General features: G+C 39.3%; 6 protein-coding genes across 19 annotated transcripts in view; 1 reads left to right on the top strand and 5 right to left on the bottom strand.

Moving 5' to 3' along the window:
* LOC115857266 (janus kinase and microtubule-interacting protein 1) overlaps nt 1-6,387 on the bottom strand; it is a 100,824-nt gene extending 94,437 nt beyond the window's left edge. For all 3 annotated transcript variants that reach the window (XM_060299139.1, XM_030864174.2, XM_030864176.2), the window contains exon 1: nt 6,056-6,387. The gene's annotated coding sequence lies outside the window, so the exon portion shown is untranslated. The remainder of the gene's footprint in view (nt 1-6,055) is intronic.
* An 18,281-nt stretch (nt 6,388-24,668) lies between these two features.
* LOC115857102 (high mobility group protein 20A-like) lies at nt 24,669-52,565 on the top strand. 2 transcript variants are annotated; one of them, XM_060299141.1, is made up of 12 exons: nt 24,669-24,904; nt 28,668-28,831; nt 32,018-32,097; nt 33,098-33,221; nt 35,245-35,371; nt 38,366-38,424; nt 42,105-42,173; nt 42,304-42,412; nt 45,208-45,411; nt 46,112-46,203; nt 48,620-48,749; nt 51,168-52,565. In XM_060299141.1, the coding sequence occupies exons 1-12, from the start codon at nt 24,877-24,879 to the stop codon at nt 51,170-51,172; spliced, it is 1,191 nt and encodes a 396-aa protein (XP_060155124.1). In that variant the 5' UTR covers nt 24,669-24,876; the 3' UTR covers nt 51,173-52,565. The 2 variants fall into 2 exon arrangements, with proteins under 2 accessions (XP_060155124.1, XP_060155125.1); XM_060299142.1 differs by lacking the exon at nt 42,105-42,173 and having other exon boundaries at nt 24,670-24,904; nt 51,168-52,564.
* Nucleotides 52,566-57,185: 4,620 nt separating this feature from the next.
* On the bottom strand, nt 57,186-121,243 carry SLC9B1 (solute carrier family 9 member B1). 3 transcript variants are annotated; one of them, XM_060299137.1, is made up of 12 exons: nt 121,127-121,243; nt 104,656-104,725; nt 102,195-102,333; nt 85,294-85,464; nt 83,956-84,098; nt 82,755-82,882; nt 69,131-69,306; nt 64,757-64,863; nt 63,722-63,871; nt 60,357-60,465; nt 59,670-59,806; nt 57,186-57,574 (listed from the first exon to the last, which is right to left on the bottom strand). In XM_060299137.1, exons 1-12 carry the CDS (start codon nt 121,138-121,140, stop codon nt 57,362-57,364), a joined length of 1,557 nt encoding a protein of 518 aa, XP_060155120.1. In that variant the 5' UTR covers nt 121,141-121,243; the 3' UTR covers nt 57,186-57,361. The 3 variants fall into 3 exon arrangements, with proteins under 3 accessions (XP_060155120.1, XP_030720032.1, XP_060155121.1); XM_030864172.2 differs by having other exon boundaries at nt 121,123-121,193; XM_060299138.1 differs by lacking the exons at nt 102,195-102,333; nt 104,656-104,725; nt 121,127-121,243 and adding an exon at nt 93,315-93,423.
* A 1,670-nt stretch (nt 121,244-122,913) lies between these two features.
* On the bottom strand, nt 122,914-175,368 carry SLC9B2 (solute carrier family 9 member B2). Of its 8 annotated transcripts, none has more exons than XM_030864169.2 (13): nt 174,356-174,794; nt 165,532-165,653; nt 161,684-161,812; nt 160,846-161,023; nt 155,847-156,017; nt 150,551-150,693; nt 149,521-149,648; nt 148,137-148,312; nt 144,760-144,866; nt 142,390-142,539; nt 133,962-134,070; nt 130,564-130,700; nt 122,914-127,591 (listed from the first exon to the last, which is right to left on the bottom strand). In XM_030864169.2, the coding sequence occupies exons 3-13, from the start codon at nt 161,771-161,773 to the stop codon at nt 127,370-127,372; spliced, it is 1,611 nt and encodes a 536-aa protein (XP_030720029.2). In that variant the 5' UTR covers nt 161,774-161,812; nt 165,532-165,653; nt 174,356-174,794; the 3' UTR covers nt 122,914-127,369. The 8 variants fall into 8 exon arrangements, with proteins under 8 accessions (XP_030720029.2, XP_060155114.1, XP_060155115.1 ...); XM_060299131.1 differs by having other exon boundaries at nt 165,532-165,615; XM_060299132.1 differs by lacking the exons at nt 165,532-165,653; nt 174,356-174,794 and adding an exon at nt 175,256-175,368.
* A 1,887-nt stretch (nt 175,369-177,255) lies between these two features.
* Nucleotides 177,256-200,168, bottom strand: BDH2 (3-hydroxybutyrate dehydrogenase 2). 2 transcript variants are annotated; one of them, XM_030864165.2, is made up of 11 exons: nt 200,076-200,154; nt 196,921-197,038; nt 196,442-196,533; nt 195,545-195,623; nt 193,903-193,999; nt 192,101-192,209; nt 186,153-186,213; nt 184,819-184,932; nt 180,829-180,887; nt 180,146-180,238; nt 177,256-177,435 (listed from the first exon to the last, which is right to left on the bottom strand). In XM_030864165.2, exons 3-11 carry the CDS (start codon nt 196,511-196,513, stop codon nt 177,382-177,384), a joined length of 738 nt encoding a protein of 245 aa, XP_030720025.1. In that variant the 5' UTR covers nt 196,514-196,533; nt 196,921-197,038; nt 200,076-200,154; the 3' UTR covers nt 177,256-177,381. The 2 variants fall into 2 exon arrangements, with proteins under 2 accessions (XP_030720025.1, XP_030720028.1); XM_030864168.2 differs by lacking the exon at nt 196,921-197,038 and having other exon boundaries at nt 200,076-200,168.
* Nucleotides 200,169-204,896: 4,728 nt separating this feature from the next.
* On the bottom strand, nt 204,897-278,111 carry CENPE (centromere protein E). The gene is made up of 47 exons (XM_060298748.1): nt 278,050-278,111; nt 276,462-276,553; nt 274,316-274,405; nt 274,081-274,199; nt 272,604-272,723; nt 272,091-272,172; nt 271,866-271,933; nt 271,726-271,788; nt 266,040-266,091; nt 264,453-264,540; nt 263,978-264,107; nt 262,903-263,022; nt 261,868-262,026; nt 257,448-257,592; nt 256,693-256,781; nt 255,917-256,084; nt 251,720-251,839; nt 249,729-249,851; nt 249,482-249,647; nt 248,939-249,093; nt 248,129-248,443; nt 247,743-248,015; nt 247,436-247,594; nt 244,183-244,386; nt 242,064-242,222; nt 240,005-240,295; nt 239,721-239,879; nt 238,528-238,818; nt 237,004-237,288; nt 236,696-236,854; nt 236,187-236,474; nt 235,469-235,756; nt 234,739-234,897; nt 233,448-233,606; nt 232,474-232,764; nt 231,703-231,861; nt 229,150-229,257; nt 226,972-227,190; nt 224,591-224,788; nt 223,723-223,926; nt 221,413-221,631; nt 219,140-219,325; nt 213,288-213,400; nt 211,755-211,852; nt 209,643-209,826; nt 207,722-208,008; nt 204,897-204,991 (listed from the first exon to the last, which is right to left on the bottom strand). The coding sequence occupies exons 1-47, from the start codon at nt 278,109-278,111 to the stop codon at nt 204,897-204,899; spliced, it is 7,761 nt and encodes a 2,586-aa protein (XP_060154731.1).
* Between the last annotated feature and the right edge of the window lie 10,247 nt (nt 278,112-288,358).

Genomic DNA, 288,358 nt, shown 5'->3' with positions numbered 1-288,358 from the left:
CCTACCAGCCCTAAGGAAGGGACGAGGGGCCAGTCCAGGGCTCCTGAATCAAAATGCAGCCGAGGTGGAGGCTTGGGGGCCAGCAGGCTGAGCCAGCGCATCCCCTGACCTGGCACACACAAGGGCATTACTGCTACAATGGGCAGCCCTTGGCAGCCCCGGGATGGCCACAACAGAACCTCCTTTCATTCCCTAAAGTGGCCCTTCAGCCAACTCTGGGCCACAGGGGAGAAAGTACAGCAGGAAACCTGCCTCCACACAGCACATGGGTCCTCTGAGGTCCAGTTGGGGGCTTTAGGACACATGACGGGTCCTGAGGATGATTCCAAGACCTGGAAAGGATAAAGGGGACACCACGAGCCACACAGAGAGGACAGACCGACCTAACGACTGATTAAGGGTGTGGCTGTTCCAGGGAACAGCATCACAGCGACTGTCCACCATACAAGGCTGGGTCTTCACCTCTGTTCTTTTTTTTTTTGCCGTACGCGGGCCTCTCACTGTCGTGGCCTCTCCCGTTGCGGAGCACAGGCTCCGGACGCGCAGCCTCAGCGGCCATGGCTCATGGGCCCAGCCGCTCCGCGGCATGTGGGATCTCCCCGGACCGGGGCACGAACCTGCGTCCCCTGCATCGGCAGGCGGACTCTCAACCACTGCGCCACCAGGGAAGCCCCACCTCTGTTCTTTATTTCATCCTTACACCCACGTGGACGGCAAGGATGGGGATTCGGGTTATTCCCATTTCACAAATGAGGACACTGAGCTGTGGAGGGTTCAAAGGGTACAGGCGATCCTCCACGGTCAGCATACGGCAGAGCCGGCGTTCAAACCCAAGGCTGCCATCAACGCCTCCTGTGCTAAATTATGCTGCTGCTGATGTTTGCTTTTTTCTACAAAACTCCCACAAGGCAGGACGGAGTCATGGTTAAGAACATGGGCCGCCGGTTTGGGGTGACGGAAAAGTTCTGGAGATGGATAGCGGTGATGGTTGCCCAACAATGCGAATGTACTTAATGCCACTGAACTATATCCTCAGAAATGGTTAATATTAAATAGTATATATATTTGAAACAAAGATATTTTAAGAATTGGTCAGGTACTAGGACATAAAGAAACTATCAACAAATTTTTAAAAAATAGATATCATACAGACCACATTCTCTGAACATGGTAAGATTCTGTTAGAAGCTAATAAAAAATATAAATTCTTCCCCTGCTGGAAAAAATCCCTGCTTCCCCAGTTACCAGTTCTGTGACCCTGGGTAGGCTTCACAGCCTCTCTGTGTCCACCTGTAAAATGGGAGATGCAGGGCTTCTCCCTCTGGGGTTGTGTTCAGGATTGAATGAACTCAAACCAGGGAGAGAGCACAGACCAGGGGGTGGCAAACTTCTGCAAAGGGCCAGGTAGTAAATGTTTCTGGCTTTACTGGTGTCTTCTCCAACTGCCCAACTCTGCCAGTACAGGGCCGAAGCAGCCATAGACAGTAGGTATACAAATGGAAATGGCTGTGTACCAGTAAGACTTTCTTTACAAAATCAAGCAGCGGGCCGATGAGCAGTAGCTTGCGGACACCCTGGCGCTTGGTAAGTGCTCAGCCAATGTTAACTGTTACAATTAAGAAAAACAGCATTTATCTCAATTCATTTCTGTAGACCAATGAAAGGCACAGTACTCCTTGTTGCGGTTCTGAAAATAAATACTATCACCAAAGACAAGAACAGAGCCACTGTCCCCACTGGGGTGCTGGCCCCTCCCTCACTCTGAGCACCCCTGCGCCCTCTCTCTGCTGCTTTCAGGTTGATTCAGAACCAGCATGTTAATTACCTCCTGGGCTACTCTCTGCAAGCACTCGTGCCCCTCCCACCTCCCACAGGAGGGGCTCCTGACCCCTGCCCTTCACACCATGAGGCCCTCAGGGCCCCCTTCCTTGTCCTTGCCCCTCCCTGCTGGCCCATGGTCCCTGGGCTGTCCATCTGGCTTTGGAAAGGCATAAGCAAAGAAAACATTTTCAGAAGGCATTCAGGGCTAGAGTGGCAAGCCAAGGTCCCACTGTTAGCCTGCCTTGGGGTTTTTTTCTGAACCTCAGGCTACAGCAACACCAATAGCTACTACTGCCTTTAAGGTAACATGTTTCTATTAAAAGCACTGAGAAGGCTCCTCTGATTGATTTCTCACACTAGCCCTGTAGGAAGGTTTTCTTTCCATTACTGGAATCAGCATGCTTCATGGAACAACATCTAAGCTCCAGAGTGAGAGACACCCCCCCACCCCCCGCGCCCCCCGCCCCCCACACACACTACTTAATTCCACCTCTGCCTCCACCTCCAGACACAGCCCCTGCTTGTCAGGGCCTCACACAATCCTTACCCTGCCTGGTGCTGTGCAGTTTAAATGAGATAATTCATGGCAGGAGTGGGAGTTTAAGCAACAATAGAGAGCTATTTTCCCTATGTGAACATCACAGGAAAAGGGACTGGGCACAGAGAGGTTAAGTGACTTGCCCAAAGTCACACAGCCAGTAGGGGTGAGGTGGTTCTCAATGCAGCTCCTCTAACCCAGCCCTGTTCCCTCCCAGCCCACCTCACCTAGCTGGTGGCCACTGCTCATGATCACTAGTTCCATTAAGAGTTTTCCTTAAAATAGATAACCAACAAGGACCTACTGCATAGCACAGGGAACTATACTCAATAATATGTAATAACCTATAATGGAAAAGAATCTGAAATATATATATAACTAAATCTCTTTGCTGTACAACTGAAACTAACACAACATTATAAATCAACTATCTTTCAATAAAAAAAATTTTTTTTAACGAGTTTTCCTAAGAATTGGGTGGAAATTATTGTAACAGCTGTACCCCAACACTGAGCAGGGAGAAAGTCTAGATGAAAGAGGCATCGAAGGAACTGTTCTGGGACCAGTGGACTCTGAGTTCAGGATTCCTGCATGTAGCTCTCAGCATCTTCTCACACAAGTCTGCACAGTTGGGATTAGTCAACACGGCACCCACCCCTTTCATCTTTCATTCCTGCTTATTGAATATTTAGCTTATTGGCGTGACGTTGTTAGCTTGCGAAGGACAAAGAGGGCCTCCAACCAGGCCATTTGCTCTGTGACAAAGCTAAAGGATTTATCTTTTTCAAATCACTTATGACACCCTCCTTCCTTGTCATGACCACTTATTTAAGTGCTTCCAATGCCCAGAGACTACACTTCTGATCTCACACCAACTCAGCCAAAGACAGACCACTGCCCTCATTTGTACAGGATATGGAGGTTCAGAGAGGTTAATCCTCTTGCCCAAGATCACACAGCCATAAGGAACAGGCACAGGTGAGTCCAGCTTCAGAAGCCCTGCAGGTTGACCCAACCACAGTGGGGAAGGAGGCCGACAGAGAAGAACCAGGATACACTGCAGTCACCCCCAATCTCTCTGAGGAAGGCATCCCATTTTAGTTAGAAAGCCCAGGTGGGAAGCACTTGCCCAGCCGCAGATGAGTAAGGGGCAGGGCCCGAAGGGGAACCCAGGCAGTCTGGCTCTACAGCCTGGAGAGAGGGAGAGCCCGTCCTCGGGGAGGTAAACAGCCATAGCACACGGCGGCAATCACTGCTGGGTTATGCCTTCCTCAGAAACTGTTCCTCCCTCCGCTCCTCTCCAGCCCCAACTTGCTCTGTGCTAAGACAGCGGGCTCCATCGTGCCTCCTCCTCATGAAGCCTCCAGGTCGGGGGAAGGCAGCTGTCATGCTCTCTCCCTCTGTACATGTCTCTCTTCCAGCGCTGGCAGTACCGATGCCAGTGTGAAGGCCTCCCCAGGAAGATGGAGCCCCACCAAAGAGGGGCTGCCTCTCAGACTTCACTGTGCCCCTAGTCTCTGGTGGGCAAGGTCTGCTTAAGGAAAAATGACACAAATACTATGCAACGTACAGATATAAGGTTCTGGGAGAGAACTACACAATCTGTTTGGCAGAGTCAAGGAACACCACAGAGAAGTAACATGAGAGCTGGGCTTTGTCATATGAATAGGAGTTCTCCAGACAGACAAAGGAGGGGATCATTTCTGGGAGAAAACACAGCACGTGGGGAAAACCTAAGTGGGAAGATGCATCTGGGGACACAGAGTTGGCATGTGTGGCTGAGATTGTGGTGGGGAGAGGAAGAGGTGGGCCAGGGAAGCCGGGATGTGAGGAACTTGTGAGGTCATGGAGGCAGTGGGAGCCATGGATGGTTAGTGAAGGATGAAAATGGCAATGAGCTCATTTGTGGGACCCACACTCTGACCCTTTGAGGGGCTTCTTGCTGTGATAAGACTCAAGGCAAGAGCTGCCCCCAGACTCTGACCAGAGATGTTCAGCATTACAGACCACATGCAGGCGTCTCAACAACAAAAACTGTGCAACCATCCATAAACCTCCATCGAGTTGTACAAAACGAAAAGTTTGCTCAGACCAGCAGGTCTCTGGGAGTTGACAATGCCCTGCTGGGCAAGCATCCTGGGGGCGGGAAGTGGGGGAGTGCTGACCATCCCACCCCATCCCCAAACCTGTCCCTCTTCTTCGTACATCCGGGCTCACGGAAGAGCCACCCACCTGCCCAAGGCCCTGGAGAAGAAGCCAACTCCTTCCACAGCCCCGCCCCATACCAGGTCACCCTGAGTTGGGGGAAGGCCCCCCCCACTTAGGCCAGATATGTACTCTGGGTGGATCCCTCTGCGAGGGGCTTAGGCTCCTCCGCCCTCCGCCAGAACCTCTTAGTCTGGTCTGGGAGGCGGAGGCCATCAGTTAGGGCAGCAGTATGTCCAGCTCTGCCATACAGGAAAGCTCAGGTGGGGCACGGGGCTCTCCCTGCCTTGTTCTAGAAGGAGCTGTCCAGTTAAAGGAGGGGAGTTCCCGGAGAGGGAAGAGCACGAGCAAAGGCCAAGGAGAGCGTGCCTGTGAGTGTGCATGGAAGGGGTGTGGGGGGCGGAGGAGGACCAGGGTTAGATACAGTATCTCTGGAGCTTAGAGAGCTGGGCAGAGGCCGGCGGAGAGCCCAGGCCGGCCAAGACTTCAGAAGGGTAGACTAGAGTGTGTGGCGAGGGGAGGTGGTGGTGGTGGTGTATGTGTGTGCGGGGGCGAGGGGGCTGTCTTTAGGCGAAAGGCTCCAGCCTGGGAGGCAGCCTCTATCAGGGATGACGAGGCCGGCTCAGGAGCCCGAAGCCAGGAGGGTGGAGTGATGGAGCGATGGAGTCAGGCGGCTGGTGGCGAAGGCGCGGCAGGCCCGAGCGGCCGCTAGCCTGAACGCAGGGCGTCCGGCAAGGTGCCCGGCCCCGCGGGAGCCAATCTCTGTGCGCCATCTCCGGAGGCAGAGTACGCCCAGGGCGCGCCGGCCAGGCAGGAGGGTGGGTACCAGCCTTTCTTCGCATTTCTCCAGCCTCCTCCCCGGCGCCCACGTGGGCGGAGCAGCGTGGGGGTGTGCGTGGCAGAGGCCGCGGCAGCGTGTGCTGTGCGTGGGGTGGGGCGGCCTCGCCCTCCCGGCCCTCTGCCTCCACGGCGCGGCCCGGGGCTCCATCCTCTGTACCACCTCGGCAGAGATCCGTGGGACCCAGACCTACTCAGGGGGTGGGACCCAGAAAGAACCGGCCGGCCACGCCCCCCGCGCCACTCCCGGGAGGCACCCGGTGGATCCCCCTCCCCCTCCTTAGCTTGGAGACGGAATGGGGAGAGGAGTGGAAATGGGGGTGGCATAAGAAAGAGAGGGCTGGGGGCGGGAGAAGGAGAGGGTGTATGTAGGAAGGCGACGCAGAGTCCTCCGGCTGGGAGACTGCAGGGGGATTTGGAGGGGATTGGGGGATGGGAACGGAAAGGTGCGGGACCTCAGAGGTGAGATGCAAGAGTGGCAGTGTAATCAAATGGGGGCGCGAAGGCTGGAGGAGGGGCGGGGAAGGTGGGAGACGGGGCGGGGCGGCACTGGTCACTGCGTCCCTTGCCAATGGGTCAGCCCATCGGTCGTGGAGTCCGCGGCTCCCCTTTGGCCATCGCGCGCCTCCCGCCCCCCGGCGCACCTGTACCCACCTGCTCGGTGCTCAGGCCCGAGCCGGGCAGCAGCAGCAGCGGGCGTAGCGAGCGCAGCCCCGCACCGCATCCTCCGGCCGCCCCCCTCCCCGCCCAGAGCTTACGCTGCCGCCGCCCCCGCCTTAAAAAGGACAAAACGGAACAGAAAAAGGATGCATGCAAAAAAAAAAAAATCGTAAGAAGCAAATGAGGAAGACGGGCTGATGTGCGCGCGCGGCCCGGCGGGGCGGGGGTTGAGATGCAGCGACGCGGGTGACCGTGCTTAGGGCAGCCGGTCAGCGCGTGCCGCACACTCCCGGCTGCAGCTCCCGCGGCAGCCCGGCGCCCGGCTCGCAGCGCGGCCCCGCCCCTCACCCGGGGCGCCCCTCCGGTTGGTCCGTCCTCCTGCCAGTCGGAGGGGTGGGCCCGGCGCTTGCCCCGCCCCCGCCAGGGGCCGAGGCCGGGAGCTGTTCCGCTGCTTCGAGAGGAGTTTAGGGGAGGCCTGAGCGTGCGCAGTGGGCCCAGCGGCTCGTGCCAGGGAGGGGCTGGGGGACCTGCTGCTGAGCTCCATCAGCCTAGCCGCTCTGCCCAGCGCTGGGTCGAGGCTGACTCTGACGGCTCCATCTAAAGCTAAGGGCCCCAGGAAGCTCGTTCCTGCCCTCAGGGGACTCACACCCAGTTTGGAGAGAGTGTGTTGATATTTATAACCTGAGACTGTGGCCATCCTGGGCCATCCGTGGTCCAGAAGACACAACCACCATGGTACTATGTTTCCCCCTTTGTATAGATAACAATTTGAAAGTCAGAGGTTAAAGGAATATGTTGAAGGTAACACAACCAGCAAATGGCAGAGCCAGGAGTCTTACTCCTGAGCACAGAGGCTTCACTACTAGGCAAAACAGCATCACCAAACAATAGTAAAATGAACGATGTGATGTCCAGCTGAGGCTTGAAGGAAGGGTAGCATTTAGCTAGGCAAAGATTCATTCATTCAGTTTCGTTTCACAAATATTTATTGTACCAGGTACATATCCTATGTACCGGTATGTGTCCTATGTACCAGATAACCATTAAGATCTAGAGATACCGCAGTGAAAAAACAGAAAGCAAACAGCTGCCCTCCTGAAGCTTACATTCTAGCAAAGAGAAGGGAGGAAAGAGCGTCCACATAAAGGGAACAGCACGTGTTAAACCCCTTGACTGGAGGAAAATGTGGCATATTTGAGAATCTAAAAAAAAAGTGGGTGTCTCTGTGCCACAAAGAGGTAAGCGGGAGAGTGGGGAAAGTTGAGGCTGGGAAGGTGGCCAGAGGCCAGCACATGTAAGCTCTCATAGGCTATGGGAAAGAATTTGGAATTTATCCTGAGACTGTCTCACCAGGGAAGGTGGTCTATAGGAGCACTGTCAGATTCATATTTTTTAAATGTACGTGTCAGGATGAGCTATGTAAAGCCCCAGGAACAAACAAACTCAAATCTCACCATCTTGCTCATGCTACACATCCCACCTGGGCCAACAGGGGGCTCTGGTTGCTCTAGTGAATCAGGAGCCCAAGCTGATGGAGGCTCTATCTGAAACTGTGTATTGTACCCACAATATATTTGGCAGTTTGAATGAAAGGTGGCAAATTGTACCGGCTTTTAAAGTTTCCACTTGGAAGAGACACATCACTTCCCCTCATGGCTCATTGGCCAAAGCAAGTCACATGGCCATTCCTGACTTGAATCAGGGTGAGAAGTGCAGACCTCCCGTGTTCCCAGTAGATGAGAAGAACTGGAATATCTGTGAACAGATGAGACTCTCATTAACAGATGCACTGGCTGCCTATGGACTGTGGACTGAAGAAGAAGGCAAGTGTGGATCACAGAGGTGGGTGGGCGTGGCTTTGGTAGCAAGGGAAGAGGAGCATCAGAGAGGGTCAAGCATCAAATTGGCAAGACTTGATCAAGGCTTAGACAGGAGGCACCCAGAGAGAAGAGGCATCAGGGATGGCCCTGGTGTTATGGGTTGACTTGAATTCCAAAAAAAATCAAACGTTGAGGTCTTAACTCCCATATCTCAGAATGTGACCTTTTTTGGAAATAGGGTCATTGCATATTAATTAGTTAAGATGAAGTTGTACTGGAGTGAGGTGAGCCTTAATCTAATATGTCTGGTGTCCTTATAAAAAGGGGAGATTTAGACACAGAGACACACACAGGGAGAATGCTATGAGAACATGAAGGCAGAAACCAGAGTGATGCATCAGTAAGCCAATGAATGCCAAACATTGCCAGCAAACCCCCAGAAGCTAGGAGAGAGCCCTGGAACAGACCTTTCCCTGGCACCTTCAGAGGGTGCATGGCCATGCTGATACCTTGATCTCAGACTTCTAGCTTCCAGAACTGAAAAACAATAAATTTCTCTTGTTTAAGCCACTCAGTTTGGGGTACGTTGATACATGCATATTTCAATAGTTAGGGATTATATTTGGCTGTGAGTAATCAAAATGCCAACTATACAGTGGCCTAAACAAATTTTTTTTTCTCACTCAACAAGAAACCCAAAGGTAAGCCATCCCTTCTTTTATCCGTTTGCACTGCTTCATCCTCAGCATACAATTTTCTTCCTCATTATAGCCTCATGGTGGCAAGATGGTCACCCTTACTCCAGCATCTCATCACTATACCAGTCAAGAAGAAAGGGAAGGGACTTCCCTGGTGGTCCAGTGGTAAAGAATCCGCCTTCTAATTCAGGGGACATGGACTCGATCCCTGGTCAGGGAACTAAGATCCCACATGCCAGGGGGCAACTAAACCCGTGTGCCACAACTACCAAGCTCACGCGCCTCAACAAGAGAGCCTGTGTGCCACAAACTACAGAGCCCACACACTCTGGAACCCGCGAGCCACAACTACAGAGCCCACCCGCCCTGGAGCCTGCGCGCCACAACTAGAGAAGAGAAAAACCGCATGCCACAATTAGAGAGAAGTCTGCACGCTGCAAGGAAGAGTCCGCGCGCCACAACAAAAGATCCTGCATGCCACAACGAAGACCTGATGCAGCCAAAAATAAATAAATAAATAAATAATCTTTAAGGAAAAAAAAGAAAGAGAAGGGCAAAAGGCATAACTCAACTGAGTTGGCTCCCTTTAACCACTTTCCTGGAAACTCTTCCCAGAGACCTCTTTTCTTGAACCAAGTTAGTGTCACATGGCCACCCCTGGCTTCATAGAAATTTAAAAAACAAAAAAGTAAGGAGGGTTCATTGTTGCCTGAAACTAAATCAGGGTTCTGTTGGTGAGCAAGAGGGGAGAATGGATTTCGAGCTGGCAACTAGCAGGGGTGGACCAGGTTTCACAGGACCTGGAGCTTGCGCAATTTGGGAGGTCCTCTTTAAGAAAAAGAAATTTTAAAATTACAACACAAAATTAAGTACAAAAGTGAATATGTATTTAGAATAATTTTAAACATCACAACAAATGTTTAAACGTTTCAAGTTGTCAGATATCACAAGCATTTAAAAAATCCAGAAAAATAATATAAGTTTTAATTAACTGATATCCACCTTTATAATATCTTTCTCTACATTTTTTTGGCTTTTTCATCTTTTGGGATTGTCTCTTCATAGGACAATAATTTCGCAATATTTTTTCTATGGAGAAAATAGAAAGTAATTCATAGTACTCCTCTAAAGATGGATTTTTTAAAAAATATATTTATTTATTTGGCTGCTCCGGGTCTTAGTTGCAGCACATGGGATCTTCGTTGCAGCATGTGGGATCTTTTAGTTGCAGCATGCAGGATCTAGTTCCCTGACCAGGGATTGAACCCAGGCCCCCTGCATTGGGAGCATGGAGTCTTAACCACTGGACCACCAGGGAAGTCCCTAATGATGGATTTTTATAAAACGTTAATTAGAAAACTTTCTTTCAGCTTCATAACTCATTATTAGTATTCATGTACATTGTTGGGATTGTTGTCAAATTTGGAAAGACCTCTATCATTGTTTCATAAATGAACACTAGGATTTGGAAGACTTGCTTTTATTTTCAGTTTCCTCATTGTGATTTTATTAATTTGGGGGACAAAAGGCAATTGTACAGATTCAAATAAGTCTTCTGGAAATTGTACAAATCTTCCAGAAGATGACTCTGCCAGCAGTTCCAAAACCTTGGTGCCCCTCACAGGCACATGTGGAAACATATAAAAATGCAGATGCCTGGGCTCCTCCACATCTTGCTGAAGTGGGGCCTTGGAATAGCAGGGCCCAGGAATCGGTATTTTACTAAGTGCCCCCATGATTCCAATGTCTGCTGAGGCCTGAGAGGCCCTGGATTAGGTGATTCCAAGGTTGCTTTCTGACTCTGAAGGTTTGCAAATCCAGGTCTCCCCATTGGAAAAATTACCTTTTAAACCTCGTTCCTCCTCTACCCATTTACTCAGACATCAGGTGGCCCTGGATTGGCACAGTGTGGGGAAGGGCACACCTGGAAGCCATCGTATCTGCTCAGGGAGCAATAACTCGACCTACACAGATTGGCTGAGGACCATATAAACATAGCCCACTAAACTCACGTCAAGACATCCTCCACTCAACTTCCCTTCAGCTACATCCCCAAAATGCCTTCAGCCACGCCAGCACCTCCCAACATGAGGAGTATGATGATGGGAAACCAGTGGGAAAGAGACGGTGGGTGTTATGGGCTGAACTGTGTCCCCCAAATTCATATGTTGTAGTCCTAGGCCCCAGCACCTCGAACACTGGCTGTATTTAAAGACAAGGTCTTTAATGAGCTAATTAAGGTAAATGAGGTCTTGAGGATGTTTCCTAATCCGACATGACTGGTGTCCTTGTAAGAAGAGGAGATTAAGACACAGACACACACAACAGGAAGGCCACGTGAGGACACAGGGAGGAGACGGCCATCTGCAAGCCAAGGAGAGAGGCCTCAGAGGAAACCAACCTTGCCCACACCTTGATCATGGACTTATAGCCTCCAGAATTGTGAGAAAATAAGTTCTGTGCCATATAGTCTATGGTACTTTGTTATGGCAGCCCTAGCAGTGGGCTTGACCAACTGTGGCTAAAATATCTCACATTTGCAAAATTGTCAAAACTATGTGACCACCTGAACCCAGAGCTCAGGCCCTCCCCAGCCTTGGAGGAGCCTGCAGCTTTGCCCTCCTTACTTTGCAGGGAATCCATGCCTACTGCCACTATGTGCTCACTGCACACCCCCAGGACAAGCCTACAAGTCAGGTACCATCACTACTTCCTTACTAGGGATGAGGGGGCCCCAGGGCCCTGACACAGGAAGCAGTAACGTGGGGGCCAAGAGCCCATCCCTCTCCTCCAAAGCGGCCTCCCTGGCACGTGGGACTTGTGGTGTGTGACGCAGGCCTGGACATCACAGGGAGGTAGGTTTCAGCTCAGCATCATGAGGACAAAGGCCCTCATCAGAGATGCTGCTCTCTTGGCTGTGAAGGCTGTGAACTTAGGAGAGCATTGGAGAGGGGATTCTGCCGGGGTGAACCTGAGGCTTGTGCCCACCACTGCAGGAGCCTGGCTGCCTGCATTGGATCCTGACTCTGTCACTTACTGGCTGGTGACCTTAGGCAAGTTATTGCCCTTTTACTTTCCTCAGTTTCCCCATCTGTAAAGTGGAGCTTATAATGGTAATAACCTCCTAGCTTTGGGTGGGGATTAAATGAGTTAATATATATGAATCTCTATTGGTTTCCTAGGGCTGCCATACCGCACACCTGCCAGATGGTCTGGGATGTGAATCCTGAGTCCACCATCTGGTCCATAGGTTACCTTGAACCTCAGTTCCCTCATCTGAGTAATGGGAACAGAACCTACTTCACAGGCTGCTTTGGCTGTTTAACTAGATTCCGATCAAGACACACCTAAAAGAGGGTCGGGGGTTTTAAATGTACTCAGTTGGTAACACTGCTGGTAAACATAGTTGAAAAGCTTACCTCCTTCCATCCCTGCAGGGCAGGTGCTGTGATTCCCATTTTCTAGATGAGACAGTGGAAACTCAGAGAGGCCAAGTCACTCTGACAAAAAGGATCTGGAAATTACAGCCAGGTCTCTATGACCCCAAGGCCATTTTCTCCATCAATTCACTTTCAAATGCAAAGGATGGGGATGATAGGGAGTGAGGACAGCTGTATGATTCCATTTATATAGTTTTATCAAAATGACAAAACTCTAGAAATAGAGAACTGATTCGTGGTTGCCAGGAGTTGGGGAGGGGGCTGTGACTATAAAGGGTTAGCAGGAGGAGGGGTCCTTGTCTGGAACTGTTCTGTATCTTGACCGTGAAGGTGGTACACAGAGCTCTAAACACGCACACGCACATGCACACGCACACACGAGTCCATTTAAACCCAGGGAAAGCTGAATAAGGTGGATGGCTGGTATCAACATTGATTGTCTGGTCTGTGATGTTGTGCTATAGTTTTGCAAAGTGTTACCAGTGCGGGTAATTGGGTGACGAGTATAATGAGTCGCTGTGTGTTTTTTCTTACAACTGCATGTGAATTTACAATTATCTCAAAATAAAAAGTTTTTTTAAAAGACAGTGGTAACCGTTAAGATAGCTGACCAAGGCTCTTGCACCAGACAGCGTTCTTCCCTGGGACAGGGAGATGGAACCGGGGGGAGGGGGGACTTGTCCTCCAGAAACAGGGTGGAGCAGCCTTGACGCGGGTGGGGCAGGCAGAACACCCAAGTTCTCCACCACCTCCAGCGTGGAGGCATCCAGCCTTCTCAGCAGCAAGGTCCCTGTGCCAAGACAGGCTTCTTTCATCTCCTGTCCACCTTCCAATGAAAACGGTTTTCTGTGGGCTATTTCTGGTTCTATGAATAATACATGCTCATTGTAAAGAATTCAAACAGTACAGGCAGATATAAAAAGGAAAACAAAGGTCACCTTGAATCTTGCTGCACAGGGTAACCCCCATGGGCCCTCGGGTGACCAGGCCTTCATGCATCTCCTCCAGTGCAGATACATACAAATGACTTACATGAATGGACTCCTTTTATGCACCACATTTTTATTGTGGATGCTTGAAAGTGTATACTGTATACATACACGCCTACATACACACACACATACAGGGGTTTGCAGGGGTCATTGTTTTACAAAATGAATCCATCCTAATCATATTTATCTGCTTCTTACTTTTCATGCTCATCAACACCTGGCGAAAATCCCTACTAGCATCTAGAGGGAACTAGATTCATCCTTTTGAAAGGTTGAAAGGCTGATGGCTTCCATGATGTAGGCATCCTCTTTGTCCTTGTCAGCTTAGGACAGTGGACAGTAAATACTCTTGCACGCATGTCCTCACATATCATTCTACAAATGGATTCCCAGGCATGGAATTGCTGGTTTGAAGGTTTAAACTTTTATTTTAGTAGATGTTGAGAGGTCAACTTCCCAAGACTCTGTGGCACCTCACCCTTCTACCTCAATGTGTTTATTTCTCATCATCAACCAATGCGGACACTACAGCGTGCTGTAATTGTTGCCATTCTGATGGATGTAAAGTGATATGTCCTTGTTATCCTAGTTTGCGTTTCTCTGTCTATTGGGAAATTTGACAGAATTTGAATATATACATAACTTTAGATCTGCTCTTTTGATAACTGTTCATACTCTTTGCCCATTTTTAGTTGGGGTTTTTTCCTTTGTCAGTTTTTAACATTGCTCGGTAGAGCTGTTACCTCTCGGCCTGTCATGACTGTTCAGGCACTTTTTCCAGATCCAGCCTTCATCTCTCAAGTTCTTCACCTGTGGCATCTTTGCCACACAACAACGAACTTTTTATATAGTCAAACATGTAAACGGCTCTCACTTTCTTTTTCTTTCTTTATATAGTTTCTGAGGTTTTTTTTGTGGTCAGAAAGTCTCCAAGACACCTAGACTCCACAGGCAGTTTCCTAGATTTTCTTGCATGTACAAAAAACTTGGTTTCACAGACAGAACCTCTATTCCAGAGTATATACCATAGGAACGGAATTGCTAGGTCAGGAATATCCTCACCTTAACAAGATAACTGCCAGATAGTTTTCCAAAATGTTCATGCTAATTAATTTTCCAACCAACAGTCTGCAAGAAAGCCAGTTCCTCCTCATCTTTGCCAACATGTACTATTGGCTGGTTGTTAAGTTGTTGCCAATCTGGTGAAAGTAAAGTGGTGTCTCAGAGTCAATGAACTGTGAATTTCTCTGACAGCAACTCTTTGTGTATTTCTGGCTACTCACATTTTGTATCAATGAACTGTGCCTCTCCATGTATCTTGCCTATTTTTCTATTGGGTTGTCTTTTTCATATTATTTTCAGGGATTGTTGATATTTTCTATATACTAATGTTTTGCTGGGCCTGTGTTTTGCACATACCTTCTTTCAGTTAAGGGCTTGTCATTTCTCATTACTTTGGTTTCCTTTGGGTGAATAAAAATATTAATTTTAATATAGTTGTTTTTTCAATATTTGCATTTATGATTTCTGCTTTTTCCATTTTAAGAAGTTCTTCCATATCTTGAAGCACTCAAAATATTCTCCCATATTCCCTTCTAAATGTTCTAAAGTTTTACTTTTTAGTTTTAAGAATTAATGCCCCTGGAATGGGGTTTTGTGTGCACTGTGAGCTAGAGGTCCTATTTCATTTTCTTCCCTCATGGGAAGAGCCAATTGTCCCATCGTCACTTATTTAAAACTCCATCCTTCCTCACAGTGAACTGCAATGCCACCTGTGATATTTATCAAGTTTCCATGTATTCATGGTCTGCTTATTCTGTCCCATTTGTCTATCTGTCTAACTCTGTGTCAATATCACACAGTCATAATTACTTTAACTTTAGAGTAAGTCTTAATATCTGTCACTTGTTCTGTCTTAATATCTGTCACTTCCCCCCTTCACTTGTTCATCTTTTTCAGGAGCATTTAAGCTATTCTTAGCCCTTTGCTCTTCCATATACATTTTGGAATTAGCTTTGCAAATTTTGTGAAGAACCTTATGGGGATTGTATTCGGAACTGCATTAAATCTATCACACAATTTGGAGAGATATGACATCTTATATCAAGTCCTTCTATTGATGAATCCCACTATTTATTTGGGTCTTCTTAAACATCCTTCAATATGGAATTGCAATTTGCTCTGTTAAAGTCTTGCATATCTGTCAATAAATGTATTTCTTATTTTGTTTTGCTATTGTAAATGGTATCTTTTTTAAAAAAATCATTTATTTATTTATTCATTTTGGCTGTGCTGGGTCTTAGTTGCGGCACGTGGGATCTTCATTGCGGCATGTTTAGTTGTGGCATGCGGGATCTTTTTAGTTGCGGCATGAGTGCTCTTAGTTGCAGCATGCTGACTCTTAGTTGCAGCATGCACGTGGGATCTAGTTCCCCACCCAGGGATCGAACCCGGGCCCCCTGCATTGGGAGTGTGCAGTCTTATCCACTGGATAACCAAGGAAGTCCTTGTAAATGGTATCTTAAAATGATAAATGTTCTTTATATGATAAGTTGAGGATTCTCTATGTGTTCATTAAATAAAGCTGATTATAGTTGTGTTGTTCAGATCTTCTCTATCCTTATCAGCTTTTAACTCTTTGGCTTATAAATTATTAAGTGGTATGTTGACACTTCACATTCATTTGGATGGCTACTATCAAAAAAACACAAAATAACAGGTGTTGGAGAAGATGTGAAGAAACTGGAACCCTTGTGCACTGTTGGTGGGAATGTAAAATGGTGCAGCCACGTGGGAAATGGTATGGTGATTCCTCAAAAAATTAAACACAGAATTACCACATGATTCAATAACTTCACATCTGGGTATATACCCAATAGAAGTGAAAGCAGGACCTTGAACAGATATTTGTACACTCATGTTCATAGCAGCATTAATCACAATAGCCAAATAGTGGAAGCAACCCCAGTATCCATCAACAGATAAATGGTTAAATAATGTGTGATACACACACACCCCAGAATAGTATTGACTCTCAATAAAAGAAGGAAATTTTGACATATGCTACAACGTGGATGACATTATGCTAAGTGAGGAAAGCCAGTCATGAAAGGACAAATACCGTGTGATTGCACTTACATGTGGTCCCTACAGTAGTCAAGTTCATAGAGATGGAAAGTAGAATGGTGGTTATCAGGGACTGGGGGAGAATGAAAAATGGGAAGTTATTGTTTAATGGGGACAAAGCTTCAGTTTGGGGTGATGAAAAAGTTCTGGACGTGGATGGTGGTGATGGCTGCACAACGTCAATGTGAATGTTCTTAATATCACTGAACTGTACTGTGAAAATGGTAAACTTTATATTATGTATATTTCACCACAATAAATTAAATTTTAAAAAGCAGTATGTTGAACTGCCCCACTAAGATAGTGGAATTGTCAATATCCCCTTCCAGTTCTCTCCGTCTTTTTTCATATATTTGTGTTTCATATACCACGCGTGCAGTTGTAGATTGTGATCTCTTGCTGGCGAATTCATTATTTGGTAGTAATCCTCTTTGTCCTAATGATGATTTAATCTCATGTTTATTTTGTCCGATAGTAAAAGCTACTGCAGCTTTCTTTTACTTCATGGATTTTATTTCATCCTTTGACTTCCAACCTTCCTGTGTCCTTCTCACACTTTAGGTGTGTCTTGTATACTTGGGTTTTGAATTTTTACAACGTAACGCTCCATCCTTACCCAGCCAGCTTCTTCACCTAGGCAGACCATGAGTATAGATCTCTTTGGAGCTATTTCTACCCATCTGATTTTGTCTTGCTTTTTTTTTTTTTTTCTTCTCCCTTTTCTCTCTTTGTTTCTTCTTTAGATTACATGAGATTTTTTCTTATTCCATTTTCCTCTGTTTGAAAGTTATCATTTATTTCCATCTTTTCAGTGATTCACCTGGAAGTTTTACCATACTTATTTTGCAAAGCCTAAATTAATCAAAATCTTAAATCATCATCTCAAACAATAGTACTTTAACCTCAGTCACTTCTCTCTCAGGTTACACAGTTTTTGTCCAGTATTTTAATTCTGGCTTCTACTTTTTTTAACACTATTAAGTAGATCACTAATTTTATATACACAGTATGTATCATCATCCAGTTTTAAATATTTTCTGTTTCCCCTGGTTTCCAGTCAATCCCTTGATTTCTTTTTTGACCTGTGTATTAATTAGAAATGTGTTGCTTAATTTCTTAATATTTGGGGGATTTTATATACATCTTCTTGCTACTGAATTCTGCTTTAATACTCCTGTTGTCAAAGATGATACTCTGTATGGTTTTGGCCCTTTTAAATTTATTGAGACGTATTTTATGGTCTAGCACAGGATCTATCTTGGTGAATTTTCCATCTGCACTTGGAGAGAGGCAATATCTGCTTTTATTGGGTAGAGGAGTCTATGAATGTCAGTGAGGTCAAGTTGGTTGATAGCGCTGTTCAGATCTTCTTATGTATCAACTGATTTTTGTCAATTATCAAGGGAGTGAGTGGGGTCAAAAAACATCTACAACTATAATTGTGAATTTGTCCATTTCTCCTTTCAGCTCTGTCACTTTTTGATCCATTTATTTTTTGAAGCTTTATTATTACATATATCCATAATTAAGGTTGTCGTGTCTTCTTCATGAACTAACCCTTCTATCATTATGCAACCTCTCTGGTAACATTCCTTGTTGTAAAGTCTGGGTTTTTTCTGTTATTTATATAGCCTTGTGAAATTCCTGATCCCTAAGAATATTGAATGGTCTATTGTTTTCCAGCCTTTTACTTTCAGCCCATCTTTCTTCATGTTTAAAAACGGTTTCTTATAAACAGAATATCACTGGGTCTTCTTATTTATTTAGTTGACAATCTGCCTCTTCTATGGAGTTGTTATCCATCCATTTTTAATGTCATTGTGAATACGGGTGGGCTGAAGTCTGCCATCTTGGTATTTGCTTTTTATTTTTCCCACTTGTTATTTATTCCCCTTTTGCTTCTTTATTTTAAATTAAGTGTTTCAGTATTCCATTTTCTATCCTCTATTAACTTATTAGCCATTCCTCTATTTTACTTTTTTACTGGCTGATTTTAGAATTTATAATATGCATCTTTATCCCAGTCTAGTTCAAATAACACATACCACTTCCCATGTAATGTGTGAACTTTTAACCTTATACTTCAATCTTCTCCCATCCTTTCCTTTGTGCTATTGCCCATTATTTTACTTCTATACTTCTTATAAATTGAAAAGTGTAATTATTTTTGCTTAAAACTGTCAATTATAGTTTTTCTTTTTGTAACAACTTTATTGAAGGAAAATTAGTACAGAATAAGCTGCACGTATATAAAGTGAAGATAAATCTTGACACATGTAGACGCCTGTGTAGCCATCACCACAAATCAAGACAGTGAACCTATTCATCCTTCGAAGGCTTCCTGGAGCTGCTCTGTGAGGCCTCCTTCTTGCCTCTCCCCTTCCCCAACACCCACCTCTCATCCCTGGCGCTTTCCTGGTCTTGTTTCACTAGACAGTTACTTTGAGATTCATCAAGGTTGTTGCACTGGTCAATAGTTCACTCCTTTTTTTTTTTTTTTTTTTTTTTGCGGTACGCGGGCCTCTCACTGTTGTGGCCTCTCCCATTGCAGAGCACAGGCTCCGAACGCGCAGGCTCAGTGGCCATGGCTCACGGGCCCAGCCGCTCCGTGGCATGTGGGATCCTCCCGGACCGGGACACAAACCCATGTCCCCTGCATCGGCAGGCGGACTCTCAACCACTGCGCCACCAGGAAAGCCCAATAGTTCACTCCTTTTCTTGCTCAGAAGTATCCTGTTGGATTGATATACCACCATTTGCTTGTCCGTTCTCATGTTAATGGACATTTGGATTGCTTCCAGTTTTCAGCTATTACAAATAAAGCTGCTATAAACACTTGTATATAAGTCTTTGTGTGGACATATACCCTCATTTCTTTTGGGTATATACCTAAGAGTGTAAAATCCAGGTCAGGTAGCAAATGTATGTTTAACTTTTTAAGAACTGACAAACTTTTCCAAAGTGGTCGTACCATTTTACATTCCCACCAGCAGTACACGTGAGAGCTCCAGTTCCTGCACAACCTCGCCAAAACCTCGTATGGTCTGCCTTTTTAATTTTAGACGTTCTTATAAGTATGTAGTGGTAGGTCATTGTACTTCTAATTTTCATTTTTATTTACATGATTAACGCTCTGACATCTTTTCATGTACCTATTTGCTATCTGTATATCTTCTTAGTAAAGTGTCTATTCAAATCTTTTGACAATTTTAAATGGGTTTGTTTGTTTTATTGTGGGAGTTGATACACACACACACATTCACATTTATTTATATAATCATATAATTTCTCCCAGTCCATAGTTTGCCTTTTCACTGTTTTATCAATGTCTTATGCTTTTGGTACTGTACCTAAGATCTATGTCCAACCCCAAATCACAACAATTTTCTCCTATGTTTTCTCCTGGAATTTTTATAATTTTTATTTTTATTTAGGTCTATGACCCATTTTGAGATAATTGCCATATATGGTTCAAGGTATGGATCAAAATTCATTTTTATATAGATAGCCAATCATTCTAGCACCATCTGTTGAAAACACTGTCCTTTCTCTACAGAATTTTCTTTACACCTTTGTCAAAAATCAATTGACCACATAATGTGTGGGTCTGTCTCTGGAGTCTGTTCTGTTCCATTGACCTATTTGTCTACCTTTGATGCCAATACCACAGTTATAAGACTTCATACTGAATCTTGAAAAGCCAGGTAGTGTAGGTCTTAGACCTTTGCTCTTCTTTTGATGTACTATTTTCTCTGGCTGCTCTTAAGATTCTCTCTTTTATTACTGTATTTCAGCAATTTCAGACGTGCATTGGGTGTGTGTGTGTGTGTGTGTGTGTGTGTGTGTGTGTGTCTGTACGCTGCTTGGGATTTGTTGAGCTTTTTGGATTTTTGCATTTATAATTTTCATCAAATTTAGATTTTTTGTTCATTATTTCTTTAAATATTAGTTCCTGCTATACTTCTTCTAATACTCTAATTATATAGCCATTTGATATCCCACAAGTCACTGAGGATTATTCATTTTTCAGCTTTTTTTCCTGTACTTTAGTTTGAATCACTTCTATTACTATGTTTCCATATTAACTATTCGTTTTCTGTAGGGTATAATCTTCTCTGAAACTTATCCAATGAATTTTAATTTCTGACATTGCATGTTTCAGTTCTAGAAGTTTCATTTGGTTCTCTGTTTCGTCTTACTGTATCTCTCTTAATTGGTTTCATGTTTTTCTCTACATCCTTAAGCATATTAATAATAACTCCTTGTAAGCCCTTGAATGCCAGTTCCATCATCTGTCATATCTGGATCTTTTTCTATTGACTTTTTTTTTCTAGTTATGTTCACATCTTCATGGTTCTTCATTTGTCTAGTAATTTTTGACTGGATGCTGAACATTGTGAATGTTATGTTGCTGAGTATTTTGTTTTTGTTTTCTTCCTTTTTTTTTTTTTTTTTGCGGTACGCGGGCCTCTCACTGTTGTGGCCTCTCCCGTTGCGGAGCACAGGCTCCGGACGCACAGGCTCAGCGGCCATGGCTCACGGGCCCAGCCGCTCCACGGCATGTGGGATCTTCCCGGACCGGGGCACGAACCCGTGTCCCCTGCATCGGCAGGTGGACTCTCAACCACTGCGCCACCAGGGAAGACTTTGTTTTCTTCCTTTAAAGAATGATTGGCTTTCTTCTGTCAGACAGTTAATTTACTTGCAGATCAGTCTGATACTTTTGAAGTTTAGTTTTACTGTCTGTTAGATCGGGTCCTAGGCTTGCTTTCACATTAGCGCTAGATGGGCCCTATTCCTAAGGCATGGCCATTCTGGGGTCTCTACTGAATGCCCTGGTGTATTCAACAAAGTCTCTCCGCTCTGACTGATTAAACTTCAAATGTCTCCCAGCCCTTTGACAGATCTAGTAGTTATTCGATTTTTAGCTCAAGAAGTTTCATCTGATATATTCCTGGCTTAGTATTCATCCATAGACACGAGAGAAGCCCTCTGTAGAGTCCTAGATCTTTCTCCCCATAGTCCTCTCATGTCTGGTTCTCTGCCTCTGAAGTCCCAGCTGCCTTGGCTTCCCTCTCTTCTCTCTCTCTCTCCTCAACTCAGCAAATGTGTGCCCTGCTCTGATTCCTCTTCCTGGCACTGCACTTGGGGAAGTACTCCCAGACAGGAAGCCGGGTTATAGAGTTTCCTTATTTGCTTCTTTTCCTTCAGGGATCAGAGCTCTGCTCTGTCTGTTGTCCAATATCTGAAAACAATTTTTTCATATAGTTTGTCCAGTTTTCCCCAGCGACAGAAACAGCAATCTAAATGCTGTTTTTATTTTCTCTCAGAACCTTGAATTTACCACGTCTCTGTCTTTGGGTTTCCATTGTTGCTGTTGACGTGTCTGTGGCCAGTCTACCATATTCCACTCACTCTAAGACATCACTGAGATATGATCCACCAATATTTTATTACCAGTAAGAAATACTCTGTCAATTTGTCAATTAGAATTGTAATACTCTATCAATAAGATTGGTCCCAACGTCATGCATGTTAAATGGTGAGAAAATATGCAACTTAGAATTGATGAAATATGGTAACTGTTGAATATCTGTCTTTTACTCCTCTATCTTTGATGTCTTCTTGTTTCATCTGATATGTTTATGTGTGGTTCTTTTTATTTATGCTGCTTACTATACGTTGTTCTTCCTAGATCTGAAATTTGGCAACTTCGAACTATTGTGAAAAATTCTCAGTCATCATCTAAGTATAGCTTCTCCTCCACTTTCTCTATTTTCATCTTGTGGAACTCTAACTAGACAGACGTTAGACTTTCATATTCTATCATGTGTGCCTCCACAGCTCTCTCTCCTATTTGTTATTTCCTTGTCACTTTGAGTTGCATTTGGGTAATATCCTCAAATCTGTCCTTCAGTTAACTGATTTTCTCTTCAGATAATTGATCTGCTATATGACCCATCAATTGAGGTTTTTATTTCAGTGATTATATTTCTTATTTCAAGATGTTTTAGTTGATTCTTTTTCAAATGTTCCTGGTTATTTTGTTTGACTTTTGTTCTTTGAACTCTTTTTATTCCATTTTTATTTCTTTTAACATTTTTTGTTTATACATGATTGATTTTAGTCTGTGGATTATGTGTCTACTATCAGAAATACTTCAGTATTTAAATTAATGTTACTCTTCAGAATCTCACTTATATTGCATTATTTCTTCGTGCCTGTGGTAATTTTTATTATGAGCTCATATATGGTATACGGTGATGGGCCTGGATTGAAGATGCTTTTTCTCCAGAGAACATTTGCATCTGCTTATTCTGGGCTCCAGGGGGCGATACTAACCTGCAACTATTTTAATTCAGTTTGATGGGTGAGTTTACTTTGGGGGCAGTGCAAATTTGAACCCCAGACACACATGGGAGTAGTCCTCTGGCTACAAATTCTCAGGAGAAACTATTTATTTATATCATTTGTGGTTTTTCCACCCAGAGGCAGCAGGTATGAGCAGGTTTTCTTCATTGGTCCACTGAACCAGCATGAGTCCCTAAAACTTGAAGTTCATGTTATAGGTGGTTGTATCCTGTGGAGCTCAGATTTCTGTGTTAATACCCACTCTGTTTTGGGCTGATTATTCTTTTTTGTGTGTGGGAGGTGTGATTATTCTTTTTATGTGTGGGATATTTCTCCGTGGGTTCAGCAGGGCATTTTAAGTTTGTTGTAAACAATCTCCCATCTCTGTACTTTGATCTGAGAGGGTGGTCCAGTTGAGCTATCTAGCTGAGCATGATATTGGGATCCCAATGTCTTGTATTATTTTTATTGTTTCCTTTATTACTTTAGGTCTGTAATCCATCTAGAATTTACTTTTGTATTTGAAATTAGATTGGAGTCCATCCTTTTTCTTCTCAGGTGGCTAGCCAGTTAGCAGTATTGATTAATAATTCATTCTCTTCTTTTTCTGAATTAAGCTATTATGTTTGTCATAAATTAACTAACACATATTCTGGGATTTAATTTTGGTTCCATCATCTGTTACACTCATGTATTCATCCATTCCTCTATCAGCATCTTACTGATTAGATTCCAGTGGCTTTATGTACAGGCTGATGTAAGAAAATACAAGTCTCACTTGAATATTCTTCTCTTTCACAATTTTCCTAGCTAATCTCAAGGATTTATTTTAAGAGAATATTTTTTACTCAGTTTTGCAAGGAGGAGATCTCCTCCTGTATTTGCTGCATTTAATTAGACTGAATTGAGAAGCTGCATGGGGAGGTAGAAGGAGCTTCATTTGGGCAAGCCACTCTCCCTCTCCAGAACTCAGTTTCCTCCACTGGCAAAAAAAAAAAGGGCTGGTACTCAGGATTCCTGGGATCCTTTCCTTCTCTGGAGTCCCAGTCCGGGTTGACTAAGCCCTGGGGCTTCCCTGTGGGCATGGACAACACCAGTGGTAAGAGCAGCTATTTATGTCATTAGCCGCGAAATACACACCAGGCACCAGGCGTGGTACTCAACAATTCTATACATTCACCTCTCACAGCATCTCATTTAATCCTCAAACATCTCTGTGATGCTATTAATATTATCTTTATTCTACAGAGGAAGAAACTGAGGAACAGAGACCTTTAGTGGCTTATTTGTTGAAGCCATTGGTTGGTTAAAAATAAAAACAAGGGAAAGGAGTGGGGAGCTGTGGGGAGTATGAAAAGACCAAATTATGTATTTACATGATTACTGCTCATTACCCTTGATACATGCAGAAAACCTCAGAAACAATAACTGACACATTTCTTGACTGCCTCTGATGTACTTTAGGAGTATTAGGTCACTGATCCTACAACCGTCCTATCTAATGGGCACTAGTATTATCCCCACTTCTCAGATGAAGAGAGTGAGGCCCAGAGAGGTGAAGTAACCAGCCCAAGGTCACCCAGCAGAGGTAGGCTGGTGGACTCAGACCGTGTGGCTCCAGGGACCGTTCCTTCCTATAGGTAACCTCTAAATTACACACAGAGAGCGTGTGGAGCCCATGACTGCTTTCGGGTCACCTGCCACAAACAGAAAGGAGATATGCGAACGTGGAAGTGTTGCCACTGGAAGGCGGGTGGAGCTCGTGGCTATCTCTAAATGTTTAGAATTATCTTTTAAAGTGCATTTTGAAATTTTTTTTAACGTAAAGGAGGCCCTCCAATGGGTTTACAGGTGGTTGGCTTTGAGGTGCTGGATTCCGCGAGAGGGGCTGGCTGCTCTGGATTTTCTAATTTCGCCACAGTTCTAATGTATTATGCATTCTTGTGTGCCTTGAAAATATTGAGACGTATAAATAGGGGCACTTACGTAACTGACGGGGCGGGTGGAGGGACCCGCAGCCTCAAAGCGGGGTTTCGGCAACGGGGCGGGGCTGCCCTGTCCTCCGCCCCTCCCGCTCTGGCCCCGCCCAGACCCCGGTTACTCCGAAAGCCTGGAGCCCGGAGCTCCCCCGCGCGGCTGGGACTCTCGACCCACGCGCCCGCCCACGTCTCAGCGGCCAGACGCAGTCCAAGGCGGACAAAGCCCGCGCCCCTGTGACGGGCAGCAGCGCGGGGAACGACGGCTCCAGAGAGCCCGCCCACGGCGTGCGGGGCGGGGCGGAAACGGAGCCGAGGGCGCGGGGCGGAGCGGCAGGCGCTGGGCTGGCGCACCGGGTGGGCCAAGCCCGGAGCCGCCGGCGCGGGGTGGTGGCCCCGGAGGGCGGGCGACATGCAGCGGGACAGCGGCCAGGCTGCGGGTCAGTGGCTGGACTTGCGGCCCCTCCCCTCTGCCGCGCGCGCCCCGCTCCCCGGGAGTGGGGGGGGGGGTGTCCCCGGGACGGGGTGGGCGCGTCCCGGTGCAGCCCAGCGCAGCGGCGCGGGTGTGAATGCCCGGGGCGGTGCCCAGGCCCTGGCACGTGACTGGGGCCTGCGCCGGGCCGGTCCGTTCCCCGCGCGTCCCTCGGCGCAGGTGCCCGTCTGTTCCCCCGCCGCCCCAGTCCCCGCTCTGGTGACCTCTTCCCCGTCCCTGAGACCCCCCGCCCGAGAGCGGGTCCGGCGCCGTCCGCGGCCGCCAGTGCTGAAGCAGGGGCGGCCCTGGCTCCGGAACCGGCCTGCGATCCGGCCCGCCGCCACGGTCACCAGTCGCTGCTGGGGGCGGACGCGTGCGCGTCAGGGGGCGACTCTGGTCAGGAGAGCTGTTGCGTTGTGCGGCGCTCGGGCCGCGCGCTCGGCTCAGAGAACCCGTACTCACCTGTCCCGTGTAACGCCCTGGCGACCTGGGGGCGGGGACTGTGCTCCACAGTGAGAAACAGAGGGCTTTCAGTGACTTGAACGAGCCCCTCGGGTAGTTAGGGGAGTAACCAGGATTCGAGTCCAGGTCGGTGGGTGTCAGAGCTTCAGCGTCTACCGTGCAAATGTTGAAACTGACGCTGGAAAGATTCAGGTCTCTGTCCAGAACCTTCCCTTTATGCAGAAAATGCCGTTTCCCGACCTTGTATGATAATTTAGTGAAAATCCCGTAATTTGCTCCTGGCTGATGTGTTTCTGTCACCTGCGGGCAGGTGGCATTCGAGCCTAAAGTTGAACTCTGAAGACTGTATTCTCACGTTCCAACGCAGACTCTGACGACGTTAGAATACTACCAGTTCTTGGCTGTAGCCTGCTCTCTGGGAGCCAGGCACTGTAATAACCTTGCCACCTCTTAGTAGTCCCATCTTACAGTTGAGAAGACTGAGGAACGAGAGATGATGTGCCTAATAGGTGGCAGAGCTGGCTCTGAGGCCAGACGTTTTGGCTGAGGCATAGGGGTGACCACTGCACTGTCCAGTAAGTGGGGAGGCCAGTGCCCCAGGGCAGGCACCACTTGTCTCCGGATTGAAGGGCTTGAGCAAGTCATAGACTGTTCCACAGTCTCAGCATTAGGCAATCACCATGGCTTTTGCCCTCCAAGGAACTAGGACTTGGTATTGACCTAGAGCTCCCTACACCCTGCATTGTCAGCCACTGCTGTTTCTGCAGCCGCTGCCTGCGGCCTGGCACTGGTCCTAATGTCTGTCCACTGAATGAATGAATCGACTGAGAGCTGTCCTCCAAATGGGTTCCTTCCTGCTGTTCCTGGATCCTTGGGAAAGGGTGAAGGCAAGGCAGGGGAGATTTGGGGCTGCACTCAGTGGGCTCAGGGCATCAGCAGTTGGGCTGTACTAGATGGGAGAGGATTTCTGCTTGTTGGTGAGATGGCTGGGGAGATGGGAAGAGCAGGCAACCCAAGGTGGGGGGTCCCATCTGCCCTGCCCCGCTGTGGACACTTGGGCAGGTCACTGACCTCTCTGAACTTCTTTCTCCATCTGTGGATATTGCCATGGTAATCAGTCATGCTGAAGATTAAACGGGATAATATGCATAAAGGGTCTGCTTATTGTACATTTTCATCACCACCTTTTGGAGTCAGTTGTATCAGTTGGATGAGCGTGCAGCTGGATGAGTCATTAGGGCCCAGCCTCCTGGAGCTTCAGATACCAGGCTAGGGGGCCTGGACTCCATGCCGAAGTCAGGGGGAGCCATAGAGTGGTATAAGCAGAGAGGGAGGTGGTGAGATTTTCACCTGTGGACCCAGAGGCAGGGATCCTCAGGAGGAAGCCAGGTCCTACGCTGCTGGTGGGCGTGAAGTGGGTCCAGCCTGTGGAGGGGTATGTGCCAGCCAGGGTCCACCTGAATTACAAACACACATGCCCTTTGACCCAGCAACCCGATTTCTAGAGAGCCCACTGCATGCAAGCTATGTGTGCAAACCAGGAGTATCCTGCATCTGTTACTAGGGGCCGCTAACTGCTCTGTGGCCCGTTCACCAGAAAATGCAGCGGCTGTAAATGGGCTGGTGCAGAAAGAACTCAAAGACATAGTAAATGAAAGGAGTAAATTTAGTGCAGTGCAACTAGTTTGCCGTTGTGTGGGGGACAGGAGTGTTTGTAAATAAACAGACTAGCTCTGGAAGGGCATGTGAAGAGCCCCCTAGCCGGTAGCCTCCACGGAGGGGACTTGGTGCTGGAGGACCAGGGAGGGGCACTGTCTACCCTTTACCATCACCCTTGGGTACCCTCCCCCCATTTCTGAGCCATACCCACGAGTTACGGTTCAAAACAGAAATACCATTTAAAAAAACAAGAACAGTCCTAGTGATGGATTACAAGGCCTGGACCAGGCTTGGCCATGTGGATACAAGCCAAAGAAAGTTCCAGAATGCTGGGTTTTGTCATCACTATTTGCCGCACTTCCCCTTCCCAGGAAGCTGAGAGGGAAGTCGGTGGATTCCTTCCTGTCTTTCCTCACTCTAAGACAAGTCAGTGTCTGGAGCTGTTTGGCAGGGGGCCTGCATTGTGGTTGTTAAGTAGTTCTTAATGGGCTACTGATGGGGTCACTCTTGAGCATGGTCACTTGAAAGTTATTACCTTCCCCTCCGCACGAGGAACCATAGGGGGTGCAGGTTAGAGGAGGAGGACAGACCGCTGGGCTGGCAACCAGGAGACCTGGGTTCAAGATCTCACCTGACTTTTCCCACCTGTGTGATTCTAGGCTTCTCTCTGGAATCACTTTGCTTCCAGGCACCTCAGTTTCTCCATCTACAAACAGGGGTGTGTGTGTGTGTGTGTGTGTGTGTGTGTGTGTGTGTGTGTGTGTGTGTAGGTCGTACATACATTTAATAGATCTGAGCTATGTATTGTCCCATTCCCACCTCTCTCCAATCTGTAAAATGGGATCATAATTACCATCCTGCCTACTTCATAGGGGATCAGGGGATAATTTGACCGCAGATAACCTTCTTGACATTCTCAAAGGATAGTTTTCTGTAAATGCACCAATTTAAAATGCCACTAAAATAACAGTGACATTACTGAGAACCTACTGAGGGCTGTGTGCTGCTCTGAGGACCCTACAAGTCTTAGTGTAATCCCCTACCCTTAGAATGTAAACTCCGGGGGGGACTGGATATCTGTCTGTTCTATGCACTGTTGTCTGCCGTGTCCAGCATATTGCAGGCATCCTGTAAATACCTGGGGTGTGAACAGGCATTTCAACAACTCCATCAAGTTGGTCTGAAGTTTGCCCTAACACTGTGAAGAGGAAGCCACGGTCCCGGCAAGTGAAGTGTGTTGCTGCTGGCGTGAAGCTGACTCATGGGACCTGGGGGCTGAACCCCAACGGTCTGAGTCCAGAGCCCACACTTCTAACCATGATGCTCCCCTGGGCGAGGGTCCGTGAGGCAGGTCCAACAGAGCAGGACCTGAGGGCCAGCTCGGTTGCCCTGCTCACAGGGAGTGACTTGTTTCTGTGTAACACCTCCCCTGTCCTTACCATCTGTGCCCCGGAGAAATGACCACCAGCTCAGGTTTTAGGCATTTGCTGTCACTTGTGGGCATTTGAAAACGCAAATGGCATATCACAGAGTGCCTGGAGTGTTGGATGGACTCCAGGGGTGGTGGTGATTTCAATGTCTCTGACCTTATGTGCCTTTTCTTGTTCTAGCGCCCATAGAATTCCTTCTCCCATCTCCAAGTGGGACAGGCAGCCTACTACCTGGGAGCTCCGTGATCCAGACACGCTGCTGGGACCTGGTGTCTCTGCCCACTCAGCACATTGTGCTGGCTGAACCGGGGGACCCGAAGGAGCGGGACACAGAGGAGCGAAAGGCAAGTGCGGTCCAGGGCAGGCACAGAGGGCCTCATGTGCTGCATTGGCATCGTGACATGAGTGATAACACACGTGTGTTTAGTGTGTTCTGTGCTCCGAGCTCTAGGCTGGCACTCCTGGGCATTGTCTCTTCAAATCCTCTCAACCCTGTGAGGCACAGAGAAGTCAAGGAACTTGCCCAGGGTCACACAGTAAATGGCAGAGCAGGATTCGATCTCAAAGAGCTTGGCTCCTGGGCCTAACTAACTATTCCAGGAAACTTAGGGTTTCTGGTGAAGGTTCTGGGGTGAGGTGAGCAGTTCTCACCTGGGAGATGACCCCCGTTCATTCTCTGTGCAGGAAAAGCAGCTGGTGAGGAGTGGAGTGGAGTGCACAGTGTGGCTAAGTGGGAAAATAAACCAGGACCTGGACTTTGCTGGGGGAGTTGATTGTAAAACCACTGGGGCCAAGATCCTTTTCCCAACCATGATTATAATCATCATCTGAGCTTTGATCTGGTTCCCAAATGATTGACGTGATTAGTTGCATAAACTGAAATATTTTTCTCCGTGAGATCTGCTTAGTTGCCTTGTAGGATCCTGTTCATTGGTATGTTCTTGAGTTTTTTTACCTCATCAATAGAGAGAAGGAACGTACATGCATTGAGCCTTGCTATGTGCTGGGACTGTGCTGGCCCTCTACAAACCCACCCCAGGGCTGCCTTTTGTTGTGTCACAGTTGGGAGCTGCAGAGGTAATGCGGGCTCAGGCTTACAGCGTGTCAGAGCCAGGGAGTGAGCCCATATCTGTCACTCAAGCCCCTCACACCTTCTGCTACACCCTGCTGACTCCCAATGGACATATTCTTTGTAAAAGAAAATTCTGTGTATAAAACCAGATATCCAAAATTCACCGTCTGTTACAGTCTGAACACGAGAGTTCTGTGCTGGTCAAGAATCCAATTGAAATGGATCTTTTCCCCTTGAATTTTGCCAATCCACGGATTTCCTGCTCTCCTGCTGACTACGCTTTTTTGGTAATCAGTCTTTCCTTGCTCAATCATGTTCTACTTCTGCTTTTCCTTTGAAACTAATGTACTCCAGTGTGTGGGAAATGCTCTCCATGGAGTAACACCTTGTGCTAATGATCAGCTCACTGTGTACGTGGCTCTATTTAGGGCAGAGTCAATTTGGTATAAATCTTGTGTGAGAAATTCAGCGAGAACAAAAAGCTTCAGAGAAAAGTATCCCTGCAGCCTTCCCAAGTGCCTTTGTCTCCGTAACTATGGTTTCCAGGCAAACGAAGAAAACACTCAGGAAGGATTTTCTTTTAATAAAGAAACTGAAACAAAGGACCAAAGATGGCAGTAAAATGATAAGCGTTTTTAGTTTTAGTTTTGACTTATGAAACTAGAATATAGAGAAGTACAATAAATATCAATAAATGAACGTGGTTCCTCCAATTAAAAACAAACAAACAACTTCCCCTGTGTGCTGCGGCAGAGGAACTGAGCAGGCAGACAGGAGGTGGCAGCTGTGATGCTCGGCTGGGCGAGCCGATCCACATCCCACGTGACTCCAGGCAGCTGTGGGGTCTCCCTCAGAAGGCACGGCTCTAACAGAAGCCGCCAAGTCATTCATCTTTCTGAGTGTCTTCCTGTGGCATGGGGTGATTGAAATATTTGCTTCTGGTGGGGAACGTGAGACTCAAATTCAGGAACATGTGTGTTGGAAAGCTCCCAGTGAACCAGACTGTGGAAACGGTTTGAGTTTTTCTTGCATGGAATCAGAGCTGACCGCAGGACCCGGGAGCTGTCCAGGGTCCTGAAAGGCTTGTCCTTCACTTTCAGACTCCAGGGATCAGCAAGGAAGTGAACAAGGGAGAGTGGCATATCCTGTGTCATGCACCTACAGCAGGCCCAGCACCTTGCTAGGTGTTCTGCAGCAGTCTCTCTCTAACACACGTGGCTACTAGCCTGGCTCTTTGCCTCTGCCTGGCCCGAGCTCTACCCTCCTGTTCCTCAAGTCCCCATGCCAGGTGCTGCCCTGACCTCCTATGTCCTTTGGTCCCCAGCACATGTGGCCTGGCTGCGGCAGCGCCAGATCCTCACCCAGCCAGCCTGCTGGGCCACTGACCAACTGCGTGTCTCCTGGCCCTGGAAAGGCCAAAATGGGCATGTCTGGGAGGGAGTTTTGAAAACTGGAAAGCTGAAACAGTTGAAACAGAGGTTTTTAAGGCCACGTTTTGATTACTCTCCACCATTAGTGGCGTGTGTGTGTGTGTGTGTGTGTGTTTGGTTTAGGAAAATTTGAAACTGAGACGTGAATGGAAGGGTGTCCAGGCTGTCATTCTGTAACTGTTATCCCTGTAATGAATTGTTGCCATTATTTACAGGCATCAGACCTCCTGCATCAGACTGGGCTGCTTGAGGGCCAGGTTTGCGTCTTACTCAGCCCTCTATCCTCCGAACATGGCACAGGGCCTCAGTGGCAGCAAGGGCACAGGCACTGTAATGACCCAAGAAACGCAATGAACAGAAGAGGGAGGAGCAGCTTGGGTCTCCCTCCCGAGAGCTGGCTGCCACAGGAGGGGTCTGCATTCGATTGTGGCAGCCTGCATTTAGTGAGCACTTACTAGGTGCCTGGCTCCGTTCTAAGAAATACATGAATATTTCCACATTTAATCCTCACTGCAACCCACAAGGTTCAGACTTTTGTGATCCCCATTTTACAAGTGGGGAAACGGAGGGACAGGGATGTTACTAATTTACCTGAGGCCCCATAACAGGTAAGTGGCAGAGCTGAGATGGGAGCCCAGGCTGAGCACCAGGTAAGCTCAGATGTCTATGCCCTGTCCCCAGTGCTGAGGCCGGGCCCTACCCACTGTGAAGTGAGTTACAGAAACCTCACGTTGCCTTCTTGATTGTGCCCAATGTGCGCGTGCAGTCGTGACACCATGGGAGGGAATGTCCCCAGCTCCCCCACCTTCTAGGGACACCAGGGCAGTGATGATGTCCTCCAAGCCTCGGTTCTTTCATCTTCAGGGCACGATTATTGCTACGCTGCAGAGCTGCCGGGAGGTCGGAAGCCGCGTGGGTAAAGTGTGACGAGGACACTTTAGTATGTTGCCGTATTGTAGGCTGTGATTCGAATGTGGTAAATCATTGTTGACAATCCTGAGGTTTTCCTCTGTGTATTACTCTTTCAGAAAAGGAAAGGGGGCTGGCCTAAAGGCAAGAAAAGGAAACCCCCGAGGGACCCTCCTGTTCCCCGCGCTCCTAGGACAGGGTAAGATGGGGAGATTACCTGGTTGATGTTAAGGTAACATTTTGGGCTCACCCTGTGGCCTCTGCTGTGTGCCAGGCCTGGATGGCCTCTTATCCCATCTCAGCCTTTGTCTGTTTTTCAGGGCCCTTGATCGTTACGGGGCCTCACACGCCAGGGAGTGAGGGAGGGTTGCTTAGTTCTTTAAGCTAGAATAAGGTTCTGATGCTCAAAGGAGAGCTGGGCTTGGCTCACAGACGGGAAAGGGGGTGGCTGTGAGGCCAGCAGGTCTGGTTTCCCTTTCAGGCTTGCTCCACGGCTTCAGGGGAGCTAGTTAACCTTCATCAAGGCTCAAAATGCCCCCTCCCCCACCAAGTGCACTGAGACCGTCCGTCCCTTGTCCCCTGCCATCGGAGGCTGCAGAAGAGAGGCCCCAGGCCAGTCACTTCCCACTGCTCTGAGGGTCACTTTGCTCCTCTGGAAGCTTGTGCGCTTTTCTCTTTTATCCTCAGGGTCCGCACATTTCTAAGGGTGAAGGTCTTTTCTCAGTTTTCCTGTAACTCCTGGGGACATGGCTTTTGTTCCAAAGACGGGTTTGTCTCACTCCAATGCCCACAGCCTCTCTCCCTCTCCCTCGACCCGAATCCCTGATCAGGAGGGTGGCCTGTACCTGGAGCATTTGGGCCGCACAACAACCTCATGAGCAGGTGGTGGTATTTCCATTACACAGAGGGGAAAACTGAGGCTCAGGTGGGTTGAGTGAGTTGCCCACTCAGTCTTCATGCCCCTCCCATCGGGGGGGTCCCCCTTAGGTCTTCCATCAGTCTCTGGATAAGCCAGCCATTCAAATATTTTCCCCTTTTTGATTAACCTCCATTTCACTGGTTAGATTGAAAAATATGGGCAAACCCATGACTGTTTATTTTTATGAAAACCTGAAAGTGGAAGTAGCTGCAGCAGGCGCCGCGGCCTCCGCTCCAGCCAGTAGCTCAGAGCTGTTGTGTTTGTTCTGTTCCTGGTGCAGGTACGTGATATTCCTAAATGAGCAGAGGAGCCCCCTGAGGGCCAGGCACCCAGATCTGCCTTTCACGGAAATCACGAAGATGCTGGCCGCTCAGTGGGCTCAGCTGCCCCAAGAGAAAAAGCAAGTAAGTCCTTTTCTGCGTGGAATGCGCAGAGGAGTGGGCCTAGCGGTCTGCAGCCTTGATTAGGGGGCTGTTCCCTCCTGGTCCGTCTCTTCACACTGGAGCCAGAGGGAACTTGCCAGAAGGTGGGTGGGAGGTGCCTCTCGCCCCACCCCTTCAAAGCAATGACTGGTCTCTGTGGCTTTGGCGTCCACCATCTCCCAAACTGTGTCAGGAGGAAGGACGAATCCATGAAACGTGGCTAAATGGTCCAATAAGTTTAGGAAATTCTGGAGTAAATCAAGTGAAACAGATCTTTTTTTCCCCCTGCAGGAATTTTTTTTGGAGCATTTTAATATAATTTTACTCACTTAAAAATATTTCAGGCGAGGTCCGTGCTCTCCTGGAATGAGATGTGGAAGGAGAGACGGAGCAGAGCACTCTAGGGGTGTGAGAATCTCTGTCCTCTCTCCTGTGAGGCTTTCTCAAACTAATTCCACCATGGAAGCCCTTATACACAGAGCACCTGTTAGCCTCCTAGGGAAGTATGTTCTGGGGTCACAGGGGAAGAAACACTAACGTAGGGGATACAGTCATGCCTTCATCATGGCATTCATGTCCAATGTCAACTTCTGCCACCACCCCACCCCACATGCCAGTCACACTGATCCAGACACGCCTGCTTCAGCACCACTTCCTACGAAAGCCCTCCCAAACTCCTTCTAAGTATGTCGGACCCCAGAGCCCATACTTTTCCCAGAACTGCCTGCTGCCTCCGGAGTGTCCTTTCTTTGGGTTAAACACAAGACTCTGAGATGAGCTTCTTTAAACCCCTGCACTTGCAACTTTTTAGCTGTAGAAAACCCTTGCTTCAAATTAACTATTGGGTTGGCCAAAAACTTCATTTCGGTTTTTCCATATCATCTTACGGAAGAACACGAACGAACTTCTTGGCCAACCCCGTGTTTCAGAGAAATCCTACTTTGGGGGCGTGGTATCAACTAATAACATTCCTCTCCTTGCTACTCAGGTTTGCAACCATTCAGGAAGTAGATCCAGTAGCCAGTCAGACAACTGCAAGAGCCCTGGCTGTCCCAGTCTGGGCAGGCCCCCCGACTCTGGCTAAGAGCAGACTGGGGCCCTGGCTGTCTGCTGGAGCTAGGTCTTGCGGGGAGGAGAGAGGCGGGGCTCCACCAAGCATCTCTGGTTCTGGCTCCCAATTTACCCTTAGATAACCCCCCCCACACACACACACACACACACACTAGTTGTCCCTGGGTTACACCAGCTGGTGCCAGCCTCGGTGGCTGGAGATGAATCCAAGTCCCTGCCTTCAAGGAACTCACTGTCTAGGCTGTCGGGACCTCCAAAGTGGACGCATACATTCCATGGTGAGGGGTGCCTGGGACAGACGTCTGTGCCAGGGGCAGGGGGTCTCCAGGAGGCACCTAAACCAGTGTGGGAGTGCCCTGAGTCAACCTGGGGGCATCAGAGAAAGATGCTCAAGGAGGTAAATGTTCTGTGATAGATCATGAAGGATTAGTAAGATTTGGCCCGGGGAGGAAGGTTGAGACAGGTGTTAACTGATGGAGGGAAAACAGTAGCAGATGGGGTAGCTTGGGGCTGGGTCTGATTCGTCTCTATCACTAGTGCCCCACCCAGGACCCTGCACAGAGTTAAGCACTGATGTTTGCTTGTGTGATAATTGAATAGAAGTGTAAGGTCCCTCAAGGCGGGGAGGGGAGCTGAGTGCTACCCTCCTCTACAGTCATCAGACCACACCTAGCAGAATGGTAAAAGCCACAGGGAGGCAGATTCCAGCTGATTGGAAGGGAAACGTTCTGGGGTCTGCATCATTCAAGTAAGGAATGAACTTGCTGTTAGGTAGTGAGGTTCTCATCCCAGCAGGTGTGCAAGTAGAAGATGAGCAATAGCTTCTTGGGACCATCCTAGAAAGACTGAGGCAAGTTGGACAAGAGGACACCTCCAGCCGCCCCCCCTCCCCTGGATTAGGAGAGTCTCAGAATCTCTGTGCTCCTTCTTCCAGAGGTATGTGTATGAGGCAGTTGAAGACAAGCAGCGCTACATCCGAGAGCTGCAGGCCTACCAGAGCTCCAAGGCCTACCGAGCCTTCCTGCGCAGGCGGGCAGCGCACAAAGTGCAGGCGCTGTGCGGTGAGTGGGGCCTGGCTGGGATGGGCTGCAGCTTCTGCCTCGCAGGCCTGAGGCTATGGGATGTTTTACAGCAGAAGGCACATTTGAAAAATGCTCTGTGTTAGTCTCAGCCTTGGTCAGCATTCACATCCTTATGTATTATGGATACTAACCCCTTGTCAGATATACTGTTTGCAGGTATCTCCTCCCGTTTTGTAGGTTGCCTTTGCATTTTGCTGACTGCTGCTGAAGCTTTTTAGTTTGATGTAGTCCCACTTGTTTATTTTTGCTTTTGTGGCTGTGCTTTTGGTGTCATATCCAAAGCACTGTTGCCAAAACTGGCGTCTAGGAGCTTTTTCCTTACATTTTCTTCTAGGAGTATTTTCAGTTTCAGGTCTTACATTTAAGTCTTTTATCCATTTCAAGTTCATTTTTGTGTATGGTGTAAAATAAGTGTTCAACTTCATTCTTTTGCATGTGGTTATCCAGTTTTCCCAACATCATTTATTGAAGAAACTATCCTTTCGCTATTGTGTATTGAATTCACTGAGTAGATCCTCTTTGAACACTTTAAGTGTATACATTTTTAAACGTGTCAATTATACCTCCACAAAACTGGGGGAGGGGGAAGAGCCACGCCCCGAACAAAGCCGCTGGCATCACGGTCTCCCTTTGCGGCTCTTCTGGCCGGGTTGAGACACATCTTGTACCTGATTAATGAGGAGGCATCTCATTCCCTCCTTCTCAGGAACGTCAGAGAACGGTCAGGTAGCGCTGGGCCAGTGATTACATTTTAGTCCTTAGAAAGAGGAAAGGAACCCGCAGTTATGGAACTCACTGCTTCTCAAACTCGAAAGTACCCTGGATCACCGGGAGTCTTGTTAAAATGCAGGTTCTGACCCAGCAGGTCTGGGGTCAGCATTTCCAACACGCCCCTGGCGCTGCCGAGGCTGCTGGTGCAGGGACCACACTCTGATTACGTTGGGGGTCCACTTCCCCATAGCATCTACGTGGCACGTCCCCACGTGCCAACAGCATCCTACTGCAGGCCCCGGCATTGCCCAACTGGAGTCAGGCCTGATGTATCAGGAATCAACACACTGAGCATCCCTAAACCAGTGCGCACAGGAATGGCAAGAATGGCAGGTAAACACCCCAACTCCCGCAACCCGCCATGCTGAGATGTGTCCCATGCGCCCCCTCGAGGCTCCTGGTGGGACTGCGCCCTATTGACTGTAGTGGCCTCTGCTCAGCAAGGCCCCCCGTACTGGCTTTCTCCCCTTCCCGACCCACTTCCCCACTTCTCTACCAGCATTTCCCGAGATCACTGTCCAAAAAAACCCCCGCTTGCAGCAAAATCCTTGTCTCAGAGTGTGCCTCTGGGGGTGCAGGCCTAAGGCAGAGATGCGAACTCCATTTATTGTCTGCTGACCCTGCCTTCACCATGGAGGTCGCTTCTCGTTCACCGTCTTTACCATCCTCACTGGAAGCTGTATCAACTGCAGTGCCCACCAGAGGCCCAGTTTACATTCAGACTCAGGGCTGCCACCCCAGCTGTGGCACATTCCCCTCCAAGGGGCACATGGCCTCAGGGCAGCGTGGGGTGTCCTCACCAGTGGTGCGGGGTCCGTCACTGTCCATCCTGAGGGTTCTTCCTGCCCTCCCCATGCTGGGGGCTGACCGGCATCCCGGCAGAGCCCATCAGCTCTCCACTTTGCCGCTTCTCACTCCCGCCTGGGCCTGGCTGAGCGCCGCCTCCACAGTGGTCAGGTGTGAGCTCAGCGGTCCAAATGCCTGGGTCCAAATCCTGGCTCTGCCACCTTGCACAAATCACTAAAGCATTTAGTGCCTCAGTTTCCTCATATAGGAAGTCGGGCTGTAATAGGATCTCCTGCACAGGGCCTGGTGCGGATCAAACGAGTTAAACCATAGGCGCTTGGTGCTCAGTGCCTGGCACACAGCGAGTTCAGTAAGAATTCGTGCTTCATACCCTCTGCACTGGGGCATGAGCCTCCCCCTCCGCCACAGCTTCATCCAGAGAGAGTATCTGCAAACTTCTGTAAAGGACTAGATAATACTGTACTCTCTGTGGACCCTGTAGTCTATGTCGCAACCACTCAACTCTGTGGTTGTAGCAGGAAAGCAGCCATAGACAATATGTTAATGAATGGGTGAGGCTGCATGCCAATAAAACTTAATTACAAAAGCAAGCAGGGGGGCTTCCCTGGTGGCACAGTGGTTGAGAGTCCGCCTGCCGATGCAGGGGACACAGGTTCGTGCCCCGGTCCGGGAGGATCCCACATGCCGCGGAGCGGCTGGGCCCATGAGCCATGGCCGCTGAGCCTGCGCATCCGGAGCCTGTCCTCCGCAGCGGGAGAGGCCACAACAGTGAGAGGCCCGCGTACCGCAAAAAAAAAGAAAAAGAATGCTATGTCAGACTTCGCGGAGAACACCGCATCATGCTTAATCCTTCAGCCATGCTGGAGTTCTGCTGCCTTCTTATTTTTTGTGATTATTTGTAGATTGTCATCACATGACAAGCTGGCGTGTTACAAAGAAAGGCCGCCCCAAGAGAGCTTGGTTTTTAAATAAGATGTATTTCTGTCTTATTTAAAACACAGTAAAATTTAAAAGTTTACTATATAAAAATATAATAATTATAATAATAAAAAAATACCACTAGATTCTGCCATGCTAATAAAAAAAGAATTGTTTATGTTTTTCCTTGTTTCTCTCTCATCTTCATTCCATACCTGGCCACGTGTTTATAAACTGAGGTCAGAGGTATCCGGTTTTTCCTCTTGGTTTATAATAAGGGATTTTCAGACCTCTACTGAAATTGAGCATCTGAAGTCAAGCACTGATCCTCCGGCAGGAAGCATGGAGACCTCTTAGGATAAATCTTTTCAGCCTCAGAAGGCGCTTCTGACCCTTGAGTTGATGCTTCTGCAATAAGGCTGAGACCTTTTCTGAGACAGATGCTTTGTAAAATGATGCTGTTTTTTTCTCCATCAGGAACAGGTACACTAGGATGTGAGTTTGAGAGCGAGGGCCTTGACTTCTCAGCAATTGACGTAAGTATTCGCTGGGGGGGCAGGGGGATGTGGTTTTAAAATAATCACCCTCATTGGGTGTGGGCGGCTGAGAAATGGTCCCTCCCAAAGGATATCTGGGTCCTAATCCTTGGGGGCCTGTGAATGCTACCTTATATGGCAAAAAACCGGTCGGTCTTTGAAGTTGTGATCTAAGTTAAGATCTTGAGGGAGGGGAATTATGCAGTCACAAGTGTCCCTACAAGAGGGGGGGAGAGGGACACTTGACACAAAAGAGGAGGAAGCCGTGTGACCACTGGCAGAGATTGGAGTGATGCGGCCACAAGCTAAGGAAGCCATCAGCCACCAGAAGAGGCTGGAAGAGGCAAGAACAGATTCTCCCCAGAACCTCCAGAGGGACCTAAGCCCTGCCCACACCTTAATTTTGGTCTAGTAAGGCTGATTTCAGACTTCTCGCCTCCGGAACTATGAGAGAATAAACCTCTGTTGTTTTAAGCCATCCAGTTCGTGGTAGTTGGTTATGGCAGCCCCAGGAAACCACAGCATCGGGGCACAGGATTTCATGCATTGCTGGAGTGTGGCTCACACGTCAGTCCCTTATGGAGGCCTCTCTTTGTGTGTTCCTTGGACAAGTATGTACTGAGCCCAGCTCAGTGGGAGGTGGGAGACCAGGCTGAGGATGCAGAGGTGGGTGAAGCACAGCCTCACGGCTCCTGTTCAGGGGAAACTGGCAAGCGTGCAACACTTCACACCAGGATCTGTTGTGATGGAGACACGTGCACGGTGAGAGCGGCCCCTGACTCTGGGCGAGTCAGTCTCAAGGCAGGTGATTCTGAGATGATGCTCGTGAAGAAGAGATGGGAAATTCCTAGAGGAAATGCTGGCCAGGTGGAAATGAAGCACAGAGGGAGCTCTAGACTGGGGAAACAAGAATTGCAAAGGCCCGGGGATGGGAAGCAGCCCAGTGTGTGTGTGTGGCTCTGAGCAGTTCAGGACGCCTGGAGCAGACAGTATGCCGATGGGGACGAAGACAGGGCAGTGGGGACCAGGCTTGTCAGGTGGTCTGAGCTAAGGTGTAATTTGTAGGTGTTTTCCCTTTGAAGTTAATTGATGATGAAATGTATATATTTAACAAATGAAGAACAATTGAAAGTGACTCTTAAGGGGCAGATGTGTTTACATGGAAACGTTCTGGAAGGCTACACAAGAAGCTCTTGTAGTACGGTGAGTAGAAGTGGGAGCTGGGTACCTTTTACTTTTCACTTTACACCCCCCCTTTTCTGTTACTTTCAACACGCATTTATAATAGCTTTAAACATTGTTTGAAGTACACCACCTTTTATCATTAGAAAATGATTTGAGACAGAGGGCAAAGGACTTCCTGAGTCCATTGTCCACATGAAAGGTCAGCCCTCTGTGGCCCAGGCTGGAGCCGCTATGAAAGGAGCCACATGAGTGGAGTTCCCGCCGGCGGCCCCTCCCCCTGAAGGGGTCTGCTCTGCACAGCCAGCTACTCTCCCACCAACCCAGCCATCCTCTCCCTGGAGCCTGCGCTGGCTCCCCATTGCCTTCCATGACCTGGCATCCATCTCCCTACTCACCATGTCCCCCACCCACCATGGAGGGATGCCAGCAGGCACCATGCTTTTTTAGATCCTTGCCTTTCTTCCTCACCCATTCTGTGACCTTAGTCAAACACCTTTAAGTCTGAGGCTGGCCTTCCTCATAACAAAATATAGCTCAGAACATGACTGTGAACGATGTAAGAGCCGTCAGTCATGCAGTGTCCATGCCTGGCTTGAATATATTAGTCACTGTTATTGTTTCATGTCTCATATCTCTGTCCACCAGCGTAGGTGGGACTGTGTGTCACACTCTTTATGGGGCTGCCCTGTTAATGCCTGGTAATGCAGGGGCACGAAGCCAAGAGGCCAAGGGCCAGTAGCTCAGTGCCTGGTACCCAATGAAAGTGCAGCTGCTCTAGTTGAATTTGCTGCGAAACATGCACTGATTCTCATAGATGAAGACCTCGCACTTTAATGGAGAAATAGGATAAATGGTTCCTGGCTATTGTTTTTCTTGGACACTTTTTCTTGGGTGCCTTGTGATTCATTTTCTCTTGACAGTGGTTCCTAGTCTTGGCTTCAGGTTGTGAAAGGATCTGTACTAGGGATTACCTGAATGAGTTTTGGGTCCCTCCCATAATTGTTCAAAAGGTCACCAAACCTAAAAGGCTCAGCCCCACCACCCTGGGCTATGTGCGATTAATTTTACAATAATGACATTTTTTTTTTCTTTTTTTTTTTTTTTTTTGCGGTACGCGGACCTCTCACTGCTGTGGCCTCTCCCGTTGCGGAGCACAGGCTCCGGACGCGCAGGCTCAGCGGCCATGGCTCACGGGCCCAGCCGCTTCGCGGCATGTGGGATCTTCCCGGACCGGGGCACGAACCCATGTCCCCTGCATCGGCAGGCGGACTCTCAACCACTGCGCCACCAGGGAAGCCCCGTACAATAATGACGTATTTCTATAAGCAAAAGTGAGAGGATGGAATTTTTTGTTGAGGTGTACGTGCAGCTTGGATGTTTGCTCTGATGTCTTGGCCTCGATGAGCATTTGGGGCCCTTTCTCGGCAGTGGCCTCTCTCTCCTCCATGAAGCTCCCTCCTGACGAGTCCCCCTCCCTCTGCCAGCCCTCATCTTCCCGCTGTGGAGCTCCCTGGGGCCCCCTCGCTCCCGGCCTCTCTTAGCCGGTCTTGCCGCTCATTTAGTGAGAGGCAAAGGCAAGCCTCACAGAGGGTGCGGAAGAAACCCTACAGACACTCTTCCAGTTGGGGGCACATCTCTGGGCTGAAGGAGTGCCCCTCTGACGCGGGAGAGGATCCCTGAGAAGCAGAGTGAGTGGCAAAGTGTCCTGAGCATGGTCAGTTCCCCGCCAGCTCTCGGGGCAGCAGGGGACACTTCAAGTCTGTGACAGGAACCATCTCTTGTCAGAGCTTGGGGAGTTTTTACGTCTCTGAACTAAATGTAAGCAAATACATACAGCTCTATGTTTTTTTAAATTAACTGTTTTTCTTTTAAAAATAACATACGTGGACTTCCCTGGTGGCGCAGTGGTTGGGAGTCTGCCTGCCGATGCAGGGGACGCGGGTTCGTGCCCCGGTCCGGGAGGATCCCACGTGCCGCGGAGCGGCTGGGCCGGTGAGCCATGGCCGCTGAGCCTGCACGTCTGGAGCCTGTGCTCCGCGAGGAGAGAGGCCACAGCAGTGAGAGGCCCGCGTACCACACACACAAAAAATAATAATAACATACGTGCATGGTAAAAAAAAAAATAATAAATGCAAACAGTGCACAAAGGTTTACAATGGGAGGGGGGTTCTGTGCCAAGAGCCCCAGTCCCTCACTCCCCCGCCCCATCCCTGCATCCCAAGGCATCCACTCTGACCAGTTTCTAGTGCATCTTCCAGAATAGTCCATGGATATATGAGCACCTACAGGTTAGTACATATGTATTTTGATGAAAGGACACATCTTTGTCATTTAGTCACAGAGTTCATTTTGTTCATGTTTTCAAAGCAAACTCTTTGAAAATATGAAAAACTCAGAATTGGTTGTGGACTCAGACAACACCACCAAGTCTCAAAACCTCCCTGTCGTACCCCCTTTGCCACATTCCTAACACTTTCTCTCTCACTCGGTGACAGAGGCCTTGGGATGAGTTGAAATTCTCAGCTGTGCTCAGAAAAGCCTCAACCCGGCAAGCGATCTCACAGGTGAAAAAAGGACTAGCAAGACCCAGCCTGGCCCTGCTGAAGCCCATCTGCTGTTTTAAGCTAATTTTATGTTCAGAGAAGGCGGGATCCCGCCTCCTCCCTGCTCACCAGAAACCGTCTCCGTCCGCAGGGGGATGAGAACGATGACCTGTACTGTCGGACCTGCAGGCAGTTCTTCAGTTCCCTGCATAACAAGCGGGAGCACCTGCTGGGGAAGCAGCACCTGCAGAACCTCACAGGTAACCAGCCTCTGGTCAGTGCAGCCCCTTCTCAGCACCGTGCTTGCTGAGTGGGCTGGGGCCAGTTACTTAACCTCTCTGTGCTTCCACCACCTCATCTGTAAAGTAAGGTTGAAATCACCCGCCTCACAGGGCTCTTCTGAAGATGGATATCAGAGCCGTGTGCAGGCCTGGTTCAGCTGAGATGTCACCTCCTCCAGGAAGTCTTTCCTGGTTTCAGACATGGGGTGGGGGGCTCCTGAGGGTGTGACATGTACCCTTTGCTTAGTAATTATCATCCCCTGCTACTGTCACCATCACCCTGCAACATGTGTATGTGCACATACATGCAGAGACACAAGACACGCTCACACACAGTCATGACTGTGCGTGCATGCGCGTGCACGCGCACACACACACACACACACACACATACACACACACGTCTGCTCTCCTGGAAGGAAGGAGCCATGTGGTTTAGGACATATCTCTTGCCCGTAGTAGAGTTGCAATAAACATTTGATGAGGGAATGCACAAGTGTACAGGAGGCTTACCTTTGTCTGGGGTTTGTAAGGAAGTAAAGTGTCTTCAGTAATGTCTTGTTGAAGGTGAATAATGGCAACGAAAGTAAAAATGAATCTCATTACCTGAAATTGAGTATAATGTGTGCACTCCATATGCCTAGAGTTATACTGTGTAAATTACCCGCTGGAGAGGATTATGGCTCATTTCAAAATCTATAAAATCATGTACTAGGGGACCATGAGGCTGTAGATAAGTGTGGCTCTGATTCCATGTAACTCTCTGAGGGCCTTTGCAGTTATTTAAAGGGAAACAGACATGGGCACACCTTGCTTCGTCTTCTCCCGAAACCGCCTACCAGTTTTATGTTAACAGTCAGGCTCTCAAGAGCGTTTCCATGTCTGCCTTAATTGCTGTGATATTGTTGGAAAGCAGGGCTTTGAGCCGCTGCAGTATCTGAGTCTCTGGGTCTCTGAGTCTCGGTCCTGATGGGAGGGGGCATTAGCCACATCCTTTCGGAGCAGGATCTCATGTGGCTCTCGTTGCCTGGGATCCCGCCAACCCCTTGAGACGAGAGTGAGCCCAGGAGTCGCCTGCTTCTGCTGTCACCGCCCCAGAAGAACCTGAGCGGTCCCCTCCCCAGCTCTCCACTCCCTCTCAGCAAAACCAGGGTGGGAAGCAGGTGTGGGGCAAGGTCCCAGAGCTCTTTGTTTTTACAGTGTTATTGGGATCTAATTCGCACACCATAAAACTCACCCACGGAGAGTAGTTTTCGGTATATTCACAGACATGTGCAGCCACCACTGCAATTAAGTTTACAACATTTTCATCACCGCAACAGAACCCATCCCTGTGAGCAGGAATGGTCCTGGGCAGCCACTAGGGTGCCCTCTGCCTCCCTAGGAGGCTCTGGTAGTTTAATACTTGATGTCTCCTTTCTGTGGCGACAACAGTCATCCCCGCCTTGGTGACATCTTAGGTGGGCAGCACCCTGTCACCATTAAGGACCTGAGTTTGAATCCCTGCTCTGCCACTTACTGCCTTTATCACCTTGGCTGAACTCTCTGCCCACTGCCTTCATTTTTTCAAGGGCAAAATCGGGAATAATGATAATAATACTGACCTCACAGGGCTGTCGTAAGGAAACGAGTTAATCCTGTGATGCCTGGCACACTCTGGGTGTCCACTGTGTAATTATTATGAGCTTGGGGGCTGTAGCGGATAAGCAACTCCCTACCTCCCCACTTACTTTCCAGGAATCTCAAACTGCTAATGGTTCCCTGTAGCTCCCTGCTCTGTAATTTCTTTTCATCAAGCTGCCCTTCTACAAGAATGGCCTTCCCACCTCTGTGTACTGGGTCTCACTCTTATTCATCCTTCAAAACCCTATCAAAAAGGTGAATAATAGCAAGTGCTGGGGAGGATATGGAGGAATCACATCCTGATGCACTGCTGGTGGGAATATCAAATGTGGCAGCCACTTTTGAACAGTCTGGCAGTTCCTCAAAAATTTAAAGTTACCATATGACCCAGCAATTCCACTCCTAGGTATGTACCCAAGAGAACAAAATATATATGTTCACACAATATTATGAATGTACATGACAACATTATTCATAGTAGCCCCAAAGTGGAAACAACCCAAACATCCATCAACTGATAAATAGATAAAATACGGTCCATTTGTGCAGTGGAATATTATTCAGCCTGAAGAGGAGTGAGGCACTGATATGTACTATAATGTACATGAACCTTGAAAACAAACATGGTAAGTTAAAAGCTCAGTCACAAAGGACCACCGATTGTACGATTTCCTGTATATGAAATGTCCAGAATAGGGAAATCTGTAGAGACAGAAAGCAGGTTAGTGGTTGCCTGAGGCTGAGGGAGGGTGGGGGATGGGGGGTGATGGCTAAATGGAACCAGGGTTTTCTTGGGGAGGTGATGAATATGTTCTAAAAATGATTGTGGTGGTGACTGCACATATCTGAATATACTAAAAACCATTTAATTATATACTTTTAATGGGTAAATTGTAGATCTCAATGAAGTGGTTTGGAAAAAAGATACCCATCTCAGTCAAGGACCCCCTCTTCCAGGAAGCCTCCCTTGCTGCCCTCCATCTGGCACTGGTCCCAGTACATTCTTCTTGTACATCTGGGGACCTGGCGTAGGGACTGGGGTTCAGAAGGGACGGGCTTGCCCATATCTGGACAGAGGGCCAGACCCAGAGGAGCCACTCATCTTATGCTCAAGGGGCTGACCTTTGACACGGGATTTCTTCACTTTTTAGGGGAATTTGAAAAAGATTCTGCTGAGTGCTTGAAGCATCTGGAGCCTCTGGAGGGAGAGGTAGGTCAGAATTTGAACAAAGGGGACTCAGAGGAGGAAGCTGAGTGCCCTGATCCACTTCCACTCAGAGGCCTGATTCCAGAGACGAGTTTTGCTTCACTTGACTTACGTTTCTTGCAAGAGTTCATCTTTAAACTTCTGAAAAGTGAGTAGTCAAGTTCTACAACTCCCTAGTAACTTTGGTGGCCGAGGGTTTTATAATCCTAGTAAGAGCAACCTACATAATAGGTTATAATATTAAGTGGAACAAAAAAACAAAAAAAAAAAAAAAGGAAAGGTTGCAACTACGAGAATAACAATAAGTAAAGATAATAATCAGATGGGAAATAACCAAGGGCTTCCGGTAAGCCAGGCACAGGTCTAAGAAGTTTATACAAATTACCTTTTAATTGTGAGGTCGGTTATAGTATCCCCTCCTTTTAAAGATGAGAAAAGTGCAGCACGGAGAGGTTAAGTAACTTGCCCGTGGTTGTATAGATAGTGAGCTGAGATGGGATGGGTTCCAAGACCCATGTTCTTCATAACTTCCCTACGATCTCAACTATATTTATAAAATTATGCATATGTGAATCTGTGCAAATGTTAACAGTGGTTACCTCTGGCAGGCAAGAGGAAGGTGCTGTTTTTCTTTATTCCTTTCTTTATTCCTTTCTTATTTCCCTCAATGGATAGGTGTCCTTTATATTATCAGAGAATGAAATAGGCAATATTAAAAAGGGTTTTGAGGATGCCCTGTACATGTCAGGGTCCCAGCTGTTGCCTGTGTGAGGTGCGGTTCAAAGAGAAGGGGAGGTTTTTGATGGAAAGAACAGATAAAGGCAGCCTTCTCTCCCCTTTCCTCCCAGTCAAAGAATTTGAGCTCAGAGAGCTGAGGAAGACTTTAGAAAGAGCTCAAGTAGAGCAGGAGGCCCTGCAGAGGCAGCTGCTGGAGTTTCAGGTGAGGCTCTCGGGAGGGAAGTGCCCAGTCCCATCTCTGTAGCCCCATTGCTCAGCTCAGGGCCCTACCTGGTGGGGTCGGGAGGCAGGGGAAGAAGACCATGTGGCCCGATTGAAATAACGCATCACAAACCAAGGTGCCACTCGCCTCCCCACCATTCCTGCTAGAGCATACTTGTTATACATTCTTGTAAAATACAGAGTGTTTGTGTTTCCGACGTAGAGAAATTGTGCTGTGAGCCTTCCTGTGCTGCGTGCTTGCTTCACTCAAGGCTCCGTGTTCATCCACGCTGCCCCGTGGCATCTGGCCTGTTACTTCTCTACCCACTGCACGTCCCTGGCCCACTCCCCCCGTTGGGGGCCCCGGTTTGCACCAGCTTCCGTGACCACAGCTTAGGGTGTGACGAGCGTCCTTGCTCGCATCCTGTTCCATGAGAGGAGGTCTGGACCACATACCACAAGGAGGGTTGCCTGGTGTGCATTGGGAATAATTTCAGTTGGCAAGTGTGTGCACATTTATGCATTGATGGGTGGTACCTGTTTTGATGAAAGCAAAGAGAAGATGTGGTGAAACCGTGCAAAAAGTCTCAATTTTTAAATGTGTTATTTTATTCTGAATACAAAATTAAGTTATATTCCTGGAAGAAAATTTTGAAATTTCAGAAGACATTTTGAAATTTTTCAGAAAAATGAAATCCAATCATTAGAGAAGCATCATTAACATTTGTGTAGCATCTTCTAGTCTTGTTTTCCACAAATATCTAAATCTGTTTACATAGATATATTTGTATATTATCTATATATTTATGTATCTCTGTATTTATCTAAATAGGTAGAGATAGGTAGGTAGGTAGGAAGAGAGACAGAGACAAAGGAAAAATTGGAATAAAACCCACACAGTTTGATTCCTACGGTTGCCATTTCATTCCATAGTAAGTAAGCCTTTTCACATCTCCTCCGATGTCCTTGTAAGAATTGCCTCTCATGACTGCAAAATATGTCATTATGTGGATGAACCATAATGGATTCCCGTTTCCCAGTTGGCGGACATTTTGGCTACATCCAATCATTATATTATAATAACACTGTGAACACTCTTGTCAGTGTTTACACTCATCCTTGAGCTCCCTGGGGAGGGATTCCTAGGAGTCTGGTGCTTACTTAAAAAGCACAAGCCTTAAAGAGGTCCAGAAAGGACGTGGCATCTGCTGTGGTCCCGAGCACAGGCTCTCGGGGTTGGAATCCAGGCTCTTCCCCCAGCTGTGTGCCTCGGGCTCCCCGCTTCATTTCTTCACCTCCCCAGTTATCAGTCTCTCCATGCACCACTGGGGGGAACAGTAGGTCCGCCCCATGGTGTGGTTGTGAGTGATTACATGAACTGATCCACCTGGCAGGGTACCAGTGGGCGTCATGGCATCGCCCTCTGGGGCTGTCCCATCCAGTGCCTCCAGCAGATCCTTCATCCCACACTTCTGTGCACCACAAAGTTCCACTGCAATTCCTGTTTCCTTTGAGTGTAGTTTTGTTACAGAATTTTGAAGAACAGTGAATGTTTTAAAAAAAAAAAGGAAATACCCCAGTTATCTGAAGCCATCGTGCAATGACCCCCCTGACATAGGTCCCTGGAAATCAGCCCTGCCAGGGCTCCTCGCTTAGCAGCCTGGGCGGCAGGGAGAGTGTGTGCCGGGGTGGGGAGGGGTGTCCCTTACTGTCCCAGACCTCCTTAGCAAGGCATCTCACTGAACTCCCAGCCCACATCTTAGAGGAGGACCACCACGCCTGCCTGCCAGGGATGCTGGGAGGGGCCGAGGGCGGGACACACAGTCAAGCCTTCTCCAGAGTGGGAGCCCACCCACTGCACACACAGCCCTTGCCCTGGGGCTGCCCCATGTCATCCTGGCCCCCAGGGCCCTGTAGATGGCAGCATGAGAAGGGCTGGCTCAGAAATCAGGCCCAGCTGTGGGTCTGGGCTCCCGTCCGTGGTCATGGGGCTGGGGCAGGCCACTGACACCCCGGAACCTCGCTTCCCAGGCGGGGACGCATCCTCAGCAGGAGGGTGAGATACTGAGTGATATAAAGGGTCCAGCACGAAGTAATAGGATTTTTGACAAGTGGAGGCTGTGTCAGTGGGGTAGCTCTTTTACTTACTGGAGGTGTGGGGAAGGGAGATTGACTATGTTCATGGATTCTGAGAGCAGCTGCAAGACCCTCTTTGTTTAATTGTTTATTTATTTGATTATTTATCTACTTGGGGCCTATTTACTTATTTACTTTTAATTATTTATTTGTTCATTTACTTATATACATATTTATATACTTATTTAGTCACTTGTTCGTTTGTTCATTCATTCATTCTTTCATTCATTCCCTTGGAAAGTCTTGGAGCTAGCTGCTCGAACCCTTTGCTGTTCTTTTAGAACCGGCGGCAGAGGCTGGAGGTGGAGCTGGCCGGCCTGAAGACCTACGGGGTCGTCCTGGAGAAGGAGTTTGAGAACCTGAACATGGTCCTGATGCTGTCCCACTTCGGCCTGCGAGTAATAGACACGAGTGAGCCAGCCGTCCGGGGCAGTCCCTTTCCCCCTCTCCCCAGGCCACATGCATGCTCCCTCCAGGTCCTCGCTGGTCTATAAAACCGAGACCCAGAGGTTCCTGTCCATTCATTTATTCATGCCTGCGTCCCCCACATCTTTACTCAGCATGCTTCCCACATGGCCAGTGCGTCCAGGTTTGCTGCTGGGTGCTGGGGGATGTACGGAGATGAACGATGATACTGTGATCCTAAATCCAGCACCCACTGGGTGCCAGGCCCTGAGCTGGGCACTGCCACGGGATGAAGAGGTGGAGAAGCCCCTGGCCTCAAGCTCTAATCAGGTGGACAGATCCTCAGTCACTAGACTGTCGGCGTGCAGTGTCCCAGCGGAGAGCTTCCCTCCATGGACAAGGTGCTGTGGGCACTCAGTTGGGAGGCAGTTCTCTATCTATGGGAGGTGGGCTTCTAGAAGGACTTGAAAGAGGAAGGACCCAAGAGGACAGTCCCAAACTCCTGAGGCAAAGAAGGGGCCAGAGGCACAGCAGGCAGGGAGCCCCGCACCCTGGCACCAAGGAGGTGAGGGAGGGCATAGAGCACATACGTGGCTGTGTCCTGTGCAGGCCTGGTGCAAACACTCCTCTTTGAAGAAAAAAATCATGAATACCATTTCATGGTAAAATATTTAAATGTGACCTTTTGGAGAAACATAAAACGTGACCATTCCCCTTCACTCCCCACTCCCCTGCCGGATCCCTTCCCTGCCCTCCCTAGAAGCTTTTACTGTTCGCCTCTTCCTGCATCTCCTTCCTTCCAGCCGTCTTCTATCTGTTTATGAATGGGGTAGTGTCAAAAATCATTAACAACAGGAATTTCTTGAGACATGGCTGGCCGTGAGCTGAGAGCAGGGTCCCTGGGGCCCCTGCTGGACCAGGCCTTAACCCCCTTGGCTGCTGGATCGGGCAGCTCCTGGGCAGTGGCTGTTTACCAATCAGTCTGGCAGATGTCAGTACTCTCAGACCTGGTGTAGCCTCACTGGTGCATTACTGGCTGGCCACCAGCACTGTGCAGGCGAGAATCAGACGGATTTGTTCACTGACAGCTTGTCTGTTTGCTACGAATGGGACAGCACCCCAGTCCCCTGCTGATTCACGCTGGGTGGGACACTTGGGGTTTCACATCGCGGTGAAGCAGTGACTCCAGAACACATCACATCTGGGCACAGGGTGGAGCATCCCTGCTCTATTAATAGCGACGCCTCAAGGCCGAGGGCCCTGGCAGTGAGGCGGATGGAGCAGGTCCTGCTGCTTTGGAAATTTGGAGACTTGGCCTCTTTCCCTCCCGTGCCCTCTCCTCACCATCCTCGCTTGAGAGCATTTGCCCTGGCCAGATTCCATGTGAATTTTTATCCTTACATAGTGTAAGTGGGGCTTCCCTGGTGGTGCAGTGGTTGAGAGTCCGCCTGCCAATGCAGGGGACACGGGTTCGTGCCCCGGTCCGGGAAGATCCCACATGCCGCAGAGCGGCTGGGCCCGTGAGCCATGGCCGCTGAGCCTGCGCGTCCGGAGCCTGTGCTCCGCAACGGGCCAGGCTTGAGCGCTCCTAAGAAAGGAGGATTACACAGGCTCAGGTTCCTACTGGATGTGGGAAGCAGGTAGGAGGTGTGTTCTCCAGTGCTGATAAGCCCATGGGCCCCAGCTCTCTCTCCCTCCCTGTGGCCTTTTTCTTTTCTTGTGAATTGGATCCATTTACTGCAGTCATGACAGCAGCAGCTCTGGGGAGCAGACGAAGGATGCTCTGGGGGTTGGTTGATGTCCACGTGTTCTCACGTGGGTGTCCTTCCCAGGGAATGCATGATGGAAGGCATTGGATGTGGTGCCTGGACAGTATAATGCAAAGGCAACCCAGCTTTTAGAAAACATTTACTGATCACTGGCTCCAAATTTATCAATGCATCTGGTGTGAAGTAATGTCCAGAAAGTCGTTTTGCGGGTTCAGCTCCTTCTCTCCTCCCACCACCCTCTGTTTCCTGTGGTTCCCCTCAGCCCACTCACTTGGTTCACTCCATCCAGAGACATCCTCTGAGCCCTGGGCTCGGTGCTGGGAAGCCAGAAATTCCAGGAGACATTTTATGACCTCAGAGAGCTCCAAGTCTCAGACGGTGACACTGGGGAATAAATTGGGGCTGATGATGTGACCCAGCCATCCTGCCTAAGCCTGAGTTGTGTCCAGTGGAGCACCAGGTGGGCCCTCCTCTCAGACCCCCTTCTCCAGGACCCTGTCCGAGTTCTCTGTCCGGGACCAGTGCACAGTTGTCTCTGCAGGCATGTCTGAGATGAGCAGAGCAAGCATGGATCGTGCTTCATCTGAAGGAGCCCTTGGGCTCCATAGCTTTCTCCTGGCAGTAAACTGTCTGCTTTCCCTTTCCAACTCTACAGCATAAAGCAGTGCCCACCCCCGCACCGACGGAACCCCAGGACGCATCCTGGACACACAGGAGTCAGCTTCCAAAGGTGTATTTCCCTCAGTGGAGGAAGAGTGGAAGATCCTGGGGTCCTGCGGATGGGACAGCCAGGACGGCTCTACTGACCCAGGAAAAAATAAATTGTGCATGTGTGTTTGCACAACAGACGCAATCTGTCTTTTGTCTGGGGCTTCGCAGTGTCTGCCCTGTAAGTGTTCCCTCTACGGACTAAAAGTTGAGCAGCTTTAATGTGGGAAAATGTTGGTGGAGTGTGTCTGCCTCTGCAAGCACAGAGGGTGAGTGCAGTGCGTACCTGCTCGCAGGGCACACTGTGCCCGGCAGCCCTGAGTCTCTGGCGCACTTTGAGCAGCCCCTCTCCTCAGCCTCTTGGACATTTCGGTTTCCTCTACTGAATTATAAAGACAGTACTGCTGCCCATCAGCCTCAAGGGATGGGATGAAGATGGAGTAACACAATCATCTTGTATGCATTTAGGTCCCCTGGAAGCTGACCTTGAGATCAGGACCTGCACGAAGCAGGTAGTTTGGGAGGTGATCCAAGTAGGGGAGTGGGGAACTGAAACAGGCAGGGGAGGACAGACATGAGAGGGTGCACTGTGTCAGCAAGAAACTGTGGCTGAACCCCCAGGGAAATTCTGGGAGCCAGGGTAGGACCCATACCTGAGAGCTTCCCACGCAGTGGCCTGGAAGGTGGGGTATTTATCCACCAACTCCCTTCCATCAGTGCTGGAGGATGGCTTCCAGGAAGGGTCAATTCCTTTTCCTTCCAGCCTGCTGTGCAGGTGACGGGGGGTGGGGCACAGGAGGCCAGAAGAGCCTTGAGCAGGGAAATGGACCCTGCAGTTGGAAGGCTGGCCAGTGTGCCCCCTGGGGTGGCAAGGACAAGGGATGTGGGTAGGGCACCAGCAGTGTCTGTTATGGGGCTGTTGTAGGGCTTTATAGGCTATTAATTGATATACAGCTACAAAATGGGGGCAGGGGGCATGGTGGGTCCTGTACACACATGGGTGTAGACATCAGGGACTAGGTCTGCCTGCCTGAAGCAAAGACCCGACCACAGTGGCTTCACCACATAACAAAAGGTCCAGCAGTGAGCAGCAGGGACAGGGACAGCAGCTTCCCAGAGGGGCCCAGGCACCTCTTTCTACTCAGTTCCCTCCAGCACTGGCTCTTGTGCGTATATCCCTTGCCCCCAGGGCAGCTCTCCAACCTCCAGCATTGCTTCTGCGCTCCAGGCATGCTGGGGGCAAAGGGCAGGGCAAAAGGGAGGCTCCCGATGGTCAGCCTCCTTTTACAAAGAGCTTCCAGAAAGCCCCACTTTCTAGAAGAGTTTTCAGAAAGCAACTTCCACGTGTATCTCAGGGACCAAGATGGCGGCATTTGGCCAAGACAGCTGCAAGGGAGGCTGGGAAATGTATTTTAGGTGAAAACAGGACCACCCAGAGCAAAGTTGGTTTGGGTTAGTGAGGAAAAAGGAGTTAGAGACGAAATGGGAGGGCAGAGGGCAAGCCCCAGTGGACACCATTTCTAGAGGAGGAAGCCAGCTTGCTGTGATCCTGTGGAGGTCTGTGTGCAGTCTGGCCGGCGTCCTTGTGGAGGAGCCCAGCGACTCTCTGCTCAGCAGATGATGATGGAGTGTCTCCGAGCCTGTTTATGGCAGCATTCAGCCGGGGTGATAGCTGCTGCTCTAGTGCTGTTGAAAGCCTGCTCTGTACCTGGTGCTTTGTACACATTTCACTTAATGCACCCAGTGCCCTCGCAAGGCAGCTCTGCTTGAGCCACTTACCTACTTATGGAAAGACAGGAGCCCAGTAATTGGCCCGAGATGAGATGCTGTTGGCAAGGGGGCCAGATTTGGTTTCCATCACAACTGTATCCTATGGAAGTTCAGCTCTTTGCTTTAACCGCATTGGCCTATAGGACTGGTAGCTGCTTTGCAGGAGGAAGGTCATCTGCCTCTTTCCAAACAACTCAGTCCCTCCCTCCCTAGTTACCCTGTCCCACATTTACCTACAGCTCAAAGTCACACTCCCTGAATCTTGCTGAATAAGAACACCCAGATTATCCAAATTAGACCACGAAGAGGACTGCCAGATTTAGCAAATAAAAATACAGGACACTAGTTAAATTTGGATTCAGATAAACAATGACTTTTAGTATAAGTATGTCCCATGCAGTATTGAGGACATACTGAAAAATCGTTCAGAAAATTTTAACTGGACATTCATATTTTATCTGACAGCCCTAACACGCATGCCTCGTTGGCTGTGTAACTCACCAAGCTCAGCCCCTTCATTTTATCGGCAGGAAAACATGTGGATTTTTCCCAGGAGGCTGCACAGCACATTGGTGGTGGCCCCTGCACTATATCCAGGTCCCAGGATCTGAGGCCCTGACTTTTTCACCAAAGCAAGAGAAGCAGGCGATGGCAGGTCCTAAGAGAGGCAGGGCGGGCCTCCTCGGGTGCAGGTGGAAACTTTACCCATGGATGGTGGGCAAGGTTGATTCTAGCCTCAGCTCTGCTTCCAAAACCCTGCGGGGCCTGGAGCCCATCCTTTCATTCCTGTTTCCCCACTTGCTGCAAGGGAGCTGGACTAGCCTGGGTCTAACACTTCAAGTCTGAATGCCCAAATGCACCCTGACGTATATTATCTCCACTTAGCAGCTGCGGGATTCTGAGCAAGGCGTTTCCTCCTTGAGCCTCAGTTTTCTGCTCTGTAAAACGGGAATGTCAACACCTGGTGGGGTCAATGCCAGCACCAAGGAGCTATGCCTTATAAGGCACCCTGCACAGGGCCTGCAAGCTGCAGGGGCTCTGGACGTGGATGTGCCTGTTGTCCCTGACAACCGCTCTGCCAGGATCCGTTCTGGGACTCATGGTGACAATAAGACCTTGATCGACCACCTGACAGGTGCTGAGTGTGTCGCCTGTCTCATGCTTGTCCCCACGGCCGAGCCTCTTTGCTGAAGTGACTCCATTCCCCAGGCACCATGGGGTCTGGCTTGGGTTTATGTTTCTCACGCCCCTCCAGGGCGCTGGCAGTGCAGGACCCCATGCCACTGTCCTAGATGGGATGCGGGGCTGGGGTGAGGGATGATGCTATTGGGGTAGTCCAGATGCAGAGAGGTCCAGATGCAGGAGCTCAGTGGAGCCTCCTTCTAGGTGCCCCGCCCTCCTCAACACAAGTCTTGGCCCAGAAATCTGACTTCCTCCAGATCCAGTAACTGAGGCCCTCCAGGAGGGGTGCCTCCACAGGCCCGGGCCCAGCCTCTGCACGAAGTACCCCAGGGAAACCAGATCACTGGGGGTGATGGGGCTCACAACGAGACCACGGTGCCCTCAGACTGCAGGAGTGACAACTGTACTGGGTATGCCCCCTGGCCAGCAGAGCTGAAACGTAATTATCTGAGCTGGACTTGTGTTCAAGGAGGCACAGAAAGAAATAGAATTGATGTGTGACCCAGCACACACAAATAGAGTTAACACTGAACCCATGCAAAACAATAGTCACGCTACTTCAGGGGTACACTCTGACACTTTGTCTTCTTTTCTATTTCATATTTTGAAACTGTTGGGCACAGCCCACCAAATTGATTTCAGGACTTCCTAATAGGTCATGGCTACAGTTAAATAAATCTTTCTTGGGCATCCTCACTGCAGGCCCCTTAGGTACAATTTCCGGAATCTATGACTGAGCAGGTTGGAGTCCTGGCCTGAACTCTTTCCTCTGTTCACTCTGGGAGGCAAGAAACCTGGGCTGGGCATCTAGCTCTGCCTGCCTGCAGGGATGGGCTGTGGTGGATGAGACACTGAGAACTCTAAGAGTAGAGGTGGTTGATAATCCTCCCGCTGTAGAATGAAGCAGAAGTACAGCTGAGCTGTTAGGAGCACTGGCTCTGGAGCCAGACTGGGTGTGCAGACACTGCCACTTGCTAGCTGTGTGACCCTGGGTAAGTCACTTTACCTTCAGGACGCTCAGTTTCCCCATCTGTAAAATGGGGATGATAGCAGGACCTCATCGGATCGTTGTGAGGATTACATGGCTTCCTACACCAGGTCTGGCATGTGGGGAGTTCAGTAAATATTAGCCAGGATGGTCATCATGGCTGGCTTCACAGGTGTGCAACCTCTCAAGTCTCAGAGTCCCACTCTCAGAAGGACTTCGTTTAGTGCTTTGCTGTTGCCATCTTGAAAGTCAGTAATTTTTTCTTTGAACTTGTGCTTTGTAATTGACGTCTGGCAGGACAACACAGTATGCACATGGGATGTGCCAGGTTGCAGTGCACACAGGCACAGTGGGCAGTGCTCCAAGCAGTTAGCTTGGTTGCTGGGCTACACACATACACATATGCCTGGGGTGGCCTGGGGCACTGTGGGGTCCTGGATAGGGGGTGACCGGGGCTGGGACCTGGGCCTGGGTTGCTGGTGGTGATGGTGGCATCAGTGAGAGACACTAGGAGAGATGAGGAACTCTATCCCTGGAGCCTGTCCTGGGGGGGACCTACATAAACATTAACTCTCTGGCCTGAGGGCCAGGGTAGGAACTGCAGGGGCTCAGGCAGTAAACTTTGTCAGTAAACTATTACAGAATTGAAGTAAACACATGGACATTGCAATACAGCATGCCAGGAGTTATTAGAACTCGTCAGTGAACTTAGAATCTCTGGTTTTGAAAGCTATTGTAATGCTACGAATATCCAAAGGTTTATAAATAGAAATTAAACGTAAACGTTGTCACATTTGATGGTAAAAAACACTATATCCATATCAAGCTTTGATGAACCAATGATTAAAGAGGAAGACAATTTAAAAATAAATTTCCCTTGTAATTCAAGGTATAGCGAAAGAATGCATAAATAGGTGATTGAACTATATACAAGTCATGAAGCCACTTTTGGTTTCTGGTATAACCTCCAGAAGTTACAGGAAATGTCAGACAGTAAACATTAAAATATCATTGTATACACAGATACATTTACAATGTATCATTGTATACATTTACATTTAAAACTAAATTCAGGCTTACATGAAACTGATTTGTATGAAGAGTTAAATCTTTTTAGAAAAAAGCGTTCTGCGAGAATCATCAGCTGTAGATGTACTAGAATTTGTATTTCAAAATAATTTATCAGAAATGTATCCCGATGTGATCACAGCTTGTAAAATACTCTTAACAGCTCCAATCATGGTTGTATCAGCAGAAAGTTCCTTCTCAAAATGAAAAATTATCAAAAATGTTTTGTGATCGTGCCTTTGTCAAGAGCAACTGATGTCACTTTCCATCATATCGATTGAAAATGAGTGGCTAAAAGTATAAATTTTGATGAACCTAATACACAAATTTGCACAGAAGCAGCCAGGAAAATCTTATCACCAAGCTATCATGTTAATAAGCTATTATTTGTTGTATTATATACATTATGACACCAAAAGTTTATTATTACAATTTGTAAGTGTATGTTGTCATGTCATGTGTCACTATTGTTCTTATGATATTGTGTGCGTAATAAAATAGTCTAAAGGGAAACACTTTAATTCTTTTAACTGCACTTTTTCCCTGTTTTTGAAACAAGGGGTCCCACATTTTTTATTTTTCACTGGGCCCCACAAATTATGTAGCCAAGTGATGGGATGCAGGTGAAAAGCACTGTATAAACTGTAGTGAAACCAGAATTTAAAATGCATTCAGTTGACCCACTTAAATTTGGTGTGTTTTATTCTTGTCATTTTTATTTCTTTTTTCTGGTAATCTTTTTAACTGAATTACTAACCTGATGGAGAGTTCTACTCCTATTTAGAGACTTATACTACCTTATCTTTCTGTCATTAGGTTCATTTAATTTTTTATTATGCTTAGTTTGTATTGTGACAGTAAATCCAACCTGATAGAGTCCTTTCAACTTTCCTAGGGTATTTATAAATTTACTTTGTTCTTGAAATACATAAATACTAACAAGGCATTCTATTTTATATTATTTTTATTAAATTAACTTTGGAATAAAAAGTCATAGGAAACACCTGTAGTGAAATCATATATTTAGTAACTCCTTGGTTCTATGTAGTCTCCACATATTTGTACTTTTTAATTTTTCTCTCATGTAAGAGAATTCATTAAGAGAAGCAGGCAGGTGGTGGCAAATCAACTTTTTAATGAAGTTCTAATCCTGTTAATTCCACTTCCATTTTGTTTGGATCATGGCGAGTAAGTACTTTAGGTCCCAGAATGCCAATAATTAGAGCTCCATTTGGAGCTGCGATCAAGATGGCTAGAAAAGCTATTGTCATCACATCCTTCGAATATGGTTCCAAATGGGGTGCACTGATTCTTGCTCTTTCTAGAGCCAGAGGACCTAAAACAGCCTACATTTAGAGGAGAAAAAGATGAGGCATAAAGAAAAATGTTAAATGGAGTTAACATATAATAAAAGTAAATAGCCCTGTTAAAACAAATAACACCTAGCACTAGACTACTAGAAAAGAGACAAGACAAAGTGTTGAAGAATTTTCATAAATTACTCATCAATCCTATGTTCTTCCTAGCAAATATATCTGGAAGGAGAGTGAAAAAGTGACAAACCAGTGTGCAGACATTTGGGGGCTGTTTTTGTTTTCTTGTCATCTCAGCTTTCCCCTGTTTAAATATATTTTTTGAGTGCTCACATTATTTTCAGAACCTTAGGAGTTTCACCTAAACCAGAGCTTTGCATATTTGCCTTTACCATGTACCACTAGGTTCCTGGCTACAATGAGACAACACAAAATGCTAAGGTTTCTTATGGTTCTTTAGGATTTTGTTGTCTGTCTTCTTGTTCTTACTACTGGGAGGCAGTGTGATACAGTAAAACTGACAAGAGGTTTGGACTCTATACACTGGGCACTGAGATGTTACAAAGTAACTTGCCTAAGGTTATAGGCAAGTAACATGGTATTCAAAATAGGCAGCCTGGTCCCAAGGACCTGCTTTCCTAACCATGACATATAGAGAGTTTTGTTGCATGGAAACTCACAAGCTTCTGTTTTGGAATAACAATGGAGAAAATCTCAGGAAATCAAGACGTTATATTGCCAGGTTAAACAGTCTGACAATAAGTAGCAATACCTTATCACTGAATCGGAGAGCAAAACTACAAGGTCTGGCTTTTCTCTCTCTTTCATTCATTCATCATTCATTCTTGTAGGCATGCAATGCTTATTTATTGTGTACCTCCTGCATGTTAGGCACTGTGTTAAGTGCTAGGGAAAAAGAATAACAGAAAAAACAAGCACTGTTCCTATCCTTCCTATATAATCTAGTGGGGAGATTCAGTCATCAATCAAATAGTCATACAAATTAAATATATAATTAAAAATAATATATGTGCATTCATGTATGGTAGAGTGGGTGGCAGGCATAGGAAAGATATATTTTAAAAAGAATCAACATGTCTCTAGTTTAAAATCGTAACACTTAGCTCTACAATATTCAGCAAAATGCAAAAATTCCAATTTTCAGATATACTCTTTTTTTTAATAATCAAAAAAAGGTGGTTTTTTTTTAAGATTTAAACAATGATTTAAATATAATGCAAATCTGACACCTCACACTCTGATACCTAAAGGAAAAGCACTCCTCAGAGCATCCTACAGCCCCACAACCAGCTCCTCCCCATGCATAGAGTTGCTGCTCCCTACCCCCCACCCCCAAGTTCATTCACTTTCTGGGGCTTCTTATGTGCTTTTGGACTCACAAATAAGTTGTAAAAGTAATACAAAGACTTTCTATATACCCTTCATCCAGATTTCCCAAATGTTAACTCTTGTATGACCACAGTACAATAACCAAAAATCAGAAAATTAACACTGATATAATATATATTATATATATACACACACACATACACTAATCTAGAGACCTCATTCAAATTTCAACAACTGTCCAACTAATGTCCTTTTTTTTGGACCATGCCTGAACTAAATCCACTGCATTTAGTAAGTGTTTCCTTGGTCTCCTTTTATGGGAGACAGATCCTTAGTCTGTCTTTGTCTTACATGACCTTGACACTTTTGAAGAGTACTGGTCAATTTTGCACACTGTCTCTCACTTTGCTTTTGTCTAATGTTTTCTCATGATAAGATTGACGTTATGTGTATTTGGCAGGAACGCCCAGAAGTAATGATGTGCCCTTTTCAGCGCATTCAGATATACTCTTATTTTATATCTTGGGAAAATAGAAAAATGTTTTTGTAAGTTTAGGAAGTATTTGTCATTAAAAGCACAGTTTTCAATTTCAGAAAAATTGCTTTTAAAAGTGAGTTTCTTAAAGATTACATTAATTTTAATGAGTAGTTACGATCAATCAAACATTTTAAAAGTAAGATTAATGGCCCATATTTTGTGACTGGATGTTTTTTTCATTTAGAATTTTTTAAAAAAAATCAACATTAAAATAATTAGAATGACTTAATATGTTCTTACTTGGACTGTAGCTTTGGGCATCCACGATAAAGCAATAAATATTTTCTCCTTAAAATTAAAACCAGCAAAAGACATCAATACAAATGTAAAAGAAATTCGAACCAATAATGCCAAACTCAGTGTAACAACACAAATGCCTACAACAGATAAAAACAAACATGAATAACACAATATTTGGGAAATAGTGGTTCTTTATGCCTAGAGATATGATTTGTAAATGGGTTGAAAGCATTTTAGGGCTAGTGTCTCTGTATATCTTTATTTTTTAAAGTAAAAACAATAATCATAAAAATACAAATATGATTGAGGCTTCTATGTAAAGTGCAAGAGATAATATGATGGTGGAGGTATGGTGAAAAATAAGATAAATTACATTTATTTAATTCTGAGCTAACAGATGTTGAACTTTTACTATAAATGAAAGTATTCAAAAGATGCTAATGGTATCCAATATTTCCCCTCAGAAAAATTTCTAATCTCCATTTCCTCAGATCACTCAGGGAAGATATTCAGGGTTGTCTTTGGTTACAAAGAGCGTACAGGATAAAGGAAGAACAAATGTATGTTACACATGTACTTCTGAAGAAGGTCCTTGTAGCATTCAAAGACATGTTGTAAATAAAAATTATTCAAAGTTTTCTTAAATATTTTCAAATCTTATATTTTTGTGCCTCTAATCATTCTTACCAATAGCATTTGATTTAAGAGATGTGACAGATACTTCCGCTCCAACCAAACCGAAAAGAAGAGGTTGAAAAATATTCCATGCAGTTCGAATAATTTTTTGGACTCTAATCTGTAGAAAAGGGTAATAAATTTTCAGTTATTGTGACACATATAATTATTTGCATTTCAGAAGTTTAAAGTCTCTCTTAACATTTAATAAACTTAAGATATTTTATTTGTAGAAGAAATGTTAAAACAATAAAAATTAAATGAGTAGGTTAATTCTTTTATACAAACACCTAGGTAGAATTTGATTAAAAGAAATCTACAAAGCAATAAAATAAAAATATTATTTGGTTAATTCTGTCATGGAACAAGTAAGGTCTTTGAAGTTCCACACATGTTCTGATGGTACAGTAAGAGTTCTACCTTTGGTTTGTAAGGCAACTGAACAGAGATAGAACTACATCATGCCTGATGAGAACATACTCAAGATCATTCAGACATTTCAGCTCTCAAAAATGAGTTGAGAAGACCTCCACTAAAAATTATCCTGGGACCAAATCCCATGAAAGTGAATCCTGATAGGTCCTAAACAACTAGGAAAAAAATTCTGGTAATCTGTTAGGCCTGCTTCCAAAGGAGCCATATTGAAAACATCAAAGTTACTTTCTCCTTAAAACCAAACCAAAACATTTAATAGATTCTAACTTGATTGCCTGCCTGGCTTCCCTTTCTGGGAATGAATCCCCCCAGTGCTGCTTCCACAATTACATGGTTATAGGAAATGCCCCTAGTGACATAACAGTACTCTGGCTCTTTTCCAGGAATTTGGATGAAGAGAATTTAGTCTCAGTCTGGGTTTATCTTTTTTTACAGGTGGAGATACATAAAACTTTAATATCCTTTGTTTGAGGCATAAACTATCTTCATAACTACTCCCCTTATGACTAGGTTTTCTGGTTGCCATTTATAAAAGTAAGTTTAAAAAAGGAAGTAACAAAAGAAAATCAATATTACTCTTTCTTCTTTGTAGCACATTATCCTAGTTGTTACTTTTAATCTTTAAAATCTATTTATTCTTTACTATTTGATTTCCTTTATCATGTAAACAAACCAGTAGTTTTCATTTATTTGTAATTTATTATTAGTGATTTAATTTCTCTTATAATTATGAATTTATCAGAATGCTAAACAAAATGCCCATATGATTTTTGGATAGGGAAGTTCTCAAGCTGATTCTAAAATTTATCTAAGAAAGAATATGGGCAGGAACAGCCAAGAAATAATTTAAAAATAGGTATAATAAGAGGGAATCTCCTATATAGATTTTGAGACATAAAACTACAGTGATTTAAAATAGAGTGGTATTGGGCTTCCCTGGTGGCACAGTGGTTGAGAGTCCGCCTGCCGATGCAGGGGACGTGGGTTCGTGCCCTGGTCCAGGAAGATCCCACATGCCACGGAGCGGCTGGGCCCGTGAGCCATGGCCACTGAGCCTGCGTGCCCGGAGCCTGTGCTCCGCAACGGGAGAGGCCACAACAGTGAGAGGCCCACGTACCGCCAAAAAAAAAAAAAAAAATAGAGTGGTATTGGCATAGAAATAGATAAGTTTAAATAGATTCCAGAAGTAAATTTATATATAGGAGTTTAGCACATGTTAAAAGAGACACTTAAAAAGTCATTGAATAATTGATGGATTAATCAATAAATACTTTGGCAAAAATAGACGATACAATTCATATGCATATATATATGTATGTGTATATATATATGTATGTCTATGAATACATATACATAAACACACACATGTACATCCTTACCTCACATCATTCACAAAAATAGATTCCAGAGGGATTAAAGAACTAAATGAAAAACAAAACAAACGACCAAAGTATTAGATGATAATATATAAGATGTTATAATGTTTATAATCTCATAATCTTGGATGAAAAAATTTTTCTTAAACAAGATGCAGAACCCAAACCAAAAAGGAAAAACTGACAGATTTGACTATAGGAAATTTTACTGCCATACAAAAGACATCAAAAAAAAAGTTGAAGATAAGCCAAAATTACACGCAACATATAGACAACAAAGAATTAGTAGCCCTAACATATAAAGAAACTCTATAAATTAGGAACAAAAAGGCTAATAAACCAATTTAAAAATGGGCAAAGAATATGAATAAGTAGTTATAAAAGAATATATGGATAGAAGCTTACTCCACTACTAATCAGAGAAATATAAATAAAGAATAACAATGTAATATAGTTTCTTACCCATCAGATTGTTAAAAAAAAAAAACAATTGATAATACCCAAGATTGTTGATGGGTTTAGGTATTAGATACTCTCCTACACCGCTGGTAGTAAACAGTGTAAATAAAATCCTTTTTAGGGATAATTTGGCAGTACCCATCAAAATAGAAATGTACAATTTCTAAATCCAGCCATTCCACTTCTAGAAATCTATTCCTTCAGAAGTACTTATACATTTGCAAAACCACACATGAATTGGATTGTTCATGGAAGTACTGTTTGTAATAACAAAACATGGAAGTGATCTGTCTACAGATAGAGGAGTGATTAGAGGAAATGATCTGGGAAGGGGATTTGATATTTGGCAATGGTGGGGGAAAGGGAGTCTTTTACATTGTATTCCATATGTGGGCCTTCTTACTGTTTTATTTATTTTTTTAATTATTATTTTTAAAATAAGTTTATTTATTTATTTATTTATATTTGGTTGCATTGGGTCTTCCTTGCTGCGTGCGGGCTTTCTTTTAGTTGAGGTGAGCGGGTGCTACTCTTCATTGCGGTGAGCAGGCTTCTCATTGCGGTGGCTTCTCCTGTTGCGGAGCACAGGCTCTAGGTGCGCGGGCTTCAGTAGTTGTGGCTCGCAGGCTCTAGAGCGCAGGCTCAGCAGTTGTGGCGCATGGGCTTTGTTGCTCTGCAGCATGTGGGATCTTCCCGGACCAGGGCTCGAATCCATGTCCCCTGCATTAGCAGATGGATTCTTAACCACTGCGCCACCAGGGAAGTCCCCTTCTTACTGTTTTAATATTTTATGAGCATATTTGCATGTATTAATTGTATAACTAAAATTTTAATAAATAAAATAATTAAATCAATAAAAGTTATATAATCCTATTGCATTAAACTTGGGAAAAAGAGAAAGGCCTGATGTGATAACTCAACTTCTGATTGCGTTGTAGTCCTTCTTCTAAGTATTTTATTTCCTTGACTGATTCATTCACTTCCTTGAAGATACAAACTTATGGAACATCTTCCAACTAGAGTGCGATTTCCTAAAATGTCCATTATAGATGTAAGAAAAATGCAGTTATTTTATCTTTTAAAAAATGGTGTATTAAAAATATTCACCTTTTCTTTGGACCAACTTGTCCCTGCAATGAAACTCAATACTAGTGTGCATAATCCTCCAGCTGTATGCAAACCAATGTGATGGCTGCCTAAGACAGCAGAAACGCACATACTCAAGATAAGAAACGCTCTCTTCACTGCAAGCTCTCCCTAGAATTTGATAGATATTTGGAAATTAATTTATGTTAAATATATAATACAATTATCATATCATCTATCATTTATTATTGACCCTTTGATACCATGTCTTCATATGTTGTATAGAATAATGTCTAAAATTTTGACTTTCTCACCACATATTTTAGCAAACTTGGTATCAAGTGACAAAATTTGCAATTACTGAGTTTCATCTTCTGCCATATCTCTGATACTAACATCAGTAAAATGGTTATAATACTTTAACTGTAAGAGAAGAAGGAAAGAAAAGAGACCCATATAACCTGTAGTCCCATATAACATATCCAAAGAATTCTTAAAGATAAATGTCTGAATATCTTTTTAGCTAAGACAATAACTGCAGGGAAATTAAGATGGAAGTTACAGAAGTCTAAGAGTAATGGCATATCCTTTAGGGCAGGAAAGGGTTGAGTTTGATAGTGTGTCCTTGGTCAAAGGGAGAGGGAGTGAATTTAAGTCAGAAAATATGCAGAGATAAATGGGAATATATTTCTTCAAAAATGTTCAACGTAAAGTTTGAGGGAAAAAGACTTTTTTTTAAATGTCAGGAGTCAACAGGCAATTTAATGAAGAAAGGAGTGGGATGGAATGGAGAAGGTACTCTGGATTAAGTACATTTTTCTGATATTCCTTATTTGCCTAATCAGGAAGCAGGGACTTCGGTTAGGGCCACTGACGTGGATCAATCACAACTGTGCTCAGTTTTAAGCAGAGTAGGCACTGGAGGCCTCTTTTGGAGAAAGAGAACTAAATATTAAATTTATTATTTCATGGATCTTCTAAAAGTTCAAATTTTTGAAAGAAATGTCTTTTGAAAGAAATACTGTACTTCCAAACAATAGATTATTTTTTATTTACCTGATCTCTACTTGGAAAATATCGAGTAAACATTCCCAAAACAATTCCTACCAGCACACCAACAAGTACATCCCGAAAAGCAGACAGGAGGTTGTTAAGTACACCACCTGTAAGGGCACACAATAAGAAAAACATTTCATAGAGAAGTATTTTCACATACCCAACACATCGGAAAATCAAATGTAGGTGATTCATAAAGAAAGATATGTATCATAGAATAAATATACCAAAATGGACCTTTAAGGTTCCAACACATGAAAACATATACACTTCTACTTGATAAATTGAATATGTACTCTCCAATGATTTAATACATATAACTCAGAAATGTTCATTGAATAAATAGGCCAGAAAACAAAGCAGTAATAAGCCACAATGTGCTCCTTTTACACACCCAACCTAAAAGACCAGGTGAGGTAGAAGAACGCACAGAGACTGGCAAAGGAGAACCTCTGGCACCTAGCACAAGGTTGGTAATGTTTTCCTCTGATATTATAATAAACAAATGATTTAAACATAAAAAGGACAATTTAATAACAAAAACAACAGCATAAAAAAAAGATTTAACCCAGGGTCAATCCTAGGAATATTCAAGGATCAACTGATTTTTCAATATAATGTCTCATGGATACATGTAGTTTGTTGTAATATGTTTTAAAAAATGTCCAGAGTCACACAAAAAAGTTCAGCTATGCTCTGTGTATTCAACTCAATAAGGTATGTAAATATACATATTTTAGAACTATTTTCCCATTAAAAATAATAGAAGTGGAGCGTGACAACAGTAAGAAGGTAGAATGGGAAGGCCGGAACCTTGATCCCCTACAGAGACACCCATTTGACAACAATATACAGTCCAAAAGGCTTTCTGCTCATTTAAAATATTACAGCAAGAGAAAAGCAACACATCATATATAAGAGAGCGCCCATAAAATTATCAGAGGCTTACACAGCAGGAACCTTATAAGAAGGTAGGATGATATATTCAAAATGTTGAAAAAAATGCCACCCAAGAATACTATCCCACAAAATTGTCCTTCAAAGTGAAGGCAAAATTAAGACTTCCTCAGGTAAACAAAGGCTGATGGAGTTCATCACCACTAGACCTGCCTAACAAGAAATGTTAAAGGGAATCCTTAAAGTGGAAATAAAAGGATGTTAGACAGCAACACAAAAGCATTAAATATAAACCTCCAGTAAAGGTAAATAGATGAATTCAGAATCCTGTAATACCTTAATGGTGGTAAGGAAATCACTTTTAATTCTATTTTGGAATTTAAGATAAAAGCACAGGGCTTCCCTGGTGGTGCAATGGTTGAGAGTCCACCTGCCGATGCAGGGGACACGGGTTCGTGCCCCGGTACGGGAGGATCCCACATGCCGCAGAGCGGCTGGGCCCGTGAGCCATGGCCGCTGAGCCTGCGCGCCCGGAGCCTGTGCTCCGCAACGGGAGAGGCCACAACAGTGAGAGGCCCGCGTACCGCAAAAAAAAAAAAAAAAAAAAAGCAACCACGTACCGCCAAAAAAAAGCACAAAAGATAACTGTAAAACTATGTTAATGGGTACATAATATAAAAAATGTAATTTGTGACAATGATAACATAAAGTGAGGAGGCTGAGAGGTAAAGGAGTAGAGGAGTAGAGCTTTTGAATGCAATTGAAGTTGTTGTCATTTTAAAACAGATTGCTATAAACTTTAAGGACAGAAAAAGATATTCCATGCAAATGGTACCCCAAAGAGAGCAGGGGTGGTCATACTTATATCAGACAAATAGACTTTAGGTCAAATACTGTCACAAGACGTAAAGAAGGACATTACATAATGGTAAAAGGGCCAATTGACCTGGAAGGTAAGGTTAGATCTCAATATCTACTATATTCCAAAATATAGATGCTTTGAAGATCTAATGTGTAAAATAAAACTTTAAAAGTCCTTAAACTTTTAAGAGACAGTTTACATAGTTATGTGGTGGAAGAGGATTTTTAAGCATGTACCTGCTTGGTTTCCACTTTTTCAGTCCTCTTCAAATTAGGTTTGGTCTCCTGTAGAATGTTCCCCTAGCATCTTATGCTATGTAATATTTATTACATCTGTAATTATTTGTTTAATATAACCCCCTTGAGACCATTGACCACGTGGTCTTCTCTGTCTGCTGTGTTGGGAGGCAGGATAGAATAGTAGTTAAAAGTGTGGGCCTGGGGTCAGGCTGCTAGGTTTGCATCTTGGTTCCCCTACTTATTAGATCTGTGACTTTGAGCACATTACTTAACCTCTGTTCCTTAGTTTCCTTATCTGCAAAATGAGCATAGCACTATTGTGACTGTTGAGTCAAAACATCTACAGAACTTACAGCAAGTACAAAGCAATTACTCAATAAAAACTAATATTGTTGTTCACTGTTGATCCTCAGTGTTTGATACAGTAGCTGGTACAATGGAAGAGGAGCACAAAAAATATTTTTTGAAAGAATGACTGATACCAGTCATGAAGGAAAAGGTGGCCAGATCTGACAATAAAAAATTTAGGACTTCTGAATGACAGAAAAGAGATAAAGTTAAAAGTCAAATTACAAAAACCATAGCATATAAAACAAATGGTTATCATTCTTAATTTTGTGCAGAATCTTAACAAATCAAAAGAACAAATGATGAACACACCTATAGGATATAGGCAAAATATTTCAAGAAAAGCAATCTATTAAACATTCCAAAATGCTAATGGCCAATAAACACGAACATTTGTTTAACATCACTAGTATTCAAAGTACTTCATTTAAAGAGACCTCACTCTTCACCTGTCAAATTAGCTAAGCTAAAAAGGACTAGTAAATACCTAATTTTGAAGAAGGTGAAGAGCATGAAGGTGGCATGCTTGTGCACCCTGGTAGGACAAGATATTGTGGCAATATATTTCAAAAATCTTAGAATGTTATATACTTTTTAACTCAGTAATTTCTCTTTTAAGACTAAGAAAATATTGGGACTTCCCTCGTGGCGCAGTGGTTAAGAATCTGCCTGCCAAAGCAGGGGACACGCGTTCAGTCCCTGGTCCAGGAAGATCCCACATGCTGCAGAGCAACTAAGCCCGTGTGCCACAACTACTGAGCCTTCGAGCCACAGCTACTGAAGCGCAGGTGCCTAGAGCCCATGCTCTGCAACAAGAGAAGGCACCTCAATGAGAAGCCCACGCACCGCAATGAAGAGTAGCCCCCACTCGCCACAACTAGAGAAAAGTTTGCGCACAAAAATGACCCAACACAGCAAAGAATAAAACTTTTTTAAAAAGTATTTAAAAAGATTAAGAAAATATTAAGATTAAGTACAACTATTTAGCTGTTCAACCAAGCATTATTTTAATAGTAAATACTGGTGTCAATTTCAATTTTCAACATGTTAAGTAACCATGATGCAGCCAATCGAATACTATGCAACCATTTCAAATGTCATAGAAATATTTACTGAAAAGGAACATGTTTGCAATACACAGGTAAATGCAAAACAACTCAGGTTATAAGAAAGTATGGTTACTATTCAATAATTTTATAAGAATATTGGGAGGGAGAGAAAGAGCTAGAGATAGATGGGGATGGGGGAGAAAAGGAGAAGTCTGGGTGAATTTACATCAAAAGATTCACAATTATTATTCCTGGGGGTATAACTATTACATACTTTATTTCTATATTTTCCCTTTTTTCCTTCTTATTCATTTATATCTTATGATTTTAAGAGAAACTATATATATATAACTTCTCAGCCTTAAAATGTTTTGGTGCTTTAATAATACAGAATATTGAACTTCGAACACTGGCAGATAATTAATGCATTATTAAATGTGGAGTGTTTACTTTCACAATTTCTGCAAAGTGACATTCAAGACCAAATATCACCTTGGGATTTAGAATTGTTGCAGGATCTTGTCCCATCACTACTAAAAAGACACACACTTGTCCACGCTCTATATATTTAAGTTGGCTTAGTAACAGAGCAACCAGTTATTTATAATGATGGCCAGAAAGGTACATCTCCAAAATATCTATTCAATATACTAGTAGTACTAATAATATTGCTGCCTAAATTTTTCTATTGAAAACTGTGACAAAATTCCAAAGCAACAAGAGCAGATAAATGGTAATAATATGGGTTATCAAATTAATTGGAATATTTAGTTATTAAAAGGAAATCATTTGTGTTAAGTAGTGGTATCTTAACCCATTGAAATTCCTTCTCTGGTCTAGAATGAGCTGTCTATGAAGAATAAAAAGATGTTACATAGAAAAGTCTTCATTAATAAATGCAGAGGCAAAGACACAAACCTTGTTTAAAGAACAAAAAAAGCAATGAATTATACGGTAGCTGTTGTATTTTTTTGTTTACCTGAGGAGAAGACTATGCTCAAGCATGTATTGAATCCACTGATAGCCACGATGTCATCCAAACTGCTGGCAGCTATTAATAAGGTTGGAATGCCTTTCTCAAAACCATATCCCTTTTCTTGCAAACGTAGCATGGAAGGGACAACAACAGCAGGAGAGACTGCACTGACTACAAAACTGAGAGAAAAATCTTTGAAAACCAACTTAAAAACATCCTTTTAACAAAAGTGTTTTATAGTAAATTGTACAACAAATGTATTAACCTTTACAATGACTTTTTTATTGGAGTATAATTGCTTTACAATGTTGTGTTAGTTTCTGCTGTACAGCGAAGTGAATCAGCTATATGTATACATATATTCCCTCCCTCTTGGACCTCCCTCACCCCCCTTCCCACCCATCTAGGTCATCACAGAGCACCGAGCTGAGCTCCCTGTGCAACACAGCAGGTTCCCACTAGCTATCTATTTTACACATGATAGTGTATATATGTCAACCCTAATCTCCCAGTTTGTCCCACCCTCCCTTTCCCCATCTGTGTCCACATGTCTGTTCTCTATATCTGTGTCTCTATTCCTACCCTGGAAATAGGTTCATCTGTGCCATTTTTCTAGATCCCACATGTGTGTGTTAATATACGATATTTGTTTTTCTCTTTCTGACTTACTTCACTCTGTATGACAGACTCTAGGTCCATCCACATCTCTACAAATGACCCAGTTTCATTCCTTTTTATGGCTGAGTAATATTCCATTATATATATGTACCACATCTTCTCTTTACAATGACTTTGAATGCAAAAATTCTGTTCTTGAGTGAATGTCATTTAATGGTGGTAAAAATGTTCACACATTCTTTAGTGCTGGTTAAAACTCTAGAGAAATTTCATTCAAGATGTTGGGTCAAGCACAAATTGCAGCCTTTACCTCCATCTCAAAACCATTTGAAATGAAGACATGAAAATAATAGGAGAGGGAGGAACCAAGATGACGGAGTAGAAGGACATGCTCTCACTCCCTCTTGTGAGAACACCAGAATCACAACTAGCTGGGACAACATTGACAGGAAGACACTGGAACTCACCAAAAAAGGTACCCCACATCCAAATACAAAGGAGAAGCCACAATGAGACGGTAGGAGGGGCGCAATCACAGTAAAATCAAATCCCATAACTGCTGGGTGGGTGACTCACAGACTGGAGAACCCTTATACCACAGAAGTCCACCCACTGGAGTGAAGGTTCTGAGCCCCACGTCAGGCTTCCCAACCTGGGGGTCTGGCAATGGGAGGAGGAATTCCTAGAGAATCAGACTTTGAAGCCTAGTGGGATTTGACTGCAGGACTTCAACAGGACTGGGGGAAACAGAGACTCCATTCTTGGAGGGCACACAGAAAGTAGTGTGTGCATCAGGACCCAGGGGAAGGAGCAGTGACCTCAGGGGAGACTGAACCAGATCTACCTGCTAGTGTTGGAGGGTCTCCTGCAGAGGCGGCCGGTGGCTGTGGCTCACCGTGGGGACAAGGACACTGGCAGCAGAAGTTCTGGGAAGTACTCCTTGGTGTGAGCCCTCCCAGATTCTGTCATTAGCACCAGCAAAGAGCCCAGGTAGGTTCCAGTGTTGGGTTGCCTCAGGCCAAACAACCAACAGGGAGGGAACCCAGCCCCACCCATCAACAGTCAAGCGGATTAAAGTTTTACTGAGCTCTGCCCACCAGAGTAACAGTCAGCTCTACCCACCACCAGTCCCTCCCATCAGGAAACTTATACAAGCCTCTTAGATAGCCTCATCCACCAGAGGGCAGAGAACAGAAGCAAGAAGAACTACATTCCTGCAGCCTGTGGAACAAAAACCACATTCAAAGAAAGACAGACAAGATGAAAAGGCAGAGGGCTATGTACCAGATGAAGGAACAAGATAAAACCCTGGAAAAACAACTAAATGAAGTGGAGATAGGCAACCTTACAGAAAAAGAATTCAGAATAATGATAGTGAAGATGATCCAGGACCTCGGAAAAAGAATGGAGGCAAAGATCCAGAAGATGAAAGAAATGCTTAACAAAGACCTAGAATAATTAAACAACAAACAAACAGAGATGAACAATACAATAACTGAAATGAAAACTACATTAGAAGGAATCAATAGCAGAATAACTGAGGCAGAAGAATGGATAAGTGACCTAGAAGACAGAATGGTGGAATTCACTGCTGCAGAACAGAATCAAGAAAACAGAATGAAAATAAATGAAGACAGCCTAAGAGACCTCTGGGACAACTTTAAACGCAACAACATTCACATTATAGGGGTCCAAGAAGGAGAAGAGAGAGAGAAAGGACCAGAGAAAATATTTGAAGAGATTATAGTAGAAAACTTCCCTAACATGGGAAAGGAAATAGCCACCCAAGTCCAGGAAGCACAGTGAGTCCCATACAGGATAAACCCAAGGAGAAACACGCTGAGACACATAGTAATCAAATAGGCAAAAATTAAAGACAAAGAAAAATTATTGAAAGCAGCAAGGGAAAAATGACAAATCACATACAAGGGAACTCTCATAAGGTTAACAGCTGATTTCTCAGCAGAAACTCTACAAGTCAGAAGGGAGTGGCATGATATACTTAAAGTGATGAAAGGGAAGAACGTACAACCAAGATTACTCTACCCGGCAAGGAACTCATTCAGACTCAATGGAGAAATCAAAAGCTTTACAGACAAGCAAAAGCTAAGAGAATTCAGCACCACCAAACCAGCTCTATAACAAATGATAAGGAACTTCTCTAAGTAGGAAACAAGAAAAGAAAAGGACCTACAAAAACAAACCCAAAACAATTAAGAAAATGGTCATAGGAACATACATATCGATAATTACCTTAAACGTGAATGGATTAAATGCTCCAACCAAAAGACACAGGCCTGCTGAATGGATACGAAAACAAGACCCATATATATGCTGTCTACAAGAGACCCACTTCAGACCTAGGGATACATACAGACTGAAAGTGAGGGGATGGAAAAAGATATTCCATGCAAATGGAAATCAAAAGAAAGCTGGAGTAGCAATACTCATATCAGATAAAATAGACTTTACAATAAAGAATGTTACAACAGACAAGGAAGGACACTACATAATGATCAAGGGATCAATCCAAGAAGAAAATATAACAATTATAAATATATATGCACCCAACATAGGAGCACCTCAGTACATAAGGCAACTGCTAACAGTTATAAAAGAGGAAATCGACAGTAACACAATAATAGTGGGGGACTTTAACACCTCACTTACACCAATGGACAGATCATCCAAAATGAAATCAAATAAGGAAACAGAAGCTTTAAATGACACAATAGACCAGACAGATTTAATTGATATTTATAGGACATTCCATCCAAAAACAGCAGATTACACTTTCTTCTCAAGTGCGCACGAAACATTCTCCAGGATAGATCACATCTTGGGTCACATATCAAGCCTCAGTAAATTTAAGAAAATTGAAATCATATCAAGTATCTTTTCTGACCACAACGCTATGATATTAGAAATAGATTACAGGGAAAAAAATGTAGAAAAACACAAACACACGGAGGCTAAACAATACGTTACTAAATAACCAAGAGATCACTGAAGAAATCAAAGAGGAAATCAAAAAATGCCTAGAGACAAATGACAATGAAAACACGATGATCCAAAACCTATGCGATGCACCAAAAGCAGTTCTAAGAGGGAAGTTTATAGCTATGAAAGCCTACCTCAAGAAACAAGAAAAATCTCATATAAACAATCTAAATTTACACCTAAAGGAACTAGAGAAAGAAGAACAAACAAAACCCAAAGTTAGCAGAAGGAAAGAAATCATAAAGATCAGAGCAGAAACAAATGAAATAGAAACAAAGAAAACAATAGCAAAGATCAATAAAACTAAAAGCTGGTTCTTTAAGAAGATAAACAAAATTGATAAATCATTAGCCAGACTCATCAAGAAAAAGAGGGAGAGGACCCAAATCAATAAAATTAGAAATAAAAAAGGAGAAGTTACAACAGACACTGCAGAAATACAAAGCATCCTAAGAGACTACTACAAGCAACTCTATGCCAATAAAGTGGACAACCTGGAAGAAATGGACAAATTCTTAGAAAGGTATAACCTTCCAAGACAGAAACAGAAATAAATAGAAAATGTAAACAAACCAATCACAAGTAATGAAATTGAAACTGTGATTAAAAATCTTCCAACAAACAGAAGTCCAGGACCAGATGGCTTCACAGGTGAATTCTATCAAACATTTAGAGAACAGCTAACACCCATCCTTCTCAAACTCTTTCAAAACACTGCAGAGGAAGGAACACTCCCAAACTCATTCTATGAGGCCACCATCACCCTGATACCAAAACCAGACAAAGATACTACAAAAAAAGAAAATTACAGACCAATATCACTGATGAATATAGATGCAAAAATCCTCAACAGAATACTAGCAAACAGAATCCAACAACACATTAAAAGGATCATACACCATGACCAAGTGGGATTTATTCCAGGGATGCAAGGATTCTTCAATATACGTAAATCAATCAGTGTGATACACCGTATTAACAAATTGAAGAATAAAAACCATATGATCATCTCAATAGATGCAGAAAAAGCTTTTGAGAAAATTCAACACCCATTTATGATAAAAACTCTCCAGAAAGTGGGCATAGAGGGAACCTACCTCAACATAATAAAGGCCATATAAGACAAACCCTTAGCAAACATCATTCTCAATGGTGAAAAACTGAAAGCATTTCCTCTAAGATCAGGAACAAGACAAGGATGTCCACTCTCACCACTATTATTCAACATAGTTTTGGAAGTCCTAGCCACGGCAATCAGAGAAGAAAAAGAAATAAAAGGAATACAAATTGGAAAAGAAGAAGTAAAACTGTCACTGTTTGCAGATGACATGATAATATACATAGAGAATCCTAAAGATGCCACCAGAAAACTACTAGAGCTAATCAATGAATTTGGTAAAGTTGCAGAATGCAAATTAATGCACAGAAATCTCTTGCATTCCTATACAGTAATGATGAAAAATCTGAAAGAGAAATTAAGGAAACACTCCCATTTACCACTGCAACAAAAAGAATAAAATACCTAGGCGTAAACCTATCTAGGGAGACAAAAGACCTGTATGCAGAAAACTTTAAGACACTGATGAAAGAAAGTAAAGATGATACCAACAGATGGAGAGATATACCATGTTCTTGGATTGGAAGAATCAATATTGTGAAAATGACTATACTACCCAAAGCAATCTACAGATTCAATGCAATCCCTATCAAATTACCAATAGCAGTTTTTATGGAACTAGAGCAAAAAATCTTAAAATTTGTATGGAGACACAAAAGACCCCGAATAGCCAAAGCAGTCTTGAGGGGAAAAAACGAAGCTGGAGGAATCAGACTCCCTGACTTCAGACTATACTACAAAGCTACAGTAATCAAGACAATATGGTACTGGCACAAAAACAGAAACAGAGATCAATGGAATAAGATAGAAAGCCCAGAGAAACCCACACACCTATGGTCAACTAATCTATGACAAAGGAGGCAAGGATATACAATGGAGAAAAGACAGTCTCTTCAATAAGTGGTGCTGGGAAAACTGGACAGCTACATGTAAAAGGCTGAAATTAGAACACTCCCTAACACCATATATAAAAATAAACTCAAAATGGATTAAAGACCTAAATGTAAGGTCAGACACTATCAAGCTCTTAGAGGAAAACCTAGGCAGAACACTCTATGACATAAATCACAGCAAGGTCCTTTTTGACCCACCTCCTAGAGAAATGGAAATAAAAACAAAAATAAACAAGACCAAAAGACAACCCTCAGAATGGGAGAAAATATTTGCAAATGAAGCAACTGACAAAGGATTAATCTACAAAATTTACAAGCAGCTCATGCAGCTCAATAACAAAAAAACAAACAACCCAATCCAAAAATGGGCAGAAGACCTAAACAGACATTTCTCCGAAGAAGATATACAGATTGCCAACAAACACATGAAAGAATGCTCAACATCATTAATCATTAGAGAAATGCAAATCAAAACTACAATGAGATATCATCTCACACCGGTCAGAATGGCCATCATCAAAAAATCTAGAAACAATAAATGCTAGAGAGGGTGTGGAGAAAAGGGAACACTCTTGCACTATCGGTGGGAATGTAAATTGATACAGCCACTATGGAGAACAGTATGGAGGTTCCTTAAAAAACTACAAATAGAACTATCATATGACCCAGCAATCCCACTACTGGGCATATACCCTGAGAAAACCATAATTGAAAAAGAGTCATGTACCAAAATGTTCATTGCAGCTCTACTTACAACAGCCAGGATATGGAAGCAACCTAACTGTCCATCAACAGATGAATGGATAAAGAAGATGTGGCACATATATACAATGGAATATTACTCAGCCATAAAAAGAAACGAAATTGAGTTATTTGTAGTGGAGTGGATGGACCTAGAGTCTGTCATACAGAGTGAAGTAAGTCAGAAAGAGAAAACCAAATACCGTATGCTAACACATATGTATGGAATCTAAAAAAAAAAAAAAAAGGTCATGAAGAACCTAGGGGTAAGAAGGAATAAAGACACAGGCCTACTAGAGCATGGACTTGAGGATATGGGGAGGGGGAAGGGTAAGCTGTGACAAAGTGAGAGAGTGGCATGGACATATATGCACTACCAAACGTAAAATAGGTAGCTAGTGGGAAGTAGCCACATAGCACATGGAGATCAGCTAGGTGGTTTGTGACCACCTAGAGGGGTGGGAGGGAGGGAGACGCAAGAGGGAAGAGGTATGGGAACATATGTATATGTATAACTGATTCACTTTGTTATAAAGCAGAAACTAACACACCATTGTAAAGCAATTATACTCCAATAAAGATGTTAAAAAAAAAAAAAGACAACCCTCAGAATGGGAGAAAATATTTGCAAACAAATCAACGGACAAAGGATTAATCTCCAAAATATATAAACAGCTCATGCAGCTCAATATTAAAGAAACAAACAACCCAATCCAAAAATGGGCAGAAGACTTAAATAGACATTTCTCCAAAGAAGACATACAGATGGCCAAGAAGCACATGAAAAGCTGCTCAACATCACTAATTATTAGAGAAATGCAAATCAAAACTACAATGAGGTATCACCTCACACCAGTTAGAATAGGCATCATCAGAAAATCTACAAACAACAAATGCTGGAGAGGGTGTGGAGAAAAGGGAACCCTCTTGCACTGTTGGTGAGAATGTAAATTGATACAGCCACTATGGAGAACAGTATGGAGGTTCCTTAAAAAGCTAAAAATTGAATTACCATATGATCCAGCAATCCCACTACTGGGCATATACCCAGAGAAAACCATAATTCAAAAAGACACATGCACCCCATTGTTCATTGCAGCACTATTTATAATAGCCAGGTCATGGAAGCAACCTAAATGCCCATCGACAGATGAATGAATAAAGAAGATGTGGTACATATATACAATGGAATATTACTCAGCTATAAAAAGGAATGAAATTGGATCATTTGTTGAGACATGGATGGATCTAGAGACTCAAACAGAGTGAAGTAAGTCATAAAGAAAAAACCAAATATCGTATATTAACGTATGTATGTGGAACCTAGAAAAATGGCACAGATGAACCGGTTTGCAGGGCAGAAGTTGAGACACAGATGTAGAGAACAAATGTATGGACACCAAGGGGGGAAAGCCGTGGGGGGGTGGGGAACAAAAAATTCAAACTACCTCCTCATCCTCCTCTAAGTAAACGTGGACTACTATTTAAGATTCAAAATTATTTCCTATTTAATTTTGTCATTTTTAATATTTAATTATTAGAATTGTGATATTTAATACAATTTTGAAATTCAAACAAAAAACCCCAGCATGTATGATATAACCCTAATTTTATTAAATATATATTATTTTTAAAAAAGAAAAGAAAATAATAGGAAAATCCATAACCTAGCTAGAAGACAAAAGAGGAATCCTCAATGGACAAGAAACTAAGTGTATACAGGAAGATTAGAGACAGACGGTTTAGGATTGAGAAAGGAAATCATAAGCCAAAAAGCGTATAAGATTGCTACAGAAGATATGGTGTACTCCTAAAAATGTCCCAAGCCCAGAAGGCAGATCCTGGGAGTAGGAGGCACCTCTGAGGAAATCAAATGGTAATTACTTAGAGTACCACCATAAGAATGGCCCGTCAGATGTAGTCTCCACGGCATTCCTACCTCTTGAACAAGTCAGTAAGGAAGACATCTGCCCAAAAGAAGGAAAAATGAGTGTGGGCACCTAAGTCACAAAGGCAAATGAGAAAATTTCTGGGGTGGTTGATGACACCCCTGAGGAATGGGGAAATTCCTGCTCAGAATACCTTCTGTTCGTATATCCCATCCAGAACGTTGCCTTGTCTCTTCCACATTCACCTTCTAAATGCTGCAGTAGTGATGCGCGTGGTCCCCACCAGAACCCATTTGCCAGGCCAGTGTACCTGTGCCCCAGCTGCTGCTTGTTGCCTGCTAACCACTGACAACTGCAGCTTTCTGGGAGCCTTGCCCTGATAACAAGAGCTTACCCGTGGATGCTAAGGAAGTTCACCACTTCCCCCTTCCAGACAGCTCCTGCCAATGACCGACTGATGTGAGGGTCTAACAGTTTAGCTTCTATGCCTCTGGCTGTACAACCTCTCTGGTGCAGTTTATAATCAAGATTTCCCTAGGGACTCAAGAAGAACCTAGAATTCTCTGAAAACACATATTTGCCCAGTTCAGTGGTTCCTGAACTTTACTGCACATTGGAACCACCTATTTATCTGTTGCTGCTTAACAAATCATGCCCAAACTTAGAAGCTTAAAACAACACACATTTATTATCTCACAACTTCTGTGGGTCAGGAGTCTGGGTATGGCTTAGCTGTATGCCTCTTCCTACCCAAGGTCTCTCATGAGGTGGATGGGAGAAGATTTGCTTTCAAGTTTACTCACATGGCCGTTGATAGGTTCAGCCTCTTGCCATGAGGGCTTCTCTGCAAGGCTGCTCGCAACATGGCAGCTGTCTTCCCCCAAGACAAGCAATTAAAGAGAGTGCAAGAGAGAACAAGGAAGACAGAAGTCATTGTCTTCTTATGACCTAATCTTCTTAGAAGAAATATCCTATCACTTCTGCGGTATTCTGTCCATTGGAAGCAAGTCAGTAAGTCCAGCCCACATTTAAACAGAAGTTTAAATATCAGAAAGCAGGGATCACTGACAGTGATCTTACCATGTACTTGGGATCTTTAAAAAATATGGATGCCTGGATTCACATTCCAAGACATTCTGATCTGATCTAGAATGAAGTTTGACATGAATACTGGGATATTGTAAAGTTTTTTAATTGTTGTAAAAAATACATAATATAAAATTAACTTTATTTTTAAGTGTACAGTTCAGTAGTGCAAATGATATTCACATTGTTGTGTAACATATACTTAGAACTTTTTCATCTTGCAAAACCGAAACTCTATACTCATTGAGCAACACCCTTTTCCCCCTCACCCAAGCCCCTGACAACCACCATTCTACTTTCTGTTAACATGATTTTGACTACTCTAGACATATCAGTGGAATCATACAGTATTTGTCCTGGCTTATTTCACTCAACATAATGTCCTCAAGGTTTATCCATGCTGTAGAATGAGACAGGATTTCCTTCTTTTTTACAGCTGAATAATATTCCTCTCTCTCTGTGTGTGTGTGTGTGTGTGTGTGTGTGTGTGTGTGTGTGTGTGTGTGTGTGTGTGTATCCCACATTTTCTTTATCCATTCATCTGTCCATGGATATTTGGGCTGCCTCTACCTCTTGGCTATTGTGAATTATGTTGCAATGAACATGGGCGTGCAAATATCTCTTTGAGATCCTACTTTCAGTTGTTTTGGATATATACACAGAAGTGGCATTATTGGATTAAATGGTAATTTTACTTTCAGTTTTTTGAGGAAACTCCAAACTATTTTCCATAGCAGCTGTCCATTTTATGTTCCCAAAAGCAGTGCACGAATGTTCCAATTTCTCCACGTCTGTGTCAACACTTGTTATTTTCTAGCTTTTTAAAAATAGTAACCATCCTAATGGGTATGAGGTGTTATCTCATTGTGGTTTTGATTTGCATTTTTCTAATGATTATAAATGTTGAGTACTTTCAGATGCTTTTTGGCCATTTGTATATGTCCTTTATAGAAATGTCTATTCAAATCCCTTGCCCAATATTTAGTTATTTTTTAAAATTTGTTGAGTTGTAGGAGTTCTTTACATACTCTGAATATTGATCTCTTTTCAGATATATGGTTTGCAATTATTTTCTCCCATTCTGTGTGTTGCCTTTTCACTTTGTTAATTGTTTCCTTTGCTGTGCAGAAGTTTTTAAGTTTTATGCAGTCCCACCTAGTTTTGCTTTTGTTGCCTATGCTTTTAGTGTCATATCCAAGAAATCATTGTCAAATTCAACGTCATGAAGTTTTTACATGTGGTTTGCTAGATATAGTATTCTTGGTTGGCCATTTTTTTTCCTTTCAGCATTTTGGATGTATCATCCCATTCCCTTCTGGCCTGCAAGGTTTCCACTGAAAAATCCAACTATTATCTTCAGGGAGCTCTTGCTTTTCTCTTGTTGTTTTTAAGATTCTCACTTTCTGTGACTTTTGACAGCTTGAGTACAATGTGTTTCAGTGTAGGTTTCTTTGGTTTTATCTTAATGGGAGTTTTTTGATCATCTTGAATTTGTATGTCCATTTCCTTCCTCAAATTTGGAGGTTTTGGCCCATCATTTCTTCAAATAGGATTTCTGACCATTTATTTCTCTCTTCTCTTTCTGAAACTCCCATAATGCATAGGTTGACCCATTAAATGGCATCCCACAAGTCCCTTAGGATCTCTTCACTTTCCTTGCTTTTTTTTTGCTCCAATGATTCTATAATTTCAAATAACCTGTCTTCAAGTTCAGATTCTTTTTTTTCAGCCAATCCAGTCTCCTATTGATCCCCTCTAGTCAATTTTTCAAGTTATCATATTCTACAGCTCCAGCATTTATTTTTGGTTCTTTTTTTCATAGCTTCTATGTCCTTGTTGGTATTCTCACTTTGTTCATGCATCATTTTCCTGGTTTCTTTTAGATGTCTGCAACATCTTTGAGCTCACTGAGCATCTTTATGATGGTTATTTTGAATTCTTTGTTGAGTAATACGTTTCCATTTGTTTAGGGTTGGTTTCTGGAATTTTATTTTGTTCCTTTGATTGAGCCCTGAGTCCCTGTTTCTTTGTATGCCTTGTTATCTTTTGTTGGAAATTGGATATTTGAAAAAACAGCCACCTCGCCTGGTCTTTATGAAATTCTTCACTAGGGAAAGACCAATCATCCCAGCTAACGATTCTGGGAGTCTCTCAAACCTTTCTGGAATGTGTCTTCTCCAGGCTTTGGTGCATTTATCTCCAGCTGGACTTTGGCTTTTTCCTACTCCAGAGTAACCCCAGGTATCTATCAGCAGTACTGCAATCAATATCTCTGGAGTAAAGCAATGCACAAGACTCACCTTTGTTCTCAGTGGACCTCGGGCATCTAAAATGTGCCACTCTCTTTTCTGTCAATGTTCCAAGTCAGATGAGACAGAAACCAGTGCCTTGGGCAGCCTCTTTAAAAGCCAGAATATAAGACGCATGTTCCAGCTTTTTCTTTTCCTCCTGAGGGAGAACTCAAAAGTTGGGAGTTTCCTCCTGATTGCCCTTGCTCTGTAGGAGGGACATGGGGTATGGGGGGTAAGTGCAATGGAATGTTCTAATTGCTCCATTGTGCCTCTTCTTGGCACTGTGCTTGCATGGAATGCTATATATAAGCTCTAAAGTGGTTCTGGAGTTACCATAAAGGTAATCTGGTCCTCATATTGTTATGAGAGTGTCTCCATGTGGGAAAGTGAGCCTGGAGTTTCCTATTCTGCCATCTTGCTGACATCACTCCTCTAATTTCTGGGATTTTCAAAAACTCCCCAGGTGATTTTAATGGGTAGCAAAGTTTTGGAACCACTGACTTTTCCCACACTCCTATCTGTCTTTCTTCACTCAGAGGTTTCTACTGAGAGCTCCCTTGATAAATCATTTGCATAAGAATCTTAGGGAATTCCCTGGGAGTCCAGTGGTTAGGACTTGGCACTTTCACTGCTGTGGCCCAGGTTCAATTTCTGGGTGGGGAACTAAGATCCCACAAGCCACGAGGTGTGGCCAAAGAAAAATCTTAATCTCAGCCTCAGCTTCTAAGGAAACTTGCTTGGTAGCATGACTGGCCTATTTCCTGCAAGAAGGCAATAGCAAACAGATAAAACAAAGCACAGGTTAATAGGAAGTTTCAATTTAAAAAATGAGTACCCATTAAAGTATCACCAAATATTTGGGGAAAGCCAACACTTTGAATTGAGGCACCATGTTCATCAAATGGAATAATTTATACCCAAGGAAAGAGATATACTAAAAAGAGAACAACAAGAACATGACTTCAGAATAACTAAATATCCTCAGAATCATGAAAGTATACTCTATCTGTTCATAACATTTAACTATTGTCCTTAGAAATAAACAATTAATTGCCAAAGTTAAATAAATAAATAGGTGATAGGGACATAACTGTAGAGTGAGTTAATAAGCTAGAGAACTGAGCAGAGAAAATTTTCCAGTGTGTACTGCAAAGGCAAGCAGATGAGAAGTATAAAGAAAAACTTAATAGATATGGAGGGGGGAGTTACAAAAGGACATAATAAAAGAGAACTGAGGAGAGATAAAAGATATATTCAAGACCTGGACAAAAAATGGATACACAATCCTTTGACTGATTCAAAGATTCCACCAAATATTGAGTAGATCAAAATTTTTTTAAAAATCACCTAAGGATAATAAGAAATTGTTGTTAATTTAGTTAGAGAATGCCCTTATCTTTTAGAAATGCACATGGCATCCACTGGAATGGATAAGTGGAGGCAAAAGTTAAATGGATTGAAAAATGAAAAGAAGCTCAGGATATAGAGATAATGATTATGGACTATTATTCTGAGGAATTTGGACATGAAGGGAAATGGATGGTGGATAATAATAGTTGGGACATTGGATCTAGGAAAATAGTGTTTGCTGTTTTTTGTTATAATATCTATATCTATACAAAATATCTTTCATATATAATACATATATTACATATTATAGATACAGATTTTATATCTATGTACATATGGTATATAAGGAAGAAGTCATTAGATAGGTTAAAAATAGAGATAGATTACAGTATAGGAGGAAAAAATAAACTGATAACGTGAACTATCTTGGCATTAAGCATTTAGAGACTATGAATATTTGTTAAGGATATAGTAGATTTAGGACATGGCTCTGTTTCTGACCAACTGATTTCCAAGATTTTCTACCATTGTGAATATAATTTTAATGATAAGCTTGTCTATACAACATTCTGAATATTTCAATAATTTAAAACCAAGAATTTTAACTGAATATTTTCATAGAGAAAAATGAGAAAAAGTTACCCTAATAGAAATCCCCATTGCCAGGGAAAATTCATAAGGAAGTGGGAAACAACAGCAGTTGAACATGCCTCTATGAGGCATGGACCCATAGACAATCTTAAACAAACTCCTTTCAAATGCTTCAAAGCCTGAAATATAAACATAGTCACATTTAGACAAACCTATACTGGCCAATAAGAAAATTATTTTAAGCAAATATTGAAATACATTCCAGATGTCACATTGGGCTTTAAATGCTAATGCAGCTCATTTTATATGTCATCATATATTGGATTATAAACTATTTCATAGTTTATAAAACACTTGTATTTTAATTATTAAAAAAGACCCATTTCTCTGTGATTAAATAACTATTTCTACCTCCCTTAATCTTCCTAGTAAATAGTATAATGCAAGTATCCTGTAGAATCTTAGGGATCTCCATCAGTTAACTTGTAGGGATGAACTGTTTGATAAGCGGTAATAATTATGCCAAAAGAGAAAATCACTTAAAAACTGCATAATTAACTGAAAGGGAAAACTTTTAAATTTTCTTATTGGTTCAAATTTTCTACTGGATAACACAATAAAATATCACTGTCTATAATTATTTATGCTCTTAAGATACTTCCACCAGTCTTATATATTTGCCACATTTGTTATATCCTGAATAGCTGGTATATTCATGAATATCCATCTTTAAAAACCCCAATAGATTTATGATCCCTAGACAGTAATATTTAAAGAAATATTTGAAAAGATTAGCTTTTACAAAAATGTAAAGATAATCAGGAACAAGTTCTGTGGGAAAAATTCATGAAACAATAATATTATTGAAATTCTTAATCATTCTGAGAAAACAAAACAAAAGCAATAACCTTTTACAGGATGACCTTATCCTTTGTTAACAGAAAAATAAACAGTTCTCCACAGAAGAGCCACAACTCTCAAATGATACAAATGTTGCATACGGGACATTTATCTCTATGTAAATAATTAAAGATTATCTCCAATAGAGATCTTATACCACAGAGATTTATCTTCATATCAGTAATATATCCAGCAGTAGAAATTAAGGTGTCAATGTTTCTGCAAAATCTTTGTTCTTTGTCTTAGCTTTGCTCTACCTGGAACAGCTGTAAGAAAAATTCTGCCTCTTTTTCTTTTCCACCAGCCTCTAATATAGAAAATAACTATACTCAAGGTATAATTGTAAATCTACCTGTGGATCGAGTCCAAGCCCAGCTTGCACTAGAATAATGGTAAGGGCAGTGTTTCTTAAAGTTGAAGACATTGTGCTACTAATACAGACGTGATCACTGAGGAATGGAACATTCCTAACGGTAAAACCAGCCAGTAACATCCCTTAGAAGAAAGAAAATAAACCATGTCTGATTCAGTTCATTTTCCCAAGAGAGAAAACAGAAATGTTTAATTTCCCTTCTTCAAACACACTATGTCTCTCGCTACTTTGGTGAAGGGCAGGTTACATGCAAGTAGAGGAAACAGCATAAATGAAGGAATGGATATAAGAAATGATATATGGCAATGGGGTGCAACAAGTAATTCCGTATTGCTGGAACATAAAGGACTAGGATGGGAGTGGGGAATGGGCTGGAGGGGCCAGATCATGGAAAGCTACCCCTACCCTCTACCCTCCCCTGTTTTGGCAGAGTAAGGCACCATGGGAAAGTTTTAGGCAGGAAGTGAGATAATGAGTCTTGTATTTTCTATGTGATGGTCTTGGCAAATTAGATAGACATAAAACTGAAGGAGAGACCAGATAGAAGGCTCTGCCATAGTGCATGGAATGGTTAGAAACAAAGAGGCTGAGCTAGGACAAAAGTGGAAGTTTTGGAGAGGAGGAGAAAAGATTCAGTAAATACTTGGCAGGTGCTGAATGGGTGTTATGAACACAGAAAGGGTGTTAGAGATAAGCGAGAGTGATTACCTCTATTGACAGTAACTAAATATTTGAATGTATTGAATACTTAGAAGATATAATACACCTCTGATAGAAGTTCTTCCACTAATTTTCCTCTACCTGGAGAATTATAATAATGGTGATGAAGAAATAGGGGGTACCATTGTTTAGGCAGATGATGCACTGATGAATATACATAGTGGAGATGCTCAAACAGCTCACCCAAAAACTATAAACCTTTTGGTGCCCTAGTCACTATAACATTTGAACCTTGTAATTGTATTTGAATTAGGTTATCTACAGAAAAATTCAGTTTTTTTCAAATTTTTCCTTTTCTACAATATATGTAAAGTTAAGTAAAAAATGTCCTATTAAATGATAAAGCAACAAGAATCATATACTGAGTATATTTAAAGTATTTTAAAATATATTTCAGGAAAAATCTGTGTGTATATAGAGAATAAATACTTCTATAAACAAGCTATATTTACACATATATAATAAGTACACATATAAAAAAGCTATATAGATCATATTACATTGAAATAGTTCTAAATTATATCTACTCTGACTAGAATATAGTCATAATTTACATGTGGTCAATGACAAAAAAAGGAGAGCTAATTATTCACTTACCAAGAACAGGGGGAAGTTGAGGCACTGAAGGTATTCTAATGTTTTCCAAAAGTTTCCCACCAATAACAGCACCATAAAAGATAATTAACAGTCCAAATAAACTTCCACCAGGAAGAACTTCAGGGCCTGAGAATGACCAGGTTACACACCATACCATAAAAAGTATAGCTCCTGAAATATAAAAAAGTGCATGTCTATATATCTACCTAGACATAGATATATACATGTGAGAGGAATTTGATTTCATCGAATATATTAATAGCCAATCCTATATAATGATACATAATGTACACTAATGTTGCTTGCTAGTGTGGTTAAAGAAATGTCTGTTTAACATATATTCCAAAGTCCTTGTCAATCTAAAAAAAAGTATTTTTATTAAAAAATAGTTTTAAACTATATGTGAATCCTTTAAAGGGCTAAGCTTTCTCATAATATATGACATTTTTTAAATGTCATGGCAATATGAAGAGATTTACTTCATTTTATATTTTAAAGTAGATTTTTCACCAGGAATATGATTTGTTGTGATGAGTTCTCAAATTTATTGAAGATCATAGTGGAAGTGTGCCACATTTTTTTTTTAACATCTTTATTGGAGTATAATTGCTTTACAATGGTGTGTTAGTTTCTGCTTTATAACAAAGTGAATCGGTTATACATATACGTATGTCCCCATATCTCTTCCCACTTGCGTCTCCCTCCCTCCTACCCTCCCTATCCCACCCCTCTAGGTGGTCACAAACAGTGTGCCACATTTTTTAATGGCAGCAGACTAAGTATTTGTATTGAAAGGATAACTCAGTTGATGTTTGGGTGTAAATTATTAAAGGGGACAAAGGCTGAGAAAAAAGTAAACCTGGTCTTTGAGAGAATGAAAAGTATCTTAGATTATGTATAGGAAGTAGAGGTGGACAGGATGAGTAACGATAAGGTAGTAGACATATGATTTCTGTCAACTAGGTACTAAGGAAAGTCCCTACTCACAGAGGGAATTCATAGATTTCTATAAAGGACAGAAGGTGATACTGCAAACTGCCATCTGCAAATTAAATAGCTACCTTCATTTACTATGAATCATAATTTGTAATTTTTTTTCAGGTCCTTGAAACAGCTTAAGTGTATTCTTTAGCTGTGACTCCTTTTTGGTGGCACCAATCTGTCAAGGGTAAAAGAGGAGAATTTTGACAAACTCAAGGCAGGAAGTTAGAAATAAGATTCTTGTCCCCTCCTCTCTGACTGTAACCACTCCACAAAATTGGAATACTTAAAGGACTGAACTCTTACTAAAAGAATGAACCAGAAATTATCATTCTACTGATAAAGGGAGAAGACAAAGCAGATTGTTTGTCTTAGCTGGTCTCTGGGTGGCAAAATCACTTCTGAGAATTCATACAGGCCTCAACTAACTTATGTTTGGGGCTCAAATTTACATGATTTGTATGGTTTAGGAACCCCCAAACCCTGAATTTGGCATAAAGTGTACCTTCGCATGGAACTTATCCCTAGGGCACTTGGTAGATGCTAGTTCAAAATATCCCTAATAGACACTCTTGATTCCAGACTGCATAAAGTCTCAAAGACAAAACCCCACTGAATCTGAATTTATAATAAAAACTTACAAAATAAGAAGTAATCCCCATGAACAAAAGTTGATAGATACAACAAAGAATGGGCTTAGATATCCAAAAACTTCAGCTAACAGAACCAGTAGATAGACAATATAAAATATGTATTTTCAAAGAAACTCAAGACAATTAAAAAAATACTTAAGACATAAGAAAAGAAATACCTGAAAGCATTGTAAAAGACTCAAATACAACATTTAGAAAGAAACCATAAATAATTACTGAAATTTAAAAAATCACTAGATACCTTAAACAGCAGGCTAGATACAACTGAAAAGAGAAATATGGTAAACTGGTAGATATGAGGAAATTACCTAGAATGTAGCATAACAAGAAAAATGAGATGGAAAATATGAGATATTTAGATTTTGGAAAAGATGTAAAATATATCTAATAGTAATTTCAGAAACAGAATAGAAAGAGTGAAAAAGAGACAATATTTGAGAAGAAAATTGGCTTAACAAATTTATAGAATTGATTAAAATCATAATCAATTCTGTATTGATTTGGACACAGGAAGTAAAATAAATTCTCACCAGGATTAAATAAAAATAAACAGATACTTAGACACAATGTTGAGAAACTACAGATCAGCAAAAACAAAAATAATGCCTTAAAGAATCTAGAGGGAAAAATATAGATTAGTCATAAAGAAATAAACATTAGAGCAGATTCTCAATTCTCAACAGCAACAACAGAAGCTGGAAGATAATGAAATAAGGTCTTCAAAGTACAGAGATAAAATATCCAATGTTGAATTCTGCAGCAAGTTAAACTATCATTCAAGAAAAGGACAAATGAAAGATATTGTCAAGCAAATATATCTAAGAATATATTCCATTTTTACTGGCAGAAAAACTATTAGAAGATATGCTTTAGGAATAAGGACATAGGACTATAAAGGAAGGAAAAATGAACAAAAAGAATTGTAAACATGTAGGTTGGTCTAAACAAGTGTTTGATTGTATAACAAATACCCAATCAAAACTGCTAAATCAGGGGATATAAAAATAACTTGGATATGGGATTTCCAACAATGATAACATGAAGAAGTTGACAGTTTATTTCAATAAAAAAGTCTACATATAAAACTGTATAAAATAATAAAAGCAACCATTTCAGGACCTTGAAAACTGACCAAAGGCAGTTATCAAATTGAGAAGCAGTTATTCTTGAAAAAAATGCTAGAGTTTTGGGTAGGATCACTGAAAGTCTGAGGCCTTCCTGCTTGGGATTGCTACCATTCTTCTCACCCTTCTCCCCCACTTCAGCTCAGTTGGGAAAAACTAGTTATACCAGCATGGAGTTGGAAGTAAAAACCAGCAGCTTTCCTGCCAGAGGAGGTGGAGTGGATTTGATATGGAGTGGAGGCAGAAAACCCATGACCTTGCTGGCTAAAAGTGGCAGACTGGTTTGGGAATGGACAGAGAAAACATGCAGTTTTGCTAGTTTGAGGTTGCAGTCCAAGTTGAGGCAAGTGGCAGACCAGCCAAAAATGTGACTGGGAGATATTGGATATGAAAGAGGTATTGAATGGTTGAAATAAGTTCTCTACATATCCATGGCTAGTTGGGCAAGTATGCAAATGCAGGGAAGACTCAAGGAGTATGGCAAAAAGAGAAAAATGATGTGAGATCTGAGTACTAGCAGGAACTTTAAATGCATTCTTCAACCCACCTACAGATCACCTGGCAGAGGGTGGAAGACTTATTGGCCTGAACACTATGTCACTCGAAAATCATTAGGTGACTACTAAGCTATGCAGACAAAAGGGAAACCGCTAGGAAGGTAGGCTAACAACAAAAAAATAAACAAACAAAAAACTGATAAGAACCATTGGCTGCTGCAAACCATGGGGCAGGTTAAAATCCACAGTTTAAGTACATGTGAGTTACCAAAACAACAATAATAATAACAACAAAAACCCTAAAAAGTAAAACTGAATTCAAAGTTGCAATAATGTGTAATTAAAATGTTTAATTTTCAACCAAATTTACTAGATGTTCAAAGAAACATGAAAGTATGATATATACTCAGGAAAAAAGCAATCAAGAGATATTGAGTGAGTCCAGGTGTTGGATTTACAAAGTGTTCAAAACAGCTATTATAAATATGTATAAACAATTAAAATACGATAAAAAGGTGCCATTTAATAGAGAATATCAATAAAGAGATAAAATTTACTTTAAAATGAAAATGGGCATGGGAGAAATGGGTGAACTGTTTTTGTTTTTAGTTTAAATAAATTGAATTTAAAAAATTATAAGAGATTATCTAATGCAGCTCCATAACTTTAGGCAGGCCAACTTCCATTTTTTTAATAAAAGAAAATCTAGAATTGAAACATACAACAACTGAAATGAAAAATTCACTGGAGAGGCTCAACAGCATATTTGAGCTTGTGAAAGAAAATATCAACAAACTTGAAAATACATCAATAGAGATTAATCAATCTGAAGAACAACAAGAAAAAAGGAATGAAGAAAAACATAAACAGAGCCTCAGATAGCAATGGAATACCATCAAGAGTATTAACATATGCATAAGGGGAGTCCCAGGAGGAGAAGAGAGATAAAGGGGGAGAAAATATTTGAAAATATAATGTCCAAATTTCCAAATTTAATGAAACCAGAGACAGCCAAAGACAAAGCAAAAATCTTGCGAGTGGCAAGAGAAATGACTTATTACATATGGGGACAATAATACAATTAATAGCAACATTTTCATCAGGAAAAACAGAGGCCAGAAGGCAGTAAAGTGGCATTTCAGAAGTACAGAAAAAAAAAAACTGTCAATCAAGAATCCTATACCCAGTAAAACCATCCTTCAAAATGAAGCTTAAATAAAGACATTCTCAGACAAATAAAGAAAGAAAGAAAGAAAATTCATCTTTGCTGAAGAAATACTAAAGAAAATCTTTAAGTTGAAAGGAAATGACACAAGGTAATTTGAACCAATAAGAAAGAATAAAGGGCACTGAAAATGATAAATAAATGTCTAAGTATAAAAGATTGTGTATATGTTTTTCTCATTTCATCTCAATTTTTTTTAAAAAAGCTTAAGATTTTTAAAAGCAATAAGAATAACAAAATATTGTTGAGTTTATAGTATATAGAGGTATATTGGCTCAAAGCTGCTATATAATACCAAATTATGTCAATATTAAACTGAAGTAGACTGTAAAAAGTTGAAGGTGATTATGGTAATTCCTAGAGAAACCATTCACACTAAAGCCTCTAAAATACAGCTAAAATATTAACAGAAAAATTAAAATAATACACTAAAAATACTTGGTTAAAACAAAAGAAGCAGTAGAATAAGAAGAGAAAAATAAAAAGATATGACAAATAAGAAATAATGCAATGGTAGACATAAGTCTAACCATATCAGTAATTATGTTAAATGTGAATGGACTAAAATCAAAAGGCAAAGATTGTCATAGTGGATTAAAAAAATATCCAACGATATGGCGTCTATAAGAAACACACTTCAGGTGAAATGAACAGGCTAAAAATAAAAGGATAAAATATATATATCATGCAAATGGTAATCATGAATCAAAGAGGTAAACACAAGGGGATTACAACATGTCTTAAAGTGAATAAAAATGAAAACAGAATATATCAATGTTAAAGGAATGCGATGTGTGTAGAGGGAAATTTATAGGTTTAAAAAATATATTAGAAGGAAATAAATAATCTAAAATTGACAATCACAACATCTATCTTAGAAAGTTAGAAAAAGATAAGAAAGCCAAATCAAAAGTAAGCAGGATGTATGAAATTAAAAAGATTGGAGTAGAAAATAATAAAATAGAAAATAGTAAAACACTAAAGAAAATCAATGAAACAAAAAATTGATTATTTGAGAAAGTCAACAAAATGGATAAATTTTTAGCTAGAGTGACCAAGAAAAGTGAGAGAAGACACAAACCACCAAAATCAGAAATGAAAGAGGAAACATCACTATAGACCCTACAGAAATTAAAAGAATGTTAAGGAAATATTATAAACAACTTCAAGCTAAAAAATTAGACAACTTAGATGAAATAAACAAACTCCAAGAAAGACATAAATTACCAAAACTGATTCAAGAAGGAAGGAAAAATCCAAATAGACCAATATCAAATGTTTGCTATTTAAAAAATAAGAGTGCTGTATACAGAACAAGTTTAATTACTATGTTACTGGGAAGAGGGAGTAAAATAAGATGGAATTCAGTTGCTTTAAGATACAAAGATTCTTTGATTTTATGGTGTCCACCCAGATTATATCTGAGGTGATAGAGAAATTTGGGCTGTAAGGTTACTCATGAAATTGCAGCTCAATTCCTGAAAGAGGAAATAAAGGGGGTATAGTACAGGAATGATCTTCTAGGAGATGGATCAAAATTTTTTTTCAGTAAAGGATCAGACAGTAAATATTTTCAGCATTGTGAGTCACATGGCCTCTGTTACAAATACCCAACTTTGCCATTTTAGCACAATAGAACTTTATAAAACAAGTAGGGGACTGGATTTGGTCTATGGGCTGTAGTTTCCCAGCTCCCATTTTAACAGCTGAAATAAAAAATTATACCTGGATGTAAGTGAAGAGGAGACTGCTTCAGGCAGAAAATTACTGTAAGGGACCTATGATGATTTCTTGGGTGCTATTCTTCCTAACATCTTTCTTCCAGCAATGCTACAAAATTTTTCTCTGCCTCATATATTTTTTCCTAAAGTTAGTAATATTTCATGAAATTTTACTAACCAGATATTTATTAGCATAAATAAGCACATTGTTTGAAATTAATCTTTTTGCTGTCTTGCCCAACACCAACCTGAGAGCTGATAAACTAAATGAATGAGAGTTTTGATTAAGTGAAGGAAGAAAAGGACATAAGAACAAAACCAAGCTAGTTCAAGATGGCAGACAGGGCATATAAAGCTTAACTGAAATAAAAGTATAGAAATATAAAAAGGAAAAAACATATCACCATGAAGAGAATTAGGGGAGAAGAGATAGTTGTTGTCACACACTTCTGGGAGGTGAAAGCAGATAGGACCAGGTTGAAGGATGGAAACAGGTAGAGAAAGCTGCAGCCTTAAATATGCGAGGTACCTACAAAAGAAATCCATTTGACAATAGAAACTGGAGGAAAATCTGAGCTTAGAAATAGTATACAGCTAAAGGAAGGAGTGAGAAAAGGGGCCTAAAAAAGGGAAATTAATCAAGGGTTTGTACATGGTACAACAGCATCAGTCAGCAGCTCTACTCCTCTCTCCATTCCTGTGCTTAGAAACTGCTAACATTTATCATACTTTTAGTCATTGAATGGATTACCTAAGGGACAGCTAAAGCTTTAAGAGTGATTGTTGGAGTTCCAGAGTGAAAACAACTCATTCTGGCATGTGAAAAGCCCACAACTTCATAGTCAGCTCTATGTCCATTCACCACAAACTAAAGCCCATCAGTCAATAAAGCTTTGTCCTGCCCTGTCCCAGGCAGAAGATGGTCTCAGAGGGGGGACCTGACAACAGGTCCTACCTTCACAACAGCATAGTATATCTGCATAAGCTATTGAGACCTTCCTTCTTAAGTATCAGACAACTGAGGATCATTAACATAAAACAAAACCCAGCAGCAAGAAAAGGAAAAGTCAAGCAAAACAAACTGAAAAACTTTCCTCAGAAGAAACCGATAATTTAGGGACCAGAATGAAATAAAACAAAAATTTTAAATTATATTCTCAGAGATCTGAGAATTTACATAAAATAAGAATAGAATACCATATGAAAGGAACAATTAGAGAACAAAAAAGCGTTCTTGGAGATAAAATAAATATGATTGCTGAAATGAAAAACTGGAAAAATGAAAAACTGAAAATGAAGTAAAGAAATCTCCTAGAACAGAAAGCAGCATAAAGTGGTGGTAAATATGAGATAAAAACCAATCCAGGTCATCCAATATCTGACCAGAAAAGAGAATAAAGAAAAAAAAAAGGAGGGGAGGGGGGAAATTATCAAGGAAATAATATGCAACTTTCTTAGTGTTCAGGTTGAAAAGGTCAACTAAATGCTCAATACAAAGCATGAAAAAAGATCCATACCTACACTTATCACTGTAAAATGTTGCAAAAGCAAAGACATAGAGAAGATGCTAAAATCTTCTAGATACCTTGAAAAAAGCCATTTCCAAATGAATCATAAACAGATTTATATACTATTTCTTAGCAGCAACTCTAGATACTAGAAGACAGCAGATAAACCCTTCCAAAATTCTATGAAAAATTATTTCTAATCTAGAATTATATACCCAACTTATCAAATGTGAGAGCAGAATAAAAACATTTTCATATATGTGAGGTCTCTGAAAGTTTAGCTGTCATGTATCCTTTTTTTTTGGCACTTACTTGAGGATGTATGCTAGCAAAACCAGGAGGAAACCAGGAAAGATGAAGGATTTTAATCTTGGAAACAGTAGATCCAAACCAAGAGGGCATTGAAAGGAAGCTCTAGGATGATAGTCTTCCACAGACCTAGAAAACAGCCACATAGGTGGAAGCAGAAAAGGATGTCTCTGGGAGGAAAGTCTCCAGGAATAAAGAGGACTTCTTAAAGTTTATAAAACTATGAAGACAGTAAAAAAAAAAAAAAAAAAAAAATCAGTGATTGCCAGGGGATTCCAGGAGGAGGGAGGAATGAATAGCTAGAGCACAGGAAATTTTTAGGGCACTGAAACTATTCTGTATGATACTGTAATGGTGGATGAATATCATTATAAATATGTCAAAACCCGCAGAACACAAAGAGTGAACGCTAATGTAATTTATGGACTTTAATAATAATGTATAATATTGGTTTATCAATTGTAACAAATATACCACACTAATGTAAGGTGTTAGTGATAGGGGAGACTGTATGTGTGTATGAGGGGGTAAAGGGTTAAATGGAAACTCTCTGTACTTACCACTCATATTTTAGGTAAATCTAAAAAAATTGCTTTAAAATGCTATTAATTTAAAAAGAAAAAACCTATGAAACAATATGAAATGGTGTGACATATGTATAATTGAAGTCCCAGAAGAAGAGGAGAGAGGGAATGGAGCAGTATAAATATTTGAAGAGAAGATGACTTTTCAAAATTGATGAAAGACAATACACAGGTCCAAAAAGTCTAGTGAAGCCCAAGCAGGATAAATACAAGGAACAGTATGCCTAGTCACATTATAATTAAACTGTAGAAATCAAAGATGAAAAGAAAAAGTTTAAATCATCCAGAAAATATAGTCAAATTACATTTAGAGGGACAACAATAAGAATTATGCTGGCTTGTCATTGGAAATAAAGGAAGCCAAAAGAGAATGAAAGAACAGCTTTAAAGGGCTTAAAGGAAACAGGGCCTGTGAACTTGAAGTCTATACCCAACAAAAAATATACTTCAAAAATAAAGGTCAGAAAGAAGAACAAAGGAGGTATCATGTGTGCTGATTTCAAACTATATTACAAAGTTATTGTAATCAAATAGTATGGTATTAGCATAAAAACAGACACATAGATCACTGGGTCATTTGTTATTCTGGAGTCCAGAAATAAACTGATATATGGTCAACTAATTTATGACAAAGGAGCCAAGAATATACAATGGGGAAAGGACAATCTTTTCAATAAATGGTATTTGGAAAATTGAACAGTCACATGCAAAAGAAGGAAGCTGGACCTCTATCTACACTATACATAAAAATTAACTCAAAATGGATTAAAGACTTGAAGATAAGAACTGAAATCATAAAACTTTTGGAAGAAAACATAGGTATTAAGTGTTGATATTGGTGATGAATTTTTGGATTTGACACCAAAAGCAAAGGCAGCAAAAGTAAAAAAAAAAAGGGCGGGTGGTGGGGAGTGGACTACATCAAACTAAAAAGCTTCTGCACACCAAAGGAAACCATCAACAAAGTGAAAAGGCGACCTACCAAATGGAAAATATTTGCATACCATATATATGATAAGTGGTTAGTGTTCATAATATACAATGAACTCATACAACTCAATAGCAAAAAAAACCCCAAACAATTCGATTAAAAATTGGGCAGAGGATCCGAATAGGCATTTTTCCAAAGAAGACATACAGATGGCAAACAGGTACACGAAAAGATGCTCAGCATCACTAATCATCAGGGAAATGCAAATCAAAACCCCAATGAGGGGCTTCCCTGGTGGTTCAGTGGTTGAGAGTCCGCCTGCTAATGCAGGGGACATGGGTTTGTGCCCCGGTCCGGGAAGATCCCACATGCCGCGAAGCGGCTAGGCTCGTGAGCCATGGCCGCTGAGCCTGCGCGTCCGGAGCCTGTGCTCCTCAACGGGAGAGGCCACAAGAGTGAGAGGCCCACGGACCGCAAAAAACAAACAAACAAAAAAAAAAACCAATGAGATAACACCTCACACCTGTTAGAAAGGCTATAGTCAAAAAGACCACAAGTAATAAATGTTGGCAAGGATGTGGAGAAAAAGGAACCCTCATGCACTGTCAGTGGGAATGTATATTGATGTAGCCACTATGGAAAACAGAATGGAGGTTCCTTAAAAATTAAAACTAGAACTACCATATGATCCAGTAATTCTACTTCTGGGTATTTTTCCAAAGAAAACACTAATTCAAAAAGATGTAAGCATCCCCCTGTCCATAGCAACATTATTTACAACAGCCAAGATATGGAAACACCTTAAATGTTCATCAATGAATAAATGGATTAAAAATGGTAGATACATATACATATATATATAGTACTATATATAGTATATATATGTATATATAATGAAATATTATTCAGCCACAAAAAAGGAGGAAAATCTTGACATTTGCTACAACATAGATGGACTGACCTTGAGGGCACTATGCTAAGAGAAATAAGTCAGACAGAGAAAGACAAATACCATATAATCTCTCTTATATGTGGAATTAAAAAAAAAATCAAGTTCATGGATGTAGAGAACAGACTGACGGTTGCCAGAGGCAGAGGGTAAGAGGGTGGGTAAATGGGTGAAGGGCTCAAAAGGTTCAAACTTGCAGTTACAAAATAAGTCATGAGGAAGTAATGTACAGCATGGTGACTATAGTTAGGAACACTGTATTGTATATTTGAAAGTTGCTAAGAGTAGATCTTAAAAGCTCTCATCACACAAAAAATTTTTAACCATGAATGACCGACTTATTGTGGTGATCATTTTGCAATATTTACAAATATCAAATCATTATGTTATGCACCTGAAACTGTTATATGTCAAATGTACTTCAATTTTTAAAAAGGCCAAATTAGACATTTTCAGACAAATAAAAGCTGAGAGAATTAATTACTAGCACAATTACACAACAAGAAACATTAAAGGAAGTTTTTTAGGCTGAAGGGAAAGAATCCCACATGGAAGCCCAGATTGCCGGAAAGAAATGTAGAGAACTAGAGAATGTAAACATGTGAACAAATATAAGGGAATTTTTTTAAAACTTAAAACAAAGACTTTTGTTTTTTTAAAGCAAAAATAATAAGAATGTAGAAGTAAAATATATGATAAATCTAGCACAAGGGCAGAAGAGGGATAAAGAAAGTCATACTGTTGCAAGACCTTTCTATGTTATCTTGATGTGAGCAATGGTTTTCGACAAATGTATACATTTGTCTACATTCATTGAGCTGTGTACACTTAAGATCTTTGTACTTTGTGGTATGTTGACTATAATTCAATAAAGTACTATTAACAACAAAAATTTTAGGAGATGATGGAGAGTTTGGGAAAAAAACTGGAGTATGATACAACCAACAGTGTAAGCACCCCCTGCCCCCCAATTTTGGCAGTTATGGACAAAGCTGCTATAAACATTTGTGTGCAGGTTTTTGTGGGCATAAATTTTTAGCCCATTTGTGTAAATAATATCAAGGAGAGTGACTACTGAATCATATGGTTAGAGTATATTTAGTTTTGTAAGAAACTGCCAAACTGTCTTCCAAATTGGCTGTACTATTTTGTATTCTTAGCAGCAATGAATGAGAGTTCCTGTTGCTCCAAATCTTCACCAGCATCTGGTGTCAGTGTTTGGGACTTCTGGCCATTCTAATGGACATGCAATGGTACTTTGTTGTTTTAATTTGCAATTCCCTAATGACATATGATGTTGAGAACATTTTTATATGCTTATTTGCCATCTGTATATTTTCTTCAGTGAAGTGCCTTTTAAGGTCTTTTGCCCATTTTTAATCAGGTTGTCTGTTTTCTTATTGTTGAGTTCTAAAAGTTCTTGGTATATTTTGGATAGTTCTTTATCAGTTGTGTGTTTTGTAAATAGTTTCTCCCAGTTTGTGGCTTGTGTGCTCATTCTCTTGACATTGTCTTTCACAGAGTGGAAGTTTTTAATGTTAAATAAGTTCAGCTAATCAATTATTTCTTTCATGGATTGTGCCTTCCCTGTTTTGTTTTGTTTTTAAGTAATCACCATAACTAAGGTCATCTAGATTTTCTCCTATGTTAACTTCTATGAGTTTCACAGTTTTGCATTTTACACTTAGGTCTATGTCCCACTTTGAGTTAATTTTTATGAAGGGCATAAGGTCTGATCTAGATTAATTTGTTTTGCATGTGTATATCCAGTAGATCTAGCACCAGACTACCTTTCTTCCATTGGGTTGCCTTTGCTCCTTTGTCAAAGCTCAGCTGACTATGTTTATCTATTTCTGAGCTCTCTATTCTGTTCCATTAATATATTTACATCCTGTTCACCAAATTATACTCTCTTGATTATTGTAGGTTTATAGTAAGTCTTGTAGGGAAGTAGTGTCAGTTCTTCAATTTTGAATTTTTCTCCTTCAATATTGTGTTAGTTATTCTTGGTCTTTGCAATATCTATATAAACTTTAGAATGAATTTGTCGACACCATGAAACAACATGTGGGGATTTTAATTGGAGTTGCATTGAATCTATAGATCGAGTTGAGACGAACTAATTTCCTGACAATATTGAGTCTTCCATGAATGTGTAAAATCTATACACTTATTTAGTTTTTAAATTTCTTTCTTCAGAATTTTGCAGTTTTCCTCATGTAGATATTGTACATATTTTGTTAGATTTATATGAAGGTATTTCATTTGGGGAGTACTAGTGTAAATGGTGATACGTTTTTCATTTCAAATTCCATTTGTTCATTGTTGGTAAATAGGAGAAAAACCCCTGACTTTTGTATACTAACCTTGTATCCTGCAACCTTATTATACTCACTTTTTAGTTGTTGCAGGAGATTTTTTCCCCTAGATTCTTTAGATTTTCTACATAGACAATCATGTCATGTGTGAACAAAGGCAGTTTTATATCTTCTTTCCCGGTCTGTATGCCTTTTATACCCTTTTCTTGTCTTACTATATTAGCTAGGACTTCCAGTACAATATTGAAAAGGAGCGGCGAGAGAGGGCATCATGTTCTTGTCCCTGATCTTACTGGGAAAGCTATTCCCTCACAATTAAGTATGATGGCAGCTATAGATTTTTAACTGATGTTCTTTGTCAAGTTGACAAAGAACTTGTAATTTGCTGAAGTTTTTATCATGAATGAGTATTGGATTTTGTCAAATGCTTTTCCTGCATCTGTTGATATAATCATGTGATTTTTCTTCTTTAGTTTGTTGATGTGATGGAACACATTAATTCATTTTCAAATGTGAGCCAACCTTGCATATAAAGGATAAATCCCACAAGGTTGTAAAGTATACTTCTTTTTATATGTTGTTGAGTTCTATTTGCTAATATAGAGAATTACAACAAATTGAGAATTTCTCCATCTATGTTCATCAGAGATATTGGTTCGTTTTCCCCTTCTAATGTCTTTAGTTTTGGTACGAAAGTAATACTAGACTCATAAAATGAGTTGGCAGGCTTCCCTCTGCTTCTATCTTCTGGAAGAGATTGTAGAAAATTGGTATAATTTCTTTCTTAAATAGTTAGTAGAATTCACAAGTGAAATCATCTGAGTCTGATACTTTCTGTTTTGGGAGGTTATTAATGGTTGATTCAATTTCTTTTACTGGTATAGTCTTATTCAGGTTATCTATTTCTTCTTGTGTGCATTTTGGTAGATTGGGTCTTTCAAGGAATTGGTCCACTTCTTCTAAACTATCAGATTTGTGGACATAGAGTTGTTTATGATGTTCCTTTATTATCATTTTAATGCCCATGGAATCTGTAGTGATGTTCCCGCTCTCATTTCTGATATGTGATTTATGTTTTCTTTTTTCTTAGTTAGCCTAGCTGGAGGCAATCAATTTTACTGATCTTTTCAAAGAACAAGCCTTTGGTTTCATTGATTTTCTCTATTTCTTGTTTTCAATTTTATTGATATCTGCTCTAATTTTTATTATTTCTTTTCCTTTGCTTACTTTGAATTTATTTTGCTTCTTTTTCTAGTTTCCTAAGGTGGAAGCTTGGGTAACTGACTTTATACCTTTCTTCTTTTCTAATATATGCATTCAATGCTATAATTTTCCCTCTAAGTGCTGCTTTCAGTGCATCTCACAAACTTTGATAGCTTGTATTTTCATTTGATTCAAAATATTTAAAAATGTCTCTTGAGGTTTCTTTTTTGACCCATGTGTATTTACAAGTATATTGTTTAATCTCCAAGTATTCTGGGATTTTCCAGCTGCCTTTCTGTTAATAAATCATACTTTTAAGTCCATTGTGGTCTGAAAGTTTATGTTGACAAATCCCCAAGCTCAGATTCTTTCCTCAGTGCATAGTCTCCTAATGAACCCATTGAAGGCATTCATTTCTGTTACAGTGTTTTTGATTTCTAGAGTTTCCATCTCTCTGTTTACATTACCCATCTGTTCTTACATGTTGTCTACCTTTCCACTGGAGTCTTTAGTATATTAGAGCTGTTTTAAATTCATGGTCTCATAATTCCAACTCCCTTGCCATATCTGGGTCTGGTTCTGATGCTTTCTCTGTCTCTTCAAAACGTGTTTTGTGCCTTTTAATACATTTTATATATTTTTGTTTAAAGGGGAACATGATGTGCTGGTAAAAGGACCTATGGTAATGTGACGGTAAGTTGTAGGGGAAGAAGAAGAGTTCTATAGTCCTATGATTAGGCCTCAGTCTTTTAGTGAGCCTGTATGTAAATTTCACAAGTTCTTTTCAGGGTTTTTTTTCTTTTTTCACCCCCTTAGGTTGTATGGTATGGCTAGAGAGGGCTGGAGTTGGGTATTTCTCTTCTCCTTAGTTGGTTAGGCTAATAAAGTCCCCACAGGTTATACTCTGATATTACAGTTTCTCTTGAAGGCAGGTTTTATTAAGAACAGGATCTCTGTTGTATTTCACAGTGGTTACCGTTTCTCTCTCCCTGACAGATGGCTCTTGGAGGTACAACTCACAAAAGGATGTCCCCCAACACCATGACTGGGCTCCTACTATAGTTTTTAACTCTCAGACTTGCCCACACTGAGCTTCCAGCTAATTGACAAATTTCCTACCCTCACTATTGGTTCCCGCAGAGGTTTCTGCTCTAACTTATGATTCTCTGTACCAACCTGTCTCTAATTTGGGGGGCAGTAATTTGCCCTGTGACCTCACTTCTTTGACGGAACTAAGAAGAGTTGATGATTTTTCAGTTTGTTCAGCTCTTTATTTGTTGCAAGGATGGAGTGATGATGCTGGATCAGAAACTGGAATTGTCTGGGATATTATTTTTGAGCTCTAAACTACCAAGACTGCTTACTTTATGAAACTAGTGGTAAGATTTTAATGGAGAAATTTGGTTCCAAGATTATTTGAAAATCATAGTTGGATGTATAATAAAGCTACCCTTTCATTTATTTAAAGGAAAAATAATGGAAATAAGTTAGTACCTTTATTCAAAGTAAACTAAAAAGAAACAAAAAGGAGCAATAGCCTAAAACCTAAACTTATTGCCCTAGAGTCTCCATTTCTTTGTGATTAGGGAAGCCAACCTCCAAGTAAGATATAAACAGTGTGATTAAAAGTGATGAGACTGATTTCTACATGTGTTTGAAAGTTTAGATTTCTTATTTAATTTAACCTGTGTGCACTGCAGGATTGCTGAATTAAACATGACTTGTTGACAAACCGCAGCTCTATTTCTTTCTATTATCCAGAGTATACACTCTTTTAAGAGTTTGTTTAGCTTGAAAATAGGATGTGTATGTGAGAGGGAGAGAGAGAGACAGATTGAAAAAGAGAGTACAAGAATATAGACCCCCAAGATAGAAACATGAAGCTCCTTTTTCCTATGAATTTCTCTAAATTTGCAAAATCAAAAATGAAGGAAAACAAAGGGGGAAACCAGTTATAAGTATCAAAGTTTGTTGTTATAAAACTCCTCAACTAGTTCCTGAGCAAACCACAGTCCTCAACCTCAATGGATAATCTTTGGTGACCAATACATTTCCCTCTCTTCCACATGCACCGGCCCTACTTCTAACAACTGCTGTATAGAAACTGCCCCCTAAATAAAGTCATGGGGATGTGTATGTGAGACCTATGTGCAGAAAGGAGTCCAGTCACTTACATTGGCAGATGTTCAAGTTTACTTTAGATTCAGGGCCTTAAGAATACTGATTTTAATTAAAAAGCAACTTTTCCTAAATGAATTTACTACATCAATTAATAAAATTTTCAGTTTAAAGTTAGCAAGCAGCAAAGAAAAACAATGTAAACTTCAAATACTAATCCTTCATCATATTTTAATCTAATTTTTGTTTTCTGTGAGATCTGTACTTCTAGAGGTCAAACGCTCTCTCGCTCTCTCTCAAGTTTAATCATATAGAAATCTAGGGGAAAAAACCTTCTATAAATATTTGGTGACAATGAGATGCTTTAAAATTTTAGTGGGAAAGCAAGTTCTACACAACTCTTTAAGACAGCATAAAATTTGGGGCTTAATTTAAATAAGAACCTTAATATTGGCAGAAATATAATGTTCCTTCTAGCTACTTAAAACTAAATGTCAAAAGTAGGTTTTAAATAAAAATCTTTCTATCACTTCTGTTTCTAATTTCCAAAATTTAACATAAAAAGTCATGAAAAACATTAAAATATAGATCTGTTAAGCAATTATTATTTTTGACAGATTTAAGGAACTATTTCTTCTTTGTCCACATATTGCTTGTAAACAGGGCTGCTCATCTGATCTGGAGTGTATAGATTAAGCAGTGTCTTTGTTGGCTTGTATTTTAATACTTATCAAATATATTTCTCATTTTCTATCCATTTACATATCTTATTTCACATACCATTTGTAATAATTTCATTCAGTGTTCCTTGTGGAGGACAAGAACACTTCTTTTCCATCTGTGGTTTTGTTTCCTCTGTTTTTGACAAGACAGTTTCCTTAGTTTCTTCGTGTTCATTAGTATCACTAGCTTTGAGGATCTGAAGTAAAAACAAGAAAGTCTTTTAAGAAATATACTTGTACAATTTTATGAATGTAAGAGACAACCAAATTTCATAATTAAATTCATATTACTACTGTGAACATGGAGAATTATACATACAAAATAATATTCATGCTCTATATCAATAGGTATTTGGGGAGGTAACAACAGTGTATTTTGTAGGGCACCTTGATTTAGCCTTTTGTAGACCTGCCTCCCTGCCATATTCATTTGTGATTTATGTATACTGAATAAGTACGCCTATAGTGCAGGCAGAATAATTAAAACTGTCCCTACTTAGTCTAACTCCCAAACATCATTCAGCAAAACTTTTGTAGAATTAAAATGCAACTAAAGTGGAAAGGAGGTGAAATATAATTTAACTTGGATTCATTTCATTTGAAAAATTATATAACAAAGAAAAATGAGAAGAAAACAGATCAAGCTTTCAGAAATTCAATGTTCATGCTTTTTCCACTACTATTTATAGATAACATATTTAGATGGTTTATGGGTATACCTCAATCTTCCAGTATTTAATGGTAATTAGTCTAATAATGAAACTGCTGATTTAGGAGGGAAAAAGACACCTTTAGTTTGTGAGAATATTGAAAGGCTTCTCCCAAGGTAAAAACCAAACCAAAACAAAAGATTAAAAAGAAACAGAACAGAATAGTTAACCATGGAATAGAGATATTCAAACATCCTTGCTGTTATCATGATGCATGTGTGTGTGCGTATGCATGTACGTGTGTGAACATGCAGGCCAATGCTTTGAGTGTATTGATAATATTTTTGAGTGCAGTGGAGAGAGAACATCACATTGTCACAAGAAATGGTAACAAAGGCTAGAGAGCTTGGACAGAATAAGGAAAGGAAGAGGAAGCATTTAATGACTAGGGAGACAGAGGCACCATAGAAGCTGGTGTAAACGAATTATGTAGCTCTTTAAAATCAAAGTTCTTTAAACCGGATCATGATTAATCTGTTGGAGTTCTGATATAGAGACCTTTTTCTGGAAAGTCTGTCACTATACAAAAGGTTCAGGGTAAAGACACAAAGGTGAGTTTTGATTAGGGTGGGTGAAAGGTCATATACAATAAAACCATATTATTTTAAGTTTTATTATTTCAGAATTTATAATAAATTTACATAGAGTACGATGAAGTCTTTACAGATAAAGTAATTAGGATCAATGGTGAATATTTTAAACATTTTTTAAAAAGGACTTTTTTGGCCCTTAAGAACTGTAGAAACCTCTATTTAAAAAATAAACAATTTAGGGGCCTCCCTGGTGGCACAGTGGTTGGGAGTCCGTCTGCCGATGCAGGAGGTGCAGGTTCGTACCCGGGTCCGGGAGGATCCCGCATGCCGCGGAGCGGCTGGGCCCGTGAGCCGTGGCCGCTGGGTCTGCTTGTCCAGAGCCTGTGCTCCGCAGCGGGAGAGGCCACGGCATTGGGAGCCCCGTGTACCGCAAAAAAAAGAGAAAAAATAATAAAAATAAACAATTTATAATTCTAATTATGAGCAATTAATATTTAGTAAAACTAGGTCAACAAAAGGTCTAATGACTTACTCTACATACTTGCAAAAATAAAAACCTGGGTCTCCTTCGAACGTACAGCACATTTTAATTAATTTAGATTTTTCTTTACCTCTTTTACTCTAAACTACTAACTTTATTCTGGACATGGCAAGAAATAGTAAGCCAAATTTTCATTATTCCTAAAATCTGCCTCTTTGGTTCCAAAATAATCTATAGTCACCCCTTCCATGTTTTCATTCCTTTTGCCCATTTCTTGGGACATATTAAAACTAGCTATTTTTAAATGACCACTTCTTTTTTTTTTTTTTAGCCTGAATCATTTATTTTTTAAATACCCAGGTAACACATGATCATGCTAGAAAAACAAAAAATATAGATAAGCAGAAAAAAATAAAGTCATTCCAAATCCCACTACTCAGAGTTAACCATTGCTAACATATTGATATATATTTATCTAGAAATGTGTGCATGTATGTAAAAGAGAGAGGGAGACTGAGAAAGGGAGAGAGAGTATGTGTGTTATTTATTAATAAAAATGTAAATATACTAGTGTTCCATAATCTGCTTTTTTACTTAACAATATGTCATGGATATCTTTCACATTCAATAAGTATAGGGCTATGAATTCATTTTCTACGGTTTCATAGTATAAAATGACCACTTCTCACTTTTAAACCAAACATATATAAAAACCTATTAAGTAAACTTCAAAAATAAATTTTAACATCAGATTGTTTTCATGTCATATGTTACAATATAGTTTTAATTTTTTACCTGAGGAGTTGTAGATGATTGGATGTTTTTATCCTCCAAATGTTCATTTTTTGGATCTGTGGCATACATGCTAATGTTTAAAAGTAATTTGAAAGAAAAAAAGAAAGAAGGACTATAAATCCATCTGAAAACAAACACGGTTAAGTGGGATTAATTTTTAAATAATTTTTTAGCATAAAGTTTCACCACAGTCAAGTCAGATATCTTTATAGTAAAAATAGTCCAAATATTCATTTTAAAGTTATTAACCAAACTCATGTGCATAAATTTTAAAAATCATTATCACAAAACAATTTAATACTTCTCAGTAGTTCATAATCCTGGGCCGTATATTAAAAGCATATATCAGAAAACTTAGTTCTTTATTTCATGCACTGAAATAATATGTTTGAGCTAATTTCCATCATTGATTTACTCTAGTCAGTCAACTCCTGAATAAGAGACTCCAAAAAAATTTTAAATGAAATGTGATCAACTACATTAAAACCTACATCTTATAAGCATGCTGTCTTTATACATGGTCCATTAGAAAGGTCTGTGGGTTCATCATTAAGCAAAATAAAATAGGTTTTATTTTGAATAAGAATGAACTAGGAAAAAACAGTGAACTAGAACCATATCAAGAGGAGAATTAGTTCTGGAAACATTTATTTTAAAATATCTGTTGTTTCTACCTTCTCTGTGATCTTTGCTGCCTTTGAGTAAAGGGAGAGTATCTTTGCCTTAAAAATATCTTTCAATTCTTGAGTTACTGTCGAAGACAAAAAGATTTCAAGTTTTAATTTTTAAGTACCTGATAATAATGTGCTTCAAGTATCTATATATATTTTTAAAGGCAAGCAATTTTAATAATGAAAGTTTTTAATGAAAAGGTACATTAACATCTGAGTACCTACCATATATATTGTCTCACTTTACGAAGTAAAATATTACTGTGTAAAATCCTATAAGGAATCATAACTGAATTTATGATATTAAAACAGAAAATAACAGTTGTTTTTTAAAATTTGATGAAAAAGTGAGATCTCTAAGTCCTTTTAAAGTAAAACTCCATGTTAGTTAAAGGGAATATCAGAATTATTAGAATGACTACCTGTTAGCTGTTAGACCAGTAGCTAAGTGTTAGTAAGCCCTATGAACGAGGAATGTGGGTGAATCACGTAAGTTGTTTCAGGTTCTGAAGGGACAGGCTGAGGGTTAGCACCATTAAAAAATCTGAACTCCAGTACACAAGAGTCAGGGCACAAAGTTCACCCACTCAGTAAGTTCTGAATGCCTACTCTTCTGGACTCTGAAGATAAAAGCAGCAAAACAAAACGGGAATATAGGTTTCTACTCTCATGGAGCTTATATTCTTGTAGGGGGGAAGGGAAAGACAATAAACAATATTTTCAGACTGCAATTAAATACTGAAGAAAATAAACCAGCATGTCACAGTGGTCAAGGCGACATTTCAATTGTGACTTGAATGAGGACAAATTGTGAGTCATAACTAGGCAGATGGACTAGGGGCATGCAAATATAACATCAAGAATCATACAAGGGGCTTCCCTGGTGGCGCAGTGGTTGGGAGTCCACCTGCCGATGCAGGGGACACGGGTTTGTACCCCGGTCCGGGAAGATCCCACATGCCGCAGAGCGGCTGGGCCCGTGAGCCATGGCCGCTGAGCCTGCGCGTCCGGAGCCTGTGCTCCTCAACGGGAGAGGCCACAACAGTGAGGGACCCGCGTACCGCAAAAAAAAAAAAAGAATCATACAAGGAGAGATATCAAGAAACCAGGCAGCTTATTTTAAGATCTGCAACTATGTCATGATTAGGATGGCAGGACTTGGGATACAGGGGAGCAAACAGTGCATTAGAGCTTGAAAACCTAGATAAGGGGTCTGAATAATAAATTTAATAGGTTAGGAGCTATAAGAGAAGCTTGATACTGTGTCAAGCAATATTTGTGCCTGGCAATTACTCAAAACTCTCTTTACATATTTGCCAAAAGTGGAATTGGTAGGTGGTAACTACCAATTAGCATAGTAACTAAAAGCAAGAACTTTGAAGCCGAGATAGAAGTGATTTATTTCCCTAGGCCTCAATTTCCTTATCTGTAAAATAATGATATAATATTGCTTAATTTATTGGTTATTGTGAGGGTTAAATGATATAATAACAGCTGACACAACTTGGACTGTTAAACACTTAACAGGAATTATCTCATTCGATTCTCACAACTCTACGAATTATTTACTATTATTATCCTTATTTTACAGATGTTGAAGCTGAGACCCAGGAATTTTAAGTAATTTTCCCAAAGTCACACAGCTGGCAAGTAGCATAGTTGGAATTTGAACCAAATACTCTTTAGTATTATTCAAATTCTTATTAACCTTGGCATCATCTGTCGTTTTCCTTTTAGTTATTCTGGTGATACTGCATTATGGATTTAAGTTGCATTTTCTTGATGACTAATATATTTCATATATTTATTGGCCATTTAAATATCTTTTTTAGTAAAGTATCTGTTTAACTCTCTTGCCCATTAAAAAAAATGTATTGCCTGTATTGTTCTAATTGATTGGTTGGGAGTTCTTTATCTATTCTAGAATGGATCTTTTCTTGAATATATAAATAGCCAATATCATCTCCTACTCTGTGGCTTGCATTTTCACTCTGATGATGTCTTTGAATGAACAGGAGTTTTTACTTTAATTTAGTCCAATTTGTTCTCTTCTTCTTTTATGGCTGGAGTTTTTATTGTTTTAGAAATCTTTGCCAACCCTGAGATCATAAAGATATCTCTTTACATATTCTTCTGGAAGCATTAGTGTTTTGCCTTTTACATTTAAGTCTATGATCCATCTGGAATTGATTTTTATGTATAGTGTGAGAAAAAGATAAAAATTGATTTTTTTCCCATATGATATCTAATTGACTCAGCACCATTAATTTAAAAAGACCATCCTTTACCCATTGCACTTCAGGGTCACCTTTGTTGTAAATAAGGTGACCACATATATGTGAATTTATTTTTGGATTCTGTTCTGGTCCACTGGCCTATTTTTCTATCCTTATGCCAACACTACATTAGTGCTTATATAATAGGTGTTGATAGAGTTGGACTGACTCTTTGGCTTTTTGTATTTCCATATGAATTTTAGAATCAAGTTGTCAATTCACAAATACACACACACACACACACACACACACACAAAACCTGCTGGAATTTTGTCTGAAATTGTACTGAATCTACAGATCAGTTTGGGGAGAACGTGATATCTTAATAGTATGTCAGTCCTTGAACACTGTATATCCTTCCACTTATTTAGATTTTCTTTATTTTAATAACGTTTTGTAAAACTCTAAACTGAATTTAGAGGTCTTGCACATCTTTCATTAGGCTTATTTCTAGGTAGGCTTATTTCTAGGCATTGATGCTTTTCTGGATGTTACCAAAATAGTATCATTTAAAAAATTCATTATTTGTTTTTGCTGATATACAGAAATACAAGTAATTTTTGTTTATTTATTTTATATGCAGGCCTTAATAAGTTCACTTTATTCTAATAGTCTGTAGATTCTTTTGGATTTTCTAAGTATACAAGTAAGTATACAAGTTTTATTTATGCATTTAATCTCCTTTTCTTTCTTTACTGCACTGGTTGTAACCTGTCTTTATAGTTGCTCAATATCCTTGATGACCTTGGTATTGTCCGTTTACAGTATTTCTTTTACTATAGATCTGTTGACAATAAACCCTTTCATTATTTATTTGTCTGAAATGTGCTAATTTCACCTTCACTTTTGAAGGGTATTCTCACTGGATACAGAATTCTAGTCTAGAAGTTATTTTCTGTAAACATTTAAAAAATGTTCCATTGCATTCTGGCTCCCATAATTTCTGTTAAGACTTTAATTATCATTCTTACCATGACTCCTTTGAAGATAATATATTTTCCCTCTCTTTGACTGATATTATAGTTACTAAAAAAAATTTTCTTTTGATAAAATATGCATGACATAAAAGTCACCACTTTAAAGTGTGCATTTCAGTGGTATTAAGTGCATTCACATTGTTAAGCTACCATCACCACCGCCCATCTCCAGAACTTTTTCATTATCCCAAACTGAAACTCTGTATCCATTAAACAATAACTCTCTATTCTCCCCTCCTGAAACCCCCTGGTAACCACCATTCTACCTTCTGTCTCTATGATTTGACTACCCCAGGTACCTCATATAAATGGAATCATACAATATTTGTCCTTTTGCATCTGGCCTATTTCACTTAGTATAATGTCTCCAAAATTCATCCATTTTGTAACATGTATCAGAATTTCCTTCCTTTTTAAGGCTGAATAATATTCCATTGATGTATATACCATATTTTGTTTACCCCCTTCATCTGTCTCTTTTTTTTTAGTGGTTCACTATTAATAATTTAATGATTAAGTGAGATAATCCAAATAAAATATTCAGCATAGTCCCAAGCATATGGTAAGCACTCCATAACGGTAACATACTCAGAAAGGAAAACAGAGTTGCTTAGCTAGTTAAAGGTAGAGAAGTCAGGAGGTCTAACCCCTGGTTGAGTGGCTTCCTTATGATTTAGATTCCCATCCAATATGTGGCATGGAGAATTCAAATGGAGAAAAGTGGTCAGTTGCAGGAAAGAATGCTGATTCTTTTATTTTTTATTTTGCTTAGAACAAGTTAGAGATTGTAAGATTATAAGCTGGTAACATACTATAGTGTTCATTTACAATTTATTTTCTATTCAGAACACATCTTGTTATTTATGTTTTTCAGATAGTTGTTGAAATCCAACAATGCTCTGGAGCAATCTGCACGGTAAACATTTCTTTTAGGATTATCGCCTTTCTCTGCGCGCCCTTTTCCTCTTTTGCTTGTAACTTGTGCATTGTCCACTAGATGGCAATACACCAACATAAAATGCAAAGGAAACCGCCATACTGTAGCATCTTATTTACTCGATTTAGTGGGAGATGATCGTTTTCCTGGAAAATTCGCCTGCAAGTAGTGGGTTAGGACTACATCCATGCTTCCTATTGTGGAATTAATTAAAACCAGTGCTGATGAATGAACAGATGCTGAATGAATAAGTACAATCATATATTTAGTGCTTACAATGTACCAGACCCCAAGATAGGTACTACATACGTGGTATGTGTCTGCTTTCCTCATATCACCACCCACCTCCCCCCATTGAACAGATGAGGACTCTGAGGACTGGAGGGTCAGTGGCTTTCCCAGGGTCATACAACTAGAGAGAGATGAAGCCAGGACTGCTCAGTGGCAGGGGAAGATGATGAGTTTGAAGCCACTGGTCACATCCAAGTACCAGAATGCAATGGAATCATGGAATTCTACCTTAGGACTGGGCAAAAGCTATGAATTTAATCCCTTCGTTTGTTGATGGACATTTGGGTTGTTTTCACCTTTGGGGCTATTGTGAATAATGCTGCTGTAAATATGGATGTACAAATAACTGTTCAAAGTCTGCTTTCAATTCTCATGCATATGTACAAAGGAGAACTGCTAGATCATATGGTAATTCTACGTTTAATTTTTTGAGGACCTGCCATACTGTTTTCCACAGTGACTATACCATTTTATATTCACACCAGCCATGCGCAAGGGTTACAATTTCCCCACACACTTGTTGACACCTGTTATTTTGGTTTTTTGTTAATAGCCATCTTAATGGGTATGAAACAGTATCTCAATGTGGTGTTTTGATTTGCATTTCCCTAATGATTAGTGATGTTGAGAATCTTTTCATGTGTTTATTGGCCATTCATATATCTCCTTTGGAGAAATGCCAATTCAAGTCCTTTGCCCATTTTAAAACTAGATTGTTTTTTGTTGTTGAGTTGTAGGGGTTCTTTAAATACTAGGGCTATTAATCACTTATCTGTTTGCAAATACTTTCTTTCATTCTGTGGGCTGCCTTTCCACTCTGTTGATAGTGTCCTTCCATGCGCAAAAGTTTTTAATTTTGATGTTGTCCAATTCATCTAGTTTTTCTTTTTGCCTGTACTTCGGGTGTAACATTCAAGAAATCATTGCCAAATCCAAAGTCATGAAGCTTTCCCCCTATTTTTTTCTTCAAAGACTTTTATAGTTTGAGGTCTTACAATCACAGTCATCTTAACATCTTCGTCTCCTAACTCAAAAATCTGGGTCATCTTTGAACATGTTTCTATTTTCAATTTTCTGTCTTGGTGTGTGGTCATAAAGTATTGTCTAAAAGCTAGCATGGCTAATAATTTTATTGAAAACTTGACATGTATAAGAAATGATACAGTCTCCAAATGTTATCTTCTTCCAGAAAGAAACGTGTGGTGGGGGGGAGTGCTAATTACTTTAAGGAAATCAGAGACTGAGCTCAGTTGAGGTAGATTTGTAACACTCAGTTTTACCTCAATTTGTTCTGGTTCCTAGGGAATAGTTCTCTAGGAATTTTGCCTTAGATGATGCCCCCGACAAATTACGATAACCTCACTCATTTTTCCCAGGTCAGAGATACATTATTTCCCCTTGGTTCACTCCCACTGTCTGTGCTTTTTCCGAGGTCACAAAGGTATAAATAAAGGAGCTGGGACCAAAATCAGGCAGTTTGGCTCCAGAGCCCACACTCTTAAAACTAAAGTGCTTATAATATATCAGACACTGTGTCAGACATAGGCAAAGCTCTCACAGGGTCTAGATGCTAACGTTTAGAAAATGGCCATTATAACTTAAATCTGTTTTAAAAAAAGAAGAGAAAATCTATCAAGTATCTATCTAACTTTTTGGTTTGTCTATTTTAGAAAAGAAAGTATTAAAAATAAGGGCCTTAGGAAAAACTTGAAAATAGGGTGTAAATAATGAATAAGTCAGAGAAGGCTACGATTATTTAGAAATAGCTCATTGGAAATCAATTATAAAGGTGTTAAGATCCCTCTACAGCCCTCTTACCCTCCAACCCCTTTCACTGAGCACTCTGGAACTTCTGCTAGAATTATCAAACTCTCAACCTCTTCAGAGCATTCTCTCAAATTCTGTGTCTTATCTGAAACCAAGCCCTTCCCTTAAGCATACTACTTCCCCTACAGTCCTCTTTCATAATAGCTGTTTATTTGCTTACTTCCTTCTGACAACTGCTATTTATATACATTACTTTTTAAAAACCTTGCCTCTTTGAAGCTTGTATAGTTTGGCAATACCGCTTTCTCCCTCTTCCAGTCACTGTTATTTACTGACCTTATCTTGGTTCCTTTCCATTATTCACCAAAGACATGAACAGCTGACTCCCAAGTTTGTAATCCTTCTGAGTCTTAAACATACACTTGGGTAATGCATTTACTACCGTGGCTCCACATATAACCCCTCATTCTCAGTAGATAACCTTACCTCCAACTTCCATTACAAATCTTTCTCTCCCTCTTACATTAAAGGAAGTGTCCTTCCTCCTAAGGCAAGCAGAGCACTTGTACTTTGGATTATATTCCTTCTTGTATTCTCAAGAATTTTACATCATCAATGATCCTTCTCTGCCTGTTATCAACTATTCCTCCTCTCCCACTTCCTTTCAACTAGATCCTTCCCAATGACGTTTAAATGAGTTCATCTTAATAAAAGTTTCCTAGAAACCCACATCCCCATTCAGCTGCTCCTTCCCTTTACTAGTAAACTTTTTGCAGAGTTGGTGGTTCTCACCACAGTCTTCTTTTCCTCACAAACCACTCACTCAGCAATACTTACCACTTGAGGTTCTACTCCTTTCACTCCACAAAGTATTCTACTTAAGGTCATAAGTAATCCACAAGTGAACATAAGACATGATGAAACATTCTTCTTTTCACTCTTATTAAACCACTCTCTTACCCCACCCCTCATCTTTCTTCTTATTCCTTTCCTGTCTTCTTTGCAGACTCATTTTCTCTCATCAACTGCTAAAAGTTGGGGGTCAGGAAGGTTCTGCCCTCAATCCTCACTTCAGTTCACTGGTTCAGTGCCCCAGTACTCCTTACTGGCTTTAGGACAAAGACAAAAATATTTAACATGGCTGTGTTCAAACTACTACAACGAAGTACCAAATCCTGGGTGGCTTATAAACAACAGAAATGTATTCCTCACAGTTCTGGAAACTGGATGTCCCAAGATCAGCGTCCCAGCATGGCTGGTGAAGGCCCTCTTTTGGGTTGCAGACTGCTGACTTCTCATTGTATCCTCATATGACAAAGAGACAGCTAGAGAGCTCTCTGGAGTCCCTTTTATAAGGGTACTAATCCCTTTTATAAGGATTCTACCATCATGACCTAATTATCTTCCAAAGGTCCCACCTCCTAATACCATCATTTTGGGGATTAAGATATCAACATATGAATAAACATCCAGTTAATTGCAATGATAATCCTACAGGATTCTGCACAATGTAGTCCATGGGTCTCTCTCAAGCCTAATTTCATACCATTCCCCATTCATTTTTTCCATTCCTAGCCACTCTGATGTTCTTACAGGTCCTTGAAATTGCTAGATTCCTTCTGCAGAGCCTTAATACTTGCTTTTCCCTCCAACTGAAATACTCTCCACCAACCTCCCCTTCATTTGGCTAACTCCTTTTTAATCCCTCAGCTCAAGGACCTCAGAGAAATATTTATGACACCACCACTGCCCATAGACTAAGTAAGGTCCAGTTTTTTATGTTCTTATAGAATGTTGATCATTTTTTTCACAGCAGTTTTCTCAGTTTGTAGTCATGTATTGATTAGAGTGACTGTTTACTGTGTTTGTCTCATTAGGCTGTAGACTCCATAATAGTGTCCCACAGGTCCTTGAGGCTCTGTGCATTTTAGTTTTCAGTCTTTTTTTGACTCTGTTTTTCAGTGAGAATGATTTCTATTTATCTATCATCAAGTTCATTGATTCTTTCCTAGTTCATTTCCATTCTGCTATTGAGTCCATCCAGTGAATGTTTTATTTCAGATACTGTATTTTTTTTTTTTTTTTTTGCGGTCCTCGGGCCTCTCACTGTTGTGGCCTCTCCCGTTGCAGAGCACAGGCTCCAGACGCGCAGGCTCAGCGGCTATGGCTCACGGGCCCAGCCGCTCCGTGGCATGTGGGATCTTCCCGGACCGGGCACGAACCCGTGTGCCCTGCATCGGCAGGCGGATCCTCAACCACTGCGCCACCAGGGAAGCCCCACTTTTTTTTTTTAAGACAATGACTAGCTGACATTACTATTTAATTAGGACAATACAAATCTGGACACTACTACTCCAATTCAAATGAACTCTGCCACTATTAACATTACTATAGTATTTAGTGTTTGTTCTCATTAATCAGATATTATCTTGAACTTTTATTCCTTTCAGGTGCCTAGATTTTGTTTCCACAATAAAATGGTAAGGTATTCCACGATTCGGAGCATGTTTTATATTCCTGTCTTTTTCTTAGTACCAAACACAATGGCTTTTCTCACCCATAGAATAAAGTTACTAACAACTTGTCCAGAATCCAAGGTTTTCCACAACATGGCATCAAACCATCTTGTCAGCTTCCTCTGTAGCTCTCTTGACCCTGTATTTCAGTCAAATTAAACTGTTAACTGCTCTCCTATGCATTATTTGTTTTTCTCTTATTTGCTTGGAATACCTTCCCACTGCATCTCTTCTTTGCAAATTATATCTGTTGCTTAAGGGTATTCCAGGAAAAGCTTCCTGCAAGGTATACCTCAAACTGGAAGTCATCTTCCCTTTTGAATTCTCACATCATTCTGTCACTTGCTCTACCTTCCTTCTCCCTCTCTAGTTGTCTATCCTTGGCCTTCTTTACAAGCTTCCTTTCCTTTATCTGTCCCTTAAATGTTGAGGTTCCTTGGGATTCTGCCTTCTGCCCTTTTTTCTTGTCACTCTCTCTCTATTTTTTAAGACATTTATTTTACTACCAATGACCAATAAGCTGATGAGCCTGGCCTAGAGAAGACCTAGAGATTCTAACTAGTATATTTACCTAAATATTGAATATCTCTACTTGATCACCTTTATAAGCATCTTAAGCTAAGCTCAATGTATGTACAACTGAACCCAAGACCTTTCCCCACCAAATCTATTCCTTCTTCAGAGAATTTCCTATCTCAGAGAATGAAGCTACCATCTACTTAGTTGCTCAAATTAGAAACTGAGGAGTCATTCCTTCTCCCCTCTTTTCCTTTCCTGCTGACATCTGGTGAGTTACTAAATCATGATAACACAAGCTCCTAAATATTAAAAAATTTTGCCCACTTTTCTCCATATAAATTGCCACTATCCCAGTCCAGGCCATAAGCACCTTTCCCTCTAAACACTATAATGGTCTTTCCAACTGTTTTCTCCATGTCCAGCCTTGGTACTCCCCCCTGTAATTTCCATAATGCATCTTCTAAAATGTACAGTGATTACAGCAAGTTCCTGCTTAATATTCTTCAATGGCATCCCATAGAAGAGAAACGTCCAAACTCCTCAAACTCAGCTTACAGAGCCCTCTGTTATAAGGGCTAATCTTGTCCCTGTGTATCTCCTCATTCTTCACTTGGCATTCTAAACTTCAACCGTACTAAACTGTAGTTCTTCAAACTTGTCATGCCTCACATCCCCAAGACTTTATACATTCTGTATGTTGCCTCCTCACCCAACACCCCTGCTTTTTTCCCAGCTAATTCTACGTAGTTTAAGAAGTCATTCTTGTAGAAGCTCCCTTCAGTATGCATTCTTATTGCAGCATCCACCCCAGTATGGTAAGTGCTTGTTTAACTACCATCATTCTTTTACTTGACAAATATTAATTGAGAGTGCACTATGTAACCGGTACTGTATTCTTTACATAGAATTTAGTCACTATAGGGTATTGTGGAAGCACGTATGGTACATGGGGTCCAAGAAATGCTTCTCAGTGACTCGCATTTCCATTTATTTTCCTGGTAGATTGAGTCAGTACTGATTTCATGATCATTTCTGGGTTCTTTGAATTACCTAACACCATAGATGGTAGATAAATATCTAATCCCATTAACTGTTGGATTTTAAACATATACAAAACGTTTTCACATTGTAAGTGGACTCCAGCCAGCCATTACTTTCTACTTAGCAGAGCTTTTCTTTGTTATCACTTTGGATATAATGGAGTGTAAAAAGTGAAGAGGCAAACTACTATAGTGAAAGATATGGGACTTATTGTCAGAACACCATGGTTAGTAATTCTGCCGCTTTCTAGGTATGTGTCCTTAGTCAAGACACTTAACCTCTCCAAGTCTCAGTTTTCTCATCTGAAAAAGGTAGTTACAAAATCAAATGAGATAAGAGAAAATAAAAGCATAACATAAAATATAAAGGGGTATCCAAATGCAATTATTATTATTGTTATTAGGGTGACTACAGATCAGGTCTCCCTGTTACTTGTCATCCCAGCTCTATAGGCAACAGGAGTTCCAAATCTCATCCTTCATCTTCCCTTTACTATTTAAAAGGTAGGCTTTTGTACTTTAATAAACACATACTCATGAAAATGTTTAAAAAAACAAAAACAAAAGACAAATACTATATGATTTCACTTATATGTGGAATCTAAAAAATAAAACAAGCTAGTGAATATAACAAAAAAGAAACAAACTCACAGATAGAGAGAACAAACTAGTGGTTACCAGTGGCGAGAGGGAAGGGGGGCCAGTATAGGGGTGGGAGATTAAGAGGTACAAACTACTATGTATAAAATAAATAAGCTACAGAAACATATTGTACTGCACAGGGAATACAGCCAATATTTTACAATAGCTATAAATAGAGTATAACCTTTAAAAATTCTGAATCACTATGTTGTACACCTGAAGCTTATGTAATATTGTATATCAACTATACCTCACTTAAAAAAAAGTCAGATAACAAGTGTTGACAAGGATTTGGAGAAATGGGACCCTCATATACTGCTGGTGATAATGTAACATGGTACAGCCACTTTGGAAAACAGGCTGACAGTTTCTCAAATGATTTAACATAGTTACCATATGACCCAGCAATTCTACTCTTAAGTATATTCTCAAGAAAACATATGTCCACACAGAAATTTGTACACAAATATTTATAGTAGCATTATTCATAATAGCCAAAACGTGGAAACAACCCAAATATTCATCAACAGATGAATGGATAAGCAAAATGTGGTATATCCATACAATGGAATATTATTCAGCCATAAAAAGAATGAAGTACTGATACATGCTATGATAAACCTTGAAAACATAATGCTAAGTGAAAAAAGTCAATCACAAAAGATCACATACTATATGCTTCCATTTATGTGAAAGTACAGTATAGGGAAATCTATAGAGACAGAAAGTAGATTAGTGGTTGCTTAGGGTAAGGGGTGGGGAGGACATAAGGGTGTTAGCTCCAAGGTATGGGGTTTCTTTTTGAGGTGATGAAAATATTCTACAACTGTAGTGATGGTTATATATATCTGTGAATACACCGAAAGCACTGAACTGTATACTTTAAATAGGTGAACTTGGTATGTATGGTATGGTATGTGAATTATATCTCAAAAAATCTGAGTTAAAACAAAAACAAAACACACACACACACACACACACACACACACACACACACACACACAAACAGCCAAAATATTTAACAACTAAATATTAAAGGGACAAGAGAGTCAGAAACACTAGCCTATGAAAGTCTAGAATTTAAATGTATTGGCCAAAAACCATCAGACCACAATTTTTAAAAAAATGTTAACTGGAAGGGTAGGTGGCACAAAAGAGTAATGATCTGAACCATTTCTCAGTAAAATAGTAACCCATTGAGCTGGAAAGTCAGGGTACCTGGGTTCAAGGACTAGTATAGCTACTAACTTAATCACTTATACCCAGGTAGTCTACCCACCCACCACTTTGGTCTTTCAGTTCCTTGATCTCCTTGGCTCCTTTGATCTTTTTTCCACCCTATCTCAGCTACTCACTCACAAGGCCACAAATATGAAATGGCCACTCAATTCTGCCCAGCTATGCTACTATGTTTCTCTAGTATTGCTACAGACTGAATATTTGTAACTCCTCAAATTCCATATGTGGATATCTTAACCCCCAATGTGATAGTATTAGAAGGTGGGCCTTTGGTAGGTGATTAGTTCATGAGGACAGAGCACTCACGAATGGGATTAGTGCCCTTATATGAGACCCAGAGAGCTCTCTTGCCTCTTTTGGCCATCTATAAACCAAGAACTGGGCCCTCACCAGAAACTGAATCTGCTGCCACCTTGATATTGGACTTCCCAGCCTCTAGAACTGTGAGAAAAAAAAATCTGTTTATAAGACACCCAGACTATGTTTTTTTTATTGGTTATAGCAGCCTGAACGGACTAAGACAAGTATGACTGCCTTCTATCTTCGAAATGACTATTTTATGTCTTTTCTTCACCCCTTAAACCTCTTATCCAAACATTCCACCTCTCTTCTACTGATCCTGCCTCATACTTTCTTTATGCTCATTGAGAAAAAGAGAATTAACTTCAGGCAGAAACTCTCTCATCTTCTGATCACTGAATCTACTCATGTACCTGCATCTCTACCTATACTCTCTTTCTTCCCATTACTATAAATTTTATGTTCATGTTCCTGAGCCAACATACATTTCTACATATTCCCTGGATCCCATCCCCTCTCACTTTCTCAAAGATTCCACTCCTAAGATATATGTTTTCTCTCTTATACTATATTTTTCCCCTCTATACTGGGTCATTCCCATTAGGCTAAAAACGTACTTAAGTATCCCCATCTTTAAGAATCCTACTTCGACCCCATATATTCTTCTATTACCTCCATTTCTCAGTTCTTCTTCACAGTGAAATATCTTGAGATGTCCACAGTGTTACGTCCGTTTCTTCACATCACATTTACTCTTCATTATGCTTGTCAAAATTCAAGTCAGATTTTTTTATTTTACCTCACCTCTCACCACATTTCAGTACCACTGGCCATGCTTTGTAGTCTTGGCTTTTTAAGTCACCACACACTTTGGACTTTCTTCCTACTTCACTGGCTACTCTTTCTCCATCTCCTCTGCTTGCTTCTTTTCCTCTGCTTTACCTCTAATCGTTGGAATGCTTTCTATGAACACACTATCCCTAGGTAGTTTTATCTACATCCTGATGTCTCTCAACTTTATATCTTTGGTTCCATACACAGAACTCAAGACTCAGAACTTACATTAGATTTTTAGTAAGCAGACCAAACATAAGGTGAGCAAAATAAAAACAGTCCCCGCTCCACACATTTTCTTCTCCAGTCTTTTCCATTTGGTAAATGGCAAAACCATCCACTAGGAGTTTCTCTCTTTTTCTCACCCCTATATTTAAAACATCACCCAGTCTGTAGTCTCTGCCACCAAATATATCTCACATCCATCCATGTTTATACCACTTTAGCCAAAACTATGGTCATTCCTTCCTGGATTACCACAAGGGTCTTCTCCTAATGCTGCTTTCCATTCCCTATGACCCATTCACCATGTAACAGGCGGAACAAACCTTTATACAATAAATCAGATTATATTACTCCCTTCCAAAAAACCCCCTACTGGTTTCTTATCATACTTTAAATAAATTCCTAACCTGTCCCATGAGTAGAGCCCCATGGCCGATTCAAAGCCCTTTGGGGTTTGAATTGGGCCGATTCATGGCCCCTATCTATGCTTTGGCTCCTAACTATCTCTCCAAGCTCATCTTGTCCCACTTTCTCTACATCCCAGCTACAGCATTCTTTATGATATTCTTTGAAAGAGTCAAGTTCTTTCCTACCTTGGGCTTCTGTAGTTGAAGTTTCCTTTATCTGCACTGCTCTGGTCCCAAATATTTCCATGGCTGTCTATTTTATATCACTGAGGTCTCAGCACAAATGTCAGCTCTTCAGGGAGGCCTTCCCTAACCAATCAATCTCAAGTAACCCCTCCCTGAGGTCCTCTCACCTCACACTGTTTTACTTCTTCACTGCACTCACCATTATCCAAAATTTCTTTGTTCACATATTGTTTACCTGTTTATTTTCTATCTTCATTACAATTTAAGCTCCATGAGAACAGGAATCTTGCATCTTTTTAACCATCGTATTCACAGTGTCTGGCAAAACAGTAGATGCCCTAAAAATATGTGATGCATTCCTGTCCCTGAGCGAGTCACTCGACCTCTCTAACCCACATTTGTGGGCTTACTGTTGCCAGCCTTACCTCTGGGTTTGGAGAATACAAAAGTGAATAAGACATGGCTTCTTGAAAATCTCATCCATTTATCCCTTTTCTCATATTTACTGAATGTATATTGTACTATGTTCCACATACTGCCCAATCTCAGTGTTTAGTTCCTTCTTCAGTAAAATGGAGTTTTGTTAACCAACTCTATCTCATAGGCTATATAAACAGGATGAGTATGAAAATAATATACAAAATGAGAAGTGCTATAAAATATTACTTTATATATTGCTATTGTTACACCTGCCTCTTTCCTTTTGTCTGGTACTGGCCAGGAGTTTATGACAACAGAGAGTCAACTGACAAAACCAGTCGTATAAATTCTAGTACTCACAGAAGGTAATAAATATGAATATCCATTTCACAGGCATATAGTGTCTAAAATGTCTGGTGCATGAATTCTTAAATGTGATAGTAATAAGTGTCACTTTCCCACACTTCTGTTGCAGTAACAGAATAACAATAACAAATAACAATACTATTTACACCTATGAAAAATGACAGAGTGAGGTGTGACCTCTCTCAGTGCCACCCAAGCCAATCTTCCCTCTCCATCACCCCATCTGATCTTTCATAGACTACAGGACACACACAGAGGGGTATCAGTGACCAGTTATGGGCCTGCAGAGCTCTTATAAGGACTCCTACATGATATGCCTGACACGTGGTACCTGTGCAACAACTGTCCTTAATCCTTCAAAAGCACTGATCTAAAGGGCTTGTCCACTGTGATAGAACAGGCGGAGTGAGGGGCGTGGGAGGAGGGAGGTGAGCCTTCCCAGGATCAGCAACCAATCCTGGAACACATCTCCAATCACAGGAGCTTACGAACGTTCATTTGCAGATATGTACCATTTGTACAGTAGTCTGCGCTTAATAAAATTAATGTTTCAGTCAGTCCTGACTGACAGACATTTCCTTACTTGCGAGTACCTGTAAAACGAAAGAAACGCAGGAGGAAGGGAGAGAATAAAGAAGAGAGATGTGGGGTGAGGGAGTAAAGACACGAGTCAGGGAGAGGAGAGAAAGAGGTCTGTGACTGTTTCCCCAGCGCCAGGCAAAGAAGCCCCCTAGAACTACGCTCCCTAGAACTGAAGGGGACGGAAAGGCGTTCCTGGGGGCTACCAGAGAGGAAAGACCGCGGGAGACAGGGGACTAGTGCCAAAGGGGAGAGTAAAGACAAATAGGCCGTACATACAATTCCTTTAGCATCCGCCGCTGCCCCGGGAGCGGCCCTGGCGCCCAGCAACCGCCGCAAAGCCCACGCGCAGCTCTGAGGTACAAGTGGCGGAAGCTCGGAGAGCGCAGTGGGCTGCGCGACAGCGGCTTCTGGGCGGGGCTGACGACGGCGGGGCGGGGCTAATGGCAACGAGGCTGGGCTAATCGCAACGAGTGGGGGGCTGGCGGCGGCGGGGCGGGGCTGGCGGCGGCGGGGCGGGGCTGACGCGTCTAAGTGGCGTCCTGGTCTTTCCAGGCCCCGGAGCCGGAGGGTTCCTGTGTTCTCCGCGACCGCCCGGTGTGTTTTCAGTCTGTTCAACCCTTTCCTTTCCATGTCTGAGAACACTGACCTATTGTGTTGTAAAAGTCAAGGGACGGAGTTGACTTCGGAGGGGCATTAGCCAAAAAGCAGCGCCAGGGGCTGCGCGTGCCAGAAGTAACTTGTCAAAACTCAGATCATATTTCCTCTTACGTAAACTTAAATATAGTGCAGTCTTAAAATAACATAGTCTCTGGGGTCAGGACTGCGCTCAAATTTCAGCACTGCCACTTTGTAGCTTTGGGACCACAGGCAAATACATAATCTCCCTGAGTTTTGGGTTTTCTTATCTGTAAAGGATGTGGTGGTGGTGTGAGACTAAATGAATTGACGCATGGTAAGTGTCTGCAACAGGGCTTGATACAAAGTAAACAGACGATATTCTGTTATCAGTGTAAAACCTTTGTTTAGTTTTGTCCCCAGCACCATGAAATCTTGTGTGGAAATCTTCATATGAAACAATGAAAGCAGAACTGCTCTGGTTTAAGGTGGGCCCAGAAGCTTTGGGTTCTCAGTGCCAAAGGTGGACTTCAAGTTTCCTCTATGGAATCCCCAAGCTTCCTATTATATAGACGAAAACAACTGTTATTGGAGAAAGTCTAAACTTCTTAGAAAGACAAACTGACCTTTCCTGTTTTTTTTTCTCCTGATACTCCAAACAACTTTTTCTCCTGCACACGCTGTATTCCTTTTTGACCCCATGTTTTTTCTAAAGTCATTTCGTCTATGCGGAGTGTTCCCTCTCTCCTTTTCTTATTTATCATTTAAGATCTCATTCAAATTACAACTCTTTTTGGGGCGACTGAGTAAAAATTCTCTTTTTATTGTAACCCCTTCCCACTTTCAGCATGGTGTAGACAGCTCAGCAAGGATTTAAAGTCATTTTCTTCCTGTTTTAGGAGAGTAGACAAGGTCTTTTGTGATTATATGGCTAAGGAAATGCTTTGTTCTCATGGTATGGAAGGAAAAAGCAAGGAGATCCCCAAGGATACTAGGATGAAGAACAAATGGTAAAGCTGGGAAGAAGGACCTTTGAGAGGAATCTGCTGGCCTCCAGGACACTGCTCTGTGCCCCAGATGCAATGGACTGCTGGAGGTCAAATGCTTTAGGGTCAATTTAAGGAAGATGGAGGGCACATCAACAGAGTTTCAGAATTCTCACCAGGTCAGAGGGCTCAGGCCATATTTAATTTGAGTTAGTCAACGAAAGCATGTGATATCACTTGCTCCCAAAATGGCACGAAGCAATTCCCATCTGTTACAGAGAACTAAATTATTCATATAGAAATATAATGTCCTGAAACATTTCAAAAATAATGTCCTTCATTTATTTAAAGACAATATAATACAAACTTAATAATAATCACTTAAAAAGCAGCTAAAGAAACATCTGAAGCTTTTTTGGTAAAAAAAGTCAATAGTAAGTTCATAGCAATTAAATTGGTTATATTTGCAACAATGCCATTAAAAGCAAAAAAAAAAAAACTTTTGAGGAACAAAGAGAACCTTATTCATTACAGCAGTTTTTACTAAATTGGATATGAAAGTAGTTTCAAAAATATTTTCTGTATAAAGTATAAAGTTTCTGTATAAAGTTTCAAAAATATCTTCTGTACTTCTGAAAGCACTTCAATAAAAATAGAAATTTGGCCAATGATCTATTTGGTATGATTTAAGTGCCAATTTTCTTTTCCAGTCTTACCTCTCACTAATTCCCATTATCAACCTTAAGTGTCGGCCGTTTACCCCAGGCTTTACTGTTTTCACACTTGGCTAATATGCCAGCCCTGTACCTAGCTGTTCCCTTCTTCGCTTTACTCCCTAATATCAACTCATCAATCCAAATCATACCCTTTCTTCAAAGTCCGGTTCACGTATCACCTCCTTTAAGAAGTTTTCCTCACTGAGAACAGTTTTGAATCATTCATTTGGATTACAGCTATTTGTACACATCTTGCTGCCTTGTAAGGTTCTTGAAGGCAAGTATATTATTCACATTTGTATTCCCCTCAGAGTCAGTCTCCCACTAGAATTCAAGTTCCATTAAACAGAACCCTTGAATATCTTCTTCATCACTGTATTCCCCAGCACCTAGCAAAACTGGCACACGGTAGCCAAGTTACAAGTGTATTCGGAGTGAGTGAATGAATGGATTTTAGAACATAACTCCATAAAGGCAGAGATTTATCTGTTTTATTCATTGCAAAATGAATATCTGAATATTACCAGGTGAATAAATTATTTTTTGGAAGGCTTAGGATGCATCATATACAAGAAAAATTCTTCAGTCTATATGCCTTCCCAGAGGTCAAATGTATTTATGTTGGCTTTCACCCAACGAATTTGGTGGATGATATATCGTTCTGAAAATAAGACAACCCCCAGAACTGCAAGAGTAAAATATAAAAGAATCAAAATAAAATGGGTGTTTACATTAAGAGTAAAATTTAAAAGAAAATAAAATGGGTGTTTACATTAGTTTCAGTTTTCTTTATTGTTCTTTCCTGTGTTCTAAATTTTCTGCAATGAAAATGTATTATTTTGTAATCAGACAAAAATAATCAGTACCATTTTTAAAGAATGTAATGGATGAGATCACTTGCAAACATAAGACTGAGGACATTTTGAGAACATTAAAGTCCAATCAATGTTATGGAGTTAATACCAGAGAGAAAAACAGTGGACTGTGAAAATAACTTGAAGAGCTGAAGCCTAATCAGTCTGCCTAAAGACAAACAAACAGACAATAAACAAACACTTCTCAAAGGGGAGATTGATGGTACCAACCCTAGGAAAAATAGGCATCTTGAAGAACATGAATTTATAGTGTTTGTTTAGCACTGTCCTTGGAAGTATGACACCCTTGCTGTGCACTGAATTGTATCCCCCCACCAAATTCATAAGTTGAAGCCATAACCCCCCAATGTGATGGCATTTGGAGATGGGGACTTGGAGAGGTAGTTAGATTGGATAAGATCATGAGGGTAGAGCCCTCATGGTGGGATTAGTGCCTTTATAAGAAGAGACACCAGAGAGCTTGCACACTCTCTTCCATCCCCATTTTTTCACCCCACCCTGTGAGGACCCAGCGAGAAGGAGGTTATTAGCATGCTATGAAGAGAGCCCTCATTAGAGCCTGATCAGGCTGGCAACTTTCACGTTTGACTTCCAGCCTCCAGAACTGTGAGAAAATAAGTATCTGTTGTTTAAGCCACTCAGTCTATGGTATTTTGTTGCAGTAGCCCAAGCAGACTAAGATAGACTAAGCAGACTAACATCTAAACTGTTATGTGGCAGGTAGTTTTCTGATACTGAAAGAGAATCTCCTCACTGACTCAGTTAATAAAAATTTACTAAATGCCCACCGTGCTCCATGCCCTGTGCAAACTGCTGAGGATTCAAAGATGACCAAGATAAGGTTCCCACCCCTCAGGGGTTAATTTAATAGGAGACAAACATATAAACAAACTGAAAAAAGGGCTATAAGTACTATGACAGAAGTATGTATAGTGTACATACACCGTTCTTTCAGGCACCCAGAGGTTAGAGTAACGGTTCCTATCTGTGGTTGGGTGGGTGGAGTAAGTTTGGTTGGCTTGAGTCAACACTGTATCAAATTAACTCTGAGTTCACCAGCCAAGTCAAGAGCTGTGACTTACAATGTGGTGACAAACCTGAGACTTCATGGTGAGCCCTGCAGAGACCAATACTGGACAGACAGCCAGAGAGATTTGGGTGTAGAGTAGAGGCAGGAAGTAGCTGCATGCTCTGAAAATGGCATAGGCTATGACAGTGGCTTACTGTGCTCTTCAACTATTTCTACATTCTGTAAATTTCCATTTCTAATTCTTCTTTGGGGCCTTGAATATTTATAACAACATTCTCATTTACTTATACTAACTGTATTTTGTATTAGTTAAAAAGTATTCAAAGCCTGTTACATGGAGAAGAGCTACTGGTGAACATGGGAACCAGCACTGACTGCAGCACCCTTGGGCCTCACATGCCTTTTGCTAAGTCCTAATCATCCCCCATGTCCTAACCCTAGTCCTACTTTCTCTGGAGGCTGTGTCTAAACTGCACCTCCCCCTGGATTGATAAGGTGCTCCTGCTACGAGCTCCCTGGCGCCCCTCTACTTCCTGCATCATGGCACGTATCATACTGTTTTGCAATCTCTTGTTTAGTGGTTGCTCTCCTCTATCAGACTGTCAGATCCTTAAAGATGGAAACAATATTAATCTTCATGATGTGCCTGGGTCACCAAAGGCTTTCAGTAAGTATTTGGATGAATCTAGTTTCAGAGCTTGTGATAGTAGAGGACCAGGTGAGCATTAAGTTTATGGTGCTACCACCAAGGTGCACCTGGCCAAGGAAGTTCATCCATCTGAACTTTGGTATACATTAATCCAGTCCAAATTGAGAACATAAACACTAAGGGAATACAGTCCCAGAAAGTAACCAGAGTCAGGCTGACATAAAAATGAAGATTCTATGGCTTCGTAATATGTTAGCTTAATAAAAATTAAGCTAGTTTTGGACAGAGGTGAATGTCATGGTGGAAGGGGCTGCAACAGTAGTCTAATGATAAGATTAGTTCAATATGAGATGTTAGTCTAACAACTAAATGAAGGGTGTATGTACCCTATTCGCACTTCTGTCAGAGCACTTATATCCCTTTTTACAGTTTGCTCATATGTTTGTCTGCTAATAAATCAGACCCTTAGGTAGTCTAATGACATGTTTATTTAAACATGATTATTCTAACAACTAGGCAGGAGTTGACCTAGAGTAGAGGAACTTAATGGGTGACATACAAAAGCAGAGATGTTCTGTTGATCAAGTGGGATAAAATGTGACTTTTGCAGATAAGCCTTTCTTCTTATCTTCTCTACTAGCATGTTGCAATCCCTGAAATTCCTGCCACAGAAGTCACTCTTTTGGTTAAAGTTACTAACTTTAGATGGTCCTCGTTAACCTGCAAGAAGATGCTATTAGGTGATGGCAACACCCAACACAATGGTACTTCTGGCTCTCCAATCTGACCTTCCCATCTCCCAGGATGTGAATGCTTAGTGAGAGACACTTTCTCAGCCTCCTCATAGCGGGGTGTGGGCTTCACTAACATTATGTAAGAGGAGAGATGTGTCCAACTCCACAGCACATCCTTAAAAATAAATTGCTTGCCTTGGACTTTCCTTTTTCCTTCTTCCTGAGGATTAGAAAGGGGACAGACATCTTTAACCTTTGTCCTAAGCTAGGGCATGGCACAGCCTCAAGACAGAAGGACATGGGTCTCTGAGTAGACTGCATGAGCAGAGTAACATTGTCAGCTGGTTTCATAAGAGGGAAATAAATTTCTCTATTTAAGTATTTCATTTTTCGTTTCTTCATTATAGCAGCTTACCTTACCCTGATTAATATGATATTCATGAGGCTGGTGTAGAGACTGATAGAAATTGATGAGGGATTGTGTTATGGTATTTTAAAAAAAGAAAAGAGGAGCCCAAAGCAATTCAAGGCATGAGAGGCCAGATGACCATGAACCGTGAAACTGTGATGGTAATAGTAAGTCAGAGCAAGCTGTTGGTTAGCAGAACAGGACACTGAAATTAAATTGTGGTAGTACATTCAAGTGTATATGTCCCTATAAAAATTAAGATATAATGATGAATAGTGTGTGAAAAAAAAAAAAAGGTAGAGATCAGGTTGGAGATGTAGAACATTACCCCCATCCCCCCAAGATGGAAAGGGTAATGGCTAAAAATGCTGTTTAGAGAAATAGCCACACTTGGTTCTAGTACATTTTAAGCTTAACCATTACATATGTCAATATCCATATGGATAAAAGTAGCCTCCGAGAGCAGCTTTCTGATGACTATATTCGGCATTCTCTCTTTTCACCTCTAAACCTGTATAGAAGTCTCTCCTTCATCTTCTTCATCTTTATTTTGATGTTCAGCTTTCTGGAGAAGTCTGGGGCCTAGCAAACCAATAAGTAGACTTCCAATTGGGGCTGTGATGAGGATGGCCAAAAATGCCACAGTCAACACATCCATTCCATATCCTTCTAACTGTTTCTCTCCATGTGATCTTGCTGTGTCCAAAGCCACAGATCCTATTGCAGCCTATAAAAGTTTAAAGGTAAAGTTGGAAGCATGATAAGACAAGCACATAGAAAAAAAGGTTATTTTATCATTTGCAAAAACAAATTTCTTGTTCTTCTGCTCAACTGACAAAGTTCTATTAGTCTTCTTTCAAAGTGTACTACAGTTGATTTTAATGATCTAAAAGCTCTCCCTGCCCTGGCATAGGGAAAGAATGATGATTCATATATACCTATTTGCATAAGGTAAACTTACAAAACTATCAGGCAAATATATTTCAGAACACAAGGCAAATACAGACTTAGGATATTAATTAACTATAACAAGATTCTATATACTAAATTCCTCCTGAGTAAAGTTGAAAGTTACTGAATGGTCATCTCATTCTTTTGTCTTTAGGAATTTGGAATTAAGAAAGGACAAGATGAAAAAATGCAGTGATACTTACTGGAAGATGGTGAAATTTTACATGAAAAAACATAAGAATATTGCTGTAGAGCCTAAGCTACTTGTTAAACATCAAGAAAATTGAAAGTGGTAGGTACCTTTGAAACTTGAAGTTAACCTTATTAGGAATTTGATTAACTCTTTGCCTTAGGAGTTGGTGAAATGTTTTGTTTAAAATTTATCTACTGGGAAGTATTACGAAAACTCTTAGAGACAAAATGCAATATTATCAGTGCACATGGGGAAAATACATTAATCAATCTGGTTATCCTCTTATTGGCACAGAACATAGCAATGAAACAGAAGAGAAAATATCAGTGTGGATGAGACACAATGGCAGAGATGACTCATTGCCCATAAATATCTGAATGCCTCTTTTCCCTTCTATAATAGAACTCCTGAGTTTAGCTGGTCACATTGCTGTCCAAATACAGACTTTTTTCCCAGTCTTCTTTGCAACTAGTTGAAGCTATGTATCTAAGTTCTGGCCATAAAGAGGTGAGCAGAAATGATAAATGCTTCTTGTAACTGTTCCCTGAAAAGAAATGGACACTTGTACCTTATTCTTTCCCCCTTCCCATTGGATGACAAACAGTGAAAGTTGGACTCATGGATGAAAGGCATACGCTGAGGACAACAGTTACCCTGCCAGCTCTGGAATTCCCGTGCTGGTTAGAGAGAAATAAAAATCTATCTCATTTAGTCCTTGGGTTTGAGGGCTCTTTGCTATTTCAGATCACCTTGTGCCATAACTAATTCAACATTTCATGAATTCTCAGCAAGAACTGCGCACATTATGATGTATATTTCTCTTTCAGCTCTCTGTCATTGTGTATATGTGTATGTGTGTGTACGTTTGGGGGTTTGTATGTTTGCTAAGTTGTCATTTAAAATCTATTTCCGGGACTTCCCTGGTGGCCTAGTGGTTAAGAATCCGTCTTGCAACTCAGGGGACACCAGTTTGATCTCTGGTCGGGGAACTAAGATCCCACATGCTGCGGGGCAACTAAGCCCGTGCACCACAACTAGAGAGAAGCCTGCGCACGGCAACAGGAGCCCGTGTGCCGCAATGAAAGATCTCATGTGCCACAACTAAGACCTGATACAGCCAATAAATAAATAAATAAATATTTTAAAAATATACATATATTTCTTATAGTAGGTCATAGACAAAAAAGTTTAAAGAACACTAATATGGAAAAAATATATAAGAAAGTCTTGCTTCTTGTGCAGTGGCAAAAGAAGAAAAAAGAAATTGTATACAATACTTGCTTTGAGAACATGCATTATTCAAGACATCCTAGATAATTTCTCCTTATTTTAAAATTTGTTTTCATAGCAGGAAAGTGCCGTCTTTCAAATTTTGATGTTAGAAACAAATCTTTCATACTAAAGCTACTAGAGCGATTATTTTGATATTTACCTACTAAAGTTACTGAAAGTAGTGTGGAGGCTGGAGATACTGTGAGGGAGAAACTGTTCAACTTACTGTGCTCTATTAACCTCACAGCATTCTTAGCCACTATGTCTCAGACACCTTTGAAAGTCTGATGGAAAGAAAAACTTCTCTGGAATAATGCCCCAATCCCATAGCCACACAAAATCCGGCATATAGTTACAGAGCAGCACACTGCACCCCTCAAAGCTTCCTAAATTAAGAACACCTAATTCTCATTTCATGAAACAGAAATTTACACATTTAAATAATTGCAAAATAATCAAGGATGAAACAGTTCAATCTTATTTGTTGTAATTAGTTGGAGAATACACAATACAATCAGGGATATATTACATTTGCAACAAATGATGATCTATACAGTTCTAATTTGACGAGCAATACAATCAGGGATATATTACATTTGCAACAAATGATGATCTATACAGTTCTAATTTAACGAGCAATTATAGGTATGCTACCAAATACCTGGTCAACACTTTCGAGTACCCATTGGTTACTGCTTTTTATTAGAGTGCACAAATTTTGGGTCATGTGATTGAGACGTTTGTCAGGAGGTTCAGGTGGTTTGAAAATTTAATATCAACTAATAATCTAGGAAATAAAGCATCTTCTGAGTTATTTCTCAATAAATCTTTCTCTATTAAAGACTGTGGTCAAGCATAACTGATCATCAATCATATAGACATTGAAGTATTTCCAAATACTAAGATGGGCTATGCTATTTCTGTTTCACTCTCTTCTTAGAAGATATTGAAATGAATAGAGTTAATAACTATATCTTTGGGTTATTTTAGAGAGCTCTGACTGACAAAAATTCCAACTCTTCCCTCCTGCTACTTACTACTGCTTTCTAGTAGTGGAGGGATTTATTGGAGTTTGAGTTGCACCCTGGTGATCTAAGGAAATTTAATGAGCTGTCATATTTAATGAATCAATATACCAAAAATAAAACTTTTAAAGAGTAAATTAGTATAAAATCTTATCATAAATCAAACTTCAATTATTTATTTTCACCAAATTTGAACAAGCCCTCTTATTAAAAATGTCAAGGTATCATATAGAAATAGGAATTAAAATCCATCATTACCTGGACTGTGGCCTTTGGAAGCCATGCAAAAGAAATAAATATCTTTTCCTTAAAGTTAAAACCAGCAAAACACACCATCAGATATGTAGCCAAAATTCGTATCAATACTGCAATGCCCAGGGTGGCAATACAAAGGCCTGTAAGAAATACTCAGTTTTTAGACATAATGAAATACTGGGGGAAAAATGGAATCACATGGTTACTGATTCAGAACTCTTTCAACAGAAGTCTAAAAACATTCACAAAATTAAAAAGACAAAAATGGCTAGGCATAATTTATCAAAACATCAATATTAAGGATCAATCAGATCACTTGTTTAAAACAAGGTATTTCCCCTTGATTTTTTTTTTAGTAAAATCCAAAAGATTTATTTGCTCTGAGAGAAACCAGAATATTCCCTTAAACTGAAAACAGAAATTAAACATATTTTAATTTCTAAAAGGAGATTTGAATGTTCTTTTAAGCTTTATAGTAAGAAACACACTTTCTTCCATGCATTTATTTAACAAGAATTTATTCAATAACTATGCATGGCAGGATCTGGACTAGGTACTAGTATCCAAAAATGTATAATGTACAGACTCTACTTCTATGAACTTCAAAGACAGAGGAAGACAGAAACATAAAAAACGAATTAATATACTATAAGGTAAGTACAGTATAAGCATACTGGCAAGAGGGCACAGAAGAGGAAAAAATTATTATTTTCATCAAAGTGGTTGAGAATTCTTTACAGAGAGTATAAGACCAGAGGCGATATTCAAAATATTTATAAGCCATTATGGGGGCAATCAGCCAATCAGAACAGAGCTCGCTGGGCAGTGACCAATCAGAACAGACAGTGGCAGTCTACAGCTGTTTCATCATACTGGTGTGTACACTGACAGCCCATTAGCCCTGGTTTTCACGTACAGCTACTGCATTCAGTCAGCATTTAGAATCCTTTGCTGGTAAAGTTAAGTTCATCCTGAAGTGCAAAATAAAGGATTGTGACTTGGCCGCTGCAGGCTACTGGAATCTGAGAAAGGCACAGCTAAAGTGACTGCTAAGTTACAGGATGATTTTTTTTAAAGTAACATTTGTTGAGTATTTACTCTGTGCCAGGTTCTGTACTAAGCTTTAAGTGCATTACTTTACTTAATCCTTACAACCTGTGGGGTAATTCCTGTCATTTTACAGTTGAAAAAAGTGAAGTTCAAAAAGGATAAACAACTTTGTCAAGTTCAAAAGGCTGGGTAAAAGGGATAGACACTGCAGGAGGCTCTACTGTAAATCTGCAATATTTTTTTTTACCGAAAAGTTTTGTGGCTTTTTGTTGGAGGATATTTCTCCCAGGTTGGTAGATTTTCAAAAATATTTGTTGCTGAAGTACAAGATACAAAAGAGATGATCCCATTCCCAGGAGGGAACATTGAAGGTTTGGGGAGAAGATGAAGAGGAAGTTTTAGACACACTGAGTTTTAAGTTTTGTGGGATTTATAAGTGGTGATGTCCAATCAGCCACTGGATTTATAGATTTAGAGATAAAGATTTTGGAATTACATAGTTTATAATCAAAGTCACTGAGTGTAGATGAGCTCAAGGAAGTGATAAAAGAGCAAGAAGCATAGAAGGTTTTGGAAAGAACTTGGAGGAGGAGCAGCGCTTAAGCCATACATACGGTAAAGACTCAAAAGGCACCGGAAAATATGAAATTTCAGACTTCAATGTAAAAGTGTTTTAAAGAGGTCAGTAGTATCAAATGCTGCTGAGAGATCAAGTGCAATAAAGACTGGTAAGTATTCAGTGGATTTAATAATATAACCTTGGTAAGAGCAGGGTTGGTTGTGTGATGGGGCAGAAGCTAAACTGAAATGTACTGAGGACGGGAATGAGAACTGAAATGGAAAAGGGGAATACAGACACCCTTTTGGAAAAGATTGAAAAAAGAAATAGAGAGATAGAGTGGTAGGTGAGGGGGTAAGTGAAATGGAGGAAGGATATATATATATATATATATCTTTCATAAATATATGTGTGTATTTATTTAAATTTTGATTGTGATAAAATACACATAAAAATTACCATCTTAATCATTTAAAAATGTGCAGTTCAGTAAGCATTAAGTTAAACCTTTACATTTTTGTGCAAAAAATGTCCAGAACGTTTTCATCTTGTAAAACTGAAACTCTGTACCTATTAGACAACAAATCCCCATCTCCCCTTTCCCAAAACCACTGGCAACCATCATTCTACTCTCTATGAATTTGACTCATATAAGTAGCATCACACAGTAGTGTCTTTTTTTTTTTTTTTGGACCTTGTTAATTTTCTCTATTGTTTTCTACTTTGTTGATTTCTTTTTTTTTTTTTTAATTGAAGTAGAGCTGATTTACAATGCTGTGCCAATCTTGGCTATACAGCAAAGTGACTCAGTTATACACATACAGACATTCTTTTTTTTATATTCTTTTCCATTATGGTTTATCACAGGATAATGAATATAGTTCCCTGTGCTATACAGTAGGACCTTGCTGTTTACCTATTCTATTTGCAATAGTTTGCATCTGCCAACCCCAAAGTCCCTGTCCCTCCCTCCCCCTTGGCAACCACAAGTCTGTTCTCTATGTATATGAGTCTATTTTTGTTTTGTAGATAGGTTCATTTGTGCCATATTTTAGATTCCACATAGTAGTTGTCTTTCTATGATTGGCTTATTTTACTTAGTGTAATGTCTTCCAGGTTCATCCATGTTATAGCATGTATCAGAATGGAAGGATATTATTTTAAGTTAGAGATTAAAGTCTGTTTAACTTCTGAAGAGAAGAACACTGTGACAAGGATATTTGAGGATGAATAAGAAAAAGGGAAGAATCTATGTGTAAGATCCAGAAAGAGGTGGCAGGGGATGGGATCCCTAGTATGGACGGAAGAATATTGTGATGCAAGGAAAGGAGAAAATAATGAGTATATGTGTGTAAATTAATTTTTAAGTGAAGTGCTATGAATTAAGAGAGTTTTAACATAATGGCTTTCAAATGTGTGAATGAATAAAAGAATGAATGAACAAACATTTTTATTCTATGGGTACATATTATAGAACTCACTATTTATCTTTAAAATTCTGGCCCTTGATCAGGGTAAGCCTAGATGAACACTTTTATCCTTGGAAAAACACTTTAAGGCCTGCATTTTATTGATGGCAGTCAGCAGTGTCACTTTTCTTTACAAGGAACAATATTTAAAGGTATAAAATTTACTGTCTTAGATTGACAAACATTATTTTCTAACGAACTGCTCTAAAAGACTTAGCTCGTTACCTTTTTATATAATTGTGACAATGGGAACCACTGAACACACACCTACTAAAGATATTTCAACTGAATATAAGAAGAGTTGATTTTAGCAAAATTCTTACCTACAGTTTCTGGTCTGAGAGCTGTAATGGCTACCTCTGCTCCAATCAGTCCAAAGAGAAGAGGCTGAAAGATGAACCAGGCAACTGCTATAACCTTTTCAACATCTGCCTAAAAGGAACACACACACACACACAAACAGACTTTCATTATATGAATTTAGAAGTTCTAAGAATTTTATTAATTTGAAATTTGAGTCAATTTGACCTGAGATAGCCTTTACCTCTGTAGCATCTATAAATAAGAAGTTAGCTAGAAGAGAGCAAAAAATCACGCAAAGATATTTCTAACACAATTAAGATATATGAGGTACTTTAGTGTTGGTTTACAAGTAAATGTTAATTATAAAGAGTTTTACAAAGTAATCTTAGGACTTCTGCTGCTGAATACACAATCTGTGTGTGTGTATTATAATGAATAATATTATATTAATTATATTATTATTACATTATTGCATAGTTTAAAATTTTGTTAATTTTCATTCAACAATATGATTTAAAGACCTTATATCAGTGCATATATCTAGCTATTCACCTCATAACTGCTGCATAGTAATCTGTGGTATGGGAGTACCATAGTTGATTCAATCATTTCTTTATCAATAGGCCTTTAAGTTGTTTCCAATTTTTTCTTTATAAAAAAATACTGTTTGTGGATATCTCAAATCACGCACAAAGATAAAATCCAGGTATAACAAAGTGCTGTGCCAGTTATTAATTTATTGCCCTTTGGCTCCAAATCTGCCTTTCCTTGTTTCTCTGCAGAAAATGGAGCTGGGCCCTTTAAACATTTCACCTTTGCCAGCTGGTACCATATTAAGTATTGTCAGTAGAAGGTGCTGAAATCTATTGCAAGAAAAGGAACTCTTCCTGGTTTCTGTGGCTCTTCCCAGCAAGGTCTTCCAGCACAAGGCTCCTGCAGTCCAGGTGGCTTCTCCAGTGCCAGGGTCTTGCAGTGCATGGTGCTAGCAGCTTTCCCCAGCCTACACCTGGGGTGGTTTCGTAGCCACCTCCCTTGGGCCATATACCTCCCCATGCACTTAGAGGGTGGATTTCCTATAAGTTTGGAGAGTAGATTTCTAGTAAATTTTGTAGGTAGGGCACCATGGTGATCTCTGTGTCACCCAGTGAACCAAGGCTCTAACAAGGCCTGGATTCTCAGCCCTGGAGGAGGGAGCAGTGAGGTGAGGAGGAGAGGTGGAAGCGTGTGCTTTATCTCAGCCCTAGGAGTTTATAGCTGCTATTCCTATATTATTTAGGGGTCTCTTTACATCTTACAAGCCAATCCCTTGTTAACTGATCCCCAGGATGGTTAATAATAAACTTCCCCAGTCCAGTTACTATGTGATTTCTTTTTCCTTAGGAGACCCTATTTGATATAAGCATAACTTTATAACACATAATGCAAACATCCTAAGAAAAGACTGATACAATTGACGATGCAAAACTAAAATGTCTGTGGCAAAATAAACCGTAAAAAAGACAGTGACAAACCAGGAGAAAATAACTGTACTATGTGTATAACAGAATAAGGAACAATGTCTAATCAATAAGAAAAAGATAGAGACCCTAGTAGAAAAATGGGCAATGCATATGCACAAGTAATTGTACAAGAAGAAACACAAATGGCCAAAAACCCTGAGACACTAAAACTCAGTAATTAGAGAAACACAAATTAAAATGATGTACCATATTTTGGGGGGAGGGGGTAATCACATTGAAAAAAAACACTAAAAAAGTTTTAACAATGTAAAGTATTTGTAAGATTGTATAATTGAATCTTTGTAAGATTCAATTGGTAAGACTGAATAATTGGTAGGAGAGCAAACTGACAATGCTTTTTTGGAGGGCAATTTAGCAGTACCCAGTACAGTACCTAAGAATTTACATTTAACAGATTTTTTTCAGTCAACATTGAGAATCTTTATTTTGGGGGACTTCCCTGGTGGCACAGGGTTAAGAATCCGCCTGCCAATGCAGGGGACATGGGTTCGAACTCTGGTCTGTGAAGATCCCACATGCCGCAGAGCAACTAAGCCCGTGTGCCACTACTGAGCCCGTGAGCCACAACTACCGAAGCCCGCGTGGCTAGAGCCCATGCTCCACGACAAAGAGAAGCCACCACAGTGAGAAACCTGCACACCGCAACGAGGAGTAGCCCCAGCTCGCTTCAACTAGAGAATAGCCCGCACACAGCGACAAAGACCCAACGCAGCCAATAAATAAATACGTTTTTTTTAAATCTATATTTTTGGACCACATTTTTACCCTTACAATTACATGTTCTTAAGGATATGTACTTCCATATATGTATGGAATTCCGACAAAGGAGGATTACATTGTTTCTCTATTTTCTTCAGTTATTATTTCTGATATGTTTATTAGGGTGAAGATTCTATTTCCTCTTAGCTTACAAAGACAGCATCTGTGAGGGGATTTGTTGATTTTTTTATATAATTCTATTCCTCTATCATTAAAAAACAGTTGTTTCTACATCATAAGGAGTCAGATGATGAATGAGGTTCAAATTCTGCCACCCACTAACTGCAAGCCACTTGCCCTTAGCACCTCATTTTTCTCATCTGTAAAATGAGAGGTTTATATTAGAAAACATCCAAGATCTTTTATCATTTAATGACAATGACTAGTTCTGCCCCAACAGGTCCAGTTGCCACCCTTCCACATATCTTTAAATTTTACTTTCGAATTTAATTTTTAGAGTATATCATAGCTAAAACTAAGACTTTGATACCCCCAGTTGTAAAGAACAAAATTCAACTATATTAACTTTAGGTTACTTAGCCTTTTGTTGCCAGGACTAATTGTTTAAGGAAGGTCCTCAAAAATACTTCATGTATTTAGAACTCCAATGAGAGCAGAAGTCCTAAAGAGTTTTCTCTATCAAATTATTTTTACTTCTAAACTGTAGACTAAAGACACGATTTGTATTTTGACTGTAACATTTTAGACTAATTGAACATCAGATATAGGCTTACATATTATATAATTTAAGAAAGGGAGAAGAGTCACAATGTATCTTCTTGTGGCTTTTCATAACTTCAAAAACAAAATGAATTTATTTATAAAGAAAATGGAGGTCTTCCCTGGTGGCACAGTGGTTGAGAGTCCGCCTGCCGATGCAGGGGACACAGGTTCGTGCCCCGGTCCGGGAAGATCCCACATGTCGCGGAGCGGCTGGGCCCATGAGCCATGGCCGCTGGGCCTGCGCGTCTGGAGCCTGTGTTCTGCAACGGGAGAGGCCACAACAGTGAGAGGCCCGCGTACCGCAAAAAAAAAATAAAAAAATAAAAAGAAACTGGAACCATAGAATAAGCTAAGTATAAAAGAAGATGAGCCAAGGGGAATGAAGACTGTGTTGTCCATTGAAAGTTAAGGCCACTTTATACATCTCTGTGCACCAATGGTAAGAATCTTCAAAAATATAAATCACTTTCAAGGATGGACAAAAGGAGAAAGTTAATAGAAATGAAGGTTTCATCATGGGTTAAATATCTATGTAAGTGGACACTTCTCAGACTGAACAATTCAAGATTCAGAAGATCCAAAATATAACAGAAAACAAAATCCCATAACTATAAAGGTCATCTAGAAGCACTGAATTTGAAAATAGATGAAAAAATAGATGACAGGCCCAAGAAAGGTGAGTGCATTTGAATAAAATAAGACAAATGGCAAGATTAATGATTATATGGAAAACCAAGCAGAAAAGTAAGAAATAACATCAGAAACTACAGGCACAAATGAATTTAATAAAATATTTTAGCTTTTCAAAGTATAACTCAACAACAGTATTACTGTAGCACTATTGAGTTTACAAGTGCTTCATTTCCATTTCCCCAAACAACAGCCACAATTCTTTAGATGTTATTATTAGTCTCTTCATATTACAGTTGAGAAAACTGAGTATTGGAGAAGGTAGGTGACATTTTGGGGATTATACAGCTTGAAGCAGGATTGGAATCCGAGTCCCCATAACTTAAATTTTATGTTCTTTATATAATGTTGTGCTGCTCTGGAGGGTGTCTGCCACATAATTGATTCAATGAAGATTCTCTTGCTTTCCTTTCTTTAGGGAACCAGTTTGATGTATTCACATTGTGTGTTCTCATCCTGACTCTGCCACTTACTGGCTTTGCAACTTTAGGCAGTCTATCTAGTATCTCTAAGCCTTGGTGTCCTCATTTGTAAAATGGTCTGATATCTACCTTTCAAGGTTATTGTAGAGAATACGTAAGATGACGTATGTAAAACTTTACAAGAAAGACATCTTTAAGGAAAAAAAAACTATTGAGGAAAGGTCCTAATAAGAGATTCATAGATCTGACCACATGAAAGTATATGACATTTGAGTGTAAAAAATGAACAATATAAAATGGCACAAAAATCTAACTTCATATGTATAGATGTGTGTATACACCACCAGGTGGTTCTGATGCATTCTCAAGTTTGAGAAACACTATTCTAAGCTGATGAGGGTGCAATGAGATAGGTACTTCATATATTACAGTGGAAAAGTAAATGGATACAACTCTAGAAAGCCGTTTGGTAATGCATGTCAAAAACCTCAAAATGTTCATATTATTTGACCCCAAAATTTCACTGTTAGAAATCTGGCCTAAGGAACTGATCAGAAATTGAATTTCAGCATAATTAAAAATAGCAGAGACTAGAAATCACCTAAATATTTAACTATAAGGAAATGGTTTTAAAAAATTATGGGGCATCCCTATGTGTGTGTGTATGTGTGAGTATGTGTGTTGTGTTTTGTGTGTGTGTGTGTAGATAAAGAGATATACACAGGAGAGTAACCAGAGGTAAATATGAAAACAAGGTACCTAGTTCTTTCTCTGGGTTGTGGATTACATTGACCTTCTATGTAATCAACCAGGCTGCAGGTAATTCAGGCAAAGTTATGACAAATGCATTCAAACAGATGCTTTGTTTCAGCTTTAACAATATTTTCTATATAACCCACACTATATTCTGGAGAATAGCACAACTGAAACTCATCAGAGTTTCCCTTTCCCTCTTTGTCCTTCTATGCCCACAGCTAGTGACCACTTGTAGTAGGGATCAGTCTCCCCTTTGATTTCCCTGTTGCTAAAACTATTGCCCTATTCCAAATGACATGACTCTTTTTTGTTGTTTTTTAAAATCCTATCATTTGTGAACTTAATTTTAAATTGCAAAGTGTAGAAGTATAACATTTTTAATATATGTGATATGTGTTATTCAAATAGATGTCAAAATATAGAAATGTGTCCTGTGTAATAATGCTACAGTTGTATTATAAGGGTAGTGCCAGTCGCTTTGGATTCAAACCGGAGCTTAAATCCCAGTGCCACTTTTTCAATTTTGTGACCTCGGACATGTTTTAGAACATGTTAAGTTCTTCTGATTTACAGTCTCTATAAAATGGAAATGGTAATACTTTTTCAGTTTCTTTTGTGAAAGTAAGTGAGAATACTCACTTAGTGCCTTGTATAAGGCCTTACAGAGTGGCAGTAACATTTATTAGTTCCTTTCCCTCCTTTTACCCATGACAGGATAATATGATCTGGTTGTTAAGTTTTGAAAATTTTTAAGAGGTGACAACAGATAGCATTTTCCAGTAAAATTCAATTTGAAGAAACTTACTATAAGTGTATTTGAAATTTTTCCTGTTGAATAAATGAACGGAAATAAGCCAAAATACTTAAATAGCTTACAGAGCTGTTGGCTTTAGGTAGAGGAATTGTAAACGATTTTTTCTTTCCTTTGCTTTCTGACTTTTTTTTATTTCCCAATATTTTAAAATGAGCGTATAGTACTTTCATACTCAGAAAGAAAACTAATTTTATTTAAAAATTATTCTCTTTAGTAATTTATTTCTTTTAATACTGACAAATGTTTACAATTAAGAAGTTAAGGGACAGATTCTAGTCTCAGTCACTATTTGGCTGCAACCTCATGAGCAACTCCAAGTAAGAAGCACCCACCTGAGCCAAGTCTGTCCACAGAAATGCAAGACACATTAAAACAAAACAAAATTGTTGTTTTAAGTCATTAAATGTTGAGGTAATTTGTAACCCAGCAACTGACAACTGAAATAAAAAATATTTACAACAGCAAAAAAGAAACCAAACAATATACAAAAATAAGAAGTTAAGGGACAGTTTGTAGAATGCTAACGGCTGGCAAACTTCCCAGGTGTCGGATAAGGGGTCACAATGCAACTTTAGCTGCATCCCTTTACTGGGTGAAAACTGTGTCCTTGGTCCTGAGGCAAAGGAGTAGATCAGAGAGCTTCAAGGAGCAGGTGTATTAGTCCGCAGCCCAGATTAGGGTGGAAGACAGACAGTGGTGAGTCCTCAGAGAGAAGCAAGGGAGGCAGCACAGCCCTATGTCCCAAGCTGAGATTGGACAGAAGACTGCTCATGATACGGGACAACCTTGCCTCAGCCCTCAAGAAAAGGGAAGCCATAGAAAAACAAATGTTTGATAAGAGCAAAGGCTTATGAGAGATGAGGGATGACAGGAGTACCCAATTTATACGAGGAAGTTTGTTTACTTTTTAGCTTTGTTCTTGTTCGATGTTATATGAAATCAGAAATCTTGTTCGATGTTATATGAATAATATAGGTGCTGCTGAAAAGAAAAAAAGTAGACCACCTGAAAGCCTTACCGCCAAGCCTCTGACAGGGCAACAAACCTAGGTGCCCATCTGGTGTCTAGAGCAGGGTTTCAAAGGGACTCTCCTTTTCCTCGAAGTCCAATCCATCTCAGCTCACTTTCTTGTGGCCTCAGTACCCTTGTTCACACAAGGCTCCAGGAGCCCCTTCCAATCCTTCCCTCCTCTAAAGCAAGATGATTCACACTTATACTTGTCCTAATTTTATAATCACACTGTTAGAGAATGAATGGAAGCCTCCTATCTGAATGCTATTTACCCACAAGGAAATTCTATCTCTAGTATATCTCTGCAGAGATTCCCATAATTGAACATGATTATTTATCTAATCTCAAGATTTATAACCTTCACATGTTTCCATATGGCATTATATTAAGCTTAATTATTTTGAGCAGTTTTCTTTAGGTTTTCCAAAAGGATATATCTACATTTAGTTTAGGTCACATACATCTAATTTCTTTATTAAACAGAATAGCACATGACCCTGTCAAGTTCAAATCTATAAAAATGTATTTTAAAATTAAAATAAATAAATGGCAATCAGCTGATTTCCATAATACATATTAAGAAAACAGATAACCTTAATGATCTTGAAACTTGGTAAGGAAAACCAAAACAATCTTATAAAAAACAGGCACAAGCTTTTGAATACACTGGCAAGTAAACATATGAAAAGATGATTAGTTTCACTCATAAAGAAATGCCACCAGATCAGCAATGAGATACATTTTTCACCCATCAGATTGGCACAATATCTGAAGACTGAAAATAGATCAGAGAAGCAGATTCTCTCACATACTGTTGGTGAGAATGTACATTGGTACAGTCTTTTAAAAGGGCAAATTGATATTATCAAAAGTATCAGTGTGCACAGTCTTTCAAAGAGCAATCCTATTTCTAGAAATGTATCCTATAGATAAACTCAATAATATGCTATAACATTAAAATTTTTCTCATTTTAATATTTCTGAAATTAGGGTATCAGTTTAATTGGCAGCATTCTTTTTCTTTCTTGATAGCATGTAAAATAATAATAAGACTGGATAGTGCCTTAGCGTTTACTGAATATAGTATATGTAAGGGCATTTTATTGAAGCGCTTTTTGTCTTAGCAAACTAGAAACAATCTAATGTCTATTAGTAGGAGACTGATTAAATAGAGTATAGCACAGCTATACAATGCAGTACTCTGCAGCCCTTACAAAGGATAAGGAAGGCAGCATGGAAATAGAACCATGGTACGCTTTAAGTAAGTAAATATGGTTTTTTTTTCCTACTTAAAGATGTATTTTTTGTTTGTTTGTTTTGTTTGTTTTTGTTTGTTTTTGTTTTGCGGTACGTGGGCCTCTCACTGTTGTGGACTCTCCCGTTGCGGAGCACAGGCTCCAGACGCGCAGGCTCAGTGGCCATGGCTCACGGGCCCAGCCGCTCCGCGGCATGTGGGATCTTCCCGGACTGGGGCACGAACCCGTGTCCCCTGCATCGGCAGGCAGACTCTCAACCACTGAGCCACCAGGGAAGCCCAGTAAATATGTTTTAAGTAAAGACCTTAAGTTCTAGATTCGTATGTAAGGGGAAAAGGATGTGCGTGTGTGAACTTGGACATACATTTACAAATGTATAGAAAATAGCTTTTATGATTAAATAATTTCATTAATTTGATGTTAAGAAAGTATCTGGAAAGAAAAAATTAATCTGATCAGAAAGTGATCATGAGCAGAAGAACTTAAAATGAATTCACCTTTGCGCTGGCCCATCCCTTGCCTGCAAGGAAAGCCAGGACCAGCGTGCACAGTCCTCCTGCCCCAGGGAAACCAAAATACATGCTGCTGAACACAGCCAGCACAGACAGCCCCAAGACCAGGAATGCTCTCTTCCACACGAGCTTGTCCTAGAGGAGGAGAGAGGTTGGTTAGCTCAATTATTTCATATAACTGATTTCTAACTATTGGTTTTTCCATATTCAGGACTTAGTAGAAAATAAAAACGTCTGTGTCTGAGCATATAAATGCATGACAGAACATTTACTTTCTTTTCCTTAGTAAAAGTAGAGTTAGCACATGTACAGATGTTAGGTGCCTCTCCCAGGAATACCAGTTATCCTTCTCTGCAGTTATCAAAGCAGAATTTCACAGGGCTAAATGCAACAGCAGAAAAAAGCACATAGGCTTTAGGGACAGAGAGACCAGGGATAAAATTTCAGCTTTTACACCACTGACATATGTAGTTGGCCATATTACTTAAGCTCTTCAAGTCTTCTTTCCCCGTTCCCTAAAGCAGTTACATCCCAGGGATTCTGTGAAGGCTAAAGATATGATATCTCTATTATTTTTAGGTTCTCTGTTCACTCTTTAATTTGATACTCTCCTGGTTTTTCTTTCTAAATCCTTGAATACCAAGAAGCTTTAAGAGGCTGTAGACAGAGTAGTTTTTCGTTGTTGATTTTTTTTCAACTTTTTATTCTATATTGGAGCATAGCTGATTAACAACGTTGTGATAGTTTCAGGTGCACAGCAAAGCGACTCAGCCATACATAGACATGTATCCATTCTCCCCCCAACTCCCTTCCCTTCCAGGCTGCCACATAACACTGAGCAGAGTTGCCTGTGCTACACAGTAGGTCCTTGTTGATTTTTAAAGTCTCAGAAATGTGTACCTCTTCCCTTTCACTTTTCCGTTTGGCCTTTTAAACTTCTTGATTGCTTTAGAAGGCAGGCAGGCTTTTTAGAAGTGCTTGGCTTGGAAGCGTGCAGGCTCTGGCGGTGGGTTACCTGAGTTCATTCCCAGCTCCACTGCTTTCTAGCTACGTGACTTTGTTTAAATCATTTCTCCCTAAGCCTCAATTTCCTCATCAGTAAAATGCTCATATTAACAGTACTCTTTTCATCAGTTATTGTATGGAGTGCACTAGATCAGCACTTTCCAACAGAACATTCAGTGACGACAGAAATTTCTGTATCTGCATTATCTACAGTAGTGTTCTGTATCTGCGATGGCCACATGTAGCTAGTGGCTGCTATATTGAACTAGTGGCACTTTATTGTACATACCACGTCATTTTATACACGGTAAACAACAAAATGTAAGCTATCATTTTTCTCTTTACTTTGCTGTTTAATTAGAAAATCCTATAACTTTCTATTATGCATTCATAAAATCTACAATCTACAATTGAAGCTTTTTGCGCACAGTAAAAATTCAAACCAACATACATTCAAGTAATGTTAATATTAATGTTCTTACGTACAGTTCTACTTTAGTTAAGTTTCTAATTCCATTCAAAATGCTCTGAAATCTCAAAATAATGCCAGTTCTTCTAGGGAAAAAAAAGACTTTTATATGTTTATCTAAGAGACAAGGGGAGTAAAGGAAAACAAACAAAACCTTTGTTTATTAAGAAATCACTGTGTACAGTAAAGGACTTTGATATCTTTGGTGAGAAATGTTGAACTATATGAAATGAGAATGATAAGATCTGTCTATTTGATAGTACTAGAATCTAAGGTATTTTGGGACTTCCCTGGAGGTCCAGTGGTTAAGACTTCGCCTTCCAATGCAGGGGATGTGGGTTCAATCCCTGGTCGGGCAGCTAAGATCCCACATGCCTCGTGGCCAAAAAACATAAAACAGAAGCAATATTGTAACAAATTCAATAAAGACTTAAAAAAAAATGGTCCACATCAAAAAAATCTTAAAAAAAAAGAATCTAAGGTATTTTGATACTAAAAAAAGAGGCCCCCAAAGCCATTTTATATCTTGATTTAGTTGAGTACTATGAATAATAATAAAATTAAAATAAATAAAAATAAAATTAAGATAAATAAAAAGACATATTGTATTATTTTAGAATTGATGTTATTTGTTTTACAGTCAAGTTTGAAGTATACAGAATATAAATTAGAGAAAAAAATTCCAGGACTGCATTAAAAATCTTATACATTCAGCCCTCTTCATAAATCTCATGGACAGCACTAATATTGCAATGAGCAGTTTTAAAATGGGGGGCCATTTTTTAAATCACATAACTCACACCAGCTTTCAGGGGAGTGTTCTAGAATGTTCCTCCAATGACATGTTAGAGCATGACTTACCCACAGATTATTTCTTTTACCTGGTCACTGCTTGGAAAATACTGAATAAAAAATCCAAGAAGCAATCCAGCTGCCATACCAACTACCACCTCCAAAACTCCTTTGAGGACATTAAAAACCGTGGAGCCTTAAAAAAAACATAAAAAGAAAAACCTGAGACAGAATTCTAAATCCATAAATGCACAGACGTTAATCATTAACATAAAGAGTCTAATTATATAGAAGGAAAATGTACAGATCTTTCCTGCTTTCCATATTCTTAAAATGTCTAGTAAAATGGGCCTCCATTAAGAAAGGTATGCATATTATTGGAGATAAATTTAAAAATAGGCATAAGCTATGATTTGTGTACTTTTTTCTATGTTTACTTCAGTATAAATTTACATAATTTATTATTTACTAAGAAAATATGAAAGATAAAATTCATAAATCAGGTCTAATTTGTTCTACTGTATTACATGTATAGGCTGGGTGAGCAGACAGACCTAGTATTCAAACTGCCATTTAAGAGCCTGATTTTTTAATAATTGCATATTGATTTTAGTAGCTATATACAGAATACAGTAACTTAAGAATTTGGCAATAAAAGTAAAATCTTTTCTTACTACAATGAACGTAGGGGACTTACTCCTTCTCGAACGTTATTTCTAAGATTAAATCTGAAAATAAATTATTTTTGAAATTGCTCTTGGAAGAGTCTTTATTTGTTGCTTAGCTTCTTTGAAATATCACAATATAGAGGTAAGTAAACTACATTTTCCCCCATAGCAAACAGGATTTAGGAAACTTTAATTTAAAAAAATCTTTGCCAGCACATTGTGCAGAAAATTATATTAATATTGCTCAATATATAAAGCGATCCTCACAAACTGTTCTAAGAAAATATGTACTAACCAGTTATGTGGTTTCTTGTTATTATAATTTCGGGTACAGCCTATGCCACCCCTAAGGTATGCCACTTTGGCATAAGGATTATTTTGAGCTGAAGGCAATTGAGAAGAAACATATACAAAATAAGCTCTCTGCCATCTCCCTATTTGCTTTTAAAAGAAGGACATAAATTTGTAAAGCTCTCTCCCTCCCCTCTCCATCAGGAATGACAGAAGTTAACCACTGAGGCCACGTGGAACCCTAATCAGCCCAGGGACAGCACCAGAGGAATCTACATAACAAAGCGCTGAAACCAGCCCTTACCTAACAATAGTTTGCTCGTATATTCGCCTTTCCCCAATTTGTTGCCTCTAAAAGCTCAAAGTCCTTTTCCTTTGTCTTGCACTTCTCTACAAAATCACTGCTCTCCGCTAAGATGCTTTTTAAGCCCCAATTCTAACCACCCCTTGAGTTACTCACCACTGCGTACTCCAGTGTGTAAGCACGACGCACGCACATGCTAGTAAACATTTTCTCTTGTTAAGCTGTCTTTGGTCAGTCTGATTTACAGGGTCCCAGCCAATGAACCTAAGGTGGGTAGAGGCGAAATAGCTTTTCCTCCCCTACGGTTTCTATCCTCTCTCTTATTTAAAAGAATAATTACCTCTGTAGTAATTTTACTTAGCTAGGATAGCTCTCTGCTAGGTAATGGTGGGACTGTCAAAAGCATCTAGCTGTGATAGTAGCCTATGTCTTGAGCTAATATGGTAAATACTTTACTATAAATGTGTAGAAAGGAGCCAATTAGTTTCAGTCTCTGATATAGTAAGGTTGTTTTAAAAAAAAAATACTTCTTGGGCCCTACCTCTGAAAATTCTGATTCAGTAAATCTGGCAGGGCTTGGGATCCACATTATAAAGAAGCTCCAGGGGCTTCCCTGGTGGTGCAGTGGTTAAGAGTCCGCCTGCCGATGCAGGGGATACCGGTTCGTGCCCTGGTCCGGGAAGATCGCACATGCCGTGGAGCGGCTGTGCCCGTGAGCCATGGCCACTGAGCCTGCGCGTCCGGAGCCTGTGCTCCGCAACGGGAGAGGCCACAGCAGTGAGAGGCCCACGTACCGAAAAAAAAAAAAAGAAGCTCCAGGTGGTTCCAAGCAAAAGGCCTAAGGACCACATTTAGTCCACATTTAGTGGGGCAGGGCAGAGGGAATACAGCACTGCTGACTGGGAAGGTTCTGCAGGCAGTCCACAGCTGGCAGCCCTGCAGACCCTCCTCGTTGCCCTCCCTGCCCTGCTCTCCCCATCCCCTGTGATTCTAATGCAAACTGTTGCTCTAAAGCCATGGTTTCCATTCCCAGAAGTTCTAATTTAATTGGCCTAAGGCAGTGCCTACAAGAGTATTTTAAAAAACTCCCCACGTAATACTAATATGCAGCTGAGGCTGAGAGCTATTGTTTAAAAGGTGTATAGCAGGAAAACAGTGCAAACATACTTCTGGATAGGTAGAGCAGAGTTTTTTTGTTTTTGTTTTTTTTATCTGCAAATAAGCACTTTATTATCAAACAGTTCAGCATCAGAACAAGGTTTCCAAAAGAGAAAAAAGTGTAGATTTGACTTAATAGATAAGAGGAAATCCTCACCGGTTCTTGAACAAGAAGGTAACCTTATGAAAGCCATGTTTTTGATAAGATTAATTTAACCAGTGACATATGGCAGGGACTGGATGTAAGGCAACTTTGGGGCAACAGGAAGAGGCGAAGTTCTAGGTACTCAGCAGAAATCATATATAACCCCCCAAAATGGGACAGTAACTACAGTGGAGTGGAGAGGCTAAAAATACATGACTTTCTATGAAGGCGTGTTCCCACTAAATAATCTGAAGCTAAATTTAAGCTACAATTACATTTTGTCAATAATATGAAATTGCAAATCTTATTTCCAACTCTTGGACGTGGATTAAAAAATGAACTTAAATTTATGCTGTGCCAAAGGAGAGTAAAGGTACTGAATAATAGAGGGAGAGAAAAAGATGCCTTAAGTTCTTTTTCATTACTACTTAAAACATAATGCATCCATTTCCAACATTTGGTAAGTATGGAAAAGATATCCATTAAAATCATTGCTGCTATCACCCACCAAATGTTAAAACTGTTCCTGTTTTAGAAGAGCGCTCTTCCTCCCACTTGGCCTGCTGTCATTGTGCTCATTGAAAATCTACTCATCCCTTGTGTGAAGTCTCCAAGATTAAACCTTCCCAGAGGCTCCATGTAGAAGCTGTTTTAGTCCTTCTCTAAATCTTCAAGTCCTTTGAATCTCCCCTTACTGCACTTACCAAACTGCTTGAGCAGTCTATGTCTAGAGGGTGAAGCTACTGGTCCCTTCCTAGTATGGAACTAAATCTTGGGAGGTGACTTTTTCCATTTTAATTTGCCTTAATTAATTATCAAGCAACTATGCCATGCTTGTAACACCACAATCTATGTTTCTAGAGTTCAAGAGAACAGCACGTTGTGAATGGATCCCTGTACCTGTGGAAAAGGCCATGCCCAGGCAGGTGTTGAAGCCAGTGATGGCCAGAATATCATCGAAGCTGCCAGCAGCCATGAGTAAGGTCGGGACGCCTTTTTCAACACCATAGCCTCCTTCCTGCAAAAGGAGCATTGAAGGCACCACGACAGCTGGAGATACAGCGCCTAAAACAAAACTAAGCAGGCAGTGCTTTAGGCATTTATGACAGTATCTTACTCATTATTATTATTATTATTGTTGAAAGTATAATAACCTCTACTCTTTTAGAGGTTACACTTTGGACAACTAAAGTCTTTCAGATGGGAGCAAAGCACCAACCCAGAAACACATACATATATGCAAGTTCTATAGAACACTTTTTTCAAAGTATGGCCATGGATAACCTGTGTTAGAACTACTTAGGCTGCCTAAAAAGTTATGTTTATGGATGGTAGAGAAGACCTAACGGGGTTAGGTCCCAGGAATCTAACTTTTTTTAAAAACAAAACATTATGGTATGAGGTTTGAAAAACATGGCCACAGACTTTTTGGATTGGAACCCAGTGACGTTTGGCCTTTTACCAGGATTGAGTATGAAAAATAAGACAACAGATTAGAAGGAAAAGGCCATAATGACATTGACACTCATAATGGCAGCAGTAGTAACACCAGAAAGCACTTTATGTGCTTACTACATGCCGAACACCATTTTAAGCACTTTACATCTATTAATTTAATCCTCACAATAACGCCATGAAAAAGCTACAATCATTACCTTTGTTTTGCAAATGAGTAAACTGAGGCACAGAGAGATTAACTAACTGGCCAAAGATTGCATAACGCAAAGTCATAGAGCTGGGGTTTGAATCCAAGCAGTATAGCTCCAGGGTCATAACCCTGAGAAATAAGAACTTCTTACTTGTTGCATACGCACTAGTACTAAATTCTAAGTACTTTCATATTTATTTAATTCTCATGGCTTTTAACCATTAGACATAAGAACTGACAGTGGAAGGAAGAGACAGCAGAACCATCTAATCAAACAGTCTGGTGACAAAAGAAGGAGGAAAACACTTCTGGGTGTTGATGACCGTTGATACATTTATTATCCTTTATACCAGACTCTGAGGTGAGATCTGGCATCTCTCTCACCAGTCTGGAATCACGCATAGGTAAAAGATCATTACTTCTTCAATAGTTTAAATTATTATAATCACTGCAAAAGCTAGACATACACTATACACATATACTATCATTTGAAGTTATAATATTTAGATTATGCTGATATCGATGTTGTATTTTTTGATGTCCTTAAGAAAATGCTATTACGTGTTCTCTTGTAAGGAATCAGTGAAAGCCCTAAATGTCTGTGCATATTTTCATAAAATAAAGAAAAACCATTACCCCAGCATAAATCCCCATTGCCATGGTAAACCCATGAGGAAGTGGGCAAGAAGAGCAGACGCACACGCCTCCACAAGACAAGGACCCAAGGATAATCTTATACAAACACCCTTCAACTTCTTCAGGGCCTGCAACAGAAAATTAGACATACTAAAATACTTCTCTAAAGACATGCAGAGATGATGACATTCAATGCTTTTGCTTCAATATTCAGCCCACATCTGGATCATCACAAATCTTCCAGGAATGTTCCACTTAGAACATCTAGTGTTCTAAGTGTTTAGAGCTAGCTTATTTATTCCTCATAGCAGCCCTACGACATAGGTAATATTATGCCCATTTTGTAGATGTCCTCAACTAAAAAGGCTCAAGTTAAAGTGATTTGCCTATGATCATGACATTGGTGAGTTGTGGAGCTAGGTTTGCACCCAGGCAGGCTGCTTCCAGAGTCTGTGCTCATTATCCCCACGCTAGCTGATTTAACCCTCTCAGGGTTAGCTTTATTTATAATTTATGGTCCCCAAATGAGGCTTGGGTGAAAACCTCCGTCCCCCAAAACATGCATTTCTAAATCAAAACATTCCTAATGTAAAATTCATTTAATTGTTTTAATTCATTCCTAATGTAAAAAAGCATTTAAAAACCTCATACTTGAGACTCATTCTATATAGGAGGCAGTTTCCTGAGCCAGTACAGTTAGCCCTCAACTCTTATATAGGGCTTCGCATGCCAAAAATATGATGTCTTCTCTCTCATGACCATAATTTATAACTATGGCCCATAGCTCTGTCAGAGAAAAGGGGGGGCCTTTATTCTTGGTGCTGTCCCCACATAGTAACTCCACCTTTCTCCAAGAAAGAGTATGGGGACATCTTCTGGGGAGAGTTCTGCATGAAACAGATTCTCTTCTCTTCTTGAGAATGTCATGCACAATGCCCACTTCCATTTCTCAAAGCTCAGTGATTCTAAACACTGGCAGTGGTGAAGGAACAAAATTCCTAGTCAATAATTAGAAATTTGTACTTCATACATTTGAATCAAGCCCAAGGCCAGCGCGAACCAATATGACAGCCAGGGCTATGCTTCTCAAAGCAGAAGACCACTTGTGCTGGATCTGTACGTTATCACTGATGACAGGGATATTTCTGATGAGAAACCCAGCAAGCAGCATGCCTAGAATGGAAAAGTCAAACAGCTCTTTAGTTAGTTTTCAAATACAGGCAATAGGTTTTGGCACTTTAGTTGTGAAAGAGACTACCCTATAATCCTAGGAAATACTTCCTTTTTTGCTTATCAGTTAGGTGAAATTAGGTTAAGCTTTTAATTAAAATAATATAATAAATTAGAGGAGCTAAGACAAGGCTTTAATACGAAGATAAAAACAACAGATTAGAATAATTAATAATTCCTAAATAACTGAACCTGAAAGGGAGAAACAGGATGCAGTATTTGGATAGAAAGTGTGATCAAATTCTAAATGTAAAATGTTTTAATACAATGTCCAGGGACTTCCCTGGTGGTGCAGTGGTTACGAATCTGCCTCGCAATGCAGGGGACGTGGGTTCGATCCCTAGTCGGGGAACTAAGATCCCACATGCCGCAGGGCAACTAAGTCCACGTGCCGCAACTACTGAGCTCACTTGCTCTGCAGCCCGCGCACCACAATGAAGATCCCGTGTGCCACAACTAAGACCCAACGCAGCCAAAAATAAATAAATAAAATAAATATTAAAAAAAGTACAACGTCCAACTTAGTCATCCCTTTGTGTGCAACTAGCAAAGAGCTCCTGACAATATTGCCTATGTCGGATTACCTGAAATGTCAATAAATACCTATATGGATTCCATTTTACCTTCAAACAGGATAATTTAAGAAAAAAAGACACTACATAACCTGCTCTGCAAAGGCTTAAGGTGAGTTATGATGAAATGGACATTGCTCTGTCATGTCAGCTGGTGACTCTTTTTTCGTTCAGCCGTTCAACATTCACCAAATGCCTTCAGTATTTTAGATACTATAATAGGCACTAGAGATATAATAATGGACAAAAACTGGGTACTACACCTCAACAAGCTTTCAGCCTCTAGGGGAGCAAGACAAATTGACAATCTGAATTTTATGAAAGCATGAGGAGGTATTGTATGAGCTGAGACGGGAGGGGAGAGTCAGAGGGGTGCAAAGAAGGAGAAAAGGGGTAAAGAGGCCGGGGAGTTGAAAAGTTTCTGAAAGAGAAAGCAGTTTCTTCCAAGGTATGAAAAAGAAGTGTGACCTTCTAGAAACTGCAAGTAGCTGAGTGTGACTGAGGAAACTGAGTAGTTTGTAAGGGAATCCTGCCCTCAGTGATAATACTTCATGCCCATGCAAAGGGAAAGACTTCTCCAGCAGATACTGTGAGGCTTCCACCCTCCGTTCTCCAGCACTACCCTCTTCTCACCATGTCCTTATAAGCACCACCCGTTATATGACTGGACAAATTTACTAGTGTTGGGATGTTTTGAATGTAAGCTTTGAGAACAGAAAAGAATTACCCGTGTGGCTTTTTGTGACTTGCCCCAGACACCGTTAGGTAAAGGAGCATCACTCCCAGGCATCTTTCATCACTGCCATTTGATCTGGAAGAAGGTCTCTAAGTTCTGAATTCTGCAGTCATGGTCTTTCTAGAATTTGTGAAAATATAAACTAGCCTACAATAACTATTTTTAAAAGAATAATGAGAAGAATAATATATGCTTATGGTAAAATTAAAAATTACTGACAAGTGTAAAGTGAGGGCCTCTCACTGTTGTGGCCTCTCCCATTGCGGAGCACAGGCTCCGGACGTGCAGGCTCAGCGGCCATGGCTCACGGGCCCAGCCGCTCCGCGGCATGTGGGATCTTCTGGACCAGGGCACGAACCTGTGTCCCCTGCATCGGCAGGCGGACTCTCAACCACCGCGCCACCAGGGAAGCCCCCAAGGGCAACTTTTGATCTTCATTCCCCAAAGGTTTTCATTGTTAAGGATTATTTGTGCCCTTCCAAAAAGTTTCTATACCTATTTAAGCATGCCTGTGTGTGTGCTTTTGTGTGTGTGTGTGTGTGTGTGTGTGTGTGTGTGTGCTGGACACAAATGAAAGCATGTTTATATACCATTGTATAATATTTCCCCATTTAACAATATATCCTGGATATATTCCCATTGATATATATATCTGCCTTATTTTATAATAGCTGCAATAGTATCTCATTGTTTGGAAGTACCATAATTTTGGAACCAATTAATGGACTTTAAGATTTTTCATTACAAACAGTGCTGAAATGAGCACAGTTCATACATCAAGTATTTATTAAGTGCCTACTACATGCCAGACCCTTATGATACCCTGTTAATACAGATAGCAGCTAGACCAACATGGTCCTTGTCCATATGGAGCTTACATGTTTGTAGGTTTGTGTAAGTATATCCACAGGATAAGCCCTAGCAGTGGAAATGTTAAGCCCTAGGGTACAGGCATATTTCATTTTCATAGATATTGATGAATTACCAAGCCCAAAATGCTGCACTAACCTTATATTTCATTAATACGTCAATAGTTCCTTACTGAAACTTAAAATGTGGATCTAAACCAGTCCTAAATTAATTATAGCATATAACTACCTGGAATCAAAAAGAATAATAATCTAACAAGAATTCAAAAATATGTTAAGAGGGCTTTTTTTGGAGTTTTAGGGGGGAAGGGAGCATTTTTTTGTTCCCCAAATGAATGTGAAAATTTCCCTGGGAACCAGTTTCCTTTGCCAATGGTCTGGATTGCTCTGGCCACCTGATATGGACTTGGCAGGCATCTTCTTGCCTCTGAGCCCCCGTTGGCCTCTCCCTCTCATGTAGGTTGTGGAGGAAAGAACACCTCCTTTGATATAGGACTATTCTTCTTTTTTTCTAACTTGTATTATGGAAATTTTTTTCAATTATAATGTGCTTCAAAAAAACTTGGGAGTAGATGAAATAAGATTGGTCATGTATTGATAACTTTTGCATATTTAAAAAGATTTCCATAACACAAATTAAGAGAAAAAAGAATAATACCCTTCTATTAGGAAAGGTGTTCTTCTCCCCACAACGAAAGGAAAGGCCCATGTGGGCTCAGAGGCAAGAAGGGAATATCCAAATCAAAATCAGGTGGTCACATCAGCCCAGACCATGGGCAAAGGAAAGTGTTCCAGGGCAACTGTTTTCACGTTTATTTGGGGAATAAAAAAAATTCTCCTTCATCCTCTATCTCTAGCAATTATTTCAATGAGCTTATGAAAATATAGAACAGGCAATCATCACACATATTCTGTCTCAACAAGTCTTTATGGATTCAGATAATATTTCGGTTTTAGTTACTGGCCCTACTACAATAAAAAGTGGTAAACTTTTTTCTATCACAGGTGCAACACTACAAAAAGGGATGCTAAGATATATAACGTATGTGATCTTTCAGAATAATTGCAGTCACCCCAGGAGATTTCATGAGATCTCAAAGCCCAAGTCTGTACCACTTGGCAATGTGGTATACTTAGTTTGTTGTAATAATAGGCATAGAATGGAAAAAAAAAAAGGATGAGGTATAAAGTGTATTTTCATGGAGCCTAGAACAGCAGTCTCAACTTAGGTTGCATATTAGAATCACTTGGGGAACTTTTAAAAATTCTGATGCCCAGGGCATATGCCACATCAATTAATTCAGAATCTCTGGGCATCAGCTTTTAAAAGACTTCATGAGGTGATTCCTATGCACAACCATGTTTGAAAACTTATAATTAGCTTATTAAAAATGTAGAATCTCAGGCTTCACCCCCAGATCTGTTTAATTAGAATCTGCATTTTAACAAGGTCCCAAGGTCATTTTTCTGCATGATAAAGTTTGAGAAGCACTGATTTAGATGCATGAGTCAGCAAACATTTTCTGTCAAGGGTCAGATAAGAGATATTTTAGGCTTTGTGGGCCACAAGGTCTCTTTCACAACTTCTCTACTCTGCCATTGTAGTGTGAAAGCAGCCACAGACAATATGTGAATGAATGAGCATGGGTGTGTTCCGATAATATCTTATTTACAAAAGAGGTGGATTGCCAACCCTTTATCACAGCATACAGGCATATTTAGAAACAACTCATTTTAACAATAATTCAGTTCATAACTTTAGAGAACAAAAAGCACTCATGATAAATAATATGAATTAAGCAAAATAACTTTATTTTTACCTAAAATTGAAAAGTATATTGAGAAATAGTGCATGGTCAAATGTAAATAACTCTACTTCTTTTTATATTTAGCTTCAACTGCTGACCACAAATTCAAAAGCAAGTAATTTTGGTCTTTGTTAGCCAATATTGATTGTCCTCACTAACATAAAATAACAGGAAAAATTGTTACTCAGGAATTGTGTGCAAATATATATGTGTGAAAGATATGTGATTTTTAAATAAAACTTAGTGATTTATAAATCTGTTAGAAAAGGACACAAAATGCCTTTTGTGGTATAATGAAAGTGGTAAATTAAAATTTTGTAATATGGAATTCTTTGAAGAAACATTAAAGATATAATGTCCAGTGTTAAGACTAATTTTCATGTGTTTCATGTTTGGACAGTTCTCATGGCCTCTGGAAGAATATTTTTGGCTAAATTATTTTAATAAGCATGATAATACAATACAGCCAATGGTGTGCTGGTAAATGCTTAATAAGTAGCTGTCCAAAAAAGTGTGTGTGTATTTATATATTTACATATTTATTATAAATTTTACTGATATAAGGGACGTGCAGAATACAGTTTATAAATATGCAAGAATCATTGCTGTAAATTCTATAGAGCCAATCGATTCTCATAGAATGCTTTCATTGTTTTTCATTGTTGAACTCCAGATCCATAAACAACTATGGTTGCAGTTCAACAATGAATTGACAAAATCAGATTACAAATAAATGCTTGACTACTATCTGGCTTAGCAAAGAAGTCATTCACATTATGACGAGCGAGTATAGTGTCACCATGAATATCGGCTAATAAGTTTGTTTATATTAATGAGTAAGATGAAAATGAACCAATGAAAATGCAGGTTGGAACTTCACTTGTTTGTCAGTGATGTGAATGACTAACAATATAGTAAGCCCTGATTTGTAGCACTTGCTGAGTTCTGTCTTAAAGATACTTCCACCATGGCTGATGTTAAGCTACCAACATGGTGTCAAAGAATGTGGATTTAGGAAGAGGGCATGAGAGGCACACCATTATATATTATTTCCATAATATGACTTAAATATAACTTACTCTGAAGTAAACAGGATGTGTTTAGCACTTACCCAGAAGGGGAGGCAGTGGAGGTAATGTAGGTAACTTAATGAGCCCGAAAAGTTTACCTCCAATGATAGCACAATAGAATAGGATTATAATTCCAAACAGGTTTCCTCCAGGAAGACATTCAGGGCCGGTAACTGACCAAACTACAGCCCACAGAAGAACCACCATGGTAACTGAAATAAACGAGGAAAACTAGTTTCTACCAAGGAGTGGTCATCTGCAGGTTTTAATATAATCTAAACATTAAAAAAAAATGAAGACACATACAAATATTTATAATCATGTGTAAGTTTTAAAGAACATCAGTAATATAAAAAACTGGGTAATTTCCAAGCACCTTAAAAAGTAGGATATTACCACAGTGCCTTTGAATCCACCTGTGTGCTCTTTCTAATCCCATCGCCCATCTGCTTTCACACTGCCAGAAGAAATTACTATCTTGGATTTTTTTAAAACTCTTCCCTTATTTTTCCTTATAATTTTACCATAAATATTCATCAGTTAATAAAAAGCAAGTCACTATCTATATATCTATATATTTCTCTTCACAGAAACATGAGAACACTTTAACAATCACACTCCAGTATTTTAGTTCTGCCTTGAATTAAGCATTATTGTTTATTGTTTAACTATTGCTTCTTTTCTATTGTCAGTTTGTTTAGAATTACCTACATACTTACCTTTTTCTTTCATCATCATTCATTATGGCATCTCAAACCTTTCATCTCGACAATTATTTTGTTGCCTGAAGTATTTCCTTTAGCAGAGGCATGTCTGTTAGAATGTGAAATATGTTTCCCTGTTTGAAAACCTTGTGTTCTACAAAATCGTACATTGACAATAGAAAGGCACATGGAAAAAAGAGAGTTGGGCAGACTACTCACAACTCAAAACTTGTGACCAAAGCACTAACAGAAACAACAACGATCCTAATAAAAGTACCAGCACAGTTAAATCTCCACTAATATTTGTATCTCCCATAGTCAACCTCTTCTTTGCAGACTTCAACACTGGAACCACACTTACTATTTCAAGATGCAGAATCTTGAGAGCATTTGCTCTAAACAGAGAGTAGTTACATCAAATCCTATCCAGACTGTAGCCTTCTCCATCAATCAAATGGTTTGTTGTTGTTAATGTTTTGTTTTGTTTTGTTTTTTAACTGAGGTAAGTGTTGGCAGCTTCTTCATCACATGTGGCTTCATTAGACAGCTTAATGTCATGGAAAGTTTAAGTCTTTGACGTCTCTAAGAGAACAACTAACCGCCTCAAAGGAAGGTACTTACCCAGGGTGCTCAGCTTTTTAAAAGGCTTTATCTTTAAAGTTAGTAAGTCTTTATCTTTAGTTGTAATAAAGTATATACCTGATCTTTCTTGGGGGAAGGGTTCAATTCACTTTGTACTTATTTGCTATTGCTCGATGATGTTAAAGATTAATATGCCAGGAAAAATTATGTACAAAAATGCAAACTCCATATTACACTGATACAGTTCCCTATTTACCATCGCATATAAACTAAATCATGGTACAGAAACACTCTGTAGCAGAGCATGCTATATTTCTCATGAAGGTCTGCTGGTAGCAAATTTTTAGTTTTATTTATCTGGAATCATCTTTATTCTCATTCTTAAAAGATAGCTTATCTATGTATACAATTCTAAGTTGAGAGTTACTTTCAGTTCCTTGAAAATATTATTCCTTGGTTTTCTGTCTTTTGTTACTGTTTTGTAAGTCTAATTTCAGCTCTTTTAGGGAATTCTTTTTCTTTGGTTGGTTTTAAGATCTTTCTTTTCCTTTGGCTTTCTGCAAATTCAGTATATGTTTAGGAATGGCTTCCTTTTGGTTTGCTTAGGATTTATGCTTTTTATAAATTCTGTATTTCTTCAAATATTTTATCTCCCCCATTTTTCCTATTCTTTTTTTTTCTGGAACTATGATTAAATAGTCACACTCTCCTCTCCGTGTTGCTAACCCTAGTTTCATATTTCCCATCTTTGTCTTTGTGTATTGCATTGTACATAATCTCTTCAGATCTATTTGCTAGTTTACCAGCTTTCTTTCCACTTACTCTGTTGTCTATTCACTGTTTTAAATTTCAATTACTGTACTTTATTTTTCATCTCTAGAACTTCAGTTCGGTTCTTATTAAAATCTGTTCATTTTTATAAAGAGTTGTTTTGTACTCATACTTGCTATTTCCTCTTTAGGTTCTTTACAGATATCAAAAATATTTTATATTCTATTTTCTGATAATGGAAAATGTTGAGATGTTTCCTTGTGCATTTATTTATGATTTTTTGTTTGTTTTCTTGCAACAGTGAGCTCTTCCTTGCAACTGTATCTCTGGGAATTGCTGGAGCCTTAGGTTTGAGTCTGAGTTTTTCCAGATAGGATCTGAATTTGCTTCTACCATGTGTTTAGATGCTTACAAATTGGGACCACTTTTAGATATATTTTCAGTTTGAGTTATTTTTCTATGAATTTGGAGTACAAATCAGAATGAAGTTACCCATTTTTAGTGGAGACTCTCCCCTCCTCCAGCCAGCACCACAGTTTAGACAGACAGGTTTAGTTACTGGGCCCCTCTGCAGGGCAGGTTTACCTCAAATCCACCATCACATTGGGTTCCACCTTTGTGTGGGTAAGGGAGAATGACTTCTCCTATGATACTTCTCCCAACCTGGGCGGCTCTAGCAAAGCCTCCTATACTCTCATGGTTCTCAGAATAAATCTCAAGTTCATTGGTATTTTGCAGAAGCCTCTGGAGAGAAGGCCAGCTTGAGTGTTTATTTCTCTCTCCTACTTATACTTTGTTTTTGGTGTCCGATGACTTCCTGTTTTCTTGACAGATAAAAGCCTTAAATTATTTTCAGATGTTTTCACTGGCATAAGTGAAAGGATTATTCATTGAGTCTCCTCTACATATTGCTAGAGATCACGTCCAATGTCCCATTTTTTAAACCCTTACAGAATTGTTCCAGATTTTCTAGGCTTATGATGCTATTACAACAAGATAACAAAGGGGCCTTCAGTATTTCCCAATTGGCTATCGGGGCTGAAATTTGTAACAGAAGCTGAAAAATAATGGGAAATCAGGAATTGCCAGCTACTAACTTGTATCTTATCACAGCATAAACCTAGTTTGATACTAATTCAGAAAGGTAGAATTAAGGGTTTTCCACTTCAACATTACTTTTTTTAAAAATTGTACTTTTTTTTTATACAGCAGGTATCTATTTTATACGTATCAGTGTATATATGTCAATCCCAATCTCCCAGTTCATCCCACCACAACCCCACCCCTGCCACCTTCCCCCCTTGGTGCCCATACGTTTATACTACTTTTCAAAAAAAATCTCTAACTTCCCTTTTCCCTCCTCATACTCAAAATGAAATTCTGAATACATAGTGAGTGTACATGTATAAGGTTTCTCTAAATCATGTTTAATTCAATTAATAATTTATTTCTTATCTACAATTTTGAAAACTAATATTTTCACATGTAAGATTTACTTCTTAAGAAGAATACTTTGCATGATGAAGGGTCACAGGAAGGAGTACAGGGAAAAAAAGCAGTCTTGTAAGCCTCAGAAACGGAAGTATAAGAAAACAAGTGAGAGATGTTTATGTATTGTGAGTCCCCATTTCTCAGGCAGCTTTAAGGACAATGATTATAGAATTTTATAAAATTTTATAAATTTTATAGTCTCCAAATCACATCATTCTTTTATACCCCTTTCCTTAATGCAATCCATATCCATTGTAGTGCACAGGTTTTAACTAGAAGTGTGTCATAACTTGAACGGTGAAAGTTTAAAAAAAATAAAAAGAACAGTAAAGGTATTAAACTATCTGTTGCCTTCTCAACTAGTGTATATTCCGGAACCTGGTTTTCTCTACATGTTTTAAGTAAAGTTTGAGACTTTTTTCTCATGCTGGTTTAGAAACTTCCCTAATTTCATTAAAAACATATCTAGAGCCTAAAGTACAGTATAACGTATCATACTTGGCTTCCATTGTCCCAGTGGCGAATGATAAAAATGTTTTTCAGAGCTCACAAATGAAGTATATGTATAAAGAAGTGAGCCTGATTTTTCAGTAAATATAACTTCTAGATCAAACATGTTACATTCTTCAACATATTTACTGGGGGAAGCCATATATGTAATGATGCTGTCATTCCTCAACACAATTTTTGAAACTGTCTTTAAATTTGCCTTTATAGAGAAGTTTCAACCCCATTCTCCTTTTTCTTATTACACATCCTCCAATATACATGCAGTATACATGCACACAACTTCCTTTTTGAACAAAAACAACATTACTGAAATTGAACGTCCATTTATTCATCAAATTGATATCAGAATAATGTTGGGATGCCTCCAAAGACCAAATCCATTCCTAAAAGACAAATATAGCCCAACCCTAACACATCAAAATAGTGCAGAGATAAATTCCCCCTCCTTAACCCCCCAATTTTAAGTAATAGCAGCAATAAGTTGAATTGGAAACCAGGATCTTTACTTACAAAATGATGGATTTGTTTGGAAGTATAAATTGAGCTGTGTTTGCTCAAACATTAGTGGCATGACTTAACAGTAATAACAACCAACATTTATTTGGTGCTTTTCTGTTTATAAGTAATTGCTCAGTCATTTTTCTCACTGGAGGCCTAACGTAATCCTGTGAAATTACTCAGATACAGAAAAGGAAAATGCCCTTGACCTCTGCTCTCTCCCTCTTCCTGCTAGCGGGAATGGTGGTGACAACACTGCTCTTGGTAGCCCTGTGTTGAAAACGGTGGAGCCCTGTCAGCCTGGGACCTTGAATGACTATGGAGCAAAGCTACATACCGTTATGAATTGTTCACCTTGTAGTTTTTATGTGAGAGAGAAGTAAACGTCTTTGTGTCCTTTAAACCATATTACTTTGGAATCTCTCATTATAACAACTTCATCTTTTACCCTCTTGTTCTGAATTCATCCTTATCATTTACATACCATTTGTTATTACTCTATCCAGTAAACCACGTGGAGGGCAAGCAAATGTCTGTCTTAGTCTTTGCAAGTGATTTGGTTCAGCTGGTGTTTCTTGCATTTTTTCATTGCTATTCAGTAGGTTACTTCCTTCTGTTGGTTCATTTCCATCTATACCTCTGGGGTTCATAACTGTTTCCTCCTGTGTTTAGAGCAATTAAAAAATCCTTAAAACTATATATTTGCTGTACATTTTTATAGTTACTGAGCCATCACATCACAAATCAAATTTCTGTTGCTAGAATCAAGGCTAACACTTTACAGAGGAAAAGCACAGCTTTATTACTAGCTAATTGGAGAATGCTCAGAATAAGAACAAACTATGTGAAGAGTATTTACCATTGAGTCACTATTTGTAGAATTATAAATGCTTGAGTCACATAAAATCTCATTATGATTTTCAATACTGGGTTTAAAAATTAGCCTATTTAAAATATGATTCAAGACCATAGTTGGTAAATATGTCAGAGTGATTCAGAAAGAGATAATCATCTGTGGCGAAACCAAATTCACATTCATTCATTTACTTTAATTTAAGCAATAAAGACGGAAGAAACCAGAATCATTCTAGGGCTTAGGCTGGGAACACAAAGCACTTCACAGGCTCTCCACGTAGGGCCAGTTGCTAATGACTATCTAGGAAAACTGGCAGTCACACCTACTACACCAGTTTGGGGATTTAAGAATGGGGAGAATTGTTAATTGAGTGATAGAGAATGAAGAGAACACAATTCTGTCATAGATTTGGAAAAGTAGTCCCCTCCTTAAGGAAATGGTTGGGATGTTCTACATTTGATCATACCTGTTGTACTTGACACCTGGAGGCTGTGTGATTCACCTCTGAGGATGGTTCTGAATCTTCATGCTTAATTGTTTTATCTTGATTCTCCATGATTTATAATTAAGAATATGATAGAGGGAAGAACAGGATCTGTTTTGAAGGAGAAAGAGTATAGATATAGAAGAGCAATTTGAGATTTAAATGAATGAACTGTACTTATTTTTCCCCTTAGTGGCTAAAATATTTTAAATCAGACTGTTCTTAACTTTCAATTGCTAATCTTTTCTTTGATTACAATATATAATCCTAATTCTTACCTTTTTACCTTTCTTGAAAAAGCCCTTGTTTACCATATTTTTATATGATTTCCTTCCCACCCTGTTTTCTGAGTTATATTGCAAATAATCCCAGCAATATTACTGTTAAATTGTCCTCTCTAATGGGCCAAATTGAAGCAGGAAAGCTCCAGGTAATTTTCCAATGTTGATATGAGGAAATGAGTCACCAAAGAGAAATCTACGGATTCCATCATATTCAGAGAAACCAGAGTCACTAATTCCTGCCTAGTTCTTATTTCAAAATTGAAATTAAATAAAATACAACAACAATGATGGAGCAGCCACAATGTCTTAGACACTGTGATAAGTGCTGTGACAGACTCTTGGTAGTCACTGTGGGTAATTCAAAGATTACCAAAGCACATCCTTTGTTCTCTACAGACTTACAGTACACCAAGAAAAATAAATTTGTATGAAGTAACTAAAAAACCTGTAGGGCAGACCTGTAGGTTGCCTTCATAAACACCCACTTCAATCTCTTCTCCCTTGGCTTCCCATGCTATATGGGCTGAAAAGCCAAATATTCCAATTCCTAGCTACTTCGGCAGCTAGAGGTGGCCATGTGTCATAGTTCTATGTAATGAGATATAAGTGGGAGTCCCTGGGGAGGGCTTTCATTCCCAAACAATAAGGCAAGACCTTTCAAGGATCATACTGTTTACTCTTTGCCCTCTCACATTTCTTTCTCCTTCCTAGATTGTAGATATACCTCCTGGAGGGCCAAAAGTCATCTTTTAACCATGAAAATAAAACCCCCTATACAAGGACAGTAGACAAGAAAGGAGGAGGAGCTGGTTCCTTGATGACATCATGAGTTGCTGCGTCAGTCTTGGACTGCCAAGCTTTGGAGTAATTGTATAAACCACCATTACCAAGTTTTCTTTTTATTAGTAACCAAACTTATTCCTAATGCAACAAGTACGATGAGTATTATGATAGAGGTACAAACTATACGCACTGGCAGAACCAAAGAGAAAATTATATGAGAGAAGGGAAAATCTAATTCAATACACACTTTTTTTTTTTTGTGGTATGCAGGCCTCTCACTATTGTGGCCTCTCCCGTTGTGGAGCATAGGCTCCGGACGCACTGGCTCAGTGGCCATGGCTCATGGGTCCAGCCGATCTGCGGCATGTGGGATCTTCCCGGACCGGGGCATGAACTCGTGTCCCCTGCATCGGCAGGCGGACTCTCAACCACTGCGCCACCAGGGAAGCCCATCAATACACATTTGAGTGCCTAATATGTGCCAGGCACTATGCTAGACCATAAAGACAGGGATAAATTAGCTAGGATCCCTGCCTCAAGGCATTATTTTCTGTTTAACAAAATGCCAAGATGCTTGCCTTTAAAATTTCAATGAAAATGATATCCTTTCCACCACCACCATCATCATTTTTCTTCCTTGCAGAATACAATGTTGGCCAGAGTGGCATCTCAAAAAGCCTTCAGTTTGATTTTTATTATATATTATATAAAATAAATACAAGTATATAGAATGATACATTACATATGTGTCTGTGTTTATGTATATGTAGTTTTTAAAATTTAAATACTTCAAACTTTAGACTGATGAGAAAGAATGCCATTTTGACTGGAAAATGCTGGGTTCAGAGAACCCTTGTCTTAAAGGCATTGAGGCATGAAAGCCAGTGCGGTGCAAGGGAAAACTCTGTTAGAGCCTGTGGTGGGAGGCTATGGATAACGAGAGACAAGGCTGGAGAGTTTGGACATTGTATCCCAAACCATGGCACTTGGCCTTCACCCTCTGTAGAGACTGACCCCCTAATATAGTAGGTGACAAAGTCTATTGGCTCTGGATTTGGACAAACCTGGGTCTAAAGTCCAGCTCCATCGTATACAAAATTTCTCAGGCTGTAAGTAATTCTCCATCTGTACAATGGAGACAAGAGTAGGTCCAACCATGGATATGTTAGGCATTCACTAGTGTTGGTTATTAGCCACTTATATTCCTCCTCCCTAATTATCATAAATCTCTGAGATTCTTTTTGCTTTTCCTCTTAAAGCAGGACAAGGCCCCCCCAGTCTTGAAGAATTTACTACATAATTCCATTCATTTTCTTTGCTCATGATTTTAACCTCTTTCTTTCAAGGCAAACTTCTTGATTAGGGGACGTAACACTACTGGCTAAAATGAATTTGAGAATTCATTTTATTAATGTTATTCTAGTCCTTTTTAACATAAAAAATCAAAATTGGGCATGTTGCACAATATATGCTATTTTCGAGAATTCATATAGTTTTGTGTTTAAAAAAATGTCCCTATTCTCCCATAGTCTCCACCATGGATACCAAAGTACTGTTTGAGATCAGAGAGGTATTGCAGAGAGAAAAGGTAAAATAAAATACCAGTCTTTTAATAAGTTGTTTAATAAAACAACTTACAACTGGTCAGTTCTGTTTGTTTGTACTCTGCTATGTTTCCATTTCCAAAAGAATACTTAAACCACCAGTCTCATTTCAAAACCCAACTTAAATTTAGAAAAATCACAAAAATGTAACTTAAAGCAACCATGTTCATGGCATTTATTGTTCATAGTCACTGGGTCTCGAAATTTACAATATTTACAAATTTACAATAGTATATCTCCCATTAAGAAGGCAGAAGAAGGTAAAGAAATCAGAAAATATGGAAAAATGAGCTTTTTAAGGAACGTAAGAAATATCATGAAGTCCATTAAAAAGTAGAAAGTTTATACGCCTTACTCATAAAGAGGCTCTCAAGTTCTCAGAGCGTATTAACTCTTATTTTGAAAACAATTCTAATGATTTTGCTCATCTGACTTCCAAATCCTCTTATGATGTTATACATTAAAATGTAGGAAGAGATTGTGATAGAGACAAATTGAGAGCAGCGTGAGTGACAGCTGACAATGAAAGAGATGGAAAAGATTGCAATCTAATGCTACAAAATGTGGGAATAAATGTCTTTTTCATAGGGGATATTTATAGTTTTGGCCGGCCAAGCATGATTCTCCCCCTTGTTTTTGGTGATAGCACACTAATTTTCTTTTGTGGAATCCATGCCCCCTCTATTCCCCATACATATGGCTCATGTGAGACTTTTATCCTTCCCTCTCTAATCCCCAAGCTCCACCAATGCTCCAGAGATGAAGACACGCTTGGCCAGAGAGGGAACTCCTTCCCTGGTCACCTTGACCAGTTCAGGCATAAGCATGTGACCCACAGCTGGTCAAGGGAGTCAGGTTTAGGGTGTTTACTGGAACCATTAAGAAAGAGTTTTCTTTCTGTCAGGGTTGCTAAGCCCAGACTTGCTGTTGACAATCATTGTAACATACAAGAAAAGCCTTCTAAAGAATGAGGTAACTAACCACAGAACAAAGCAGAGTCTTAATATGGAAAGACAGAAAGAGAAAGCTCTAAATTAATAATCAATAATAAAAATAATAATAAAAAGCAATAATAAATAATAAAAAGCAATAATAAAAGCATTGCTGGTACCGCTGAAAGCAGCTCCTTTTCAGTTAGGTGAGCCAATAAATTTCTTACCAGTCTGAGTTGGGTTTCTGTCACTTGCCACCAAATAAATCCTTAGTAAGAATTTTCATACCTGAATTGGTCTTGAAGGAGCCCCTGTATAATAACAGATGTTTAGAAAGGTGATTCTACAACTTTAAGAAAATGAAAAGAAAAAAATTAGGTGGAAATATTTTGTTTTAAAAGGCATTAAAATATACAGTACCGTTTAGAGCTTTTCTTTTTTTTTTCTTTAGAATTTGTTTATTTATATATGCATCAAAATGTGAACTCAGAAACTATGCTCCTTAACAAGATCACTTTAATTCTTTTCAAGTTGCCTGGATGGTTCATAAATATTCAAACCTAGCATTCTGTGTTGGCAAATTTTTAGAGCTTTTCTTTAAAGCGAATGTTAAACAAAAATGTTGCATTCAGTAAAATAGGTGTCAGTTACCAATAAAATTAATTTAAGTAAAATGCTTTGTTTTTCAACAATGCTAGTTAAATGATATACTATAGTTAATGGACCTTAATTAATTTTTTTATTGTGTTCATGGAAGTCTTTAAAAGTCTTTGGGTCCAGTAAAGGTTCAACAGAGTTAAGAATCGATGTGAGATGCTAGGTGTCTGAGATGGAAAAGTTAAAAAGGGAGGAAATATGGAGAAACTAGATGGCTTTTAAGCAGCTAAAAATCACTCATAGTTTAATGGAATAATAAAAGTTGGAAAGGCCTTTAGAAATTACCTTGTCCAATCTCTTTCATATTTAAATAAGAAAACTAAAACTTAGAGAAGCTAAATAACTTTTCTCAGTGAACACAGCCAGTATCCGCCAAGCCCCATAGTAAAACTATAAAAATTTGTGAAATGAGGTAGTTCTTTAATCTATATCTTTGACTTCATGTCCTTTCTATCAAGTCACTGCATTATAATTTTACATTTTTGTTATATTTTGTTTAAAATTCTACTTGTATATACCCATAGTTAATTATAAGTTTGAAAACACATTCCACAAGCAAATATAAATATTAAAAATTTCTATCTTTTGTGCAGCTCTACTTTTTTCCATTGTTATCAATGTTATAGAGTTTATTACAAACAAAAATTCTTACTAATCCATTTAAGTTGTACAACATTGGTAACAAAATGAATGAAATAAGAACTTTTATTCTATTCTCTTGACAAATATTGTTTATGTATTCTGAATTATCAGTTAACTGGCTCGGTGACAACTTGCCACTTAAGTATGACTTAAGATTCTAAGAATTAAGAAACTTTTCATTTAAAAAAAAATCCAGTTAAACTTAGATGGTTTGAGAGATTTTTGTATATCAGAAAATTATACTGAGAACTAGGAAGGCAAGGTACATTTTAAATAAACAGTAAAAGGGCCTATACACAGAACCAAGTTTTTTCAAGTTTTTTTCCTGCCTCTCAATCAGGATATTGCTTTATTCAGACTGATACACAACCTGTAAACCATATTAGAAAAAAATGTATTTTTTTCAAATGGTGAAATTTTATAGACTTCATAAATTCAGTAAATAATGTGAGTTTAATCAAAGTTCTCTGACTCAAGTACAGATTTCAATAGAAGAATGAGGCTTGACATAAGCCCAGGGACATGGCTGTTATGACTGTTGTGACTGCCCACTTGCTTATAAGTTAGTAGGTCAAGTATTTTCTAAAAACAAATGCAAAGGCTATTGGCCAATCATGCCTCTCTTTAGCATTCCCAGTATACAGAATTTCCTACAGCACTGATACACATACTTAGAAACTATCTTGATTTAATTTGAGCTTTATTTTCCAGTATTAGGCACATATGCCACCAAAATCATAGAGCTGTGGACTTCAAAGGAACTTTGTCTTTCCTCCAAACTTGAGAGAAAACTGCAGATCAAGAATATGAGCAGTTCTGGTATGTATATATACGTAAATAAAGAGGAAAAAGTCTGTTAACATTAGTTGCCTTTGGGGAGGGAAATGGAGTTGTTGGAATTTCATTTTTATTCTCTATGTTTCTTTATTGTTAGTATTTTTACAATAAGAAGATTTTTCAGGGGCTTCCCTGGTGATACAGTGGTAAAGAATCCATCTGCCAATGCAGGTGACACGGGTTCGAGCCCTGGTCCGGGAAGATCCCACATGCCGTGGAGTGTCTAAGCCCATGCGCCACAACTACTGAAGCCCGCGTGCCTAGAGCCCGTGCTCTACAACAAGAGAAGCCACCGCAATGAGAAGCCCTCACACCGCAACAAAGAATAACTCACCGCAACTACAGAAAGCCTGTGTGCAACAAAGAAGACCCAACGCAGCCAAAAATAAATAAATAAAATAAATAAATTTTAAAAAAGATTTTTAAAGGCAATTTAAAATACATTTTAAAAGAATTTATGCAATTCTTAGAGCTTTAGAGAAAAGAAAATGACACAGCTTTCCTTGGTAATAATATTTTTCATAGACTCTGGTAATTTGATTTTAGGTAACTTATGCCACAATTTAAGTCATTTTTTTGTTTTTGTGGTTTTCAAAGAAGATGGGGGAACTGCCTAGAAGCTTCTACAGCAATTTTCAAATATTTTTTTAAGCCAGAGATCTTCTGTTCAATGAAACCTTATCCTGAAATCCAACAAATGGGACAGATAAAGGTGGAGCTGCAGAAACCCTGTCCACTCACCCCTGTTCCTCCTGGCAAGTGAAGCACACTTTGAAAACAACTTCCGTAAATATGCTTTCATATATAGAAAGAGGTTTGTTAAATCAACCTTCTCTTTTTCAGGTTATCTTATTAATCTAAGTGTTTAAAAGTGCTTTCTGTAATATTCCAGAGGAAATGAAAGAACTATCAACTTGCAAATGTCCACAGGCTCTTAGGCTCTTAAGTAAAATACACTTACTGCTATCAACTGAATTACTGCTGAAAGATCATTACATGGATAAAGAATGGTTGTTCTTGTTATTTTCTGTCTTTGGTAGGACAGGCTGACATTTAATGGGGTGACTGTACTGAGAATTTACATATATTGCTGGAGTACTCTGTGCACTGTATTCATGCATTTGAAATAGCATCTCCATGATTGTTCATTAAGTACTCTGTAACAATTATAATAAAAATCTCCTATCTTTGGTGTTCATCCATTTATATGTTAAAAGTGTAGGGTTTCCATACCATATGGTATTTCTATGTAGAACATATTGAAACTTCCCAATTTCTGGATTCTGCTAATCAACTCTGATCTAATGCTCATTTCCCCAAAGAAGCCCTATTCCATCAGTGAGGAATTCAGATTAAGTGAAGAGTAGGGCTTAAAATTTCCTTGACAATTAATTACTGAAATGACTAAGAATGTCTCCTTGAATGAGAACTACCTTATCCGAAAGGATTAAGTGTTCCAACTGCATGCAATCAAGTTATCAAAAGAAAACAACCACTATTCTATTTGGTTAATTAATATAGTGATTTGACTGAATCATCATGAAGTAAAACACTATGCAATGAGATAGGAATAAAAGGAAATGATCCCTAGGTAAGAAGGGACCCAATACTTGCTTCTCTTTGTAAAAAATCTCTCCCCCCACCCAAAGGCAAATATGTTTAATTGAAAGTTTAAAATATTACTTTTAGGCTTACTAATATCAGAATCTCCAGAGACTGAATCTCCCCAAGTGTGGCAATGTGACTTATTACCTACCTGAGAGCCACTGCTCAGGTATGCCAGCGGGTCCCTTCACCAGCCCTAGGAATAAATCATGACTGGTCTAAGTCAATCTCTGTAACATCATTCCTCTTTGCCAGCTGTCGGTTTAAGGATGAGCATGATTCATTTCTTGCCAATGAAATTTGCGGGCAAGGCTATTGCGGACCACTGGGTAAGATTTTCCTTTCTAATATAAAGACAGAGAGGCAAGAGGAGAACCCTCTTCTCTTTTCGTCTGTGTGTGTGTGTGTGTGTGTGTGTGTGCGTGCGTGTGCGTCTATTTGCAGGGGAGGATGAAGCTGTGGATGGGGATTGTGTTTCTTGGAATTCTAGCAGCCATCATTTATCCATGAAGAAAACGTCAAGATTAGCTAACGGAAAGCAACATGGACCTTGATATCAGTGTGCTACTGAACAAACCTTGGATCTACTTACCTTAGATATTTCGTCGTATGAGGAAAGAAGCTTGTATTTTTGAAGGCAATTTTGGCTGAATATCCTGTTACTTATAGCCAAAAGCATCCTACCAATACAACAGGTGACTCTGATGCAGAGCCGTCCCTGAGAAGCTCTGATAAGAGCAGTGATGAGGAACCTTTGGCTTACACATGTCTCCCTAGCTTCTTGACATGATGCAAAACCTTCACAGAGGATGAACAAATATTGATAGAACACTGCCTTCGTATCGAAATTTCTCAAAAATGTCCAGAAAATAACATTTCAGCAGCTAAAAATCAGTGCCAAGGTTTTTAGCACCATTCTTTTAGTCTTTAGAGATTGCATAGCTTGTAAGGTTATATATATTTTTTCTGCCCTATCCCTGAAGTTTAGTTGTAATATTTGAATATTGAATTTTTAAAAGTTGGGCTTATAAACATATGATTGTTTTGTTACTTTCTACTCATGAAACAAAACAACAAGAACAAAACACAACTACCATCACTTCCTGGGGTTTCATGTTTTACTTCTCTACTTGGTAAAGTTCTACGAGTCATTCAAGATCTAACCCAAATGTCACCATCTCAGTTAGTATTTCTTAACTCCATGTAGACTAACTCTGTTCCTCTTTTTTCTCTCTAAGGACTCATTCATTCAACAAACCTCTATTAAGCTCTTACCATGTTCTAGCCCTTGTGTTAGGGATTTGAATGTGAACAGTCTGACACAGTTCCTATAGTCAAAGGTTGCAACCTAGTCAGAGTATGACAGATCATTCCCTAGGTAACCATAATGAAGTGTGGTTAAGTTTCAATTTAAGGCACATGAGATAAGCAACCCCATCTTTTCACAATCATTGAAGTTCATCAGCCTTTTACTGGGTTTCTATGGTGTGTAAACACAAGAGACAGAAAGATGACTGAGATGCAGTCTCTGCTCTTTAAGAAAGGGACAGAGATTGTTATGTGTTCACCAAACCAGTTTCCTCTGCTGCCTAGACACACAGATAGTTGACATTTCCCAGCCTCCCTTGCAGGTCAGTGTGGCAAGTCCCTGAGTCTGGCAAAGGGATGTCGGCATAAATGATGTGTTGTACTTCCACTGCTGTAAGAAAGCTCCCATGTTTTACATTATGCTCTCTCTTTTCCTGTCCATTGCCTGGAAACTAAGGACTCCAAGGTCTTAGGGGGTGGCAAAGCCATAATATAAAAAGAGTTAGCGTTCCTGAATCACTGAGGAGAAGGCCACCAGCTGAACACCTGGTTGGACTTTATATGAATGAGAAATAAGCTTCTATTGTGTTAAGTTACTGAGGTTTTGGAGATTATCTGTTACAGCAGCTAGTGCCACCTTAAGGTAATTTAATTATAATGTGAGAAGTGCAGGCATAGCGTTAAACAGGGGAGAGGAGGTAATGCCCTACGTGGCTGATACTTGAATTAAGCCTTGAAAGATGACTTAGTCTCGAAAAGAAAAGAAAGACCATTACAGGCAGAGGAACCACATGATTAAAGGGTAAGGGGTAAAAAGGAAAGTGCAGGTAGGGAATTTTGTGCACATCCATGTCAATGAGCTCATAATGAGCATCATATGCAAGCTATGTGGAGCGGTCAGAGGAAAAAGGACATGAAAACCCTGAGTTTCCTTCTTGTGTCATTGCCTCCTACTTGGGCCATTTGGGGCAAGTTACTTAGCCAGTCTGGACAATTTTCTTCAACCGCAAAATGGTGATAATGCCTACGTCACAGAAAACCTTAAACTAGTACTAAGTACATCAAGGAGTCCCCCAAAAGTCCCTCAGTGCGGGCTTGCCTGATGGCGCAGTGGTTGAGAGTCCGCCTGCCGATGCAGGGGACACGGGTTCGTGCCCCGGTCCGGGAAGATCCCACATGCCGCGGAGCGGCTGGGCCCGTGAGCCACAGCCGCTGAGCCTGCGCGTCCGGAGCCTGTGCTCCGCAACGGGAGAGGCCACAGTGCGTATCGCAAAAAAAAGTCCCTCAGTGCTTTATCTTCCTTTCATGAGATTTTCCTTGAGAAAGAAGCATACATGTACTGTACTGAAGAGCACAGATAAGGGACACTGGTAAACTCGAACCTTTCATTTCTCCTTATGAACCACAGAAACATAAATAGATTCCTAAAAAAAACACATAAAGAGCTTTTACTGTATTGGCAAGGTATACTTACTAACTTTATAAGGCTGTTCAAAACTCCTTCGAACTTATCATCATTGCACTTTCCTTAACATGTATGACCCAAGACTACAAAGAATGCTCCCTCACTACACAAGTGCATATACAGGGAGCTCCATCTCCCCACATACTAGTTTCCTAGGCTTTGTGTGAAAAAGATGTAAATTCCTTTTCCCAAGAGGAAAAATCTGTTCTATCATTAGGGTTTGTGTGCCAACCAAGAGTCAGTGGCCTCCCAATTACCAACAGGACTCACGAACAGTTAGTCATGAACCAGATAGTCAACGATCTCTTGTGATATACTCTGAGAATGCTTTAAATGAAGAAATGTTTTACATTACACTTGTAGAGCAAGAGACTTCAGAGGTAATCTAGTGTATGGGTAACAAACTCAAATACCTTCAGGGGCCAACTCAAATGTAGGAGTCTGTAGCAACTAGAGAGGGCAGAGCCCAAGTGAAGGCATTCAACTCACTGCCAGGCCCTGGATCTAATCTCATGGTTTCATTTCCCATCTAAAGAAACTGAAGAGATTAGCTTTAGGTGACTTTTAGAGGCTATACAGCAAACATATTACGCAGAGTCAATGCAGAAAACAGACACCATGCCAAATATTTTAAGCAGAAAGAGATTTTATACAGAGAATTAAGTGAATTGTTGAAAGGCTAGAGATTGTTGAAAGGGCTACAAGTGCAGGGTCTTGGCTGGGCCTCTAGGAATGACTTCCAGAACACTACTAGATGAGCCACCAGGGAATATACTATTTTTGCCACAATCAGGAGGCCTACAGGAACCAAGGAGTTCAAGAACATACTGTACCTGTGACCCTGAGAAGCTGGGATCTGGAAGCTGTCTGGACAGGGAACTCAGAGTATGTTCACTATCTCCCTCAGCTGCCTCTTGACAGCCAGAGGGCTGGTGATTCAATATGGCATGCTGAGTCTGGTTGCTGTAAGTCCCTCCCAACACCCACAGTTCTAGAGCCTGGACACTGGCACCTCGTGCACCTTCCGTGCTAACAGAAAACAGCCAAAAACATCAGGGAGGAGCAGGGAGTCTTCTGCCTTATCTCTGCCTTTGAAATCTCAGGCAAGTCATCCAGAACTCTAATTTACATCCAGAACTCTAACTGGAAGGGAGTCTGGGAAATGTTTTTAGCGTTCCTGTTTCTCCTGTACAAGAAGGCACACTAGCCACAGGTAGGAATGAGTGTGAGTTGCCCTCCTGGGGCAACTTTGTGTGTAGGCTCCAGGATTCAGACCTACATCACTGATTTTCCCTACTTATTCTATCATGCCTTCTATGGAAACCCTAAAAAGGCAAAACTCTAGCAATAGGACTGTAATTCTAAAGACCTTAATATGCTAGAAAATATGTGAACCGGTCGTTTTGCTCACATCATTAGTATAGGGTAAATCACACTACCTAATTAATCGTTAGGTATATTCTGATCCATTGGATTTTGAGCTCCTGGAATGTGGAGCTGGAATCCTAAGAATGGAATTGTATTCCATTCTTATTTGTATCTCCTGTCCCCAGGCCTGCTTGGCCCACAGAAGATGCACAGGTATTTGCCGAATTGATATGTTTCACTCTTGACTTAGAGAGAAACAGTAAACCAGAATTTCATGAGATACTGTATAGCAGCAATAATATTAGGTGGAGGGCCCATTATAGACGAATGGGGAAAGGGGGTTTTAGCCTTTCAGAGAAAACAGAGGTAGATCTGGCAAAGTAAAGCACCTGCTGTCTCTAGCCACTAGTGTTCTGGATTTCTTTTTTTTTTTTTAATTAATTAATTAATTTTTTGGCTGTGCTGGGTCTTCGTTTCTGTGCGAGGGCTTTCTCTAGTTGTGGCAAGCAGGGGCCAACTCTTCATCACGGTGCGCGGGCCTCTCACTATCGCAGCCTCTCTAGTTGAGGAGCACAGGCTCTAGACGCACAGGCTCAGTAGCTGTGGCTCACGGGCCTACTTGCTCCGTGGCACGTGGGATCTTCCCAGACCAGGGCTCGAACCCGTGTCCCCTGCATTGACAGGCAGATTCTCAACCACTGCGCCACCAAGGAAGCCCATCTTGGATTTCCTGATGGAAGAAAGTTAGTGGTGTCTTCCTGCTATTGATCTTTTGGGCAACAAAAAACACCAGAATCCAAGGCTGACATAACAAGCTGATGCCTGGTAAGTAAAATAAAGCCACAGACTCAGCGTGCGCTTTGAGCAGGGGCTTATTTATATTCCCCAATCAGGAGGAATTGATGAGTCTTTGCACATGAGGGATGCTAACCCAGGCCACAGTAGCAGCAACGTATGGTGGATTTGAGAACTAAAACAAAACGAACAAGAAAAACCTACTCCAATAACAACTAACGACGGGAGATACACACACACCCACACCCACCCACCACTCTGCGTACAACCAGAAGGCGCTGGGCGCTAGCTCCCAGCCTCTGGCCCGGCACTAGAGGATTGACGCCACGGCCGCCGGTTTAATTTACGCTCAGTGCTCTCCGGGGGCTACTCACCTAACGCTCTCTGGCTCAGGCAGCCGGCTCAGCCTCATGGATGAGAAAAGGGGCTCAAAGGCCTGCGGTGGAGCCCGGCGGAGCCGGTTTCCGGGTGGCGCATCGCCCCAGGCAGCGGCGGAGGCTGCAATTATTGCAGATAGCGGGGCGCTAGGCGCGCCGCCGGGTGTTTGCGGCCCCGCCTTCCCCGCGGCGTGGGCGGTTCCGGGAAGGCAGGGCGCGGGCTGTGTGGACCGCTCAGGGACCCCGGGCGGGTTGGGACCCAGTAGCGGCCACCCCACGCGCTCTCCGCGGGTCTGGGGCCTCAGGGGGCGGGCGCGCGGCTTGACTGGGGGTCCGGAGAACCGCGGGTACACTTCCCGGGACCTCGGGGCGGCGCCGCGCGGTGGGCGGCCTCGCCGGCCCCTGGGGACCGGACGAGCGTGTCTCCCCGAGAAGCTACAGGGATGGTTGCCCAGCGCGCGCCGACCCTGGCGCCGTCTCGGCCGGCGATGACGAGCTCCTGGGCGAGGACGCGCAGCACTGCCTCTTGCGGAGCCCGAGTGCGGCCCGGGCAGCAAATTGCTGGCTTTATCGTTCCCTTCTATATTCTGGATTTTCACTCCACCTTTTTAGTTGTGCTTTTTAGAAGTGTCTTCTCAGGTGGGGCGGGAAGACTTCTCTTCAGGTGACCAATTAAGTGGGATAAAAGACTTGTTCTCCCTTTTATCGCTTAACACTTGCCCTTCTTGCGTTTATGACTTTTTTTCCATCAGCATTCATTTAATTCTGCCTTCCATTTCTGTGTCTTCCTTTCCTCTATATTTCCCTCCCCCTCCCCTTTCAACTAAGTGTGTGTATATGCGCGTGTGCCCCTTTCGGGGTAATTTCCATTTCCTACAGAAATAAAAATTTTCTTACCTGTTTTTCACTCCTTTAAGCAAGTGCCAATTTTAATCGCCGTTTTGCAGGCAAGAGGTACAATGTCACGTAAATGTCTCCACCAGGCAGAAACCACTCATTCTTCTCTCTTAGGTCCTCCCTTACGGAGAGAATGGTTGAACCTAGGTTCCGTCTATTACGCTTCTTCAGAGCACCTAAAATGATTATTTTCCTAAACAGAACTCTTCCTCTCCTAAAGCTCGCCAAAGTTTCTAGTGACATCTAGCTTCCTCTTATAACAGAAATAAAATATATTTTTCCATTTCTTTCAGTCATATGATCATTGATACATCACATGCTTTGATCAACATGACTTTGGAGAACATTGAACTTTTGGGCTAGTTTTTACTGTTTATAATGTTTTATAGTTTATAGTTATCTCTGGGAGAACTAACTCTGAGGGAGCATTTGTAGAGTCCATTTTGCAGTGTTCATCATGTGTTTGTTTATTTACTTGGCCGGGTCTTGGTTGCTGCATGAGAGGTCTTCCATCTTCCTTGTGACACGTGGGATCTTTAGTTGCGGCACGCAGGATCTAGTTCCCTGACCAGGAATCAAACCTGGGCCCACTGCATTGGGAACGCCGAGTCTCAGCCACTGGACCACCAGGGAAGTCCCATCATGTGTTTATTTATAATTCAGTTTTTAATAGCTTACATGTACACGTATAATGGCTCAGAGCATGAAGTACTTCATAAATTATAGCTTAGAAGCTTCAGTGTTCCATTACTTCACTTGATAAGAAGTTACAGCATTTTGATAATGATACATCAAAAGAAACCCAAGTCATGTGGCCCAACTCCTTAATTTTACAAAGCAAAAAACTAAAATGGAAGAGAAATTGGATGACTTAGGTTCTAGGTAACCAACCAAGATACATGTGGTCCAGTAGTGGAATACCTGGTCCAGAACCCTAAAGCAAATCTTAAAATCAATGGACTCTTCAGGAATGTTAGTCAAAATATCCTTTGCTGTCAGATTTTATTTTGTTTTATTTTTTGCTGTTGGTTTTAACTTACCTTCATCAACTGCATGTTCTTCCTCATACATAAAATTTTAAACTTTCATTGTCCATTTCAAAATTTTCCTTTTTAATATTACAGTTCTGAGATGAAAGATTAACTGTTCATTTACTGAGTATCTACATGTGCATCATACCATTTGGTCTTTTGAGGTAACAACAAATAAAACACAAACATAAAACCCTGAAACTAAAAGAACAAGAAAAAACTTCTCCCTAGTAATCTGTTATGGAATTATTTTCCATGAATTTAAATTTCTTAGTGAAACTTTTATTTTCTTTAATTTTGTTTCCTGTTACATGATTTATTTCTGTTTCTTCATCCAGAGACTATTTCTAAGTTTCATGTTCTCTTGTCTGTTATCTCAGAATTTGGTGAGGAAATCTATACTTAATCTAAAAAATATTCTTCAAACTGACAATACTGTAAGGTAGTTAACTATGTTTCTTATGTCCATGTCAAATACTGCTTATTTTAATAAAGACTTTTTAGTTAGACTAAAAAAAAGTATTTACTTATAAGTGATGACATCCATTAAGGATAAACATCTGATGATTATTTTTCTTTTACATAACAGATCAACAATATATAGTCCTGAACCTAAACTCCTTTAAGTGTAAGTTACTGAAGCCAAACTCCTTTATACCCTTGGTGTTCACTTATGACTGTGTAAAATTTTAAAATTAGTACCCACACACAGACCAATGCAGAATCGTACAAAAATATTTGAATACGCAAAACAGAAGTAAAATAGAAATGAATAGCTTTTATCTTAAAAAAGAAACTTCCTTTTTTCTTCATATTCACATTTTAATTTTATATACTTAGAAATTGAGGTTTATTCTTAAAATGTTCTTTTTGCAGTGAGTTCATTATCTCACCTATCTACAATGATTTCAGAAGAGATTAGAAAGAGATGAATATATTTAAAGAATCAGACTCTTGTGAACAATGACATCATCAAAAAGGTCTTATTTTCATTAATATGCCATTAATAGGAAAGAGAGGATGGGTGAGTTTTCTTCATAAGCAGGTTCACTGTAGACAGGAACGGCCTGCCTTCCCAGCAAGGAGATCCTGAAATCACAAGCTCCAGCCTCCATCAATGATAATAGGATTACCTGTTACATAGGCAGACTGCAGGGATAAACACAAGGAGATAGAACAATTAACCAGGTTGTGTTTCTTCAATTTTCCTGACTGAGACAGCTAAACAGTTTATCCTCATAGTACCAGGAAACCACACTTTTAACAAATAGAAATTAGGAAAATCTGAATTAAATTTCAGATGATTTAAAACTGCTGAGTGTTCTTGTGATCTGGATCTGACTGGCCTCTGGCTGGTGTTTGAGCACATGTCACATCATTCTAAGAGTGTCTGGACTCAGAGTCAGAAAATTAAGAAATTTTGTGATATAGAGCCATTACCCGAATTAGGATAAAGTATAGGCTAAAACAGTACATTTTCATTTTGAATCTCAGAAGTATTCTAACTAGCTGAGTTTTATGCCACTAATAAACCTTTGAACATAATCAAGTGTGTCAGTAACAAAGTAGTAATGTCAATTACCAAACAGAATTTTAAAAAAAAAATGTATATTTAGTTAATCAATATACATGGGTAATTCCAGGTACTGAAGCACACTAAATGTCTTTTTAAAATTTATATGAGTAATAATTATTATAATCTATTAACCAAAAAAAAATTCTATACTAGTTTCAGACATCCAAATCTGTACAAAACTAAAGAAGTCTAAAAATTACTGATTTTTTTCCCCACAGAATTTTTCATTTTCCAAAGAATTAAAGCTGAAGTGATTCTTGTGGTAGAGGTTTAAAAATGTTTTTTTTTGTTTTGTTTTGTTTTTTGCGGTACGCAGGCCTCTCACTGTTGTGGCCTCTCCTGTTGCGGGACACAGGCTCCGGATGCGCAGGCACAGCGGCCATAGCTCACGGGCCCAGCCGCTCCGCGGCATGTGGGATCTTCCCGGACCGGGGTACGAACCCGTGTCCCCTGCATCGGCAGGCGGACTCTCAACCACTGTACCACCAGGGGAGCACCCCCCTCTGTTTTATGTCTGTGAATAGTACACGACCAGGGAACTAACTGGAAGAGAGAAGAGAGAAGGAAAGGGGAGTAGGCAGGAGTGAGGAGGTGTGTTACTGATCAGTTAGCCCCTCTTCAGTGTAACTTGGTGCACACCAGGTGGTGGTGAATGTGACAGATACAGAGGTTGAAATGTTTTAGTGACAGAGCAGTTACTACTTCTCAGAACTATTAACAACAGTTGTTCATAGCAGAGGAAATGACTAGGCAGATTATGAATGACTGAGTACATTAACCTTTCTGATTTCTTTGAATCTGTATCTTCACAAGAGCTCATTTGATTTGTGGGTACTGCTGATAAGCTAAATTGCCCTGGTTTAGCCAGAGCTTAGGTTACCAAATATTTGGGAATGTTCTGGCTTGAAATGTGCAACAAAAGGACCTTTGTCCTTTTAGAAAGATCTAGAAGAGTCCATATGTAAAACAGAAAGCTTGCCTTTTAAAAAAAACTTGGAGAAATTGGGGGTGTTTCTTGGTAGAGTGTCTAATAACCCCCTAGTTTATCTACTTTATATGATCAGTCTTCATATATTGAATTTTATTTTTTTTAATTTTTATTGGAGTATAGTTGATTTACAATGTTGTGTTAGTTTCAGGTGTACAGCAAAGTGAATCAGTTATACATATACATATATCCACTCTCTTTTAGATTCTTTTCCCATATAGGCCATTACAGAGTATTGAGTAGAGTTCCCTGTGCTATACAATATATATTGAACTTTAAAACACTCTGTACTCCTGTTATGATGTCTTTCCTTCCAGCCTCTTCCATTGCCTCAGGCTTTAGGTGAATTTAAAACTAGGAACACAAATTTGAGTCTATTATCCATGTTTAAGTTAAAACATTTTTAGGGCTTCCCTGGTGGCGCAGTGGTTGGGAGTCCGCCTGCCGATGCAGGGGACACCAGTTCGTGCTCCAGTCCGGGAAGATCCCACATGCCATGGAGTGGCTGGGCCCGTGAGCCATGGCCACTGAGCCTGCATGTCCGGAGCCTGTGCTCCACAACGGGAGAGGCCACAGCAGTGAGAGGCCCGCGTACCGCAAAAACAAACAAACAAACAAACAAAAACAGAGGGGATGTCCTTGTACTTTATACCTTATAAGAAATATCTCTTATGAAAGTTTCTGCTTTCACAGCTGTTTGCCATTAAAAAATATACAGTCGCCATTAAGGAAAAAACTGATTACTAAATAGGTGCAACGTGGAAAGAGACAGAATTAGGAATTTCCATACGTGATGATAAATAAGTAAAAATTCATAGGGAAAAAAAAGAGGTACTGGCATTGTTCTAAACAAGTCACCAGTAAAACTGAAAACACCAGATGCTAATTCTGTGTCTCCTGGACGCAAATCTGGTTAACCCTTTCCCCATTTCACCGGAAGCTCTCATAATTTTGGAGGTTCACTGGTTTGATTTACAAATCAAATTTACAAATGGTTTCCCAAATTGTAATTTTTGAAAGTAATTATAAAATTGAGCAATTTAATTTTTTTCAATCCTCCACCACTTCACTTGCTATCAGATTCAGTGACATGTAAAGTTGAATGAGGAAGAGTTGGTGGCTCAGATCAAAGTGGCCTTTCTATGAGCAAATTAAATCAGAACTTATTCCCATCTTGTAAAAGCAGCATCTTAGCACCTACATGCCATCACTCCCTAAATCATACTATTTTGATGAGCAAATTGTGGCCAAATGTGATTGAGGATAATGAACCCCCTGGGAAGAACAGTGCTTACTTCATCAGAGGCCAGGTACACGCAGAGCAGGGCTATTTCTTCTGCAGTTGCAAATCTTCCTGTTTTCTGTCTCTTTAGGAAATCGCTCAGTGCCTGGAACCAGAAACCATACCGGACATCAGTGATGTGAGCTGAAGTAACTCACCTGCAACACCTTCAGAAGGTCAAAGGCAAGAGGAATCTACAAAGGTACCACTGGCTTGTTGCCTTGATGAATTATACATGACACAAGATACAGGAGAATATCAATATCTTTAATTGTGGACCAAACAGGACTATGGTGACTCCCAATCTACTCAAACTATCTGTTTTATACTAAAACCTACAGAGACTGTGACAGATGAGAAAGATAGTATTAAAGAAGAGGGCATTTTCATATTTTTTGAAAATGTGGTAAAATGCACATAATATAAAATTTACCATCTTAACCAATTTGAAGTGTACAGTTCAGTAGTGTTAAGTCCATTCATATTATTGTGCAACAAATCTCCACAATTCTTTTCATCTCGAAAAACTGAAACTCTATACCCATTAAACAATAACTCCCCACTCCCTCTCCCCCAGCCCCTGGCAACCACCCTTCTACTTTCTGTCTCTATGGATCTGTCTACTCTAGGTAAGGAAGGAGCATTTTTATTTTTTTTAACCAGAGGATTTAAACACATTTAAAATAGCAGATATACCTCTTCAGGATTTGGTCTGGCTTGTATTCTTTCCTGCAGAGATGGGGTATCAACCGTTCCTAAATCAAAGGAGGGCATTCAGCTTGGTTACTTACTTAGACTGAAAAAGAAATTGATGATTAAACTTTAAACTTCCTTTCCATATGATACAACGATCAGTGAAAGCCTTCTCCATGACTTGGAGTGACAATTTCACCTCTACCTGCCTGCTTTTTATTTAATAGGCTTATAAATTCTTTAATAAATTTCTATGATTTTCAAAAACACAGACTATACTTCTTTGTGAAGTATATTAGGCAAAAAATGACACCCAGCATTCCCAGGACATACTTTAGTCACATCACATTGATATGATACTTTATGGATTTTAAGCACTGTTATAGGTATTATCTCAGTTAATCCTCGCAACAACCCTGAGATGTATTATAGATAAAATCATACAAGCACTATATCAGTATAAGGACCCAGACTACCTAATGATCTCAAAAACATTTTCTGCTGTCAGGTTCACTCTGGGGGGATTCTCAGGGACAATTCCACACCCATCACAGTCCTCAATAACTTAGGTGGCTCTTAATTTTCCTCATTATCTTGCCTATTTTCGTCGGTTTTAACCATTGTTTCATATTTCTCATCGGAAAAATATAACTTTATTTTACTTAAAAACAAGAAAAATAATAATGACTAAAAATTTTTAAATCCCACTTAGTTCACATTCTTTACAGAGCAAGTTCCCATACATTTCTGTTAACTTCTGTGATCTGCAAATTCTCTTCAGAGGGCTTTCTTCTGCTGACCGTACTCCCGGAGACCACATGACCTTTCTAAGTTCATAGCAAGTGATTTCACAGTCATACTCTCAGCTCCATCCTTAGACCATGCTCCTGGGTGTGCCACAGATTTGATGTTTGCTTGGAAATCATTTCTTTCTTTTTTTAAAAAAAATTTTTATCGGGGTATAGTTGATTTACAATTGTGTTAGTTTCAGGTGTACAGCAAAGTAAGTCTTTATACATATACATATATCTACTCTTTTTTAGATTCTTTTCCCATATAGGCCATTACAGAGTATTGAGTAGAGTTCCCTGTGCTATACAGTAGGTCCTTATTAGTTATCTATTTTATATATAGTAGTGTGTATACATCAGTCCCAATCTTCCAATTTATTATCCTCCCCGCCTCAGGAACCATTTCTTAATTTTATTATCATTTGCCATTTCTCTGGAGAGACTGGGAATCTTCGAAATCTGCAAATCCTGGCTCCTTTTTGTTTAACAGCCCTTTCCTTAGCTTGTCTCTGTGCTCTCACATTTCACTGTAAGCAGGCGACACTTTCAATAGGCTGGGTGGGAGCTGCCTTGGCTACAACACCTGGTTCATCAGGAACATTTTCTACCCTCCACAGTTATAGCAGGCAATAGTGTTGATGAAATTTCTTAAACCACAAAGCGAAAATCTCTTTGTATCCAATTTCTGGTGATATTTTCCTCACTTGCCTCATCAACAGCCTCCTTAAAGTCCACAATTCTACCAACAGTGTGTTCAAGGCACTTTAAGCATTCACTTAACGCCCTCCTCAAAATCCTTAACAGCTTCCTCCCGCTGAGGCAAATGCTCACCGACTCTTACATATGGCCGGTATTAATGACTATTACATGAAAACTCTGTAGCAAGTCTATGCCTCGCACTTCATTCCACTGTCACCTGACTCTGCTGTGTCCCTGGCACAGACTGACACACCATGCCACTGTCCACACCAGTCTGGTGTTGAAGTGTTGTGACTATATCATCAGCACCAACCCAGACACACTCATTCCTTGTCACATTTTCTTTGTGACTGGCTCAGTGAGTCACAGCTAGTTCCTTGTTCCAGACAGTGGGAGAATATATTTTCCAATCTTCTGAAAAGTCCAGCTTCAAAACAACCACACTTTCCAAATCATTTTGCCATTTATTCCACTGGGAAAATGGCACCAAAAATAGCTAGACTCAAGTATCACCAACGTGTATGTTAAAACCTGGTGAAACTCTCTCTCCTGTAACCTCCTCTTTCTTGGTGTTACCTATGTTTACCGTTCTAGTCCAAGAAAAATTAAACAGAACACGTCAATCATGGAAATTCTGTCCCTTGAAGGTTATTTAGTAGTCTCCCCCTTTCCTAAGTCAGTGGGTTTCAACCTGAGGGGAGACCGTGATGAATTACATCAGAATTTCCAGTGGCACTTTCCAAACTACACACAGTGTTCCCCATCAACTCCTTCTCCAAATGCGGCATGCCCCTCAGGTTTTGAAAGGTCCCGCAGGTAACTGTGAATTGCTTCTCCTCCCCAAAGCCACAATACCAGTTGTGAACTACTAAGAGAAACCTTGATTCTGGACATGCAGTACTGAATTTCTTTTCAGAGAGGAGGTTGGTAATTCTTCTTAGGCAGACCTCATTTTACTCTCTTTGGCTTGCTGAGCTCCACAGATACTACATTTTTTACAGATTTCAGGGTGTGCAATGCTTCTTCGAGCAAGTCTATAGGCACCATTTTTCCAACAGCATTTATTTGCTCACTTCATGTCTCTGTGTCACATTTGGTAATTCTTGCAATATTTCAAACTTTTTCATTATTATATTTGTTATGGGGATGTGTGATCAGTGATCTTTGATGGTACTACTGCAAAATGATTATGACTCACTGAAGGCTCAGATGATGGTGAGCGTTTTTTAGCAATAAAATGTTTTTGAATTAAGGTATGTACATTGTATGTTTAGACACAATGCTATTGCACACTTAATCGACTACAGTATAGTGTAAACGTAAATGTCCTTTCTACTCATAATAAGTTCTGCTTTTCTCCTTTCCTTTATATGAGGGGCCAGCATACTTTTTGGTCAAAAGCCAGACAGGAAATATTTTTAGCTTTGAGAACGATTTGGTCTGTTATAACTACTCAACTCTGACTGCAGCATGAAAGCAAACTTAACCAATATAAAAGCAAACTGGGTGTGGATGTACTCCGATAAAACTGTGTTTACAAAACAGGTGGTAGGCCGGATCTGGCCTGTAGGCCAGTTTGCTGACCCCCTCTTTACAGCATAAAGGAAGGTATGAATCCCTCCTTTTTGTTTATGGGCCATCCCAGGTGATGGACATGACTCAGTGGCTCCCTATGTCTGGGAGGCTCCTCTTTCTTCCTGCTGTCCTGTGAGCATGGTCTACGTTTCAACTTTCCCCTGACGAGGCCATCCTGGGCTTGCTTCTAAAACACCAAGCCCTGGCCAGTTATGTCTCTCAACCACAGGGTTTGGAATTGTCCCCATCCACACAAGTAGCATTTAAACCTTTTGCATCTGTTAAATCAAAATGGCATCACTTGTGCTAAAGCCCATGATACAAAACCTACATTTAATGCCTAACCTAATTGCAGTTTCAAACTTTACCAGAAATGTAATCTTAATCAACCAGTCTGGAATTTTCTGGTTAGCACCAATGAGGTAATTGGGCCCCCGTGGGTCCTCTCTATCCCCCTAGAGGGAGAAGAGGCAACCTGTAGTATAAAACCTGTGCCATCCCCTCCCCCTTAAAAAAGCAGTCCCAGCCCAGAATAACCTTTTCTTTTCTTTTGCCTATGACCTCCTTGCCCCACCCTTCTTTCTATGAAAACCTTCCATTTTTGTATATGGCTCCCTGGAGCATCCTTCTAGTTACTAGATGGGATGCCACTTGATTCATGAATCGTTGAATGAAGCCAATTAGATCTTCAAATTACTTGGTTGAATTTTGTCTTTTAACACATCTGTGGGTTATTCCTAATGACTTAGGATCTCCTTCCCAACTTACCATTGGACTGTTATCTTAATAAGCCTGGACTCTTTTTTTCTTTGGAGCTTTTCCCAATGACAATACAACATGTGGTAAACAAGCTTACATAGATACTTTTCACAGTGGCAGCCGGGAGGTCAGAAAGGACAAGTTCATAGTCCCACAGTGCCCAACTTACCTGGACACACACAGTTGCACCGGATACCCTGCTGGATGAAGTCTGCAGCAACAGACTTTGTGAGACCAATCACAGCTGCCTTGGTTGTGCTGTACACACACCTGTTCACAACTCCTGAGAATGAAGGAAAGTTCAACCATTGAAGGAATAAAAAAACACAGTCAACTTTAGGAAGCAGGAGACCATTGTCATGCTTCCTCACACTCCACCATTTTTAAGATTTTTTTTTTTGATGTGGACCATTTTAAAAAGTCTTCATTGAATTTGTTACAATATTGCTTCTGTTTTGTGTTTTGGTTGTTTGGCCTTGAGGTATGTGGGATCTGAGCTCCCCGACCAGGGATCGAACCCACACCCCCTGCACTGGAAGGCGAAGTCTTAACCATTGGACCACCAGGGAAGTCCCTGCACCCTTTCTAAAAATCGATATCAGATTTTCTCCTTTAATAGAGCTAGTTTCTGAATCTGGGAAAATAATATCTTTATTGGCACAATTCAGTTGAGACTTCGGTGTTGAGATGCTGCACCTAAGTGATAGCAGTGGCTTTAGTTTTTCATCATCAATTGGTAGAATGAAGAAATTTAGGGTAAAGCAAAGCATAACAAAACACAACCCAAACAAACCCAGAGGCTTAGGCATTTCTTTGCATTCGTCTCCTGTGCAGGCTTACTGTGTACATCCTTGCTAAGAGAAGGAATGTTATCTCAGCAGTAACTACTTCATTTTCAACTCGAAATCCATCTGTGCCAGACTGTGACACTGTCCAACATCTCCACTTTCGCACTGCAATCTGGCCCTTCAACTTGACTTCTCATTTAGGGCTGGATCAAATGTCTTTGTGAAGCACTCCCCCAATCCACAGGCAGAGTTATGTCCCTGCTATTGTAACAGCACTTTGTACAAGGGTCATAGGGTCACAGCTCTGTTATGTACAAGGGTCACAGCTCTGTTATGACCCTATCACACTGTAGAAGATGTGCATTTGCCTGACTCTCCCCCCTTTTAGACTGTGAATTCTTTGGGGTCAGGGACATCTAGCGGGTGTCTAATACATCTTTTTTGATTAATTAAATGTATAAAAGTTTCCTTCTCCCCGTTTGATCTTCATTTCCATATCCATTAGAAGGAATAAAAGGTAGAGCAAAGCAAACCAACTTATATTTAACTTTATGACTGGTTCACATCTAAGGCAAAAGGACTGGTACTTAAGAAACTTTAGAGCAATTTATAAAAAAGCAGTTTTATGATCTCTGCTACGCTTGTTCCCCAAACCCTTAGCTCTTGAAGGTGTGTGAGTACGTGTGTCATGATGCCCAGAGGAAGACACACCTACCTTTGATGCTCGATGCCACAGAGGACATGTTGATAATGTTGCCAGATTTCTGAGCAAGCATCTGCCAAAACAAAACAAAGACCAAAAAAAGATGCTACTCTGCAGGCTAAAAATACTACCTCTTTAAAAGATGCGCGTTTACTTATGGTTTGCAGGACCATCATATTAGCTATTAACATTAAGCACTGTTAAGCATGTTAAGCAGTCTTTTTTTTTTTTTTTAACGGATTTTATTTTCTTTTTTCTTTTCTTGGCCACGCTACGCAGCTTGTGAGATCTTAGTTCCTTGACCAGGGATTGAACCCGGGCCCTTGGCAGTAGAATCACGGAGTCCCAACCACTGGACCACCAGGGAACTCCCTGTGAAGCAGTCTTAATGGTCTCACCCAATCATTGCTGGGAACTGATGGCTTGTGTACACATTGGCAGGAACATTTCCCAGGGGTTTACTGCCTTCCTGTGGCATAAAAGCATCAGCAAGACCAAGAAGGAACTCTGAGCTAAATGAAAGGCTAATGAATGTTAATGTTACTGTATGTTCCCGATGGAAAACTCTTTCTCCATTCATCACATATTCAACATATAGTTGCATACCTACTGTGGTCAGGTACAGTGGTAGGTCGAGGAGATTCAAAGAGAAATGACTTAGTCCCTGCCTGCCTATAGAGCTGCCAGTCTGATTGAAGTGGCTGGTATAACCTGCATCCAGCAAGAGGAAAGACTGTCACTGGGGAGGGGGCGGACGTGGAAAGAAGGGACCAGGCTGCAGGGCACGCAGAGGAGGTCTGATTTTTTGAAAGCTAGAGCGTTAATCAGAAAAATAAAAGAGAAGGGTATTTTCTTCCCAAGGAAGTGGGAAGAAGGGATGGGTCTGGCTGGAAGACAGAATGTGGGAGGAATAAAGCTGCAGAGGCCAGTGGGGCTAAATTCAGGAATTTTGGCTTTACCCTGAAGGCAATGCGGTGGAGACAATGAGGGGGTTTAATGCAGAGGGCGAGTGGCATGTTCAGATTTGAAGATTACAAAGATTACTATGGCATCTTGTAGAGGAGAGCACTGGAAGCTGATGCAGGGATTTAGGAAAGGAGTAATGAAAGTAGAGAGCAGAAACGTCTGTGGGTAACAGAGGTGGAGACAGCCGAGGTACGTGAGCAGGACTTGGTACATGGTTACATGCAGCGAGGGCTGCTCCCCGTCTAGGGCAGTGTTTCCTAAGAATACGTCCTTCAGAATCCCACAGAGAAAGTGTGAAAGTCTTAAGAGGAGGGTCTGTGGCTGTCCTGTCCTCCTAGACAGGGTACACAGCAGCCAGTCAATATGTTTCCGTGAATCAAAATCTCTTGGGGCTTCCCTGGTGGCGCAGTGGTTGAGAGTCCGCCTGCTAATGCAGGGGACACGGGTTCGTGCCCCGGTCCGGGAAGATCCCACATGCCGCAGAGCGGCTGGGCCCATGAGCCATGGCCGCTGAGCCTGCGCGTCCAGAGCCTGTGCTCCGCAACGGGAGAGGCCACAACAGTGAGAGGGCCGCGTACCGCAAAAAAACAAAACAAAACAAAAAAATCTCTTGAGGTGCTAGGTTAAAGTGCAGATTGCTGAGCTCTGCCCCAGACCTAAACAAATATATCACTGAAAAAAGCTGCTATGAATTAAAAAATGTTTTCAGATGAACTTATATTTAATTAAAAGATGTATGTATGTTTTCAAGATGATATAGGTATATGCGAGGGCATGGGTATCCACCCATCAATGTTTGGGGGGAAGAAGCAAGAGTTGGAGAGAATGCCTGCCTCGTGGGCACTAACTTACTGAAATCAGAGGCTGCAGGGATGACCATAAAGAACAAGGAGGAGGTGGTGAAGAGTTAAAATAAGTGCTGGGGGAGGTGGAGAACAGAGGAAGGAGAACCAGGATATGCTCTATCATGAAAATCAAGTAAAGAAAGAGCTTCTAAGACGGAGGAGTCTCAGTAGGCAGTGTAAAGGGTCAAAGAAAAAAGTCACTTCTGCTGGGGTGAGTTTATCCAGCAGCTTTCAAGGAGGTGTAGGAATGGAGAAGGTGAATAACTGGATGATCCAGGGATGAGTTTGCCAAGATTCTATTTTTCCTTATAGTATTCTTACTTTCTGTTTTGATACTTAGCTACTAATCGGTACCTAAGAGCAGAAAGTCTAAAACAACCCTAAGGTATTATGTTGAATGGATTAAAAGGATAAAAGGAGAGGCTGAGGTGACCCAGTGAAATCCAGAAGATGGCAGGGAAAGAAAATATTGAACCCAACTTGTTTGTCTATATAATAAAGAGAATCATAATGAAATGGGGTCCTCATAAAAAAAGACCAGGAAAATTAGTAAAATGTAACAGTGTTGAAAACGAAGCCTTAAAATTATTCTTTCTTATCCAGTTTAGCAAATAACATAACCCATTTAAATTAATTTATTTTCCCAGTGTCACTGAGGTATAATTGATAATATATACAATCCATTTTTAATACATATGGAATACATGTAGCCCAATTTAATATATAAAGATGGGCTATTAAATAAGTTCAGTCTCTGGTCTTCTGAAATGCAATAAAATCCTCAGGCAGAACTTTAGAAAACAGTCACCTGGGAGATGCTACTGCTGCCCACTAACACTTGGACTGTCCACTCAGCCCAGGTCTAGCCGCTGATTCTAGAGCCCAGTCCTTGCGTCCTTCTGTGCTGCCTTCTCAACACCAGATCAGCACCTGCGGTCATGGTGTGAATGCTCTTCCTGGCTCTGCATGCAACAGCCGTCTCTGGCAGGTACAATAATAAAGTGAAGTGCCTGCATGTAGTAATGCTGTCTAGGACTGATCTCCCAGAAGCTCAGGCGGATGCTACAAAGAGCTCTGAAGATTCCCTCTAGCTGCATCAAGTTAGTCCTACTGTGACGCAGCTCTTCTGCCCCCACTGACCAGAGCCCAGCTCCTAAACCTGGCAGACCTTGGCTTCTTGGGTCTTCAGTGATTCCATGCCTGACCTCCACCTGGACTGACAACCTAGATTCATTTCTTCATCCAGCAAATGTTTGCTAAGCGGCTCTACGTGCGAGAGACTCTGCTAAGATAGAGCAAAGGAGGAGAACACCCAAATATCCAAGACCTCCCCAAACCCTCGTAATGGATCCTCTCTTCTGGTGGACCTTGGATTCTACACTGACCTCTTTTCACAGTATTTTTAATTTGTTCTCTGCTTTCTGACTGCTCTTCCAGTCTTGGAATGGTTTTCTGTATGCTTATCCATGAACAAAAATTTCCTACAAGTGTTCCTATGTTTTGACCATCTGACCTTTCAAATCTGCCTAGACTCTAAATCCTGGCTTCCCCTGGAAAGTTCTATCTGGTATATGTGCGTCATGGTTAATGAACATAATTAGGGCTGGAAAGGACTGTGTAATCTATCACCCTCATTTTTTTTTTTTTTTTTTTGTGGTACATGGGCCTCTCACTGTTGTGGCCTCTCCCATTGTGGAGCACAGGCTCCGGATGCGCAGGCTCAGCAGCCATGGCTCACGGGCCCAGCCGCTCCGCGGCATGTGGGATCTTCCCGGACCGGGGCACGAACCTGAGTCCCCTGCATCGGCAGGTGGACTCTCAACCACTGCGCCACCAGGGAAGCCCAATCACCCTCATTTTAAATGAAGAAATAGACACCGAGAGAGCACAGGTGCCATCTCCCAGGTCCCGTGGCGAACTTAGGGGCAGAACTCAGGTTGTTCCTAAGGTCTTCCAATGACAGATTCCAGAATCCCAGGTAAGGTCAGTTGGGGTCATTTTAACAAGTGGCACCAACTCATTCTGACTCCCCATCCCAGTCATTAATAACTCTTAGGATTTCTTACAGATGAGTTTCATTGGCTCATATGGATTATTAAGATGCTTTAAATCACAGACAAACTCGCTAATTTGCAAGTTAATGTCTGGTATTTTAAAAGTTAACACTTAACAAGCTTAAATTTCAGCTCCACTGTATCTCACACCTATGTCCTTCCCTGATATTTGTCAAGCATTCAGTACTACAATGAGTCTCATATATGTGTAAGTCTTATTCACTTGACCTGAGCTTTCCTCTTTTACCACAGCCTCTGCTTTTCCTCATATCCTATGCTAAGGATTAGTCTTCAAAAAATACATTTAAGTTCCAAATAACAGATTCTCATGAACTCCAAATAAGGAAAAAAAAAGGCAATTTATATTTTAAAAAAATTTGCTGGTTCAACATTCCATGAGCCAACCCAAAGATTCCTTCTAGGGGCTAAACAAGAAGATTAAAAAATTTTTAGTTTTTTTTTAGTTACTAAGTCAATTTCTCTAATTTTCCTTTTAGCATTCATCTGTATCCTTCTTGACGTTAGGCCCAATGTCCAGAGCAAAGTATCTGCCCTGCCTTGTCATCAAAAAACTCTTCTCCTGGGCTTCCCTGGTGGCGCAGGGGTTGGGAGTCCGCCTGCCGACGCAGGGGACACAGGTTCGTGCCCCGGTCCGGGAAGATCTCACATGCCGCGGAGTGGCTAGGCCCGTGAGCCACGGCCGCTGAGCCTGCACGCGTCCGGAGCCTGTGCTCCGCAACGGGAGAGGCCACAACAGTGAGAGGCCCGCGTACCACAAAAAACAAAACAAAACAAAACAAAACTCTTCTCCTGCCCTGGGTTGGGCAGCATTCAGTATGTCAGTCATCTAATCCAGCTGGAATGGAAGAGAAGCATGGCTCTTCTGCATTTCACTAAGGTTCAACTTACAACCTTGAACTGAGCCGGTTCTGTACAAAGTCAACCTCGTTCATTGTCTGAGCCTGTGTTGTCTGCTACTACTGGCTTATAAGCTCATTTGAAGTCAGTGTTTTTCATATTTATACGCCCCCTCCCCCAGAGAACCTAGCGTGGTGCTTTCCATCAAAAGGCACTTAATGCTTGTTTGTAAAATAAAATGAGAAACAGTCAGGAGTTGTGTGCAGGCTGGCAAATTCAAGGGTAGCACACTCAGGAGGAATACTGTCTCCTTAGCACACGCTGTCTCTCACCTCTCCAGTATCTCTGTGGCTCAGCTAAAAGCAGGAGTGCAAGGAGAATACTCGGGGTACAGAAAAGCAATGGGGTACATCCACCTGGAGATGGGGGGGCCTAGATGCTGACATTCAAGAAGGGGCCCAACTTCAAGGGTTCAAATCCTGGCTCTAATCACTTGCTAGTTATATGACCTTAGGCGAGTTATCTAACCTCCCGGTTTCATCCTTCTGCACAGTGGCTGTGATAGTACCTACCTCATTCGACTGCTTTGGTCCCACATGCCCCCTTGCTGTTCCAATCCCTGGAACCCTCTTCCCAGATACCTGAACGGACAGCTTGCTCACTTCATCGGGACCTCTATGAAAATTTCACCTTATTAATGAGGCCCTCCCACTAGACCTCACTGATAGCCTAGCTTCTTTTTTTTTTTTTTTTTTTTTTTGGCCACGCTGCGCGGCTTGTGAGATCTTAGTTTCCCAACCAGGGGATTGAACCTGGGCCACCGCAGTGAAAGTGCTAAGTCCTAACCACCGGACTGCCAGGGAATTCCCTAACCTAGCTTCTTTTAAGTTCACTGTACTTATAACCACCACACACGTTAGAGTTTATTTGATTACACATTATCGTATCTCGCCCCTCAAAATAGTACCTCCCTTATAGAAAGGACTTTGTTTAGTTCTCTGATGTGCCTTCTGCACCTGGAAAGCAGCCTGCCACATGGTGCTTAATATTCCTTGAATGAATGAAGTGGAAAGTTAAGTGAGTTAATTTCTATGAAATGCTTTGATATCAATGTTCACTACAGGTTAGTCATTATGTTCACTGTTATCACTCTTCAGAGTAGGGATCCTCTCTGGATGTCCAGTATGGAGACCTACTTATCCAGCGGTACTCATCCTAGCGGTGGTGGTCACCTTACTTTAGGAAGAAAGGCCTTGATCATCAGGTACATGCTGCGGACGTTGAGATTCATTGAGAAGTCCCAGTCTCTCTCCCCACAGTCCAGGATGGTTCCATGATGGACAAAACTGGAAGTGTGATTAAACCACGGGGAAAAAGATGATCATTGAAAAACATTTCTATTCCATTTCCTTATCCTTTTTATTGTCATTTATTGGCTTAGACCATTGTCCTTTCCCTTAGCAAGATTAACAATTCAAACACAGTATCACTTAGTACCTTAGGTGAGGAAGTATCCCAACAACATAAGCTAAAAAAATTTATTTGAAGACAAAATCCTTCTTTTAAAAGAAGGCAGGAGTTAGAAGCCACCAAACATAAGAAACTCTGTACCTACTGAGCAGGAAACATCGCTGCCATTAAAAACAAAGGAGAACAGGGCGCTTGGCCTAACTCCTATTTCAAGATCAAGAGTGCCTTCAGGTGGCACAGATTAAACATTCTCAAGGGAAATCAAAACTGCAAGGAAAACTCAACATCTCAGGGTAGCAAAGTAATACCCCTACTGTACGGTTCTAACATACTGAGTAAACAACGTACAACAAGACAAAACCTTTAAAATAACCTTCACTCTTTTTGAAGTCACACTTCCTCAAGGAAGCTTTCTAAACATCAGTTAGAGTTAGAGTCCTAACTGATTTCACTGTCCCCTAGACCAAAATTATGTAATTAATTACAAAATACTGTCAGTTGTGATCCCTATGCACCACTGTATTTCTAGTTCAACCGAATGACAGCAAGAATCACATCCTCTATTTCTGTTCCCCTTACATTGCTGAAAATTTAGCAGGTGCTCAGAAACTAATTTTGCTAGTTGTTTTTTTCATGGCTCTGGGTATATTCTCATAGGAGGAATGAGCAGGTTATTTATAAACTAGATCATCACAATCGTTACTTTAATTTCCGAACATTGTAACATATGATAAACTATGGATAAACTGAGACTTTTTTTTTTTTTTTACTCTGAATCATGATTGGGAAGAACCATAGAAATATATTAGAAGGCTCTAGAATTTTTCTACCAATGCAGCAGTACAAATGTAACACTACACGAGAAGAGTGGGATATCGGAGGTATCTACTGAGTTCCTGGTTCCTCACATCTACTGTCATGCCTGAGAAGGGACAGTGGGTACCAGCACTCGCTGTATCTACATGTAGCTGCCCTAGGTCCAGCTTTTCATCATTCATGCATGGTTCAGCAAGCTGGGTACCACCCTAATAAGTTTAATTAAGCCATTCTCTTTGTGCCGTGTATAAAGGTACAACATGAAGCTTCTTTTGCTGGGACTGATTGTCCCAGTAAGAAACACTGAGCTTGGGAGGTATAAAAGACTTACTAGAATATGCCAAAAAATTGGCAACATCTTCATTTCAATAAACTGAGTACTTGGCTTCTGGTGTATATATACTTCCTTTTAAAGGCACTCTACTGGAAAACAGTTTTTCTTCTTATTTTATAAGTCCTGGTAGAGCACCAGCAACAAGTCCATTGGCATGAGCCTGTTACCAGCCCTGAGGAGAGCAACAGCGTTAGTACTGGTTGCCTTGCGTGACCTTAACGGCCTTTAGGCCCCAAGCCCATGTCAATGTCTATGGCTGTCTTACTTGTAATAAAAATTCTGTCCAAAATCCCGCCACATTCCCCAAGGAATATATTATGATTCACAGTGAATAATTTTGCCATATTATCAAAATTCTTTTAGTGAAAGTTGCAGAAAGCTTTCTGTAAGGAGAGTGCAATTAAAGAGCTATGAATTACCCAGCAACATTGAAGAGAACATCAAGTCTCTCAATGTCATTGGCGAACTGATCAATTTGTTTCTTCTTTGTGACATCAAGGACCCGAGTCTGAACACCTGAAAAATAAAACAAAGGACACTATTTGCCTATACTCAAAAAGAATGGTTAGCCTTGAAGATTCAGCTGTTTCAAAGTGTGAAGACGGTAATATCTGTCCAGTGGGGCTTTGTAGGACTGTTGATCATTCGTAGGGTCTTCACAGTCTGAAGACTCTCAGTAAAAATCTTGACGTCCTCCCCACTTTGACCACCCAGTAACACGTCTCTTTCTCCCTCTCTCTCTCTATTCTCTGAAACGAATGATTCAGGTCTTTTCTGAGTAAAGACTTCACAGTGAAGTATGAATGATCTACAACAGATGCTTCTCAGTAAGCCAGCAGTAATAGCTGAGAGTTGGCTCATTTTAGCCCATTCTTTCCCCCAGAGGTTGAGTCAGTGCTACAGTAGTGCTGAATTCTGTCTGTGTGAAGGGGAAGGGCAGGGGCGGTGGATAAGGGACTGTTTCTACATGAGCACTTTACCTTTATGTTAATTCTATTATTTTTTAGAAATGACTCTGTTGGCCAAGGGTACCATCACTTACTTCTGGACAAAATTACAAGTAGAAGAAACGAGAGGCCAGAAGAGGGGATGAAATACTTGAAAGCCAGACATGAGAGATCCGGCATGGGGTCTGAGAGATACATACTGCACAGAAACTCCCTGAACATTCTCTAATGAAAGCAGCAGTCATTATTTTTATGCTTTAAATAAAAATATATATAGTTTATTATTCTCTTTTGGATTTAGAAAGAAAAGGTTATAAACACAGACAGACAAGACTGAAATTGAGTTTCAGAAAGACTTCTTTTCTTCTGTGCTTTTCTATTCCAACAGTTTGACTTTGACTTATAGGAATTATAATTCAGTTTAAGTCTAATGCAGTTAACTAGGTCAGTGAACTGATTTGTGTTTGATCACGGAACCTGTTCTATTTTGCTGGAATAGTCGACTTCCAGGTAAGTTCTCTTTCTTTCAGCGGTTCTGCTTTCTTTCAGAGTAACTCAAACTGAAGTCCTCTGGTATTGGAGTTAGGTTCAGTGTGGTGCTGTAAGGGGTAATATACACCTAAATAATCTGGGTAATCTCTTAGGGTTTCTGGTCATGATATTGAAACCAATATTCTGAAACTTAATTTTCGCCTGTTTCTTTTAATATTTTAAATGTAAAATTTACTAGATAATTTAAAATTATGCATATGGCTCACATCATGTTTCTCTTGGACAGCGCTGCCCTCAGACGAGGGCGGCACAGTTGTCATCAAAAGGTAACATAACGACTGTTAAATGTTCACATATGACTTTGTCATTAGCTACTGAATCCTCTGACATGTTGGATAAATTAAAAATTTTAAGTATACAGCTTAAATACTTTGTTTACATTTAAGTGTACAGATTTTTGTCTCTAGGTTCACAGAATACAAATTTGATATCAGAGAATCAGGCTCTAAAAAGAAGGCCAGTGGAGCTGAGCAGCTAAGGAATTTTCTTTCAACATGTAAGTACTAATGATTTATAATCCCTTGTAGACTGAATCCCAGATTCAAGCTGCGGAGTTGCTTACCTGGGTACTTTTCCAGTTCCTGAAGTTTGAACTCATTGATATCTGTGGCTATGACTTTGGCACCTTCTCTTGCAAAAGCCTGGTAGACACAATGCACAAATAAATCCTTTGTTTACATGGTTAAACTGCTCTCATGAACTGAAAGTCATTTAGCCTTTCTCTTTTATCTTATTTTCACTGTTGTTTTCCCTATAAAATGGGTGGAATTTCAAACTATCTAGGCTCACCTCATCCTTCCCATTGTTACTATTTTTATCATTAATTAGAACAACGTGACATACGTTGTACTTGTCAGCTGACTTTGTCCCTTTAATACCAAATAAAACGTTTTTTTAAAAAAATAGGATTCTGTTATTAAACACCTCTCAAAATACTATTATTTTTTGATTTGATAGCATGCATTCTGTTTCTGAGCAGGTGAGTAAACTCCAAATAGTAAGAGAAAAATGGGTTATAGCAACACTTTTCGTCCTAATAACAGTGCATTATTAGCTCTGGTGGGGGGTTTCATGTGTGAGAAGTTGATATAAATTAGAAGGCAAAGGTAACTTGATAGTCTCAAAACTCTGGAGTCCTATATCTGGACTGACATAATTTCAGAAAGCCATGCACTTCTGTAGGGTCCCTGCAGTAAATTTATTACGGTGCAGAGGAACTGAGGCAGAGAGAGAAGTTTCTCAGGTCAAAGGTTATCAGTGATGTCACATAATAAACATGTGAGGTATTCATTCCTTTATCTGCCTGGAGTTAGGAGTAGCCACTTTTCTTTTTGTAACTTAAGACAACAGAAGCACTAAAGAAAAAAAAAAAAGAGCAGAAATAAATACCCATGGAACCCAGCCACATAATTCAATACCTCAAAAGTTAGTAAGCAAACAACAAAAGATAATAACTTACTAAGGTAGCTGCCCGGCCAATCCCCTGAGCAGCTGCTGTCAGGACGATGACCTTCCCATCAAGTCGACCCATAATGGAACCTGTGGTTTAATCTAAAGACATGTGTATTTAATGGCTTACACTGTAGCACATGGCCTTGTGCAGTAATGTCTAGAAGGAACGGTTCAATGCACTCCTTTAAGAACCTGACGACAGCACCTCTGTACAAATACTCCTACCACTTGAGAATATTCCCATCATTCTCCAAGAATGATTACTCTAAATACCTAGCTTTGCATATGAAAAACATTTAGCAAAAACCACTGAAGTGATAACTGGTGACAGACAGACAGACATCGGACTTTAACCCATCTTCAGGTTTTTTCAGTACCCAGAGAAGTCAGCCTCTGATGCTGATACAGCAGCATCCCCTCACTACCACCCACCCTCCCCGCTGGCCCTCCCTGAACACACTGCTATGGCACTGTGTGGGTCCTTACTACTTGGGGCTGCTTCTTGCTTCCTCTCTTGTAAACTTTTCTTGGGGTCTGCACTATTAATCATCTGTGTTTTTTCCATGTCCCTTGGGAAGATTTCACAGTTGGCCTCAGAGAGTCACTGAAAAAAAAGAGTTGGAAAATCAGATCATGTCCAATACCCCCATTTTACAGATGAGGGAACTGATTTGACCTGCTCAAGGTCATAGAACTGGTCAACGGCAGAGCCAGAACCAAACTCAGGTCTCCTGACTCTTTTGCTATGTGAACATTCTACCCAACAACGCTGCTGATCCTGTTTTAAAGTTTAAGCAGTCATCAGTAACACTTTAACAGACGCAATCAGTAATTTTTAAAAGGGAGGACTGAGAAATTCTGACATAGGGGAAATATGACGTGCAGAAGATATTTGGTCAGTGCTTGGATTGTAGATCTCAGGGTGAGAGGAATGGCTAGTGATGAGGTTGGGGGTCGTGAAGAGTCAAATGATGATTAAATGAGGCTGTCTGCAAGGAACCAAGTCCCTTCTCTTACCCTGCTGTTCTTAGTGTGTGCCTCTGACCACACACCAACCCCAAAATGGCTGCTTTCTCCCAAGACATCGTATCTGCATTCCAGGCAGAAAGAAGGAAAGCCTGAACTCTTTCAGAGGCCTCACCTTTCTATTCAATGAGTAAGCCTTCCTCAGAAATTCTATCCTGTGTTTTATTGGCCAGCTCTAGCAGTGGAGGCTAAGAATCTGAGTTTGTTTTCCAGGCTTTACAAAGTAAAAAGGTGGGGGTGAGGGCATGAGTTGGGTGGATGTTGAGTGAACTAACTGAAACAGCACATGCACAAAATGACGTCCACAATCAGTCTGCTCAATTACCTGCCTGATAAAGAGTACAGGTAGCTAGCTAGTCTTGCCTGGAGGGCTCACATGATCCAGTCATTGCTTTTTGAACTTATCTCTGTTCTCTTCAGCCAAACTTGGCTTTTTGCTATACCCAATGTGCACTCACAGGGATTTCAAGCCTCCACTCTTTGTGCAAGCTCTCCTTTCTGAGGGCTAGTTACTCCTGTGGGCAATGGGCAATGAGGCTTTCAAAAGCATGACATGATCAGATGTGTATTCTAGAAAGCTCACAGTGGAGGACAGACCTGGGGAGGGAGTGAGCAGGCGAGAGCAGGGGGTTTCCTTCGGAGGTGGCGGCAGTGGTGCAGAGACGGTGGAGAAACAGCAGGGACGGAGAGCAGGGGTGGATGAGGGAAGTGTTTAAGAGTTGACACAGGGTCTGGTCATCAGTGCACAGACTTCAAAGACATTACGTGGCTTGCCCAGTGTTTCACGGCTATGAATTCAAACCCAGGCCTCCTGATTGCGGGTCCAAGAGAAGACCTCGTGGTTCTAAATCCCCACGCAGCGCCAGGGGTCTGCGGCTCTGTGGAACAGGTGCCCAGTAACTGACCACGAGGCCGGCGCTGTGCTCTGAAACCCATCGGTGAGTTTGTGCAGAGGCCACCTCCCCCCTGGCCTTTCCCAGCCGATGCCTGAGTGCGGCACGAACGCTAAGGCAGGCCCACTTCTGGGACACATCGAGCACTTCCCGCCGGCCTCGCGGACCCACCCGCGCCGTGAAGGATGCGCCCACACCGCCCAGCCCAGCGTCCCTCGCTCCCTCCCTTGCAGGCAGACTTCCGTCGTGGTCTGCTGGCTCTCCCAGCCTTACCTAGATCCCTACTCATTTTCTCTCGCACCAGCATTTCCCCTAATAAATCCCGTGCGTGTTGAACTCTCTCGGAGTCAGCTTCTCGGAGGGCTAGACTAACAGCGCGTTTTTATAAGAGCCGACTCCAGGGACTAGCTTATGACTTCACTGATGGTCTCTGATTGACGGAGAGCTGGGCTGTTACAATGCCTGACCTACTCTGATGCAATGAATTTTCAGCTTTTATTTTTCTTCTTACATGAGTGATACGTTTTTACTTAAAACTGGTTAAGAGTCGAAACTCCAATAATCTTTACCCTCCCCCAGTCTCGAGCATGATGTATTAAAAAGTTGCTGTTGTACACTATTGGCATTAGTGACTTCTGGGTCATGGGACTGTGAAGGCGCATTGCAAATGTTTCCCTAGGAGGCGCTGACACCCACCGAAGAACTTACTAAACAACTGCTGAAGCACAGGGCAGCCGTTTTGCTCCCTATGAAAACCTCCCCCGAGCTGTCCTCCCTATTTTCTGGGACCAGATTTTCGAACCAAAGCCTTACTACTAGATATAACAGCACTATTATATTAAAACGGATTTGTTTGGAAAAATGAGTGCAAACATGGGCTGAAATGATGAAATGAGGCAACTTTCAAGAAATCCAACGTGAAAACCAGACATGATAGATTTCTTACTCTAAATATTGGAATCAAATTGTTAAATTTTTTTTGCCGCGCCGTAGGCCTTATGTGCTCTTATTTCCGCCACCAGGGATTGAACCCGGGCCCCAGCAGTGAAAGCACCAAGTCCTAACCACTGGACCACCAGGGAATTCCCTCAAAGTGTTAATTTTTGATTAGCAGAGACACAGAGCATTTTCAGGATCTCTTTCTTCATAAGCCAGGAAAACAATGTCCACTTTGACACTGTAAAATCCTCTCCTTTGGCTATTTTGAAAAACCTACCGGAGTTGCAAACTTGTTAAAAACCCATCCGTATCCTGAACTAACTGCTAAGTTTAATCCAGAAAAAAGGTAATGTGCAAAACTAACATCTGAAAAGAAAACCTCTCCTTTTCCCTGGCCAAAGTTTCATTTAAAATATACTGGGAGAGCTTCCCTGGTGGCGCAGTGGTTAAGAATCCGCCTGCCAATAAAGGAGACACGGGTTCGAGCCCTGGTCCAGGAAGATCCCACATGCCGCGGAGCAACTAAGCCCGTGGGCCACAACTAGTTAGCCTGCGCTCTAGAGCCCACACGCCACCGCTACTGAAGCCTGCGCGCCTAGAGCCCGTGCTCCGCAACAAAGGAGGCCACCGCAATAAGAAGCCCGCGCACCGCAACGAAGAGCAGCCCCCGCTGGCTGCAACTAGAGAAAGTCCGCGGGCAGCAACGAAGACCCAACGCAGCCAAAAATAAATATATTAATAAATAAATCTATTAAAAATATAAAATATATTGGGAAATCTTACTTTATTTCAGCAAGTTGATGGCGTCCTCCAGATCACTGCGCGGGCAACAAACTTAAGACCTTTGTTCCAAATCAGGTCAGGTGCCTAATGCATGTTGGGATTTGTAGTTCAGGTTCCTCCAGTTTTTAGAAAATAATTCGCACATTCACATACTTTATATGTAATGTGCTGCCATCTAGTGGAGCTCAGGTAGAACTGTTAACTCCAATTACGTAGAAGGTGAAAAGTAGAAAAGCATCTTACTTAGAATGTTGAAACTTAGAATGTTGAAATCATTTCCTTCACTAATTTAACCTAAGTCCTTCTCTTTTTTTTTTTTTTTTTGTTCCGGTACGCGGGCCTCTCACCGCCGCGGCCTCTCCCGTTGCAGAGCACAGGCTCCGGACGCGCAGGCTCCGCGGCATGTGGCATCTTCCCTGACCGGGGCACGAACCCGCGTCCCCTGCATCCGCAGGCGGACTCTCAACCACTGACGCCACCAGGGAAGCCCCCCCCCTCTTTTATTAGCACCTACTATGTGCTGCTCTGGGAGCACTCAAAGATTGAATGAGCCAGGAATTGCATGTGGAAGTTAGCAACAAAATAGAAGGAATGCAGGTCACTGAAGATACTGGAGCCTTCCTTTCTGGACCCTGACCTAGATAGTTCAGAGGGAGGGAAATAAAAATTCTCTTGTGCTTTTTAAGGTATAAGTACAGTTATTTTGGCACAGGCAGTCTATTCTATCACTAATACATACTTAGTGGCAGAATGCAGGCATCCTGAGTATACTGAGGGGGTTGAGTCTGGGGAACTTCAAAGTGCATTGTTGGGTAAGAGCAAAAAATCAGGTTTGGCTGAAGAGAACAGAAATATCAGATCAAAAAGAATGGACTAGATCCTGTGAGCCCTCTCTAGAGGCTTAGTAACTCACCACTTTATCAGGTGTGTAACTGAGCCGAGACTGTGTAGGCTATTTTGTGTATGTGCTATTTAAGTAGGGCTTGCTCAACACCCACCCAACTGACTTCCCCTGCCTTTTACTTTGTAAAGGCTGGAAAACAACTATCAAATTCCTAGCCTTCTTTGCTACTAGAGCTGGCCAATGAAACACAGGCTGCAATCTCTGAGGTCTTCCTTCTTGGATAAAAAGATGATGCCTCTCTGAAAGGCTTTTGACTTTTGCTCCTTCCCTTCTTTTCTCCTGGAATGCATCTGTGATGCATAGGGACATGGCAGCCATGTTGTGACTTGGTGTGAGGTCAGACGCATAAAGACAGCAGGGTGAGAGAAGGGACCTGGTTCCTTGAAGACAGCCTCAAGACAACAGCCCTAGACTAACTCCTCTGGATTTCCTATGTGAGAAAAATAAACTTCTTTCGATCACTTTTTTGCTCTTGGAGCTAAGTGTATTTACAATAGTCACAGTGGCTCAGAACAAAGACTGTGAAGTCAGAAGGATAAAGGTAAGTCCCACGTCTTTCCCTCACTAGCTAAGTCACTTAACTATAAATCTCAGTTTTCTCATCTTTAAAATAGTCATAGCACTTACCTCAGGGATGTTGTGAGGAAGGACTCGGCATGTAAAACCATCAGTACAATAAGTTACACTTGCACTTAATGATTATTATATATTCAGTTATAATGGATAGCAAACATTGCCCTTTAAAAATTAAAAAAAAAAAACCAACCCAAAAGTACATTTTGGGGCCTAGACCAATGAGTTCATAGTAGATGGTCTTTTAATATTCACTGAATATGAATGGTAGGCTCTCAGTAATAATTCTGCCAGGCTCAAGAACATGTTTCTTATGAACAGTAAATATATTTTGTCTTCTCTGGTCCTAATTTTGCTTTTCAGATCATTTTAGTATTGTCTGACCATATTACTGCTTTTTAACCTTCTTGCAAGTTTCCATTGCTGATTTTCACTACCATTCCTTCACAAACACTCATCACAATATTGAAACTCAGATCATTAGAGGTTAGCAACATTCCAACATTGATGGAGGAACAGAAGAGCCAGCTCTCTTTCCCCAACAGACACCGACTTAACAACCATATATGGACTGAAATACTTTTGTGAGAGCTTCAGAAGCCCATTAAGAAATTGCAGTACCCTGGGTGAGGGCAAAGCCGAGGACAGCCACACTGAAGCGGGTGAGAAGAGCCATTTTTTACCTGCTACTACCCCTCTCCCAGGCTAGCACAGCTTAGCCTCTGGCCCAGTTTCCGCATCATGGGGACTAGGGGGAAAGAGGAGAGTGGAAGATTCACCCAAAGTTCCAGCTTTTCGAGGGCTGCTTGAGTGACTGGTCACGCTCCCCTACTTGGAGTGCTGATGGAACTGGCATGGTTTGGCACCAGAGAGCCTGCCGTGCCATCAGAGGCTGGTGTGGCTCTGCACAGTCAGGACAACGTGCCCAGCTCGAAGCTTCATCCTTGAGAGGGAGGAAGAAGAGTAGAGTGTGTGTCTGGTGTTCCAGCTTCTTGGATGGCTGCACAAGTCACTGGTTTGTGTTTCGCCTGACTTGGGGTGCTGATGTACTTTGGCTGCCTGGGGGCCAATGAGAAAAATGGGCAGTGGGGTGGCTTCCTGCTGTAGCAACAAAGAACCTGCAGTACTGCAGACAGACACCAGGAGGAAGAGGTTATGAGCTCCTGAAGAAGGCGCTGGCAACCCTCTCAACTTGGCAAATCACACACACAAGTCCAGAGAAGTTGCAATCGCACCAAAAGGTTGATTCAGAGGACCCCAGCATCTATAAATGAGCTCACTGATGGTGCTCCCCTGTACGAAGCTAGAAGAGGTGGCTGTTTTTTCAAATGCATAAAACCCAGCAAAAAGTCAGAAGGCACACAAAGAAACATGGCCCATTCAAAGGAACAAAATAAATCTCCAGAAACCAACTCCAAAGAAATGGCAATCTAAGAATTACCTACCAAAGAATTCAAAATAATAGTTTTAAACAAGCTCAGTGATCTACAAGAGAATGCAGACAACTACATGAAATCAGGAAAATGATGCACGAGCAAAATGAAAATATTAACAAATAAATAGAAACTATAAAAAAGAACCAAACAAATTCTGGCACTGAAAAATATAATAACCGAATTGAAAAGTTCACTAGAGGGGTTCAACAGCAGACTTGATCAAGCAGAAGAATCAACAAAGTAGAAGACAGGCCATTTGAAATTATCCAGTCAGAGAAGCAAAAAGAAAGAAAAAAGTGAAGGGAGCCTAAGGTACTTATGGGACACTAGCAAGTAGACCAGAAGAAGAGAGACGGGGATGAAGAGCTGATTTGAAGAAATCAATAATGGCCCCAAATTTCCCAAATCCAAGGAAGGAAATGGACATCCAAATTCAGAGTTAAGCAACGTTCTGCTAGACTGGAAACCTGACGACTGATTATATTTTTAATGGCCTTTAAACTAGTTTTATTATTCAGGTGAACGTACCTACTAGAAGTCGTAAAGAATCAAACCTGCAGTGCTGTTATAGTGTTCTGTTTGGGTAAGGGTGAAAAGGAGAAACAGGCCCAGGGGAAATTATAGGAGAGGACACTTTCCCCTCAGCCCTAGTGAATCCCTGTGACAGTATGTTAAGATAAGGGAAAATATCCAATCCAGACTTTAGAATGATGGCTGTGATGCAATTCATAATCTCTTCCTTTGAATAAATATTCTTACCAAAGAGCTAAGAATGCCTTGAAATCACTAACTCTGTTCTGAACCTTAAGCATCTTGCTGTTCTATGTGGTCTTTCAAAGTTATATGCTATAAAATATCAAATACTCTCTAAAACGTAGTTCATAACCTCTTGTAGGGTCAGAGACCCCTCTGGGAGTATGATAAAAGCAAGTATGGACCTTAGTACCCTAGAAAAATGAATCCACACACACACGTTAACATTAAATTTCAGAGGTTTTACAGCCTACATGAAGAAGCCCACCTTAGAACGCCTTACGTATCTGTGGGGACCCCAGGTTTAGAAAACTTCGATGGAAACTCTGGTTGCTGTTTCCCCATGTCTAAAGTGAAAGGGTAAAATAAATCTATGTGGTTCTTCCACTTGGGAATAAATATGCAATCGGGTACAAAGTCTAATAACAAACCAACCAATTCAGAGTGCTTGCATAGGGAGTGGGGTGGTTGGTAAAACACTGAAAAGTGAGGAACAACTTTTGTAGCTTATCACAGCAAAAGGAAGATTAAAACTAGAAAATGAAGAGGTCGTATCACTTGCTATTCCTTAACAACCTAAGTGTGGAATGCATGTATGTATTTTTACAGCAAAATTCTGAAAGTCAACAAACAAGAAGAGAAGAGAGCCAAACATACCCTGAGTACCCCACCGAGAAACCATCAGTTAATATTACATGGTGCCGTCATTCAGAACTAAGCAAACGTTTATTGAATGTTCAAGGTACTAAAAAGGGAGTCTGTAATTTTGTTAATTAAATGATGTTTCATATTAATTTATGAATCATGCTTTGGAATTCTCTAAGTCACATGTGGATAACTTTACATTAATGAAAAAGTATACATTTTATGTATACGTGGAAAGATTGGAAATTTCCTTCAATAACTTTATTCTTTACAAAACATATAAATAAATAAAACTATTCAACTTCTAAAGGATTGCCACATTCAAGAAGAAGGTATTGCTATCACCATTCTAAATAACGGGAATGAATCCCGTTCCTTCACCTTCCAATTCTACCGGCAAAGTGAAAACTGAACTGAAATTAAGTTGGACTGTGACATCATTGCCAGGGATAAACGCAGGCATTTGCAAACATGGAACGCTGGGCCCCCAGAAAAGTGACAGAGGGTAATCTACTGAGTCTTGCACTCGGGCACATCTTTTCCAGAGGAGGCATGCCAAGGACCTGGCTGGGGATCCACAGTCTCTGCTCCAGCAATTTGTTCTACTGAGAGGGGAAAAAAAAAAAAAAATCAACAACAAAAGTAATCTTAGTAAAAACATACACAAATCCCAAATACAACTAAAGTGAAAAGGATGTTTGGAGTAGAGATATAAGAAGAGATGTAAGAAGAATGGAACACAGCACTTAAACATGGTTCATTATTTTGCTTGTTAAAAAACTATATTTCACTTCAGCAGAGTTGAAGTTTTTTTTTTTTTAATAGAACTTTATTGGAGTATGATTGCTTCACAATAGTGTGTTAGTTTCAGAGTTGAAGAAGTTTATTCCCCATTTTCTCATAAGATGAATTGTTAGAAAAACCATATTGTACATAAAACCAAGAAGTAATAAAGTCTTATTTGGAATTCATCAATTTGAGATTCAAAGTGAACCAAACACAGATTAACTCAGTTAGATTTTCTTTTGTCCTATTTTTAGGGGGGAAAAAAATGGTGAGCTGTACAAATACTATGTATTTTAGAGAATATTTAGGCATCTTTAAAAGGTTTTCTTTGAGCCTTTAAAAAGCACTTCAACTGCATCTGTTTATAAACAATATCTATTTTCAAATTATTATATTCATGAAGGTAAATCTAGAACAACTGGTCTTGGAAATTATCTTAGGTGTTGAGATAATATAAATTTCCTTTTATAATTAAAATTTTTTTAGACTGACATTTTACTAATTCAAGCTGAGACTATGTCCTTTAATTCTGAATTGGTCAGTTCTTGATTTATATATCCCCCCAGACTATTCTTTTATTTTACTTAAAAACTGTACCAGAGAGACCCATGTATTGATTAAAAAACGTAAGCATTTTTATTTGAGGTTGGATTACTTCATATTATGCATGTGCCTTTGGCACTGTCAGATAAAAATCAATAGGTGATTATAAAACTTTATCAGTGTTTGAATAGACCCTTCTAAAATGGTGTGTGTGTGTGTGTGTGTGTGTGTGTGTGTGTGTATACAGCAAAAGTTCCATAGAAGTGTTAGCTAATGGAAGGTCCTCAAATGTTTGTTACATACTGTTCAATGAAGTGAATAGTTCAAAATTTTTCCCAAATTGCCTTGTTCCTTCCTATATCTCTAACAGCACTGTCAGAGCGCTGACGTGATCCAGTTTTGACGTGTAGTTGACGAGAACAGACTGATTCCTTCTTTGTCACAAAGTAGAGTTCTCATAAACCCTGGAAACCTTTGCTCAGAGTTTTAAATGATCTCTGGCAGCTGCCTCTCTTAATGTACAGTTTTGTTGCTTAGGTTTCTACAAGGGTGTTTCTGAGAGGCAGATACACTGTCACAAAGGGCCGTGGCCATACACACGTGGGCACATGATAAATGCTATGTGGTGACAAAGACTGAGAAACGCCATATTACAGAGCTTCTCCGGACATGTTCCCCACCTCTGTGTATAGCACCTCCGCAGAGCTGGGGGCGATCCCCGACTCCACCCCAGTCCATCCGATCAGGCACCTAGCACTGCTCATTTTGCCCCCAAATCTCTCCCATCTGTCCACGTCTCTCCATCTCCATTGCACCTGCCCAGGTTCATGCTGTCACCCTTGCCCAGGCAACTGTCAAACTCTTGCTCCTATGATTTGTTGGTTACCTAACATCTGAGGTAATGTTTTCAAAATTTACAAGTCATCACGTTCCCCTGCTATTGTTTAAAGTCTTCCGACAGCTTCCTCTATATGCCTACAGGATCAGGTTTAAATTCCTTTACACTATCTACAAAGTCCTGCATGTCTGGCTCTGAGCTCTCTCTTTGGCTTCACTGACTACATCCACAGAAGCCTGTGTTCCTTGTGCTCTGGTCACAGCATATTTCTTTCAATCCTTCCCCTGACTGTGGTTCCTCCTACCCTGACGGCGGCTGTCACTGTCCCATCTGCCTGAAATGCTTTTCCCTCCCCGCTTTGTTAAGCTAACTCACATTAACCTCCTAGATCTCAGTTCCCTTTTTCAAGGAAGACTTCTGTAATATTTAACAAACAACAACCTATTATAAGTCTCATAGCCTTTTGCACTCTAGAATTTTACTTTTTTTGGTCACTTGATTACTGTCTATACCTGTTAGACTGTAAGCTCTAAGAGGGCAGGGACCATATCTGGTTTTGCTTATTAATGTACCATTAGGGTCTAATGTGTGACACAGAGTTGAAATAAAAAAATTCTGATCGATTAAATGAATAAGTAAATGATACAAGTCTATGATCTGGCTTGTGTAAAATGAATATAATACTATTGGAAATACTGGCCCATTGAATTGATAAGAAAATCTTTTTCAGTAAAACTGGTTTTGTTTATAAGGTAGTATCTTTATGGCCTTGGGAGAGTTGCTTGTCCATTCCAGGGGAAAGCTGAGGGTTTAAGAGGCAACCTTCACTTGGGGTTGTTTTCTTGCATTTCTAAAGAAATAATATCTTATTTTCAGATTTGATTTGCTAAGCAATGACTCACAAGTAGAATTTTTACATACCAAAGGGAAGAAAAAAAAAAAAAAGGCTTCACTTGGGGTAAAAAGTGACTACTGCACTTCAGAGCTGTGCTTTGGAGAAACTTTCTCCCACAGACACAGCAATGAAGTCTGTGCGCTGTGAGCCTGATCAACGCCATCCTCTCTTGTCTACACTTGCCCTGTGGGGATCACACATTAAAGAGAGGTTCCAACCGTTATCCGCCCCTCACCCCCGCCCCATTTCCAAGCAACCAGTATTTTTACCTACCTGGGCAAAGGCCTAAACTTGAGTTATCAAAATAGTGAACCGGAGAAGGTACTGGCAAAGACTTTGATCGGCTATCAAAAAACCAAGACTTTGGCGACTCCTTTGGCACAGGATCTTGTAAATTCCTTTCCTTGCACTGAGATGACATATGTTGTCTCTTTTTAGAGGCTGTTCCAGTCACTTTAGGAGATTTTGGAGAATTCTCACAAGTTACTTCTTTGTGAGCCTCTCTTTTAAGGGTTCTCTCCTTCCACGTTTTGACCTCATTGTAAAGATGCTGATTATTGCTTAAACGTGAGGGGTCAGGGCGGGGCGGGTGGGGTGGAGGTGGAGAAAAAAGGAGAACATAAGACTGCAATTCCTGCAACGTACTCATGTTTAAGTTAAAAAAAAAACTGCTTTAAATTGTGGTAAAATATACATAACCTATAATTTACCATTTAATCATATTTATAGTTAAGTTTCAACCTAATGCTTCCTGTTTGGACTGTTTCCACAGTTCAGAAAATGAAATGAGGTCAGTATAGTTTAAGTAATTGTAATAAACCTCCGAAATCATGGAGTTTTGAGAAGAAAGCTCAGACATGACATCAGGTTTTTAAACAAATCAGTGATATTGTCCAGAGGTTTATCTGTTGATAATTTGTGGCCATAATTCGATAAATCAGTCTGGGTAGATGATTCTAATGTACCTTTGTTATTTTAAAAGAAATAATTCACGGTACTTTTCTGGATTAGTTACAGTCTTGCTTCTCATAGGAAATGCCACCAGCATTTATCCAATTTCTCCAGACAGAAACCTGGGCAACCATCCTAGAGGCCTTTCTCTCCTTTACGTGAGCCAAGTCTGTTGATACAACCTCATACTTACTTCTCAAATTCGTTTCCTTATTTTTATCTGCATTGGCACCATTCCAGTCCATGCCAAAATTATCTTTTGCTTGGACAACAATAAACAGATTCCTAAATTGGGGCCTCCTATACTGTGATGCTATCTGATCTCAGCAGGCCTTGGCTTAAAATCCTCCAGTGGAATGAATCCTTCCATTGCGTTTTAGGATACCACCCAAACGTCCTCCCAATGACCTTTGGGGCCTGTGTAACCTGGACCAGTTACCTCTGGCATCTCATCTTGCACTTCACTGTCTCAGTCTCTATGCCCTGGCCACAGTGGATGTCTTTCAGTTCCACCAGCTGGTCACCCTTCCTGACTCAAAGCCTGTGCACATGCTGTCCCCTCAGCCTAGAAGGCTTACCCACCTCTCCTTTCACCTGGCCTAATTTCTACTCATTTTTCACATCCAGTCTTAAAGGTCCGTCTCTTGATCACCACCCCTCCCCATACCTAGATAAGGTTTGATCCCTCTGTGTTATACCCTTTCATAATGTCCTATTTTTTGTCGTTGCTGTTTGCTTGATAGCACTCATTACAAAGGATTAGTTATTTGTGGAATTATTTGTTTAATGCCTATTTTTTTCCTCGTCTCATTGGTAGAGGTTAGCACAAGTTTCTAGTCATTGGTAGAAACCAAATAATTAAATTTGTCAGAACTGTTTTTAAAGTAAAACTAAGCAGGCTACGATAATGGACCTAAGGGGTTCCTCCTTGAGTAAGAGCCTCACTAACTTGGGTATATGGACTTGTGGTGTATTTAAGCTGCTCCCTCAGAGATCCTTCTTTACTTCCTAGTTCTTGGCTTAGTTAAAAATAGGTCAACTGACAGATAACCAACATCTGGAATGGTGCTACCATATTCTTATGCCTTTTAAAAAAGACATATTTTATGTAACTTAAAAATTACTTTCTCCGTATGTGTGAAGCATTGTCAACTGCAAAAAACTATTTATGTATGGGTCTATATCATCCTCCCCGACATGTGAGACGTAAGTATAATTTCTATATCGTGTGAGCAGATCTTACCTTAACAGCTCATTCTTTTGCTTTATTAGCTGTTCATTTTGCTGCTTTAACTTGGAAACTTCCTTTTCCAGCCGTATATACTCACTCTTCAGGATAAGAGCTTTCGTGCTTTGTACAATGCCACTGCCACCCCCACAGGTGAAGGGTTTATTTGAAGGCTGAGGATCAGCATGTTCTGATACCACTGTGGGAGGCAAAAATACAGACAGGTGATAATTTTAGTAGTTCCAAATAAAGAAAACATTATGAAAGGTAGTAAGTCACTATAAAAACCAATACGCCACCATCTCCCTGGAAGTCATCCTTGCCCACCTCCTTCTCCCTTAACCTCACACGGCTATTTGGTCATCAGTTCTAAACAGCTCTCGAATCCTCCTGCTTCTCTCCACCCACCAATTCCACTCTCATACTCCTGCTGAGATCGTTCACCATCACTGTAGTAGTGGCAATCCTCCCCAGAGCTATCCTCCACTGATCTATCTTCTAGAGCAGTAGAATCACCTGGCGGGTTTCTTCCTACAGTGTGTGTGGGGTCCACCCCTGTCATTCAGTGCATCACAAGTATTCAACACATAGCTGTTCACAAGATAAACCTTAGAATGATATTAGAGCATATATTATTAAGTATTCTACACTGTGTGTGTAAAAGTAACGTAAGGAACTGTTCTGTAAATTTTAGATAAAACCGCATACAAGTGTGAGGTGCTTATGAAATAGAATAATCCACTGGGTCATTGACGATTTATAAAAGGGGGGGAAGGTGTGTGTGGGGAAGATACTCAATGGCCATTTCCTTTTGAATTTTTCTGAATTCAGGGACAATATGTACCTGAAAGTCACTTACAAATCAAGAGTAATTATCCTGACCCTTCTGTAACAACGAGGAATCCTCAGTTCTTATTTTTATCCCTTGAAGTTTTCCAGATAGGAGCTATGATCATCTTTAACACTATCTCTAATTCTTTTTTGTAAATGAGTGGACAATAATACACACAAATATCATCTTACACTTGCTTGACCTTTAGAATTTTCAGTGTGCTTTGCACACACAACTTTTAGTTTGATCCTTATTATATACATTGCCTTCAGGATTTCACTCAGCCCTTAAGTGAGAGCAATCAGTTCAGAGGCCTGTCCCTGACTGCTAGTTCAATGCTTGTCTTACTAAACAAAGCTGCCCCAAGTACTGTTCAGCATTTTCTCTTTTCAAATGAAATATAAGAGATAGAAATACAGAAGAAGGTATAATTTGAGAGATATATATGCAGAAATTTGATCATTAAACTTGAAGACTGTTCCTAAGATAAATTTCAAAAAGTTTGCAAGTATGCATCAACTATATTTTCAGTATCAAGAACAAATAGGATAATATTTAGTTATTTTTACTGTGAACTGATAATATTTTTACTGTGCACATGGTTACAATCTATTAAGACATGTGCTTGTATTTTTATTTGGAAGTGTACTTCTACCCTGACAGTTAAGTCATTCTTTTACAGTGCTGAAGATATCTTCACCAATAGGTAAAGATCTGATTATGCAAAAGTAAAATTTGTATTTTCTAAAAATCTATAATGGACAGACAGTTAAGATTACAGTAAACTAAGGAGATGTCACAGGATAAATATGAGCCCAATGAATTCATTTTAAAAAGAGTTTTTTCTTGGGGCTTCCTTGGTGGCACAGTGGTTAAGAATCCGCCTGCCAATGCAGGGGACACGGGTTCGAGACCTCGTCTGGGAAGATCCCACATGCTGCGGAGCAACTAAGCCTGTGCACCACAACTACTGAGCCTGCACTCTAGAGCCTGTGAGTCACAGCTACTGAGCCCACGTGCCACAACTACTGAAGCCCGTGCGCCTAGAGCCTGTGCTCCACAGCAAGAGAAACCACTGCAATGAGTAGCCTGCGTACTGCAACCAGAGAAAAACCTGCATGCAGCAACAAAGACCCAACGCAGCCAAAAAACTAAAAAAATAAAAAGTTCTTTCTAAATCAGTGATTAACTTAGCTTTATTTTTGACTATCATACCTGTAATAGCAGTCTTCAAAATATGTAAGTGTATTGAAGTAAAATGGAAAGATCGGGAAATATCAGTATTTTCTACTTACTTGAGGTATCTTGGGCCTGTTGATTTCTTCTAAGATTTTCTCTCAATAGCCTTATAACTTCTTTTTGATATTCCACGGTGGCTTTTGTCGAAGCGATTCTATTAAGAACAATAGAAATATGTAAAAGCCCAGAAACTAATTTTTAATGAAGGAATAAACACAACTGCTGTCAAGAATTTTCTAATAAGACACATCACATAAACACAATGTCCTGGTAGCAGTAGATGAGCCCTCATGATACCCTCCTGGTATCATGCACCTCACAGCTATAACACCACCAAATTGGAAGTATTCTGTTTGGTTGCAGCAGCAATTTTTTTTTAACATTGAGAAATCAATTCTTTTAAAATTTCTGGAAGCCCAATAGCTATTAACCGGATATTGTGTAAAATTATATCTGGGGGCACCATAAAATAAATAATTGGTCTGTTACCATGAGGTCCTAGAAATACCTTGAAGGTACAACAATTACCAGAGCATGAAAGCAAAAAGCAGCTTCCTTTCTACATTGTCAGGAAAGCAAACCCTGGCTGCAGCTCTGGTCTAAGGTGATACAGTCAAAGGTCAAATTCTACTCATTGTTCCCTGGTAGAGACATTTTGTGAACTGTTTGCTTAAGGATTAATCAGCAATGATAAATCAGCAATGATACTCTGCTTTTCTTAGAGGCTGACAGTATCTGCTGATTCGATTCTATAAGTAGAATTGCTTTTTATAATGAAGATCTTAATAGACCTAAGTTTCACTTCTTATCACCAGAAGCCTGGTTAGAACGAATGAAGATTCAGAGTGCTACATTTTAGGCAAAATTAGATATCATCATTAAATATTTATTAAAGATTTATAGGAAGAATTAAAAGTGTTAGGAGCCAGAAGGGATCTTAAGAAATCCTTTAATATAAACCTATCCTTTCATTGATTATGAATGTGAGGCCCAGAGAGATTAAACAGCTTGTGTAAGGTGAGATATTCATTAGAGGCAACACATTTCTAATTTAGTTTCCCTGACACTGGCTAATGTCCTTTTCATTATGCTATACCACAAAGAACTTGAGGCACGTTATTACATATATAGTACTATATATAAATAAATCAATAAAAAGAGGCTATGCTCTTGGGCATTAGGTATTATAATTTAAAAGGAAATACAACTTTTTCATAAAAATACAATGGGAAGAACAAATAAAATTAAGAGAACCAACAGAGACCTTAGTCAAACTGCTAAATACACCACAGGTTCTTAACATTTACTTTCAAGCATAAAAAGGATATTTTAAAGCTATTTAAATATGATTGAGCAAGAAGCATCCAAAGACATAGTGTGTTAGTAATCAGAATTGTGCTTATTTTAAAAACTTTGCATATGTAATGAGAATTTAATAGATTTAAAATCTGTGAATGTTTGTATTTATTTTTTTAAAAAGCAATAACAATATTTTCACATATTTAAAAAAGTTAACTAATGCAAAGAAAGTTAGTTTTGAAAGGAAATTTAAGCTTTTAAAGTCATGTTCAATTGAGGCAAAGACATACTCCTTTTCAAAATCCTTGGCGTTTTTCATCTTCTCTAGGTCTATTTTCACCAGCTTCGTTTTGAGCTCCTCAATTTCTTCTTTATAGGGCTTAGCTCCTAAAGCAACTTTGTCCTAAATTTTTTAGAGAAAAGAAAAATAAAATAATTTTAGAGCAGTTCTGAAGAGTTGTTAACTGCCTTGATCTGGTAGAAACATTTTAAAACAGCAATCTTCAAATATATAAAAAGCAGGGAAGGCACAAATGAACACTGAAATGAATAACAAATAGATATATGATGTGAAGTATAATCTGAAGCTCTTGGAAGCTAATACATACTTAGAGAACATATGACTTTTGTTTCTTAGAACAATTTTTTTCCCAATTTAAAAACAATCTACCTAAACAAATGAAACAAAGGTTGAAAACAATGAAATGGGCAGACGAAGGTTAATCAGGAAAATGAAAGAAAACGATGTCAGAACAGCAATATAAATATCAAACTGGAACTGAATTTAAGGCACAAAGTATTATGTAGCATAGTTGAGGATATTTTGTAGTCAAAGATGGTTCAATCCAGTGATATATCTACTTTCTACTCAGAGGAAAAAAATCCATATATAAATCTTTTTCTTTAATGAATAGATTTCATTTTCAAAGTAATTTTAGGCTTATGGAAAAACTGAGCAGAGAGTACACAGAGTTCCCATAAACTGTGCCCTCCCCCTGCCCCAACTCTCCTGTTATAAAACATATTAATGTGGTATAGTTGTTACAAATGATGAGCCAATATTGATACATTACTATTAACTCAAGTTCATAGTTTACATCAGGGTTTATTGTTTGTATTGTATATTCTATGGGTTTTAACACTTGTATAATGACATGTGTTCATCATTACTCTATCATACAGAGTAGTTTCACTGCCCTAAAACCCCCCTGCATCCACCTATCCATCCTTCCCTCCCTCCCCTTAAACTGTTGGCAATGCCTGAACTTTTTACTGTTTCCCTAGTTTTGCCTTTTCCAGAATGTCATATGGCTGGAATCATCCAGTATGTAGCCTTTTCGGATTGGTTTATTTTAATGAACAATATGCATTTAAAATTCCTCCACATCTTTTTGTGGCTTGAGAGCTCACTTCTTATTACTGCTGAATAAATTGCTCTTTTTATTGCTGTACCACAGCCACACAGTGGAATACTATTAGATATTGAATACAAAAATAAACCCATCTAAATTAGGAACCCAGAGAGCTCTCTATTCCTCTAGGCTTTCCCACTCCGACCCCCATCAAAACATCTGTACAGACACAATGACTAGCAAAGACTAAAAAGATGCAAAGCTTCTAAAAATGACAGATGCTCAGCTTAAGGAGGTTGATGACTGGGTCAGATGAAGCCACTGTTTGCTCAGTCAGAGCACCAGTTCAATACCCAGGCCTTCTGGACCAGACACTGATATCAGGGACTCCCTGGGCGTGTGTCTGGCTGAAGTGGTGTCAGTTTCCCAAGAAACTGCCAAACTTTCCTCCGAAGTAGCTGTACTATTTGCATCCTGCCATGATGACTGAGTGTTCCTGTTGCTCTACATCCCCACCAGCAATAAGTGTTGTCAGTGTTCTGAATTTTGGCTGTTACGGTATTTTGAGATACCAAAGGTGTGTAGTGTTATTCTTGTCATTTTGATTTTCAATTCTGTAATAACATGATGTTGAGCATCTTTTCTTGTTTATTTGCCATGTGTCTGTCTTCTTTGGTGGGGTGTCTATTCAGATTTGTGGCCTGTTTTTTGTTTGTTTTTGTTTTGTTTTGTTTTTTGCGGGTACGCGGGCCTCTCACTGTTGCTGCCTCTCCCGTTGCGGAGCACAGCCTCCGAACACGCAGGCCCAGCGGCCATGGCTCACGGGCCCAGCCGCTCCACGGCATGTGGGATCTTCCCGGACCGGGGCACGAACCCGTGTCCCCTGCATCGGCAGGCGGACTCTCAACCACTGGGTCACCAGGGAAGCCCTGTGGCCTGTTTTTTAATTGGGTTGTTTGTTCTCTTATATTTAGTTTTAAGAGTTCTTTGTATATTCTGGATAACAGTCCTTTATCAGATATGTTTTGCAAACATTTTTCTCCCAATCTATGGTTTGACTTTCACAGGGCAAATGTTTTTAATTTAAATGAAGTCCAACTTATCAATTTTTTCTTTCACGGATCATGTTCTTGGTGGTGTGTCTAAAAAAGTCATCGCCAAACCCAAGGTCTGCTAGTTTTTCTCCTATGTCATCTTCTAGGAGTTTCCTAGTTCTGTGTTTTATATTTACGTTTATGATCAATTGAGTTAATTTTTGTGAAAGGTGTAAGGTCTGTGTCAAGCCTTGTTTTTTCACTTGTGAATGTCAGTTGGTCCAGCACCATTAGTTGATAAGATTATCCTTTTCCACTGAACCACTGAATTGTCTTTGCTCTTTTGTCAAAGATCAGTTGACTATATTTGTGTGGGTCTATTTCTGTGCCCTCTATTCTATTCCATTGATCTATTTGTCTATATACTGTTTTAAAAATTCAAAGAACTCCAAAAACAATTATCCATTTATGATATCAAAATTTTTTAAATATATTCTGTAAGTGCAGAAGTTATAGTAACTTTTTACCACAATATAATGAAATAAATTAGTCATATATAACATTGTTTAAAATAATTCTTACGTAAAAAAAAATCAAAATTGGAAATACTGCCTTAAAATGAAAGACAATAAGAATTCCATATTTCAAACGTTTGGCATGTGATGAAAGCTGAACTCAAGACATACCGATCACCTTAAATAGTTTTTCTAATAAACTGAAAGTACAATTTTTAGTTAACATGATCTATTTATCATCTATATTTTAGATGGATTCTGTTAAGAAACTTTCCTTGTTCTACCAGAAAAAGAATTCCTTTGAGTATGAATTAAATTACATCAAATTTAGAAATTAATTTGGGAAAAACTGATGGATGTACAGTATTTAGGTTCCAAAACAGGAAATGGCAAGTTTCAAATCTTAAACCACATTTTCTCCTACATTACTCTTTGAAGTTCTGTTGTTCCTTTCATATATGTTTTCCTCATCTTTTGTTTAGTCTTCAAATACTTTATTTTAGATTCTGTGGCCATTATAAGATTTTTTTCCTATTGTGTAGGATGTCCATAAAGTTCTAGTGCAGATTAAATTTTTAACAAATTCACTGCTATTTGACATAAACAATTTGTAAAGATACAACAGAGGAAAAATATAAAGACTTAAATGAAATTGTTAATGATTCATTTGTTAAAACTACTTTCTTCCATATTCCATTAATAAACCCTACATTACATTGGATAGGTATTTTCAAATAGTGGTAAATAGTTTTTTATTTTTTTATTATGTCAACTCTTGAGTTACATGCAAAAGACTGTATTTTATAGAATATTTATATAGTACACAGAAACAAATTTTTCAAAAATTCAAACTGTACAAAGATTTTTATGGATATCCTGTATTTTGCTTTCTTTCCCCAAGGGTGCTGTACAAGACCCCCCAGACTCCGCTATATTATCTAAATGGTTACTTCTGGTATGCAGGAAAGATACTTGTCTCTCCATAATATAGGTTCAATCTATACTGAATGTGAAGTTTGCTGCTCACTCCCTCTTTCTTTATGCCCTTTCTTCACTTATGTGAGGAAATCAGAACCACTCTCTCTTGCCCCCCACCTGCCCCTCTTTCTCTTTTACTCACGCCTGCTCCATCTCAGTATCTTTTAGTTACTCCGCATCTCTTCTCCATATGTTCATGCTCCCACCTAGTCTCATGACTTTTATATGCTGACAATTCCCCAAACTTACACCTCAAATTTAGATCTCTCTCTCAGACTCACATATCCAACTGCCTAAGACATATCTCAGCTTGGGCGTCCCCAATAGGCATTTCAAATTCAACGTGCTCCAAAGTGAACTCTGAGTCTGCTCCCATGTTCTCACACTTGCTCTTCTGGCAGTCTTTTCTATCTCCATAAATGGCAAGTCCTTTTTCCAGTTGCTCAGGCCAAAAACTAGGGAAATCATCTCTGACTCCAAGAAATATGAGAGGAAGAGATGTGTGCCACTTCTGGGCTAGAGCCTTTGAGAGTAGAGATTTTAAGATATTTTAGCTTCTCCATCTTGTCCCTTTCCTGTGAGCCCAAGCATGGACAGCTTAAAACCTGGCTTTAATCACTAAGATGAAAACAGCACCCAAGGGTGTGGCAGAGAAACAAGATGGGAGAAATGTGGGCCTCTGATTGATCATGTGGAATGAAGCCATCCCCCAACCTGGAATTCAGGCTTTTATATGAGTTAGAGAAATAACCTTCCATCTTATTTGAGCCATTGCATTTTTGGTTCCCTTTGCTGTAGCAGCTAGCATGTCACACTAACGCACCCTTCTGTATTCTATCTTCGGAGGGCAACTTTTTAAAAATTAAGTAAGACCATAATATCCTTTAGCCAAAATCCTCTGATGATTTCCCATCTCACCCAGAATAAAAACCAAAGTAGTCTGCAAGACCCTTTATGGGTTGATTCTCTGCTACTTCTCACCTTATTTCCCACCTCTATTCTCTTGCTCACTCTGCTCAGGAGACAATGGCTTTCTTGTGGTTTCTTAAACATGTCTAGACTGTTTCTGTGTTGAAGCCTTTGTGTTTGCTATTTCCTTTGCCTAGAAGGCCCGTTCCCTACTACATCACTCACCCCATCACTTCATGTCACCTTAAAGGTGTGGCTCTCCTCAATGCCCTTTTATAAAGTCACATCTCTTTCCCTTATACCCCAACTCTCACTCAGTATCCATGTACCCTTGTCTGGCTTAATTTTTTTCCATTGCACTTTTCACCATTTGACACACATATATATACTTCATTATTTTCTGTCTTCCTGAACAAGAACATAAACTCCTTGAAGGGAGAAACTTCTATTTTTTTTTCCCACTGCTGTATACATGGCATCTAGAACAATGACCAACACACAGCAGGTAACCAAAAATATTTGTTGAAAGAATAAAAATGTGGTCATTTATTTGAAATATTAAAAAATTACTATCAAAAATTCTAAAGCCTCACAGTTGATTTTCTTGGTTTTTAGCTATACCAACAATTGTTGAAAAACAAAACTGAGATTATTTTCTCTTGCCTCTCTGTTTCATGTCTCACTGAATGAATCAGAATTTTTAGAACAATGTTAAATAATGGAAAGAACAGACATCCTTGACTTATTCCTAATTTTAACTGCAATGAAGAGACACTGGAGCAGGAATAGCACAAATACTCATTAGGGCTGGACTCAAGTAGCACAAGTGTGAGAAGTGGCTGGGCTAAAAAAAAGGGAGTGGTAAGGATATGATGAACGAGGGTGCAAACTGTGTAAGGGCATTCATGGTCAAAAAGATTTATATTACTGCTCTTTATAAAGAAACTAGGTCAGAGTCAGCCGAAAGGCTGGGACTCAATAACAAGGGATTACGCAGAAGAAAAGAGAATTTTAAAATGCACTTATCTAATAAAGAATGTTAAATATTTAGATAGGAAGCCATTTTTTGAAAAATAAAAAAATAGACATTTTAAACTATAAAGAATAATATTTATATCTCTTAAAAATAATTTTTCTAGGAAGATAAAAATCATTATCTTGAATGAAAATATACTCCTGCATTTCATTTCTAAGTTGTCACTTGCTTCTTAAAAGTTTGAGTACTGAACTTCATAGATAATAGGAAGTTGAAGTAATAGCTGAGTCCTAGATTATCTGCCAAATTCAACAGTAAAAGAAAAAAAAAAAAAACCAAACAAACCCTTTTACTTATAAAATAAGTTTGTTAAATTACCTGAAGTATTTGGATCATTTCTTTTGTTTTTTCAAGGCAATCATTTGATTCATTAACTTGCCCTTGAAGTTTTGCTATTATGTCATTAGCCATCTCAAGTTCTTTCTGCATCTTTATAATCTTGCCTTCCTCATGCATAGCGCTTTCTTTGGCTTCATGGAGTGACGTTTCCAGCTCTTGAGTTTTCTATTAGAAAAAGTACACATGCTTAAGGTCTGCCATATAGACAGAGTCATAGTATATAAGTTTAAGACAAAAATAATCATATATAGAAATTAATTTTCACAGATTTCACTAACAAAGGATAGAAAAGAAGAGAAGCCAATGTCACTCAATTTACACATGTATTTCTTTTTATTTGTAAGCTGATGTATTTCGGATTAAAAAAATGCCCACATTTTACATTATAAGGTTTAGGATTTATTTACTAGTTAGCATGGTGCCAAGCATATTAAATAGGTACTTACATTTTAAATTACCACTTAGAGAAAGTACATTTGATAATTAGCTCTTTAAAGTAATACATGTCTTTTCCTTTATTTTTATTACCTACTTTTTAACTTGAAAAATACAAGCATATGGAAAAATTCAGAGGCATTTGATGAAGAGTAAGTTTCCCCACCTCAGAACCCTAGCTGACCCTGAATGAAGTAATGATTAAACTCTTTCAGGTGTATCCTTCCAGAAGTTTCCTATGTGTATCTAAGCGTAAGTGAATATTCAGTTCATAAGAACAGTCATACATACAGTAGGAAATAAATATATAGTTACTAAATATATAGTATACTAAATATATAGTTCTGCATTAAAAAAAAAAATCTAATAATATATTTTTCAGATCTTTCCATTATCAATACACATAGATCTCTCATATTTGTTTTCATGGATACATCCATCCATCCATTAGTGGAGATCATCCACTAATGAACACTTAGGTTATTTCCAGTTTTTTCCAAGTACAAAAATACTGGAATTTAAATACCTGAATTTGTTCATATTTATAAGGTTATTCACATACATATATATGCAGGTTTTCCTGGAAAATGTGTTTTTTGACCTATTCAGAATTTATTTTTGTTTCGTGAGTGGGGTAGAAATCCAGACTTTTTTTGCAGATAGCTAGGTGGTTGCTCTGAATCAAACATTAAGTAAATCGTCTTTTCCCCACTGAGCTGACTGTTACCATTATCATATACTAAATTCTCATACTTATCTGAGTATGCTGCTGAACTCTGTTCTGTTCCAATGCTCTGTTTACCTATTTCTGCATCATTACCAAACTACTCTAGTCATCTATTCCTGTATCATTACCAAACTACTCTAATTACCAAACTAGTGGCATATTATTTCTTATCCCATAGGGCACTTCCTGGGTCACTAAAGACATAATCTCCCTCTGCTTTGTTATCTTATTGCTTTGGTAGATGGGTTTCAAATTTCTGCTATTTTATCTCTGCCAGCTGACTGAGGTACTGTAGTGCAGCAAATCAATCAATTGTATACTAGTGACCTTCTAGTTTCCACTGGTAGTGATTAAACTAGTGGTTGATGTTTCATTATAAGTATTTACTTTGGTAAAAATGATTATAAGTTATATAAGTGTATAAGTGTATAACTTATATACACTCTTGGGTGCCCTACTAAGTCATTTTGTGTGCTAACAAAATAAAATAGCATGTTCGCTTTACAGAGTCCCACGTAAGGGTAGTTAATAAAGTAACTGAATTATTCAAATAATATACTGATTCTTGGATACAGGTTAATCTGCTTAAGAAATATGTTATATTTTTGGCCTCTTCCATTTTGATCTTGATTATAACATTAACCAGTATGAAAGACACTGATGATAATTAGAGAAAAACTAAATTGCTCTTTCCCCCTAAACTAGTTCTGTATACAGACACAGATTATATTTTAATAGAAAGTCACATGATTTAGGAAACTTACACTGTATGGTAATAATACTTTAAGTGTCTGTATCTAGTAATCAAATTAAGCTATGAGTTACTTCTGTTTTATAATCCAAAGGGAAGTTCTTATATAATGTCTAGCTTCATAATTAGTTGAGTGATAGCCACGATAGAACTATATTTAAAAAACAAGCCCATCACACAGGCACAAAGATGGTCCATGTTCCTTAACACATTCAATACTATAATTTTGCTCTGAAATGTTATATAAGACATGTTATATATAAATGTTATATAAGATGTTAAATGCATTTTTAAGTCTTTGATGAAGCTGCAAATTGAAAAACATAAGAAAGTACATACCTCTGTGGCTTGTTGTGTAGTTCTTGATGTAACATGAAGATTCTTATTGTCTTGTGTAGTAGGATTAACAAGGGCACCAGAGGTCAGGGAGATCTTCAAAGTTTGGTAGTTTTTAAACAGTTTTTCATTGTTCTCTTTCATTGATTTCAGATCATGTTCCCATTCTTTGGCTATGGTGGCATTTCTTTCTTCGAATTCTGTTGATTCATTCATTATAGCCTATTGGATAGTAAAAACACCATTATAGCTCTAAGATGAATTACATTAAAAAAAATCCACTATGAAAATAATAGATTTCTAGGACAAGGCATAGGCCAAAATTATTCAGAATATTCCAGGACAGCACTTTAAAAGAATGTGAACATTCTTTGTGGTTTGCGTCAGTTCCTGAAATTTCAAATGATGTTGGATGTTGGTGATGAGAATAAAAGAATAAAGGCTGGAGAGCATTCGTGTTGATTTGCAAGATGATAATCTTACCTTATTAGATCAGTACTAATGTATGAAGAAGAATCCGAAGAATTGTGCAGGTTAAAGTTATTATGTATGTTATGACACATATCATGTCATATATAAACATTAACTGACATCTAATAGCAGAGCATAACCAATAAACTTAACAACAAGCTACTTTCATTCCAAACCTCAGTGGTTCCAGGGAAAATCATTCACTGACTTTTGGCAATTAATCTGAAAACCTTGTATTTCTGTGCAGGGAATAATGATCAACCAATGTCTTCTTTTACATCAAAGCCTAACTAACTCTGAAATTACTCATATCATCTTTTTACTTCCTAATTCCTAAGGGATGTACATTTTTGCTCTCATCATGGATGCCTTATTGGTCTTACCTATAAATTTCTTTGTGGTTTTATGGCAATTCTGTCAGACTTGGATCCTAAATTAGCTGTGTTCTTGCTGGCATCCTGGACCCTCCATGGCTCTAGACTATGGACCTCCCACCATACAGAATTACCAGTTCCTTCTTTCAGGGTGCTGGAAGAAGCCACATATCCATGCTGATCCATGCTGATCCCCACAGCAGGAATCCCTATTTTCTTTTCTTTTCCTTTTTATTGAAGTATAATTGATTTACAAAGTTGTGTTAGTTTCAGGTGTACAGCGAAGTGATTCAGTTATACATACATATGTATCTTTTTTTTCATATTCTTTTCCCTTATAGGTTATTACAAAATATTGAGTATAGTTCCCTGTGCTAAACAGTAGGACCTTGTTGAAGGCATCCCTACTTTCTAATCACAACTGGGCCTTCAACATTACAGAACAACACGGAATTATATGGAAATTATCTTATCCAAACATCAGTTATGCTTTTCTCCATTGACTGTGGACTTTTTTTTTTAAAAACAGCTCATTTACTATTTTGCTTGGGGTATTCAGCAAATGGATGAACAATCCAGCCACAGGAAAACATTTTTTTTTAAACATTATCTATATTTCAATGTGATTTTAGTTTCCAGATGAAGTTAAAGTCTTTGTCTGGAAATAACTACCCAAATGTAGGAATATAAAACTAATATTAAAAGCTGTAATATTAAACCAGGTCCCTTTGTTCCAATTACATATAATAACAAGCAACTTTCTGATTAATGCGTATTTTACTAGGTATATTAGATAGGGATTACTTCAGAAAGTAGAATGAATATTCTGAGCAGTGGAAAGTAAAACAAATCTATAAACTGGTCGTAAGCCATGTTGGTTCTTATGAATCTGTCCACTAGGACTGATCACCTTGGGAACAATGATTACAAACCACATTTTTGAACATCAAAGTTGAAGGATCAGGGCATGTGACAGTGACACCACTGAGACAAAAAGCATGTGAGGCCTTATTAATAAAGCAGCTGGCTAGGCTTGTCCACGGCTTTCCTACAGTTGCTGCCTGTAGCCCTGAAACAGGCTCATGTCTCACCTTGTCTGAGCCTACTTGGGGAAAAGGCTCAATTCCTACAGAAGCAGTGAGAAGTGAGAAAAGAAAGAGGAGAATTGCAAGAGGATTCCGGATTCCACAGATTCCAAATCTGTGTGTAACAAACTGATTACTACACACCAAGATTTTGTTATCTTCTTTACAAGTATAAATATATATTTAATTATCCTAAGGAAGCGTAATACATTAGAGGCAGAAGATGTTTTACATAGTCAAATTTTTTTCACAAAGCCTATACAAATAAATTTTAAGAAAATACTTAAAATTAAGTTGCTTTAAGTCTTTTTACAAATGAGGTATAAAAATTAAAGCAGACAACAACAAAAAGAATGAGGTAGCACAAGAAAATTACTACTTACAATTATTTTGTTATTATAGAAGTTATTCACTTGAAAAATACTATCAGTTTCTTTCTGGATGCCATTTTTAAGCTTTTCTATATCAAAATGAGCATTCAACCACTCTTCCAAAAACCGGGTCATTTCTTTTCTATTACTTAGTACTTGCTGAAATTCAGTCTCTATGCTATGGCAATCACTTTCTGAAAAATCCTTGAGAATTTCCTGAGAAAAATAAGCATTGAATCACATGAACATTAGAAAAGTTTTAATCTAAATATCATAAAAAGGGGAAAACGCCTTATTGAACTCTTATTCTTAATATTTTGAAGTACTGTAAATATAATTCTAATTTAAAACTTTAGTTATTTGATAATAAAATTTTGGTGTGTAGCCTATAATGGAGGCATGTCTACAAATCTGCATGTTAGAATTAAAATCCCTCAAAACTATAAAACTGTGACTAATAATCACAAAATATGAATTGTTTCTGGATGTAGTTTTCTGTGCATAAAACAGGCTGCACATGGTTTTGGGAATTGAATGCCAGCCTCCTACTGCTGAGAGAGAGCAGGACACTTCATGCAGAGTTGTAAGAAAAATGTTTCTGACTCCCAGTCACAGACCTAGGAAGTTTTAGAAGGCATTCGGAAACTTATCCTGGGGTTCCATGAATTCCCACTTAATATTACATCTATTTTCTCTATCTTTGGGGTTCTGAAAGGAGGCTAGACTATTACTTGGCACTCTTTACAACTGGCCAGCTGTCATTCTGCAACTGATTTTTAACTTTTGGTAAATAAAAATGACTCTAAACATATGAAAAGGTACTTTTCTACTTGATAAAAAGGCTTGGAATCTAATTAAACCCATTTTAAACAAATTGTACCTCAATATGCAGATCCATACTCTGGCTCAATTTGAGGTCCCTTGATTCTCTGGGCGGTACATCATAATCTTGTTGAAGGTGCTGTATTTTAATTAGCAGTTCATTTTGCTTTTCCACTTCATCAATAAAAGCCACTTCAAGTTTATTGATGGATTCATGTTGTTCTTCCTTTATCTTTGTAACATGGCTTAACACATACTTGCAGAAAAACATTAAACAAATTGGGAAATGAAACTTGTACCACATTTAGATGAAGTTTTAAACCCCTGAGACTATGAGGCAGGATGGCATCTCTTATTATCTATATCCTCTGCTAAGTGAGGGAGAAGGAAAGAGCCTCTCTCTATCCCCAGTTTTCTCTTCTCAGCAACTTGGGAGAATAACTTCCAGGCCTCCATCTAGTTCCATATTTCTGACTTGCCCCTGGATATACCTCATGGATGTCCTATAGTTACCTCAAATTCAATAGATTTAAAATGAAATAAATAAATAAATAAATAAAATGCACATGATTCCTTTCCCTAGAAACCCACCTTTGCCTATTTACCCCCCTTTTGGTTAATTATGTCATCAATCACCCAGTTCCCAGCTAGATACCTGAGATTCATTTTCAACATCCTCTGCCTACCTTGATTCGGTAACCAAAATGGGTATGACATGTCCCAAGATTTACTTGTCAAGCATATTTAGATGTTTGGCTTTAAGGTGACAATAGTTTTTTGTTTTTTTTTTGCGGTATATGGGCCTCTCCCGTTGCGGAGCACAGGCTCCGGATGCGCAGGCTCAGCGGCCATGGCTCATGGGCCCAGCCGCTCTGCGGCATGTGGGATCCTCCCGGACCGGGGCACGAACCCGTGTCCCCTGCATCGGCAGGCGGACTCTCAACCACTGTGCCACCAGGGAAGCCCAAGGTGACAATAATTTGAATGCCATATGCTTCACAGATCTCCTCAATAAGTTCTGGATATCTGATTGCCAGGGTTTGTGGAAGAATATCAGGGCGTTAAGGGGCAATTTACCTAGGAAGGGCAGATACCAGCTCCCTACTTCCTTAACATCCACCATTCCTTAACTCTTATAATTTGGCCTTTTCCTTAACTACTCAACTAAAACTGCTCTGACAGATGTCACCAGTGAGCTCTATTATCAACAAGTTGAGGAGATCTCTTCAGTCCACATTCTAGCTGACTGAAGCATCTGCCACTCTTGACTACTTCATCTTTGACGTACTCTCCTCCACTGACTTAAGTAATAGCACTGTTGCCTGGTTCTTTTCTGTCACTTTGACTTTCCTAACCTTGAACCCATGAGTTGCTCTTTTCTGCTACTGTCTCTTGGAGAACTATCTTTTCTGGAGTTTGGATCTTACCCGAACATCTCTCCAAACTCTCATTCCTCTATTATGTTTTCTGGGCGACCTTACACATGTTGTGCAATCTATCACCTATATGAATCCCAAATCTTTATCTTTAGTCCTGACTTTTCTCCTGACAAGCCTCAGACTCTCGACTAAATGCCTGCTTGGTCTCCCTTCTTAGACGTTCTGTCTTAGGTATCTCTCTCTACCTCAAAACATCTCAAACTAAACACCTAATCTCTTTTCCCTCTCTATCTCAGTTAATGGTACCACTCTCCACAAACATGGCTAAGCCCAAATCCTGGGACTCAATCTAAACTTCCCTCCTGTACCTCCACCACCAATCGCACCAGCTACTATGTTAGCTGCCAAATGTTTCTTTGATCTCGTCTGTCCTCCCCATTCCTATGAATCCTTCCCTAGCAGTAGAGTCGCTCATAATAATGCATCTGGACCACTGTAACTGTCTCTTATCTCTTCTCTCTGCCACTAGGCTTATCCTCCACAAACTCATTTCTTCTCTGTCTGCAGTGAAGTATCTAAAACGATAATCTGATCATGCTACAGCCAGCACCTTAAAATAACTGTCCAATGGCTCTGCCTCATTTACAAAAGGAACTCCAAGCTTTATCGTTTGAGTCTGTCTTCTACTACAGTCCTATCTTCCTTAACTTTTTATCTGGTATGTCATATAATCTAAACGTACTTCTATTGCTACACTTATTACCTGTTTATATGTCTGCCTAACTCACTATGAGATCCCTGAGATGTTATTCATACTTGTCTCCTGAACACCTGGACAGTGTCTAGGCCCATAGGCAAAGCTCAGGTTTTGTTGAATAAACAGGTCCTAGGTGCATTGAGGATCTTGCACACACTGTTCTTAGACCCACATAATCTTTAATTCAGTAGTAAATACACTAAATAACAAACATGTCAACTCTCAAAGCAGGACCTAAACACTAAAGTTTGTAATGGAAATTTATAGTGATATTTACAAAGATATTACTAAAAAAGATGGTACCTGAAGTTTCTTCATGACTCTATGAAATTCCATGGAACATCTTTGGTTTGCAGTGAGAAGTTTTTGAATTTGCTTGCTTTGTGGACATGGAAGTGTGAGGTTTGCTTTTACTCTAATTGAAAGCTCTTTTTGTGTTTCGATTTCCTTCTTCAAGTCAAGAGACAATCTATTTAAGCACTCATAATGATTATCCATCTCTGAGTATCTCTTAAGAAGCTCCTAAAGAAAATTAGAATTTATTCAATTTACCAATTCATTCTAATTTAAGAAGAAATAGTCTCAGCCCTAGGATTGCAACAAAACTTAATTCTTTAATACTTTTTGTAGGAGAAAAATAAATTTCGACCTTTGTGTTTATAAACAAAAACGAACTCTTATTGTTGATTTTGGATTATAGAAATTATTGTGGAAATTTAAACAAATATAACAAAGAAAACCAGAAGCAACCATTGTTATCATTTTGCTGCATTTTCTTTTGGTCTTTTGAACATCCATGATTTGAAGGAGCATTTATTTACAAAGTCTGAAGAGAAATGTGAGTGAATTCAATCTAGTATGTATTGTAGCTCAAGGCTGAATGCTGGCCTCTATGTACAGAAGGCAGTGTAAGTGAGCAGATACGTGACTAAGAATCAAACTAGTTATATGTCAACTTGGTGGAGCCTCTTCACATATTTCTATCATCTGCCTAGAATCCAAGTTTTCTAACCTTTTATCAGAGTTTGTGTTCAGGTTCTAGCTCTGCCACTTGCTGACTGGGGAAACACTGAGTCATTTTCACCACTACAAAATGAAGACTACAATAATTGCCACAGTTTCCTAGGGGATCAAATATTAAATAATATCTATATCTATGCAATCTATAAAATATATAGACATTATAGTTTAAAGGAAATAAAATTATATTTGTAAAAATGCTTCTATGCCCAAGTTTCACTTTGTCAGACCTGGTTTCAAACCCTGATTCTACTAATTTACTACCTATGTGACCTTGGGTAACCACTAAACTTCCTCTCTGAGCCTCAGTTTGTTTGTTTATAAATGGAACAATAAAACCCATCTCATGAGGTAAAGCACCCAGTACAGTGCCTGCATGTGGAAGACACTCAATGAGCCTAGGCCCATCAACACAAATGACGAGAGGCCAGGCAAGTGACCCCTTGGTCAGAGTACAGGTGGAAGAACACATTAAGTTCAAGTTGCTACAGTCATGTAATAAATAACATGTTTAGTTCAGGGTGTTAAATTATAGAAGGGGCTTCTGACACGAACGAGCTCTCTTTTTTATAATTTAAGGAAAAGCTAGATAGATGTTCAGCAATGTGGGATGTTGGAGGGGGGATTCTTCCTTTAGTCTTAGAATGAATCACATTATGGCATGGAGCAGCACTGTATGGTCATTCATTTGTACTTTTAAGAAACACATACTGAATGCTGATTCCTGTCAGGAAGTTTTCTAAGTGATATAGCCATCACCAACACAAAAAAGTTTTTAGGGACTTTGCATTCTAATAGGGGTGAGAGTAAATCTGTTGGCTTTACCCTCAATATGTATTCAGGGTCCGAACACTTCTCACCAGTTCCGCTGCTACCTCTTTGGGCTGAGCCACCATCACCTTTGCCTGGATTACTGAAATTAGTCTTTCAAATGGTCCTCCTGCTTCCACTCATTTTCAATAACATTCCTTTAAAAATGTAACTCAGATCATGTCTCTCTGTACTCAAAATTGTCCAAGGGATTCTCCATCTTACTCACAGTAAAACCCAAAGTCCGCTTAAGGCCCCACAGCCTGCCTCTTCCCCATTAACTCCTGACCTCACTTCTAACTGGCTATCCTCCTTGATGTTCCTGGAACCCACCAGGCAGGCTTCTGTCTCAGAAGCTTTCTACTTGCTGTTCCCTCTGCTTATACTGCTCTTTCCCTGTATACCTGTGTGGCTTGATCCTTTACCTTTCTCAGGCATTTGCTCAAACATCACCTTTCCAGTGAGGCCTGAAAATCACAAACTCCTCTGTTTTCTGTGTGTGGTGTATGCACGTATATATGTACACATATACATACTTGTACCAGATTATAAAGTTTAGAAAAATATTGAGCATTATCTATTCATTCCACATTAGGCCTTTGGAAGGGTATTACAAATAATCATTTGTAATATTAACAGGAGAGCACTTACTTTTATCCTGAAGCACTTTTCTCTCAGGCTTTCTATAAGGTGTTGGTTTCCATCACAAAGTAATTTTTTTTCATATTTTACTACCTCTCCGTGGTTCTGTTGATTCTGCTTTGATACAAAGAAATAAGCAAGGCTTCAGCTGTAACTATAGTAACATATAATGTCTAATCATATACTTTGATTACATTTTTACATCTTTTCAATAATGGAATTAAATATCACACATGTAACTCAAAAGCAATGTTAAAAATGCTCAGAATATCAATAACAGTAACACTAAGTCTTATGCTGAGTGACCTCAACTCACTGGAAAAAGTGACCTCAACTCATTGGAAAACCTTCACATATTTTTTGAAGATAGGATTTGTTGCTTTACTATCTATAGTTGCAAATTGGATTTTAGATATATCTCTGGTTCCTACTCTTCCAAATCTCTGTCTTAGAATCACTGCTGCCAACTCATATATGCTAGCAAAACCAAGTATACTACCTACGGTGTTCCAAGCCCTGTTCATATATTCTTTCCAGCACCCTGGAACAGAAAATTCAGATTCTGTTTATATTTTGTATTTCTGATTAAAAGTGCAAAATAAAACACTGTTCAATAAATATTTTTTGAATGAATTAAGTCTATAAATTTAGTTAGAGCCCATATAAAGGTGATTTCCAACTGTCTGAAATTTCTACTGAGATTACAAGTGGTATTGCTTTCCATTTTATTATTTCTTTACTATGAGATAATGATGGACATGAGAATGAAATATGAAAATAAGATTTTTATAGATTTCATACAATTTCTTATTTGTCTGAATTTTATAGAGGGATTCAGTTCTTTAAGATATGTGATTCTGAATATCTATAAATAGACATATTAGTAGAACTTCCTTTCTTATACTCATCTTGCTTTTCTTCCTTCTAACTTCACTAACAAGAGCCTATGTTTAAAACTCTATCGTGTAGAGGTAGAGAAATGAGATATTTAATCTTTTACAAATATTTCTCCACTGACAATAATGTTATTTCCTGGTTTAAAAACCCTTTTAAAAATTACACTGAAGAAAATAGTCTGCTTTATTTAACAATTTTTTTCTTAAAACTAAAGAATTGGGAGGGGAGTTTGGGGGAGAATGGATACATGCACATGTATGGCTGAGTCCCTTTGCTGTGCACCTGAAAGTATCACAACATTGTTAATCGGCTAGACTCCAATAGAAAATAAAAAGTTAAAAAAAAAAAAAAGGTATTTTCTGAAAAACAAAAACATTAATTTGAAAAGATATATGCACCCTAATGTTTATAGCAGCATTATTTACAATTGCCCAGATATCGAAGCAACCCAAGTGTCCATCAACAGATGAATGGATAAAGAAGATGTGGTGTATATATATATACACATACACAATGGACTACTACTCAGCCATAAAAAAGAATGAAAATTTCCCATTTGCAACAACATGGATGGACTTCTAGGGTAATATGCTAAGTGAAATAAGTCAGACAGAGAAAGACAAATACTGTATGATATCACTTACATGTGGAATCTAAAAAATATAACAAACTAGTGAATGTAACAAAAAAGAAGCAGACTCACAGATATAGAGAACAAACCAGTGGTTACCAGTGGGGAGAGGGAAGTGGGAAGGGACAATATAGGGGTAGGGGATTAAGAGGTACCAACCTATTACGTATGAAATAAGCTACCCGGATATACTGCACAACATGAGGAATAGGCAATATTTTATAATAACTATAAATGGAGTATAACCTTTAAAAATCGTGGATCACTATATTGTACACCTGTAACATATAATATTGTACATCAACTATACTTCAATTAAAAAAAATGTTCTTACCAAAAAAAAAAAAAAAAGTGGTAATATCTGAATAACATCATTTTGGCTTCTTTTAAAACTGTATTTTCTATTTGTGTGAAAAATTATAATTAATAGTTTCCCTCATTATTCTTTACTGTTTGTAGACGTTTCCAGGAAATATAAAACAAAACACTGTTACCCTTTCCAAGAAAGCTTGATTCTTATAAATAGTTACTAGATAGGGGAAGATTCTGAACTCTCTCTAGCTATCATTTCTCTCAATGTTTCTCTGAATTGGTCTCTTTCCATTTTGAGAGACTCTTTTATTCTCTTTAGCTCATCTCTTTCCTTAGCTACAATTCTTATTTCTTCAAGTCTTTCATACAGTTTCTTGGTCAAATGTAAGTTATCCATTGCCACATTTTGCAGATAAATTTTGGGCGTCAAATTGCTTCTTCAATTGTTCCATTTCATTCACTTTTTTATGAGTTTTATTGACATCTTCCATTCTAACAAGTTGAAGCTCTTTTCTCTAAGTTCTGGTATCTTGACTTAATTATAAAACAAGTTAGAATGCGAACAGAATTCCTTTAAGAAAGGAAAATAGTGTCTATGTATATGTACATATAGTATAGTACATGTACGTATATATCTATATTGACATATCTGTATCTATGTCTTTTCTCATTCCATAAGTAATTTTGGGCACAGTTATTCCCCCAAAGAACAGAACACATACCTTTCTCAGTAATTCGTCTTTTGATTTATTTAAATCCTTCTGAATATTTGAAATCTGAGGTGTCTTTTCTGAAACTTTCTCTCTAAATTTATCAATAGTTTCTTGGTGTTCTTTCAAATGCATATGGGCAATTTTTAGTTGCTCTTGTGTTTCCAGATCCTTTGTTATTAGAAGAAATTGAGAAATATGATATAAAGGCACATTACCTTTTCTTAACAATGAACTAGTTAAACAAAATCTCAAAAAACACATGTTCATAGTTAAAAACAACCTCCATGCCACCCCCAAATTAGAACAGTACAGAAGGACATAAAGTCCAAGTGTCTGTCCCTAGCCTCACCCATCGCAGTCCTGTCACACGCTGAACTCTGCCACTTATTTTTCAAATTTCATACCACTTGGACATCTTTCTAAATCAGTATCACATAAAGAGTGTCCCATTCTTATGCTTAGTTTTCTACTATACAAACGAACACCACTTAGCCAGTGCCTTACTGGTAGATACTTGGATTGTTTCTGATTTTGTTCATCACAAACAATGTTGTAGTGAATGCTGCTGTATTTCTGTCCAGATATGTGAATATATTGGTAGGATGAATTTCTACAAAAGTGCTGTAGCAAATGTATATGTTGATAATTTTTAAAATGCTATTGTCAAACTGCTTCCCTAAAAGGTTATAACATTCAAATTTTCACCAACAGTATCACTTATTTTCAAACTTCTTACAGTAAAAACATGTTCACTTGACAGGAATAAAGAGCACAACTCACTCTAGCTATGGCTTCTTGCAGGTCTGCCTTGAGTAGGTCTCTCTCCAGTTTCAGAGTCTCTTCTACTCTCCTTAGGTTATCTCTTTCTTTCATTACAGATTTCATTTCTTCAAGGTTTTCATGAAGTTTCTGAGCCAAATTTAAGTTCTCCATTTCTATTTTATCCAGAGTTAAACTTTGGGCCTTGAATTCTTTCTTCAGTCGCTCTAGGCCACATATTTTTTTCTGTGTCTCACTAACCTCTTCTTTTAACTTAAAAAGTTGATGTTCATTTGCTTTAAGTTCTTGGACCTTAAGATAATCGTAACGTTAGGATTAGATGGCTTCTTAGGGAAGGATAAAGAATAGTTTCTAAGCTGATTAAGACAGCTTTCCCATGTCACTCATTAATATTCTGTGTAATTCCATACAGGATTTACTTTTTTTTGTGGTATAATTTACATAACTACACACTAATCTTATGTGTATATGGCTCAACTACTCTTGACATATGTATACAGCTATGTAACTACAACTCAGATTAAAATACAACTCAGAATTAATACAGAACACTTACTTACCTTACCATAAGGTTCCTATGTGCCCCTTCCTAGAACAAACCACTATTCTGACCTTTTTCATCCCAGATCAGTTTGCCTGCTTTTAAACTTATAAATCACAATGTATTTATCCGTTCTCCTGTTGATAGGCATTTGGGTTGTTTTCAGTTTTTTGCAATTATGACTGAAGTTGCTGTGAACACTCTTGTATGTCTTTACGTGGAAGTGTGCACTTTCTTCTCTTAGGTACATAGCCAAGGAGTGGAAATGCTGGGCCACACGCAGGTATATATGGTTCAGTGCTAGTAAAAGCTACCAAGCTGTTTTCTAATGTGGCTAAAGCATATTACATCCCTCAGGGATTTTAGGCATTACTTTTTATTCTAGGAATAAATCAGGTATCCAAACATATAAGCGTCATGACCCCCTCAATACCTTTTCTTGTAATTTAGCATTTGAATTTTCTAAATCCATTTGCATATTTGATATTTCTTCTGTCTTCTCACAAACAATCCTTCTGAGTTTATCAATAATTTCCTGGTGATCTTTCAGACGCACGTGAGCAATTCTTAGTTCCTCTTGTTTTCCAAGGTCCTTTATTATTAGAAAAAAATTAAAAACCAATGATACAGCTTAATGTTAACTAGTATTTTCTTTTTAATGAAAGTGATACATTTTCTTAGTAAAAATAATACATTTCTTATTTCTTACTCCACATCTTTGATGTTGTTAGAAAGTTATCGGCTTCCCCTTCCCCTGTCCTCACCTCCCCACAATGTACTCATATTTTGCAGAGGTAAACATGCTATACACATACTATTCTACAACTTGCTTTTCCCCCTAAGAGTTATTTTTAGCTTCCAAATTAGAACATTCAAATCTATTTCATTTTTTTAAGGGTTGCACGTATCCTGACATATTGCTTATATCTACCCAGTTTCCTTGTGATAGACATTTAGGTTATTTCCTATTTTTTATCACAAATTGCTATAATGAACAATCTTATGGTATATGTGTGTGTGTGTGTGTTATGAATGTACACACACATACATATTTTTCTTTACCTTAAAAATTGAGTAAGTGTACATGTAAAGTCCATGAAGAAAATGCTGGTTACAGAATTTAAAATTTTCAAAAATAATACCAAATTACCTGCCTAAAAGGCTGTATCCTGTTCCTTCTCATCAAAAGTACCACTCATTTCAAAGAAGCGTTCACTGATGTAAGGAAAACATCACATTAACTTGCTGGGAAGAGGAACGAGTGTAACTTACTTTAGCTTTTGTTTCTCTGAGGATTTCACTGAGCTGGTCTTGCTCCATTTTGAGGGTTCGCTCCATTCTTCTTAGGTCATCTCTTTCCTTAGTAACAGATTTTATTTCTTCAAGGTTTTCTTGAAGTTTCTGAGTCAACCTTAACTTCTCTGTTTCTATGCCTTCCAGGGTTGAATTCTGGGCCTCTAATTGCTTCTTCAACTGCTCTGTTTGATATGTATTTTCCCTGAGATCATTTTTTACCTTAAGAAGTTGACGTTCCTTCTCCTGAAGTTCTTGGATCTTGAGATAATCATACAATAAGTTAGGATATAGATAGATATAGAGAAAAAGCTAATAGTTTCTAAATTGAATACGTAAGTCTCTATGTGTATTAGGCTAACTGATATCCTGTTTCATAACACAAAAGACTTGATTCAAACTCTCAGTTACTTAGATATTAGTAGAAATACCTGTGCTTTTAAGGCAGTATTTGTGTTTTCTAAAGCCTTTTGAATATTTGATATTTCATCTGTCTTCTCTGAAACAATTCCTCTGAGTTTATCGATGGTTTCTTGGTGCTCTTTCAGATTCATTTGGGCAATTCTTAGTTCCTCTTGTTTTTCCAAGTCCTTTATCATTAGAGAAAGAAAAATAGTACGTTCAGAATAATACAATTCAACCGTGCGTAGAAAGGTACAGGGTAAGAAGTAAAAATTCCCCCCTCCTTAGGCCTCCCAGTTCTCACCCTCTAAATGACTTTTAGATGTCAATATATTCTAGATACACTACTCTGTATAACGTAACCCTTCTCTCTATCAGGACACTTCCAAATCAGCTCTGTCTTGTTCTTTACCTGTGGGTTGGTATTCCATGGTCTGAATGTGCTGTATTGATTCAACCGGTCTCTGCTAATGGACAGTTAGAATTTTTCCTGTTTGGGGGTTTGCTTTATTTTGTTATTGCAACTTGTACAAATATCTTTGCACAGTTGTGCTAATGTGTGTGGGATAAACAGCAATAACTGGACTTTTGGGGTCAATGCATACACTTATTGAAAACTTTGGAAGATATTATCATATATCCATCCCTCCAGCCTTCCCCAAGATTGGACCAATTTTACAACCTCACCAACTCTATCAACCATGGCTCTTTTAGGACACGATGTCGTATTTACTAGTTGGGGGAAAGACGGTAACTCACTCTAATTGTGGTTTCGCTTAGGTTTTCCTTGAGCTGGTCTATCTCTACTTTGAGAGTCTCCTCCACACTCCTAAGGTCATCTCTTTCTTTTGTAACAGATCTTACTTCTTCAAGATTTTCATGGAGTCTCTGAGTTAACCTTATGTTCTCCAATTCTGTATTTTCCAGGGTTGACTTTTGGGCCTCAAGTTGCTTCTTCAAGTTTCCCATTTCACATATTTTTTCCTGAGTCTCACTGACATCTTTCATCTTAAGAAGTTGATGTTCTTCTTCTTGAAGTTCTTGAATCTGAGAAAATCATAAAACAAGTTATGACATAGACAGAAAATTTTAGGAAAAACAACTGTCTCTAAAATTAAGGTAATCATCTTTACATTTTAGTCTAACATATGTATTATTTTCTTCTGTAAGGATATGACGAACACAATAATCAGATGTCATTTTCCAACTTAACAAGACCTACCTTTGCCTGTAATTCAGTATCTGAAATTTCTAAGTCTCTCTGAATATTTGCTCCTTGATCTGTCTTCTCTGAACTATTCCTTGTATTAATGGTTTCTTGGTACTCCTTCAGAAGAATGTAAGTAGCTTTTAGTTCCTCTTTGACTTTCTGTCCCTTTATGATTGGAGGAAAATTAATCAAACTTAGTAGTGAACATCATCATTATCACTTGAACACTATTTTTATATCCAAAAACATTATAAGAGGGAAACTTACTTCAGCTACAATTTCTTTAATGTTTTCTTTGAGTTGGTCTCTTTCCTTTTGAAGGACTTCCTGCACCCTTTCCAGATCATCTCTTTCCTTAATTATGGTTTTTATTTCTTCTTGACTTGCCTGAAGTTTCTCAGTCAACTTGAGCCTCTCGCCTTCTATTCTTTGTAGTGATGAATCTCTGGCTTTGAGATGTTCCTTTAACTGTTCCAGTTCACTCATTTTTTCCTGAGCTTCACTGCTTTCTTTTATGGTAATCAATTGTTTCTGTTTCTCATGAAGCTCTTGGGTCTTAAAAATAATAATAAAATAATAGCCAAAAATATACTTATGTGCGCACACACAAAAAAACGTGTGTTTATATATGTATATATATACGTGTATGTATATTTTTTAAGGAAAAAAATCCAGTATGTCTTCTAAAACAGTTTAGGAGGTAAACAGTAGTGTTTGTAATCCAGTTAGCTACCTCCCTTAAGTTTTCTCCCACTGTTCCTTTACTCCCAATTTACCTTTTTCTGTAATTCATCATTTGTTGTTTCTAATTCCTGTTGAATGCTTGATATTTCAGTTTCCCTCTCTGAAAGATCCACTCTCAATTTACCAATAGTTTCCTCCTGTTCTTTTAGGCGACAATGAGCAACTTCAAGTTCCTCTTTGGTTTCTAGGTGCTTCATTATTAAAGGAAATTGCAAATAATTTATGAAAACGTTATAACCATTACCCTGTAACTAATTCCTTTCCCCAACGGTTTAGTTTTTACCAAGATATTTGCTTACAGAATACTAAGCACACACACACGAAAAAGGATGAAACCTACTTTAGCTGCCATTTCTCTTATGTTTTCTTGGAGTTGGTTCCTTTCAGATTGAAGAACTTCTTGTAGCCTCTGTAGGTCATCTCTCTCCTTAGCTATAGATTTCACTTCATCATGACTTTCTTGAAGTCTCTCAGACCACACAAGCTTTTCCATTTCTAGTCTTAGTAGTGCTGAGTCTTTGACTTTGAATTGCTCCTTCAATTGCTCCATCTCACTCATTATTTTCTTAGTCTCATTGTCTTTTTCTTTCATATGGAAGGACTGTTCCTCTTGAGATGCTTGAATCTTAAGAGGATCATAAAACAATACAGTTGGTGCCCAGAGATACTTTATTTTATTTTAGGGGTAAAGAAACAAGGATACTTTCTAAAACAATTAAGTCAGGGATTCAACAGCTCATTTACAGAACAATATTTCCACTCACCCACTCTTCCATTATTCAGATATTTAACACATTTATTGAGTACTCATTGTGTTGTCAGTATCTTATTAGAGATTGGAGATGAAACGGGAAATGACACTTTACATGATCTGCCTTTTTGAGACTTATGCACTTTAGAAGGAAAGATACATATTATACCAGATCTTACCAAACAGAGGTGCTGGGTTCTTTCAGGCTACCAGTGGCAAACCTAACCTATTGTGAGTGCTTAGGAAGGGCTTCCTAGGGGATGGAAAGCTTCAGTGGAGATCTAAAAGATGAGAGCACTTGTTAGGCAAAGAGGACTATGGAAATACTACAGGAAGGGAGACCAGAACATCTGAAAGCCATGAGATGCAGAAGAGCAACAGACTAGAGTTGCTGGAGCACAACAAGCAGGAGGAAGAGTGAGATGTAACAGGACTAGAAACCCGCAAGGTCTGGGATCTAGGGTCTCAAAGGTCATGTGAAGAAGCACGCTGGTGTGTATTTCAAGAGCAATGAGATGTTATTAAAAGGTTTTAAGAAGAAAAGATCACTTGGGCCAGAAAGGGGAATGAATTAAGAGAAGTATGATATGAATGGGGAGACCAGGTAGGACGCTATTGCACAAAGCCAGAGAGAGGTAATTGTGACTTGGATTAGGGTATCAGCAATGTGGAGAGAAGAGTGGGAGGATTTCACACACAGGTACACACCTTAAAATCAACAAGGTTTGGTTCTTGTATTACAGAGTGAGTGGAGAGGGAGGGATAGTAGTAGGAATGATTCCCAGATTTCTGACTGGATCAGTGAGGAAGATGGTAACGCGTTATGGGATGCTGGGGAAATAGGTTTAAACAAGGGAAGAAAACAGTGTTTTTGACTTTATCCTTTCCTGTAATTTAACACTGCTTTTTCTAAATCATTTTGAATATTTAAGAAAACAACTCATTTTCCATAGTTTCTTAGTATTTATGAGCAACTTTTAGTTGTTCTGTTTCCAATCACTTCATAATTAAGAGACATTTAAAGAAAATTGGTAGGAACATTACAAATGTCATTTTTCCCAAAGACTTATTTATTAAACACTTATTAAAATGGGAGGAAAGGATGAAACTTACTTTAGTCAAAGTTTCTCTAATTTCTTCTTTCAGTTGGTCACATTCAACCTGAAGTGCTTCTTTTGTCATTTTAAGATCGTCTCTTTCCTTAGTGAGAGATTTTATTTCTTCGTGACTTTCTTGAAGTTTTTCAGTCAACCTGAGACTTTCCATTTCTGCACTTGCCAGTATTTTTGAATCCTTGGTTTTGGATTGTTCTTTCAATAGCTCTGGTTCATCCATTGTTTCCTGAATATCACTGACTTCTTTCACATTAGCAAGTAGCTCCTGTTCCTCATGAAGCACTGGGACCTTATGATATTCATAAAATACCAAGGTTACTATCTAGAGAGTGTTATCATAATTTTTTAAAGGGAAAACATGAGGCTACTTTCCATAGCAATGGAAGTGATTTTGAACCTTCATGGCCCACCATGGACCACAAACTCCTATTTATTCATTTTCTCTTGATTCCTACTCAAGCTATTATTCATGACTTTTCTGCTAGTAATAGTCTGTCATAATTGTTTTTTTTCTCCAGCTTACAACCACAGTACACTTTACCAACAAATTATCAATCTGGTCAGTTGCATGCTTCATTTCTATACCAGTTCCCAAATGCAACAGGAGAAAAATCAGAATTGAGCAGATTCTATCTCAATAAATGAATGGCCCCCATTCTCAGATGAATTCTAATGCTACTTCACAAATTTGTTATGTGTACAGATTGATTCCCCCTTTCCATGATCACTAGTGGTACCATGTAGCTTTGCATAGCATATTTCTGCATTTATCATACTGGAATTGAGAGATTTTTTTATATGCCTATATTGGGGAAAAAGAACAATGTCTTATTTATAGCCACAGTCTCAACGCTTGGCACACAGTAGGCTTTTAACATAGGTTGGTCCAGTTATCCCAATGTTTCATTTTCTCCATAGCATTTGCTATTATCTAAAATTATCCTGTTCATTTGATTGCTTATTTATTGAGAACCTCTTTCCACTACAAAGTAAGTTCTATGACCACAGAGACTTTGTCCACCTTGTTCCCATTTTATTTCTATAATCCAGGACTGTACCTGCTACATTAGACACTCAACAAATACTACCCAATAAATGAATGAACCGTAACTCAGTCACTACCTACTGCTTATTTTTCTTTCAGAGAAAGAAAGGAAGAGGGGACAAGGAGCAAAGGAAGAAAAGACAAACCTTTTCTTGCAATTCAGTATTGGATTTCTCTAAGTTCTTCTGAATATTTATTATTTGAGCTGTCTTCTCACAAATGTTTCTTCTTAGTTCTTCAACAGTTTCTTGGTGCTCTTTTAGAAGCATGTGGGCCACTTTTAGTTCTTCCTTTGTTTCTAGACCCTTTATTAGCAAGTTAAATTTAAAGAATAATTGTAATAACATCATCCCAACATTGCCTCCCCCTTTCCAACTGACTCAGTTTTTAAAGAAACATTTAATAGATGAAAGAAAAGGGTATGACTTACTGTAGCTTCAATTTCTCTTATGTGTCCTTTAAGCTTATTTCTCTCTATTTCAAATGACTCCTGTAATTCCTTTAGATCATTTCTTTCTTTGGTTATGAATTTCATTTCCTCAGAATTTTCATGAAGTTTCTGAACCAACTCTAGCCTCTCAATTTTTATACGTTCCAATGTTAATTCTTGGTTCTTTAGTTCATTCTTTAAATTTTCCATTTCATTCATCTTTTTCTGAATCTCGGTCATCTCTTCTTGTACACTAAAAAGTTGTTGCTGTTTTTCTTGGAGTTGTTGGCTCTTAAGAAATATAGTTTTTATAATTACCATTTTGTCTATATCCTCCTAAAATTCTTATGTAAAATGTACTTTGCCAAACTGAAATAATCATTAGCATAGCCCTGCCTACTACTCCAGTATAAACAGACAAGTAACACTAAAAGTAAAGTAACCTTTTAGATAGTGCTTACAGTGGGTCAAATAGGGTCCCACCCCAAATTCAAGTCTGCCCATACTCTGAGAATGTGATCTTCATTGAAAATAGGGTTTTTGCAGATGTAATTACTTAAGGACTGAGAAGAAATATTCCTGGGTTAAGGTGGGCCCTAAATCCAATGAGAGGGTCCTTATAAGAGACAGAAAATGACACACAGAGACACAGAGAAGGTCATAGGTAGATGGAGGCAGAGATTGGAGAGATGCAGCTACAAGCCAAGGGTACCACAGACAGCTGGGAGTCAAGGACAGGAAGAGGCAAGAAAGGATTCTTCCTTAGAGCCTTCAGAGGGAGCTTGGTTGCCAGCATCTTGATTTTGAACTTCTAAGAGCCAGAATTGTGAAAAAATAAATTTCTGTTGTTTAAAGCCATCAAGTTTATGGTAATTTGATACAGAAGCCCTAGGAAACTAACAGAGTGTCACTAGGTTAATCAAAGAAGTAAAGTGAAAATGAGAAAAATTTAAAAAGAGACTAAATATGCAGATATAACTGCCAAGTAACCATAATTCCACTTCTCCTAAAAACTTGGATAATTTACTTTCATTCCCAATAAGGTCCATATGGGGTGGCCCAAACAAACAATGAGGCATTAACTTTTACATAAACTTACTGATTTCCCTTATTTAGGAGGAATATGAAATAGATGTAAAGTTTTAATATATTCAGTTAAGTTATAGTAAAAAGGATGAGAATTAAGAGAACCCACATTAGGAAAAAAAAATACAGAAGCACAATGGAAATCCCAACATATTATCTATAATGCATGTGGCACTACTACTAGAATATACAGAAAGATCTTGGTGGGTGCATTTTAGAATTACTTGGGGAGTACAATTGTTACAAGGGTCTTAGCTCTTCTATAAATTTTACAATAGCACCTTATTGTAAATATCTAAGAGATGGTAATACAGTCATCCCCTGGTATCCATGAATCCCTGTGGATACCAAAATTGGTGGATGTTCAAGTCCCTTATATAAAATGACATAGTATTTGCATATAACCTAAGCACACCCTCCAGTATACTTTAACTCATCTCTGGATTACTTATAATACTGAATACAATATAAATGCTACGTAAATAGTTGTAAATACTATGTAAATAGTTGCCTGTGTGTGGCAAAATTCAAGTTACACATTTTGGAATTTTCTGGAATTTTTTTCCCCTGAATATTTTTGATCAGTGTTTGGTTGAATCCATGGATGCAGAATGTGCAGGTATGGAGGGCCAACTGTAGAGATAAATTTTACATTTTAGAGAATAACTAATATATCTCTATAAGGGCAGAATCTTTGTTTTGTTGACTAATGTATCTCAAGAGCCCAGAACAGTGCCTGGCCCATGGTGGTACTGTATGAATGTACAGTACTTGATGAATGAATATATCAAATGATTCGTTTAGATGAATGAAGGCCCCCTCTCTCATTTAAAGACTAAAAAGATATAATCCTCACAAAGGATGTTAGTTAACATCTCAGCAGGAGTTGAAATTGTCCAAAAAAAAAAAAAAAAAAAAAAAAGAAAAAGTTTAGTCAGAAAAAATGACCAGGAATATAACTTTAAAAAGTCACCTTTTCCTTCAGCTTTTCTTCAACTTCTGCCAGTTTTTCACAGGTCCTAGAAAGCTCTTCTTCTTTCTTCATGGTATGGCTCTTTTCTTGTGCAACTATCTCTTGTTGCTTTTTAAGTTCATTTCCAAGAATTCTTAATTCTTCCTGGTTTTCAATGGTCTGGAATTTAAAAAAAAAGCTGAGATTAAAATACTAGCTTACATTTATGAAATCAGGTAAAAATCAGCATTTGCCTTAGCCTGAAAATGAAGAAGAAATCATGGCAAACTACATTGGAAAAGACTAATTAAAAAAAGAGTCTTAACTTAATCATATAAAGGTCAAGAATCTGCTTTTTTAATACTGTTTCTTTATTGCTCATCTTACATTCTTATCATGAGAATTAGAACTGGATTTTGTATTCTGTCATGAGAGGTTTGCTCATTTTCTACCCCTAAGCCAAAAGAGACTTTCTAAGCTTCTGTTGACAACAGATGATATATGAGACATATATATGTATATATATATATATATATATATATATATATGGTTATGGGCTTTTCATATGCTGGAATGACTTTGGTTTTTTTTTTGCGGTACGCGGGCCTCTCACTGTTGTGGCCTCTCCCGTTGCGGAGCACAGGCTCCGGACGCGCAGGCTCAGCGGCCATGGCTCATGGGCCCAGCTGCTCCGCGGCATGTGGGATCTTCCCGGACCGGGGCATGAACCCGTGTCCCCTGCATCGGCAGGCGGACTCTCAACCACTGCACCACTAGGGAAGCCCATGACTTTGGTTTTATACATTGCTTAATAGCAAGCTCAAAATGGCAGCATCCTTTGCTAGCATAAAGTGGGTTAATCCTAGTTATTAAGCTTAAACAGTGACTTTCTCAAGTATCAATATCACAAAAACATCACAAGCCAGAGACTGAGAAACAAATATGACTTTTGTCTGTATTCTTATTTACATTCAGCAATTTTAACCAAACAGACAATCCCAAGGAACATGGAAAACTGCACAAAAGGTCAGGTTCTACTGTGATCCATAGCAAACTTCTCAAAATATTAATTTCAATCTAGACACATTATATTGTCCCTAAATTTAGAAACAAAAAATAAAATAGGTTTGAAAATATTGGCAAACATTAACAACAAATAATTAAAAGTGAAATAAAAAAATTACAACAGCATAAATAGAAGAGAAACATTTAGGAACAACTTTAACAAAATATGGAAAAGACCTGTGCACTGAAATCTGTAACACATCACTGAGACAACAGATAATTTATAGAAAGATACACAATGGCCAATAAGCCATTTCATGCTAATAAGCATGAAGAGACGCTCAATATCTTTAGTCATTAGGGAAAGGCAAGTGAAAACAATAAGGTACACACCCAATAGAATGGCCAAAATTAAAAACACTGACACTATGAAGTGTTGGTGAGGATGTGGAGCCCTCAGTATTCTCTTAATTTGCTGATGGGAATGTAAAATGGTACCAACTACTTTGGAAATCAGTCTAGGAAATTTTCATCAAGTTAAATATACATCTACCTATGAGCCAGCTATTCCATTTAGATAGTTACCCTAGAGAAATAAAAAAAAAATATGTTCATAGAAAGATCTGTATATGAATGTTTATAGCATCTTTATTCAAAATAGCCAAATAGTGGAGATAACTTAAATTTCTACCAATAGGATAAAGTCTAAACAAATTGTGGCCTGTTCATATGATGGAACATTACCCAGCGATAAGCAGGAGAAGAAAGAAGACACAAAAGAGTGTATGCTGTGTGATTCTATTTGTATGACATTCTAGAAGGGAAAGGCAAGTGAAAACTATGTGATTAAGTGATTAAGGTAAAAAAAAAAAAAGGACAGTGACTATATGGGGCAGAGGGTAAGATTAGGATCAAATAGATCAGAACTCAAGGGAACTTTTTGGGGTGATGGAAATATTCCATATCTTGACTGAGGTGAAAGGTACACAAGTAGAGACATTTGTCAAAAGTCATCAGACTGTGCTCTTGCATCAGATACATTTATTGCATGTAAATTATACCTCAATAAAGTTGGAAAAATCTAAAATGTACAAAGACAAAACTGTATTGCTAAGTATACAGTGCTAAATCCTACCATTTCAATGCTTTCCCTTAGGTCAGTCTTCAGTTGTTCCTTTTCTGCTGTAATACTCTCTAACATTTGTTGCAGTTCATTTTTCTCCTGTATTAAAGAAGATATCTTTCTCTGTTGCTCAATTAGCTCATTATCCTCAACATCTGCAATCAGTGCTTGGGTTTTTTTGGCTTCCAAATTTTGTTTTTTATCTATGCCAACCATCTAAAATATAAATACATTAAAGAATTTCTTAGTTAATAATAATTTTAATAATAATTAAAAAAGCCAACATATATTACTTATTATGTACTAGGCACTATTTTGATATATTGACACGTTTAATCATCACTATAACCATATGAGGTAGGTACTAGTATTATCTCCATTTGACAGATGAGGAAACAATACCAGGGAGGATAGGTCACTTGCCCCAGGTCACCCAGGGAAGAATAACCAGGTTTTGAATCCAATAGTCTGGCTCCAGAGTGTGTGCTCTTGTGCCTGTTCACTGATAAGAACTACCTGGACAGCTATAGATAATTAACAATTATCTTCACGTATGATGGGTTAACCTGACTTTATGAAAAAGTAAGCCGCCTTGAACTCTATCACTTTATTTTTTTCCTTAAAAGCTGGAAATCATTCCCTAGCCCCTATTCCCAATTAATCTTTATTTTCAGAGGTAGTCATACTCACCAAAGCTGGAGTTTTATTACATGTAGAGGGCAAAATAATTTTGGTAGAAAAATATCTTACATTATAATAGCATAATTCATCTTTTCTTAATATACAATTTTCATTTACTGCTTAAGAAAAGCATGTTATATAAATTCATTTATCCATAAATAAGTCTTAACCAAAGGTAACTTAAAATGTGAACTCCTTGGTAAAAGGACATAAAGACTGACATTACAATTGTTGGCATGAAATTAGAGTGTCACTATATAACCTTATAGTAGCCCAATAAATATATTCAGTTCCATACTGGCCACATATGTTTTAAAAAGTTTTTATAGTAATCTATAAGTAACATTAGAAAAAAAATAGAAAAATAAAGAGAAAAAAATGTCATCCAGTGTCACCAACACAACCACTATTAGAGTTCTAAAATATTTCATTCCAGTATTTTCCATTAACTTTTTTTAAAACATAGCCATCATAATTAATTTACATATATAGGATTCAATTTAGCTTTTCTTTTTCACTTAGATCATGTGCAGTTTCCCATACTGCTACGTAATCTTCAAATTAGTATTTTTAGTAGTTGCTCTATTCTCTAAAGTGGATATGGACAAACCATATTTTGTTTAGTTAACCTCTTAGTGTTGGCAATATTCATGAGCTTCTGACAATGGTGCACACAGAGCTAACTACTGGGTTGGCCAAAAAGTTCGTTTGGTCAATGAATACATTGTTCAATACATTTCTTGGTGAAAATGAAAAATATGTCTTTTATTTTTACTTAAAATCAAACGAACTTTTTGGCCAACCCAATACACGAGGTGGGGAACATACAGGCTTTGGGAGCAGTTTGTCAGATATTATAATTCAGAAGCCTGCATCTTTACTCCTAAACAAAGGAATATACACAAAGACAAAACAGATGGAGAGGAAGTATTCTATAATGATGCCCAAGGCACATTTCAAAACTGAACTCAGCCTAGGAAGTATTTCAGCTACCATGGTTATGAGTAAAATCTAATTTCTGTTGAGACACACTAGAGAAATTGCATTTCCAGAGAAACACATCAAGCAGGACTGAAAACGGGTACTCCAAGGGATTCCTGATAGACCTACTTAATGGAGTTCTGTGGTACCCAGATGAACAGAGGGCTCCTGGAAATTCCCAGACCCACTCTTTTATCTACATGGGTGATTCCAGCATGAGCAAGGTTATCACAAGAACAAGGTGATCTCAGACTTCCAGCCCAGGTTTCAAGATCTCTAATGAACAGAATGGCCCCAGAGAATCCCATCAGACTCTTTTATCACCATGGACACTTCTAGCATGAACATAATACTACAGGAGCCAGTTGGTCCCACTGAGTATAACTCTTCCTTTCCCTCACTTCTCCTCTACTGCTTCCTTCTCATGGGGCCCTATGATTGCATTTTTCATTTGTTTAAAAGCAGCTATACATTGTTGTATCTTATTCTAAAAAAAAACTGTTCAAAAAACCTTCCCCCTGTGAAAGTAGAAGTTATAAATTTCAAATCAAGGTCAAGAACCTTTGGCCCATGGTTGATCCAAATTATAGATAAGCTGAGAACACAAGATAATAGTGGAAGTGAAAATGCTTTTCTAGGAGAGAAGGACTCAAGAATAGGGAGAGAGAAGAGAAAGCTCATTTTCCAAGGCAGGAATATTGTGTGCCTGGGTAAAGGGGGAAAAAAGAAGCTAATTAGACTATATCAAAATTTAAAGCTTCTGTGCAAAAAAGGACAAAATCAACAGAGTGAAAAGGCAACCTATGAAATGGGAGGAAATACTGGCAAATCGTATAACTGATAAAGGGTTAATAACCAGAAAAATACAAAGAACTCTTACAACTCAGTAACAACAAAAAACCAATTTAAAAATGGGAAAAACTTGAACAGACATTTCTGCAAAGAAGATAAACATATAGCTTACAAGCAGTCTGTGATATTTTGTTATGGCAGCCTTAGCAGACTAATATACCTCCCTTTAAAAAGTCACCATTAGCATCCTAGTTTTTCTTATATATAATTGAATAACTAGTTAAGTAGTTTTTCTCCTAAGGTCTCAGGACAAAATGAACCATTTTACCTAGAATGAATTATTAAGGCAAGATTTAAGCACCTAATAGTAAAATTATGGTCCAAACCCTAAAAATAGATACAAATACGATACATACATTGATTCTATAGCAAACTCTAAACAAATATAGTATACAAAATCCAACATAAAACAAATATTTTAGCCATAATTAATAATAAGCACTGAATCTTTCTTACATTCTTAGGATTCAGAGGGGCTTTTAAAGATGTGTAAATTACAATAGCCTTAGAAAAGTATCAGCTCAAAGTCCGAACTAGTATTTTTTTGTCTTTTCCTTTTCAAATTGATTGTAAGCAGTTATATTTGAAGTTATTTCAAAGACATGAGACTTACGCGTGTAAATTATTCTGAGCTATTACCACTGTGAATAATAAATAAGATTAAGATTACTGTTCTGCACTTAAGTGTTTGAGGTTAAGGAGAAAGCTCATATACAAGCATACAAAAACTTTGAACAGTAACACCCTTTACCTTCTCCTGAAATTCATCCTCAGTTTCTCCTAAGTTGTCCTCTATATGCAAATTCTTGGAAGTTTCCTCAGAAATTTTCATTTTTAGTGTGTTAATCGTTTCTTGGTGTTGTTTCAAAGACTCAAGAGCATTTCGTAGTTGTTCCTGGGTGTCTATATTCTTTGTCAGAGAAATAGAAAATAATTTCCATTAGAATGTGAAACAATAATTTTATAGCTATTGCTTGATCATAAATAATAAATGATGGCTCCTGTAATGTTCTTAAAGAGGCTCTGAGATTTCAAAGTTTAATCAGTCAAAACCTTACCATGTTTATAGTATCCTGAATGTCACTTTTGAGTTGGTCCCTCTCAATTTGCAGGCTCTCTTGGAGTTGTTTTTGATCATCCTTTTCTTGGGTTAAGGTTTTTACTTCTACTAAGGTTTGTTGAAGTTTCTCGGTAAGCAGTGTTTTCTCCTTTTCTACAGTGTGAAGCCTAGAATCTCTACTTTCTAATTGTTCCTTCAGTTCTTCCACTTCTTTTAACCTTTTTTGATTCTCAGTTGTTTTCTGCTGAAGTTCTTGGGTTTTGTGAGAGAGCTTTAAGATAAGAAAAAGTAAATGTGAAAAGCAGAGCATTCTGCGACGTACACATGGAAGCCAAACCCCATTAAGACTAAAGATCATTTCCCTAGAGGGTGTCTTGTACCAACCTCTGTCTTCAAAGCATCCAAATTTAAACCAAGTTCTTGAGCTTCTTTAGAGAGATTTCCTATTTCCTGTTTCAATTTTGCATTCTCTTCAAGGACCATCTTATACTTTTGCTCAAATTCAATATGATGATTTTTAACATCTTGGAATTCTTGATCAGTGCTTTCATAATTCAACTGGGAAGTTGCTAGGTCATTTTTAGTTTTCCCAATTTCTTCAAGTAAATCTTGAATTCTACTTTCCTTATGAGCTACTTCAGAAAACAATTTATCTTTTTCCGATGTTATTATACAGAGCTCTTCAGATTTATCATGTATCTATGGAAAAGAAAGCAAACTTAGCTATGTTAGCAATATATGATCTACTTAAGCAATTTTCAGGAAAAAACTTTCTCTGCCTCACCTCAATTTCAAGACATTGAAATTAAGCAAAGGTTTGACTGAGGAAAGGCAATATTTTTGTTGTGACATCTCTTTAACGATATATTATCCTGTTTAACTTTACCTTCAAAGTTTTGATTTCTAATCTCTGGTTCTAGTAAGGATTGCAAGGAGAAGGACAGTAGAAACACAATCAGCATGTGCCTTTAATTCCTCACCTATCATTTTAAAGTGTTTTCTAACTTTCTGGTGTAGCAGGCATTTCATGGTTTTTCTTAGAATTTGACTTATATTTCTATTGCTAACAAATTGAGTCAGGCATTTACAGTCTCTTGGCTGGTACTTTAAAATAAAATATGGCAAAATATTTAAGGCACTATTGCAAAGGTTTTTATTTTAAGGTAAGAGTTGTTTGCTTAAAAAAGTGTTTACCTCCTTCCTTAGCATTTCTACTTCTGAAGGTAAAGATTTCAGTTCTGAGAGCAAATTAACTTCTTTGTGCAAAGCTTCATTTTCTTCGACTTCCTTATTCAGTGCTTTCTGGAGATGGGTAATTTTCCTTTCCAATTCCATGTTAGACAGTAAATCTAGGAAATTTTTAGTAAGTTAAATAAAACAGCTTGCAGTTGTTGGGTAAATCTAAATTACATACATAGTTAGATTATTTAACCAGATTATATAAAATTTATTAAAGAAAGAGCCAGTGTTGGTAAACTACTCATCCAATTGTTAATCAACTTGTCCAAGATTGGGTTCAATTTATTTGAAAAATAACTTTTAAACCCTTATGGTTTGAGGTCCAAGGAAACATTTATAAATACAGATACCAAATGACATTAAAACTTCACATTAAGCTATTAAAAACACCAGAGAATAATGGATTTTTAATTACTGCAATATAGTTGCAAAATCTTTTAGGTACATTTCTGTATAAAGTCAGATTTGCAAAGAGATAAGTCTGAAATGATGAAATACCTTTTGGAACTTTGCCATCTATAAGGGAGGTGAGTTTTGTTATTTCATTAAAAGAAGATTGTAATTCTTTCTCCAGATCAACTTGCATTTTCTTTTTCGCCTCCAACTGGCTTTGATATAACTCAATATCATTTTCCATTTGCTTGCATGTACTTGCAAGTTCTTTCTATTGAGAGAAACACTGCAGATTCACAGAAATGTACTGATCATTGCAACTGTTTTTACAAATATTACAAAAATAACTTACCATTTTTTCTTTCACCTTTAGATTTTCACTTCTGAGAAAGGCTGATTCTCTCTTGGCATCAAGAGCTACAGTTTCAGCATCAAGCAGAGTCTGTTTCATTTGTTTTAAGTCTTCAGTGTTTTCCTATACACATGACAAAAAGGATTTTGTGAAATCTAACTTTGTTAGAGTTGGAAAAGACTTAACACGTACATGTATGTTATTCCTAACAAATCAAAAATGGTTAAAATATGCGAATTGCCAAATGTATTTTTGGAATAGATTAAAAAATTAACATTTCAAATAGTAAAAATATTTTAGGGAATTCCCTGCATTCTAGCGGTTAGGACTCGGTGCTTTCACCGCTGGGGCCTGCGTTCGATCCCTGGTCGGGGAACTAAGATCCTGCAAGTGGCACAGAGTGACCAAAAAAAAAATATTTAAAAAATTCTGGCTATATTTTTCAAAAGGATAAAAGCATTGTATAGAAGTACTATAATTCTGTTATTGTTTAAAAAGGTTAACACAATTGTTGCTCAGCTAGCCTCTTAAAGTTTGATATGTATTTTTATTTTAAGTTACTCTCTGCAAAACATGACAGATGACTAGCTAATAGTTAAAATTAAGGATGTTAAATCACAAATTGAAAAGAAAAAGATAAATAATCCAACAGAAAAATAGAGAAAAGATATGAACAGGCAACTCACAGAAGAGAAAATGCAAATGACTGACAAATACATGAAAAAAAATCCACAGTCGGGCTTCCCTGGTGGCGCAGTGGTTGAGAGTCCGCCTGCCGATGCAGGGGACGTGGGATTGTGCCCCGGTACGGGAGGATCCCACATGCCGCGGAGTGGCTGGGCCCGTGAGCCATGGCTGCTGGGCCTGCGCGTCCGGAGCCTGTGCTCCGCAATGGGAGAGGCCACAACAGAGAAAGGCCCGTGTAACGCAAAAAAAAAAAAAAAATCCACAGTCTCATTTTTAGAAAGAAGTGGCATTTCAACATGACTTGCACATATACGAATTCAACTGTATGTACTTGGCAAAATATTAATGCAAACATGCATGCATGAATGAATAAATAAATTGGATGAATAAAGAGAAAAAATAAACATCAATTTAAAAAAATGGGCAATTCTATTTGCCATTCTATCAACAGATACTCCAGGATGATATGAAAGTGCCTTTCTTCCCAGGGCCTCAGAACAATGAGAACACTTTTAAAAAGAATCACTTGTCATTAATAGAAGGTAGCAAAAGAGTACTAATAGAAGGTAAGAAAAAGTACTCTGAAAAACTCAAATGAAAACAAAAGAAGAACAATAGAAACTAATATTGTAAACTTTCCAGCTAGTAACTGTTGCCTTTTTAAAAAAGTTAAAAACTAGAATCCAACTGATAGTTTCTTGAAGTAATCAGGTGGATTGAAAGCAAATAGGAAAAAAAAGTTAATTTCACCATGAGATTCAATACTATTTAATGCCATGATCTTATACCAACTAAAATCACCTACAGCTATAGCTCTGAAAAATATCAAACTGTTAAAATAGTTACATAATTATAATGAGAATGCATTAATATCTATTAATGAAATTAATGAAATTTATGAAATCATGCTCAATTACATGTTTTACAGTTCTAGTTACTAATCAATGTCAAGTGCTTACCTGAAGATATTGACTATACACTTCTGCACTTGTATAAAACAATTGCAAAACATTAAAATTTTTTGAATTACTCATTTTTAATGGAAGCTCATCTCTAACTTACTTATATTCAATCAAAGGATAATATCCTTAACTCTCTATGATTCTTTATCCATAAAATGGCAATGATATTAATAGTGCCTCTCTCATAGGGTTACTGACAGGATTAAATAAAATACTATATTTAGAACAATTAGAACAATGCCTGGCACACAGTAGGCTCAATATAAACATTTGCGATGATGATGATGACAGTATACTACAAATGCCAAAATGATGACACAACAAAATAAACCTGATTTTTACCGATGAGTATGGCAAGTCCATTTCCATACTTTCTGACTTCTGAGAGTCTATGTATTTCTGTAGCTTCTTAATCTGGTCTTCCTTTTCTCTAAGCAGCTCTACTTTTGAACTTAGTACATCCTAAAACAATTAAAGGAGAATGAAATAATTTAATTGGGTTTTAATTCTAAGGAATTAAAAAGAAATTATATTTAATAGTTTAAATTGGTAGATAGTAAAATTCAAAACGTTGATATTTAAAGAATATAATTCCTTCTATTTTCTGAAATCATGCTCAATTACATATGATATATGTTTTATAGTTTTTGTTCCTTATCAATAGAAATACCAACATAGATGCTCACCTCAAGATCTTGATTATACACTTCTGCATGCTTAACTAAATTCTTTAAGTTGGAAATTTCATGAATTAGTTGCATCTGTAAGAGCATGTGAACAGGCAACAGAGCAAACCAATAGTTAATAAAGCAAAAAAAAAAAAAAAAAAGATAGCATTCATTCACCGCTTTAGAATCACCCAACACAATAAGAAAGACTGGGAGATCAGTCTAGTTCAACTACCAGAGATCAACCGTTCAAGCTACTGCAATGAAGCACCTCATTATTTAAAAATAAATAAATAACTAAAACCCAAACTCAACCAACCAAACAAAAAAAATCCCCAAACCCCACAAAACAAGCAAATAAGAAAAAAGCCTAAGCATGACCCCAAAACAGTTACGTCATGTTAATAAAGCTACAATAAGGTCAAAAGCAAATTAGTACCCACCACTGTATAAGATAGAGTGGTAATCAAACCTTTATAAAAAACATACTTTAAATAGATTTTTGTTTTGGGTAAGCTAAGTGCAGAAATGTATTTATTCTATAAGATTTTTTTCTCTTCCCATAAATTATCCACCTAGCTTTATACTGGCATACTTTTTAATGAGTTGTGACTTGGAATTTAGGTTTGGATTATGACAGTTTCATGTGGTACCTTTATAATATTATTATAAGAAAATAATAATATTTTCTTCACCAAAGCTAAAGAGATATGTATGGCATTATCAACTATTACCTTGCTGGTTTATTCTACAGGAAATACTGGAAAGATGATGTTATTGCTTTATATTGTTCAACTGTCTAAAAGTATAAAGAATACTTAAAGATACAAGTACTTCTATTAAAGTTTCCTTTTTATCAAAATATCTGTAGCATTAAATATTTGAGTACCAGAAACTTCTGTGTTCAAAAGAAGTAAACTACAGTTTAACAAAGATAAACATAATTACCCTGAGAATTATTTAATCATTATCAGATGAGTTCTTAAAGAGTAAAAGCAAATTCTAGTCAAATGTAAGGGACTTACAAAAATAGCACCTTGTTTAAATAATATTTTCTGGATGTCTAATTCAGTCCTGACTAGTTTTAGATTTTAGACTAGTGCTGGTTTGACATTCGTATTTTAGGTCGGCATGAGTCAACAGAAATATAATGTGAGCCAAATTTATAATTAAAATTTTTCTAAGAGCCACCTTTAAAAAAAGTAAAAAGAAGCAGGCAGAATTAATTTTAATATAATTTATCTAACCTAATATATGCAAAATATTATTTCTTCATCAGTATTAAAAAATTAATGTAATATTGTATATTCTTTTTTTCATACTTAAGTCACTTGAGACTGGCCCCATTCCAAGTGCTCAATTGCCATATGTGATGAGTGGTTACCATTGTTCAGCAAAGTTTTAGACATCTGTATTGATTATAATTTAAATTGGCTCTATCTTTTACCTTTTCTTCTGTTTCTAACTTTTGTGCAAGAAAACCACATTTGTCAGAAATGAAGAACTAAATAATCAACCTTAATTTTTGAAAACATCTAGAAAGGAAAGTTCCCCCACTTCTCATTTGCAATCACTCTTAATTTTAAGTACTGGTTCACACAAACAGAAAAAGATTAAGTCACTTTTGAGAAGAGCTGAGTACACTCTCCCAATGATGTTTAAGATGCAGAGCATAGAGAAAGTACACGATATGATAGGGTTAATCCACTGTTACAAAGAAAATATTGCATATTTCAACTGTAATTTTCAGCAGGTGAAATGAAATAATTAACTTCTTAAACATCTCCAAGTTGTGAAAATTATAAAATTAAATCAAGTTAAAATAGGTAGAGAGATGAAATTTCTCTTGTTCCCTGATCGTGACAATACTTGACCTTGTTTATTCCTTTCTCTAAAATTACTATTTAAACATCTTATATTACTGTATCTCCACTTGAAAATTATCCACAGCTTTAGTGATTTTTGACAAAACCCTTAGGAAACTAGGGCAATGGCCACATATTCTAAGGCCGTAATTTGACCTTTACTCCGTTTTGGTTAAACTTTTCCCCAAAATGTAGGTTTCAGAACATATTTTGTTGCATACACCTACATTTGTATTTGTAGTTTAACATGAAATGCATATTGTAAAACTGTCTTTGAACAGAGTAAGTCTATATTACTGAAACTTTTAGGTTACCTCACAGAACCTAGAATTTCAATGTGTGTCTAAGTAAAAGTAAAGAGAATAGGATTATTTTCCCCCTTAATTGTAAAAAGAAAAAAAAAATCGAGATGTGAGATTCAAGGCATATATTCTGTGTTATTTTGTAATCTTTTCGTGTGTGAGTAAATTCAGTGAGCTTTGATTTTAATAATTAATTGAATGTATAAGTGATGTAAGAAAAATTAGAGAAATTACTGCTACACACATGCCCAAAGGTAATTTTATACCGTATTTTTTTATAAGATATATACAAAAAAATTAGGTGAGATTTTGGAGTTAGAAGGGGACTTGACAAGCTCCCGATCTAACTTCAAGGAGGAAGATACACAAAAACGTAAGCCCTGAGAGACGTGATGACTTGCTCAAAGCCTTGCCAATAATTCGTGACAGGCTCAAATCTGTGGTGAGCTAATAAACAGCAGAACTAGGGCTTCATTCCAGGTAGTTTGCTCCAGAGACCGTGCTCTTAACCACAACACTAGAGCACCCCCTCTCAATAAAACTGTTTATGAAGTCTACTGTTCTTTTCATGAAGTTTTACATTCTGCGAATTCACAAATTTTAAAACAAATTAAATGAAAGTCTGTAGAGAAGTTATAGACTTTTGCCTCTCAGGATATAATACCTATGAAATGTAGGAGTAAATGTAATTTGTAGGTAGAACAGAAATAATAGTTTTGGCACAGAATTTTTTTTTCTTTTTAAAAAAGAAAAGTAGGTGAGAAACTTTGATACTGAGGAAAAGGAACTGTGTCCCTTTGGGCTCTCCATACAGAAATAAGTAGCTGCAAATTAACTCATGTTTTACCTACATCAAAACACCAGCTCTTATTTTTGAGGGGATTCGTGGATCACGTCACAAGTCTGATAACAGCTATGGATTCTTACTCCACAAAACTGAATATGCACTCCAAAATTCTATAGAATAATTTCATAGGGTCTATGAACTCTAGGTTAAAGACTCTCCACACTAAGAAATTGCTTGAATTCTTCTGGACAGTTACCAAGTCCCCAAAGTCTGATGGTTTATGGATTACATTCTCTTAACATGTAGCCTAATACTACACACTTGAAAAATTTAAGTGATCCATTTCATTTCTAAAAATTCCATTAAAATTATTTAGTATTAATTATACTAATTTTCACAGTAAGTTTCTTATATGGAAAAAGAAATGTGCAAAATTAGCTTCCCTAGCTATTCTAATGTTCTAGCTATTTAGGAAAATATTTTCTAAAGAAAACAAAATCCATTAATAGGTAGTATCCATATATAAAACATTCAGCAACATATTAAAATTCATGTCGGTCTCAGTAGGAAATGGCTACGTTCTAGGCAGGACTTCTGATATGTTAATAAATTAAATATTTTAATATACAAATTATAAGGAAATAACTTCTTCAAGACAAATCCATCAATAGGCACATTCACCAAACCTTCCTAAAGATGTTCTTAATTTCTTCTTCTTGTGCATAAGCACAAGTGAAACAAATATGATTCAACTCTTTTAAAATAGAAATAAATTATTTCTCAAGTTCTCTAAATTGTGTATACATACAGAAAATGGTTGGATCCCCAATATCTCAACCTTAGAAATACCTTTAAGAGAATGATACCTCATTTAAATGTGTGGTTTTAGTTTAGTTTCATATTTCCACATCCTTTACCTCTTGATCTTTCTCTGCTTTTCTTTCTAGAGCCTCAAATTCATCCAAATCATTCTTTTCTTTTAATTTCAATTCCATTTCTTCATTTTCTCTTCTTAGTTGTTCATAGTCTAACACCAGATTATCATAGTTTGCACGAAGTGAACTCAATTCACTTTCTAAGTTTTCCTATTGCAAACAAACCCAAATTTTCAAGTCAGAGAGAATTCCAATCATATATTGTTTGTTTCCTTAACAAAATTTGGATTAACCAAATAATTAATTTAACCTTGAATCGTTTGGTGGTTTAGGCCATTTTCTTCTTCAATAACTTTTTAATGGTCTAGCTTGATCCAGAGTAAGATAAAGGATCTGCATTTTGGTAAATTAGCTAACTTAGAATAGAAGACGACTATTTTGAAAGGGTTAAAATTAAAAAAAAATAAATCATAAACAAATGCTCTGTCTGTGTCTGACTAGAAAAGCTGAGTCAGAAGTAGGAGGTAGCGCTCATAATGGAATACAGATCCTTAAGCTCCTTAGTAATAAAGCTGATAATTTAACTCTCCACCTGTCTGACTACTATCTTATTTCTCAGGTAGCTCTGAATCTAGGAAATGAAACTGAGGGATTATTTATTGACCTTTAAAACTCTACTGGCCTTAATTAGAAGCAAAACTGTTACTGAAATTAAGTCAGAGCTAGAAATGTGTTACAGCAACAACAATAAACCCCGATAACAAATGAATTTAAAAAAGAGTAAAAGGATAATACTCTGTAAAATACATTTAAGTTACCTGACTTAGTAGCTTTGTTGCTGGATTCCACTCTATCTCAGTTAATGTATCAAGAGTGTTACTGAAAATATCAGACTCTGAACAGACAGCTATAATTAGAGGGAAAAGAAATTTATCCATAAGCTTGTTATTAAGTTTCTTAAAACTCAAAGATAAAAAAAAAAATCTGATCAGAGGTAATAAACTCAAATTAGCTAATACGTGCTCACGGTATGATCATAGCCAAGAATACATTAACAACAAACGTGATCATTTAAATTATTATGTCAATTAAGATCACTGGTTAGAATGAGTGATAACATACAGGGGTCCTTAATACAATATAGGTAAAAAGGACAAATTCTAAATTTGAGATTTGATTATTTTAAGTAGATTTAAAAATGCCCCTAAAAAATATTTATAACTATGTTGGAGACATAATTTTGAAACGGATTCCTGTGTAAACGCCATCCTTTCAAGGTTAGCAGAGTTTAAGGCTGATGTTTGTTATATGGATACTAATTTAACTGGATAATGATTAGAATAAAAACATGTGTTTCAACTATAATGCATTATTCTTAAGAAATCTAGAAATAGAGAACGTCATGAACGTTCACTTTCTTAAAATTACTTATTTTTATCATTATCTCCATTGTAATTACACCTAAAATACACACATTTTATTTAAATGTGTTTATCACATTAATTGAGTTATAAATAAAGTCTCTCTTTATAGGGATGTTTTTATAATTAAAACTAATTGAAAAAGTACTCACATTCATCAATTTCTCCTAAAGTTACAGCAGCCTTATGTGTTTTTGTTGTTACATTCACTGGCATACTGAATTCATTTACATAGTTTGAGTCCTTCATTTTGTTAATTTTGCCAAGGCACCAAGTAACTCTTCGTTTTTTTTTAGCCTGAAAAGGAAGAAATCAAAATTACCTCACACAGATCTGGGCTCAACATCTTAAAACAAGGGAACTAGTTTCCATTTTAAAAAACCATTGGGACTTCCCTGGTGGTCCAGTGGTAAAGAATCCACCTTCCAATGCAGGGGACGCAGGTTCGATCGCTGGTCGGGAAACTAAGATCCCACATGCCACAGGGCAACTAAGCCTGCGCCACAACTACTGAGCTCCTGCGCCTCAACTAGAGAGCTCCCACGCTGCAAACTACAGAGTCCACGTGTTCTGGAGCCCACACGCCACAACTAGAGAGAGAAAACCTGTGGCCACTAGACAGAAGCACTGCAACAAAGAGCCCACGCGCGCGCGGCAACAAAAGATCCTGCATGCCTCCGTGAAGATCCTGTGTGTCGCAACTAAGACCCGATGCAGCCAAAATAAATAAATAAAAACAAACAAACAAAAAAAAACCAAAACAAACAAACAAAAAACCCCATTGACTTGGCAGAATGTTTACTAAATCTACTTTAATATCTTACCAGTTTAAGGATAACCTGAGATAAGAAAACATATTCAAACTTTTCAGATCAGTATTTAACCCCATAATAAATTTGATGAAACTACTATTTAAATTGCGTATTTTATTAGAAGGTTTACTCATAAGCTTCTCTGGAATGTAACTGAAAGGAATCGGTTGACTCTCAACTCTTCAAGTAACCTGGGGATATACGGAAGGGACAACTGTTGCTGCCCCCTTAGAGCTACCGAAAGCACTTTTGGGTGCCCAGTTCTGTTCCACTCAGTTATCTGTTCATCTATCATCTTCCCTAGCTCCTTCCTCTTAGCTGTACGAATGCTCAAGCTTATTTATCTGCTGTTGAGTTTTAAAAAAACAATCCCTTGACTCCTCACTTCTCTCTAGCTACCATTTTCTTTTAGTTTCTACATTGTCTTCTTCCTCATCATCTATCTACTTCTTCCTCATCCCTTCAGGGGCATTTCTGTCTCCTGATTCTTATCCCACCCAGCTAGCTGTCTTCATCTCTCATTCTGCTTTGCTGGTTTCTCTTCCCCTGCCCACTTCCTAAGTGTTTGTGTCTTTCCATATTTCACAGCTAGCATTCTTCTCTTGTGTCTCTACTAGTACAAGCATTATCTCCTCTTATTTGATCCTCTCAACAATCCTCTATTACTACATCAATTTTATAGTTGAGCTGGGTGTCCAGAAAGTTTGGAGAAGCTGAGTAGAGTCATACAGCCAACTGGAAGCTGAGCCCATGCCTGTTAACTTCAGAGCCTATCCACCAAGCATTCTACTGCATTGCCTGTCAACATTATCTGCTGTCCCCAGAATATTCTGCATGCTTTCATGCCTCTACCACATACTACCCTTTTGCTTGAAATAGCCAGCCCTTTCCACAGCCTGCTCTGCAAAAACCTAGCTGTACATACATGTTTGACGCCAAAGACCTTCACCTCAACTCCACGTGCTCCCAAAGCCACTCCTGGACCTTGTCATTATCTCAAACTCATAAACCCAGACATGCTCTTAGTACAGTGGCTATCCTCCACTTTCTTTATCCAGTTAATCCCATTATAGTTACTTAGCTTACAAGGTACCTTACTTTATTCCTGTTTTTCTCTTCCTATCATCTTAGATTCCATAGATCATCACTTCAACCATGTTTTTGGGTCAACAGCCTCAAATTATTTGACCCAATATCTGTTCCCCAAACCTATTCCAACACAGTGTACACACAGATGAATTACACTGTCTTTTAAGACTTTATCAGCCTCCTGAACACTGCCAGGGCATACAGTCAGAAGACTGGCTGCCACCATCACCTGGGTCCTTAATGCTTCCCGGTAAGACTCTTTTCCTCCTTGTTGGCTTTCTTTTCTATTCCCTATAAAGGCTATACTATTTCAAACTCTTAGCATTGTCTATGAACTTGTGTCTCCACCATCTCCTGCTATCAGAGCAGAAAAATTAAACTTCCTACTTCAGAAAGACAATAAAAGCCTAAACTTACAAAAGCATTACCTGAACTGATGCCTATCCTTTCCTCTGTCCTTGTTATCATGAATAGATGTTTCTCCTTCTAAGGCCAGACCCTTCTACTGTATTCAAGATTCCATCCCTTTGAGTCATCTCAACCCACTGCAAGGTGGCTTTCACTACCAGCACATAACTCAAAATTGCTTTTGCAAATGAGCTTCTTATTTCTAAATCCAAAGCATTTTTGTCTATGTGTATCTTACTTAACTTCTCAGCAGAATGTGACAATGCTGACCACTACCACTCTGAAATACTCTGTTCCCTTGGTTACCACATTCAGCTGGTTTCCTTCTAAATTCTGAGCTAAACATGGGTTCCTTCAGGGATTCTTCTTTACTGCCTTTACCTAAAAAGTTGTTGTTTCATGGGGTTTTGTGCCTGACCCTCTGTTTTTTCCATTTTCAACATGCTTCCAGAGCAAGCTCACCCATTCCCAGGACTCTAAGTTGGATCTGCAGTAGTTAATGCCAAATTGATACCTCCATGTCAGACCTTTCACATTTTCGACTGCCTGACATCTTAAAATGGAGATGTCCTGAATCAAACACTGAGCAGCTCCACTGCTCTTCATTCAGTGTTCCTCAACTCAGTGAATATGCTACCAGCTACCCAGAAAGCCTAGTAATGCCAGCAAGTCATTTTGGATACCTCCTTCTCCCTTTCTCTGCCGCTGTGTCTACATAATCACAAAATCCTGTTGAGGCTACCTCCCAAATAGCTCTCCAGTTTATCCGATTTCTTCCACCTCCAGAGCCACAATCATTGCAGAGGCCCAATCTATCTGATGCACATAATAGCCTCACCTTCCCAAAATGCAATTCCGATTATGTTCCATACAAGGCTTTTCCTTGTCCTTAGCATAATGCAACATTCAAGTCCTTCACTGAGGTTTTAAAATGCCCCTGCCACCAGAAAGTCCAAGAAATATACTGTTTTCCCCCAATTTTAAGCTTCTGTACATTTAAGTGTCTTCCTGAAACACTATTCCTTACGCCTTCCACTGGGCTATTTCCTACTCATCACTCAGTCAACAAATTGATCTAGAGCATCTTCTAAATACTTAGAATGGTGACCTGAACATAATGTCTATTAATAATTATCTTAATAGTATATATTTATTGAGGATTTGCTGAGCAGAAATTATAGTGTTAAGCATGTACTGTATGTTACTTCACTTAATTCTCACAACAATCCTATGAGGTGGGGATCAAGCTATATATCACAGATAAGGAAACTGCAGCAAAGTGTATTTGAGAAATGGCCCAAGGTCAAGTGTTAGGAACTGACAGAACAGGGATTCAAAACCAGGTAGTTCAAATCCAGAGGCTGTGCTCTTAAGAAAATATTTGTTGGATAAATAAATCCCTACTCTAGTAAAAATAAAAACCACAAAAACTGGAAGCCAGAATTTTGATCAGTATGTTGATCTATATTCTAGATCAATTTCCTGATACTAATATTTCTGTTTCTTTAAACAGAAAATATTCCCACATACTCTAGACATCTGTGGTTTCCAATCCCTAATTAATTTTATTTGAAGTTCTTAAGAAGCATATTGCAAATAGATTCCTTGAATATACTCTAGACTCTAAACCATGAAAGACTCCAAATAGCCAAAGCAATCTTGAGAAAGAAGAGCAAAGCTGGAGGCAGCATGCTTCCTGATTTCAAACTGTATTACAAAGCTATAGCAATCAAAACAATATGTATGATAGTGCCATAAAAACAGACACATAGACAAATGGAACAGAACAGAGAGCTCAGAAATAAACCCTACACATATATGATCAATTAATTTACAACAAAGGAACCAGGAAGATACAATAGGGAAAGGACAGTCTGTTCAGTAAATGATGTTGGAAAAACTGGACAGCCATACGCAAAAGAACGAAACTGGGCCACTATCTTACACTATACACAAAAATCAACTCAAACTGATTAAAGACTTGAATGTTAACACCTGAAACCATAAAACTCCTAGAAGAAAACATAGGTGGTAAGCTTGAATCCTTGAATTAGGACCTCTACATTAGGGATCAGTATTTTTTAATAAACCTCTTCTCTTAGGTGTTTTGTTGCTATATAGGTAAATAGCAACACAAAAGTTCTGGGTTTCTTGAATACACTGTATCAAAAGATAAGAAATGCATAATTATGTAATAAACACATAGGAATACCCGTTCTATTCTCTGTATACCAAGTTTAAGTTGTCATCTTTTAAATTTTACCTTTAATTCCTGTTGTGATGTGAGGGAAGAAGAGGTCACCAGCATCCGTGTTAAGTTTTGAATTTTCTCAATCTGCACTTTTTGAAGTAAATCTTTTTCTTCCAAAAGTTGTGCCATTTGGTCTTTTTCCATTGCCTGGGCTCGAGTCTCTAAAGAAACCTACAGAATGTAATATTGGGTTATGTTAATAACACATGTAGCTAGATTTTAAAACTTCGAAAGTAGCTTAAAAGAACAGAATAGAAATTTGTATGTGAACTAAGAGAATTTTAATTTTATTGAAATAAAATATACCCTACCTGCAGAACACCAATACACAGTTACCATAATCAGTAATTTCTCAAACTAAAAATAAAGTCAAATATACATTTCTTCTCATGTCACTATTCTATATGCCATTACAATGCTCTTAAAGCAATTCTATTAGTTGCCTAAAAATATATAAATAGTAGGCAGAGAAGTCATAAAAGCAGAGATTTGAATACCTACAGCAAAGGAAGAGATGTTTTCATAAGACTACCATTTGATATTTTAGCTTATTCCTAAAAAGATCACTAAAATGCAAGATTTATATAAAATAGAGGACCATAATAGTTAAAACAAACAATGACAAGTGATTATGCTATCTTATTAGATTGCTATCTCAGGGTTGGAAAAAAAATTCAAGTTAACGTGAAACTAGAGAAAGTAGTTTTAGGTACCTATACATGATCTCTCTTTTTTAACCTAATTCCCTATGTATAATTTGTGACAATTAAAAAAAAAAAATTATCTCCACTTGGCCCACTTGAAAATATCAAATTTTCCCCTTTGAAAATGAAAAACAAACTCTAAAATAACTTCAAGAAACCAAATCTTTCAGTTTATAGTAAATTAAACTCAAATTTTTATGAGTTGATTTCTTTAGTTGAAAGCTGTTTTAAATTTAGGTTGCAAAACTCAGATATTGATGACTTAAGAATCTCTGGGCGATTAGGTAGATCTCAATTCTAAATCTGTCCCTACTCTTTACTGAAATACATGGTTCACACATACCTCCTCTAATTGCTTTTTAAGATCCATTATTTCTTTTCTGTATCTTTTCAGGAGAGCTTCATCATTTGATACCTCGTTAACGTAAGGAGTATTCTTCATATGTTTAGCAGTGCTGGCAAACTGGGAAAAAATACAAGAGTGTTATGTGCTCCACACACAAAAATTAAGTAAATTAATAATATCTGGTCTTCCTGTAATTAAGTTTTGTAAAGAAAAATCAGTACTCTTCCCAGGTAGTTTAATACTTTTGAGTACAGAGTGCATTTTATGTCCCTGTAACAATGCCTGTAATGCTCCAGTCAAAAGCCTCTCTCCTTCCTTTGAACGGCTATCCTACTTACTAGCTACTTAAGTATTAATCCAAGGCAATCATGTTGGAAGACAGGTCTTATCTTCCCTATAAGACTATACATTCTGTGAAGCCAGGGACTCTATTTTCTATCTGTTTTCTCTGACAGTACCTCGACTCAGTGCTCAGTAGCTATTTAAAGCAATGTTTCTTAGAGTATGAGTATCAGAAGTTACTTTAAGTGGGTACATGAAGGTATCCATTATATAAAACATTGAATCCTTCATTGAGACAGCTATTCTACTGACAATTCAATTCCCCCCTACTCGCCCCTCTCCTTTTTTAAACATAAAATGCAGGCCTTAGGCTCAGTGCAAAGGCAGGCAACAATTAGCTAGCAGGAATTTAGGAATTATTTTATTATAAGCACATACACATGTTTTTTGGGTCACCTTCTATTTGTTGCAAGTGATACTAGTTTTTCATTTACGGAACTGATATAACGTTTCCTTTCATAATCAATTAAGTAAAAAAGTGAGTTTGTAAAAGAAAAATATCAAGTCAATTTCAGTAAAATAGTGTTGGATGTGGCAAAAATTGTGGAGGTGGGATATGAATGATTGAATTTTGGGAAAATTAAGAAATGCTATTTAGCAGACAACATGTAATTTTATTTTAACAGGTAGTTATGTGAATTAAAAAAACTCTACCTATTTTTAGTAGGTAATTTTTCCTTCTTAAAGATGATATCCCCTCCTATTAAGCTGAGATAAAAATCACACTCACCTGGAGAGTAGTAAGAGTTTCATCAAAAGACACTGGAGTAATTGTGCAGATAATACGTGTTTTTGCATTTCCTCCCAAGGAATTCTGGAGAATTCGTGTTAATTTGCTATCTCGATAATTTATGAAACCACTTAGTGAGAAATGAGTTTGGGAAGAAAAAGAGTAAGAATTTTTATATAACAAAAGTGGTTGGTTCTTAATGTAGAAACTTAAAATAGCTACAGTTAAAAAAATTAATTATTTACAGGTTACATGAGGCAGATCAAAACTACTAACTAAAAAATATTTAAAATATAGAAAGTAAATTTAGTAGGACACAATCATATGTATAAGAAGCCAAGCATGATCACAGAGTCATGAAAGCTTTTGAATATATGAAATAAGAACATTTATTTGAGTGTCAATAAAATATTACAATTCTCGACCTAATGAAAACATAAGCATTAACAGATAGAGTACAGTGGGATAAACATACCCAACTTGTCCATCACTAAGTTTCTTGATCACTTGTCCCAAAATAAATAAGCTTCGATTTATATTACAGCCTTCTTTGAGTCGCAAACCTGCATTTATTAAACAAATATAAAAACTAAAATTGAGCCCTGTACTGGATGATGAACTTATCAGTAAATTATGAGAGAAAGTAGAAATTAAAGGGACAGATGTTGAAGTCCATGCTTTGGACCAGATCTGAGCTCACCTTTAATACCACTGGTGGAGGAGCTCTCTCCCTAACCCTCCCCCAATTAGGTGAATCAGAAAGGTTATCACCTGAGAGAAATGGCAAAATGAAAAAGATGACTAAGAAAAGAATAAGAGGGAGGGAAAGCCCATTGTCTAAAAGAGCTCCTCTAATTCCTCCATTCAAATCTATTTTTTCCAAACCTTCAAATATAGACAACTATAGGCTCAAAACCAAAAAAAGTTCTCATTTTAATATTGTGAGTATGCTCACATGACTCTAACATTAAAAAAAAGTACCTGGAAAAAGCTCTATTCCAGTTTTATGCCCCAACCAGTTCCTGTTCCCTCTACCAGTAAACCATGTTTATTATTTATTCTTCTAGATTTGTAGAAATACAAGTTCATATATATTCATTTCTCCCCTTTCTTTTTCAGACAAATAGTAGCATACTATACACACTATTTTGCACTTTGCTTTTTTCACTTGGCAGTATATTGTGCATCATATCAGTAAACACTGGTCTTTTTCATTCTTTTTCATAGCATAGAATTCCATTGTATGGATGTATCAGAAATTATTTACCTAGAACCCTGTTGAGGGATATGTAGGTTTTCAATCTACCATGTATACAAAAAATACTGCAATAAATAACTCTGAATAGCTGTTATTTCACAGGTGCATTATTCAGCTATTGCTGTAATATCACTGCTTAACAAGCCACCTTAAAACAATAAGCATTTATTTCCCGTTCATGGGTCTGGTCTGGTGGATATAGGCCATGCTCAGCAGGGTGTCTTTATGTCAGGCTGCAGGAAATGAACACAGAGAGAGGCTTGACATCTTTATGATTTTGCACCTTCCCATCTAAGTATGCTTTTCCATTTGTTGAAGTATTTGGTTATGTCCTTCAGGTCTGTTTTGAAGTTTTCTTTATTTTGGCCCTGTGCAATTTTTGTTGAGTTTCTTCCTAGGTATTACACCTTTTAAGCCATCATTGTAAATTGAGTCTTTTTGCACACTAAATATTCTAACTGGTTATTTGTATTATAGAATTATTAATGTCTGTATATTAATTTTGTGCCCCACTTCCCTTCTGAATTTTCTTACCTGATATGGAAATTTAGATGGTTTTCATGGTACTCTCACGAGCTTTTCAGCTATACAATCCTATCAACTGTACAGTTCTAGTTTTTTAATTGATGCTATAGTAGCCCAAATTAGATAATTAGCCACATACATAAGCTGCTTTTTACATGAAGGACTTTTATCACAAAATTATTATTGTCATTATTAGTTTCTAAAATGCATGGTAGCACTTTTATTCTGTGAAAGAACAGGAAGACACTCAGACCAACATATTTCATAAGTTTTCATTACCTTCAGCACCTGTTTGAGCAGCTCTTTCACTGCCAGCAAGATCAACCAAATTCTGTAAGACAGATGATAATAAACCTTTAGGAAGCATAATGAGATAAAACCCAAACTACTGAAAGAACATTTAAAACACATAGTTTACTTGAACACCCCATCTGTACCCTCATCTTTCACCCCACTGTTCAGGCCTTCCCTTGTCAAACCGATCTGTAACCCTTGTTCCTTCTTTGTATCCTCCATAATGCCACCAGAATAGGTTTTCTATTTACTACACAAAGTTCAAAACCTTATCATATGAATGTGATTCTTTGCAGTCTGGCACTTGTGTGGCCCCAGCATCATATCTATTCATTACTTACTCCTAACTCTAGCTGAACTACTCACTACACCCTAAACGCCTCATGTACTTCTACACTCCTAAGTGCTACCTTTTGCCATTCTCTTTGTTACTTCTAAAGTTCTAGATCGCCCCTAGTCTTTATTCAGGACCAAAGGCAAATGTTACCTGCTCAATGTAGCTTTGCTGATTTTATCCTTTCTCCTCCCATACCTTGAATGAGTTGTTCTTTTGACTGTACCCAGAGGTCATTATAGATGACTTATTCTTACAGCACTTATTGTGTGGAGCTAGTCATTTGTCTCTGACTCTACTGTAGCATCTTTAAAAGCACGGACCTCTTTCATTTCACAAATATTGTTGGAAAAAAGTGACTGTCATGCTTCAGGCAGTATGTTAGGTGCTAGGGATATGGCAATGAATTCGACAAGTAAGGTCCCTGTCCTGATAGAGCTTATATTCTATATGGAGTGGTAAGAGGAGAGGAGGAAGTTGCTGAGAAGACAGAAGAAGACAGATAGGAAACATAACCTGGTAAATGTAATACAGATAATTTAAAGAGAGTCCTGGAAGAGGAAAGAAGGGACAGAGTAGGTTCTCTGGACTGAGTGGTAGGGGTAGACTTCCCATTAAGCTCAGATCTGGAATGACAGAGGGAGGCAGCCATGTAAAACCAAGGGAAGCACAGTGCAGATTAAAAGAGCAGCCAGTACACTCAGTCACAAAACAGAAGTGAGCTTGGTATGCTCAAAAAATAAAAAGGGCAACCTGGCAGAGTTGGTGAAGTGGCAATGGAACACATAGCATAAGAGAAGGAGGTAGGAGTCAGATTATGCAGAGCTTTGTAAGTAGGGGTAAGAACGTTGGATTTTCCAAGCACAATGGGAAGCCAAGAGAGGGCTTTAATCAAAAGAGTGACGTATCTTGATTTAACTTTCTGAAAGATCAACCGTGGTATCCTAGATGGAGAATGAACTGGAGAGGGGCAGAAGTGGCAGCAGTTAGCCCAGTTAGGAGGCTAGTGCAGGAATATAAGTGAGAGATGATGGTGGCTTGGGCTAGGGACGTCGTAGTGGAGACAGTAAGTAGTGGAGGGATGTCCTCTTTGTTTTTTAATCTGAGAGCCCAGTAAATATTATTAATGCATTAAAAGAAAGTCAGAGATTTAAGTTATCTCTCTCTTTGAGGAGTAGGCAGGTAATTATGTACTCCTGCTTTACAGTCCTGTCTCAGATACTGCTTTCTCTAAAATACTCAAAGAAGTCTAATCGTTGTTATATACTATCTAGTACAAGTGACCTAGATACATAATAAAGGGGAAAAGTGGTGATGAAAGCATGAATTAAAGTAAAAAGATGAGGACAAGCATTAGTGTTCAAAGGCACTAAGAAGCTCAGTCTATCTATAAGAGAGGAGCTTATGTGGACCAGAAGGAAGCAAAGTAAGACTGGTTAAGCCAGATCTTGTCCAAGGAAATGCCACAGCAAAAGTAGTGCTTAGTAACATTAGAAATCTGCATAACAGACCAAAGAAAGGAAGACTAGAGTCCTAGAGGCCAGGCCCAGGAGAATGACAGAGTAATTCAAGAGAGATGAGAACCTAAATGAGTATGACACCCAATGGAATGATGACAGGTAGGATCAGGAAGAAATGGTGATGACTGGAGAAAAGGGAAAGAAAGAAAAAATGAGCCAAAATAGACTTGGGTTTCCAGCCTAGGTGACCAGGATAATGCTAGTATTACTGGAAAAAGGAATATTCATTAGAATAGGAAGAAATTAATTTGGTTTTAGATCCACTGAAGTTTGAGATAACAGTGGGACAATCTTTAGAAAGACAGGAATTAGAACTCAAACTCAATGGTGAAAAACTGAAAGCATTTCCCCTAAGATCAGGAACAAGACAAGGATGAACACTCTCACCACTACTATTCAACATAGTTTTGGAAGTCCTAGCCACGGCAATCAGAGAAGAAAAAGAAATACAAATTGGAAAAGAAGTAAAACGGTCACTGTTTGCAGATGACATGATACTATACACAGAGAATCCTAAAGATGCCACCAGAAAACTACTAGAGCTAATCAATGAATCTGGTAAAGTTTCAGGATACAAAATTAATGCACAGAAATCTCTTGCATTCCTATACACTAATGATGAAAAATCTGAAGGAGAAATTAAGGAAACACTCCCATTTACCACTGCAACAATAAGAATAAAATACCTAGGAATAAACCTACCTAGGGAGACAAAAGACCTGTATGCAGAAAACTGTAAGACACTGATGAAAGAAATTAAAGATGATACAAACAGATGGAGAGATATACCGTGTTCTTGGATTGGAAGAATCAATATTGTGAAAATGACTATCCTACCCAAAGCAATCTACAGATTCAATGCAATCCCTATGAAATTACCAATGGCAGTTTTTTTACAGAACTAGAATAAAAAATCTTAAAATTTGTATGGAGACACAAAAGACCCTGAATAGCCAAAGCAGTCTGGAGGGAAAAAAACGGAGCTAGAGGAATCAGACTCCCTGACTTCAGACTATATTACAAAGCTACAGTAATCAAGACAATATGGTACTGGCACAAAAACAGAAATATAGATCAATGGAACAGGATAGAAAGCCCAGAGATAAACCCATGTACCTATGGTCAATTAATCTATGACAAAGGAGGCAAGGATATACAATGGAGAAAAGAGAGCCTCTTCAATAAGTGGTGCTGGGAAAACTGGACAGCTACATGTAAAAAGAATAAAATTAGAACACTCCCTAACACCATACACAAAAATAAACTCAAAATGGATTAGAGACCTAAATGTAAGACCGTACACTATAAAACTCTTAGAGGAAAACATAGGAAGAACACTGACACAAATCACAGCAAGATCGTTTTTGATCCACCTCCTAAAGTAATGGAAATAAAAACAAAAATAAACAAATGGGACTTAAGGAAACATAAAAGTTTTTGCACAGCAAAGGAAACTATAAACAAGACGAAAAGACAACCCTCAGAATGGGAGAAAATATTTGCAAACGAATCAACGATCAAAGGATTAATCTCCAAAATATGTAAACAGCTCATGCAGCTCAATATCCAAAAAACAAACAACCCAATCCAAAAATGGGCAGAAGACCTAAATAGACATTTCTCCAAAGAAGACATACAGTTGGCCAAGAAGCACATGAAAAGCTGCTCAACATCACTAATTATTAGAGAAATGCAAATCAAAACTATAATGAGGTATCACTTCACACCAGTTAGAATGGGCATCATCAGAAAATCTACATACAACAAATGCTGGAGAGGGTGTGGAGAAAAGGAACTCTCTTGCACTGTTGGTGGGAATGTAAATTGATACAGCCACTATGAAGAACAGGATGGAGGTTCCTTAAAAAACTAAAAATAGAATTATCGTATGACCCAGCAATCCCACTACTGGGCATATACCCAGAGAAAACCATAACTCAAAAAGACATGCACCCCAATGTTCATTGCAGCACTATTTACAATAGACAGGACATGGAAGAAACCTAAATGCCCATCAACACACGAATGGATAAAGAAGATATGGTACATATATACAATGGAATATTACTCAGCCATAAAAAGGAATGAAATTGGGTTATTTGTAGAGACATGGATGGATCTAGAGACTGTCATACAGAGTGAAATTAAGTCAGAAAGAGAAAAACAAATATCGTATATTAACGCATATTTGTGGAACCTAGAAAAATGGTACCGATGAACCGGTCTGCAGGGCAGAAATTGAGATACAGATGTAGAGAACAAACGTATGGACACAAAGGGGGGAAAGTGGTGGTGGTGGGATGAATTGGGAGATTGGGATTGACATGTATACACTAATATGTATAAAATGGATAACTAATAAGAAACTGCTGTATAAAAAAATAAATAAAATAGAACTCAGAGACATTAGAAACAATAAACATTTGACCATCGTCAACACAGAAATGGTAACAAGGGCAAACAAGGGAAGAAAAGCCACAGAACACTCCTGTGCTTTGACTAGGAGCGTAGTAGGAAAGAAGCCACAAAAGGGAATAAAGGAGCAGAGCTAAGAGCACCTGGATGTTATTATTCCAGAAAGGCCAGGAGACACTCATAAAAAGACCACCTCCAAAGAGCCAGAAAAAGACTCTTTGGGGAAGACTTCTTTCCAAGAAGATACTTAGAGTAAGTGGGAAGTCTGGAGTGTTGGACCAGATGGTTTCTATGGTCCCCAGATGATGGAGCATCAAATAATATAATAAAAGACACCAAACAGATCACTGAATATGTCAAGCTAAATTATAATTAAATTTAATTATAATTAAACTTAATTTATAATTAAAGCTAAACTATGAGAGAAAAGTTAAAATTGTAGTGATATATCACAGGCTAGGTTTGGAAAACAAAACAGAAGTTAGGTTTTATGTTTTTCGTTGTTGTTAAAGACTAATCTACTAAAATAAATGCTATACTTGTATAGTAAAATAACTCAGGTGAACTAGAATTAGATAGTTAAGACTCTGATTTTTCAAAATCTGAAAAACAAACATATTATAGATTTATTACTTTTTCCCCTGAAGTTTTCAAATCAAATCGAGAAATCTTACATCATATCCCATATCAAACTAAAGAATTTAGGCCTTGAAGACAGAATAAAGCAATAATGGTAAGGAATAGAAAGGAAGCACAAAAAAGAGAAATGATACAGTGCAGCATGGAGGAATGTTTGCATAATGCTTATATTCACTTATCAACAAATAGGTATTGAATATCAACTATGTACAATGCGTTGGAGTTACAAAGATGAAGGAGATATCACTCTTCCTTTCAAGGGATTTATAGTCTAAAACACTGTTTATAATACAAAGCTTATTTTCTTATTGTACTTAACTATGAACTTGAATAATCTGATTTATTTTTTAACTATCTCACCCAGGTTTTTGTTCATCTCATAAGTATCAATACCATTGGCAGAGACCAAAAAAACCCTCAAAACCCCAAACACAAAAAAATCACCAAATTCCAAGATTACTTTAACTCTTAAATGTGCATGGAATCAACCCTTCCTCAATTACTAGTTAGGGAAAGCCTCAACTCCTACAGTTCTTACATCTAAAGTTCAGGAAATGGCAGCTATAAGATCACAGGAAGTAAGATTCTCTGAACTCTTCTCACATTTCCGCTAGTAATCTCATGTTAGTGATGAGACTGAACTACCAATTTATAGATGCTTTTGCCAATTAGTTAACAGTTCTCATGAAACCAAACATACAGCAGCTAAATTAAATTTTGGTTCGGCTCATTTAGTACTTTATCACGGTTCATCAATACTCACCAAATGGGACACCTTGACAGATCCTTCAAAATTAGGTTCACCTTTCTCTCTACTTTCCAAAATCTAGAAAGAAAAGGCAACTTGTAGAAAAATTAGTGTATTTTTAATTGGAAAGACCAAATATAGAGAGAATTACCTACCATCCTAAAAATGGTATGAGAACGACTACTTCTTTGATTCATTTTTGTAATTCCATAATGCCTGTTCTCTGTAAAAGAATCATATTTCAGCTGTGTATATTACAATCCAAAGAAAAACACTAACTTGTATTTAAGTTTAGAAGTGAAAAGTGTGATTTAAAGCCTAAATACATCAATTAAATAGTTTTTACACGTGTTTTGAAGAAATACAGTATAAAGTCTTACTCTCTCCTTTTGTGATCCACTTCAAAGCCATTTCTGATGTATAAACAACTTCTTCTGTGAGATCAGCCACATACACATTCCTCTGAAACAAGTTTAATTATGGGAAAAGTAGAGAACTATAAGTCACTTAAAATTTTGCATTTCAAAAAGAAAGTGCAAAGTATTATACAATTCATTTGTGGAAGTTAAGAGTAGAAAATGGGCACTTCTGTACAAAAATAACAACTAAATCTATGCTATTTACAATTTATTTCCTGTACCAAAATACACCGAATTCTAACCTGAGACTTCCAGCTTGCTCTTTTTAGGCACTTATGCCACAATATTATAGCTGTCAATATTTAAAAACTATACATGTTACTTAAGAGATAATCTCTATAAATGTTTAAGAAAGAAAATAAAAAACAAATGATAGTAACAGGAGACACTTTAAAATATATAGAAATTAAAGGCAAATGTTCAAGAAAAATAATCCCAATGAGTAACTCTTTTTTGAGCCACTCTGTTACTTACATTGAAGTCTTCCCGAATTATTAAAGGCTTCATTTTCTCAGTGTCACAGAGTAAGTCTGTAATGGTTTCATTGTATATCTCCATGTAAGACACACGTAAAAGAAATTCCCTATCAGGAAACTAGAAGAAAAAGATATGTGAAAACATATCAGAAAACATCAGAGATCATCCAATTATGAAAATCTAATAATGAATGCTTATGTGCTAATATTAAATATTAAAATATTCTTTGAGAAACTATCTTTTAAAACTTTTTATTTATTTATTTATTTTTTGCGGTACGAGGGCCTCTCACTGTTGGGGCCTCTCCCGTTGCGGAGCACAGGCTCCGGACGCGCAGGCTCAGCGGCCATGGCTCACGGGCCCAGCCGCTCCGCGGCATGTGGGATCTTCCCGGACCGGAGCACGAACCCGTGTCCCCTGCATCGGCAGGCGGACTCTCAACCACTGCGCCACCAGGGAAGCCCTAAAAATATTTACTTATTTTTTAGTTGATGTATAGTTGACCTATTCCACTATGTTAGTTCCTGGTGCACAACATGGTGATTCGATATTTCCATACATGTCAAAATGATCACATGATAAGCCTAGTTACCATCTGTCACCATACAAAGATGTTACAATATTATTGACAATATTCCCCATGCTGCACATTTCATCCCTGTGACTCATTTATTTTCTAACTGGACATTTGTACCCTTTAATCTCCCTCACCTATTTCTCTCATTCCTCCAACTTCCCTCCCCTCTGACAACCATCTGTTTGTTCTCTGTATCTATGAGTCTGTTTCTGTTTTGTTTGTTCATTTGTTTTGTTTTTTAGATTCCACATATAAGTGAAGTCATGTGGTACTTGTCTTTCAGGAAATTATCTTTGTAAAACAAACAAAAAACAAAACTTCCCCTGTGCTTCTATATTGATAACAAGCAACAACAACAGTAAAGCATTTTTTCAGAAATAATGAAAAGTATAGTATCATAGAATTATAACAGGAAAATACCCAGTCCAATTCTCTAACCTCAAAATAAAACTTACATATATTCAAGAAATTAAAAATAAAGTAATGATGAAAAAACTAATTTAATACCAGCTCAACTAATTAGCTTGCCTATTCTGACCTTCTGATTCCCTCATCTTTTATCTAGTCTACTTTTTACTGCTCCTTAATAATCACTGGTAGCTAAACAAAGGCAATGAGGACCTAATCATTATGATAAGATTTTCCTGTTCCTTAATGTCCACTTTTTGGTGGGAGTACTGTTTCATGATTCAAAGGAAAGAATGAAAGAACTTTAAGCTTTGTAGTTAGTAAGTTTGTGAGAAAAAAATGAATCTATGCTATGCCTTCCTTCTTTCCTCATGGATAATCAAGAGATAACTATAAATATACTTCATCATTACAAGAGAACACTAAGGTTGCTATCCTATTATCACCACTTTTACCTGCATGTACTAGAAATTTAGCTAAATTATTTACCTTCTTAATTTTTTGGAAAATGTCATGAATTGCCCTGGGTATTACTCCCAAATAATCTTGTGACCCCAACATAGTATATGTTTTTCCTGATGCAGTCTGCCCATAGGCAAATATAGTACCTGCAAAAACAAAACACACACATGCAAAGATTAAAAATGAATCTATAGTGTATAAAACTATCAATACTTGCTAAACAGACCCCCAAGACTGAAATGTTTTTGCAGTGAATACACACCATTGTAGCCTTGTATGGCAGAATCTATGATTGGTACTGCTATTTCTTCATACACATTTTTAGTAGTTTCATTACTATGAAAGACACGATCTAAAAAACAAAACATAAAAGTTAAGTCAAACAAATTAACTGTTTTCATTCTGAATTAGTAGTTGCCCACAGAAATAAAATTATCAGGATATGGTATGATAAAAGATTTAAGACACAATATTTCCTTCAACTTATTTGTCCTCTGAAAATACTCTTCTCTTTAGGTAAAATGTGTTGGTCCTCACACAGAAAAAATACAAGTCTGTTACCCTATGTGCTTTCAAGAGGCAGTAGGGCATGGTGGCTGAACATGGGGGTCCAGAATCAGACCGCCTGCAAATCTTGGTTCTGCCATTTACAGTGTTATTTTGGCCAAAGTGGTTGATGTCTCCGTGCCTCAGTTCCCTAATGTGTAAAATGGATATATATTATCTTCCTCATAGAATTATTGTGAACATATGTTAATACTTTGGAAGTATAAACTATTACTATTCTTTGAGAAATGTTAATGTTTTTAACATACCTAGCAAGAAGGTCTAGCTCAAACGAAACCAAAAAACGCAGATATTTGGAAGAAAAGTACTGACCAAAGCTGAAGTGCTGCTAAAGGCTGGGTTTAGAGTAGCATTTGCACTGATAAATTCACAAGTCCAGGATGTGGTTCTCTGCTTTTGTTAGCACATTAAAAATAGACCACCCTTTTAGCAGTGCCCTCACATTAAAAAGCTCACAAGAAATGGATTTGTAAATCAGGAGGGTAATGTACTGACCTACAATGAGAAATTCAGTGATCACACTGCTTGCACCATGACCACACATCTGCCCTATGGGCAGAACAATATGGAAAACCAAAGTGCCCTCTGTAGGCTGCTTAAGGGTCATGATTTTAGAGCAAGGAGAAATGGCAGGGTGATTCAAACTTTAATGTTATCTGTTTCAGACAGCTGGATGAGTCCAAAACCTGCATGGGCGTATATGGCTACTGAGAATCTGTGGTACTTAGGTTTTATAATCTCTGGCACATATTACCTTTTAAAAATTATGTTAATACCACCAAACATTCTTTTACCAGGAATCATTTTCTCTTCTGCGTATCTTTGTGGCTTTCTAGTTAAACACTAATTGGACAACTTAATCACTTACTCCTGAGGTTGGTGACAGGCCGTCACTGTTGCTCTATGGTGCCTAAGTGGCAGCATGGTAGTGTGGCTGGAACACAGATCTGGAGCCTGACTCTTTCATTTGCTGGCTGTGTGACTCCAGGCCTCTCTGATTCCTCATTAAAATGGGAAGGTACCAAATTTATATAAGCTTATTAGGAGGATTAAATGAGTTAATATATATGAAGTGCTTAGAACAGTGCCTGGCACATTGTCAGCACTATATACATGCTAAATCAATACACAAATCAACCTAGTTAACTGTTAGGTCCTCCAAGTCTCTTTGTCCTAGCTAACTCTCACTCATCCTGCAGGTCCCAGTGTAAGTGGTACCATTTCAGACACCTAGATTAGTTAGATCCCTGCTATAAACTCCCACAAAGCTTATGTCATCATAAGTGTAAAAACTTGTTTAAAGCCTTTCTTTCCACCAAATAAGATCCACAAAAGCAGAGATAGGTCTCCACTGTATTCTACCAGACAAAGAAGGAATATCTTCACTATTTATTCTTTAAAAAGTTTTGAAAAACAACTGGAAAAAAAAAAAGAAAATAAACAACAAAAAAAGAAACAACAACAACAAAGAAACCAAACTGGAAGATCTTAAAGATGACTTGACATTAAATAACATATTTTGGGCTTACAGAGTTTTACGCCACAAGTACGTTGACGAATAAGAGGAAAAATGTTAATTTCAGTTAAAAGGCACTATGACTATAACTGTGTTTAATTTTTTATTTACTTATTATTATTTTTTATTATTGCTATGTTTTAAGTGTCAGTTTATTATCTTACTTAGCATACATGAATGAACAATTTTTCAAAGTTTCCACTGAAGCAGTTTACTGAAGGCTTAGTTTGATCTTTAGTGACAAATCCAGTGTTATTCATAAGGCTTTTGTACTCATAACAGAAAAATGATACCAGGTTAACTTTTGATGCTGTTATAAACTTACCAAAATTGAAGGATTTACTCCCATCAACTTGATAAATTGTATTATTGTCAGTTTTCCAGTAAACTTGAGTATCTTTTCCAAGCGCCTCTTCTCTAAAAGAATAAAAAAACTGCATTTTAGAATAACTGGTCACAGAAGTTGTGTTACATGAAAGATAACTGAAAAGACCTCATCTTCTGATGAATATTTTAAAAGATGGTAATGACGTATACCATAAATAGGATAAATGTGGAAAATCCACCTTTGAGGGGTCAAAGGTGGATTTTAAATGGGGCTTTGTGACCTCCTGCACTTTCATGGGAGTTTCTTTGTGAAGCTCTTCACTTCCACCTTCCAACGCAGTACTGGCACCTGAAAAGATACGTTGAAAATGCAACTCTGGTTATGTCCCTCCTGCTTAAAGCCTTTAAAAACCATCTGAAATCCTTAATTTGGCACATGACACCTGGATCATTGTAATTTCTCTCTTCAAGCCATATCTTCCTCTAAATTCCTATATACACCCTAACTCCATACAAATCAACTGCCTGAAGGTCACTCCAAAATAAGATTCGACCCCTCTCTGCCTGGAATACCCTGACTTATGTTTCCATTAACTAACTTAACTGTTCTTTCATTCATGAAAAGTATCAGGAGTTTCCTACACAGCCCTGTCCCTCCCCTAAACTGTCTCACTTAAGGACTAAAGTCTCCTCTAGCAAACATTCTCCACCTGTCTATCATAACACCTGTCATGATGTATTATAATGCTTTATGTAGATTTCTTCTAATGCATTAATGAGCTTCTTAAAAATAGGAAATTCCTCATTTTGATATTTTTATTTATTAAACACCCAGTAATGGTTAACAAATGTTTCTCAAACAAAATGTGTCAGCATTCTGGGGCAAAGGCCCGAGACAGGCAAAGCAAACAGACTTCATTTTCATTTCTGCCCCTTCCTGTTTTTTCTCTATAGCATTTATTACTCCAGTATCATCACTTAATATTCTATATTTTTCACTTTATTTTCTGTCTACCCCTTTAGAACGTAAGATCCACTGGGCAACGATGGTAGTGTGTGTTTAGTACAGTACACTGAACTAAAAAAAAAATCAATTTTGATGAATATCGGTCATTCAACCTGAACGTGGAGTTCACTCACTGAAGTGTTGAGGGTCTACCGAATACAATGGAAGAAGACTGACTAGTTCTTGCGCTCAAGGAGTATACAGTAAAGAGGGACAGAGCGTCAGTTAAATGTAAAATGACTAGCTGTGAAGAGTGCCAGTAAGGATTTTTCCTATGCGACTTTCCTGGGGGAGGGATGGGGAGCGCAGATGCGGGGACGGCAGAGCAGCGCAGGGAGTAGGGTTTTTAATGTCGGCGAGCCGGAGTTATAGACTTAAGAGAATCCCACAGCTGGAAAGTATCCTCTAGATCCTCCGATCCTGGCCCGTCACTTTACACATAAGAAACCAAGGCACAAAGCGGGTCAATGGCCGAGTTTCTAGGCAGTGGAGCAGGAAGGAGCAGCGAGGACTCACTCCTGCGGCTCGGGCCCGGGCCGGAGGCCGCAACGGGAACCTGGGCAAGGTCTGGCCCACCTACCTGCTGTTGAGCGGCCGAACCCGCACGCAGACGGCGACGGCGACGGCTCCTTCATCGGCCATCCTGCCGGGCTGGATCCCAGGAAACTGTACAAAAACCTCCGCGCCCGGCGCTTCTGAGCGTAAGATCCACCCCGCCTTTAAATTTAAAATTTCCCAAACGCCGCGTCTGATTGAGCCGCGGCCTCGTGACGTCATAGGCCGTTCCATTTGCGTCGCGGCGCGGGGGACGCCGGGCCGGCGGCGTGTCCACGGATAAGGGTTGGGGGAGCAGTTATAAGGGTCTGGAGGAAAAGGAAGTTTGAGGCTCGCAGAGAGTGGGTCCGGATAGCCTGTGGCCAGAGGCTCTCAAGGTAATAGCAGAGATAACTATTGTTTGCTAAACGCCGTTGAAGTGCTGGCAGCCGTTTACAAACGCAATCCTCCACCCCATCCTTCAAGAGTTTGCAATCTGTGGAAAAACAAAGCCGAGAATTTTTTCTTCACTAACAAAAGAGAATTAGGACCTTTAAAGAATTACACTGTTTTTTTTTTGTTTTGTTTTTTTAATTTAAAACAAAACAGGGCTTTCCTGGTGGCGCAGTGGTTGAGAGTCCGCCTGCCGAGGCAGGGGACACGGGTTCGTGCCCCAGTCCGGGAAGATCCCACACGCCGCGGAGCGGCTGGGCCCGTGAGCCATGGCCGCTGAGCCTGCGCGTCCGGAGCCTGTGCTCCGCAGCGGGAGAGGCCACAACAGTGAGAGGCTCGCGTACCGAAAACAAAACAAAACAAAACAAAAAGATACTTCACATGCCAAGAGTTGAAAGTTACTGCCCAGCCCAGAAACAGAAGACTCGTGTGCTCCTTGGAAACTCTTGAGTTTAAGTTTTTCCTTTTCCTCTCTTTTTGCGGTACGCGGGCCTCTCACTGTTGTGGCCTCTCCCGTTGCGGAGCACAGGCTCCTGACGTGCAGGCTCAGCGGCCATGGCTCACGGGCCCAGCCGCTCCGCGGCATGTGGGATCTTCTCGGACCGGGGCACGAACCCGTGTCCTCTGCATCGGCAGGCGGACTCTCAACCACTGTGCCACCAGGGAAGACCCCTCTCTTTTTCTTTAAACTCCTTTTTTCCATTTTCTGTGAGTTCCTAAGAGGTTGACTTAGGAAAAGAATTATTGAAGACTGGAAAAAACTCGTTTAGTAGTGAGGTGAAACACTTTTTTAGCAGAAATGGGAAAGTGATTCTAAATAATTCTTTCCCAGAAATAGTGCTTGGTTTCCTTTGTTTTAAATATGTGTCATAGTAAAGTATAAACATTTTATTTAGGAGTAGTTTCAGTTTTAGTTGATTTAAGAAGGATCAAGAATTATCCCCTTTTCCCTCACCAAAAATATGACCTGCAGTTACTAATAATTGTTCATTATTTAGAGGATTAGAAAACTATTGATTTAGTAAAACTATTTTGGAAGGTAATCTGGCAATATTAATAAAAAACTGAATTGCTGTCCTTTATGCCAGCAATCCTGCTTTTAAGGATTCATTTATAGATGTATGAAGAGTCTTGCTATATAGCCATATAGCTATTACTGTAGTTGCAGCATCACATATAGTTAGCAAATGACAGGAAACATATTGTGTCAATTAATAGGAAATGGATGACATTTTATCACTACAATGAAACATTATGTGGCGAGTATAAAGAATGATACAGCTCTTTATGTGTACTTTAGAAAGTCATACAAGATGTTTCATTAGCTGGAAGAAACCCAAGAGACAGAATTGTGTGCACAGTATGGTGCTATTTGATATTTTCAAAGGATATTTATATGTCTGCCTATGCATACATAATTTCTGGAAAGATACACAGAATATACCTAGTTTCCTTAGAGAGGGAGGACTAAGATAAAATACCTATTTTTCATTGTATACTATTCTGTAATTATTAATATTTTATGCATGCAAATATTAAGTAGTTTCATTCAACTTAAAGAAACTAGCTAGTAGAAAAAAAGTAAATAAAAATGAGTTTGTTCATTCAAGATTTGTTTTGGTTAACCAAGAGTAGCCTAACCAAAATACTACGCTTTTTTTGAGGCTGAACTGTGAAAATACTTGGCTGTATCTAATAAGATAATACAGAGTTAAAAAAAGTGTGTTTTAACTGATTTTTAAAAAACGGTGGGCAAATATTGCACATTTTTAGCTAAAAGAAAGGAGCCTGTGAAGAGGAGGAAGGGACATATAATTAATGAAAGAAAGTCTCTAACAAAAAAAGGGGAATTGATTCAAGAGCACAGAGGATTAGCCTTTCATATTTGTGCTCATGATTGATGCCATGGCTGTTTTTGTTACCATGATAACAGCTGACGTTTATTGAAGATTTACTATTGCCAGGGGCTCTGTTATATGCTCTACATGCATTTTTTTCATTTACTTTTTCAAATATGTCATGAAGAAATTTTCATTGAGCACCTACTATATGCCGGATGTGGTTCTAGGCTTGTGAGGCACAGAGTGAATAGACTAGAAAAGTACCTGCTTTCGTAGAGCTATTATTCTCTATGAAACGTTCTTGTGGGAAGAAGCAAACAATGCATAATAAATGTGTAAGTAACTTATGAGGAGAGCATGGGCCACTGTAGGTAGGGTACTCAAGAAAGGCCTAGGGGCGATGGTTGAGGCCTTGTATGTTAAGAATTAGCCAGACTTGGGAGGGTGGGAGAGAGGGCTTACCAGATGGAGTGACAAGTAAGTCAAAGGACCCAAGGCTTGTGTAAGTTTGTCATGTGTCTGAGGCACAGAGGGAAGGCCCCCGTGGCTTGAGCATTTGGGGCAATGAAGAAATGTCCTGTGGGATCTTGTCATGTTAAAATGTTATTCTAATAGTGAGGGGAAGCCTATAGAAGGTTTTATGCAAGGGAGTGAAAAGGGATTCACTAATTCCTTCAAACAAGATTTTCTTTTCTATTTCATTACGAAAATAGAAGCAGCCAGAAGAAACCTTGCACTGATTCCTGCCAACCTGTCTACCCACGTAACGTCTGTGCCCATTTACCTCGTCTTCCAGATTTTAAATAGATGAAGAACTGTCTGTCCTCCACTCTGAAAGTCTCTCCACGTGTGCACTAGATCCTACCCCTTCCCTCTTACTCTTGTCTGTCTCGCATAGTCATTTCCCCCGCTTTAATAAACCGGTCTCATCAGCAAACATATGCCTTTATTTCTCCCATCTTGGATATTTAATAAATACTACAAACTTTCTAATATCAAAACCTGCTAATATCAGAACTTTCTAATATCAAGTTTTCCCCTCAAAACCTGCTTGCTCCACAGTTTTCTCTGCAGGTTACTTTGCGGCAAATCCACTCTTTCAGTTACCCAGGTCATAAACTATGGACTCATCATGCTTGACTTCTTTTCTCTCAGAGTTTACATTCAATGTGTCTGAATGTCTGTTGGGGCTACCTAGAGAATATTTCAGAATATGAGCATTTATCACAACTTCTGCTATCCGCCTGGTCCAAAATACCATCTCTTCCTGGTCTTCACGTTCTACGTTTGTGTTGCCCCCTGCTACCCCCCAACTCTGGTCTATTCTCAACCTAGCAAATTGAATGATCTTTTCAAAATGTAAGTTAGGTGATGTTAATCCTCTCTCAAGACCCCCAGTGCCACCCCACCTGGATTTTTTTCAGGATAAAACCTATAGTCTCAGCTGTCTCCCAAGCCTCACGTGACCTTGCCCCTTGTTGCCCCTCTGGCCTTCCCTGCTGCCACTCTCCCTTTTGCTCTCTCCCCTCTAGCCACAGCAGCCTCTTTGTAGTTTATTGGATACTGGACTGGCTCCCTCTTAAGGCCTTTGCACTGGCTACTCTGCCTGGTGGGCTCTTACCCCAGATTTCCATGTTTTCTTCTTCCATTTAATTCTGGCATCTGCTCAGATGTCACCTTCTCAGAACTCTGTCTGTATAAAATAACAACTCTCTTGTGTACTACTTCTGTTTCTTTACTCTTCTTTCAAAATATTACTTATGTCTTTCTGATATAATATATATGTATTAATTTATGTCTTCTCCCACCAGAGTGTCATCTCTGTGAGGTTAGAAACTTAGTTTTTTTGTAATAAATTTATTTTATTTATTTATTTTTGGCTGCGTTGGGTCTTCATTGCTGTGCGTGGGCTTTCTCTAGTTGCGGTGAGCGGGGGGCTACTCTTCATTGCGGTGCGCGGGCTTCTCATTGCGGTGGCTTCGGGCTCTAGAGCACAGGCTCAGTAGTTGTGGCGCACGGGCTTAGTTGCTCTGCGGCATGTGGGATCTTCCCGCACCTGTGTTACTTTATTACTGTAAAATTTTCTTAACCAAAATTTGGTGAATTTCACTAGTCAGTCTACCTCACATTTTGTTTATGATTCTAAATTGTCTTAAATTGTGTCTACAGTATGTTCTTGTCCTTTAATTTGGTGAATGTATTAAAATTCTGTGTCCTCAGCATTGGCAGCTGGATTCTTAACCACTGCGCCACCAGGGAAGCCTAGCAACTTTGTTTTTATTTACTCCTTATACCCTGCCCTGGAAAGATACTTGCAGTTTAGTAAACATTCAATTTAAAAAATTGCTTATTCAATTACTCAATAAATTGATATATTTATTACTCAATAATATTGCCTATAAATTAAAATATTCAATTGTTCAATAATATTGACATAATTTCTGAAAAGATACATGGAATACACTTAATTTCCTTTGGAGGGGAGCACTGAGTTAGAAAACAAACCTACCTTTCATTGTATACTATTTCATAATTATTAATATCTTAGTGAATGTTGATTACTTTCTCCCAAATTTAAGAGATTAGTTAGTAGATAAAAACTGTAAATAAAATAGTCTACTCTTTTGTAGTCTATTCAATATTGCTTTGGTTAAGCAAATGTGAGCTAGTATAGACTACTTTTCTCACAGCTAAATTGTGAAGATGCTGGGTATATCTAATAAGATAACACAGAGTTAAAGAAGCTATGTTTTCATTTAAATTAAGTGGTTAGGGAGGGCAAAGAAATTTGTTAAAGATAAACAAGGGCATATTAAAAATTTTAAGAGTCTGTTTGATCAAAAGCTGATTTGAATCAGGCAGCATCCAGTCTAACAGAAAGGGGCTCCAAGGACCAGTATAAAATGAAAGACTTTTATAGGCACAAGGGGACAGGAAGTTATACTGGGCAAAAAGGGGGGTTGGTAATTGAAAAGTTACTTTCCTTTAGGGGATGGCCAGTTTCTATCAGTCAGATTACCTAACTGATTAGGCCATTCCTGACTGACTGGCTTACGATTCCATTTCTGGGTGAGCTAAAACTGTAATTAAGTTCAATCTCAGTTTGTGGATATGGGGCTTAGCATAAGTGACTCCATTTTGGGCATGTTGTTTTGTTTTTAACAGATTAAAGAACTTGTCTGAAGTTAAGGAACTTCTGGAGAGAGAGGCTTAAAATTTGGATGCATACCGTTTCTTTAAAAGGTAATCAAAATTTTTATTGATTAACTTTTCTTCTTACCTGAAAGATTAATACATGCATGTGATGAAAAATTTAAGTAGTACCAGAAGAGTCACAGTGAAAAGAAATCTTCTTCCCACGTATGATCCCCAGGGTGCTAGTTTATCTCCCCAAAGGCAACTGTGCCATGTTCTAGAGTACTATCCTCAAATTAATCTCTAGACACACACATATATGTATCTTCTTCTATATTGCATATCTTTTACACAAATGGTACCTGCTATACGTGCTGTAGTGCATTTTGCTTAAAATGTGATCTTTACATACGTATTTTAATTCAGTTTAAAAGTAAACTGAATTTCTGAGGCATGTTAATTGCATACACTTCCATGTTGACATTTAAATTACTGGGGTTTTTTTGTTTGTTTATTTTGTTTTGTTTTGTTTTTAAATCAACTTTGGGCTTATTTCTGCTGAAGCTGCAGAGGGCACTGTAATCCTTCCGAAAGCATGACGTAGCCTTGGATAGTGCTTTGCAGTTCTTGAATGTGGTGTAAATTTTAGGATTTGGAGAAGATCCTGCATCATTTCAAATTACTTACTTGTACTCAGTTCTTTTATGCATCTCATATAAAATTAATTGCAGTATATTTGTATTATGCCATCACCTTCAACAGGAGTAATTTTTGTTTGATAGATACTATGTTTAATTTCCAAAGCACAAGCCTTATTTTAGTTTTGTGACAACTATTTGTGATGATCGCAGACATAGTGTCCTTTTCTTTTTAATCATGGTTACACAGGGTTTGTGTGGCATTTTGGAAATTGCCCTGACCTGAGTCAGTCTAATTCCACCATTTATAAACTATTACCTCACTAGAAAATAATTTATCTCTGTGATTCACCATTTTCTCATCCACAAAATGGGGAAATTGGTATTTCTAAGGTTCCTTTCAGCTTCAGTAAGTGTATAATGTCTTCATAAAAAAAGAAACTTGTTAAAATCCAGTATGGATGAGTGTCAGGTAGAATATGGATGTGTGAGGGGGTGGGAAAAGCGATCTAGGTTACAGACAAAATCTAAGGTAGTCATAGTGCCACAGAGACTGATGGCAGTCCACCAAAATCCATTCCCCTCTTCCTGTCCGGAAAGTAAGGCTACCCTCCCAGCCTGTCTTACACTTTGTCTGCTACTTCTAGGACTAGATAATAAAAACTTCACAGGTGCACTTTTCCTCCCTTGTCCTTGGTGAATATCCCTCCTCTTTCCCTCATTGACTGTTCCAAACCTTGACCACTCTCCTCAACCCTGGGTCCCATCTTCAACCTTACTGAGAAATCCCAACTGTCAGGCAAGCCATGTCTCATCTCCCAGCCCTCCCACCCCTACAGCCTGGACTCCAACTGATCTATATCCCCACCAATTCTTGCCACTTTTCATGCCCTTCCTGAGAATGAGGTGTCTGTCATTTCTGAGATGCATCCTTCCATTTATGCCCTCGATTCTTTCCTCTCAGTCTCCCAGGACTTTGCTTCAGCAATTATTCTGTATTTCAGAAAAATGCTAGAAAACAACAAAAATAAGAATCATCTGTAATTCCAGTACTCTAAAAAATTATCTAGGGCTGTCAAGTGAATATTCCTTACCACCCACCCATCAAATTTCATCTTCCCTAAAGTGGCTTATGTTAATTAAGTTCCTTTCCAATCTTATTTTGAATAGATGCAAGAAATCTATATAGAGAAGCAGCCACATTTATATTTTCAAGAATGGAATCATTCTCTACTTATTGGTGTGCAGTTTGCTTTTTACACTAACAAACCAGCATGTAGATCTTCCTTATTTTTATCTGCCTAATATTCAATTGTATGGTTACATTGTAGTTTATTTAGCCGATCTTTTATGGAAATTTAGATTGTTGCCAATTTTTTCATTATAGCTTATAATACAAAATCCATCTATGTATTGATACATCTTTACACTTTCATGATTTTATTTTCATAGAATAGATCGCTAGAAGTTGAAATATTGACCCAAATGATATGCTTGTTTTGAATTATAATAAGTACTACCAAATTGCTTCCTAAATAATTTATATTACAGCCAAGAGTATGTGAGTGTTCATTTCTCCATTCCTTCACCATCACTTGATATTATCAGTATTTCTGATACTGATAAAATTTTTTCAATTTTATGGGGAAAAAGGATATTTTATTGTTTTAATTTGCAGTTCCCTGACTGCAAATAGGATTGAATGTTCTTTTATTGCTTATTAGTAATATTTATATCTTACTTTTTGAATTCTCTATTTGGATTAAATAGTCCTTTGCTTCTGTGCCCATTTTTTAAAAATATGGATTGTATATCTGTTCAGATACTTTGCTTACTTTTTAAAATTTGGCTGTTTTCTTACTTTTGAGTCTTAGGAGTTATTTATATATCCTAGATACAAGTCCTTTACCAGATGTTATTTACATATATATGCTCCCAGTTTATGATTTGTCTTAACAATGTCTTTCACACAACAAATGTTTGTAATTTTTATGAAGCCCAATTTATCATTTCTTTCTTTTATGTATTGCACTTTTGGTGTCATATCTAGGAACTGTTGGCCTAACCCAGGGTCACAAAGGTTTTCTCTTATGTTTACTTTTAAAGTTTTACAGGTTTAGATTTTAAATTATGTCTATGGTCTATTTGGAGTTAATTTTTATATAAGATGTGAGGTATGGATTTATGTTCATTTTTGGCACATGCATAGTCATTTGTGCCAGCACCATTCATTGAAAATATTCTCTATACTACATTGAATTGCCATTGTACCTTTCTAAAAAAGTCATTTGATCTTTTTGTTTATGCCTATTCCTGGACTCTCTATTTCATTCCACTGATATATATGTCTATCTTTAATTGTTATTGTCTTAAGCTACTAAATTTTAGGGCAGTTTGTTATACAGCAGTATATACCTGACAGAGTCACTGTCGAGAATGGTGAAATGTCTGAGATTTTACCCTTCTTGTAAGCTAACAAGTTAGCCTGCCACAATTTCATGGATGCGGGTAGAAGACCCAAGACTTCTGGGTCAGGGATGAGGAAAAGTTTATTACTTATAAAAAACAAAAATTTATTACTTATTACTGCAATAACAGTAGCCAGAATATCAGCATTTTTGTAGTTTTTTAAAAATTTTTATTTATTTATTTTTGGCTGCATTGGATCTTCATTGCTGCGCTTGGGCTTTCTCTAGTTGTGGCGAGCGGGGGCCACTCTCTGTTACAGTGTGTGGGATTCTCATTGCAGTGGCTTCTCTTGTTGCGGAGCACGGGTTCTAGGTGCGAGGGCATCAGTAGTTGTGGTGCACGGGCTCTAAGCACGCAGGCTTCAGTAGTTGTGGCACGTAGGCTCAGTAGTTGAGGCTCACGGGCTTAGTTGCTCCGTGGCGTGTGGTATCTTCCTGGACCAGGGTTCGAACCCGTGTCCTCTGCATTGGCAGGCAGATTCTTAAGCACTGCGCCACCAGGGAAGCCCCTGTACTGGTTTTTTAAACCCCAGTTCCCACAAGACATTGCAAAGAGGGTCAAGTGACACTTGCACACACAGTGGATTTAATCACAAAAGAGGAACCCTGAGCTTAAGAAATCTATATCTTTTATAATGGGTAGTAAGTAAGTATGCCTTTTCTTTGTTCTGCGGTGAGACATCTTCATTTTCCAAGGCTTTTTCTTATACAAATATCCTTGAAAAGATATGTTGGAATAGAGGGTACACAGTGCTTTACTTACAAGATCTACAGAAACATGAGATCTATGGAGAATTGTCTCCCTACATTCATGGTTACTTCTTTCCTGAAATATTGTATGTCCAACAGAAACAAAATGAAAGCCATGATACCTACTAGCCACTTTCAAAAGTTAAAAAGAAAATCAAGTGAAATTAACTTGAATAACATTTTAGTTAACCAAATATATCCAAACTATTATCGTTTCATCATGTAATCAGTATACAAAAGCTTTAATGAAATATTTTTACACTTTGTTCTTCATACAAAAATCTTCAAAATGAGTGTATTTTATATTCACTGTATGTCAAAATTCTGATGCTAAATTTTGATCAGCACACTTAATCTTGTTGAGAGTTTATAAAGCTTATCATTAAAAAATAGATTCACATACTCAAGTTATCTTAAACATACTTAAAAGTTTTTAAAAAACTGAATCAATTATCAGTTTTTAAATTAAATTAAAAATTTAATTCCTCAGGTGCACTAGGAAATTTCAAGCCCTCAGTAGCCACATGGGACTGGTGGATACTCTGTTGGACAGTATAGCTCTGATCCCTTCGAGTCTAACATATGTCCCTTCCCTGGTTCCCTTCTTTCTGGCCATTGCTCTTTGGTCTCCTTGGTAAGCTCCTTATCTTTGCCTTATTCTTAGATGTTACGGTTCCCTATGGCTTCATTCAAAGTCCTCTGCTGTTTTTATTCTCTGTCCCCATCATTGTTTTAGTTACCATTTGTAGGCAGATAACTCCCAAATCTATATGTCTAAACCAAAATCTTTTCTAAGCTTTAGAAATATACATCTGACTCTTTACTGAACATCACATGAACATCTCAAAATTTCCCAAACTAGCCTCATACTTTTCATTAAACTAGCTCTGTCTCCTTTGTTGTAATTTTCAATTGGTTTACAACAACCCAGTTAATATTTAAGAGAAAAAAAATTGAAAGTCACTTTTAACTCCTACTCTTGCTCAGAACCCACAACTAACAAATCAACAAGTCCTATGGGTTTTTTTCCTAAGTATTTTTTGAACCCTTGCCTTCTTGTGCATCACTAA

Source organism: Globicephala melas, chromosome 5 (genome assembly GCF_963455315.2).
Source record: "Globicephala melas chromosome 5, mGloMel1.2, whole genome shotgun sequence".
Classification (NCBI taxonomy): domain Eukaryota; kingdom Metazoa; phylum Chordata; class Mammalia; order Artiodactyla; family Delphinidae; genus Globicephala; species Globicephala melas.
The sequence above is the reverse complement of the archived record's forward strand: the minus strand, read 5'-3'. Positions and strand labels throughout refer to the sequence as shown.

Coding starts and splice junctions, on each gene's coding strand:
- BDH2 (XM_030864168.2), bottom strand. CDS start 196,513: ATGGGTCGACTTGATGGGAAGGTCATCGTCCTGACAGCAGCTGCTCAG. Junction 186,214..192,100: donor TCAAGGCCTTTCTTCCTAAA/GTAAGGTGACCA, acceptor TTGTTTTGGCAG/ATGCTTGCTCAGAAATCTGG. Junction 180,888..184,818: donor GTGCAACTGTGTGTGTCCAG/GTAAGTTGGGCA, acceptor CCTTTGATTTAG/GAACGGTTGATACCCCATCT.
- CENPE (XM_060298748.1), bottom strand. CDS start 278,111: ATGGCCGATGAAGGAGCCGTCGCCGTCGCCGTCTGCGTGCGGGTTCGG. Junction 274,200..274,315: donor TGCCATACAAGGCTACAATG/GTGTGTATTCAC, acceptor TTGTTTTTGCAG/GTACTATATTTGCCTATGGG. Junction 272,724..274,080: donor TTTTCCAAAAAATTAAGAAG/GTAAATAATTTA, acceptor TTTTTCTTCTAG/TTTCCTGATAGGGAATTTCT.
- SLC9B1 (XM_060299137.1), bottom strand. Junction 84,099..85,293: donor TCAACTTCCCCCTGTTCTTG/GTAAGTGAATAA, acceptor CTTTCTTCTAAG/GGATGTTACTGGCTGGTTTT. Junction 69,307..82,754: donor CAATGGGGATTTCTATTAGG/GTAACTTTTTCT, acceptor TTTTTCTCTCAG/TTTTGTAGTCAGTGCAGTCT.
- SLC9B2 (XM_060299132.1), bottom strand. CDS start 161,773: ATGGAGAATCAAGATAAAACAATTAAGCATGAAGATTCAGAACCATCC. Junction 156,018..160,845: donor GGATAGAGTAATAACAAATG/GTATGTAAATGA, acceptor CGTTTATTTCAG/TTACCATGGTGGTTCTTCTG. Junction 134,071..142,389: donor AGGGATGGGCCAGCGCAAAG/GTGAATTCATTT, acceptor TGTTCCTTTTAG/GCAGATGTTGAAAAGGTTAT.
- LOC115857102 (XM_060299141.1), top strand. CDS start 24,877: ATGCAGCGGGACAGCGGCCAGGCTGCGG. Junction 24,905..28,667: donor GGACAGCGGCCAGGCTGCGG/GTCAGTGGCTGG, acceptor TTCTTGTTCTAG/CGCCCATAGAATTCCTTCTC. Junction 45,412..46,111: donor CATCTTTAAACTTCTGAAAA/GTGAGTAGTCAA, acceptor CTTTCCTCCCAG/TCAAAGAATTTGAGCTCAGA.